The sequence below is a fragment of the Muntiacus reevesi genome, chromosome 10 (assembly GCF_963930625.1).
Source record: "Muntiacus reevesi chromosome 10, mMunRee1.1, whole genome shotgun sequence".
Taxonomy (NCBI): domain Eukaryota; kingdom Metazoa; phylum Chordata; class Mammalia; order Artiodactyla; family Cervidae; genus Muntiacus; species Muntiacus reevesi.
Genome location: NC_089258.1, coordinates 68,151,721 through 68,440,078, shown reverse-complemented (window position 1 = coordinate 68,440,078; position 288,358 = coordinate 68,151,721). Strand labels below are relative to the sequence as shown.

General features: G+C 39.1%; 2 protein-coding genes across 13 annotated transcripts; one reads left to right on the top strand and one right to left on the bottom strand.

Moving 5' to 3' along the window:
- Nucleotides 1-137,764: 137,764 nt before the first annotated feature.
- Nucleotides 137,765-249,871, bottom strand: WRN (WRN RecQ like helicase). 9 transcript variants are annotated; one of them, XM_065946573.1, is made up of 35 exons: nucleotides 249,688-249,871; nucleotides 236,467-236,663; nucleotides 230,960-231,061; nucleotides 228,912-229,030; nucleotides 224,408-224,553; nucleotides 223,763-223,911; nucleotides 222,856-223,005; nucleotides 220,761-220,830; nucleotides 214,556-214,670; nucleotides 212,064-212,484; nucleotides 209,944-210,024; nucleotides 207,309-207,450; nucleotides 204,880-204,955; nucleotides 203,150-203,217; nucleotides 202,765-202,873; nucleotides 202,114-202,182; nucleotides 197,868-197,950; nucleotides 193,671-193,777; nucleotides 188,663-188,850; nucleotides 180,754-180,928; nucleotides 176,245-176,426; nucleotides 174,278-174,379; nucleotides 173,909-174,001; nucleotides 167,366-167,507; nucleotides 161,053-161,223; nucleotides 160,878-160,975; nucleotides 159,690-159,762; nucleotides 158,842-158,918; nucleotides 152,549-152,624; nucleotides 152,205-152,317; nucleotides 149,976-150,090; nucleotides 149,265-149,396; nucleotides 146,523-146,685; nucleotides 142,965-143,179; nucleotides 137,765-139,997 (listed from the first exon to the last, which is right to left on the bottom strand). In XM_065946573.1, exons 2-35 carry the CDS (start codon nucleotides 236,485-236,487, stop codon nucleotides 139,878-139,880), a joined length of 4,263 nt encoding a protein of 1,420 aa, XP_065802645.1. In that variant the 5' UTR covers nucleotides 236,488-236,663; nucleotides 249,688-249,871; the 3' UTR covers nucleotides 137,765-139,877. The 9 variants fall into 9 exon arrangements, with proteins under 9 accessions (XP_065802645.1, XP_065802646.1, XP_065802648.1 ...); XM_065946574.1 differs by having other exon boundaries at nucleotides 158,842-158,915; XM_065946576.1 differs by lacking the exon at nucleotides 236,467-236,663.
- Nucleotides 249,872-250,463: 592 nt separating this feature from the next.
- On the top strand, nucleotides 250,464-288,138 carry PURG (purine rich element binding protein G). Of its 4 annotated transcripts, none has more exons than XM_065947228.1 (3): nucleotides 250,464-250,595; nucleotides 250,913-251,794; nucleotides 287,022-288,138. In XM_065947228.1, the coding sequence occupies exons 2-3, from the start codon at nucleotides 250,919-250,921 to the stop codon at nucleotides 287,124-287,126; spliced, it is 981 nt and encodes a 326-aa protein (XP_065803300.1). In that variant the 5' UTR covers nucleotides 250,464-250,595; nucleotides 250,913-250,918; the 3' UTR covers nucleotides 287,127-288,138. The 4 variants fall into 4 exon arrangements, with proteins under 4 accessions (XP_065803300.1, XP_065803301.1, XP_065803298.1 ...); XM_065947229.1 differs by lacking the exon at nucleotides 287,022-288,138 and adding an exon at nucleotides 268,677-273,008; XM_065947226.1 differs by lacking the exon at nucleotides 287,022-288,138 and adding an exon at nucleotides 260,190-260,340.
- Nucleotides 288,139-288,358: the final 220 nt, after the last annotated feature.

The following is a 288,358-nucleotide window of genomic DNA, read 5'->3' as shown; positions in this document are numbered from 1 at the left end:
GATAAGAACAAAGCTCATAGGGACTTCCCTAGTGGCCCAGTGGTTAAGAATTGGCACTTCAAATGCAGCAGTTACATGTACAAACCCTGGTCAGGGAACTAGGATCGCAAATGCCACGTCATGCAGCCAAAAATTAAGAACCAATCTCATATATTTACTGTAACACTTACCTTATCTCTAGTTCAATCACACATGCCTTAACCCACCAACCCACCAACCCACCCTGTCCTCTGCAAACAGCAACAGTGATTATAGCCTCTGATTCTGTTTACCATTCAACCTAGTTCAGATGGCTACTCAATTGGCAATTAAATATTTTGCAAAACATTGCCTTGTTGGTTAATTTCATTTTACTAAATATTATCTGCAGTCCTGTATATCACTAACATATTTAACTGTCTGATTTACATTATAATTAGAGATACCAAGGGAATATTTCATGCAAAGATGGGCATAATAAAGGACAAAAGTGGTATGGACCTACCAGAAGCAGAAGATATTAAGAGGTGGCAAGAATACACAGAAGAACTATACAAAAAAAGATCTTCATGACCAAGATAACTACAATGGTGTGATCACTCACCTAGAACCAGACATCCTGGAATATGAAGTCAAGTGGGCCACAGGAAGCATCACTACGAACAAATCTAGAGGAGGTGATGGAACTCCAATTGAGCTATTTCAAATCCTGAAAGATGATGCTGTGGAAGTGCTGCAGTCAATATGCCAGCAAATCTGGAACTCAGCAGTGGCCACAGGACTGGAAAAGGTCAGTTTTCATTCCAGTCCCAAAGAAAGGCAATGCCAAAGAATGCTCAAACTACTGCACAATTGCACTCATCTCACACACTAGTAAAGTAATGCTCAAAATTCTCCAAGCCAGGCTTCAACAGTACATGAACCATGAACTTCCAGATGTTCAAGCTGGATTTAGAAAAGGCAGGAGAACCAGAGATCAAATTGCCAACATCCGTGGGTCATCAAAAAAGCAAGAGAGTTCCAGAAAGACATCTAGTTCTGCTTTATTGACTATACCAAAGCCTTTGACTATGGATCACAACGAACTGTGGAAAATTCTTCAAGAGATGGGAATACCAGACCACCTGACCTGCCTCCTGAGAAATCTGTATGCAGGTCAAGAAGCAATAGTTAGAACTGAACAATGGACTGGTTCCAAATTGGGAAAGGAGTTCGTCAAGGCTGTATCATTGTCACCCTGCTTATTTAACTTCTATGCAGAGTACAACATGAGAAATGCTGGACTGGATAAAGCACAAGCTGGAATCAAGATTGCTGGGAGAAATATCAATAATCTCAGATAAGCAGATGACACCACCGTTATGGCAGAAAGTGAAGAAGAACTAAAGAGCTTCTTGATGAAAGTGAAAGAGGAGAGTGAAAAAGTTGGCTTAAAACTCAACATTCAGAAAACTAAAATCATGGCATCTAGTCCCATCACTTCATGCAAATAGATGGGGAAACAATGGAAACAGTGACAGACTTTATTTTGGGGGGCTCCAAAATCACTGCAGATGGTGACTTCTGGCATGAAATTAAAAGATGCTTGCTCCTTAAAGAAAAGTTATGTCCAACCTAGACAGCATAATTAAAAAGCAGAGACATTACTTTGCCAACAAAGGACTGTCTAGTCAAGGCTATGGTTTTTCCAGTAGTCATGTATAGATATGAGAGTTGGACTATAAAGAAAGCTGAGCGCAGAACTGATGCTTTTGAACTGTGGTATTGGAGAAGACTCTTGACAGTTCCTTGGACTTGGATCCAACCAGTCCATCCTAAAGGAGATCAGTCCTGGGTGTTCATTGGAAGGACTGATATTAAAGCTGAAACTCCAATACTTTGGCCACTTGATTTGAAGAACTGACTCACTGGAAAAGACCCTGATGCTAGGAAAGATTGAAGGTAGGAGGAGAAGGGGACAACAGAGGAGTCAGACACAACTAAGCAACTGAACTGAACTAAACTGATACGCTCTCTGCAATGTGGAAGTAATATTCCATTTCTATCCAATACTATTCAGCCTTGTTTCATAAAACATACGTATATACCCAGTTATGATTTTATCACATGTTAATTAAATAAGTAGTTGGCACTTTAAATATTTTAAAATTCTGGTCTATTTCTCTACAGATGTTTAAGAATATTTTAGCCATATTTGAAGAAGGGATGGGGGCTTTTATATGGGCTAGAAACACACTATTACTTAAAATAATGGGATATGTGCTCCTAGTATTTAAGTATTTACTATTTAAACCCACTTTTTAAATGGCAAACATTCCAAAATGTTCCTGTTTATAACATTAAAAAGTTATTTCCCTAATTCTAAAGGAAATGCCTATTTAATACAGAAGAGCTGTAAAATAGAAAAATCACAAAGAATAAAATTATTTATAATCCAATAGCCCATATCAACTGGTATAAATTTTGGAATCAGCTTGTCAATTTCTACCCAAAAAAATCACCTAAGACTCTGATAGGGGTTGTGCTAAATCTGTAGATCAGTCTGGAGAGTATTACCATCTTACCAGTGTTAAGTCCTCTGATCCATGAACAGAAGATGTTTTTTCCATTTATTTAGATCCTCTTGAATTTATTTCATCAATGATTTATGGTTCCAAGGTACACATTTTGCCCTTCTTTTGTTAAATTTATCCTTAAGAATGTTATTATTTTTTGTGCTATTGTGAATTGGAATTGCTTTCTTAATTCCATTTTCAGTTTGTTCATGACAAATGTATAAAATTACAATTGACTTATTTATGTTGATCCTCTATCCCAAGACCTTGCTGAATTCACTTATAGTTTTAATGAATTTCTTCGGATTTTCTGTATGTAACATCAGTTTATTTACATATTGGAAGGAAAAAACAGTTTATGATGCACATGAGTGAGTGAGTTGTGAGTCACTCAGTCATGTCTAACTCCTTGTGACCCCATGGACTGCAGCCCACCAGGCTCCTCTGTCCATGGGATTCTCCAGGCAAGAATACTGGAGTGGCATGCCTTTTCCTTCTCCAGGGGATCATCCAGACTCAGGGATCAAACTGGGGTCTCCTGCATTGCAGATGAATTCTTTACTGTCTGAGCTGCCAGGGAATCTGTAATGCACATACATCTATCATAAGAACTCTACCTTATAAGTCCCAGCATCCACCCAGTATAGCATTGACCCAGGCTAAAATTCAGCATGCCGATTAATGCTTAAGAGTAAGGCTTGGGAATTTCCTGATGGTCCACCGGTTAAGATTCCATGCTTCCAAGATCCTATTCCTGGTTGGGAAGTAAGATCCCATGCGCCGTACAGTGCAACCAAAACAATTAAAATAATAAATAAATAAAATCTAGGCTAGGAAAACTTTGGGGAAAAAAATAAGGCTTAATAGTTGCCACTGCTATTATGGAAGGTGAAGTGAAATGGACAGTTGTTACACAGAAGTGCTCACTTCTGGAGCAACGTGATGGCACCTCATTTGAAATGAGATATATCAGCGGTTTTTTTCTCAGAAAGAAATCAGAGTTCCCCGTCATTGATATACAGGATTCTTCTGCTCTGACCTCTTTCTGTAGGTTTAATGCTGACCAGCTTTTCTATTGGTTAAATTAATATCATCAGGCTCTTTACACAGAAATTATCTTGAGGGATAAACTGTTATTGCCATTTGCCATTTTAGGTGATTGGCTTGAACTCGGGTCTCTCCTATAGTGATGGTGGGTGACCAGAGTTCTACATCCAATCTTCAAAGGACCACTCTGGGTTAAAGTTGAAGTCTTGGAGGGACACCAATAAATAGCACCCTTCTTCCCAAACAGGGATCTGAATGATCTGAAAAAGAAAAGACTACAGATAGAGGCTAAAACATCAACATTTATAAAGACACAGCTGGGCAGGAAGACATGTTTACTGAATCCCAGCAACACACACCCATCTGCCTGCATCCCAGGGAGCAGTAGTCAGTAGGGTAGACCCAGCCTTGTGGATAGAAAAGAGCAGAGAGGAACATCTACCCTCTTCCTTCCCAAGAGGAAAACAAGCTGTAAAGAGCACACACAATTAATCTAATCACTAACTACAAGTAATCTGATTTGCTAATCAGATGCTATTCCACCACCAAGACGGAATTGAGACAGGAGGTAGGTGGCCCTTCAGGGTAAAGCAATTGGAGATTCATTCCATATTGACCAAAACTCCAAGGCGAGAATAGCAGGACAATTAATGGAGGAGGCTGGGACCTGCCCCAAAGTCAGGAGACCTCCTCAACCACAGGCAGAGAAGGGCTCCTAGGAGCCCTCTATAACCTAAGAGGTTATAGAAGGAGCAATGTTAAGGGATGCTCTACCTATACAACTTTGGGGTAGAACCCAATTTGGCTAAGAAATATGTGCTCACAAATGGATCCTAAGATATACCAAATATGGATTATGAACCAAGAAAATCAGAATGATTGGTCAAACGAAAACCAGAAGAAATGCCCCACATAAATGATTTAAACTGCCACGAGGTACAAAAACAGAAATATAGACCAATGGAATAAGATAGAAAGCCCAGAGATAAACCCATGACAATCAGAAGGGCCAATATAAAAAAATCTACAAACAACATATGCTGGAGAGGGTATGAAGAAAAGGGAACCCTCTTGCACTGTTGGTAGGAATGTAAATTGACACAGCCACTATGGAAGACAGTATGGAGATTCCTTAAAAAAATACTAAAAATAAAACTTAACATACGAACCAAAAATCCCACTACTGGGCGTATACCCTGAGAAAATCATAACTGAAAAAGACACATGTATCCCAATGTTTATCTTAGCATTATTTACAATAGCTAGGACATGGACGCAACCTAGATGTCCATCAACATAGGAATGGATAAAGAAGCTGTGGTACATATATAAAATGGAATATTACTCAGCCATAAAAAGGAATGCATCTGAGTCAGTTCTAATGAGGTGGATGAACCCAGAGCCTATTATACAGAATGAAGTGAGAAAGAGAAAAATAAACATTGTATATTAACATGTATATATGAAATCTTAAAAGATGGCACTATGAACCTATTTGCAGGGCAGCAATGGAGATTCAGACAAAGAGAACAGACTTGTAGACACAGGGAAGGGAAAAAGAGGGTGGGACGAATGGAGAGAGTAGCATGGAAATGTACATTCCATATGTAAAACAGATAGTCAGTGAGTATTTGCTCTATCACCCAGGGAGCTCAAACCAGGGCTCTGCCTCAATCTAGAGGAGTGGGGTGGGATGAGAGGTGGGAGAGAGGTTCCAGAGGGAGCGGACGTATGTATATCTATGGCTGATTTCATGCTGATGTGTGGCTGAAACCAATGTAATATTGTAAAGCCAATTATCCTTCAATTAAAAATAAACAAACTTTAATAAAAATAAACTGCCATGAGGTGCAACTCAGGGACTCTCCCTCTCAGTCTGCCCCTGTGTCTGTCCACACATACTGTACTCTTTGTTCTCTTAATAAATACTTAACTTGCTACACCACTTTTCCTCTTGGTGGAAATTCTTTAGTGCAAAGCCAAAGGGCCAGGGGCTTGTCACTGACCACTGGTCTAGTGGCTAGGATCTGGTGTTTTCACCACCATGATTCAGCCCACCTCTGGCGGAGAACCCAAGCCCTGCTCCAAGTTGTTGCAGGCTGAGGCCACCCAAGATCAGAAGGAAGTATGAGACAGAGTCAACCTAATGCAACTCCCCTTACAGGAAAAAAAAAAAAAAACCTTCAGAATCAGAGAAGCATCATTTCCCACTCCCAGTCACTAACAGGAAGACTGAGAAAACCCCTCTGCTACAAAAGTTACCTCTAGGAAAATAAACACACACGGCTTGAATTTTCTCTGCCTGTTTGCAAACATAATCCAATATATCTAATGAGACAGACCCAACATTAGGAGAGCAAGCATAAACATGTCTTGTGAGTTGTCACTCATTTTGACCCGACATTGGGAGAGGTAATCTGGCCACTTTCTGGGGCCCCCTTCCCACACCTGCCTAGAACCTTCACCCCAGGGCTTTCTGTGTTTTTCTCATCAGTTTAAAATGCTTGGTAATAAAAAGGAGGCATTCAGCAAAAATCTAAAGGCTCTGGGTTTTGGCACTCTCTATACAGTCAAGTGAAGCATTGAAGGGATTGCCATACATTTTCAAAAACATTCACAAGGGGATGTCCTATTTGTAGTTGAACTGTGACAAATAAATCCTATACTAAATGTCATAAGTCTAGACTAAACGGAGTGAAGTATGCGCAAAATAGGTAGGGAAAACAACCAATTCTACTGTCCTGGAATCAACACTGTCCCCCTCAACAATTGAATCAAATATTTGGAAACTTCATGATATAAACAAATGTTCTGCAAAGATTATTTAGAAAGCTCAGATGCATACAGATAGAAGGCAGTTTGTCATGCAAAGTATTGTTTGGCAGGTTTGGCAAACCCGCCACTGGTTAAAGTAACCCCAGCCAGAAATTATATGGTTGAATGGTCAGTGATTCATCACCAAGAGAGAGACTCAAAATTGCCCAGCCAGGTGATACTCTAAATTTAACTCTTGAAGAGCAAACTGAAGGTCACCAGTTTTAAAAAAGATGGATGGGGTACTTCCCTGGTGGTCCAGTGGCTACAACTCCCTGTTCCCAATGCAGGGAGCTTGGCTTTGATCCCTGGTCAGGGAGCTAGATCCCACAGGCTTCAACTAAAACATCCTAAAACATCTTGTAGGCTGCAATTAAAGATCTTGCATGCAGGACACTACATAAACATCATTACAAGGGAATACTGAGTCCCAAAGAATTGATGCTTCTGAACTGTGGTGTTGGAGAAGACCCTTGAGAGTCCCTTGGACTGCAAGGAGATCCAACCAGTCCATCCTAAAGGAGATCAGTCCTGACTATTCATTGGAAGGACTGATGCTGAAGCTGAAATTCCAATACTTTGGCCACCTAATTCAAAGAGCTGACTCATTTGAAAAGACCCTGATGCTGGGAAAGATTGAAGGCAGGAGGAGAAGGGAACAACAGAGGATGAGATGGTTAGATGGCATCACCGACTCAATGGATACGAGCTTGAGTAAACTCTGGGAGTTGGTGATGGACAGGGAGGCCTGGCATGTTGCGGTCCATGGGGTCGCAAAGAGTCGGACACGACTGAGCGACTAAACTGAACTGAACTGAACTGAACTGAGGGAGTTCAAACATAAAGCCCTCTTGGTTTGTTTTGTCTTTTTTTAAAATTTAGACCTATCTTGTATAGATATCAGGACCTGGCCTGGTTAAAATCAATGTTTACAAGGCAAATTATTACAACACTTTTCTCTAAAAACATTAAATACATATAAATAATAGTTGATTTCGCCATGATGTAAGCAACACTTTCTGAATCTAGATATTTGGCTATGGTGTATCAATGTTTAAAGTCTATCAATTTGGGGCACTGAGAGATATTTTGACAAGCTTACTTCTGAACCTTAAGAAGAAAATAATCTGAGATATAACTTTATAGAGCAACAGGACAATTTGGCTCGATCTTTCTAATATTTATTTCAATTTTCCCAGTATGATCTACCTTCCTAGGCATTTTATACCCAGAAAAGTGTGCTTGTTCAGAATATTTACAAGTAACAGAACAATCTGCACCAACAGGAACTTCCCTGGTGGTCCACCGGGAACAATGAGCTGACTCATTGTAAAAGGCCCTGATGCTGGGAAAGACTGAAGGCAGGAGAAGGGGGTGAGAGGGAATGAGATTGTTGGATGGCATCACCAACTCAGTGGATATGAATCTGAGCAAACTCTAGGAGATGGTGAAGGACAGGGAAGCCTGGAGTGCTGCAGTCTGCTGGGGTGGGGTGGGGTCGGGGGAGTGACAGGTCACAAAGAGTTGGCAACAAATTAGCAACCAAACAACAACAATCAGTGGTTAAGAATTGGGGCTTCCACTGCAGAGGTACTGGTTATATCCCTGGTTGGGGAACTAAGATCCTGCATGCTGCAAGGCACAGCTAATAAATAAATTAATTAAAATGAATTTAAAATGCCCCAAGAAAAGATGCTTAATGGAATTTCCTGACTCCAAAGATGAATCTACAGTCACTCAGTAATGATCACCTAAGATTCAAGCAGGGATGAGATGTTATGATCGGTACAGACAAATGAAGGGCACTGCTGAGCTGAACTCACAGGCTGGGTACGACATTGAGCCCCTGGATACTGTCAATGTAGAGTTAGATCCGAAACTCACATGAGGGAAGTCTTTGATGTTTCCTTTCATGTTGCAAAACAGTGAGAGGCCTAGAGCAAGAAAAAGTGCCTCAGATAAATCCAGAGAAGAGATGTGAGAAAAGTGCAGAAAACAATCTAAAAGGTCAGGGAAGGAAAAAGGCAAAGTCAATATCAACTCTGTAGTCACCTTCATTTATGTTGACTGTACTTCACCCTAGACCTTGCTTTCTAACTGTTGATCATCAAGATGATAACACTGTTTAAGTAATCCATAAATAGTCAGGAGGGGGGAATTGTTAGTGTAAGTAAGAGTCAATACTGTGATCACAGGTATTCATTTTTAAAACTATTCACGGAGCCAACCTCACTCCAGGTATGAAAGAGAAGTTTCCTCACATGGTAAATATGTCTGTGAAAATAGAATGAATGTTAATAATAAATCATTTAAGTTAGGACTTCCCTGGTGGTCCAGTGGCTAAGAACCACCTGCCAATGCAAGGGACACGGGCTCGATCCCTGATCTAGCAAAACTCTCACAGGCCATGGGGCAACTGAGACTGCACGCCGGAACTACTGAAGCCTTTGCACCCTAAGCCCATGTTCTACAAGAGAAGCCAGCACAGCGAGAAGCCCATTCACTGCAACCAGAGAGTAGACCCCGCTCACCGCAACTAGAGAAAGACAGTGTACCACACCAAAGACCTGGTGTAGCCAAAGTAAACAGATTTTAAAATATTCATAAAAAAAATTTTTTTAATCTCTTAAGTGAAACCATTACCCTTAATAATGACACACACTATATCTAAGTGTGCTGAGTCACTCAGTGGGGTCCGACTCTTTGTGACCCCGTGGACTATAGCCCGCCAGGCTCCTCTGTCCATGGGGATTCTCCAGGCAAGAATACTGGAGTGGGTTGCCACACCCTCCTCCAGGGGATCTTCCTGATCCAGGGATTGAACCCAGGTCTCCCGAATTGCAGGCGGATTCTTTACCATCTGAGCCCACGAGGGAAGCCCTTAAAATAGTAACCAGGCAAGAAAAGAGAAAAAAACCTTTAATTTTGTTATACTTACTAGAATATATGATTTCTATGCAATAGCAGCAGAGAGTCAAAATAAGGGGAAAACTGCGGATAAAAGATGAATATGAGCAGAAAATAGAAAAAGAGACACAAAGTAGGAAGATTTTAAGAGAGAGAAAAATCACAATGTGTGAGTGAGTGCTTGGTCCTAAATCATGTTTGACTCTTTGCAACCCCATGGACTATAGCCCACCAGGTTCCTCGGTACATGGGATTTCCCAGGCAAGAATACTGGAGTGGGTTGCCATTTCCTCCTCCAGTTCTTCCCAACCCAGGGATCGAACCCAGTCTTCTGCATTTGCAGGTGTGTTCTTTACTACTGAGCCACTGGAGAAGCCCCAAATCACAATATTAGAACTTAAATGCAAATTGACTCAATGAAGCATAAGATTAAACCTGGAAAATCTAATCAAACAGATACAAAATAATTCGATAAAATTTTCAGAATATAGTACAAAGATCCAAAGTGACCCAAAAAAGTTGATGGAAAAGTTAGTAGATAAGAATAAAGGAAACAAATGGACTTTCCTGATGGTCCAGTGGTTAAGACTCTGCATTCACAAAGCAGGGGACCCAGGTCCAATCCCTGATCAGGGAACTAGATCTCACATACAGCAACTAAGTATCCCACAGGCAGAAATGAAGAGCCAGCAGAGCCAAATAAATAAATATTTTTTAAAGACAGCAAAGGAAATAGAGATTTAACATATGAGTTGTCACAGTTTTTAGGAAGACACCATTACAACTAAAGAAGCAGCAAATATCTAAAGCAGAACTGAAAGATTATTCTCAAAACTAACCACGGAGCCTCATGAAAAGGGCTTACCACACAATGTTCAAAATCACTGGAAAGAGACCTTCATAAAGAGATGCCCTGGAAAAAACATATATTATTTTCATTAAGACAGATAAGCAATAAACTTTTAAACAGCAGACATTTTTTTAAATGGGTTTACCCACAAAAAAGAATAAAAATCAGACTCTCATCAAACTCTAAATGTCAAGAAGGCAAAGAAATTATATTTCATTTATAGTTTCAAGGAAAATATTATGTCCCCTAAATTTTGAAAGCGGCTACATTGCAACTCATGCATGAATAAACAGAAAGCTATTCTAAAATGTGTACTGTGCAAAAAGACTTTCACTTCCAATGGTTGTCCAAAGACCAGTGCTCCAACCTAGAATTAGAAAAGCCAGATGGAATACAAAATTATCTTTTCAAAAGCACAAGAGAGTTGCTGAGGCAACAAGAAGTAAATGAACTAATACTTCAGAAGGGAAGGGACAGAGAGGTGAGCTGGCTTCTGCAGTTGCTTTTACTTGAGTGTATTGATGAATTTGAATATGGGCAAGAAGCTGAGAATCTAGGCAAAGCCTGGAGCCACAGCTGGAAGGGGGCTGCTTCAGGGAAAGAAAGAAATCTGAAGAGATTTTGGTGGAGAATTGGAAAGTTTCAAGTGCATGACAGTGTTTTTACCCCAAAACATACCCCAATACTGAAGCAGTATGCAGAAGGAGACAAAAACATAATTGGCAAGCCTCTGAAGAGCAAAACAGAGCTCTGTTGTCAAGCTCAGAGCACAGAGATTAGGACTTGAGACACAGCAAAAACAGTCATCTCCCCTCCCCAAAAAGCATCAAGATTCTAGATGAAAATATGAGGGTCAGGGATTGAGCATGAGATAATCTGACCTTTACACTGACATGCTTCATAGGAGTTCCTTATTGAATGGAAGCTGCCTAGTAGAAGGCTGACTATAGTAGAAACTGTCCTTCCTGGTAAAGGTAACAGTTTGACATCACTTATTACTTGGATTTGTTTTCTTCTCTTACCATACTTCTACAAATACCGTCATTGCTGAATGCTCTACATGCAGGCATCATATCCCAAACGACATTGTTTCTGACCAAGGAACACACTTTAGAGTGAAGGGGGGAGAAAGCAATAAGACAACCACTGGTTCTATCATGAATCCCATCCTCTGAAAGCAGCTGGACTTACAGAACCTTGTCCTGAGCAGTGGAAGCCTGAGTCACTCCAGCCAAGAGACAATACTTTGCCAGGTTAGACTGAAGGCTTTAAGAATACTGGGAATTTTCTGTTTCTTCCTAATGGGTGGAAGGCAGTATGATATCTCTAAGAATTACATCTGATAACATACTTACAAAAATTTCACACATTCACATCTCCTAACTCTGTTATCCACTAGGTAGGGTTGAAGTTTTGTTTGCAAGGAAACAGATAACCATCCTGCTGAATCGCCATCAGGCTGCTGGTGCTTCCTGCACCACTGGGTGAATAGATCATAAAAAGGTGTTGAAGTCACTGGTAACTGACACTATTTATTTATAAAAGAAATACATATTTATTTTTAAAAAGCAAATAAGGATGCTGTTTCTCCATAAGGACAGAGGAGACTATCGTGGGATACCTTCCTTCCCTGACACATTCAATGATCAGTTTGAAGCAAACGATTGTTGCCATTCAGTTGCTGTAGCCCCAGGTTCCTCTGTCCTCCACTGTCTCCTGGAGTTTGTTCAGATTGATGTCCATTGAGTCAGTGATGCTAGTGAATTATTTTCTTGCTGTTCGGTCATGTCTGACTCTTTGCAACTCCATGGACTGCAGCATGCCAGGCTTCCCTGTCCTTCACTATGTCCCAGAGTTTGCTCAAATTCATGTCTATTGAATTGGTGATGCTATCTATCCATCTCATCCTCTGTTGCCCCCTTCTCCTCTTGCCCTCAGTCTTTCCCAGCATCAGGGTCTTTTTCAGTGAGTCAGCTCTTCACATCAGGTGCCAAAGTATTAGAGTTTCAGCTTCAGCATCAGCATCAGTCCTTCCAATGAATATTCAGGATTGATTTCCTTTAGGATTGACTGGTTTGATCTCCTTGCAGTCCAAGGACTGCATTTCCAGCACCACAATTTGAAACTGAAGCCTTAAACAGACAAGATTAGCCAGGTTTCAGGGTTATCTTCAAATTGGGCAAAGAATTGGAGTGAGAAAGAGCCCAATCCACTGAAGTATAGCTGATGGCAAAGGGAACAGCATCATTTGAGTTACAGTTGTGTACAATATTGCAGGAATCAACCACATGTGGGTATTTAAATCTAAATGTATTATATTTAGAGCAAACTCAGGGAAATGGTGAAGGACAGGGAAGCCTGGTGTGTTGCAGTCCATGGGGTTGCAAAGATCAGACACAACTGAGCAACTGAACAACAAACTAGTTAGAATTAAATGCCATTATACTAGTCCCTCCCCTTCACTAGCCCAATTTCAAGTACTCCCTGACCACATGTGGCTAGCAGCTTCTGTCCTGAGCAGGGCTGGTAAAGGACATTTCCACTGCTACAGAAACTTCTATTGGATGGTGCTGATCTACAGTCGTCTGAACAACTGAAGAAATAACAACCTAACCTGTAGCCACACTTCCTTGCTGTGAATATATTTTAACCAACTTCCCTTTTCTTCCCTTTTCTCTTTATCTGTGTATGGTATGTAGCATTTATGGTAATAATTAACATGAGTCATCACTTAGAAAACACTGAGGAGACTTCCCTGGCAGTCCAGTGGTTAAGACCCCACGCTTCCAATGCAGAAGGCACAGGTTCAATTCCTGGGCAGAGAACTAAGATCCTACTTGTCACATGGCTTGTTCAAAAGACTAAAAAAACAAAACAAAACACTGAGGAGGGATTATGATGAAACCAGAGAAGGGCTGATATCAGGCAGAGATCTGGGATATAGCGAGTGATGCGAGCAGGACCACACCTCACTGCAGAAGGAGGAAGGACCAGAGGCCTGCTCAGGCATCTTTCAGCTCTGTGATAGGCGGGAGACTTGCGCTTAACCCATTATGCGCTCATGGGAAGCCTGGCATGCTGCAGCCCATGGAGTCGCAGAGCCAGACACGACTGAACAACAAGAAAATCATTCACTAGCGTCACTGACTCAACGGACGTGAATCTGAGCAAACTCCAGGAGACAGTGGAGGAGAGAGGAACCTGGCGGGCTACAGCGACTGAACAGCAACAATCATTCACTTAAAACTGTCCAATGAATGTGTCACGGAAGGAAAGTGTCCCACGATAGCCTCCTCTGTCCTTATGGAGAAAGAGCATCCTTATTTGCTTTTTAAAAATAAATGTGTATTTCTTTTATAAATAAATAGTGTCAGTTACCAGTGACTTCAACACCTCTTAATCTCTTCACCGGGTGGTGCAGGAAGCGCTGACAGCCAGATGGCCATTCAATAGGATGGTTGAATTCAACCTTACCTAGTGGATTTCAGAGTTAGGAGATGTGAATGTGTCTGGGACATTCATGTGCGGCAAACGATGCCCTGAAGCAGAGAAAACCTTACAGAGATCATCTGGCGGTGGCAGCTGTGGCGTCTGGAACCCAGGCCAGCACAGGTGACAGGAAGCGTCTAGCAGCATGCTCAGGGGACCCAGAGACCAGGGTGGCGGCCGAGAGGTCCAGAGAACTTCTCCTGGGCAGTAGCCTGCCCTGTGCCAGGACTACCAATGGCTTGGCCCTGTGCACCTGCCCTCCTTCCCAGCAACTCAGCAAACAGTTCCTTATCCTTCCCCCCAGAAGTTCCTTTTCTGCCTGATTTAACTAGAGTCAGTTTCTATTTATGTATAAAAGAACTCGCATCAAAACAGAAAATGATTAATAATAGACTAGATATTTTCTAAAGGCCAAAAGGAAAAAAAATTTATAGGATGTTTATCTTTCAGAACAATGGAAAAGGAAAAAGCAAACAAAGCATACTATACAGAATAGAAGACATAAACCTGGAGAAAAAGAAGAAAGCAAAAAAATATAAAACATGATGACAGAGGCGGGGGCCAAGTGTACAAGTTATGATGATCCATTTAAGCTATTTCAACTCCCCATTAGAAAAGGAGATTTTGAACATCTATTCATTTTCTGTTTAAAGAAACATATTAAATTGACAAGAAATGTTTTTTTTACCGATAAGCAAAGCTTTATCAGATAAGCAAAATTAAAAGGAGAGAAAGTGTGTCCCCTTTTATTTCAAACAGAATTTAATAGAAGGCGAAAATGTTTTCATAGCAAAGAGGGTCATTTTATATTCATAAAAGGCAAAATCTACATAAAATTTGTAACAGCCCTGAACGTTTATGCTTCATATAAAAGCATCAAATTATATAAAACAAAAATAGAATTGCTATGAGAGACTGTAAAATATCTCTTTCCACATTTTATAGATCTATTAAGGGGAAAAGACAAATGGAGAATGAAACTGGGAGATGGAACAAATTTAATAGAAGGAGCACAGATGTGTCCATCCATTTCTCTTCAAATCCATTGAAATCACGTGCAAGAATAAATAATTAAAAATAAATTTACAGCAGTGCTGAAAAACAAGTCATTATTGTTAATCAGTGGACTAGAAATTTTGAGTCATCTTGGCAAATAAAACGTCAGTGATAGCATAGTGATAGAGAAAGGATGGAAAAAGAAACTTTAGTCCAAAACAACTAAGGAAAAAATAACTATGGGCTTCCCTGGTGGCTCAGATGGTAAAGAATCTGCCTGCAATGCGGGAGACCCGGGTTCGATCCCTGGGTCAGGAAGATCCCCTGGAGAAGGGAATGGTAACCCACTCCAGTATTCTTGCTGGATAATCCCATGGGCAGAGGAGCCTGGCGGGCTGCAGTCCATGGGATCACAGAGAGTCACACAAAACTTAGCAACTAATACTTTAACTTTCATGGACATAAAAACAATTCTAAATACTGCAAGTTAAGTTGAAGTCAACACATACAAAAAAAGGAAGGGCTGTGGGACAAACAATAAGATGTTTAACTAAAGAACTAAAATGCTGTATAGGCAGGGACTTCCCTGGCGGTTCAGTTCCCTGGTCAGGGAACTATTAATAAACTTCCATGTATCTCGTGGTGTGACCAAAACATTTTAAAAATAAAATAGATAAGCAAAAAGAATTTGTTATATAAGCACAGAGGAAAAAATTTAAAATAAAAATAAATAAATAAAATGCTGTATAGGCAGCCTCCTTCATATCCCCTTCTCAGCGAGCAGCAGATGAACATCGTTTCTGCCCTAAGATAAACCCCAAGAGCTTTTTCCAAACTTCTGTGAAAGATCCACCAGAGGCACTTCCTAGTACTGGGGGTCAGTAATCATAGCTGTAAATGAGAAACAGCCCAGGTTGCTTTAAAAAAAATCCCAATGCCCAGGTCGCTTCCGCAACAAAATAAATCAGGATCTCTGGGAGCAGGACAAAGGCTTTAGAAGTTGCTTTTCTCTAAAGCAACCCAACAGACTCCAATATGCAAACAAGGTTGAGAACTGCAGGCTGAGTAGAAGCGCTGGGGCTGAAAATAAAAAGCAAAGACTAAAGGAATGCTGAGTTTCCACATAAACAGAGGAAGAAAAAAAACTGAAAGGAAGTAGTTGTCTCTGGCTTTGGTCCCTGAGTAAGAGCAGTGAGGACCACTCTCTGAAGAGGGGGGCTTGACCCTCAGGACTCCAGGTTGGCTCAGCCAGACAGCACTGCCTCACCCCCATTATAACCTGCAATCCCCACCTGAATGCCCAGTAAAGGAGACCATTGCAGCTTCATTCTGAAATTTACATGCTAAAGGCTGTGGCCCTGAGTAAAATAATGAAAAGGAGAAGCTTAATTAGGCAAAAAGATAAAAAAGAATCATTTTAAACTTCTGGCCATGTCTATAATATATTGTTTTATTTCCCTGACTCTATCATCCCGTTATTTTTCATTTAGCAACCGAAGGCAGAAGTATGTCAGCAACTATGTTTGCTGTAGGAATAACTGGACTGGATTTTGCCATGTGCTTAGAACAGAGCATCCTAACATCATTGGCATTAATGAGACCTACAGAGTTTAAAAATGAGATGCTTGACTACACAACCTCCCAGTATGAATAATGTATCTACCCTAAAAGAAAGTACATTTTTCCTGTGTACTTTCAAGTTGCAAGTGCATCAACTTGAGCAATGTAGCACAAATCCTTTCCCCTCATTTGTAAAATGATCCTGAAGTTCTACATTGAATCCTCTTAGTTCAACTCCTCTCAGGAGCTTCCCTATAGTTCAGACGGTAAAGAATCTGCTTGCAATGCAAGAGACCTTGGTTCGATCCCTGGGTCAGGGAGATCCCCTGGAGCTCTCCAGTACTCTTGCCTGGAGAATCCCATCCACAGAGGAGCCTGGAGGGCTACAGTCCACGGTGTAGAAAAGAGTCGGACACAACTGAGTGACTAAAACTACTACTTTGAGAGGATTAAAAATATAATTATATTGCCTTAATTTTTCTTTCTTTCTTTCTTTCTTTTTTTTTTGCTTTTTGGTTTCACTTCTCAGGGAAAAAAAAGGAGTGATGAGAGAATAAAATGAACAATTTCAAAAGAACATGTGTAAAAAGAAGAGAGCATGGTACAGTTTACTGACCACACGCTCCAGCACCCTCTAAACCATCTGAGTACGGATTCACAACCACCAACAGGCAAAGAAAAGAGAGTCTCAAATAAAAATAGGAGCCACCAGACAAGAATCAATGAATGTTAGAGGAAAATCAACATCCATGAGAGAGGAGTCAAACTCAGTAAGCTGCCTAAAACACAAAGGAAAATAAAGTTATAGGGTAAGGATAGTTAATATCCTCAGAGAAATAAGAAAAAGCTTCTATAAAAATATAACAAATGGAGATTCTCAAAATTAAAAATATCATATTTTGGAGACTTCCTTGGTGGTCTAGTGGTTAAGACTCTGTTCTTCCACTGCAGGGGGCATAGGTTCAGTCCCTGGTCAAGAAACTAAGATCCCACATGTCCAATGGCTTGGCCAAAAAAACAATTTTTTAAAAATCATATTTCAAAATTGATAGTTTGGCAAAATAGCAAAATAGAGAGATTGAAATCATGTTGAACTAAAGAATTCTCCCAAAAAGCATTAAAAAATAAACACAACCAAAGAGAGGTGGAAAATATGAGATAAGCTTGAAGTTGCATGGAAAACAGATCTACAAGAGCTCTAATAGCAAGGAGGAAATAAATACCTCTAACCCTGAACAACAGAGGTTTGAACTGCATTGGTCCACTTATGCAATGACCCACTTACTTATTTTTCCCAATAAGTTAGTACTGAGTGCATCATTCATGGTTGGTTGAATCTGCAGATTTTGACCTCAGATACACAAGCTGATTGTAAAGTCATATTTGGATTTTCAATTGCATGTAGGGTCAATGAACAACTCCAACCCCAGCATTGCTTAACGGTCACCATACAAAAATTCTCAGGCACACACATGGGGGTATATATTATATTTACACTCATGCAGAGTGCCATATATATACGTGTGTGTATGTGTGTGTATCTGTGTGTATTATATTGTTGTGGGTGTATGCATATAAAAGAACTTCCAGAACTAAAAAAATACCCAAATCTTCGGAAATGCTTCCTCAGTACCAGACAGAAAGAAAGAACAAGACTTCCATCTATGAAAGATGTACAGGTCAAACACGTCCCTCAGTTGGTATTTATCTAATGTTTTCCTTATGTTAGACTAGGCTCATGGGATTGGGGAGGAAGTAAAGTGCTATTTTATCACATCATATCAAGGGTGTGTGCATGCATGCTCAGTTGTTAGTCGTGTCCAACTCTTTTGCAACCCCATGGACTGTAGCCTGCCAGGTTCTTCTGTCCATGGGATTTCGCAGGCAAGAAAACTGGAATGGGTTGCCGTTCCTTTCTCCAGAGGATCTTCCTGATCCAGGGATTGCACCCACATCTCCTGCATTGGCAGACAGGTTCTTTACCACTGAGACATCCCGTAAACTCCATATCAAGGGTGTGTGTGTGTGTGTTATTCACTCAGGTGTGTCTGACTCTTTGCAACCCCATGGACTGTAGCCTACCAGGCTTCTCTGTACATGAGATTCTCCAGGCAAGATCACTAGAGTGGATTGCCATTCCCTTCTCCAGAGGATCTTCCCGACCCAGGGATCGAACCCTGGTCTTCTGCACTGCAGGTAGATTCTTTACCATTTGAGCTAGAGGGAAGTCCTCATATCAAGGGTACATAATCAATATTACTTGTAACTATTAATATTAATCTTGATCACCTGGCTGAAGTGAAGTTTGTCAAGTTTCTCCACTGTAAATTTATTTTATTCTATTTTCCCCCTTTCTACTGTACTCTTTGTAAGGATGTGTCACCTAAATTTAAGGAGTAGAAATCTATGTTCCATTACCTCAAGAGTGGAATATCTGAATAAACTATTTGACATTCTTCTGCCTCCTTGGTGGCTCAGATGGTAAAGAATCCGCCAGCAATGCAGGAGACCTGGGTTCAACCCCTGGGTTGGGAAGATCCCCTGGAGCAGGGCATGGCAACACACCCCAGGATTCTTGCCTGGAGAATCCCCATGGACAGAGGAGCCTGATGGGCTACAGTCCATGGGATCGCAAAGAGTTGGACACAACTGAGCGACCAAGCACATTCTTCTGCATGGAAAAAAATAATGTGTATTTCAGAACTCCACAGATAAAGAGAAGAACCTAAAAGCTTCCAGTGAGAAAAATTATGCTACCTACAGATGAGATGAGATTGGAGGCAAAGTTGCAATGTCAGATGAAAGGTCATGGAAGGACAACAGAGAAGGAAAGATGTGGACAGACACTGAAGGAAGTGAGAGAGAATTCACCTAGCAGACATACAAGGATTCCAAAGAAAACACTTTCAAAAATGAACACTAAAGCAAAACTAACAGCAGAGAAATGTGATGAGTTTGAGGGTTTCAGGGCTGATCAGGCAAAGACAGGACCACAAGCTGGCAGTCTTGCACAGCACAAGCTTTATTGGGTGGTACTTGGACAGGCTTGCAGGAGAGGGAGAGTGTCTCTGAGCAGGAAACCTTCCAAAAACAGTGTGTGTGTGTGTGTGTGTGTGTGTGTGTGTGTGTGTGTGTGTGTGTGTTGGGGGGTTGGGGGGGTCACTTCGGGAAGGGAGCATGGGAAATCCCAAGGGAGAGGGGACTCCATGTGGGCAGATATATGGTGACGTGATGTCTCAGCAGAGAGTGGGGATTTCTGAGTCAGAGAGCCCCAAAGGGCAGCAGTAATTTAGGGTCTTTTAGAGCTGGGGTGGTTTGCTTTATCTATGGCTAGCAGATGTTGGGTGCAGTTTGCAGGGTATGCCAAGCAGACAAGTTGTAAAATGGTTCAAAATATGCTAATGTGAGCTACATTGAAAAGAATTTGAATTTGGGGCTGGCAAGCTTTGAGTTAACAGTCCAAACCTTCTGCAAGAAAGTAAACAATATAGGGGCCAAAATACAAGAAATATACAAGAAAAAAACATTTCTTTTAAAGTCTCACATGATGAAAATGAAGCAAATTATGTCTGTGTGTGCATGCTAAGTCGCTTCATCCGTGTCCAGTTCTGTGCGATATATGGACTGCAGCCTGCCAGGCTCCTCTGTCCATGGGATTCTCCAGACAGGAATGCTGGAGTGGTGGCCATTTCCCTCTCCAGGGGATCTTCCTGACCCAGGAATCAAACCCACATCTTTTACGTCTAACCTGCATTGGAGGGCAAGTTCTTTACCTCTAGCGCCACCTGGGAAGCCCAAAGTATATCACACTATCCAATAATCTAGAACCTCGAGTATTCTACTCAAATGTACAACAAAAATAAATATATTGTCATAGAATAGAAAAACTATACCTCAAAACTAGCTCTTTCCTTCTTTTATATTCCTAAATAATATATATCCACATATTATTTGTCTGTATCACTCTGCATTTCTTTATATGTCTATCCCCCATTGGACTGTAAGCCATAGAAAAATAACAATCACTTCTTAAAACTTCTTAAAACATCTTAAAACTCCAAGTATCTAGAACAAATTTCTAGCACATAATACATATTCTACTAACATTTTTAAATAATGAATAAAGGAACATGAAGAATAGAATTACAATATTTCAAGGTCCACAAAAGAAACAAGAATAGTTTTATCACAATCCACATTTCTTTTGAGGCTGTATACTCATTTTTCTTAGTTTTATAATTCTAAAATATCACAACATCAATCTTCTCCCATTTGTTAAATCTCTTAATCAGCAAACTACCAGCTCAAAAACACTTTTAAAATATAATTTAAAGATTGTTGAGAGATATTCATTAATTCTATCACAGTTATTCTTGTGGATGGTTGAATCCCTAAATTAGAAAAATGGAATAATCTAGTTTATCATTTGGAATGCCTTGGGCCATAGTTTTAAAAGCACCTCATTGAAAATGGCTTCACATTAGGAATTCATGATTCCCATATAAGCAGAAGTTTAAAAGTAGGTTGTTTGGCTAATTTGCCCCTCAGTGAAGTCCAAGTTCCAATTTAAGTTCTGTAGAATCTTTTGGCTTTCTTTCAGGGTGTAAGATGGCAGCCACAGTTCCAAGCATCATGTCCTATACAACACTATCCAATGGTAGGAAGAGTGGCATTTCCCCAGGGCTCTCTCTTTATCAGGGAGAAATCTCTCTCCCAGAAGCTTCAAGCTGATGCTTCCTACTGTCTCATTGGCTAGAAATCAGCACCGTTCCCACTTCAAACCAATCACCAGCAAAAGAAAATGGACTTTTTTGGTTTAAAAAAAAAAAAAAGTTAAGCAGAATTCCCGGTTTCAGCTGCACTGAGATGGAATTAAGCACATTCTATTCCATTGCTCTCACAAATTACAATAAAAGTCCCTGCACAGGATGCATAATGCAAACATCCTGGGACTCTGACAAGCATTGATTAAATAATACCAGGCATATTTGGAAGGGAAATCAAATCCTGAAGAACAACCCAAATGGCAGTGAATTTCCTGACTTTTTCCATTCCATACCTCCCAGCTCAGACTTTTGGGCAATCCAAATCCAGGGGTTGCACAGCAAGTGTAGACAGAAAATGTTTCAAGAAAGACCCTCTCTTTCTAACCAGAATACTGGGGAGAGGGGCCCCTTGTGGGACGCAGACTGTAGTAGAAGGGGAATTCTCCTACTTTGACTCTCCCTGCCCTGCCCTAAGGCAAGCCCCAAGTGGGAGGCTGCGTTCTCTGGATAGCCTGAGCATGGCAACAAGGTTATTTGAAAGAAAATACTTCCTTCTTTATCCCTAAAACAACTGGGATAAGGAGACCCTGTGGTCCTATGTTTTCTTGTGACTGCGTTATGGTTTCACATTTTATATTTACATGTATGATCCAGTTGGATTAATTTTGATGTCAAGTCAAGGTTAAGTTTCTTTGCGGGGGGGCGGTGTGTGTGAGTATGAATGACAAAGAGTTCCAATACCATTTGTTGAAAAGACTACCCTTCCTCTACTGAATTACTTTCATATTTTTGCCAAAAACAAGTCATATTTGTGTAGGTCTATTTCTAGGGTCTCTATTCTATCCCACTGGTCTATGTGTCTATTCCTTCACCAAATATCACATAGCCTAGATTATTGTCACTCTATAGGAAGTCTTCAAGTCTGGTTATGAGATTTCTCTAACTTCATTCTCCTTTTTCAAAACTGTTTTAGCTATTCTAGTTCCATTACCTTTGCCTATAAACTTTAGAATCAGCTCATCTATATCTACAAAACATCTTGCTGAGATTTTGATTGGTGTGGCATTAAATCTACAGAACAGATGAGGCAGCTGACATCCTTACTAGACAGAGTCTTCCAATTCATGAACATAGTATGTTTCTTATTCAAACACTATTTATTTAGCTCTTTGATTTCTTTCATCATGTTTTGTCAGCTTCAGCATACAGATTTTGTACATTTTCTCAGATTTATACCTATGTATTTCATTTTTTGAACTATTGTAAATTATATTAAAATATCCAAATGCTTATTCTGAATATTCAGATTATATACTTAAAATAACAAATATACATTGAGCATCTACTCTGCCAAGAACTGGTATGCATTCTAAAGAATGCAAAAGAAACAAATTTATTGCCTTATTCCCTTGGTTCTTATTTCTGCTGTTTTCATTTGGTCTATTTCACTGCCTCTTAGCAGATGGAAAAGAAGAGGGGGAAATGGAAGAAGGATTCAATTTAAAGCAATATACAATTTTTAAGATAATTGTGAAAGGAGATTACAACTTTTGTTTATAACAGATGTCTCAATTGTTGCTATTTCATTGACTTCATTTCCCTTCACCAATTGATAACTGAAAATAGGCTGCCATACTTTGATGAGAAATTACTTGTACTAATGATCTGAATAGATCTCATCTTCACTTTAGTGCAGGAATTATCTTAGATTCAGGACTGAAGAAGAGAGTCGTCTCTTGAGATATTTTTAAGGAAAGTAGGGTTTTAAATGCAGCTGGTTATTATTTGTTCATTCACTTTATTTCCCTTGATGGAGGAATTATCAAACTACCTTCAAAAATGAGTTTCACAGCTATCTCCCAGATTCCCTGGCTATGGAAAAAATAACCTGATGTTGAAAAGGATTGTTTTATTCGACTTGCAACTGAGTCACATGTATTAAGGATCTCTTGGTTGTTTTAATGCCTGTCAGTCAAAGACCCATTTAACAACTTTTTAGAGTGCTTTGAAGTACACGAGCTTGAAAGCAATGAGACCAGATGTCAGATTATTAGGGCAGGTGGCTCACAGTTCTTGACTTTCCTTTCCTGCTCACAAGTTGTCTAAGTTAAAAAAAAGCACTAAATCACAAAAGCATTGGAAACTAAGACAATCAGACAGTAATTTTCCATGCTCTCAGAAAGACACCAGCAAAGAAACAGTTATCTAGATAAGCATTTTTTTTTTCATAATGTAAATAGTTAAAGAGACCACATATCTTGGGTAAATGTCTTAACTACTTTTACCAGAGACATGCCAAATTATTATGAAGACTCATCATGAGGGCCAAGGAAGTCTCAGTTTAGATTCTAAAACTAAGAATTGAAAGGGAATTTTCATTGACTCTCTGACCTATGGAAATAATTGAGAAGCACAGTTTATGGCTTACCTATTCTACACAACTAGAGCCCAAGGAGGCCCAGCTACAGGGCCTGTGAGTAACTTCTTCATGGGGTTAGCACGACCAGTCTCATGGAACTAGTTAGGCTTGCCTGTCAGGGTCCGAGTTTCACTGGACAGGCTTTCTTTAACCTGAAAAATGTCTGACACCAGTGGGTGGCTAACAGTCTAGGTCCTCTCTTCCTCTACCATCTGTCCCTGAAAAGGAACTAAGAGGATGGCATGCTACTAAAGGAAATATGAGCCAGACCTTTCTGCAAGTAAGAAGCATCAGAATAGCAGCCTTAGGCAGGGCCTGGAACTTTAAGAAAGGCAAGGTTTTGGCAAGTATGGCAGAAGATATTAATATGTCACCTCTCATTGGGCCCTCGGGGACATGCACTTAAGACATAAAGAGGGAGTTCCCTGGTTGCCCAGTGGTTAAAAATCTGCCTTCCAATGCAGGGGACATGGGTTTGATCCTTGGTTGGGGAACCAAGATCCCACATGCCACAGAGCAACTAAGACCATGCACTACAACTAGCAGTGAAAGATCCAACGTCATGCATCTAAGACCTGGTGTAGAGAAATAAATACATATTTTTTAAAAAACATATAAAAAGCAAAAACAGTGATAAGAAGACCTTGCACATTTGCTGGTCTGGAAATAAACAGAAATAAATAGAAAGTCTGGAGCTGGGAAACACAAGGTCACGACGATCATGGAGCACTCACAAAGGAGTTAAATCTGTGTGCTTACAAAGAGCCCACTGTTGATTGAAGATTGTGGACACAAGAACACAGGAATTAATGGAGTTAGAAGAAGTAAACTGGGAAGTGGTACATATCTGAGGAGGTGAATAAAAGAAAAGGCTCCTCAGAAATGTCCTTGTTTATCATTTCTTTCCCCTATGGTTCGGCTGGTTAAGAATCTGCCTGCAATGCAGGAGATGCAGGAGACTCGGGTTCCAGCCCTGGGTCAGGAAGATCCCCTGGAGGAGGAAATGGCAACCTACTCCAGTATTCTTGCCTGTAGAGTCCCATGGACAGGGTAGCCTGGCGGGCTACAGTCCATGGGGTTGCAAAGAGTCAGTCAGACGCAACTGAAGTGACTTAGCACGCATCATGAACTCTAAGAGAGAAGGCAATTTGCATGATGAATGAATGAATGTTTTTCCAGAATATGGAAATTTGAGTGTCACAATTGACTTATTGTTGGGAGAGCTCTGCGCGTGGAGTTTAAAGGTGGCTGAATCAGAACAACCATCATGGATTGACTGGGATGCCAGCAAAGCCGCAACCATAAAATATCTGTTGTTTCTTTCTCTTTCGGGTGGTTGTTTTGTATCCCTTTCTCCAGACAATAAGAAATCTTGGCAATGGTCGCTGACTAGTGACAGTAGAGAGGTTCCAGATCAGCAGTTCTCAACTTTGTTGTTCCTGTGACACATTTTTTGAATGCTATCATTTCTGGCACTCCAAAAACACCAACACTAGACAAGCCAGGAATAATTAGAGCACAAACACTCCTAGAGAAGCACGTCCCACGCTCTTTCAAAGAGTCTGCCTATTGTGCTCTTCGCATGGTCACACTTCAATACTGTGCCACTGTTGAAAATAACCCTCTTCACAACAACGACCACACCGTCAGAAGGCAAAGTCCTCGCATGCTCCACTGCATCTCTTTGGGTACCAACTTGACAAGGTGTTACCATTCGAGCCTCTCATTTCCATCACAGAGCCCAACTGCATGGCCCATTACATGACCTGCTTTGCGCAGTGATTCCGCCATTGGACAGCACCCTTTCAAGACGTATCCACAGTGGTTGCAAAGGTCCAAGAGGGAAGGGAGACACGTATACACAATGCTGATTCACTTCATTGTACAGCAGAAGCTAAAACAACACTGTAAAGCAACTATATTCCAATTTAAAAAAATCAATCACAGGCTCACAGTACAACAATGTAATGCCTCACATGGTCTGTGAATCTCTGCTCTAAATTCATACATCTTGCTTAGAAACAACTATAGGGCCCAGGAGAAAAGAAACAGGCTTGAGGTGGTTGGCAGGGATCAAGAGCCCTAGGTGTTAGGGAGAAAAATTCCTCCTCTGATGCACTTCCTAAAGGATTCATCTTTCTGTGGTGCTGGCCTGGACTCAGAACCAAGGAGGACTGTGCTGGATACGGCCATAGGGAAAAAGGACAAATAGGGCCCAAGCTCCATGTGGTCTAGCCTGGAGCCAAGATTCTTCACGGGTATTGGAATCTAAAGCTTTAGAGCATTACTACGGACAGTTCCCTTGAGAATCTATGAGAACATGGGGGCTGATTGAAGATGTTAGGATCCAGGATCCAAGCCCATCTTCTGCATTACTACCTTGTGGAAACAATTAGTATAATGTAGAAAAATTGCCAACTTAAATCTTTTGTGACAAAATGCATGGTTTACATGTATAAACCATGCTTATACATGGTTTCCACTTCCTATGTTCATATATCCATTTTTTAAAATAACAATAGTCACAGCATAGAACACTTCTCAAAACTAAGGCTCTGTCATGAAGAAAGGGACAGTGAAAGAGAATATGTGCTAAATTCGTTATCTAACATGGATAGAACCAAGAAAACAGTATTTCTGTCTTGATAACTAGAAAAAGAACAGTTGTCTAAATGCATTTGAAAAATCTGAAGTTAAAAACTGAGAGGATTAAAAGTAGATAGATAGATTTTCCAAATAATACAAGTTGTAAATGCATATTATTCATGATCCAAATAGTCACAATATTAAAAAGTAAGGAAGTAAAAAATAACTTTTAAGACAAGGGGAAAGACTCACTATTTAATGCAAGTGAAGAAATAAATTTAAAAACACTCTGTAATGCGAATCAAATTTTGTTTTTAAAATGCTTTTTTATGGATGTGTACCTGTGTATATGTATACTCACTATGTGCTAAGTCACTTCAGTTGTGTCTGACTCTTTAAGACCCTATGGACTGTAGTCTGCCAGGTGCCTCTGTCCATGGGATTTCCCAGGCAAGAACACTGGAGTGGGTTGCCATTTCATCCTCCAGAGGATCTTCCCAGAGATGGAACCCAGATCTCTTACGTCTCCTGCATTGGCGGGCGGGTTCTTTACCACTAGCGCCACCTGGGAAGCCCATTTATACTCACATATGCATTCAAAAGAAAATAAACGCAACTGTTGGTCTACGGTCGGTGGGTAGGTTTTATTTTATTTAATTTTTTCCTGTTGGCTACTATAGGTATGTATTTATATTACACTTATAATTCAAAAAATTATTGTGGCGTTTTCAAAATTACAGTATACAGTTAGAAGTTAATAGTCAAAGGATATTTTGTGTGTATGCATGTGTACTCAGTCATGTCCAACTCTTTGTGACCTCATAGACTGTAGCCTACCCGGTTCCTCTGTCCATGGGATTTGCCAAACGAGAATACTGGAATAGGTTGCCATTTCCTTCTCCTCACAGGATATTAGGTGAGTGTGTATTCACCCACGTGGTAGACTAGAATGAAGACTGTCTTGATGTTACAGACTGAATGTCTCATCCCCAGAATTCATATATTGACATCCTAACACCCATTGTGATAGCATTTGCAGGTGGGACCTCTGGGGGGTAATCGGGTTTGGATGAGATCAGGAGGGTAGCTGCCCCCCCCCCCTGCCATGTTGGGACTAGAGTTCTTATCAAAGAGGAAAAGAGCAGGAGATCAGAGGGCTCTCTCTGTCTCTCTCCCTTTGTCTCTCTCCATCTCTTCTGTCTCTCTCTCTCTTCTCTCTCCTCCTCCTCTATTTCTTCTTTTTCTACTACTTCTCTCTCTCTCTCCCCCTCTTCTCCCTCTCTCCTCTCTCTCTCCCATCCTCTGTGTGTGTGTGTGTCCTATGTGAGGTCTCACCAGAACTCAGTAGCCACCCTGATCTCAGCCTTCCAGCTTCCAGAACTGTTTGAAACAAATGCCTGTCGTTTAACCCACCCAGTCTATGGTATGTAGTTAGAGCAGCCTGAGCTGCCTAAGACGCTCAGCATCAGACCATCTGATAATAGAGTTAAAGTTGCTACGAACTAGCTGAGTGACCTTCAGTGGTTTTAAAAAAAAAAAAAATTGCAAAAGGAGACTTCATATTCTGTGAGATCAGCGCTATCTAAACAGCTGGGCTTTAAATTATCCAGAAGCAGCTGTGGTGAAGGGTGTCGAGGGCCCCGCCGGGAAGGGGGTGCAGTCTGCCTCAGCGGTCTCCCACCCAAGGGGCTGCCGCTCCTCTCTGCCGGGGTCCTCTGCCGACCGTGAATTGAGCCACCGAAAGTAGCAAGCAGAGGTGCATTGACCCTCGTCCAGAACGGCCTTTAATGGGGTCGGTGTGGTTTCCCTCAGGGGAAGACACAGCATCGTTTGGATGAAAATAGAACAGTGCATCTGTAACACTAGGTCTGAGCAGAATACACTACAAAATGACAAGTCACCACTGGAATAAAGTGTCCTTCGGTACGATTACCAAGCAATGAAACAGTTTTCGAGGAATTCAGGCCTTGGACCCAAAGAGGGCTGAAGAGGTTCGCCCCCAGGTCCCGTTGCTTGGAGGGTGCCTCATCCCACCAGCAACAACTTGCGTGTTCTGGTTTTGCTTCGTGTGGTTCTGTTTTGTTGGTCTTCTAAGAAAAAAAAAAAAAAAACTTTTTTGGAAGTTCAATAATTTACTGAGCAAAAGAGCTGCTGGGAGAGAGACGTGGGACAGGCGGAATCAGGTCTGGGCTGTGAGCCGAGGAGTGTGTGTTGGGGGCGGGGAAGCGCGGGGAGCCCAGGAAAGGCGGCCGCTGCCCCGGGAGCCAGAGGCCCCCTGAACTGCGTGTCTGCACAGCCTTCTTCCCCACAGAACGAAGTTCCCTCCCACGCCCTAGCTCTGCAGGTGTGTTGCTTGAAAGCCACTTAGAACTCTCTGGAAGTTCCTTCATCAGAAGAGTGACAAGAGCAGAAGGGGAATGGCCCCTTGGCTCCAGGAGGCGCCGGACAAGTCAGTCCTTCCCGGGTCAGACATGTCCAGTCCCACCCAGGCACGGGCCCAGCTCCCACCGACTCTGCCCCAGAGGCCCTGACGGCCATGCAGGCAGCCAGAGGGGCCCTGGAGAGCGAGGCCCCAGCTCCCTGCAGGTCGCCAAGAAGATCTGAGAGGGGCCACCACTCGGCCAGGGCAGACCGTCGTTCTGGCCATGGGCCTGTCTTGATTTCTAACCTTGAAACAGTTAGACACAGTCTTGGCCCTGGTCCCACAAGCCAGTGGGTCTGATTCTGTCTTATAGGAATGTCTACCATCTATAATTGCATTACAAAAGCTCTGCATGCATGCATGCTCAGCCACTCAGTCGTGTCTGACTCTTTGCAACCTCATGGCCTGTAGCCCACCAGGCTCCTCTGTCCATGGGATTCTCCAGGCGAGAATACTGGATTGGGTTGCCATGCCCTCCTCCAGGGGATCTTCCCAACCCAGGGATTGAACCTGAGTCTCCAGCTTGGCAGGTGGATTCTGTACCACTAAGTCACCAGAGAAGCCCTAAGAGCTTGAGGTTCCTAAAGCCTGCAAGCTCCACCTTAAGTCACAGCCCTGGAAATGGCCTGTTCCCTCCAACCACAAGACTCAGGTGCTGGGAGGCAGCCTCTCGCTCTGGGACCCCAGACTTCTAGGATCCACACCCACTTGGAAAGAGCAGTCTGAGCAGCACTTTTTTCTGCCAGCCTGTGATAAAGTATTTCCTCTCCATTGATCCCTCTTCATATTATGTCTTGGGTACATAGTTCCTTTTGACAAAGGAGCCTTTAAAAGCCCCATAAAAGAGAACTTGAAAGAGACACATGGTTATTTCCTTGATGGGGAAATTTATAAGGACTCAGGCTGTGACAACAAAAACATTTGTTCCTTGTTCTAATAGCTTGAGGAGCGACTTTCCACCTCATCGTGCATTATCTGGGTTTCTAAATCAGGATCGGTAGGAGGGACACTGTCCTGGGAGGCAGGGAGCCTGGGTCCGAGAACTGGCTCTGTGACCTCGGACTGACTGGGTGGTCTTTACTGCTCGTTGCTCAAACTGTCTTGGCCTCAATTTCCTCTGCTATAAAATGGAAATAATAATATACTCTCTGTCTACATCACCACACCCAGACAGGCTTTGTCACAAGTATCATCCCTCCTATCTCTTTGTCCAAAAGCCCTTTCATTCTAAAAACCATTTAGTGTCCCCTAAGAGACCCACATGACCTCCCACCTTTTCCTCTTAAGATTTAAGCCTGAATTCTAAAGTTGCTCCTTGTGTTACTCACTTTTCCTGGGTTCTGTTTATTTTACTTTTGTTAATCTCTGCTTTATGAGAGGGGTGGTCTCAGTCAGGAACTCAGAAGGGTAGAGAGAAAACTCCTTTTCCTCCCAACACGGGCACACTCCTTTACTCGGGGCCTTGTACCTGCTGTTCCTTGGCCTGAAAGGCTTTCCCTAAATACCTTCAGGCTCCCTCACCCCCTCCAACCATCTTGTCCGCGAGGCCTCCCTTGCCCATACTGAATCAGACAGAGAAAGACAAATATTGTATGACATCACTTAGATGTGGGCTCTAAAAAAAGATGGTAGAAATGAACTTTACTTTCAAAACAGAAATAGAGTCACAAGCTGTACAAAACAAATGTATGGTTACCAACAGCAGAAGGGAGGGGGAAGGGAAAAATTAAGGGATTGGGACTGACATCTACACACTGCCATATATCAAATAGGGAACTAGCAAGAACCTGCTGTATATAGCACAGTGAACTCAACGCTCTCTTAAGGACCTGTATGAAGGAATCTGAAAAAGACTGGCCCTGTGTAAGAACCTGCCTGCCCATGCACGAGACATAAGAGATGCAGGTTCTGTCCCTGGATCAGGAGAATCCCCTGGAGAAGGGAATGGCAACCCACTCCAGTATTCTTGCCTGGAGAATCCCACAGACAGAGGAGCTTGGCAGGCTACAGTCCATATGACTGCAAAGAGTTGGACATGACTAAAGCAACATAGCACACACTTATGTATATGTGTAACTGATTCACTTTGCCGGACAGCCAAAGCTAATGCAACACTGCAAATCAACTATACCCCAATAAGAATTAATTAAAAATAAAATAAAACTGGAAGCAGAGCTGTGCAGCGGAAGCGTGCTGGGCCCATAAAATAAAACTGGAAACTGCTCCAGCCCCACACCTCCTAGTCCCTTCTTCTGCCATCTTTAGCACTCAGAAGCATCACGTGTGCTATAATCCTGACTTGTTTTTCTCACTAACAATCTATCTCCCTCTCATTAGAATAGAATGGGGGCAGAGAATTTTGTGGGTTTTTTATGCATGGCTCTATTCTCTGCAACTTAGGCCAGCACCTGGAATATAATAGGTGCTCAATAAATATATTCTGAATGAACAGATCTTTTTCGACCTATAGAAATTGTTCCTGTTTTCCTCTTTCTCTATGCTTTTCTCTGTGTTTCTCCTATTCAATAACTTCTGCCCAATTGGACTGATCATCTAGCTTTAAACTGCTTTCATCTAGATTATGATAAAACATTTGTATATTATTTGGTTTCATAAATATTTCTTGACTCCCTACTATTTAGACCCTGTTCTAGAGGCAAGGCTATAGCAGCCAGCGTTACTGCTCAGCTCACACCCCTTGACCCCAAGGAGATGGATTGCAGTAATTAATCCCTTACCTGCCAACAGCCTCCCACTTCTATTTAGCTCCTGGTCTCTCTTCTCAGCCAAAGCGGTTTCTGTGACACAGAACTTGCACCGCCCCATTCAGTTACAACGAGAAGTGCAGGGTTAATACTTCTGGAGGTATGTTAGTGGATCAGTGTCCCAGCCTCCAACTCACAGAACACACAATTTCTTGAGGGCCCCATGGGAACTGAGCCCCAACTTCCCCCAGCAGTGATCCACTTATTAATACAGCCTCCTGTGGGATTTTCTCTCTTTTCTGTCCAAAACTGTCATTTCCTCATATGTGTTTCCTGGGTTCATCCCCCAACTCTACTACCTGCACCCAGGTCCTGGTCTCGGGTTCTCAGGAGCAGAGGAAGGAGGAAGGGAAAATCTGGCTGGTTGCTGTGTTCGGTTGGACTGGAAGGCCCATGGGTTCTAAGAAGTACCCAGGCTGCTGGCACCGAACAGAGATTGCATGTCTCCTGCGCTGGAAGGCGGCTTGTAACCTGAACAGCAGTGAAACATCAGTGCTGGGAGGTTTCCTGGGTGCCCCTGCAGCAAACCTGCCAAGTACTTACTACAATTACACTCTCAGCTGAATGGGAAAATTCTGAGCAGGAAAGAAGAATCCTAAGTGCATACTTGTAGCCATGCTCTTGGAGGGCTGAGGCCCCAAAGATGACCGACACCCCCCCCACACCATGGTCTTCCACACTCTCCTTCACATTCTCTTCTCTCTTCACTCCTTCCTCCTGTCTCTTTTCCTCTTTCTCTTCCTCTAGAAAAGTGGGGTCTGGAGGGATGGAGAGACTGAGAATAGCCCTACATAAGAGGCTGTAAAGGACGCGATTCCTCAATGGGTCAGTACCTTGTGGGCGATTTACGCTGAGGTGAACGACTCGGCAGCTTAGCAGAGAGAAGAGCAACTGGATCATTCCAAGCACAGCCCTGTGGAACGTGCCAGAAATGACAAGAGTCACTGGGAGACATCAAGCCCAGCACCGGTACCAGCAGCGTCACCATCTACAAAACGCAGCTAAGAAGGCTCGATCACACCATCACAGATCATAAATCCAAACTGCAAGTAAAACGCAGAAGAGAAGATGCCAGTTTACTCGGAACCTCAATGGAAAACTGCTCTTGTTTAGGGTTTTTTATTTTTCCTTTCTCTTTCTTGGTCTACTGTCATTTGAATAGATAAGAGCACAGGTTTGAGTTTGGCTTTCTGATTCGCTCTGGGGCGTTTTTGACATTGGCTTTTTTTCCTCTTTATCTTTTTAGTTTCATCCAGTACAGAGGCAGGGGGTGGCAGTTCCCTGGCAGCTCAACTGCCGACTAATGCAGGAGATGCAAGAGATGCGGGTTCAATCCCCAGGTTGGGAATATCCCCTGGAGGAAGGCATGGCAAGCCACTCCAGTATTCTTGCCTGGAACATCCCACGGACAGAGGAGCCCAGCAGGCTACAGTCCTTGGGGTCACAGAGTTGGACACGACTAAGCATATACACACACAGTGGAGAGGGAGATAAGAAAAGGAAAGCTGAAAAGTTCAAGGCATCAGAGATCTAAGACCTGATTCAAAGCAGTCATCCTGACAAGCAGTTTTCAAACAGTGGCCCGGGAGCTCTGATGAGGCATCTCACGGCCACTGAGAAACAGGGACAGATGATTCTGATTTTCCACACCTATTCTATTTGATGAATCAGAGTTCTCTGAAGGATTTGGTTTGAGGGTAAAAAAAATCCCCTGCCAACATTAAATCTGAAAAGCATTTATCTTATATTTTAATATATCCTTTACATAAAGTGATACTCCATTAAGGAAAAAATGGTTCCTCCATGATCAATAAGCTTTATTCCTGGAATGTGAGGGGGACTATTTTTCTTATGTCAAATTTTCCATAGAACTCACAAGAATATACTTTGGATGGGAGTTGGGCAACTGCTTAATTAACTTTTTCACTGAAACCATCTCCCATTTGGAATTTAGAATTTATGCAATTATCTAGAGATTTCTAAAAGTCAATCACTATATGACTGTAAGATGTTTTCAAACACACCTATCTTCATAAAAGCAGAATGGATGACAGATGTTTTGGACTAGAGTTAATATGCCCATAGCATCTCCAGTGAGAAAAATTAATAGTGGAGATATGAGTAATGATACTAATCAGGGTAAGCTATGCTACACCAATGTAACAAACAAAACCCCCAAATCTCAGTGGCCCAACAAAAACTTTACTTCTCACTCATACACTTTGGACGTAGGCTGGGGGACTCTCCAGGACAGACTGCTATCCCCGTCTTTGCACTTGCCCTTGAAGAAACAACTGGCTCGCTGCTGCTGGTCAAGACCTTGTGCCCAGGCTGGACCACTTGACCCCAATTCTTACAAGTCTCCTCAGGAGTGTTTAAAAATTCTTTAAACAAGCATCTGAGCAGCAAGAGTCTCAGCTGCTGCAGTGCTATTGTTTTATATTATTTATGAGAGCTATTGTGATTATCAGAATTTATAGCAGTCATTAGGCAGCAGACACCGTGGTGCTCTCAGCCAGCAATCTGTCACTCTTCTCCTCGGCTGAAGGGAGAGGAAAGGACGTGGGCAGTTTCAGGGCACCCAAAGCTCCGGGTAGTCTTGTGCTAAGAATGATGCAATCTTCCTCCCAGAGAGCCGGCCAGACCTTGGTAATGGAAAGAGAGAGAGAAAGAGAGAGAACAGGGAAAGGGGAGCAAGAACAAATGAAGGAGACCAGGCATGCTGTCAGAACTTGGAAAGCCACAGCACCGGAGATGAAGGGAGATGGGCAGAGCCCGGGTCCAGGTGTCTGAGAAGTTGGTTGTACCCCGAGCAACCAGCCACAAAGGGTGTCTGTGTTCACAATAAACAGCAAAACTCGGTATGCCAAAAGGTGTTTGTTTGTTTGTTTTCAAGACAACAAGCAACACTGGCTCCTCGATCCTGATTTAGCATTCACTGCTCAGCATCCACGTTTGCCCTGTGACTCACAACCTAATAAAAGGAAGACCTCATCTGGTGAAGAACACAGCCGCACAGAGCTGGAGCCATCCATGTCAGACACCACCGTTAGTTTCACAGGTTAATTTTAATGACTGTCAATTTGTGGGGAAACATCCTTTAGGAATACAAATGCTCGGTCTTACCTGAACCACTCACAATCCTCCTCTTAGCCCAGACATTCATGGATTAAAAAAAATACAATAAGCTATTTGTCATCCTGAGATTGTAACAACTACAATGTCAATACTAGGACATCCCTTCATGTTTGCAGAAAGGGTTGTTTTTTTTTTAAAACCTGTTTCAAAGTGCTTACAACCCATTATCTCATTTGATTTTTATGAGCACTCTCTACAATGGGCCATTATGTTTCATTTTCAGGACCCTGTGTTAACTCCCCAAGGAGAGCAATCATTTCTTACCGAAGCAACCAATCTCCAGACCAAGCACAGTGGCTGCTACAACTAAGTGCTCAAAAATGCTTACAGAAAAAATTAATAAATGAGGGGATGTGTGAAAGTTATTTCTGTTTGAATAATGAGAACACTGAAGTCTTTAGAAAGCCTTATTTACTTACATTCATGGTACTATTTGGTGGCAGAAGCTGGTATCGTGTCTCTTAGATTTGTGCTCTTCACACTTACATAAATCTCACTGTAGAAATATTGCTTGTTACACAAAACTTCAAGTAAGAAAACCTGATCCAGTATGCACTCAGCAAGGATAATCTAATCTAATGCAAAACATTATTCTATTTTTTATTTTGAGTTCTATTTCCTATCAGCTGATACGGTGTAAGGGCTAACTACTAGCCAGTTCTACTTTTCATTGTTGAAGCTGATGTTCTAATATACTCATCTGTTGTTTAGTCCCTAAGTCATGCCCCACTCTTTTGTGACTCCATGGACTGTAGCTCGCCAGGCTCCTCTGTTCATGGGATTTCCCAGGTAAGAATACTGGGGTGGATTGCCATTTCCTTCTCCAGGGGGATCTTCCTGGATCAGGGATCAAACCTGCATCTCCTGCATTGCACACAAATTCTTTACCACTGAGCCACCTGGGAAGCCCCCTAATATATTCATAGGAATTGATTGAAGTGTGACAGACAACGTGCTGACTCAGAAACATGCTGAGTCTTCTGAAGAAAATGTTTTTGGTTAAAGTGGCACAGAGAAAAGAGCTAAAGAACCTCTTGATGAAGGTGAAAGAGGAGAGTGAAAAAACTGACTTAAAACTCAACATTCAAAAAACTAAGATCATGGCATCTGGTCCCATCACTTCATGGAAAATAGAAAGGAGAAAAAGTAACAGTGACAGATTTTATTTTCTTGGGCTCCCAAATCACTGTGGACAGTGACTGCAGCCATGAAATTAAAAGACACTTGCTCCTTGGAACAAAAGCTGCAACAAGCCTAGACAGCATATTAAAAACCAAAGACATCACTTTGCTGACAAAGGTCCATATACTCAAAGCTGTGGTTTCTCCAGGAGTCATATACAGATGTGAGAATTGGACCACAAAGAAAGCTGAGCACTGAAGAATTGACGCTTTCAAATTGTGTTGCTGGAGAAGACTCTTGAGAGTCCCTTGGACACCAAGGAGATTAAACCAGTCAATCATAAAGGAAATCAACCCTGAATATTCATTGGAAGGACTGTTGAAGTTGAAGTTCCAATACTTTGGCCACCTGATGTGAAGAGCCAACTGATTGGAAAAGACCTGATGCTGGGGAAAGATTGAAGGTAAAAGAAGAAGAGAATGGCAGAGGATGAGATGGTTGGGTGGCATCGCTGATTCAATGGACATGAACTTGAGCAAACTCTGGGGGATAGTGAAGGACAGGGAAGCCTGGAGTGCAGCAGTCCGAGGTTGCAGAGTCAGACATGACTTGGCAACTAAATAAGAACAAATGGGCACAGAGGAGACAGGCTAAAAGAGAGGAAGGAGAGATGGTGGAGGGGTGGAAGTGGGAAGAATGGAGGGAGGGAGGGAGAGGAGGAGGAAAGGAGGAAGCCAACAGGTCCTTCTGGGCTTGTGCCTGCAGCCTGCGGTGGCCAGGAGTATGTGAGACACCCAGTGGTGCTGGCCCACATCAAGTTTCAGTGGGCTCTTCCAAATTCAAATGCTTGTTTGCCATCCAGGAGTGCAATATTTATTTGTATTTTGGTTTTTTTACTCGATTTTTGAAAAATATTTAACTCCTTACTTACGGTAGAATTTAAATGAGAACTTTAAAAACAAACTGGATTAGAAAGTACAGTGGGAGAACGTAGAAATGATTGGGTTGTGCTTGTTTCTTATTCAACACTTAGAAACAAAATTCCTAGTGAGCTAAAAGTGGTCAATGAGGAGTGTGTACCTTTAATTGGCTCATTAGAAACGCAGTCAGCATGTTTCACCCTCGAAATGAGAGAGAAGTGTCTCAATTACCCAGCAAGTGCCTGTGTGTGCCACAATTAGCTAATTATTGAGGACATTTTTTCCATGCTTGATCAGTCAGGCAGTCCCTAGGAAAGAGGATGCTAGCATCAAAAATCCAAATCCAGAACTTTCCGAAGTTAATTTTAATTTGCATGGTCAAGAAACAAATATTAATGTTTGGGGTGGGGTCTAGTCACTGACCACACTTGGTTTAGGATATTACTGTTTGAATTAGGAACAAGTGTCATACATTTTACAGCTATCAGAGAAAACTGACTCCTATCATTACAGACATTGGCACTGGACTAAGAAATTACCTGAACAGGCAATTGTTTCAAAACTGTCATATCTTCCACCTGTTCCTAAGGCTTCATTTATCTTCTTTAATTTATCTTCCTATTTTCCCTTCCTTATTTTCCCAACAGCACCCGTCCCCTTCCTCTATTAGGAAGGTGTATAAGCCCCAAATTCTATCTGCTTCTTTGAGTCACATTTTTCATGAGCTCCCATTTATCTACATGAATAAACATTGTCTTTTCTCTTGCTAATTTGACTTTTGTTGATTTAATTCACAGGCCCTCTATAACTTCACATAAGAGGTTGTGGGAAAGTTTTCCAGCTTAGACATTATCTAGATTTTTGTTCTCGTTTGATCATTGGATTTGTCATACATGTGTGTTAAATGTGATCAAGTACATTTTATGGATCCACTGAGATGATTATATGTAATTCAATGTATTAACTGAATCATTGCTTTAATAGATTTTTTTCCTTTTAGATCATTTACTTAATAGATATTATCTATATTTGCATCCTTACAATGAATCCTACTTGATCATTGTGGCAGAAGCTGCTAACTGTCCACCAATATTTATTCTCCCTACATCCAGAGTAAAATAGTGGAAACTGGGGCTGGAGCAGCTGAGCTATAGACAAGAAAGTATCAGTAAATGTTTAAAAAGTGGTCCCTGTATTGGAGGAGCCGTGATTCGTAGCATTTGCCAGTTTCTGTGCTTTTGTTACCCTGTGGTCAATTTCAAACCACCAGTGTGATATCACTAAATAAAGAATTGGGAGAGACTTTCCCAGCATGCCATTGCCTAGAGATCATATTTTCCAGTGTGACTTGCAGTTAGATGTAACCAGATGACTAGATTCTTGCCAACAATATGGGAAGGAAATTGATGTGTGAAATTTCTTTTACCTTAAGATAGTAATCAAACAAATCACATAGCCTCGTTTACTTTTTCTGTCACCTGGAACCCATGGTGACCCATTTTTCACCATGTAGTTGATACTGATGTTCTAGTGAAACTAGGATCCCAGACCAGTAGCGCTATAATTACCTGGGCATTTTTTTTTAAGGTGAATTCTCAGGGCCCACTCAAAATCAACTAACTGAAAAGTCTGAGGGTAAGACCCAGCAGTCTGGACTTTTTAAGGCTCTCTGGGTGACTTCTTTGTTGCACTAAAGTTTGAAACCCACTTCCTAAGTAATAATGAAACAACATAATTGAAGGAACCTGGGTCCCTGGGTGAACACAAGGAATAGCCAGCAAACCTAGAGCCTTGTTGCATCAGCATGAAAGAGGAATAAATGCCTATGTTCTTTAAGCCACTGAGGTCTTTTTAGTCCATCAGCTTTGCTTCACTTTACTAATATAGCTTTGATTTTTTTCATCAGCACTAAATGTGATTTGATAAATCAAATTTATTTATTAAATTTATTTATCAGTTTACTTATGATTTAACCTACCAAAATTCCATTGAACACTTCTGCATTGACATTTATCATGTGTCTATTTCCTTTATATCTGCCTAGTCCAGTTTTCCTTTTGAGGTTATACTGGCCATTGTAGTTTGTTCATTGTATTATTTCTCATCTGCACACCATTCCCCATTCAGGACCTCTTATGACTATCTCCAAGTCCAAGTCTTACAATCTTGGTGTGGGGTCACTGTCCTATGGCAATATGGGTCAGCGCCCCTCACCTGCCAGTGGCCAGCTTGCTCCAATTTCTGGTGATGGGGCTGCATCTGTGGCTTTCCAGGCCTCCTGCTAGCCCTAAACAGGTGGTGGTTGGAAGCGCTTTTCTTTTGAGTATTTTAATGACATTAAAGTGAAGAATCATAACTCCCTACAGCAACCATGACTTAGAAATGCAAGTCATTAACTGGATATATTATATTTACAAGTCTGATTCTTCTTAACCACCATGTAACATATAGATTTTCTTACTAAGATGTATACTCAGATGTTTATCCTGAGATAGCAAAGTATTCTTGATCTTATGACATGTTTGCTCTACCTGACAAATTTACAGTGCACGTGTGCATGCAAAATCTCTTCAGTCGTGCCCAACTCTGTGGGACCCCATGGACTTAGCCCTCCAGGCTCCTCTGTCCATGGGATTCTCCAGGTAAGAATACCTGAGTGGGTTGCCATGCCCTCCTCCAGGGGATCTTCCCAGGGATTGAACCTGTGTCTCTTACATCTGCATTGGCAGGAGGGTTCTTTACCATTAGCGCCACCTGGGAGACCCTTATTTACAGTAACTGTGTGCAACAGATTATAAATTTGTTTTAACATTTCATTCCTTCTTTTAACTGAGAAAGATAATGACCAGTTCAGGACTTTGGATTTCATAAAATTCTTACAATATACTACACATTCTTACATTTCCATAATGTAAGAACAGATCAAGAAATTAAGGCTTATAATTTTTCCTTCTACATTTTGAGCCTATGCTGTCTCCTATATTTGGGCGTTTTCCTGATCCTATTAATTTCTTCTATCACACATCTGCCCTTTTTGCTTTCCCACTGCCAGGACTATTGTGATGATCAAACACATCTTCTTTGCTCATTGTATTCCCCTTCCAAATGATGTTACCATCTATTACCTACTTCTAACCACACGCCTATGTTGCTGATAATACTTGAAACTCCCCACATTCACCAAATGCCTAAAAAATGCACTCTCAGGGTCAAATTCAAGGTCCTCAAAGGCCTGGCTTATCTCTCTAAACTGTACCCAAATCCATGTGAACTCAAGAGGATGCGTTCCCATTTCATGCCTTTAACACTGCCTTTCTACTCACCTCCAACGTCCTTTTCTACCACTGTTTATAGACATCAAAGTCCCACCTGTCCTTTGAAGCCCAGGTCAAATGCTCTGCCTGACATCTGTCTTCCATAAATGTTCTAGCCGACAGTTCTTTCACCTTCTTCTGAAATCCTATAACATTTTCTATCTCCCTTCTGTCAGTTTGTGGTGTTTTACTTTGTACTTTTGCTCTCCATGTCACTTCTGCTTTTGTACACCGATTTGGGTCACACACCCTAATACCATGGGAGGTGCTTGTGAGCTGAGTAAATAACTCATGTATTTTTTTAGTTAAGTGGGGGAAAGTCACCATTTCCAACCCTAACCACCACTGTGGTTTGCTCTAGTCAAATTAGAGATGCTGAGAATTTGATACAGGGCATATTCACAAAATTCAAATTTCATAGCTTCTGGCAGTTCTTTATAACCATGAAAGGTATCTCAAGGTTAATAATCAATTTATTTAAATTTAGCAAAGTACATTGGTGAGTTTTTAGATATGCAAATGATGGCCATTATAGAAAGAAGTTTTTACCTAAGGCTGATTTTTAATGAGTCTCTGTTACTCAAAACATTTCTGTCTTATCTTTTACTGTTTGGGGTCCGGCATAGTAAAATTTTTCCAGATTCCAACAATCTTTGAGTTCTGGACTTCCCCATTCCCTTCAGTCTCTCCTTCCAAACCAGCCAGTTCTTTCCTGAGTTCATCTCATTCTTGCAATATCTTGATAATGGCAGCCAATAAAAACCAACACACTCTCCTAACACACTGCTTTTTGATCTTGAACTTTGGAACAAGAGGTACAGTAGACACAAGATCTAACTTCAAGCTTCTCAAAGTGATAGTTTTACCAAAAACACTGTCACTGCAGGAGATAGAACTCCAGGCTTTCTGTCTGTAATACCAGCTTTCTCACCACTCAGCTTCTAAGTCAGAGTCACACATCCTCAGTTCTTACAACAGTATGCTGTTTAAATGATACAGGAATCCATACCTCAAAATCCATACTAGCTGCTCCAATACACAGATTCCAAACATCTCACAATAAAAGCTTATTTCTCACTCACATGAAGTCTAGTTGCTGCCAGGAGAGAATTCTATTCCATATAGTCAGGCAGGGACCCAGGGGGACAGAGGCTCCAGCATCTTCTACACAAGGCTTGCATCACTGCCATGGATGTTATCATCCCCTGGATCGTGGGAGAAGGAAAGGTGGAGTCATACAGAAGATTTTATGAACCAGGCCTGAAAAAAAAAAAAAAAAAATATATATATATATATATATATATAAAATTTCTCTCTGTACAGCCTATCAGCCAGAACTCTATTACCTGGCCATAACTAACTTCTCAGCTGACTTAGAAATGTAGTCTGGACGTGGGCAAGGAGGAAGAGGAGGCAGGTTTACTGAATCCATCATCTGTGTCATTGATATGGTGACTCATGGATTTGCAAGGAAATGTGTAACTGTGGCCTGAGAAGCAACGCCTTAACATGGAAAGAGACTGGTCTTTGACGTCAGGCCCATCAAGCCTTAAATCTAGGCCCAGGTACTTATTATGTATGTGACTTCGATTGTTTTTATGAACCTCTCTGAGACTGATTTCTTCATCTGTGAAATGGAGCTATAGTACCTACTTCATGTAGCACTGTGATGAAAAGTGAAATAATATATTTAAGAACAAAGAAACTGCCAAAAACATATATTAGTGTTTATATCAGAATTATTGAAAGAATTGTGTGAGGAATCAAAACAGTTTCACATTCCTTATCTAAACAGCAATTTTTAACTTAGACCTGATATTTATGTAACTTCCAGTTATCAAATAATTTCTTCCTAGGATGAAGAAATGCTTAGGCTTCCAAAAGCCAGTGAAAGAGAATTCAAAAGAGCTATATAAAATATAAATGTCACTTCCCGAATGTTCCAAGTAGAACAAAACAATAAGTCATGTGAAATACTTGCATAAGGATCAGATTTTATAATTTGCAGTGATGGACCCCAAAGGTAGCAGAGCTGGTTTCTTCTTGGGCAGGGCTCATGTGTTTGATATCTTGCTTACGACAAGACAAAATTATTTTTAGAGTCCAAAATGAAAACATTTTCCACCTTCCATTTGTAAATAAAAAAACTCCCCCTATGAGCAAGAGCAGACTTGGAACACAACATACTCAAGTGTGACCAAAGCTTCGGGTATCTTTATGAATCTCCAGAAAAAAGTTCACAGCATGAAACTGATCTGTAACTTCATCCTGGCCAAGAGCATCACTGCCTCTTCACACCAAAGCAATACATCATTAATACTTTTCCTCCTCAGTTTGCCACATTTAACCCTCAATCTTCATTTTAAAAAAAATACCCCTGAAAGATCCAAACTTCACAAAACTGGAAACAACGCTAGAAAGTTCCAAGCAATCAAATAGAATATGGTATGTGTATATGTGTAATGTGTGTGTGTGTGTGTGTAAAGAATGATCAAGAAGGACTTCCCTGGTGATCCAGTGGTTAAGAATCCACCTGCCAGTGCAGGGAACACAGGCTCAATCCCTGATCCAGGAAGATTCCACGTGCCATGGGGCAAACACTGTGCCCGGGAACAACGACTAAAGCCTGTGCACCCTAGAGCCCGTGCTCCACAGAGAGAAGCCACCAGGTGAGAAGTCCGCACACTGCAACTAGAGGACAGCCCCGCTCGCTGCAACTAGAGAAAGCCCGAGTGCAGCAGCAAGGACACGGTGCAGCCAAAAAACAATCATAACACTTTAAAAAAGAATGACAAAGAACACTGACTGAGCTTCCTGGAAAATAAATCCAAATTATTGATTTAAACATCGGCTCATTTGGATGTGGAATTACGTGCACTCTAGGCAGTTACTATATATAGATTTTATTACCCATATTGAAATTTCAGGAAGATCGTTTTCCAGAACCTAGTGTTTCTCTTTTCTGTCTGTTAGTCTGGGCTGTTTAGTTCTTGGTTTTGGGTCAGAATGCTTATTCATGCCCAGATGCTGTTTGTTTGGGGTTTTTTTTTTCCCATTTGTCAGTAGAAAGATAAAGGTGGTGCTTGGACAAGAGGGAGGCAGACGATGTGGTAGTGTTTGCTTTCTTTCTCTATTTTGGTGGTAATGTCCAAATACAGTTACTAAGTTTATGAAACTATTTTGACTTAAGAAAATCATATTTTTTACCTGCTTCTTTCTCATTGTTCTAAGAATCAAAGTTTAAGGTCTATTTGGGATAATCTACTGACCATAGTTGTCTTTGAATGATCTTAAAATACCGAATGTCTAAACATAAAGTTAAGAACTGATAACTAAGAACTGATAACCTAAGTAACGTTCTGGCCAGAGCCAAAAATGAGCCCTAAAAGGATGTGAACATGAATTCGTTCTGGTCATGGTAAGTTGGAAAATACAGCCACAGAGTGAAGACCTTCCTGGCGGTCCACTGGTTAAGAATCTGCGCTTCCACTGCAGGGCACACAGGTTCGATCCCTGGTCAGGGAACTAACATCCCACATGGCTGGTGTGGCCAAAAAGTGGAGTGAGCCTCTCCAGGTACAACACAGGGTGGGCAGGCAGGTTCACGGTCAACCACTTGGCAGTCAGGTGGCAAGAGCTCCACTCAGGTTGGTTATATCCGAAAAGAAACTGTTAATAAGTTGAGGAATCCCTAGCCACTGAAGACTTTAATCTGCATGTGTATGTGTGCCGTGCTCAGTCATGTCCGACTCTTTGCAACCCCACAGATGTAGCCCACCAGGCTCCTCTGTCCATGGAATTCTCCAGGCAAGAATACTGAGTGGGCTACCGTTTCCTTCTCCAGGGGACCTTCCTGACCCAGGGATCAAACCCGTGCCTCCTGTGTTCTTTACCACTTGAGCCACCTGAAAAGCCCTTAATCTGATAAGAGTTAAGAAATAACACCCTCATGAAACACTCCCTTCCAGCGCCTTACATCCGGTAGGACTTTTTCATGACTGTATTTCATTTCTTCTTCACAAAAATCCTACGGAATTTCTTACCAGGCATCACTTTCTCTATTCACAGGCAGTAGAAATGAAGTCTCTTAAATTTCCAAGGTTATAGAAAGATTCAGAGCTAGAACTCAACTCTCTTAATTCCCAGTCCAGGAATTTCAAGCAGTTGTCACTCTTCTATTAAGGGAAAGGGACCTCCATTCTTCTCGAATGTACTATGACATTCAATCACACTTGAGTGCCACTAAAATCCCAATTTTCTGGGTGCCTGTTATTCCAAGGAGCAGGTTGAAGGCCAGGGAAACAGAAATCAAGGCAGAAGAAAAAAGCAAGGTATCATGTCATTTGTCCTAATTACATGCATTTGATTTTTGCAAGACTTTTAGGAATCCCTCAAATTCAGTTTGATTCATTTCAACAAATTAATATAAAAGGAGAATTTAGTCTTTCATTCTAACACCCTGACCCCCCTCAGGCACACAGAAGAGGTAGATAAGGAAGAGAGGAGATTTTAAGAAGTAACATTGTAAGTCATTTGTGGCAAATTGTATCTTCCAGAGATGACCAGAGCAATACCAATCACCACATACACTCTTCTTATCATGTGTTATGGACTGAAGGTTTGTGTCCCCCCCAAGACCCATTTGTTGAAACCCTAACCCTCAGTGTGATGCTATTGGGAAGTGGGCACTTTCAGAGCTAATTAGGTTTAGATGAGATTATGAGGGCGGAGCACCCTTGATGGGATTAGTGCCCTTATAAGTAGGAACTGAGGCTGATTCATGTCAATGTATGACAAAAACCACTACAATACTGTAAAGTAATTAGCCTCCAACTAATAAAAATAAATGAAAAAAAGAAAAAACAAAACAAACAAACAAAAAAAGTAGGAATAGAACCAGAGCTTCCTCCCTCTGCTGTATGAGGACATGGCAAGAAGGCAGCCGTCTGCAATCCAAGAAGAGAGTTCTCACCAAGAAGTTGCCAGGACCTTGATCTTGGATTTCCCAGCCTCTGAAACTGTGAGGAATAAATGTCTGTTGTTCGTGCCACCCAGTCTATCATATTTTGTCCTAGTAACTGAGATAATTAAGATACCATGTAACCTTGACAGTTCTGCCATTAAGTGGTGATCTGTGGGGTTCCCATGCCCTTAAATATGGACTAAAGTCTGGGACAGTAAAACCAGTAGGGTGCAGCAAGGGATAAAAGGGAAGCTATATGATTTCTGATGCTAAGTCATAACATGCCATACACATCTGCCTTACTTTCTTGGGATGTTCACTCATAAAACCCAGCCTCCATGCTGGGAGGAAGCCCAAACTATCATAAAGGGAGAGTCAATGAAGAGGCCACAGTACATCCTCTGGCCGGACAAACCAACTGAGGTCCCAAGCAAAGGTGAGCATCCATTACCAGACACAGAGAGAGATGCCTCCAGCTGATTCTAGTCTCTAACTATCGAGACACTCCCAGCTTGTGTTTTCCCAGCTTAGGCCCTAGAAAATGTGGGACAGAGACAAACTATCCCCATTGTGCTCAGTCCAAATGACTAACCCACAGAATTGGTGAGCAGAATACTCTATAACACTAAGTGGGTTTTTGTTGTTGTTGTTGTTACTTAAAACAACATGAATTTATTATCTGATGGTTCTATAGGTCAGAGTCTAACTTGAGTTTCACTAGGATAAAACCAGGGTTTCACTTCATTTTTTATTGGTATAACATTAAGTTTTGGGATGGCTGTTACATCAGTAGTAACTGGAATATTGTCCCCAATATGTGGGGGAATACCTGACCTGAGGGAAGACCCTAAACTAAATCTATACTCTTCTCTATCTCATTTGAATGCAGACAGCTTCTCAGACTCTTTGCAAACAGGGATGGAAAAATAACACAACTGCTAGATAAATGACTGCCTGACACACGGCAGAGGCTGTATTAATTTGTTCCCCCAAAATATCCTACATCTAGCAGAGCCACTGCAATTGTGGTTACTACTTGATTGCTTGAATTAAGAGTTGCATTACTATCCCCCACAGGATATGGTATTTATTCTGTGTACTACCCAGGTCAGGGGTAGGGATCTTGAAGGAGAGGTCAGGTTTGGGGATTTCAAATTGACCTTCCCTTCTATGAGATCTCTTACCCCACATGAGAATTCTGCCAAGTACCAACTCTGTTCCTTTGAATTATACGTTGATGGATCAAGGAAATAACATCTATGTGAGCTCATAGACCACGCAGATTCACAGTAAGCCAGTCTTGAGATAAGGCTCCATTCATAACCAGAGGAGGTTATGGTGACACTTTGGATCTCCAAGCACCAATGAGAATCAGACTCTCTGCCCAACAATCCTCAAAAATTTAGGTATTCCATTTTCCTCGATGCAAGTTATCCTAGTAAATGTCTGTAGATCCATTTGATGAAAGAGGCTGAGAATTACTACTGATTAAATGTAACACAGAGCTGTCTTGGCCTTTCCTCCAATCAATGAGTCTTGAGTCTGAGAACTGGCTTAGGTCCAAAACCTGGGCAGTGGATCTTGAGTTTTGTTGGGGTGATTACCCTTAGCTTCCTGATCACCTATCCTTCATTTATGTATTTATTTTTAATTTATTTGGCTGTGCCCTGTTGAAGCTGAAGGATCTAGTTCCCTGACCAGCAATCATACCTGGCCCCCTGCATTAGGAGGGTGGAGTCTTAACCACTGGACCACCAGGGAAGTCCCTATTCTTAGTTTATTTTTGACTGTTTACATTAACTAGTATCCTTGTTGGCTGCCCACCTGTCTTGCCTCTCAGAATATTCACAGCTCTCTGCATATTGAGGCCCTTTGCTGCAACTCAGATTTTGCTATTCATTGTGATAGTTGTTTTTCCTTTCTTCCGATGGTTATCCTGCCACTTGGACTCTAATACTTCAGATTTTTATCACCCCCACTTTGGTCAGGAGTTCAGTTCTATAAAAGCATCTCCTGCTGTCTGCCTGGCCTACAGAATTGCTGAGCATCTCAGTGATTCATTGTTACTTGAGAAAACTGAGTGTCTTCTGGACTCTCCCACAGAATACTGTCAGGTATTGGATTTTCTGACCTTAATGGTTTACCCACTATCATATCACCACTTCTCTGAATCTTTTGACCCCCTCCTCTACTATCTGCTAGTAAATCTTAATTTTCATTATCATTAATCAACTCAACATTAGTCTTCTACTTACTCCTAATTTCCATTAGAAACCTAAAGGGCAGGATAGAAAAATAAAGGCAAATACTTTGGGAAATAAGCTGATAGAATGCATAGATACAAGTAAAACAAATTCTCTTAGAAAATTTAATTTCTATTTCAATGTATATTGCTTGTCCCTATCTCTACAATTTGAGGAAGATGCCTACCTACTCACAACCAAATTCAATTTAATAGACATAAATTGATAAAGAATCTTTATTTCCTTAGAAAGCAAGAATATAGTCATCTTGGAAAATTTAACAAATGGGTCCTTTTTATTGAGAAATTGTGTCATTATTTGTTGCTGTCACAATGATAATCTAATAGAATGCCATCTGCCATATAAAGAATAATTATCTTCCAAAGAACAGAGGATTTATAGATATGCAGCTAATACTAGAAAATTGCTGTAGAAACTGCAAAATTGTGAAATACCACCTTCTGCTCTACAAAAATCAATGAAACAAATGTTTGCTTTTATCCTGGAGCAAAACTGGAATAATTCATTTCCTTGTCTCTATTGGACTTGCTGCTGAAACAGAACCTGATTTCACCTTTGTGGGTAGCCTGCTCCATTCGGTTCTTGGTTAGCTACTGCCCAGTGAATCCCATTTTTAACCTCCATGGGCTAGCAGACTCTCGTACCACCCCCTAGCCGAGTTAGAGAATATCCAAAACTGTAAATGTTTCACTCTGATTCAATCAAGCAGGAAAACAGAATCCCACAGGAAGGTGTTGCTAAGACCTGTGAATCTGATTTTAAAATTCAGTGATTCTTAGTTTTTCCTGAAAGGTTAGCTAGTGGAAGGTGCATCAAGAGATATGGGGACTTCCCTGGTGGTCCAGTGGTTAAGAATCCGCCTGCCAATGTAGGGAACGTGGGTTCTACCCCTGGTCTGGGAAGATCCCACTTGCCTTGGGGCAACTGAGCCTGAGTGCCTAGAACTTGTGCCCCACAACAAGAAAAGCCACTGCAATGAGGAGCCCATGCACCATAACTGGAGGGTAGCCCCCACTCTCTGCAACTGCAGAAAGCCTGTACACAGCAATGAAGACCCAGCACAGCCAAAATACATACATACATACATGAAAAAGAAAGAGATTTGGGCTAAAAGGGCTCTATCCTCTGTGACCAGATTTGACATTTTTTAGGTATATTTATCCTTTTTTTAGAGAAAATTTCATGACACACAAAAAAATAGGCCATTTGATGACTGACCACCTCCTTTCTTTAGGGGAATGGATTGTGTGTCTAGATTAAGGCACTTTCCCCACCCAAAAATGTAGAATCATCTCTTTTAGTGTCCATCTAGCTTTCAAGTTAAAAAACAAAACAAAAGAAGTTGACAAAAGTGTGAGTTCTGTCTGTTTTGCTGATCAGTCATCAAAGCCAGACGCCAGCTGTCAGATGTGAGCAGAAAGACACTCTTCTTTAGTCTCACACAATGGATTCTGGAGTCATTTTGGCTTGATTCTGGCAGGAAATGGGGGAACAGGAGCTGACTTGGTAGAAGCACTGATAACTTCCCATCAGGTGCTCAATGTGGGTTATGAAAAGAAGCTAGTAAGAGATGGAGAGAACCTTCTGGCAAAACATAGAATCAAATTAATAGATTCTTTTAAAAACTACCATGCTGTTGGACTCAGTGAACCTCAGAAAGGCAAAGGAGAACCTTTCAAAGGACTCTGCTTCCCAAATTACTTTTCTCTTCCTTTAAGCTTCTGGAAAATGACATTCCTATTTCTGGCAAGGTTCAAGTGAATTCTATTTGGGGCTAGTTGCCAAACTTAAATTGCTTCAGGGCTTGCTGTGATTGGAATTTTGCTTCCTAAGCAGCAGTACAATCAAATCCCTATCTCCTTATAGTAGTCATTATCAGAGATCCAGGACCTGATCACATAACCAGCATGATGTGGGGGTTGCAAGAAGTATCTTTGTCTTCTTAGACCACTCTCATTAACACAAGATAATTTGGGGTCTTTTGACTTCTAGGGGACAAAGGACATTGCGGGGGTGTGGGGTGGCCTCCATCTCTGAACTGAGACATCCCAGTGGGTCTTAGGAGAGGACTTAATTAGTTACTGTGGCCCTCAGCTCCATATGTATCCTGATGACATTCAGATTTATCTTTTCCATCCCTTAAGACATTAGTGAGGAAGATGAAAAATGAACAGTCCTTGCCAAATACACAGTCCTTAGAGTTCTCAGAAAATGAATGTTGTGTTTCCAAAATAAGAACTACCTCTGATAAAAGAAGATAAACTTGTTACTTCCCTCCAGTTCCCCTAATTCTCACTCTGCACACCCTGTCTTTGCTCTGCCAATCATTGTGCGTGTCAGTGTTTGGACATAGGGCCTGTAAATGTGAGATGCTGAAAGAATTGACTCAGTGTCACCAAAGGGCAGTAAATTGCATGTCGAAAAGAGAGGTAGATTTCCAGGCCTAACACACCTGATGGGGTAATTTAAAAGAAGGAAAAGAAACAGCCCATTGTGTAAAACAGGAATGACTTTAGGTCAAAGTAACAGAAAACATAACAGAAAGAGCTGTAATTTGTTCTCAGAATTAGCTGACAGCTGTTCAGGGTTTGGGTCTCTAAGATCTCCTTGATCTTTCATGCAGTTTCAAGATGACCATTGCAACTCCAGGTTGTTGCTGGTTTTTAGTCACTGAGTTGTGTCCAACTCTTTTGCAACCCCATGGACTATAAGCCTCCAGGCTCCTTCTGACCTTGTGACTTCCCAAGTAAGAAAACTGGAGTGGGTTGCCATTTCCTCCTCCAGGGGACCTTCCCAACCCAGAGATCAAACCCGCATCTCCTGCATTGGCAGGTGGATTCTTTACCACTGAGCCGCCTGGGAAGCCTTGCAACTCCAGATATCACATCCATATTCAAAAAAGATGAGAAATCAGTACCAAAAGATTTGTGAACTTTCCCGGAAAGTTCTCTTTGGCTGAAACAGTGTAACATGGCTGATCCTAGCTACAAGAAGGCTGTGAAAGAATTTCACTCTCCTGGTCTCTGTAATGGAAGGTGAAAAAGGACCATTTTGCCAACCAATCAACAGTCTGCCATGTGCCCGAAGATATTTTTCCCAACAGTTCAGCCATAACAACGGTGCCATATGGCTTTTCTTTGAAGATGTGTTTGAGTAAAAGAGGAGACTGTTAATAATTATGCCAAGGAGAGAGTTTCTGGGTGGTCCAGTGGCTGAGATGCTGTACTTCCAATGCAGGGGACTCAGGTTCAATTCCTGGTCAGGGAACTAGATTCTACACGCTGCAATGAAAGATTCCACATGCCAGAATGAAGACTGAAGATCCTGCATGCTGCAAATAAGACCTGATGCAGACAAATAAAAATAAGTTTTTTTAGTGCACCAGGCCCGAGCACCTGACTCATGGAGGACCCTGAGGAGTCGGGTGGGGAGGGAGGTGGGAGGGGGGATCGGGATGGGGAATACTTGTAACTATATGGCTGATTCATGTCAATGTATGACAAAACCCACTGAAATGTTGTAAAGTGATTGGCCTCCAACTAATAAAATAATATTTAAAAAAATAATAATAAAAAGAAAAAAAATAAATAAATAAAATAAGTTTTTTTAAAAAATAATAATTCCTCAGTGTGTATGCCCAGAAGTGGGATTGCTGGGTCATATGGCAGGTCTATTTCCAGTTTTTTTAAGAAATCTCCACACTGTTTTCCATAGTGGCTGTCCTAGTTTGCATTCCCACCAACAGTGTAAGAGGGTTCCCTTTTCTCCACACCCTCTCCAGCATTTATTGCTTATAGACTTTTGGATAGCAGCCATCCTGACTGGCGTGTAATGGTACCTCATTCTGGTTTTGATTTGCATTTCTCTGATAATGAGTGATATTGAGCATCTTTTCATGTGTTTGTTAGCCATCTGTATGTCTTCTTTGGAGAAATGTCTGTTTAGTTCTTTGGCCCATTTTTTGATTGGGTCATTTATTTTTCTGGAATTGAGCTTCAGGAGTAGCTTGTATGTTTTTGAGATTAATCCTTTGTCTGTCTCCTCATTTGCTATTATTTTCTCCCAATCTGAGGGCTGTCTTTTCACCTTACTTATAGTTTCCTTTGTTGTGCAAAAGCTTTTAATTTTCATTAGGTCCCATTTGTTTACTTTTGCTTTTATTTCCAATATTCTGGGAGGTGGGTCATAGAAGATCTTGCTGTGATTTATGTCGGAGAGTGTTTTGCCTATGTTCTCCTCTAGGAGTTTTATAGTTTCTGGTCTTACATTTAGATCTTTAATCCATTTTGAGTTTATTTTTGTGTCTGGTGTTAGAAAGTGTTCTAGTTTCATTCTTTTACAAGTGGTTGACCAGTTTTCCCAGCACCACTTGTTAAAGAGGTTGTCTTTTTTCCATTGTATATCCTTGCCTCCTTTGTCAAAGATAAGGTGTCCATAGGTTCGTGGATAAGGAAGCTGTGGTACATATACACCATGGAATATTACTCAGTCATTAAAAAGAATTCATTTGAATCAGTTCTAATGAGATGGATGAAACTGGAGCCCATTATACAGAGTGAAGTAAGCCAGAAAGATAAAGAACATTACAGCATACTAACACATATATATGGAATTTAGAAAGATGGTAACGATAACCCTATATGCAAAACAGAAAAAGAGACACAGAAGTACAGAACAGACTTTTGAACTCTGTGGGAGAAGGTGAGGGTGGGATGTTTCGAAAGAACAGCATGTATATTATCTATAGTGAAACAGACCACCAGCCCAGGTGGGAGGCATGAGTCAAGTGCTCGGGCCTGGTGGGCTGGGAAGACCCAGAGGAATCGGGTGGAGAGGGAGGTGGGAGGGGGGATCGGGATGGGGAATACGTGTAACTCTATAGCTGATTCATATCAATGTATGACAAAATCCACTGAAAAAAAAAATAATAATAAAAATAATAATAAAATGGGTATAAAAATAAAAAATAATAATTAATTAATTTTTAAAAGTAATAAAACTTTAAAAGAAAAAAAATTATGCCAAAGAAACAGGAGCTAACGGACTGTCCTGGGGAAGTGGGAGTATGTGGCCACCCCCAGCACAGACAAAATGTTCTGAGAAAGTGGTCCCTCTTCCTTCAGTAATCTGATGGAGGAACGGAAAACCTGCTTCTCTGATGAGTATAGTCTCTCAGTGTGGACCCAGGGTCTCTCAATGTCCTCTCCTGTTTATGCCTCTTCCTGCCCCCAGTTTTGGAGAAGGGCAGGCCACTTTCCTACTGGAGGTTTTGTTAGGATCATTTGGCAACTAAAGCTCTGAGGCACATTCTTCTCTTACTTCTGTGCAGGTGAAGCCTTTTAAGACATTTTGTTCCTACCTGCCACTCTGACTGTGGGAAAGAAGATGACATCATTCTGTAAGGTCAAGAGAGCCTCAGAAATGAGATGGTTTTGTCCATTTACAGGGGAGAGAGGAAGGGGTGTCCCCGCCAACCCAAACTGATTTCATAGTGTGTTTCCAAACCGAGATAAGCAAAATGTTTACCAGTAGTATACACTGAAACCTCTCAGAGCATTTGACTTTCCCATCCTGACTTCACACCTTTATTCATTCAAAAAGACAGAAAAATAATGTGGGAGTGAAATTTGTACCTGGCGCCATGACTATAATGGAGAAAAAGGTAATTTCTAATCTTATCATTAGAAATAGCTTCTGATGTCAAAGTGAGTCCTGGAGTACCAATAAATGGGTGGCCCTACTAATGTAAGTTCTAGTTACTTTTATATGTCTTATCTTTCCAACCTGATTATGACTTTTCCTTTCTTCTCTCTACTTCCAGCTTTCCAAAGTTTCTATTCTAAACAAAATGCAATGTTACTTTCATTTTTATTTTCTAAGTATCTTTTCTGATTTTTGAAGGGATATATACTTATTCAGAAAAACCAAACATCATAGAAATGAAAGAGTGAAAAAGTGAAAGTTCTTTGTAATTATAAACCACCACCTTGTCCACTCTCAGAGAAAACCAGTTAACATTTTGTGTATCTTCTTATTCTATACATTATTAACATATTTGTGTATAGTTACTGAGCATACACACAAATATTTGTTCACTTAAGAGTGTACTAGTAAATTCTCTATCATTCTCTCTATACTGTATGCCATCACTTCTAATGGTGTGAGAAATACTTAAGATATGAAAGCCTTTGTGGATTATGGCAGTTTTATGGATGGAAAAAATAGGAGAATTGTATATAACTATACTGAAAAAAAGTATTAGAAAACACACTTTACTTGAAGCAAAATATACAGGTAGGTGCAGTATTCTCACATAAAATATTATGAAATAAGATTTCTCCAAAACTACCTTCTATTTCCAGAGTGAGGGTAGAGATAACTTTGCATGAATGTCACACTCCACGGTTTGGGGAAGATCTAAAAAATAAATTTAATTGACTCTTTTATTAGAGTGGATGTCACTTCAAGGATCTTTTATTCTTTAAAAACAAATCCCCAAAATGACTATTTCCATGGTCTAGATTCAATCACATGTATTAAAATGTCATTCTTTTATAGAGAATGTTAACATTTGACTTTTTTCTTTTTAATACAATATTGTGAAGGCATTTTTCCATCATGTGTTATTTTAAAGATTTCTCTCTTTTCTGCCAATATTGTGAACTTAAGAAGTATGCACTAATGAATGAGTTTAAGTTAATCTTCCTTCCTCTCCAAATCTTAACTATCCATCCAGATTTTTATAGTCCAGTCTTAGGTTTTAAAGACGGAGAAGGCAATGGCACCCCACTCCAATACTCTTGCCTGGAAAATCCCATGGACAGAGGAGCCTAGTAGGCTGTGATCCATGGAGTCGCTAAGAGTCAGACACAACTGAGCGACTTCACTTTCACTTTTCACTTTCACGCATTGGAGAAGGAAATGGCAACCCACTCCGTGTTCTTGCCTGGAGAATCCCAGGGACAGGGAAGCCTGGTGGGTTGCCGTCTGTGAGGTTGCACAGAGTTGGACATGACTGAAATGACTTAGCAGCAGCAGCAGCAGCAAAATTTAAAGAACATTTTCCTTCTCTGCACTGTGATTATTTACCCACCTATCCTAATCATTTACTTTTTCTAATTATTCATCTATAGCACAGAGATCACAGATTCTGTAATTCTACGACTTTTTTCTTCTAATTCCCCCTGAAATGCACTTGTTTGTATGAGGCTGATTCTGTTTCTCTCACTGAGAGACAATCTTTCTCCTAAGTTTATGGTGCCGTATACCTTGGAACAGCTGACATGATATTTACTTAAAGCTACACAGTAGAGTTTAGAGAAGATTGGAACAGAAAATACCCAAGGAAATCTATTTAGCCTCTTATCATCTCCCTTAACTTTTCAATAATGTGCTTTTGGGGGGGGGGGGGGAACACATTGTATGTCTTTTAACCCCTTCATTCTTGTCATTTGATCTCAAGTAATTGACAGTGTGATGCAACACAAACGTTTAAGGGTCAACATACTAAACCCTAGGGTAGGTATAGCAGTTCTCAAAGCAGTTCTCAAAGTGTGGCCCACAGAGTCCTAGGGTCCCCAGGTGATTTTCAGAGACTTTGTGAAACACTTTCAGGGGATCCACAGGGTCAAAGCTATTTTCATAATAAAACTAAAGCCTTCTTTGCCAATTTTATTGTGTCGACGTTTGCACTGAGGGTATAAAAGCAACAGTGGATAACACAGCTGGTGCCTTACAGTAAACCAAGGCAGTGAGTGGCGTCAGACTGTACCAGTGTCACCGTATTCTTCACCAACATGCATTTGCAAAAACAAGCCTATTCCACTTAAGAATGTCCTTGATGAAGCAATACTCTTAATCTTACTAAATGTCAGCTCCTGGGTATACTTTTTAATACTCTGGGTGCTGAAATGGGAAGCATTCACAAGGCTCTTCTGTTGCATATCTAATGCAATTACTGTCTTGAGAAAAAGCGCTCTTACAATTAAGTTGCAACTGAAACTAGCTGCTTCTTTCTGAAACATCATATGCACTGGAAAGAATGACTGACAGACAAACAGTGGTTCTTTAGACTTGAGTATTTTATAAAATATTTTCTAAAAAAATGAAGTAAGCCAGTTGATTTGAGGAAAATGAACTGCATTTGTTTCTAATGATAACATTGCAGCTTTCCAGCAAAAAATGGGAATTATGGAAAATATGTCCATCACAATGACCTTGATCTTAAAGACTTTTCTGATGAGACCAATGTTGATATTCATGAATGTGGCTTTTTCATGTTTTAGAATGAAATATACATTTTAAAGATTCAAATAACTCAGGAAACCAGGATTTTCAACAAATGGCCAAGACCTATTGCTACAAAATCAAGTATGGACAAAAGGTCTATTCGAAAGGTAATCTAGACCAATGGATTTTAATACAACAGATTATTAGACATCTGTTGAGATGATGTTAGAGTCTAGTTTGCAATTAATCTTTAAGAAATTATCACTTGTCAAATTTTGAAATAGTATCAAAGCAGAACAGCCACAACTATCTAAAAAGACTATTAAAATTCTCCTTTTTTCCACCTCCAGGTTGTGAACAGCTGGATTTTCTTCATATACTTCAATCAAAAGAACATGGCAACAGATTGAATATATATTTGACAATTCAGTTGTCTTCTATTAAGCCCAACATCCAGAAGATTTACAAAAATAAAATGATGGGGCTCTACTCACTGCTTTTCTTTCTGGAAAGCATAATTTTTTTACATAAAGTAAATGTTATTTATATTAGCATAGGGAATACTTATTATTTTTAAATACATTAATAAAATATTTTTCAGTCAGTTTTAAGTTAATAAGTATTGATAGGTGTATGCCATGTAAAAACCCAAACCTGCTCAATCACTTTTAAGAGCATAAAGTCCTGATCAAAAAAGATTGACTTTCTAAGGAAAGCTCCATAAAAGAAAAAAAAGTGAGCAAACAATTTCATTGACCAATGCAGGAACTAGAGGACAGAAATCAAACCAATTCTTACTATATCTCTATAATATTTAATCTAGATTAGGTTCTTTTAGTTTCAAACAACCATCTCAAGGGAAGACCACATCAGCATGACTACCAGCCATTTCAGTTCCAACAAACATCTCAGCTAACAATGTTCCTGTGGATTTCCTGGTTCAAACATCTGTGAGATCAAGACTGCTTGTCTCAGCTGACAGGTATCATCTCTGTGAAGATTCCTCCATCTGAAAGCCTCCCAAGAGTCACCGGTCAGCCTCTGGATATCAATTGGTTCAATCAACAACCACTCTAGAAGAAAGAACCTCCCAACACTGCTTTGGGGGACAGAGGACCCTGAGTGAGGCCAGCTGAAGCCAGGAGCAAGTGTAACAGGAAAACAGAGTGACATGTTTGGAAACTCTATCCCATCGCCTATTGCAGCAGAGACAGAACAAGTTACTGAGACAGAGACCAGCCTCACAGGATTATTCCTCGGGCCAAGTCTCAACTCCAGTCTTCAAGATTGAAGGCAGGAGGAGAAGGGGACAACACAGGATGAGATGGTTGGATAGCATCACCAATGCAATGGACATGAGTTTGAGTAAGCTCTGGGAGTTGATGGTGGACAGGGAAGCCTAGCATGCTGTAGTCCATAGGGTCACAAAGAGTCAGACACGACTGAGTGACTGAAGTCTCAACTTGCATTCCAGATCCCTTGCAATGAACTACTGCTTTGGCACCTGGTTTTCAGTCTTTGATGTGTGAGAGGTCATCACCTACTACTTGCCACTGCAGCAACCACCAGCCCCACCATTTGTTAACCCTAAACTGATAACCTTCATCTACTTTGAATAGCACTACTCCTCATCTTTCTGTAGAAAGAGGCCAATTGTTGGCATTCTTCCCCATGTTATATCTAGAAGAAGAAGAATGAAGAAACACGGGGAATCCCAACTCACCACAACTAGAAGATGCTGAGGCTGTGTGCAGTCTTCCTTGCAGCTCCTTCTTTCAGAAGACTCTTGATTTGCAGGCTTCTTTTCCCTCTTTCTCTGGTGTCTTCTTAAAAATAACCTGGACTCTCCCTGAGGGATGCTGAAGAAAAGACACATGGATCTGTTGATAAATCAATATTGTCCAAAAAAAAAAAAAATGTTGGTTAGCAAGACTGTTTCCCTTTTTCAGGAAAAAAGAAAAAATCTTATTGTATCCAAACTATTTCCAAGAGCTTTAGAGGCACCAGTGACCATCAGCACAGAGAAAGCTACAATCAAAGCAAAAATTTTTCGACTGTTCTATAATTGACATAGCACAGTGGATGCGAACAGAGGATTGGAGTCTTTGACCTTTAAGGGTTTCCTTCCCTTTCATTCACTTCTTTCTTGAGACATAAAATTGCTTCCATCTGATGCTAAGGCTAACCAAGGCACAAGCAGAAAAAATCAAATAAAGGTCTTTTGAGGACTTAAAAAAATGATACCCAGGCTTTCCAACTGCACTTCAGAGTAATCATTAGCCTTGTTGTAACAATTCCCTGCACTTGCTTCTCTCTCTGTAGCAGGCACAGCTGTGTCAAGTATAGATCCATCCTCAGTTTTTACAGTGCTGTCCAGGTGAAGGGCATCTCGTCCCCTAATCAGCAGCTAGCCCACTGCCTGGCATGTGGTAGATATTAATACAATACCTGTGTGTGAAATGTAAGAGTTCAATGTATTACTCATTCTGATGAAGCCAGATTTCAATTTCATAAAAGAAACATTGAAGCCGACAGAAAAAAAATTATGAAGAAGAGAAGGTGAAGGAGTACTAAAGAAATTTTTTGCTTGTTTGTATAAAGCAGATCTCAAAACATGAAACTATCCACTTTTAATTAAAAAAAAAAATCAACCTGCAAGAGCTGAGCACTGCTCCTTGGGCAGGTTAGATTTGTGTGTGTATCTTATTTCCTTGGCTAGAACATCAACTTCTCTAAGGCAAGAACTGTTTCAAACCACATAAAAACCATATGTCCTAGATTTTCTAGGGCTGTCCATATTTCACATAACCACAATCTTTTTTCATAAAGTCAATAAACTTCATACATAACCAGGTGTTATTTAATTTTTATGTTTCTTGGACCTTTAGTTTAACTGAAAAAAATTTTAAATATCTTCAGATTGTGCATTTATCACCTTATCCCCTTTTTCTCTTCCAGAGTAACTAGCACAGAAACCAGCATAAAACAGAAGCTTACCATGTTTATTGATTACTTAACTAATCAATTAGTGGATTAATCTGTAACAAAGTGACTTCCCTAAAAAGTCATTCCTGTCATGGAAAACAGAAATTCTAATTTTCTTTCAAGTTATCCTTAAGGAAGATAATACTGTAAAGGTTATCCAAGATAACACAGTAAAAATTATCAGAGTCAAGAAGAAAAGTTCTGAACTGAGAATTTGAAAGCATTTCTTATGTGCCATTCTCCCTACTTGCCATTAAAAAAAAAAAAAAAAACTTACTTATTTTCCTATACCTAACAAAAAGTTTATTCCCAAAGCGCACAAAGTAGAACAAAAGGTGATTATAAAACTGGCCAAATGATTCTTACCACTGTTTGCAAAATTATAGGAAGGAATAAGGAGGGAAGGAAGTAAGGACTGGGAGGGAGGGAGGGAGGGGAAACAGGTAGATTTATACTCTAAAACAGTATTCAATATTTCTCCATGCAATAATTTCCAAATTTACACCAAAATATCTCTGAAGACACAGAAAATAATAAAACTTCTGAATGTCAGATAACAAGCCTGACAATCTATTGCCACTATGGGAGGAATTTTCACTGTCTAGGAAGCTGATGTGCTACAGCTGACCCTGGCAACCTACATAGCTCTCTTCCTGGTCAGAGGAAGCCACTCTGGAGCTGAATTGAGCAACACTGTAGCCACTATTACATGTGATATTTAAAGTTACTAAGATTAAATAAAATTTAAAGGCAAATTCCTTAGTACCCAATAGTCCCAGTGGCTAGTGGCTGCCATACCGAACAGCTCAACTCTAGAGCATCCCACCATTACTTAAGGTCCTATTGGTCAGGAACACCTTCAGTTCCACATCTAGCGGGTCTGTTTCTTTATCGTGATCACTTCCTTTTATCAACTCACTATGCAAAACTTTTTCTTGGATCTCGTTCTTGGTCTCCATTGATTCCCTGGAGCCAGATACTTCCCATCTTCCTCTGCTCCTTGATCTGCTCCCATCAAGGAAATTAGCTCCAATTTCCCCTGTGATCATGGCCTGCCCATTCCCAACAGAGCCCAGAATGTCCCTGCCACCACTGTCTGCTCATTACCTCCTGAGTGGAAGTTCATGAAGGACTCCGAGTTTGAGTCGTCCACTGAATCCTGCCTCCATGGCCTGCCCTGCCCAGGTTTCTGCCCCTGCACCATCAAGAAACACGTGCTTTAAAGCTTTGATGCGGAGCTTCCCATCCACACGGGGAAGCGAGAGCTCAGAGTGTGCAATCCTAGATTAGAAGCTCCCAGAAACTTGCTATTAAAAGTGATAATTAGATATATCAGAAGGACCTCTAGAATCCATAAGCCAATAATAAATAACATCTGAGAAAAAAATACATAGTACTTAGACGCAAAGGGATCATCACATATTAAGAAAACTTAATGAGAAAAAGAGACCCACATGCAGATATTTCATAACTATTGGTTAATGGGAAAAATATGTCAAGTAGCCAGATTTTTTAGAGGAAAGATTATCTGAAAAGAAATAAAAATCAAATTGGCCTCAGACTTTTATGAAATAAATACCAGATTTCAATACAGTAATGTCAACATGATTCTAGCAGGAAAATGTTTTAGTCTAAGAAATTTTTTCCTAGCTAAGTTATTATTCATGAGTAAAGAAAATGAAAAGCATAAAATAAACTGCCCATGTTGCTGCTTTAAAATAAGTTTAAATAATTAATTGTTATAAAGCTTGTTTGGAAATGAACATTGCCAATAATGTATATATTTGTATATACAGTGTAAATGCATACATTATATTTATATAAATACACTATATGTATTAATATAACTTTATATATTACATCAAAAATGTAATGAAAATAATGATAAAATAAAGTTGACCAAATCCTATGTTATAAAAATAAATTCTGCATTTGGCTTGAGAAAATGAAGGTAGTATAATCTTGTCTTTAGTCTCAAAAGGAAACATTTTATGATTTATTGACCAATTAAAAAATATACAGCAATGTATCCTTTTAAAAAATTAAATGGCTTATTATGTAAATATATGCCACAAACAAAAATAAAGCAGTACCACCTTAATATTTAAAGGGCTAAAGAAAATTAAGAAAAAAATATTCAATCTCACTCTAAACCAAGGAAACATACATTTTTAAATACTACGTTTCATTTACCAAATCACCAATTTAAAAATAATAATTATACTTCGATGTGGGGGTGTGGCTAGCTCATAAACTTTGTCTAATAGACATGTACTGGTACAATTTTTCTAGAAAGCAATTTGGAAAATCATATTAAGAACCACTTAAAATATTCATACATTTTGCCTGATAATTCAATTCCACCTCTAGGACCCTATTTAAATACTGGAAAAGACTGAATCCCAGAGATGTTAGCTGCAAATAAAAGAGAGACAAGAAAAGAAACATTTCTAACAGAAAAAGAGATTCATTAGTATAATATAGCACAAGGCTTCCCTGGTGGCTCAGATGGTAAAGAATCTGCCGGCAGTGTGGGAGACCTGGGTTTGATCCCTGGGTTGGGAAGGTCCCCTAGAGAGGGGCATGGCAACCCACTCTAGTATTCTTGCCTGGAGAATCCCATGGACAGAGGAGCCTGGCCAGCTAAAGTTCATTAGGTCACAAAGAGTCAGACACAACTGACCAGCTAATACTTTCTTAAACAAAATACTGTATTTCACATCTAATAAACATACAGTTTTTCAAGAATTTAAAAAGAAATCAGAAATTTCTGACTGTACAATGTGTAAGTTAAAAACAAGCAGGATACAAAAAGCAGGAGACATACAGAATATGTATACGTTTTTTAATTATTAAGAATGGTTATCTCTAGAAATGAGTTTCATAGTTGATTTGACTTTAAGCGTTTCTGTATTACTCGTATGTTCTACAGTGTGTCCACTTTGCTTTTAAAATCAGAAAAAATGCATATACTATTTATCCGATGTAAAACTAAAATTATGGATTCAGCATCCAAATGGCAGCAGCCCGACAGAATCCATGTGAAATTCATTACCCCTGTGTGACAGCTAATTTTTCATCAAGCCCACTTGTGAATAAGCCTTCATGACTTCCTTCATTACGTTCCACACAATTTAGCACTTGGGAATATGCTGTCTTGCATGCTGTGTGTGGTTCTTTACTACTAGTGCCTATGGGTTAGCGTTCTGAATTTGGTAAACATTTATGAAGCACTAGTTCTGTCCAAGGCTCTGTGTTCTGCTCCTGTGTTTGTTTTTTATTCAGTTAGCACAACAACTCTAAACTATTCGTTTTAGCCAACTTTTAAGGATGTAAAAAGGTTAAGTGACTCAAACTCGAGTGGCAGAACTGAAACTTAATCTTGGGTCTTCTATTCCCAGAGCGACACGGTTGTTGCACTAAATGGCTTTTGCACTCCAAGAGGATATGTGTTACATCTTTTACTTTTTCTTCTCACCTAAGCTGGCCAGAACACTTCGCACATACTTGTGGGTTATTTAATTTCCTGACAGAGGTGACCAGATGTGCCACAATGCTCGACTTTCCCATCTGTGTCTAACACTGAGCAGGGCTTATCTAATTCTGGATTTGTGCTGGCTTGCTTACACACCTGTTCAGAGGTTTATCCCGAACATTTGCCTATGTGTTGAATATTATGGCAGATGCAGATGGAAGCGTGGCATAATAGAGGAAGCCACAGGACAGGCGTGACGGTATCAGGGAAGCTTACAAGTGGAGGCGGAGGGTAGGGGGGAGGCGTGGTTGGGAGTGTGTGTGTAAGACCAGTCATATGGTCCTCCAAGTTGTCAGCAACATGGGGAGAGGTAGGTTGGAGGCCAGGACACGTCATGCATGTTGCTCTCTGTTCCCCTGAAACCCCACCATCTTTTACAGGACAAGCAAAAGGGCAGCCTTGCAAACATAGAAACAATCTGAGTTCATGTGCCACTCATGCGTGGAAATTGCATGTCTTTGCTCAGGTCACCTGGGAGCCTTGAGAGGAGATGAAATTTTGTGCAGCCACATCTGAATGAAGATAGATAGAAGGTTGGGCCACTGGTCCCATCTAAAGGTTTGCCAGGCTCTGCCTAACCAAGTCCCTAGCATCACTGAGAGAACAATGCTGTCACTGGAGAAGGTGGAAGACAATGTTTTAGGTGATGTGAAATAATTTAATCTTTCTGTTCATCCACTGGATTAACTGGGGGCCCCTCCAATGTGCTTCAACACACACACACACACACCTCTCTCACAGCTCCATGAGTATCTGTGCATTTGTGTCACCCCTCTTTCAGGGACACAATTCTTCCTTAACTTCTCTCTTTTTGCCACCAATATATCCTCAGCACCCAACTCAGGCAAACAATAGAGAATCAATAAATACTCATTTATTAGAAAGGCTCAGATGGTAAAGAATCTGCCAGCAATGCGGGAGCCCAAGGTTTGATCCCTGGGTCAGGAAGATCCCTTGGAGAAGGGAATGGCAACCCACTCCAGTATTCTTGCCTGGAGAATGCCATGGACAGAGGAGCCTGGTGGGCTACAGTCCACAGGATCACAAAGACTCTGACATGACTGAGCAATTAACATACACATGTAAACGAATGGATCCCTTCCAGCTCTTATATTCATACCTCAATCAAATGCTCTGGTGAGGGACTGCCCTGGTGGTCCAGGGGCCAGGGGCCCTGGGTTTGACCCCTGGTCTGGAAGTGGATCCCACATGCTATAACATTAAGAGTTCGTATGTTGCAACTAGATTCTAGGTGCCACCACTAAGACCCAGCACAGCCAAATAAATATATATAGATTTCTTTAAGACCCTTTTAATAAATGTTCTGGTGAAACAAAGTTTCTGGTGGCTATAGGCAGCCTCTAAGACAGTTTAATAAAATAGCACTTGGGCAGCTACGTCTCCAATCCTATATGCCTGCCTGCACCTTCCATGCTACTCCAAGTTCTCCTCAACTGAAGGTTCATCCGGTCCCAGGGGTCCAGAAAAACCGAATCTGAACATGGGAGTCAACTATACAGGTCTACCTACTTTGCGCCCTAAGTCCTTATAACTTTTGATCACAAGTCAGTAGCCCCACAGGACTGAAGTTCTTACTTCTTCTGTCTGTCCTCTGATGGGTATGACTAAATAGCTTGTGCAAACTTCTTGGTGGGAGGGACTGGCTGTGGGGAAAACTGGGTCTTGCTCTGGTGGGTAGGGCCCTGCTCAGAAAAGCTTTCATCCAATTTTCTGCTAACAGTGGAGCTGTGCTCCCTCCCCATAGACTGGCCTGTGACTGCCCAGTTCTGGAGTCTGCATTCTCTATGGCAGGGTTATAGGCTCTATGGTAGGACTAATGGTGACCTCTCCCAAGGAAACGTATGCCAACACGCTGGGCCTCCCAGGACTGCTTCTGCCTGTCAGTGCCCCTGCGCTGTAATCCAAGGGTCAGAAGGAGTGGAACACGATTTAGCAACTGAACATCATCAGTAGCCCCAGGCAAGGGTTGGAGAGAGGATTCAGAAGCTCTACCCTAACCTGAACCAAGATGGGCTCATATCACCACTGGGTGGAGCAGAGAAGTGATCCAAGTCTAGGCCCCAACCAGGAATGCCAAAGAAACGGAAGCTGAATGGTACTATAACTTTTATAACTAACACCCAAAAAACATGTCCTTTTCATTATAGGGGACTGGAATGCAAAAGTAGGAAGTCAAGAGATACCTGGAGTAACAGGCAAATTTGGCCTTGGAGTACAGAATGAAGCTAACAGAGTTTTGTCAAGAGAACACACTGGTCATAGCAAACACCCTCTTCCAACAACACAAGAGATGACTCTACACATGGACATCACCAGATGGTCAATACCAAAATCAGATTGACTATATTCTTTGCAGCCAAAGATGAAGAAGGTCTATACAGTCAGCAAAAACAAGACTGGGAGCTGACTGTGGCTCATATCATGAACTTCTTATTGCCAAATCAGATTTAAATTGAAGAAAATAGGGAAAACCACTAGACCATTCAGGTATGACCTAAATCAAATCCCTTATGATTATACAGTGGAAGGCACAAAAGATTCAAGGGATTGGATCTGATAGAGTGCCTGAAGAACTATGGATGGAGGTTCGTGACATTGTACAGGGGGCAGTGACCAAGACCAACCCCAAGAAAAAGAAATGCAAAAAGGCAAAAGAGTTGTCTGAGGAGGCCTTACAAATAGCTTAAGAAAAGAACACAAGCTAAATGCAAAGGAGAAAAGGAAAGATATATCCTATCCATCTGAATGCAGAGTTCCAAAGAATAGAAAGGAGAAATAAGAAAGACTTCCTCAGTGATCAATGCAAAGAAATAGAGGAAACCAACAGAATGAGAAAACTAGAGATCTCTTCAAGAAAATTAGAGATACCAAGGGAACATTTCATACAAAGATGAGCACAATAAAGGACAGATATGGTATGGACCTAACAGAAGCAGAAAAAATTAAGAAGAGGCGGCAAGAATACTCAGAAGAACTATACAAAAAAAGATCTTCATGACCAAGATAACCACGATGGTGTGATCACTCACCTAGAGTCAGACATCCTGGAGTGTGAAGTCAAGCGGGACTTAGGAAACATCCCTGTGAACAAAGCTAGTGGAAGTGATGGAATTCCAGCTGAGGTATTTCAAATTCTAAAAATGATGCTGTGAAAGTGCTACACTTAATATGCCAGCAAATTTGTAAAACTCAGCAGTGGCCACAGGACTGGAAAAGGTCGGATTTCATTCCAATCCCAAAGAAAGGCAATGCAAAAAATGTTCAAACTATTGAACAATTGCACTCATCTCACATGCTAGCAAAGTAATGCTCAAAATTCTCTAAGCAAGGATTCAACAGTGCATGAACCGAGAGCTTCCAGATGTTCAATCTGGATTTAGAAAAAGCAGAGGAACCAGAGATCAAATTGCTGACATCTGTTGGATCATAGAAAAAGCAAGAGGGTTCCAGAAAAACATCTACTTCTGCTTTATTGATTACACCAAAGACTTTGACTGTGTGGATCACCACAAACTGTGGAAAATTCTTAAAGAGATAGGACTACCAGACCACCTGACCTGCCTCCTGAGAAATCTGTATGCAAGTCAGGAAGCAACAGTTAGAACTGGACATGGAACAACAGACTGGTTCCAAATAGGCAAAGGAGTATGTCAAGGCTGTATAATGTCACCCTGCTTATTTAACTTAAATGCAGAGTACATCATGCAAAATGCCGGGCTGGATGAGGTACAAGCTGGAATCAAGATCACCGGGAGAAAAACCAATAACCTCAGATAAGCAGATGACACCACCCTTATGGCATAAAGCAAAGAAGAGCCTCTTGATGAAAGTGAAAGAGGAGAGTGAAAAAGCTGGCTTAGAATTCAACATGCAAAAAATGCAGATCATGGCATCCAGTCCCATCACTTCATGGCAAATAGAAGGGGAAACAATGGGAACAGTGACAGATTTCATTTTCTTGGGCTCCAAAATCACTGCAGATGGTGACTGCAGCCATGAAATTAAAGGGGGCTTTCTCCTTGGAAGAGAAGCTACGACAAATCTAGAGAGCATATTAAAAAGTAGAGACATTACTTTGCCAACAAAGGTCCGTCTAGTCAAAGCTACGATTTTTCCAGTAGGCAAGTATGGATGTGAGTTCGATCATAAAGAAAGCTGAGCGCCAAAGAATTGATGCTTTTGAACTGTGGTGCTGGAGAAGACTCTTGAGAGTCCCTTGAACTGCAAGGATTTCCAACTAGTCCATCCTAAAGGAAATCAGTTCCAAATATTCATTGGAAGGATTGATGCTGAAGCTGAAACTCTTAATAGTTTGGCCACCAGATGAGAAGAACTGACTCATTAGAAAAGACCCTGATGCTGGGAAAGATTGAGGGCAGGAGAAGGGGACGACAGAGGATGAGATGGTTGGATGGCATCATGAACTTGATGGACATGAGTTTGAGTAAGCTCCAGGAGTTGGTGATGGACATGGAAGCCTGGTGCGCTGCAGTCCATTTGGTCTCAAAGAGTTGGACACAACTGAGTGACTGAACTGAACTGAATCATACAAATAGTAGAACTCTCAACTAACAATAGTCACTTCCATTGGGCATGAAATAGAGACAGACAGCAAACCCAGAGACCCAGGGGAAAGTGGGTGGCAGCAGTATCTGGCAGAGGGGCTGAGCACTGGGACCTAAAAGCTCTCTCCTTACAACGGCGAGGATCCTCTATGCACCTGATGTCAAGGTGCAATGGAAAAAAGACACAGGGGGACTTTTTTGGAGTAAAGAAACACCAACAGCCCTGATAAGAAATTTGACTATTAAACTGACTGAAGACCTTTAAAGACAAGTTTATTTATTTTTTCTTCTTCAAGTAGCAGAAATAAGGGTTCTGGTAGCTTTTTCCCACCATCCCCAGCTGTAGACAAATGAAGGCTATTACCCTTACTGCACACCTGAGTCACAATATAAAAAAATGAACTCTGCCTAATTTCCATGGTGTCCAGTTCTCCCTACCACCTGTGCCATTTATTGTTCTCTGTATTAGTGCCAAACATATCCTTCACTTCCAATCAGAAGTGATTTCTATTTCACAACTATGAATTATTGAAACTAGAAAGATGAGACCATGAGAATAGTAAAACTGAAGACCTTGAATATCAGATTCATCATGAAATTAGAAGTCCTCCCCATTTCGAAAAAAAATTTGGCATCTTTCTTGTAACTGACATGCCTAATTCATAGCCATGTTATTATTCCCATTCTTTCTTTGCTAAACCAGAAAACTTTTTCCAAAAGCACCCTTTGTTTCTTTCCTTCTTACTCTGTGCCTTTGTTTTATATGTTTTAGAGGCAGTGCTTTGAAGACTGATTATAATTTTTGAAATCTCCAGCATTTTAGAGAAGGAAGATTTTCAGTGGGTGAGCTGACATTGCTCAAACTCTGTAACATAGAAACTTATCAACTAGCTTAAACTTAAGGCCAAAATATATGACTGTCTTGGCAGCAAATGACAATTTCCTTTTGACTAGAAATGGATTAAACTTTCCTCTCTAAAAAGTATGCTCACAATGATGGCACTGTGTTCAGAGTCAGGCCTGTGCAGGTGTGACTTGGCAGGATTTGGGAGGCATAATAACAGGAGATATTGTTATAATTGGAGTCATTTCATCCAGATTGTCCACAATGAGTTTCTAATCTACTCAAGCAATAAAGGTTGAATAAACTGCATGAAATATTCTCAGGAGGCACTGATCCCTATGAAAAATTCCGTGCTCCTGAAGTTCATAAGTTATCCCACGGTTAATTTTCTTCATTCTGCTGTCTCAGTGTAGTCCTACCTTGGGACTTGGATTTCTTCTCAACTAGACTTAATTTTACGCTCTGACAATTCCCCCAGAAACGTGCTTCCAATGTAGCTAGGGTCATACACGTGCATTTCAAGTCCTGCTGCCCAAATACTTCCCTCGATGAAGCATCAACTTTGTCACAATTTTCTTCCTTTTGTAGCATTTACCCTTGGGATAATCTGGTGTCAAACAATCTTGGTGAAAGCAAGATAGATTCTATCGGGTGTGACGTGTCTACACAAAGATGAATGTCTGGAGAATATATGAAAGCATTCGCCGAGAGCTATTAACTCTGACTCAGGCCAGTCTTAGCTAATAGTCTACAGAACAGGGATCAGCAAACTATCGACCATGGGCTAAATTTGGTCTGCTGTCTGTTTTTGTAAATAAAGTTTTATTGGTATGCAGCTACTCTCATTTGTTTTCATTTTCATAGTGTCTATTTCTGCAACTACAATGGCAGCATTAAGTGACTTTGCTTTGCTCTGCAAAGCCTAAAATATTTAGCAACTGGCCTGTTTAAAAAACATTTATTCATTTGGCTGCACTGGGTCTTAGTTGCAGCATGCAAACTCTTAGTTCTGGCATGTGGGATCTAGTTCCCTGATCAGGGATTAAACCTGGGCCCCCCGCATTGGGGGAAGTCCTGATAGAAAAGTTTGCCAACCTATGATCTAGAACCTGGATAGTAGACCCACCACAACCAGCCTGTACCCTTCCCTCCTGATGTAACTAATCAATCAAGGCCTTTTTTCCTGCTGAAATTGATGTGACCTCAGAATCCCTCTCAATAGAGACAGACACCAATATTCACTCCAAGCTGCCACCCTTGACTTGGAATAAATAAATTCTTAGGGTCATAAGGACAACAGAAAGGAAATGTCATTCCTCACAAACTACATACTTGAAAATTAAATTCAGGTTTTTCTCAAAATGTCCATTTTCCCCCAGATTTCTATTAAGTTAGATACACCATCTACACATCTGGGTTTCTAAACTAGATCCCTGGACTGGTAGAAATCACAAAGGATCATTCAGCTTTCCCCTTCTGTCTTTGAGATTCCCTAGAACTTGGTCACCATACTATCAGTAACGGTACTGAGCCATTTTCAAGAACTGCAAGAATTTTTTCAATTATTAGGAAAAGAAAAAGCCACCTTCCATAGCAACCTTAGACTGTCTAATGAGTCTATCTACTTTTGCTCTTTTTCTTAAAACTTCAAACCAATTTCATCTTTCTCTGTCATTGTAGTAAGGTCATATCATCCTCAATACTTTCCCTCTTAATCAACTGCCTTGCCATAAAGCTTTTTTGTTTTTTAAGAATCAGGCTTACAAGAAAGCTTGCACACTGGTGCTTCCCAGCCAAGGAAAGAGAATATAATTGCATTCATCCTTACCCACCTTACCCACCCCCCACTTTCCCTAAGCATATGCCCAGAAAAGCTACAGGGGAGCAATAATTTATCACCAGGTCTAAAAATGAAGATTCTTCAGCAGTTACTTTACTCTGCTCTAACCAAATGAGAAAACACTTAACAAAAGCACTTATAAGTGCCACGGAATACCCGTGATGCAGGAGGAATTATTTATCCTCCACTTAAGGACCACATAATGAGATATTATTAATAAATGAACATTGATCTTCCCTGGAAACTACAAAGCTCAAATCTCTTTCCTACCAATCATGAGGTCTCTTTCTCTCTCCAACTCACAAAGGAAAGCAATTTCACTTTAGATGGCCCCAAGACGTAAATCAAAGGTTTTATGGCTCAGCTGCTGGGTTCTCTGGTGATGCACTTGGCTGGTATCAAATTATAAGTATCGAATCAGTAAGCATTGAAGGTTATTAAAAGGTCCTCACAGTTCCCAGCATATCTGAACAGTAAAGTAATCACTGGGGGATAGATGTTGCTTCGTGAAATTTATTTTCACAAAAGTAATGTCGATGATAGTTCTTAGCACAAGTTATTCTTATTCTTCATATTCTTAATGTCTTTAGTCTTTAATCAGCCCTTCCAAACTTCAAGTTTCACAATGCAAGATGTACTCCCAACATGTAGGAAATGGCTAATCTCTGCTTTGAGATGTTTAAACTGACAAAAGAATGGAAAATAGGACTTTTGTGAAAGCTCTGAATACCTCTTTCCAAAGGGGTCTCCTAAACTCAGTCACCAAATGTTCACCCTTCTGTAATTAAGATTTCAACTTGAAGATATTTTTCATTTTCCTTAAGAGGAGGGGAACAAAAAAGGCAAGAAATTCCCTATATCCATGCAAAAATGCCCTTAAAATAGCCATGAGCCTTTTTTACATTTTATCAAATGACTCATACACTAGACATCCTGCACCTAAAATCCTGTCATGATCACAAGACAGTGATGTCCCAGAGTGCACAAAGGGTTGAGCAGCATTAATATGGGAAACCAGAGATGTGAAAGAAGGAAAAACTCAGATCTAAGAGAGAACTTGATGAATTTCCCAGCATGAAGATCCAATGACTTATTGAAGGTCACAGAAAAAGGCTACAAAGCAGGGATCTTATGAGAATACTCTAGGCATTTGTCTTCGCTCTCTGGATTCATCTACAGGGTGTCAATTCTGTCTCCAGCTTCTGGTAACTGATGATGATCGCAACAAACACCAGCATTGAAGGTGAAGTCTACACCCACCAGCTGCCATTGCCCACCTTCTTACCTCCCACTATTAGCCTCAGCCTCTGTCAGAAGCATCTCTCCTTGGTGACACAACAGTTCCGTGCTCCAAGTCTCCTGACAGACTGGATGCGGGATTTAAAAGAAAGATCAAAGTCAAGCCTGACTTCGAGGTTTTGGGTCTGAACAATGCCAGTATGTTGACTTTGACAGAAACAGTGTATGGCATGCAGAGCAGGTTTGGGGGATGCGGAAAGGTCAAGACTTTGGTTTGGGATATTTTAAATTTGGGCTATCTGTTAGAAATTTACGTGAAGCTGATGAGAGAAGTGTGGGCTGGAGAGATCCACTTGACATGTCGATTGCATTTAAAGTTGGGAGTCTGGGTCAAGGGAGTGATTAAGGATAGAAAAGAGGTGATGGGGTTCCTGGGGCACTTCAGGGATGAGACAGCAGGGTGACAAAGGGCAACTAGCAAAACAGATGGAGAAGGAGGTGCCAAGGTGGTAGGACAGGACCCAGGTGAATGTGGGACCTGGTAGCCAAGTGCAGGAAGTGTAACAAAGTGAAAGGAGGACTCACTTATGTTGTATGTGAAATCTAGAAAAACGGTACAGATGCATCTAGTTCCAAAGCAGAAATATAGATGCAGACACAGGGAACAAATGTATGGACACCAAGGCAAGATATGGGAAGGTGGTATAAATTCAGAGATTGATATATATACTATATATTTCTATATATCCATCAGTATATATATATATTGATATATATACTACTATGTATAAAATAGGTAACTAATGAGAACCTTGCCAACATTCGCTGGATCATGAAAAAAGCAAGAGAGTTCCAGAAAAACATCTATTTCTGCTTTATTGACTATGCCAAAGCCTTTGACTATGTGGATCACAATAAACTGTGGAAATTTCTGAAAGAGATGGGAATACCAGACCACCTGACCTGCCTCTTGAGAAACCTATATTTAGGTCAGGAAGCAACAGTTAGAACTGGACATGGAACAACAGACTGGTTCCAAATAGGAAAAGGAGTAGGTCAAGGCTGTATCTTGTAACTCTGCTTATTTAACTTACATGCAGAGTACTCCATGAGAAACGCTGGGCTGGAAGAAGCACAAGCTGGAATCAAGATTGCCAGGAGAAATATCAATAACCTCAGATATGCAGATGACACCACCCTTATGGCAGAAAGTGACGAGGAACTAAAAAACCTCTTTATGAAAGTGAAAGAGAAGAGTGAAAAAGTTGGCTTAAAGCTCAACATTCAGAAAACTAAGATCATGGCATCCAGTCCCATCACTTCATGGCAAATAGATGGGGAAACAGGGGAAACAGTGGAAACAGTGGCTGATTTTATTTTTCTGAGCTCCAAAATCACTGCAGATGGTGACTGCAGCCATGAAATTAAAAGACATTTACTCCTTGGAAGGAATGTTATGACCAACCTAGGTAGCATATTAAAAAGCAGAGACGTTACTTTGCCAACAAAGGTCCATCTAATTAAGGCTATGGTTTTTCCAGTGGTCATGTATGGATGTGAGAGTTGGGCTATAAAGAAAGCTGAGCACAGAAGAATTGTTGCTTTTGAACTGTGGTGTTGCAGAAGACTCTTGAGAGTCTTCTAAAGGAGATCAGTCCTAAAGGAGATCAGTCCTGGGTGTTCATTTGAAGGACTGATGGTGAAGCTGAAACTCCAACACTTTGGCCACCTGATGTGAAAAACTGACTCATTTGAAAAGACCCTGATGCTGGGGAAGATTGAGGGCAGGAGGAGAAGAGGACGACAGAGGATGAGATGGTTGGATGGCATCACCGACTCGACAGACATGGGTTTGGGTGGACTCCGGGAGTTGGTGATGGGCAGGGAGGCCTGGTGTGCTGCGGTTCATGGGGTCGTAAAGAGTCGGACAGGACTGAGCGACTGAACTGAACTGAACTGACTGAGAACATACTCTGTAGCACAGGGAACCCTATTCAATGCTCTGTGGTGACTGGGAAGGAATTCCGTAAAAGCAGGGATATATGGGTATGTATAGCTGACTTACATTACTATACAGCAGAAACTAACACAAAATTTTAAAGCAACTAAGCTCCAATAAAAATTAAAAACTGGTGAGAAGTCAAGTACCTAGAGGACTGAGAACTGGCCTTTGGATTTAGCAACAAGGTGTTCTGGTAGTCTCCATAAATACAGGCAGTTCTATTGGTGTGATGGGTGATGAAAACCCAAAATATTGACGAGAAATATTTGAAAACCCAAAAGGTTGACGAGAAATAGGAGCAAGTAATTAGAGACAGTGAAACAGCAAGGACAGACAGCTCTGGCAGATTTTTGCAAAGAAATAAGGTTGCAGTTGGCAAGGGAAAGTTTTTGGGTTTTGTTTTGTTTTAGTCTGTTTTTATTTGATTGTTATAAGAGAGACAAATAAAAACAGACAAAGGGAATGATCCTATAGAGAGGAGAAATCTGATGATGCAGAAAAAAAGAGAGGTGTCTTCCATGCTTATTTCCTTTTCTACTGTGATTATCACTCTCATTTCTTCAGGCCATTTTTCCTTAAAATGCATTTGTTTCTTTTATATCTGGCCAACACCTGGGCATCCATTTAACTTAGAATGAAAGTATCATGGCCAGGAAGTCTCTACCAACCTGCTTCTCCCCCAACTTTTACCCTCTGTCCACTCCCTGCCAATCACTTCAAAATTCATCTCCTATCACTGTCCCCCATGTTCACTCCACTCCAGTCATTCCAGCCTCTGCAGTCCCTTGATGCCACAAGCACACTCCTCCCCCAGGGCCTTGGAGCTGATCATTTCCTGGAAATACTCTTTCCAGTTGTCACCCAGCATATTCCTTGCTTCCTTTAATTTCTGCTCAGACATCCCCTTTCTTTTTTTTTTTCTTTTATATTAGAGTATAATTTATTAACAATGTTGTGTTAATTTCAGGTGTTCAGCAAAGTGATTCAGTTATACATGTGCCTGTATCTATTCTTTTTCAAATTCTTTTCCCATTTAGGGGATTACAGAATATTAAGCAGAGTGCCCTGTGCTATACAGTAGGTCCTTGTTGATTATCTGTTTTAAATACAGTAGTGTGTACATGTCAATCCCAAACTCTCTAACCATCCCTCCCCACCTTCACCCACTGTAACCACAAATTCATTCTCTAAGTTAAACATCCTCTTTCCATGGAAACCTATTTTAAAAACCCTCTTGAAGATTACTGCCATCCCCTTGTCAACAATCCAATGTCCCTCATCCTGCTCTAATTATTTTCTAATACACACTGACATCCAACAGTCCATTAAATTAACTTATTCATTATGTTTATCATTTTTTGCCAGTCTTCCCCCATAAGAATGCAAGCTCCATGAAGACATGGATTTTTGTTATTTTTGTTCACTCAGGTATCACAAACACCCAGAGGAGACTTGGCATGTAATTAGTGATCAACAGATGTATTGAAAACTGAATGAATGATGAACTGGAAGAAGAGCCAGAATATAGAATTTGTGAATGGCAGAAATCACTTAATATAAAACAAAAAGAAAAACCAGCTTATGTCCATTTTTTACTATAAATCACACATTATGATGCTTTTCTCCTTTCCTACATGTCTCCATGACCTCCATGCACTTTCCCCTGGAACTAACTAAACATTCACAGAGTTCCTCTTGAGCAGGTAGGTGACAACATGCACCTTTACTCTCTAGAACTACTGAAGGAGGCAGATTTCCTTTATTCCAAGCCCTGAGAGCAAAAAAAAATGAGGCCCTCCAGTGAACTTGAACTGTCTGAGTAAGCAATTATAGAGAGATTATTTCTTCTCATAGCAAAGTCAGAACTCTTTTTTGCTCTTGACAATAAAAATTTAAGTGGCAGCCATGGTGTCAGATTTTGTGTCAAAACTTCAAGTGTTGGGGGAACAGTGAACTGATTGTTCACATACAGAAAATGACAAATGGTAGCACAAGAAACTAGTTTCCTGGAATAATCATAAAACTGGATGTATAAAAGGCCACAGGCATGAATCAATAGACTAAGCCAAATAATTCTCTCAACCTGAGTCTCTCTTTCTATTGTTAAAAATCAGATAGCTTGAGATGAGTAATTATAAGCTCAGTGATTTTTAAACAATGGGAACTGATCAATTTCCTCTTTTCTTCTCCATTGAACAGATAAGCATGACCTATTCAGTTGAGATAAGGGTAAAAATTAGGAAATTGACCCAAATCGTGTGTGAAGCAGCACTTTCTCTCAGAAAGGAAGCAAACTCACTTGAGATTTTGAAGACTGCATTTTACTTACCAGCCAGTCATGCTAAGAAGTGGATGAGAAAGAGGAAGACGGCTGATGAAGAAGAATGGGAGGAGGATGGTGTGCAAGATTGAAAAAAAAAAAAATCACTCATTTTATGAAAAGAAAGCTAAGGTCTCACATTTTTTGTGTTTTCCTGAGTTCTAACTATGGAAATAAATATCTCATGAGAGTTCATGAGTGCTGTCATGTCTGAGAGCTCTGAGGTGGCTCAAATGGTAAGAATCTGTCTGCAGTGCAGGAGACATAGGTTCAATCCCTGGGCTGGGAAGATCCCCAGGAGAAGGTGATGGCAACCCACTCTAGTACTCTTGCCTGGAGAATCCCAAGGACAGAGGAGCCTGGTGGGCTACAGTCCAGGGGTCCCAAAAAGTCAGACGTGACTGCCAGTTTCTCAGTTGTGTCCGACTCTTTGCAACCCCATGGACTGTATCCCACCAGGCTTCTCTGTCCTTGGGATTCTCCAGACAAGAGTACTAGAGTGGGTTGCCATTTCCTCCTCCACAATATCTTCCCAACCCAGGGATCAAACCCAAGTCTCCTGCTTGGCAGGTGGATTCTTTACCACTGTGCCACCTAGGAAGCTCTAAATTATTTTAAACCATTGAAACATCGAAGTTTGTAACAACTATCTTGTTCAAATTGTCTGCTGAACACTTAGAAAAAGAGACATGTTAATATTTCACTATGATTGTGGACTTTTCAATTTCTGTTTATGCAAATTTAAAAACTATGTTATTAGAGCATTCAGGCTTATAATTGCATCTTTCTGATGATTTAAAACTTTCATTAACTGTGATCCCCTTTGAATTTGGAAATGCTTTATGCCTTAAAGATTTACTTTGTCAAACATTAATATAGTTATGCCAACTTTTTCTTTGTGGGGGAACAGTATTTATGTGACTTTATCTTTTTTCTGTCTTTGATCTTCAACCTGAGTATTTTACTATGTTTTTAATAAATAGCATACATCCCAGTTTTCAGTGTTTTCAGCAAGGCTAAGAGTTGTTGTTGTTTTTTTTTTTTAAGTATGAAGTCTCCACTTATATTGACTGTAATCACAAAAAACCCATCTTATTTTGTACTTTCTGTTTGGCATACTTTCTTCCTCCCCATTTTTGTCTGTTTTGGATAGACTGAGGATTTTAATATTGCTTGTTTCCCTTTATTTTTTTATTCTTTTTAGATGTTATTCCACCATATTTTTATTAGTTACTCTAGAAATTTTAATACTCCTGATTAAATTCACAAAGCTCAAAGTTAAACAATATTAAGACCAGAATCTTGGAATTTTTATCCCAAGCACCAATCTCAATTATCATCTAGATTTTCATTCTATTTTTTAACCCCATAAATTCTAATTTTTCTAATAACTTATTCTGATAATTATTGTTATTTTGTGCAACCTTTGCATAGATTTGTCTTCATTGTTTCTGCTTAGCATGAGTTCTTTAGTAAACATCAGTAAATCAAGAGTGAGCAAAAGGGGATTTAAGAGAGGATATACAGTAATGAAAAATGATATATTACCTCATTGGCTCCCACTTCACAAGGGCTGCCAGAAGAAACCATCCCTTGGCACAGTACATGGAAGAGTGGAAGGAGAGGAAGGTCATACACTTGGCTGCCTTCTGTCTCCTGGTTACAGTAATGTTTGTCCCATAGGAAATTAACTCCTCTTGAACTTCCAGCTTTCTCATCTGGCCCCCTGAGCCGCGCACTGGGATGCAGACACCCACCCTGCCACGTGGAGTTTCTAATGAGTCTGAAAGTGGCAGAAATAGCCAGACACCAAATGCAGTTGGTAAGCCTGGTGGCACAACAGTGGCCAAGGAGGAGAAGTCATCAGCGGTCCCCAGGCAGTGGAGCTACACAGGCTGGAGAGAAGGCCATGGGATTGCAGAACAGCCAAGGTAGAGCAAGTGACTGAGGCTCTGGGAAACTGATTAACTCCTTTACCTTCCTAAAAGCACAGTTATGCAATGACTTTTTCACTTTTATCCATCATAAATTAGTATCAGTAAAGTGTACCATGAATATTTAGCTTGCAGCCATAAATACTGTTACTGATATGCCAGCAAAGATTGAAATTCCAGGAGACAGTCTGCAATTCACCTCTCTGTGTGGCATTCCCATCCCTCCAGAGCCATGTGAGATTTATTTTTCTGTAAAATATTTGTCGGTGAGTTTATCAGAATAAAATCTTAGGAACAATCTCTTCAGCCATAAGGCATTCCATTTTGACATTAGTAATAGGCTTCCCAGGTGGCTCAGTGGTAAGGAAGCCACCTGCCAGTTCAAGAGACACGAGTTCCATCCCCAGGTTGGGAAGGAAATGGCAACCCACCTCAGTATTCCTGCCTGGAAAATCCCATGGACAGAGATCCTGGCGGGCTACAGTCCATGGGGTCAAAAAGGGTCAGACATGACTTAGCAACTAAACAACACCAAAAAAGTGCCCTCCCACATATTTATGGAGTTTAGCATAAACCAAATACATACATTTTAAAACTTTTAAGTTTTAATACTTGTGCTTGAGCAAGAAGCCTCACATTTTCATTTTTCACTGAGCCGAATAACTTCTCTTTTTTATTGGAGATAATTGTGCAATGTATGATTTTTTTAATTAACAAATCTACCACATCCAACAGGTAAGAAGTAAATGTTCAAAACAATTTTCAGCAGTTGGAACGAGGCAAAAAGGGAAATGGAGGTCGTTTAGTCAAAAACTAGATGAAAAGCACTTTCTTGGCTAAATTTTCATCAATGTTACTTAACGAAAAGAAAGCATTTTTGAGTCAGAAGCATGCATGCTGAGCTGCTAAGTCGGGTCTGATTCTTTGTAACCCCATGGACTGCAGCCCACCAGGCTTCTCTGTCCATGGAATTTTCCAGGCAAACCTGGTATAAAATTCTAACAGTATCTTGGAACCCTGTTAGTTTTCTAACACTGCCCATAACAAATTGTCCCAAACATAGTAGCCTAAAATAGCACAAATCTGTTATAGTTCTGTAAGTCAGAGATCTAACACAGGTCTCACAGAGCCAAAATCAAGATGTCTGCAGGGCTGAATTTGTTGTTGGAGCCACAGAGGAGAATGGCTTCCTGGCATTTCCCAGCCTCGAGGTTCCACCACATCCATGGGCTTCTGACCCTCTTTCTCCATTTTCAAAGCCAGCAATGTCACATCTCTGACCCTTCTTCTGTCATCACATCTCTTTATAACCACAGCCAGAAGAGTTCTTTGCACATGAAGACCTAATCTGATTGTGACCATCTGGACAGTCCAAGCTCATCTCTCATTTTAAAGTCCTCAACCTTAACTACACCTGCAAAGTGCCTTCCGCCATGTATGAACATATTCACAAGTTCTAGGAATTAGGACATGGACATCTTGGGGTGAGTGTGGTGGAGGGGAGGCTACCATAGTAACCATACCAAAGTTAAAGCAACTTTCCCATGCCTCAGTTTTCTCATCTGTAAAATGGAATAATATACCAGTGTCTAACAATTCCTGGCAAATAACAGAAATTCCACAAACTCATTAAATCCAAGAATAACTATGTACATTATGAAGTTATTTGGAGGATTAAATTAGATAATGTTAAGTAAAATATCTAGAACAGTACTTAGAGCATAGACTAGCCCCAAATCAGCTGTTCCCATTGTCCACAGGGCACCATTCTAGATTCTTGAAAGAACAAATCCAAGCATGAAGCCCATGAAGCTGTAGAATCTGAGAAAGATGATGTAAACATCATAACTCCCTGAATAAAGTCTGCAGTACTGAAGACAAGATATTCTCTTTCAAAGCACCCAAATCTGTGCTGAACTCTGGCCTCAAATAACTACTGCTAGGCATGAGTGAATACATTAGCATAGAATTCACTCTGGTTTATATCACAAGGCAAAACTGCTAACTACTGACTAATTCCCTTCAGTTCACCATCTGTCTAATGTCAATCCCATGGACCTAGAGGTCCATGCTCCAGACTGAGAACTCTTTTTTATTTTTATTTTTTGAGTTAACCAACTGCCACAAGGAAATAAAAAGGCATCCTACCAGGATGTGACACCCTTCCAGTTCTCTTAGCTATCCTGATGCTTCTCTGAGCTTAAGAAATCCTAGTATTAAACACAAATGTGCTCTCTATGATCAGAATGACAGCTTACTCCAAGTGAGCTCCCCCAAACTGTTAATAGCTATCAACCCAAATGCTGATTTATGCTATGCCTCCATTCCAGAAAGAAAGATCACTAGTTCCTTGACACTGTCATTTAATACGGCTTTGTGGGTCACCATTCACATAGCATGACCATTATCACTTGCCAGTTTATGTTGTTCTTAGCATTCAAATATCCAACACATTTCAGAGTACGCTCTATGGGCCAGAATCTTTTTTAAGTACCCCACTAAGGAAGGGGCTTCCCAGGTGGCTCAGTGGTAAAAGAATCCACCTGCCAATGCAAGAGATGCAGGAGACACAGGTTTGATCCCTGGGTCGAAAAAATCCCCTGGAGGAGGAAGTGGCAACCTGCTCCAGTATTCTTGCCAGGAGAATTCCATGGACACAGGAGCCTGGAAGGCTACATACGGTCCATATGGTCGCAGAGTCAGACACTACTGAAGCAACGGAGCATGCACCCAACTAGGAAGTCTTTACCCTCCAAAAGAAAACTGACCACCTAGTTAATTATTCAGATGTAATTTTAAAATTGATAATATAAATCAGGGTGTAAAAAATCCTTAAGCAACATATTTTAAGATGAGAGATAATCTGATGGTTTGTAACTAGTTTTTAAAGATGTCCACCATAGTCATTCTGTACGCTAACTCCAAGGGCTACTATATTCCAGTACTTTGAAAATATGCAACCAAACAACCTGAGAGTTTCAAAATTGATGAGTCAAATACATGGAGGGGTATAATACTTCTAGTTTATAAGCAAATAATAAAAGCATAATTATTTTAAGCAATTACTAAATTAAACTAAAATAATTATCTAGTAGATTAAATTGCAAGAAATAATTTTAGCTCTATTTTTATTCAACTTAATCAGCTAAAGGTATCACATATAAAAATCATAGCTCTATAATACTCAATTACTTGTTCCCTCAAACACCCTAACCATGGCCTCACAATAAGATGGTGACAATTCCAAGAATCAAATGTGTTCTGACATTCTAAATTTTTTTCAATCTAAGTAAGGTAGCAACAGCCTACCCTACTGGTCAGGATACACTAGTTTGTGCTATTGTAACAAAAAGCCCCCGAGTCACATGGCTCAACATGACAGATGTTTAATTTGACACAACCTCATCGTCCTCACGGAGGGACACAGGCTGGGGGTGTGTCCACCATTTGGAACATTGCCCGTCAGTGGAACACTGAGAAAGGACTTGGAAATCCTATCTTGGTTCCTGAAATCAGTTCTGAATATTCATTGGAAGGACTGATGCTAAAGCTGAAACTCCAATACTTTGGCCACCTGATGTGAAGAACTGACTCCTTAGAAAAGACCCTGATGCTGGGAAAGATTGAAGGCAGGAGGAGAAGGGGACAACAGAGGATGAGATGGTTGGATGGCATCACCAACTCAACGGACATGAGTTTGAGCAAGCTCTGGGAGTTGGTGATGGACAGGGAAGCCTAGCGTGCTGCAGTCCATGGGGTCGCAAAGAGTTGGACACAACTGAGTGACTGAACTGAACTTACCTTGGTTCTAACAGGCTCCTGCCTAGAAAGGACCCTCATCACTTCTGCTCCCTTTTTATTGGCCAAGTTAAATCTCGTACCTATGTCTAACTTAAGTGCCTGGAATGTGCTTGGAAGGAGGGAAGAATTATTGATGAACATGCTCAGTGGTTAGGATACAACAATCATTTTCCAGTTAAAATTATCTTCCATATAAAGTAATTCGCACTCCTCTGATACTGCTTCTTTTTCACTTTCAAATATCGACATCTTTCAGAATCTTATTAAGATGCTCCTCTCTAACACATAAAGGATTTACTTCCTAAAACTGCAAACCTCTAGAATGCCTCTGTGCCTATTCAGACACCATAATTTATATATACAGCAGAACGTCTTATGCATAAATGCCTACTTGCTGTTCAAATAAAATAAAATTCCAGCAGTGTTGCCATTTGGTCATAAAGCTCCTATTACATCTAAGGAAAGCGTTCATTGACAGTTTGACAGATTATTATATTTTACTCCCTAATAGTTATCAGCTAAAAATTCAGAGGACTTGTAGAGCAAGGGCACAGCCCTGTTGGAAACCAGAATTCAAACTGAGCCAAAATGGACTTCCTGATATCACAGGGTGAGTCTGCAACACAGTCTACCAATCACTAAACACTGGGAGGATTTTTGCATTTTCTCTTTTAAAGGGAAGGTCAAAGCATTATCCTCAGGAGGAAAATTAAATTCCACCTTGGAAAAGTTTGTTTTTAAAATGACACAGAAACAATTAACTTGGAGAAGATAACAGTACAACTTAAAGGCATAACCTAAACAAACTATGGGATCTAGTATCTCTATGCGTGTGTGCTCAGTTGTGTCTGACTCTTTGAGACCCCATGGACTGAAGTCCACCAGGCTCCTCAGTCCAGGATTTCCCAGGAAGAGTATGGAGCAGGTTGCCATTTCCTTCTCCAGGGGATCTTCCTGACCCAGGGATGAAAACTGCGTCTCCGGTATCTCTTACGCTAGTAGGCGGATCCTTTACCACGGAGCCACCTGGGAAGCCCTTGTATCTTCAGTTATCATAAGAAAAAAGTGATCACTCCTAGGTGCTTTTACAAAAGTACTGGAGAATGATCAAGAATATCATATGGGATGTCTGAAAAAGTTTGAAGTCTATTCTAGATTCAATCTTCCTGGTGATGCACTCCTTTATTTTCATTTCGTATTGATTCCATTCTTTGACTATTAATGGTAGTCTGTGGGGGTTTCCTTCAGGCATGGGCTAGTATAGCACAACAGGGCTGTGGAAAACCCAGACTGCAAATGAAGGTCAGTGGATAACAGAGGAATGCTGCATCCTAGGGCTTCCCTGGTAGCTCAGCTGGTAAAGAATCTGCCTGCAATGCAGGAGACCCCAGTTTGACTCCTGGGTTGGGAAGATCCCCTGGAGAAGGGGTAGGCTACCCACTCCAGAATTCTTGGGCTTCCCTAGTGACTCAGATGGTAAAGAATCTGCCTGTGATGCAGGAAGACCTGGGTTCGATCCCTAGTTTGGGATGATCCCCTGGAGGAGGGCATGGCAACCCACTCCAGTATTCTTGCCTGGAGAATCCTCATGGACAGAGGAGACTGATGGACTGCAGTCCACTGGGTCACAAAGAGTCGGACACGACTGAGTGACCAAGCTCAGCACTGCATCCTGACTGAAAATTAGTATTGATTGAGCACACTTACCAATCACAATAAAATATTTCTATTACTTTGCTTATAAAGTTCAGTTTTCTTTTTTCATTTGGGAAGAGGAAGGTTCTACCCTCTAGAAATTCAAATGAGACTCACAGAAACATCGGGGAATTTTCAGCACTGCAGGCAACACAATAAATTCACTCTAAATCGGAAAGCCAGTAGAGTAAGGGCCATATAGAGACGCCTGCCAGGAAAGGTGGGGGTTGGGGAGGAGAAAAATACCCCAACAGAGCAAGTAGCACCTGCAAAATGGCAGAGATAAAAGAATGAGTGAGTATTACACATGCAACCACCTGAAACATATTCGGGGAGACCAAATTCTGAAGAGGTGTGGCGAGTGGCGGTGTTGAGACTAGACTTTGCACAGTTTTGTAACTCGTGTCAAGAATTTAGACTTAAAGGGCAAAGAAAACCTCTGAAGGGTGTTAAACAGACATAAGGCATGATTACGTTCATGGTTACACTGTTGCTTAATATAAAGACAGCATAAATTTCACATAGTCATATCCTGCTGTATCCGTTGTAGGTAGGAGAAACCAGCTTTATCTGGAGCTCCATTTGAAACCTGATCTCAAACTGAGGCATTTCCCCCTCATTTCCTGGGATCCCACTAGGAGAGGCAAAACACGATGCAGTCAGCTTTACTTACACAACTTACCACGTTATTTTCAATGCTCTTTTTGGCGCGTTAGTGTTTAACCAGTTTCAGCAGCAGTTTATAACAGCGCTCATTTCATTTACTGTTCCTTCCATGATGTCCATTTGCTTAATGTGATATGTGGCATTGTTTTCATTTCCTTGATATTTGCTGTTTTGTTGGGATTTTTAATTAAGTTTAATGACTAAACACTGAAAGTTATATATGCAGGATCCAACAGTGAGCATATTCTCAAATGTAAAAAAAACCTAATACTTACAAGAGAAATTAACAAGAGCAGGTATACAGCCTCATTACAGAGACATTAGTGCAGAGGAAATTGCCTACTAGTGGATGTTAAGAAAACCAGTGTTTTGCTAATGTTAACTATTGAAGCACTCGTTAATTACTGAGTTTATTTAACAGGATTTAAAACGGATATCCATTTAGGATAGCAGTGGTGCATGGTAATGCCTCTCATTTTTAAATAATGATAATTATATATTCATTTTGGAGAATACACAGACTGCTTCGGAAAAATTTTATCAGTAGCAAAGGCAGATGGTAAGAGTAGATGTCCCTTCACTCACACCCGTCAACAGCAACACGACTGACAAGTTAAACCAGATCACTCTTTGTTGTGGGAACTCTCCGGTGCATTCTAAGATGTCTGGCATCACCTCAAGTCTTCACCTACCCAACACCAGCTGCGGCCCCGTGCCCAGCTGTGACAATCACAACCGTCTTCAGACGTTACCAAATACCCCCCGCTCCTGAGAACGCGGCTCTGAACCCATCAGGGGACCAACTCAAGGCTGCATTAGGTGGCCTGGACTCGGGTGCGGAGGGAGGGAGGGAGGGAGGCACGTGGAGCCGATAGGCTGAGCAGACGCCCCGGGGAGGGAAAAGCTTCCGGGTTAGTGAGGGACAGGCTGTGGGAGACCGCAGAGCAGAACAGGAAGTGAGGCTGGGCGCTCGCTTTTACCCTGAGCAACTGTGCTGCGCCACCTATTGGGCTAAACTGGGACTGCGGGGAGCTGGGGCGGAAATTAACTAATTTAATTTTTCACGTCGATTTTGGAGATGCCGAAGACGCTTCAAATTAAGAATTTTGTTAAGAACAAAAAGTTGAGGATTTTCCTATGTTACAAAACCCACATGATCGGCACCCCCCCTCCACTTCCCGGTCCCTTGTGACACTGACTTGGAAGAGCCACTGCTGGTTCACGCCCTCCAGCCTTTCAGTCGGCTCCTCCCTCTGCCTGGCGTTCTCTCACGCTGGGTCCTTTTATGACTGGCTTCACTCAGGTCTGTTTTCTTGACCCTTCCAACAGTTCCCTTATCCCAACCGCTCTTTCTCCAGTATCTTTTTTTATTTTTTATTTGGTGCTTATTAAGATCTAACTTTTTTTTTTTCCCCTGTCTGGTCTTTGTTAGTGTTTCCCTTCCATAAACATGCTCCATGAAGCCTAGGGCTTCTTCATCTGTTCAGGTTTTGTTTGTTTTAACCTCTGTATTCCCAGCACCTTGAATAAGGTAAGACATTCACTCATCTATCAAATAAATCAATTTGCCACAGACTGCCAGACTCAACAATTTCAAATGTATCTCCGTTTTTGCCTTCATCAAAATGGTTCAGTTCAGTCTCTCAGTCGTGTCCAACTCTTTGTGACCCCATGGACTACAGCACGCTAGCCTTCCCAGACCATCACCAACTCCCGGAACTTCCTCAAATTCATGTCCATTGAGTTGGTGATGCCATGCAACAATCTCATCCTCTGTCATCCCTTTCTCCTCCTGCCTTCAATCTTTCCTAGCAAAAGGGTCTTTTCAAATGAGTCAGTTCTTCTCATCAGGTGGCCAAAGTATTGGAATTTCAGCTTCAGCATCAGTCCTTCCAATGAATATTCAGGACTGATTTCCTTTAGGTTGGACTGGTTGGATTTCCTTGCAGTCCAAGAGACTCTCAAGAGTCTTCTCTAACACCACAGTTCAAAAGCATCAATTCTTTGGCCCTCAGCTTTGTTTATAGTCCAACTCTCACATCCGTACATGACCACTGGAAAAACCATAGCTTTAACTAGATGGACCTTTGTTGGCAAAGCAATGTCTCTGCATTTTATGGGCAAGAATCCCTTAGAAGAAATGGAGTCACCCTCATAGTCAACAAGAGTCCGAAATGCAGTACTTGGGTGCAATCTCAAAAATGGGGGCTGGAATGCAAAAGTAAGAAGTCAAGAGATACCTGGAGTAACAGGCAAATTTGGCCTTGGAGTACAAAATGAAGCAGGGCAAAGGCTAACAGAGTTTTGCCAAGAGAACGCACTGGTCATAGCAAACACCCTCTTCCAACAACGCAAGAGATGACTCTACACATGGACGTCACTAGATGGCCAATACCGAAATCAGATTGATTATTTTCTTTGCAGCCAAAAATGGAGAATGCTGATGCTGACTATACAGTCAGCAAAAACAAGAGTGGGAACTGACTGTGGCTCAGATCATGAACTTTCCTTATTGCCAAATTCAGACTTACATTGAAGAAAGTAGGGAAAACCACTAGACCATTCAGGTATGACCTAAATCAAATCTCTTATGATTATACAGTGGAAGTGACAAATAGATTCAAGGAATTAGATTCGATAGACAGTCTCGGAGATTGAAACCTGGTCGCCCACATTGTGGGCAGATTCTTTACCAACTGAGCCACCAGGGAAGCCCAAGAATACTGGAGTGGGTATTCCTATCCCTTCTCCAGGGGATCTTCCCAACCCAGGAATCCAATGGGGGTCTTCTGCATTGCAGAAGGATTCTTTACCAACTGAGCTATCGGGGAAGCCCCACATAAGTTCTGTTTTATTTAAATGGCATAACCATCTACTTTGTGGCTAAAAAATATAAATTGTCTTTGCTCCCTGCTCTCTCAATTCACACTCAATTTTTTTAAGGCCTTTCCATTCCACCCCTAAAATATCTCCAGTCCACACCTTCCATTCCCTTTGCAAAGTCTATAACATTTCAAGTGACTTCCTAATGAGTCATTTTCTACCTGCTGTTACTGAGTCTCTAAGCTATTCAGCAAATTTATCTTTCATAAAATATGAATCTTATGTCTTCTTTTAAAAGGTTCCAGTTACCCACAGGAGAAAAAGAATATTTTGTCCACACCATACAACATGTGAGATCTTAGTTCCCCAACCAGGGGGTTGAATCTGCGTCCCTTGAAAGTGCAGTCTCAACCATTGGACTGCCAGGGAAGTCCAGGAAAATCTTTTAAACTCCATAATATGGCTTCTACACCTAGTCCCAGTCTGGGCCACTTCTTCCTCAGCTTTGTTTCCATTTAGTTTTTAAGCTGCATTTCTGTGGGCTGACATGTGGACTGACGTGATTCTTTAGAGTAAAACTTCTGCCATTCCTTGAAAACATCAAACTCTTTAAAGCAGCCATGTATTGGGGACTTCCCTGTTGGACTGGTGGCTAAGACTCTGCAATCCCAGTGCAGAGGGCCCAGGTTCAATCCCAGGTTGAGGAACTAGGTCCCACATGCCACAACTAAAAATCTCACATGCCACAAGGAATATCAAAGACCCCACGTGCCACAACTAAGACCTGGTGCATCCAAAATAAATAAATATTTTACAAATAAATTAAACAGCTATGCACTCATTCAAGCTATTTCTGTGGACTGAAATGCCCCTTCTCCTTTTTACACAGTGAAATTCATTTATCTTCTTCAAATCCAGCTCAAACACCATGCATCTGTGAAATTCCCTTATCCTAGCTGTCAGAAGTAAATTCCTTCCCTTGTGCCCCTGGAGCCCGGACATGGGCATTTCTCCACACACCTCTTAACACCATCTGACATAAATGAAAGCTACTTTGTGTGTGTGTCATCCCTGTATTTCATCTTATGAGCTTATTAAGGGGTGGAGACTAACATGGTCGCTTATTCATCTTTGTAAATGTCCCGCGAAGCCAGGCAAATTCTCTAAATAGATTGGCTCGCAATAGATGTTTGTGGAATTAAACATCTGAAGGAGCAGAGAAGCCTCTGGGACCACCTTAACCAGAGACCCTACAGCCACATTCATTTTCTAAAGAACACTAAGTGCTTTCTTGTCTTGTGTTGACTCCTCAGCTTCAGTCTCTTGATGCATCTTCACATCTCACTCTGACATCATTTAAAAATCTCTGGTTAACGTGGCTCACACCTCACTTCAACTGGCAAGCAGGGGAAGTCCAGAGTTTGAGCTAGCTACTTACGAATTCAGACTGGATTTTTGAAGGTTCAAGCAGGAACAATCAGAAATTGTGTGCCTACAGATGTATGTACTGAGAAACACACAGAAATGCTTATCTAATATCATGGCCCCCAAAGTGGAACTTGATTCGAATCAGTCCTCTAGACTAACTCCCATTACAGAAAATACAAGGGACAACAGATCGAGTTAAATAATACCACAAAGAGAATAAAGAAAACACCAAACTGGGGTAAATTCTACAGGAAAACTGATCTAGTTTTTGTAACAGGTGAGTGGGAAAAGGTGAAGAAAGACTTTTTTAAGTGTAAAGAAGTCAAAAAGCAGTGTCAAAGAAAGAGGAAAAAAAAATCAGAGATTCTAGAAGGACCCACCGATCATGAGATAGGTCTAAGAAGTTATAGAAAACAAAGAACATTTCTATAACCCCTGGACTCAGAGACCCTGCTTTCCTGAGCTGTGGCCTCTATGAGAGAAAAGAATATGATCACTAAGGTTTTCCTGACTCTCGCTTTCATCTTGATTAAGTCTGCCAGATTTTCTGTACTTAGTGAGGTTTTTTTGTTAGCCATGCCACAGAGCATGTGGGATCTTAGTTCCCCAACCAGGGATCAAACCCACACCCCCTGCAGTGGAATCTCAGAGTCTTAACCACTGCACTGCCGGTGAAGTCCCAAGTTTTCTGTACTTTGGTTTGATTTTCTGCAAAACTGAGAAAGTAGCTGGTGGAGTAAGGGGAGAGCAGTGTACCCAACTGATTGAATGTCTTTTCTCAAAACGGGTGACAACTCTAGTGTCAGATTCTGTTAGAACAAATGAACTAGTGGCTAAATTCACTGTTAAGAAACCAAAAACAGCTTTTCTGACTTGCCTCACTGAGTTATAGTGTGTGACAGAGAAGTTTAAAAGAGAAATAAAAATAGTGACTGCAAAAGACTCCCCCAAAAGATTCCCATTAACTGACCATCCTATTTAAAAATGAAGTATCTTCTGTATCATCGCCAGCTTCCCAGGTCCTCCTGAGGTCACAGTCTACCAGTTCCTGACAAATTTCTCATGACCTACCTGGATGCCAATGCATATTTTTATCGGAGAGCAATGAAGTTCTTAACAGGAGGAAAAAAAGAAGGCTGGGGGGATTTCTTTCCTCCATATGCTTTCATGCTTCCATCCTCAGATAATACTGAAAGAAGGGGATGTTTGAGTATCTGCCCTACACTTACAAGTGGAAAGTAAGCACAGAAAAAATACATTTAGCTAAAATCACTGAATGACCCAAGACTATTTAAAGCTGTTCTTTATTTTTAGGTGTTGCCCTAGGTATCTAACCACATAGGCTTGTGAGAAGAGTAGAAAGAACAGTAATCCTGGTTTTGCCACTAGAGGGAGCCGGAGTGAACAATTTCTCTAATTCACAGTTAAAAGGGAAATTATGCAGACTCTTTTACATGAAATTGAGGGTAGTGGACGTGACTGTCTTGGTGATGACTCTAAAATAACTACCTAAATATGAAGCGTTGTTACCACAAGGTCTGTGCCTCCTTGAATATTAATGCCCACCATAAAGTTGTGTTAGAACAAGAGACTATTTTGTATTAACCATGTACTAGATAGAAAATCAAATGCCTGCTAGTCTAGCAATCAAAATTCTTAAACATGGAGGAGATGTCTAGTGTGTGGAATCAATAAATTTGTCAACTACAATTACAATTATCAAAATAATCTAACAAATTGGTAAGCAGAATATACTAGCTATCCTTTTGGGGTCCCTGTAGATTGTTAACTCTCTGAAAGATAAAAAGTATATACCTATTTCCTTAATCAAATGAAAAAATATCAAACCCTGTAAGTATGCTGGCACTTGCACTCTTAACAATAAATTAGAACCCTAAGTGTTTTTTATTCTAACAGCAACTGTTGCTAAATGTTATCAAAGATCAAGCTGAAATCAGTCATATCATGCAGTAAATAGGAAAATTCACTCTTTTTCTAATTCTACTATTTTCAATTGCATTCTCCTTGGACACAATAATAGTAATATAATCCAGCATATATTATGCATATATTATGTATCAGACATTATTCTAAGTTTTCTACACATACTAACCCATCTATATTGTGTATATTAACTATAAAGAGTTTTCACATCCATTTTAATTAACTTGGAATGATTTTCTCTTTATCACATTATTTGTTTTATGTACATTTTCACCCATTCTGTGGGTGAGTGAAAAATGTTCTCATCTACTAAAAAGGGGTTTCCACCCTGCTACAATGAAATAACATATATTTAAATGAACTCCAAAGGACTATAACTAACTTTGCCTCAGGTTTTATATAAAAATTAAAAAATAATTTATCCTTACCGTAGTATGTAAGTTAGTGAATTTAAAAATATTAAATAATTACTGAATCCAAATTTCTGAAGCAGTTCAATTGCTAAGTCGTGTCTGATTCTTGCAACCCCATGGACTGTAGCCTACCAGGCTCCTTGTCCATGGGATTCTCCAGTCAAGAATACTGGGGTGGGTTGCCATTTCCTTCTCCAGGGGATCTTCCCGACCCAGGAATCGAACCTAGGTCTCCTGCGTTGCAGGCAGATTCTTTACCAACTCAGCTATGAGGGAAGACCCATAGCTCAGTCTTCTGAAGTAGAAACAATAAAAAGTGGGTATCTTTCTTTATACAAATAGATAAAAATATATTCTACTTCTAATTAATACAACATACTAGTTATGATTTTCTGCCAGAAAGTTAAAAAAATCTATAAGGAATTCTTTGTATCTTAAATTACAAAAGGACAAATAATTTCCATCAGATTTAATTTTCTAATACATATCTCCACTGAAATTAATCAGAGATTCAGAGAGATTAAAGAGGTGGGCAAATGAAATTTGCCAAGAAATAAATTCTATACCTAACAAAAAGCAAATACAAAGCATCTCATTTCAAGATGCAGACTTGAAAAGTTTCCATCCATGCATTTAAGGTCTTGACAGACCTGCCTGTTTGTGGCCCATCACCTGCTCACAGCTCACCTGGCTTCTGACTGCCGCAGACAACGGGGCGGGCGGGAACCTGCCTCAGCCCCCTGCCTCAGCCCCCTGCCCGCCCCTCCCCACCGAAACGTTGCTGTAGAGTAGGAGATGTGTATCTTTCTCCAAAAGCTAAGTGGTCACTTAAAAAAAGCACAAAGCGTTTGGTAAACACTGTACTTCGAACGTTACTGGTAAATATCCCAATTATTTCAAGACCAGTTCAGTTCAGTTCAATCGCTCAGTCGTGTCCGACTCTTTGCGACGCCATGAATCGCAGCACGCCAGGCCTCCCTGTCCATCACCAACTCCCGGAGTTTACCCAAACTCATGTCCATCGAGTTGGTGATGCCATCCAGCCATCTCATCCTCTGTCGTCTCCTTCTCCTCCTGCCCCCAATCCCTCCCAGCATCAGGGTCTTTTCAAATGAGTCAACTCTTCACATGAGGTGGCCAAAGTATTGGAGTTTCAGCTTCAGCATCAGTCCTTCCAATGAACACCCAGGACTGATCTCCTTCAGGATGGACTGGTTGGATCTCCTTGCAGTCCAAGGGACTCTCAAGAGTCTTCTTCAACGCTACAGTTCAAAAGCATCAATTTTTTGGTTCTCAGCTTTCTTCACAGTCCAACTCTCACATCCATACATGACCACTGGAAAAACTATAGCCTTGACTAGACGGACCTTTGTTGGCAAAGTAACATCTCTGCTTTTTAATATGCTGTCTAGGTTGGTCATAACATTCCTTCCAAGGAGTAAATGTCTTTTAATTTCATGGCTGCAGTCACCATCTGCAGTGATTTTGGAGCCCAGAAAAATAAAGTCAGCCACTGTTTCCACTGTTTCCCCATCTATTTGCCATGAAGTGATGGGACCGGATGCCATGATCTTAGTTTTCTGAATGTTGAGCTTTAAGCCAACTTCTTCGCTCTCCTCTTTCACTTTCATAAAGAGGCTCTTCAGTTCTTCACTTTCTGCCATAAGGGTGGTGTCATCTGCATATCTGAGGTTATTGATATTTCTCCAGGCAATCTGATTCCAGCTTGTGTTTCTTCCAGCCCAGCATTTCTCATGATGTACTCTGCATATAAGTTAAATAAGCAGGGTGACAATATACAGCCTTGACATACTCCTTTTCCTATTTGGAACCAGTCTGTTGTTCCATGTCCAGTTCTAACTGTTGGCTCCTGACCTGCATACAGGTTTCTCAAGAAGCAGGTCAGGTGGTCTGGTATTCCCATCTCTTTCAGAATTTTCCACAGTTTATTGTGATCCACATAGTTAAAGGCTTTGCTATAGTCAATAAAGCAGAAATAGATGTTTTCTGGAACTCTCTTGCTTTTTCAATGATCCAGCGGATGTTGTCAATTTGACCTCTGGTTCCTCTGCCTTTTCTAAAACCAGCTTGTACATCTGGAAGTTCATGGTTCACATATTGCTGAAGCCTGGCTTAGAGAATTTTGAGCGTTACTTTACTAGCGTGTGAGATGAGTGCAATTGTGTGGTAGTTTGAGCATTCTTTGGGATTGCCTTTCTTTGGGATTGGAATGAAAACTGACCTTTTCTAGTCCTGTGGCCACTGCTGAGTTTTCCAAATTTGCTGGCATATTGAGTGCAGCACTTTCACAGCATCATTTTTCAGGACTTGAAATAGCTCAACTGGAATTCCATCACATCCACTAGCTTTGTTCGTAGTGATGCTTTCTAAGGTCCACTTGATTTCATATTCCAGGATGTCTGGCTCTAAGTGAGTGATCACTCCATCGTAATTATCTGAGTCGTGAAGATCTTTTTTGTACAGTTCTTCTGTGTATTCTTGCCACCTCTTCTTAATATCTTCTGCTTCTGTTTCAAGACCACCTATGCTATAATCAGTTACTCTCTGTATTTCACAGTGAAGAAACTGAGGCTTAGGTGGGTCAAGGACTTTCTTGACGGTCACATAGTAAAGGGCAAAGAACAAAATAAAATCCAAGCCTGTCTGATTCCAGAGCCCATTCATTGTCTTAATCACAACACTACATTACCTAAATGTGACAGGCTTCAATACAGAGAATTATAATTGGGGCGTTGACTTCCTGACTCCTATTTTATAGAATATAGAATATGTATTCCCACTTGATAGAGAATTACCTATTTTTTAAGATTATTACTCAAAGTATAAATCTCTGAAAATTGCTGTTGATTTTGAAATGTGTGTATCACAGACATGTACTTCAAGGATAAGCTCTGATTACTCTTACAAGCTTTAGTAACCACTAGACCATTCAGGTATGACCTAAATCAAATCCCTTATGATTATACAGTAGAAGTGACAAATAGATTCAAGGTTTTAGATCTGATAGAGTGCCTAAAGAACTATGGACAGAGGTTCATGACAGCATACAGGAGGCCCTGATTAAGACCATCCTCAAGAAAAAGAAATGCAAAAAGGCAAAATGGTTGTCAGAGGAGGCCTTACAAAGAGCCAAGAAAAGAATAGAGGCTAAAGGCAAAGGAGATAAGGAAAGATACACCCATTTGAATGCAGAGTTCCAACAAATAGCAAAGAGAGATAAGAAAGTCTTCCTCAGTGATCAGTGCAAAGAAATAGAGGAAAACAACAGACTGGGAAAGATTAGAGCTCTCAAGAAAATTAGAGATACCAAGGGAACATTTCATGCAAAGCTGATCACAATAAAGGACAGAAATGGTATAGACCTAACAGAAGCTGAAGATATTAAGAAGTGGCAAGAATACATAGAAGAACTATACAAAAAAGATCTTCATGACTCAGAGAAGCATGATGGTGTGATCACTCACCTAGAGGCAGACATCCTGGAGCATGAAGTCATGTGGGCCTTAGGAGGCATCTCTATGAACAAAGCTAGTGGAGGTGATGGAATTTCAGCTGAGCTATTTCAAATCCTAAAAGATGAGCAACTGAACTGACTAAACTGAACTGAACAAGCATTAGTATAATTACTTATGTATTACTCAGTTATCATTTAAATTCATGAACAATATTCCAGTTCTAATTAACAATTCTAAACAGCTCTGTAAGAGTCTTGTTAAATATTTGTGCTGTTCTCCCCCATGCTATTTTTAAAAAGATTATCCGAATTCAATGATTTGAGGATCATCCTGGAATTTGGAAAACTAGGCACCCCCCTTCAGTTCCATTACTAAATTTCCCCTAAAACATTAAGCACATAAGTTTAAATACCCTGCACAGTGAGAAATGTAACTGGCAGAATAAGTGGACTATATATGTGTTTGTTTGTCTGCCAGTTACACTGTAAATTTAAGAATCTATGTGACTAATAATTTCTAAGATAAAAAATGAATTTTCCTGAAGTAATTATTCAATGAAAAGAAGGCACTTATTTATATACTTCTCTACTTACATAGGTATTCATTATACACTTTTTAAAAAAAACAAAGTTACTCATTTATTTCTTTTATTTTTGGCTGAGGTGGGTCTTCACTTGGGTTATCTCTAGTTGCGCCGAGATGGGGCTCCTCTTTCTGCAGTGTGTGGGTTTCTCTTTGCCGTGGCTCCTTTTGTTGGGGAGCATGGCTCCAGGCATGTGGGCTTCAGTAGTTGCAGCTCCCAGGCCCTAGAGAGTTGGCTCAGTAGGTATGGCCCATGGGCTTAGTTGCTCCAGGGCATGTGGCATCCTCCCAGACCAGGGATCAAATCAGCGTCCCCTGCATTGTTAGGCAATGCACTAACCACTAGACTACCTCACTCCTCACTAGTAGCCACTAGACTACTCCTCCTCACCACTAGACTACCAGGGAAGCCCTCATTTACATACTTTAAAATTTTCCTCAAATTCTAAAATCCTGGCTCATCCCTGGTGACAGCAGGACGTCGATTCCTGGGGTAGTCTGGAATCATCACCAATACATAGCATCAAAGAGAACTGCAAGGACATTTTGCAGGTGCAGGAACAATCTTCTTGATAATTACAATCCTGAGTCTATTTTAAAATCTAATCAACAGCACTCTCATGAACATGATGACGTTGGTCAAACATGGTCTACCCTATCTCCATCACTAGCTGTTTACCTCAGTGATGAGTTTCTCCACAAAACCTTTATAATTCCAGAACTGGGGGAAAAAAACCATAGGGATCACCTCTATATAGCAACCTACTCTTTGTATAAATGAAAATCTGAGATTGAAGGATATAATTTGCCTAAGATCACTTCCTTTACAAATTTGACTTTGATACTGAATTTCATAGAATCATATGAGAATTAAGTCAAAAAAAAAAAAAAAAACAGTGCACCTTCAAATTTGAGACATTCTATATTAATAAAAGGACCAGTGGGTGGGGTTGAATTCTGGTTTCATCAGGCTCTAAGTTGGGCAATTGGCATAAATTCACAGATCTCAGTTTTCTATTCTATAGAGTAAGCAGTCAATTACTCTTGAAATCTCTGATACCCTTGAGCAAATGAAGGCAAAAAGTTTACTCATGATTATTGAATGTGGAAGAAAACTTAAATACTAGATTGGAGGCACTTTAGCTGGAGGCATTTAATTAATAATAAGGGCTAACATTCATTATTTATTATGTTCTAAATACTGAGTTAACTGTTCTACATGTTTCTTTATTCCTCACAACTTTGAGACAGATTCTATTACACTGACATTGCAGGTGAGAAATTGAGCCTTAGGTTAAGCAGCTCAGCCAAGGTTTCCAAATATTAAATGGAGCAGAAAAAATTTAAACCTAGATTTAGTCTAACTCTAAAGCAATGGTTTTAAATACTGCACTGCCCTTTGGATAATTCATTTTGTTATATTTCTTAACCAGTCGCTCTTCTGGACTTTTTTTCCTTCTGAGAACAACCGTGCTTGTCCACAACTCTTGATAAAATCCAATTCCTATCTCTGTGGGCAGCCATTCACTCCATTTCCGTTCCTGCTGGCATCTGTAAATTAGCCTCTGGTAATTATCTGTGTAGGAAGCAGCAGACAGTGCACAGAACAATGTAACTGTTGGTCAGATTCCAACATGGGAATTTAGCATTCTTGAGTCATAAATCAACTTACGATGGCCCAACTAGAGGATGTATTTTGTCAAGCTTTAAAAATAGGCTTAACTGCATAGCTGTGGACAAATACACCTTATACCTGCAACAGTAAATTCTCAATCTGCAAGTAAAAAGCAGGTGTTCACATCGTACCCTCAAAGACAACTGGAACCCACTCTGTTTGACCAGATGGTGAATTCAGTGGGGGGGGGGGGGTGTGTGTGTCATCTGTTCTCCCTTGAGAATATACTATATTCAGTTCCAGAAGCCATATGCAGATACTTGAATGTAGCCTTAGAAATAATCTTAATTCAAAAGTTAAGATTTAGACCTAGTAGCAGGAGAACAACTTCCTAAGAGTCCTACAAGTTTACAGTTATGTTTCATTACATCCTTACACTGTGGAACACTCATATTTTAATTTATAAACATTGTTTTATCTTTAAGGGAACCAGAGACGTGGGGGAGATGAAATGAACCCAAGAGAATAAGTAATCTTAGGCTAAAAGAACTGGCAAACTACAGTCAACTGGCCAATCTGCCTGCCATCTGTTTTTGTAAATAAAGTTTTATTGGAACTCAGTTTCACAGTCCACAATTTTTTTCATGCTATTGCAGCAAAGCTGAGTAGTTGCAGCAGAGACTGTATGATATGTAAAGCCTAAAATATTTATCATCTTGGCTTTTTATAGAAAAAGTTTGCTGACCACTGGCTTCCATGATGAATTGGAAATCATCATGTACATACTTCTTTGGAGTTTCTTATAAGAATACATCTGTAAATGAAAAAGCAGAAGGCTCAGGTCAGGTTACCCATTTGATCTTGCTTGATCTTGTTTAAGAAACCAACCCAGCAACCTAGAATCGGCTCCTCTGACACCAGTTCCATTAGCAGATGTTTACGTGCTCTTTCCGTACCATCAAAATGGCTCTCCTGGCAGAGGCATCTTAAGATACGTCATACTTGTTAAAATGAGATGTGAAGGGGAAGAAAGGAAGAATGCCAGGCACCATGAATAACACGTTTGGGGGCACAGATGACATCTTTTGCTTCACAGCTGTTCTTAGGTCTCGCCTTATTGTCCCTTTACAAAATATGTCAAAATAGAGGAGATCATGTAAGCCAAGCCTAACCCAGGGCCTGAGATTAGGTCCTAAAAGTGAAGAATGGAAAACACAGGACTACTGATCTTTTGGTCCCAGTAGAGATGGAAGACAGATTCAAAGAAACAGCACTTACCAAACATGAGTCAGAGAAACAGCATTTAGCATAAATGAACCAGATCCTGTAAGAAATGATGGTTATCATTCTCCACTGAGGCTTTCGTCTTTCTTTAAACTCCTCTAAAGTACCTGTCTGTTTTATTCCTGAATGATGTTGGAATTCCACTGAGAAAGTACCAACATAAATTAAGAGCGACAGACCACTAAAGAAACAAACCCCAAATGATACTTTAACTTCAGAACACTAGACTCTTGAAATTCTGAAACTTAAACATCTCCTGAAGCACAGATTGGTACTGCATGCTTTGTAAGATTGCTGAACTGAAATGAGTCACTGAAGTAATGAGTGAACACAGCAGACGGCCCTGCTCTCGAGTCTCAAAATAGCTTTATAATTCTCTGTTCACCTTCTAGATGAAGCAACATTTATCATGAGATCACAAAAATAGTGCCCCAAGGAAAACTACCTGCTAGTGCTCATGACAGAAGAGAAAAAAATTAAAGACGGCAGTCCAGTAGTGAAGACTCCATGCTTCCAACACAAGGGGCACCCGTTTGATCTCTAGTCAGGGAAGTAAGATCCTCCAAGCTGCAAGGCATGGTCAAAATAAATTAAAAAAAAAAAAAAACTAGAGAGGAAAAATGTGATGAAAATGTAGTAGGATGAGAGGGAGGAGATGAATCAATGGGGGTCTAGAATTCCATCTGAGAATTCACTGGAAAATGAATTATCTACTCACTGGTTTTCTTAATTTTTGTCATTTATTTTTATTACTATTATTTTCATGTTTTCTGATGAAAATATGTGTACGTTTTGGGGGTTTACACCAACCATTGGATCATAGGATATATGCCTATTCAATGCTAGTAGATACTGTCAAATAATTTCCAAAGTGGTCATACCAATTTACACTCCTATCAGCAGAGTATAAGAATTCTGTTGGCCATCTCCCTTCCCATCCTGGACAACACTTGACTTTTACAGCTTTTTTCAATTTGGCTGTTCTATATGTGTGTATACGTATGTATCACATTGTGATTTTTAAGTTGGATTTCCCTGACAGCTAGTGAATTCGACCCCTATTTCATATGTTTCTTGCCAGATGGATATGCTCTTTTAGGTTTGCATATTTCTTCCATTTTCTACCAGTCATTCTGCCTTTTTCTTATTAATCTGTAGGCACCATTATTGGGTTAGCCAAAAAGTTCATTAGAGTTTTTCTGTAAGTTGCTATGGGAAACCCCAAATGAACTTTATGGCCAATCCAATATATTTTATAAATACAAGTCCCAACTGAGGCTTGCCCTTTCATGATCTTAATTATTTTTTGAACACATTCTTAATTTTAACGTGGTCCAGTTGATCAATGCTTCATTTATGACTGACCCATTTGGGCAGTACTATTAAGAAATCTGTCCTCCCAGATTATAAAAATAGTCTAGGGGAGTATATGATAAATGCATAATTCAGACAAAAGATATCATATATACAGTTGAGCATTGAACAACTGGAGGGTTAGGGACACTAACCCTCTGGGCAGTCAAAACTCCACATATAACTATTAGAGTCAGCCCTTCATATCCATTCCATCTACTTGTATCTAAGCATTCACATCCACAGATTCAGCCAACCATGGTCACGCACTGCTATAGCATTTTCTATTGAAAAAATATGTGTTTTAGTGGACCCACACAGTTCAAACCCATTTTGTTCAGGGGTCAACATATATATATATATATATATATATATACAACCTTTGTCCCTTAAAGCAGACTCTTACCATTTTAAATTCTCTGGAGTTTATTAGGCCTGACTTTTCAGGTTGGGGAAGGGATGCAGTCAGATTGTATAAAACAGAGACTTCAGGGAACCCTCCATTCCTGTGTTTAGCCCCTTAACTCAAGCTCATCCTCATGGTACCTGCTGCTGGCAAATCCTGAACAGATCTACATTCTCATCACAGCATTTGGTTCCCATCTTCCCATCTTGTTTTCAGCCTTCCAAAAATGTGTTGACATCTCCTGTCCATTGTCAGCTCTTCCCCCATCCCCTAAAATCTTATGGTTTTACTCATTTTACTATCCATTAAGTGAGAATTGAGGCGAGCAGAAAGGTAATGGCTTCCATCCATCACTTCGCAGCACTTTTACCCTCACCTTTTTAACCATCGCCTTCTTCCCTGAGCACTTATTCTTGCAGTTCTTTCCCCAGCCGCCCGTATTCCCACGAGGTTCCCTTCCAGCACACATGCTCAGCTCTCCACCTCCATTCCTCATCCTTCCCATCTTGATCTCCTGCTAACCTCTTTCAGTGGAAAACATCTTAGATTCAGATTAAGAACAGACTAGACAGAAATGTTAAGCATGTTTTAGAATTTGGTGGTTGCTTTCTGAGAAGCCAGCTGACGCCTTCCCTTGAGGAGAGGTTGCTGTCAAAGTCCTAGGGAGCTAGTCTGCCCTGGTTGCCTGCCCATCCCTCATTAGGGTCTCCTGGGTCACACTCAGGTCCAGTTAGTTTATCATTTCTGGAATGTTCAGGAATGTTCAGTTCTTCATGGTAACTAATTCCATGGATTCTCACTTTTTCCATTTTAGCAGTTTAGCAGAGCACAGAAGCCTGCAAAGCACTGAAGCCTGCGAACTTTTCTGTAATTCTCTGAAATTTCTTTCTGCTTTAGGACAGTATACTAATCCCATCAAATATCAAACCTGAATTCCTGAGTTTCTTTGGATATGCACATAACCTGGTACCAACATAGGAGCTACACTCACTCCTCAGGAGTTCTCACACAGCCTATGGCTTTAAAAACCATCTCCATGCTGCTGATTCACACATGGAAGTTCTGGCCTCAAGATGTGTCTACAGCTCTCTACTCCACATTGCTACTTGGTTGTCTAACTGGACCAACACCAAGCCTTCAATTCCAACACATTTCCTCCAACTTGTTCCTCTCATAATCTTCACATCTGAGTCAATTGCAACTCCATCTTTCCAGCTGCCCAAGCCAACTAAATGTCTTGTAATCAACACTGACAGATATACACAATGGAAGACTATTCAGCCACAAAAAAGAAGGACATCGTGCCATTTGTGACAACACAGATGGAATTTTCAGGGAATTATGCTGAGTGGAAAATAGTCAATCAGAGTAAAATACTATATGATCTCACTTACATGTGGAATTTAAAAAAAAAAAAAGCCCAAACTCATAGAAAGAGAGATCAAATTGGTGGTTACCAGACTTGGGGGCATTGGGTGAAGGTGGTTAAAAGGTCCAAATTTCCAGCTACAAGATAAACAAGTCCTTGGGATGGACATGAGTTTGAGTAAACTCCGGTAGTTGGTGATGGACAGGGAGGCCTGGCGTGCTGTGATTCATGGGGTCGCAAAGAGTCGGACACGACTGAGCGACTGAACTGAACTGAACTGAATGTATAAGATGATGACTGTAGTTAACAATACTGTATTGTGTATTTGAAAGTTACAAAGAGAATAGATTGTAAAAGTTCCCAGCATAAGGGAAAGAAATGTATAATTATGTGAGGTGATGGATGTTATCTGAACTTACTGTGGTAATCATTTATCATACATACACATATCAAATCATTACATTGTGCATTCTACACTTATACATTATATGCCAATTGTATCTCAATAAAACTGGGGGAAATTTTATAAATTACAAAAAAAAAAAAAAAACCAAAAAATTCCCTTCATGTCATCTAGTCTCAACAGTCAGAACAATCCTTCCAACATTTCAGTCAGATCATGTCACTTCTGTGCTCAGAACTTCCTCTGGATCCCCATCTTTTTCAGAGCAAAAGCCTACAGGCCACATGTACCTGGCTACCACATCCCACCACTTTCCCCGCTGCCTACACCCCTCCAGCCTCGACCCCCTGTTTGCTAAGCGCACAATGTACAATGCTGCCTCAGGGTCTTTGCACTTGTTAAACCCTCTGTCTGGAATGCTCTGCCTCTAGACATTCCCAGGGATAATTTTGTTACTTCCCTTAAATTTCTATTCTAGTGCCTTCTTAACATTAATAGTAAGCCAATTTATACAATACAGTAAAGACTCCCAATCTCCCAGCCTGGACATAAACACACAGGTGCACACACACCTTAACTTCTCCAGTTTTTCTCTGTAGCACTTATCACCATCTAATATGCTATGTGCTTGCTGTGTATCTCCCCCCATTAGAATAGAAGATCAACGTGGTTATTTTGTTCACTGTTCTATCCCTAGCATCCATTCTAGAACAAGGTTAGACATAGAGAAGTCACTTGGTAAGTACGTACACAGTGAATGCATGAATACATGCTAGTATATGTGCAGATTTTTCCTGATCCGATACAGAAGAAAAGCCTAAGCGGTAACCTTGCGAGAAAGAGAGAGACTGAGGGTGAAGTGGGAAGGGATGTTCTGTTCCTCTTTCAGGCCTTAATAATTGTTTGATTTATCTGCATTATGTCATAAGTTAAATTATATTCTATTTTATAATTATATTGCATTTTGTTTTGGCCCTGTAATTCTGTACACTAAAAATAATAAATGACTTTTAATAAAAAATAGATACTTGCAATGACACTCTTTTTCCCCCTACTTCAGTGGTCCATCCTTTCCACAGATCAGCAACATTAAATACCCACCCCCAGCAGTCTCCTCCCTCCAGGAGTCCACTCTACTGCAGCCATGACCCATTCTAAAGGATTTATAATGATTATAAGAACATAAAATTAGAAGAGTGTCCTTATTACCAACAAGCATCGCTGCCATTAACTCTGGGATGACCCTAGCCTAAAGCATCTCTGAGTCCACCTCTGTTCCCAGCAGAATATTCAGCCCATGAGTTACATGTAGCGCCTTCTCGCGGTGTGGTTCCCAGGGATGCCAACTGCCCTTCTGTGTCAGCTCCTTCCCCTGGGACCCTTTACCTCCGAGGCTCTGAGGGGCAGCAGAGCGCAGGGGGGCTGAGGAAGTTACCCCTCTTCCTTCGTCCCTTCCACGTCTCCCCCAGGTGCACTTTTCATTGATCTATTTTACTTCCTTTATTTAGTATTAAACCTTTTATATCAAGTTATTTTTCTGAATTATCTATTTATTCCCTTACCAGCACTGTGCAAATATAAAGCGTATAGCTTTATAAAAAGTGATAGCAAATATTTTAATTAGAATCCAGTGTGACTGTTTCTGCCTCATTATATTTCTTTTTCAGCATTTTTCAATGCTGTTTTTAGTGCTTCATTCTCCAGTGGAGAACAGGGTTTATCTCCATTCTGGAACTCATATGTCTTCCATGCATTTGCTATGAATCTCTTATTGTGTTTAATTAACATGATCTCAGCATTTTTTTTCTCTGTGCCATAGGCACCTGTTTATCTAAGTGATTATGTTAAAAAAATATTCTGATCGGAAATACAAATGTCCTAATAACAACAACACTCAAAAAGCAGGGGACTTCCGTGGCGGACCAGTGGTTAAGATCCCATGCTTCCAATGCAGGGGGCGCATGTTCGATCCCTGGGAGGGGAACTGAGATCCCACAGCTTGCAAGGCATGGCTAAAATAAATAAATAAGATAGAAAAGCAAACCACCAGGGTCTCTCTATGAACTGCAAATGTTCAATAGAAGAGATTTAGGCGTTCAGGGTCATGCAGGTGTTTCCTCACAGTCCTTCTTCTTTGGGCGTCATGGTTTGGCTGGAGCAAGCAGAACAAAGGGAAAGATGACAGGACAGCAGCCTGGGAAAAACAGGCAAAGTGCTGAGGTAAGAATATGAGGCTCCTAACACTGGATACTTTCCAATGCGATAAGATAAACCCGTCTCACCGGAGTCTTGTGGGAATGAGGTAATCAAAATTATGCTCTGGCTTATTATGCACAGAATGATGAACAGATGTTTTCCATCTCCTCTGAGGAGCCAACAAATAGGAAAGGGCACACACCGCAGCGTCAAGTCTGTAATAGTGTTTCTGCAACTTTCATGCATATCAGCGTCACCTACTGAAGCAGGCTGTCTCAGGGGGAGGGGGAAAATTCTGCATTTTTAGCCAGCACCACAGGTGATTCACACAGAGGAGGCTGACACAGACCGTATTTATGTAAATTCTGCACATGAACTGAACTGAAGAAAGAACTTTCTAGAAGCTGGGAACTAAATCTCTGGAGTAAGATGGGGGGAATTCCCAAAGAAGTAGAACAGGGAGCCTGCTTTCCTAGTGACTCCTGTTCTGGAAAGCAGGAGGGAGGGGATTTTGAGGCCAAAATGTTCTATTTTTAAGAAGGAAACCTCTTTGGCTGCATCGGCAGGAGGTCAGGAAGTAACAACCAGAGTGGAAAGAGGTCTGGATGGAGCCTAACATGGTTGAGTGTTTGCCTCTCCTCAACATACACTGGCGGAGTAAACGTCATCATGTTGCTTTACTCTTTGTAGTTCAGTGGGCATGATTTTCTTCATGAAAAAAGTGAGATCAGCCTAGAATTTCTAGGTGTCCTTAGTTTTCTATCGCTTTGTAACAAATTGCCAGAAACTTAGTGGCTTGAAAGGAAATGAGTGTGTTACCTCAGTTTCTGGAGGCCAGAAGGCCAGGCTTGGCAAGGCTGGATTCTCTGCCCAGAGCCTCACTGGGCTGAAACCGAAGTGTCAGCTTGGGCTGCATTTCTCATCTAGAGTTTGGAGTCTTCTTCTCTTATGGACTGAAATGTGTGCCCACAAAACGCATGGAGCCCTAACTTCCCAGTGTGACTGTATTTGGGCATAGGGCCGTTAGGAAGTAATTAGGGTTAAATGAGGTTATAGGGGTGGGGCTCTAATCTGAGAGGGTTAGTGTCCTTGTTTTCGTTCACTCACAATTTTATTAGCTTATGCTGCCGCCTAGGCTCATAACTGCCGGTGCAACATTTCCAGGCTATCTTTGGCTTTTTTTTAACTGAACTACAGTTGATTTACAATGTTGTGTTAGTTTCAGATATACAGTAAAGTAAATCAGATATCTATCTATCTATCTATATATATAGATAGATATATATAGGTAGATATATATGAGTGTGTTTATACACACACGTGCACACACACACACACACATATATACACATACCTCCACTCTTTTATATTAGTAGATTCTTTCCCCATACAGACCATTACAGATGACTGAGTGGTGTTCCCTGCGCTATACTGTAGGTCCTTCTTAGTTGTCTATTTTATATACAGTAGGTATGCATACATCAACCTCAATCTCCCAGTTTATCCCTCCCCGCTAAGAGAACTGATATCCTTTTGTAAGAGGAACAGACAACAGAAATCTCTCTCTGTCACCCTGAGTGTACGTAGAGAAAAACCATAAGAGAACATAGCTAGAAGGCAGCTGTTTGCAAGCTAGAGAGTTCTCATCAGAAACACACCCCTGACAATAGCTTGATTTTCAGAACTATTAGAAAATAAATTTCTGTGTCTCAAGCCACTCTGTCTGTGGGATCATGCTACGGCAGTGCTGGCAGACTAATGCATCATTCAAGCTCACGTGGTTGGGGCAGAATTCAGTTCCTTTGGGTTGTAAGACTGAGGTCCCCGTTTTCTTACTAAATCAAAGTGATTGCTTCAGAAATGAGCATCTGGCCCAATTCAGGCCATTTAGTTTTGGGGGGGACATTACTACAGATGAAGATCCCTCAGTCCTTTGAGAGAGTCAGTAGAACCCAGTCTTCACAAAGATTGATGCTAATCTTTGAAACATCTCAGTATCTGATTGAATTGAGGTAATGAGTCCCTGACCTAACTGCCTTCCAGAAGCAAAGGTATATAATCACTGGAGAAAAATAACATTGTCCAGATCCTCAACTTTTTGTTATAATTTTTCATACACTACAATTGCAGCCATGAAATTAAAAGATGCTTGCTCCTCGGAAGGAAGCCTATGATAAACCAAGACAGTATATTAAAAAGCAGAGATGTTACTTTGCCAACAAAGGTCCATCTGATCAAAGTTATAGTTTTCTCAGTAGTCATGTATAAATGTGAGAGTTGGACCATAAAGAAGTCTTAAGCACCTAAGAACTGAGGTTTTTGAACTGTGGTGCTGGAGAAGACTCTTGAGAGTCCTTTGGATTGCAAGGAGATCAAGTCAGTCAATTCAAAGGAAATTTCAATTTCCTTTCAATTTTAATTCCTTTCCATTTCAATTCAAAGGTTAATTTCAAAATTAACCCTGAATATTCATTGGAAGGACTGATGCTGAGGCTGAAGCTCCAATACTTTGGTCACTTGAAGCAAAGAGCAGACTCACTGGAAAAGACTCTGATGCTGAGAAAGATTAAAGGCAAAAGGAGAAGGGACTGGCAGAGAATGAGATGGTTAGATAGCATCATGGACTCAATGGACATGAATTTGAGCAAACTACAGAGATAGTGAAGGATAGAGGAGTCTGGCGTGCTGCAGTCCAGGGGTCACAAAGAGACGGACACGACTTACCAACTGAACTACAACAATGTAGAGCTTACAATCTAAAATTATCAGGTATCAAATAGATAAGACTTGTCTAAAAATTAAGAAAAACAACAAATGACAGGAACTTGTCAGACATGAATTAAAATAACCTTGGATGAGATATTTAACTTAAACAAGCAAGACTGGAAAATTTCAAAACTGTAAACTTTAAAAAAAATCAAATAGAAATTCTGGACCTGAAAAACACAATTATTAATCAACTGAAAATAGAATTAATGACAAGAAGATACAGTCTTCTCTTGGTATACATGGCGGTGGGGTGGGATTGGTTCCAGGACTCCGTGCAGACACCAAATTCCATGAATGCGCAAGTCCCTTACATAAAATGTAGTAGTATTTGCATATGACCTACATACGTCCTCCTATAAATCATCTAGCGATTACTTGTAACATCTAATACAGTGCTAATTCTATGTAAATAGTTGTAAATACAATGTAAATACTATGCAAATAATTGCTGGCATGCCTTAAATTCAAGTTTTGCTTTCTGAAACTTTCTGAAAAATTTTTTTCTGAATATTTGGAATTCATAATTGGTTGTGGAGAAGGCAATGGCAACCCACTCCAGTACTCTTGCCTGGAAAATCCCATGGACGGAGGAGCCTGGTAGGCTGCAGTCCATGGGGTCGCTGAGTCAGACATGACTGAGTGACTTCACTTTCACTTTTCACTTTCATGCAGTGGAGAAGGAAATGGCAACCCACTCCAGTGTTCTTGCCTGGAGAATCCCAGGGACGGGGGAGCCTGGTGGGCTGCCGTCTATGGGGTCGCACAGAGTCGGACACGACTGAAGTGACTTAGCAGCAGCAGTAGCATAATTGGTTGAAGGCATAGATGCAGAACCCACAGTATAGAAGACTGACCGGAATTCAAAAGAAAGTATCAAGTGGATAGGAAGACTCAACATTATTAGGATGTTTGTTCTTCCCAACTTGATCTAGAGAGTCAATGTGAGCCTGATCAATACCCAGCCAAGTTGTTTTGTGGATACCAACAAACTACTTCTAAAGTTTGCATGAACAGGCAAAAGACCCAGAATAGTCAACACAATATTGAAGGAGAAGAATGAAGTTGGAAGACTGATATTACCCAATGTCAAGACTTACTTTTAGCTTCAGTAATCAAGGAAGCATGGCATTGGCAAAATAATAGATGAAGAGATCAATGAAGCAGAGCAGAAAGCCCAGAAGTAGACCCACATAAATATAATCAACTGATCTTTGATAAAGGAGCAAAGACACACACAATAGAGAAGACTGTATTTTCATAAATGACAAAAAAAAGAAACCACTCAGTTAGACATTCACATGCAAATAAATCTAGACACAGACTTTTCACCCTTCACAAAAAAATAGCTCAAAGTGGGTCAGAGACCTAAATGTAAAATTCAAAACTATAAAACTCCTAGAAGATAAGATAGGATAAATCTTAGATGACCTTAAACATGAGGATGACTTTTTCCAGATAACATCAGAGGCATGATCCAAGAAGAAACAATAGATAAGCTGGACTTCACTAAAATTTCTGCTCTGTGAAAGACATCAAAAAATGTCCAAAAATGAGAATACAAACCACACACTGCGAGGAAATATTTGCAAAAGACACCTCTGATAAAGCCCTGCTATCCAAAATCAACAGGGAATTCTTAACATTCAACAATAAGAAAACAACTTGACTGAAAAATGGACCAAAGGTCTTAAGAGCTACCTCACTAAATAAGATATACACATTGCAAATAAGCATGTGAAAAGATACTCCCAACATATGACACAAGGAAACACAAATTAAAGCAACAATGAAATATTTGTTGTGAAATGAAACACAACATACCTCGTATGTGCTCAATTGCATCCGACTCTTGGCGACCCCGTGGACTGTAGCCCACCAGGCTTCTCTGTCCACGGAATTTTCCAGGCGCAAGTACAGGAGCGGGATGCCATTTCCTCCTCCAGGGGATCTTCCTGACCCAGGGATCGAATCATCTTCTCTCATGTCTCCTGCATTGGCAGGAAGATTCTTTACCACCAGCGCTACCTGGGAAGCCCTATTAAGAATGGCCAAAATCGTTACCATCTTTCTAAATTCCATATATATGCATTAGTATACTGTATTGGTGTTTTTCTTCAAGTGTGAAACAGATCGCCAGTCCAGGTTGGATGCATGAGACAAGTGCTCGGGGCTGGTACACTGGGAAGACCCAGAGGTATGGGATGGGGAGGGAGGCGGGAGGGGGGATCGGGATGGGGAACACATGTAAATCCATGGCTGATTCATGTCAGTGTATGGCAAAAACCACTACAATATTGTAAAGTAATTAGCTTCCAACTAATAAAAATAATTGGGGAAAAAAAAAAAGAATGGCCAAAACCTGGAACACTGACAACTTCAAAAGCTAGGGAGAATGTAGAACCACAGAAACTCTCCTTCATTGCTGGTGGAAACGCAAAATGGCACAGCCACTAAGGAAGACAGCTTGGCAGTTTCTTACAAAACTAAACACACTCTTATCACACAATCCAGCAATTGCACTTCTTGGTATTTACCCAAAGAAGCTGAAAACTTATGCCCACATAAAAACCTACACATGGATGTTTATAGCAGCTCTATCCATAATTGTCAAAATTTGGAAGCAACCAATGATCTCCACTACGTGAGAAAATAGATAAACTGTGAAATATTGTTCAGTGCTAAAAAGAAATGAGCTATCAAGCCATGAAAAGACATGGAGGAAAGTTAAATGTTTATTACTAAGTGAATAAAGCCAATGTGAAAAGGCCTACCTTCTGTACAATTCCAACCATATGACATCCTAGAAAAGGCAAAATTATGGAGATAGTAAAAAGATAGATGGTTGCCAGGGGGTGGGATGGGGGAAGAATGAATAAATGGAACAGAGGATGAGGGGTACAATAAAAATACTCTGCATGATATTATAATGATGGATACATGTCATAATACATTCATCCAAACCCACAGCCCAGAGTGAAGCCTACAGTCACCTATGGACTTCAGATGGTTATGCTCAGTTAAGGCAGGCTTATCAATTGTAACAAATGTAATCTCTCTGGCAGGGGATATTGATAACAATGGAGGCTAAGCATGCATGGGGTAGGGAGTGCATAAGAAATCTCTGTATCTTTTGCTCGATTTTGCTATGACCCTAAAACTGCTCCCCTCAAAATGTCTTTTTTTAAAAAGAAAATATCTGGAGTGAATCATAGAAAATAAATGGGAAATACGAAGAGTTTGAGACCAATGGAATATAATAAAAATATGCAACATATGTAATCAGGCTCCTAGAAGAAATAGAGAATGAGGAAAAAGTCATATTTGGAGTAATAATGATACAATTTTCCCCAAGAGAATGAAATATACAAATTCAAACCCAAAGAGGAAAACTACAAAGAAAGTCGAACCTAGGTACATCAGAGTAAGATGTAACTAGTTTATTTACAGAGCTAAAAGTGCTTAAAAAAAAAAAAAAAAAAAAGAGCTAAAGAGAAATTTTTTTAAAAAGAAAAATATTACTTTCAAAGGATAAATGGTATGATATTGAGACAGAGGATAACTTTTCAAGAGAAATAATGAAAGCCAGAAGATGATGAATAATATCTTCAAAGTATTTTAACCTAAAATTCTGTACACAGTATGTGCATGTGTGCTCAGCTGATTCAGTTACATCCACTCTTTGTGATTCTCTGCAACCCTCTGGACTGTAGCCCACCAGGCTCCTCTGTCCATGGGATTCTCCAGGCAAGGATACTGGAGTGGGTTGCCATGCCCGCCTCCAGGGGATCTTCCAGACCCAGGGACTGAACCAGGTCTCCTGTGTCTCCTGCATTGCAGGCAGATTCTGTTCACTACTGAGTGACCACGGAAGCCCCTACATGAAATAAAAATATTTTTTGAAAGTGAAAATTGGCTGGACCCATTTTCAAACTAAAACTGGAGGCATTTATCCCCAGGAGACCTAAAAAAAGAGAAAAAGAGAGAGCAAGAGTGAGGGCGAGAGGCCTGAGCAGAAGCAGCCACCCCACGTGTTTCCCCGGGGCCCTGAGCCGAACGGGGCACGGGGTCAGATGCTGCTCCTGGAGCTCCTGCTAAGTGGCCCTCACTATACACAGAGCTTGAGGCAAGTGGTCTCACCCTCACCAAAAGGAGGGAAATGCAACCTAGAGCTTGTGCTCAGTCGATGCAGATGAGCACATATGCTCACCTTACAAGAGGAGGAAACGTGTAAGGCCAAGTGTTCAAATTCCCTAGTGAGTAAGTGGCCAAGCTGGATTTAAACCAAAAGGTCTGACTTAACTCAGGAGAACCCCTCACCAGACAATCCTAAGCCCCAGTTCTGCACCACAGAAGACTAGCGGCTTCGCAGGCATCACCTCATTTTCGTCTCCAGACACCTCCACGGGGAGGCATTAGCTTTGTTTCCTACATCAGGAGACGTCAGAGAGCTCCTTGCCCAAAGGCCTAAGTGTCAGCAGGGGACCTCAGGTTCTGATTCAAAGTGAGATCTGGAGAGTTTAAATGTTATAAGTGTATCCCCTTTGTGAATGAACAAAAAAATAACAAACCTGGAGGCTAAAGATCAGTTCAGTTCAGTTCAGTCGCTCAGTCGTGTCTGACTCTCTGTGGCCCCATGGACTGCAGCACAAATCACCAGCTCCCGAAGGCTACTCAAACTCATGTCCATTGAGTCGGTGATGCCATCCAACCATCTCATCCTCTCTCATCCCCTTACCCTCCTGTCTTCAATCTTTCCCAGCATCAGGGTCTTTTTCAATGAGTCCGTTCTTCACGTCAGGTGACCAAAGTATTGGAGTTTCAGCTTCAGCTTCATTTCTTCCAATGAATATTCAGGACTGATTTCCTTTAGGATGGACTGGTTGGATCTCCTTGCAGTCCAAAGGACTCTCAAGAGTCTTCTCCAACACCACAGACCAAAAGCATCAATTCTTTGATGCTCAGCTTTCTTTATAGTCCAACTCTCACATCCATACATGACCACTGGAAAAACCATTGCATTGACTAGATGGACCTTTGTTAGCAAAGTAATTTCTCTGCTATTTAATTGACAGATCAGGGCCTTGCTATTTCCAAACAGAATAATTTGCCTCCTTATCTCCGTTTTACCATACCTTTTCTCACCTTTCCCCCTTTCTTTTCTTTAATTTTTTGGCCACACTGTGCTGCATACGGGATCTCAGTTCCCTGAGCAGGGATCGAACCCACACACCCTGCATTGGAAACTTGAAGTCTTAACCACTGGACAGACAGGGAAGTTCCCACCTTTCTCCTTTTCTTTAGGACCACCAACCATTCTTCTATCCTTGAAGTAGCTACATGTAAAGGTATCCATAGTTTACACCTTGGGAGGATTATAAGACAATACTTTAACTTTCTGGGAACATGCACCTTTAAATCTCATTCCAAACTGCAGAATCAAAGGCCTCGTCCCCCAGTTAAGGAATTTGAGCAAACAGGAAAATTGGCAGGAGAGATTCTAGAAGTTTTGCCACAGATTATCAGCTTTCCTCTGGCTCTGTGCAATTGGGCATCTGATCATTTCCTAAATAAAAAGTTTTACATATACTGTATAATAATACATATGACAAGTTTTAGGAATTTTTGTCTTGTTTAAGATAGTTGGGGAGAATGAGAAAAATAGTCTACTATTATTCTGTCTTAGGGTTTCTTCAACTCCCCGGTACTTATCACTAAAATAATCCTGAAATGTTAAATCTTCTTAAGGGCATCAGTCATACAGGACTAGTACCCATACTCTTACAACTTCACTTAACCTTAAATTGCCTTCTTTAAGTCATATCTGCAAATACAGTCATATTGGGGGTGGGGAGGGAACCCAAATCAGCCCACATGGAGGCCTATGGAACACATTAGAGAGGTGAGGTCTGGGAATAAGAAGCAACCTGTCTGGTTAAGAAACAGGAAGGATTTGATCACTATGTGATTGTGGCTGTCTGAACTAATGTTTCTTGATTGCTTTCTCAAATTCAGCGTCCTGGAGGAAGAGGGAATTAAAAAGCAATAAGGTTTTGTAAGACACATAGCAAGCAGTCAATGCTCAAACGGATTATTCAATAAAAGGGTAATTTTTTTATTTTATTTATTTTTTTTTTAAGTTTCTAACCTCTCATTTCTACAGAGCAGCCAGTCTTGGCTTCTACTAATGATCTTCCATTTGTCAACAGCGATGGAAACGTCTGAGCTGATAGGAGTGTTTCTGCGGATTGAGTGCGCCACCCAGTGGCCAATGTGGGAATTGCAGAGACGCGCCGCATAGGCAGTGCGAAGGAGGGCTTTTCACCCAACAGTGCAACAGCTGCTGCTGCCGCCAAGTCACCTCAGTCGTGTCCGACTCTGTGCGACAGTTAGTTAAGTCACCTCACTCGTGTCCGACTCTTGGCGACCCCCGTGGACTGTAGCCCACCAGGCTCCTCCGTCCATGGGATTCTCCAGGCAAGAATACCGGAGTGGGTTACCATTTCCTTCTCCAGGGGATCTTCCCGACCCAGGGATCGAACCCAGGCCTCCCACACTGCAGGCAGACTCTAACCTCTGAGCCACCCGGGAAGCCGAGTCACTGCTAATTACCACTTCCACCTCCCAGACCAGAAACCCCTTCTGGACTTGACTGTGTTTCCGGCTCTCCTGCCTTCTGTGTTGTGACAATCACTGCAGCCTGAATTGATTATTCTGCCCCCATTCATGTCCCATCTGCATCCCTCCAACCCATTCTCCCTGTTGGTGCCAAAAACACTCTACAAACTTGTACTCCTCGCATACATTTTTGGAGCACTATCTTAGATAATGCAGCTAGGCATCATTTGAGAATGTTCCTTATAATAAATATAAGCTAAACCAAAGAACAAAATGAATGTAGATTATAAATATGAGTATGAATGCATATTCATATAAATATACTTACAATGCATAAACACACACAGACATACATAGATACATCAAAGAGGAGATCTTTCTAAAAATAATACAAAATCCAGAAGTCACATGGAAAAAATTAATTCGACTACAGACAAGCTTAAAGTTTTGATAAAGAAAAATAATGCAATAAATGTTTGGGGGCTTTCTTGACCAAAGGTCAGGGAGCATTCCCTTTCCTTTGGCACATTTTAAACAAATACAAATATAGCCTGTGATGGAAAAATTCAGAATTCCAAAAGACAGATATCAGTCAGAATCTACTACTCAATGATTAATATCTACTCAAATCCTTAAGTAATAATCAAGTATCACAAGATCTGGTTTCTCAGACCACCACTAGTAGGGGGTCTTTCCTTTCATTCAAATGTCTAAATGGTGCAGACCTTCACCCACCTATTTTAGGAAGGATCAACTGACAAGTTTGTCCACCAACAAGCCCCAAGTATGAGAACTGCTTCCTCTAACCCAGGAGTGAAGCTACTTGATGTCCTTTTACATCCAAATTGATGAGAATGATGAGATGAAATTGTAACTTTTCCTATTTGGGTCACTTTCTCAAAGAGCAAAAGACAGAAGAAACTTAGAGTATACTTCGTTCTTCTGTTCCTTTCTCTTCTTGCAACTTGGATAAATTCACTTTTGGCAATGAAAGTCCTCAGGTCTTGTTTTGAGAACAAAAGTCACCACCTATCAGGCCCCTGTGTCTGCAGGTGGAAGAAAGAATGTCAGACGTAAAAGGTAGAGCAGGAGTCTTCACCTGGACATGCAGGATTTTCCAGCAAAGCCTCCTGATGCAAGTACCAAATTATCAAGTTTAATAATCACCTCCCCACGATGCCTGATGGCCCCAGCACAGGTCTGACCTGACTCAACCAGTCACTGACTTAACACGAGAAATCAGAAAACTGGGGGAGCCCAGAGCTGGGAGACCTATTAGAGGAAGCCAAGGAGTGCAATGCCTGATGGGAATATCTTACAGGATGTGGGACAAGAAAACTAGTGACACAAGATCAGTGGCCTCTGCATATTTATCACCCCCTGAAAGCAGGAATCATGGTGGAGAAAGTCCCTTCACAACAAGCACAAATAATAATGGATAAGCCTTCCCTCTTCACCGCGGCCAGTAACTCCAGTAACACACACACACACACACACACACACACACACACACACACTGCCTTTACCGTGCTGGAACAACCACGTACACAATGAACTGGGAACACAGCTCGCACTCTCTCTCTCAAGAAAGAAAGCCTGCAGCGTACCAGAGTAGTTTTGTTTCCACTTCCATGAGCAACTCTGTTCATACCTATCACTGCTATTTCTCTTCCTTGGGTTCACATGGAGAGGATTTTTGTACCTAAAGGCTCTGAAATGGCCGAAACGGAACATTTACTGAATTAACTTCAAGGCCAAACTGCACCCCGAGCCTAAACTCATTTCCTACCTGTTTCCATCTCAAAGGATGCCAGGCTACGCTATAACAGCTCCCCAGAAGGACGCAAGGAGCAAAACGGACATTTTTTAATCCCCAGATCCTTCAGCAGCAATACAAACATGCACCAAATTTCGACAATATGAATCCCCTCAGAGTGAGTGCTGAGAAAGAAATTGGACTCCAGAAATAAAAACCTCTTATATATGACAGCCAGAAAAAAACCAGTCCCCAAATCTGTTCCCCTCCCACATTTCCAGTCTGCTTTGTCTTAGAGACTCTCACCTCCTGGGTGGATTCAGGCCCCTGATTCAGTAGCCATAGGCTAACTTTTACAGAATGGGTTCCTTCAACACCTCCAAGTTGAATTAACCAGCCTCACATCGCTGCCTTAAGACACTTGTCCAAAGAATCAGAGTAAATAGCATAAAAGAGACACCTAGTGTTAGCACTGGATGTAACCCATCGCCAAAAACACCCCTTCCAGCTTTTTAGGATGAAGTGTGCATTTTGACTGTGTTAAGATATTATGCTTGTGGAAAGAATGTAAATAACTAGGTAATTAACATATTAGGAGAATTCACTTACTGATTGTCCCATCACAGAGCTGTTAGCAGAACATCAAAATTAGCGCTGTGTACAAAGAAGCTTGGAAGACTGCAAGGGCCCAGCTGCTCCTAGAGATCTTCACCCCTTTCCTGACACATCATCCTCCTTAACTTTAAAATTCCCTTACTGCCCTCCCTTGGGAGGGAAGGTGTTTTTAGAACATGAACTCTCCCTTCTCTATTCTTTGATCAATGAATAAAGTTTCTGTTCCGATTTATGGAACCTAGTTTTATTTGATGGGCATTCCCAACTCTAGGCAAAGGACCCACTGAAGGGGTCACTGACCTGGTGGGGCCAGATAATAACTCTCTCCCTCAATAACTGACCAGATATCACTGCACTGCAGAATGTGAGTCCTGAGTGCACACAGCACTCTGTGAGTTCAAGACATCAAAGGAGCAGTTAGGGATAAAAGCTGTCAGGGGCTGCTGGTGGGCCTGACTCTATAAAACAGCACGATTAACAGCACATTTATCCAACCGCTAAGATCAGGAATTAAACCTTAATTCTCTAAAAGACCAGCAGGTAGAAGCTGAATCATGTTTAAAGAAAACTGGGTACCACCACTGAGAAGGGAAAAATAAATCAGTTCTTCAATCACATCGGCAAAGTTCCCCAGGGAGAAAATCCAGTGGCTTTTTTTTTAACCTGTTGCCTCAAACTCTACCCACCCCACTCACCACACACAATCACACACACACACAGACACACATGCACACACGCATACATGTTGACATACACTCACAGTTGCAAATATTTAAACCCACTAACAACTTCATCTATATCATCACACTGCCTATCATTAGCATTTCGTTTCATTATCATTGTGAGAAATGCACAGTGTTTTCACATATTATTTATCATATTTTTTCTTCCAATATTGAGTACACCATGTGCTTTTTTTTATGTGCTTTTTTTTAACCTTACTCAACACCCTTTATAATTCTCTTCTTCCTCAATACATCAGACTAGGTTTTTTTTACCATATAAGCAATGGCTCCTCAACTTGTTGCCCCACATAATCCCTTATATAACCAAAACTTCTCAAGAGAAGAAGTTTCCATGAGTGTTAGACTCCTTTCAGAGTTTTTCTAGGACTCTAATGGGAATTCCAGGACAAAAATAAAACGTCTCCTTTCATGTGGGAGATGAGGTCATTACTAAGGGGCATACGTTAGGTGGGAGTCTTCTCATGCGGGCCTGTCCTTTGAGACAGAACAAAAGGTATTCTTACAGCCACTCAGAGCAACAGACCCTCTATACATCAAGTCACATGACCGTGTGAACATAGCCTAAATAGACACAGGCATAAATCTCTACCAACTCTCACCAAACAGCAGGTCCATCCACAAACTCAACGCCCTCCTTATTTCCCAGTAAGTTGCACCGAAGCGGCTGTCATGAGACCAGGAAGACAGTCGTGATCTTCGTCCTCCCAAGTGTCTTTGCACAGCTGGGATCTTCCCACGTGTTCCATGAATGGACACACAGACACCAGCTATGCACAGGCAGCCCCTCACCCACTACAGGTCAGTGCAAATGCACTCAGCCCTCGGCTTCAGCTACTTCCTAGGAAGTCAATCGCCCAGTGGAAATAGGGCCTTTAAGCCTGCTCATGAAAGAAAAAACAAAAAACACCATAGTTCAAGCTATGATTGTTGGAGGAACCTAGGAAAAATAATTTCCTTTACAACTTGTTAGCTAGTTAACATAAAACTTGTTTTAGACCTCAGAAAACTGGGCATAAATCATGAAGCTACTGCTTCAATACTGACACCCTTATAATTACAAATAGACTACATTTTGTTTATTTTTTGGCTTAAAAGTATATACCTTGTGTTTTCACAAGACACATCAAATTTGAAATAACTCTTTGTATTCAAATAATTCAACTATTTTAGGGGACGTCACAAGGGAAAGTCACTTTGTAAAACAAAAACTCAAAAATTGTGACATAGTCATGCCCCTAATTGATACTTTTGGTAAATTTCCATGTTTATTTGTGAAAATATTTTATTAAAATCAAGCCGACTTGTATTACCTAAAAAAGCAGTGACTAATCACGAACCAGAGCTCCTGACAACAAAGGAAAACCCACCTCTCTCATCCTCCTGGCCATCACCTCAGAGAAAATGTCGATGGATTCGGGGTATAAGAAAACACAGGAAACTCTAAAGTTGCCACAGGAGCTGCCTCTAGAAAGCCCATCACAGTAACTCTCCACTGGCAGAAATGCAGCCTTTCTGAGCCATAGGGAAACGGGGAAAGGCCTGAAGGAAAGACCCCCATCATCTTGCTAGAAGAGGCTTAAACAAGGAAGGTTCCAGATTGCCCACTCCCTCATTTCTTTCTGTCACCTTCTTAATGCAAGTTCGTGTGCCCAACACACAGTGAGGCTAAACAAACTGAAATATCGGAGTTGTGAGCAGAGAAAGTTTATCGCAGGGCCCCGTAAGGAGCCCTGAAAAGCCTTGTGCTCGCCAAAAGGTTTCAGCAGAGCATCTTTAAAGGGAAGGTAGGATTGGGCGGTCCACAGGGTAGGGATCACAGTTCTCTGACCAGCTGATGGTGAGACAACAGGTGGTATCACAGAGGTGAACATTATCAGTCCTTCCTAGGCTCCAGGAGGCCTGGGGCCACATGCTCATGGTCATCAAATAGTCAAGATCTTTTGTTTGATGGGGCTTTTTCACACCTGCCAAGCAACTCAGGAAATGTGCATCAAATACTGTTATCTACTCAACAGGTACTTCACAGAGGGGCTAAAGCAGAGAATATGCGGGAAGCCCTCTTCTGGGCAGGCCCCATAGGATGTTGTGGGTCTCCAGTCTTTTAAAAAGAAGCTCCTTAGGAAATCTGTCCCGTTGAAGGCTTTTCCATTGTCGGTGTTAGTAAGCTATTTCTGATCAGGACCCTAGGGAACAAAGCTATTGTCTGCTCTGCTCTTGGCTCTCAAACAAGGTGACCCAAGCTCGATAGAGCGAAAGATCACAGATTCCGGTTCTGTAAGGCCTGGCTGTAGTTTAGTCACTAAGTCACGCCTGACTCTTCGTTACCCCGTGGACTGTAGCCCGACAGGCTCCTCTGTCCGTGGGATTTTCCAGGCAAGTATACTGGAACGGGTTGCCATTTCCTTCTCCAGGGGATCTTCCCGACCCAGGGGTTGAACCTGCATCTCCTGCCTTGGCAGGGGGATTCTTTACTGCTGAGCCACCAGGGAAGCCCCCTGTAAGGTGCATGGCACATGGAACCACACAGCAGATGCCTGGGCAGCATCAGAGCTGGTGAGGGCTCTTCTGGCTAACCAGCTTGGAGACCAAAGTGTACGTCCAAGGAGAGATAGGTCCCAAAGCCCTCAGAACAAACCTTCTGGTGACTCTTAGTGGGCACTGAGATGGACTCTCTTCTCAGTCCATTCCCCGTGGCCATTATCCTGGGAGTGCTGGGAGTTTGGCTTGATATAAACTGGCTACTAAACAACTGCTGAGTGTAAAAGACGTGGAGGTTGACTTTTTACCAAGAGCTAGAGAACTTCAACCTATGGAGTATAAGAAGAGCCCTAACAAACTAAAGAAATCCACACAGGACCCCCCATAAAACACACATCCAACAGGCAAGGGGCTGCCTGTCTCCAGGAAATGGGAACTAGTTTGAAAGAAGTAAGTCAGAAATGGAGGTGAATTTCAGATGAAGCCTGGAGGAGTTCCCCTGGGGTTCATTTAGGAAAGCTTGAGATCTGTAAGAGCAGCCTTGAAGAGGCAGGGGAGCCCCTCTTTTCTCTCCCAGATTACGCACCAGCTTCCTGGATGTGCGGCACCATTGAACATGACAAAAGGCAGAAAAGCCTCAGCTAATTACAGCCTGGAGGGACGCAGGTAGCCAGAACTCCCTGGGCTCCACGCCCACGTGGTTACTGCAGAGAATAAGTCAGCAGAACCCAGCTTGGAGTCCCCCAACCTACATCTGTTCAGGACCCACTGTCTGCACCAGCCCAAGACAAAACCAGGAGCCAGGGGAGGGTGTCCCGGTCTCCTCCCAACATCCTTTTTCCCAGCCTCTTTTGGCTCCCAAGCAGAAGCTGAACAAGACGTGATTCTTCTGCTTTGTCACATCACTAGGACGCTTCGAAGAGAATCAGTATCAGAACCACGCAGTCACTAAAGCACGTGCAAGCCCAAGACCCAAATTGGCATCCCCGTGTTGGAACTCTCCCCTGTGTTCCCACAGCCTGTCTCTTTTGCATTATTTTCTGTAGGTCTCAGAAGTACCTCCAGACTCAGCCTGGACACAAATGAGTATCTCCCCAATCCAACCCTGCAACATCTCCAGAACTCCCTATCTTGGTTAAAACACTGTCCAACCTCTCACCAAGGAAGAGCTCCTTCTATAGGAAAGTAAAATTTGCCACTCCAAAATGTGTCTCTTTGGCATGAGGATGATTTTGGACTGCTTTAAAAGAAAAAAAAAAAAAACGGGGGACTCAGGAGCAACTCGTGGCCTTCTATTTTAACTGCCTAGAAGATTTCAGATAGAGGGCCAGAGAGCACCCAAAGTACAGGAATCAGGTGTTGCAGACAGAAGAACCGGGCACACTGTGCGTGTTAAAATCTTTCCCCGTGTCCCACTGTTTCTACATGGCCCAGCAAACATTTGTTGACCAGATATTTGTTCTCTTTTTTACCTTCCCGTGACTTGCCTTCCTTCTCTTTGAAGTCTCAGACCCCTGCCGCCTTCTTCCTTGGTCTGTGAATGCACAGTGGCTCAGCCGTGTCTGACTCTTTGCAACCCTATGGACTGCAGCCCCTCCAAGCTCCTCTGTCCCTGGGATTTCCCCGGCAAGCTTACTGGAGTAGGTCAACCATTTTCTGCCCCAGGGGATCTTTCTGGCCCAGGAATTGAACCCGTCTCTCTTGTATCTCCTGCATTGCTCAGCAAATTCTTTACCACTGAGCCACCTGGGCAGACCTCTTCCTTAGTCTAGAATGACATATATACCTCATCTTGCCTGACTGTTTTTGGGATCTCCAATGTTTGTGCAGATTTTCCATACCTACATAATTAAATCTGATTTTCTCCTGTTAAATTGTCCCAAGTCAACTTAATTCTTATGCCAGCCACAAGAACCTCTGGAGGGAAATTTTTTTCCTTCACCAAACTCTCCTCAATCCAGTCCCCAAAGCCTAACAACTATAGCGTCGGTAATAGCTTTAACATGTCTCTTCTCTTTAACCCCATCACCTCATTACTGAGAACCTTTCAGGTTACAAAATTAAAATAATTCCCTTTAGTTGTGATTATTATTATTGGGTTTGCCAAAAAGTTTGTTTGGGTTTTTCTGTAAGATGTTCTGGAAAAACTCAAGTGAAATTTTTGGCCAACTCAGTATTACCACTTTTGGGTTTTGTTATTTGGAAGAATTAAAGGTTAATTATTTTTGTTTTGGAAGTTAGTTATTTCTCTATTAAAAGTGGAATTAGTGAAGCGTTTTCTGGAACTCTTGAGAAACAGGAACACTTCTTTCTTACAGAACTTCTTCAAGGGACATATGTCAACTAAAACAGAAAATAATTCGTGACATTTATGTGCTGTGCTTAGTTGCTCAGTCATGCCCAACTCTTTGGGACCCCACAGAGTGTAGCCCACCAGGCTTCTCTGTCCATGGAATTCTCCAGGCCAGAATACTGGAGTGGGTTGCCATGCCCTCCTCCAGGGGATCTTCCCAACCCAGGGATCAAACCCGGGTCTGCCGCACTGCAGGCAGATTCTTTACCATCTGAGCCAGCAGGGAAGCCCAAGAAGACTGGAGTGAGTAGCTTATCCCTTCTCCAGGGGATCTTCCCAATCCAGGGATCAAACCCAGGTGCCCTGCATTGTAGGTGGATTCTTTACCAGCTGAGCTACCAGGGAAGCCCTTGGCATTTATATGCATTCACTAAACGAGATAGCACAGACTGGCACGTGTGTATCATAAACCCAGGAGAACTTCATCGCTGATTTCTGCCAGGCAGCCTGGTATTTTAGACTAATGGGATGCTGGAGATCTTCCACGAGTCCTCTTGCATTTACTCTCGATCCTTCTCCACCCAGGGTGAGCCCCAGGTGGTTGGCTGGAAGAGGCCGTGTCAGCAGTTGCCTTCTGACTTCCGCTTCCGGCAGGACTGAGCCAATTGACATCAGAGGAGAGGAGAATCGGGGTCTCTACTTCCGCCCTCCTTCCGGGCTGCTCTGACTGGCTGCCTCCTCCTCCTCCGGGAGGCCGCGGTCCGCCTGGCCGCCTCATCGGGGAACGGCCCGGTCCGGTTTCCAGCAGCCACTCCCTCCCCTGCCTCCCCAGGCCAGGATGGCATCAGCGCCCACGGTTACTAACCCGCGGGGCGACATTATCCTCTGTCGGTTCTCTTAAACCTTACCTACCCCTCTGCAAATACTGCCTTATTAAAGCCTCCTCAAAATAACTATTTTGAGGTGCCCCGTCTCTTCTCTCGGGACCCTCACTAATACAGTATTTGTTGCCTGGAGGGGTCCTAGGGAAAAGGCTCTGCGGTGGAATTCTGGGATTCGAAATGTTCACAGAAAACTTCTTTGTTAAGAGAAAAGGGAATTCAAATAATCCATAGCCAGCTTTGGCACCACAGTTATTCAAATTATAACAAGGCGTGGGATACCCTACAGGTTGGCAAGTTACTGAGGGAGAAAATGCATGGGACCTGTCACTGCCATGGCAATAATCGTGCTCGTAAAATGTGACGGGTTGATTATAAGGACCCCCGGGCCAGCTGGCTTCTGAGGGCCCTAGAGAGCATTCACAGGGAAAAGGAGAAATTGGAGTTTGTGGTGACCCAACTCAAAACGCAAGCGGAAAATCACAGCAGGATTTACAGGGTGTCTTGTCTTGTGCAGTCAGAGAGAGTGTTTCTGAGGACTGAGAGCAAGCCTGATCTTAGGAGACATCGGTTATAAAACCTAAGAAGTCTCCACCCCAGCATGTCTCCGCACCAAGACAGGGCTGGTGGTGAAGGAGCAGGGACCAGAGATACGAGAGGGGGTCACCTGAGTAGTCGGAAATGAAGCTGAGACCGCTGAAACTTCCTGAAGAGTGGGGTCAACGCCTCCGCACTCTCCATCCAAAGGATGCAGCCTTCTGGGGGAGAAAAACATTTCAGTGACCATTCCTGTCCCTGCTTTAAAAACAGATGCTTCTTCTACTCAGGACCCAGCCCTTCAACCTTTTCTTGCCTTCATGTTCATAACGAGAGTTCAGTACTAATAGAGCTCAGACAAAGCGCACCTTCGCTACTGGATTCTGAATAGCACAAACGCCTGTGATCTGAAGAGAGTGACCTCAGGAAAACTGAAACATAAAGCTGGACTGGACTGCACGTATTGACAACCGTACACTTCCCCAGGAATTAGCATCGAAGGAGCTGGCTTCAGGGCCCAGGAATAGTGTTAACCACCTACTGGATTAGGAAACAGACTCGCAGACTTAGCGAACTTAACAGTTACCAGGGGGGATGGATGGGGTGGACGGGTAGTTAGGGAGTTGGGGATGGACATGTACACACTGCTGTATTTAAAATAGGTAACCAACAAGGATCTACTGTTTAGCACAGGGAACTCTGCTCAGCGTTATGTAATAACCTAAATGGGAAAAGAATTTGAAAAAGAATACATACATGTATATGAATAACTGAATCACTCTGCTGCACTCCTGAAATGCAGCACTATAAATCAACCACACTTCAATATAAAGTCAAGTCGTTACAAAAGCCAAAAATTATCTACTGGCTTGGTTAATTGAAGCCTGGATTCAACAGTGACTAGTAGTTAGCGAGGTTAAAATGTTCCCAATTCTCTAGTTTACAGGAGAAGGAAATCAAAGTCTCAATGAGATGGAAATGTTGGACCAGATCTATTAGGACTGACCTACCCAGCCACCCCGAACCTAATCTCAGTGTCTAAAAGGACCTGAGGACACTCCCTTCACCAAGGCACTAGGAAGTTAAGATATTTGTTGGTGGGAAGGGGGTATCCGGCATGCTTGAGAAGCCCATGGCAGCTACCCTCCACAAGCCAATGACAACAGGGGGAGATGCCACAATGGAACTGGGCGCCCTGGTTTCAGTGGACATAAGGGGATCCCTGAACAGAAGAGGAAAGGTGCTGGTCTTCACCCACACGGACAAGGTGGGCACGATTACCACAATCGGCCACAAGGGCCGAGTTGTTCTCAGAGGGTTTAGAGTCACAGGACTCTGCAGGATCATCTCATTGACCATGAAATCCCCAGAAATGGAGTGGATGGGCAGCCCACACAGCTGCTTTGCATTTATAGGTAGAAAAATCCCAGATCTGCTGGGAAGACACCTAACTCCAGTTGCTGGAGTGAGGAGTTAACCACATCTAAACAAGCTCCCACATCTAAACAAGCTCAAACACCCAGGACTCCTTGGCTAAGCGAGAACTCTGGGGAAGGATCCTGTAATGGGGTCACAGGTATTCATCATAAATCACCCCTCTGGGATTCCCTAGAGGTGCCTACAGCCACTTAAGAGCTTAACCGCACCTTGGGAAAGGTGAAATACCAGACCAGACCTTCCGGAGTTATTAGATAAACATGAGGAGAGAGGGCGGAAGGTCACAGTGAAGCACTGGCACGTGTGGCTATGGAGGCTGGCAAGTCGTCAGACCTGCTGTCAGTACAGCGAAGACCCAGGAAAGCTGCCAGTACAGTGCCATCTCAAACGCCAGCAAGTCCCCAGAGAGCCAGTGTTCCCGTTCAGGTTTAAAGGAGAGAAGGAAATTACGTCCCGCCTTGAAGGCGGGCAGGCAGAAGACACTCCCTCCTACTTGGGGCGGGGGTGTGGGGGGTGGGGGTGGGGGGAGTCTTTCAGTTCATTCAGGATCTTAAACTTGATTATGGTGGGGGGGGGGGGGGTAATCGCTAACCGGTGTCTGACTCTTGCGATCCAATGGACTGTAGCCCGCCATGCTCCGCTGTCCCTGCGATTTCCTAGGCAAGAATATTGGAGTGGATTGCCATTTCCTTCTCCAGGGGATCTTCCCGACCCAGGGATTAAACCTGCGACTCCTGCATTGCAGGTGGGATTCTTTACTCCTGAACCACCAGGAAAGCCCCTAACTGATTCTGCTCAGACTGTTAACTGGATGAGGCCACTCGCACTAGGAGGATAATCTGATTTACTTGGTCTGTCAATGCAAATCTTCATCTCATCCAGAAACACCCGCATAGACACACCCAGAGCACTGATGAATAACTGATCACCCCACAGCCTGGTCAAGCTGACACATAAAATTAGCCATCACACTTTCTAATTTCTGTATTTGAACGAAGTCTCCAATTTTAGGTTTAACTCCTAACAAAATGAGAAGAAAGGATGCTGTGACATCAGTACCTTTTCTAGCTTCCAAATATTGTTGGAAGGTATTTCCTAGTCTTATCCCTAAACTCTTTCTTTTGCAATTTCATCTTTTTGTTTGCATGATTGATTTGTGGTTCAATCATCTTTTATTGGAAATGTTTCAGGGATAGCTTTTAAGAGACTTTGACCTCATTTTCTAGTCCATTTTTGACCTCAAGGTTTATTGTGAAAAGAGGAATCCTATGATCCCTACCAGGCTGGGGTTCTGAGTTAGTCCAGTCAGCTTCCACCATTCAGAATTTAGCATATGACACTCCAGCTAACATGTATGTATATAAGTTGATGCAAGTCAGATAACCCTGGCTCCTGTGTACTCAAAAGAATTCTAAATTCTTCTGTGAATATTTTCTGGTCTTGTTCAGGTTTGGGGAAATCTTTGATTACAGCTCTTACTTCAACTCAGATCCAAAGCTTAAATTCTATAGTTGCTTTCAGACCTGGCTCACAGGAAGGATGAATCTTTAAAAGTAACTGACATTTGGGGATTTTAGGAGCATTGTTGGGAAAAGGTAGGGTCTGGACATGGGGAAGGGGAAAGAGATCAGAAGGACTGAGGGGAAGGAGAGCTGGATCGAGGGAGGCAACTGGAAAACAGGAGTGAGGGGGTAGCCAGGGGGAGTGAGTCTAATTTGTTCTTGTTGATGTTTGTCGAACTGCTTGTTGAAAGTGAAAGTCACTCAGTCATGTCTGACTCTTTGCGATCCCAGGGACTATACAGCCTGTGGAATTCTCGAGGCCAGAATACTGGAGAGGGTAGCCGTTCCCTTCTCCAGGGGATCTTCCCAACCCAGGGATCGAACCCAGGTCTCCCACACTGCAGACAGATTCTTTACCAGCTGAGCCACAAGGGAGGCTTGTTAGCCTTGACCAAAGAATCTTACAATGAAGCAATTTTTGACTCAAAACATTTTTTTGGAGGTCTCTCCTTACCAATCCAAACAACAATGCCTTCTGGGCTTTCAAAAACGTTTCCCATTTCTTTTCTAAAGCACCTCTCAAATGAACAGTTTTGTTAAAGTCAAACGCTCCCCGAGTGGTCACTAAAAGCCCAACTTAACCTCAGTAAAGCTACACCATCGAGAAAGACAGGCATGAGACCAGGTATTCCGAGAAGGGTACAGGGAAGATGTAGGTGTTTTTCCAGGCAGAGGAGCAGATGTGGACTTAGACAAACCCATGAAATCTGGCCGCGGTGGGCGTGAACATGCAGTGGTCTCCCCTTATCCACAAGGGATACATCCCAAGATACCTGTGGATGCCCAAAACCATGGCTGGTACTGAACCCTAAATATACCATCTTTTTTCCTGTATGCACATTCTTATGATAAAGTGTAATTTATTATTAGGCACAATAAGACTAACAACAATCACTAATCATAAAACAGGACAATTATAACAATACACTGTAATAAAAAGTCACATAAATCTGGTCTCTCTGGAAATATCATATTGTACAAATTTGTGTTTTTTCCATCTTAACTAAGCATGCATCATGCACTGTGGCCATAACTTCTGCAGTTGGATGTGCAACCATACATCAAACATGAATTTCTTTTACCTTTCACAGTTTTACAGACAGAAGATCCTTTCTTACGGTAGATCTCAGCGACCTCAGCATAGGATTTCTTGTTTTTCCTTATTAAGTTGAGAACTTTCACCTTTTTGCTTTGAAGAAACACTTTACAGCTTCTCTTCGACATACCCGAATTGCCAGCATCACTGACTCTGGCATTTGGGGCCATTATTAAGTCACTGAGGGCTTCCCTTGTGGCTCAGCTTGTAAAGAATCCGCCTACAATGTGGGAGACCTGGGTTCGATCCCTGGGTTGAGAAGATCCCCTGGAGAAGGGAACGGCTTCCCACTCCAGTATTCTGGCCTGGAAAATTCTATGGACTGTATAGTGCATGGGGTCGCAAAACGTTGGACACGACCGAGCGCCTTTCACTTTTCACTTTCAAAGTCACTTGAATGCGAGCACCGCGATGCCACGACTGGCAATCTGATAACCCAGGGGGCTATGATGGGACAAACGGCAGGAGACACTGGACAAAGGGATGAGCCACGTCTGGCCGGGACCAAGTGGGGTCCAGCGAGATTTCATCAAGCGAATCACTATAACAGCTTGCAATTTAAGACTGACAAGATTTTTCTTTTAATATGTTCAGATCAAGGTTGACCCCGAGTAACTGATAGCATGGCAAAGTGAAAACATAGACCTGACCATCTGTACCCCTCCCGGCGACCTCAGATGGAAAACCAGAGAATGTTCTCTCTCCATGAAAGCCAAGCCCTCTGGATGCAAAACTGCCATGGAAGGAAAAACCTCAGCTGGTTTTATTCGTGAAATTCACAGCAAAGTTTGTCCAAACAGATGCCTGTCCAGTGAGAACTACAAAATCCATGAGGCAGGTTCAGACAGCAGGCTTTCGGGGGTTTATGCCCCTGTCCTAACCTGCGTCTCCTTGGAACAACGTTTTAACAGCAGACCACAACACAGCAATGCAAAGGACAGCGAGCGGTATACAGGGACGGTCTGACTCCACCAAGGATGCCGGACAAATGGGAGCCGATTCAGTCTCGGTCTGGTATGAAACCTGGTACCAAACTGAGAATCAATAAACTCAACGCGAAGAGAGCTGAATTGAGACCCAGCACTTGACTGACCGTGTCCTCCCAGACTGGACAAGCCTCCAGCAGAAGGGATCGGGCCCCCATGGATGGTTTTGGTCCTGGTGAAGGTAGAGGTCTGTAGGGACAGGACAAACCAGGTTCTGAGGGACTTCAGGAGAGCTGTGAGATAAACCAAGAGCACCCAAAGGAGAGCAAGCAGAGGCTCTTTATCCGGAGCCCGTGGAGCAGGGCAGGCAGCCAGCGTCAGTTGTGTTTGGCGGAGGCTTGAAGGCAGGCAGAGGAGTGGGAAGGGTTAACAGTGGGGAAAAGGGCCAGCTTCCAGTACACCCTGACCCGAGGCTACTGGCCAGCGGGGTCGGGGTGGAGGGGGGCGGCTGTAGGAGGACTAGAAGGGGTTATCCTTGTTTGCTTTTCTCTGGATGGTCCTCAGTTGGGAGCAGGGCCAAAAATTAGGTTAGCACTCAAGTCCATGCTCTTCGGGGTGAATTGTTACAGGGCTTACTGTTTGGCTTCCTGGAGTCCTTGCTAGAAATAGTGATCTGATATTCCCCAGTCTGACTTGCAGATGGTAGGCTGGCTTCTTGTACATAACAGGTTGGTTTCCTCGGCCAGGTGCTGTGGATCGTGGGTCAGAGTTCTGTTCTTAAATGTGGTCTGGCCACTGTTTGTATAATGTCTCTCGCAACCTTACAGTGCAGGTTATTATTATTAGTGAGATGGTGAGGGACAGGGAGGCCTGGAGTCCTGCAGTCCATGGGGTCACGAAGAGTCAGACACGACTAAGTGACTCAACAATAGCAACAATCATTATTATTATTCTCATTTTACAAATGAGGAGAGTGTGACGCAGGGACGCAGTTAACAGCGGAGCAAGAATTCAGACTGAGGCCCTCTGTCTGCAGTCTATGTCTCAGCCCGCCAGGCAGCTGCCGCCAACGTTGCCCTCTTGCTGTTGGGTTCTTTCTGAAAATTTCTGTGGAAAAGTTCAGGTCTCTGTTCTTCCACCCAGTTGCTTGGGGATCCCACCCACCCATTTCTGCAGCTCAACCAAAGATGACAGCTTACTTTGGCATGCTAAAGCACAAGGCTATGTAGTGTGTTGTTAGGTTGGTAACTGATAAAATAATTTTTTTTTTTTAGTTCTGTTTATGATTGTCTTCCCTGGTAAGACTAGGAAAGGAGACTTTTTATGATCGGGTTATAATGTTTTCTTCCCGTCACTTTTAGCAAATAATGTATAGAAAGACACAAATCCTGCAACCGAACCCCCCCCACCCCCCCCAGTTACAATAAAGTGGGTGAGAGAGAAAGCCAGGAAGAGTAACATCCCATCACTGAGTCGGGAAAGCTGAAAGCAATCTTTTCTACTCACACTAAGACTATGAAAAGGAATCACCTGTTTTTCAAGTAATTTGCTCTTTATAAAAAGTTTTCAATGCAGAAAAGGATAAAGCTTAATAGCTCAGAAAACAGCTTTGAAAATTCATATATGAGAGCATTTTATTAAAATGCTTCACCTACCAAAAAACTACCATTTATGGGAGAAAACAGGATGTTTCAGGTGTTCACAAGCCCTCTAAATGAATCTTCTAGATTTTCCAACTATCTGCATAGAAAGTCCATTTCTTTATTGCACGGAAAGATCCCTTCAGGATATTAAACATACATTTCTTCCAAAAGTACAATGGTTAGTGATTTGGACTTTTCCATTTTTTCACAGGTCACCTACAAAATATGTTGGCTCATAGGTATTTGGGAGTCAATTAAATATTACTTATTTGCATGAAGTTCTTTGTAGTCACTTCTGAAGAGAAGATTGTTTCCTTTTGTTTCTCTTTATGTTGGTATTAGAAGAGCCTCCTTCCCTTGTGCAGGGGAGCTGCCATTTTTTTATTAAGCCACTGAAGGTTTCTGTTTGTCTTTAACATACTTAAACTGAAAATTTCACTGAAACAATTCATCAGGTTGAACCATTTAATCAAGAATTTGCTCTACATTTTCCCGGGGGTGGGATGAGGGGACTGTTCCTCATTCGCTTTCCTTCTTACCAAACTTTTCTAACGCCATCACCAAGTCTGCCCATCCTGGGGAGAACACACCATCATCTCTAAATGTGGCATGTCTTATTTCTCTATTTAGTGTTAGCCGACAGGACTGTTACTGTTCCCGTAGATATTTAAAAAGGGGCTCACTGAGGCAGACATTTCCCAGTCACCATAAAAACATCACACACAATAAAACCCCAGTTCCATCGATATTCTAGTCAGTGTCTCCAATTTAGCGACTTCTCACTTCAACAAGGTCCTGAAATTTTACATGACCCGTTTCTAACGCTTGTTCCATTTTCCGCAGTGTTATGTAGCCCCTGGCCGACATCACTTGGTGGGAAGGGGCCCTCAGCACAAAACAAGGGACCCCATCACAGGGAAGGAAAAGTCCACGGGAAAGGCAGGGCTGCTCTGGTGCATGCAGTCTGGCCCAGGTGAAAAGGGTGAATAAAACGTAATCGCTTCAGCTCTGCTCCTGTTTCCTAAATGCCAGTCTCGTGGAGTGAGGTCACTTACTGGGCTGGTGAAGGTGACGGTTCACGATTTCACTGGCCTCAGGGCTAAGAATTTAATTTGCTTTTCCATCAAGTTTTGAAGTGATATTGCTCTCCTTTTCCCATGAGCATAGAGACCGATATAGATGCAAAAGAGAGAACCGGTTTGTTTCAGTGTTAGCAAATTGCTGCAGCTTAGTCTAGACAGCGGGTGAAGTTCCAGGGAGGGTCTGTTTTGTGCTAAACCAAGAAAAAAAAAAAAAGAAAAGAACGTGCTCAGAGAGTGTAGAGGAGTCAGCAGAAGTTTTCATTTCAGTGGATCCCTGCAGGTTTCACGGTAAAGGTGACATTGGAACTGGGCTTTCAAGGGAGAACAGAGTTTCAGTTGATGGCAAACGTTCGAGAAAGACAGAGCAGCATAAAAATGCCAGACACCGAGGTCAACATGGGGTTGGATGCAGGTTCACAGAATTTTCTTAACTCCTGGAAGATAGCAAAATATCCCCCGGTGACTATTGATCATAAGAAAAGCCTCAATTCACAAGTTAAGATACCCAGTCGCATAATAACGTTGGAAGTCCCCAAACTTGACTTAGTGTTACATTTTCTCCATCCTTCAAACTTTGTTGCCTTCAATTCAGAAGAGGGGCTTCTGCCATCTACCGTCTCCTAACTACTTTCTCTCCTACCGGGAAGCTCCGGTCAAGTGAGGTTCTTGCTCGACTGGTATTTCCAGATGGGTCTGGCTGTTAATTTCACATAGATTGTGGTGGTATTTTTCAGCGGCTCATCAGAAGGTCCCTGAAGTTCCCATGACTCCAGAAAGAAAACCCTCGGGCATCCAGAGGTATACGACCAGACTCCTCGTGCTGAGATGTCCTCCATCAGTCAACCCTAGATCAGCGGCTCCCAGAGGAGCCCACACCAGGCATCGCTCCCGCCTGGTCCCCACGAAACGAGCGCACGCCGTTCACCCAGACGAACCCCAGGAGAGCAGGCTGCTCCCGGCACAGCAAGCCCCGCTCCCGGCTCCGCCACCAGAGCAGCTGGGGGTCCTTCTCCCCTCTCTGGAACTGCCCTTCGGTTGTCAGACCCCAGTTCCCCGTGTCTCCCAGCTGCCGGGAACACATCTCAAACCTGGCCAGTGGGCTCCCTGGAAGCCCTTGCAAATTAAGAGTTAGAAAAGATTTTGTCAGCTCAGACGGCAAAGAATCCGCCTGCGATGCAGGAGATGCGGGTTCGATCCCTGTCGGGAAGATCCCCTGGAGAAGGAAATGGCAACCCACTCCAGTATTCTTGCCTGAGAATCCCATGGACAGAGGAGCCTGGCAGGCAAGAGTCCATGGGGCCACAAAGAGTCAGACACAACTGAGCGACTAACACGTTCACTTTCCAAAGGGGGCAAGGGTCTGTGCATACATGTCCATCCAACTGATGGACAATGGATGGGTGAAAACAGAATAAATGACATTTGTTTAACTGGCATCACACCACTGTTATAAATGGACTGAATTTCATTTCACTTGAGTTTAATGGGCAGAAATTTATCAGTATCAAATCAATGTTCTTTTTTTCTCAAGAGATATTGTTTCATAAAATATCCTTCTAAGGATAAGAAAAAAAAATAGAGGAAAATTTAATTTTTTCTTTTCTCTTGTGTTTAAGTTTTAAACGGACTTGACTCTCTGCTATGAAAGAAAATGTTCTTCCTTGTCCCTTCTTCCAACTGCTTGATTTTTCTTAGTTTTACATTGTTTTACATTGGTCATATTTGTATCATTTGCTTTGTATTCTGTAACCATGATTTTTTATCAGTTTTAATGTGAGATCTGTATTTAAATAGATTCAACACAGGGTCTCTATTCTTACGTCCTTTGAGTCAACTCTTATTTATTTTTCTACATTCACTGGTAATTTGTCTTGAGTGTTGCATGTCTTGCATGCTTTTATTAGGCAATACCTGCCAGAAATCTTTATTTGAAGGACATCTTCATTGGCTATAATAGTCTCAGATAAAAATTCCATTCCTTCAGAATTTTGTGGATATTGTGCCATGGTCTTCGGGTATTCAAAGTTGGGAAAGTTATGGAGGTAAAAGGAGAAGAGAAGGAAAAGGAAAAACAAAGCAGAAATACACTTAAAATCAAACTAGGACTTTTATGTTTGTTTAAAATTGGATTGGCTTAGGGTTTAACACATTGTTATGAAGGTACAATTCAATACATTATTCAGGAAATTAACCTGGATGGTTCAACTTTGGCATTCATGGTTAGTCCACTTTGAGGATTTTGATTTATAGGAATTTGTATAGTCATGTACATGAACAAACACATGCACACACACACACACACACACACACACACCCTGTAAACACTGGATCTCAGCAAAAATAATAAAGATCACTTGACTTTATTTCTCACCTCAAATCATTTTTCACTTTTCTGGCTTTAAAAAATGTCCATAAAACTAGTGGCTTCTGAATATATCCACGGCATTTTATCACCAGAAGTCAGGGTTGGAGCTGAGTTAAATAAGCTCTTCTCCATTAGGGAAATTGAACTTTTGAAAGCAGGCTAATTTGGTAGGTTCTAAAATAACATATTTCTAAATGCAAGGCAATTTTACTGTTATGTTGAATTAGCACACTTGAAAAATTAGTTACCTTTTTAAAATCATGAAAGTCAGGAAGCACATTATTTTATTTATAAATCAATATCTCAGTTCATTTGACAGAACTCTGAGCAGACTTACTGAAGGACCAGCAGGCTGGGGACCCTGGCATATGAATTATGGAGGAGACGTGCCAACGTACACAGCAGGATTAACTAGTAAGGATATAAAAATCTGCCTTTCATAACATTTTTGAAAGGCAGAGTTCTCCTGATTAATGAGAAAATTACAGAGGAAACCTACAGCATTTCTGGGACTTGACGGTCATCCGGGAAAACTAAGAATTTCAGATTTTGTTTACGCCAGTATGCTTTAAGCCCAGCTTCTCATTAATCCCTCTGGATTCCATCTGCTGATCTTGCTAAACTGTTGGAATCACTTCTCCAATCCTTCTCAGGCCCTTTCACCACCATAACCACCATCACCTTGACGCTTGAAATTAATCCAGAGTCCTTGAAAGGGAACAGCTGGGTGATGCACTTCTTGTTGTTGGTAGGAGAGGGGAGATGCAAGTGCTTAACCCCAGGCTTCACAGGTGCTCTCTACAAGAGTGAAGTTCCACCTTCAAGACCTAGAATTTGGTTTGGAGACTAGACATAAAGATTCATTACATGATGGTTACACATTGCTCTCATTATGTATAGGAAACTGTGAGTTGAGTTCTCTATGGGGGTGATGGAGGACCTGAGAAAAAGTTTAAGAAGCCCCTTTCTAGACTGTGGGAAGCCACGAGATTTTCTCAATACAGGTCAAGGAAGATTTCCAGCTGAGAGTAGAAAAGTAAATCTTATTATCCCTTGAATCTACGTACTTAGATCTTAGAACTGACCAACAGACTGGGATTCAAATTCTGGCTGCTCCATAAATGAATAAACAGATTCCAGTTTCTCTGTGGCTCATAAAAACTGGCTCAGAGTAAACACCTTTCCCTCCAAATCCTGACAAATTAGCTGAGCACCACCTGAAGACAGTGGTCGTGCTCAACTGCATCTTACCTTTTGCGATCCTTGGAAATGTTGCCCGCCAGTCTCCTCTGTCCATGGAATTCTCCTCGCAAGCATACTGGAGTGGCTAGCCATTTCCTTCTCCAGGGGATCTTCCCAACCCAGGTCTCCCGCATTGCAGGTGGATTCTTTACCAGCTGAGCCACAAGGGAAGCCCCATGAAGATAAAACCCAAGCAAACTATCATTTTCCCGTGTATCGTATCACCTAACATTACCACACTTGACCACTTGGTGGTGCTCTTGAACCACTGAGGTCAATATTCCTTTGGTTACTCCCCAGGAGAATGAAATGAAGGTGCAAGATAAAGAAACAGGTTCTTGTATTCCCCCGAAACATCCCAATACATGTAACTCCATGGCTGATTCATGTCAATGTATGACAAAACCCACTACAATATTGTAAAGTAATTAGCCTCCAACTAATAAATGAAAGAAAAAAAGAAACAGATTCTTGGTGCTTAAAACTATAATTTCAGGGAGTCTGTAAAAATAATCTGATCGTCTTAGGACCTAAAACAAACGGTATTTTCGGGCCTTGTCAAGTCCCAAATCTCCTTCAAGGCTTACAGTTCGCAAAGATCCTGTTTCTCCCTTCTTCTTTTTCACCATCTTGGGTACTCTGCTCTCCCCAGCTTAAATACCCCTACCCTTAATTAGCTGCAGTAAACCCTGGGGGAAATTTTTAAATGGTTTATATTCAGAAATGTTAAGACAAGGCCTTGGATAACCAATTCATGAACCAGAGTATTTCATCGGCTTCCAAATATTTTATTATTACCATTATCTTCTTAAAAGTTTTGGAATATCCATCCCTTTTTGTCTTCTGTTAAATGACAAATACTTACTTTGGTACACTCTATCCGGTGTCCTTCAATATTAAAATCACCTAACTCCCCTTTCTTTGACCAAACCACTAGGCAGCTTCCAATTATATCTAACGTGGATTCCCCTATAGCTTTCCCGGAGGCAAAGAATGAGAAGAGCTAACGTTTATTATTCCTACGGTGTGCCAAGAACTATGAAAAAGGCTGTGCTTCATTTAATTCCACAAACACTCTAAACCTGTTACCTCTTCCATAAAACGTTGAAAAATGAGGCTCAGACAGGCTTGATCTGCTCAAGGTCGCTGTGACAAATAGTCAAACTCAGGCTAATTCCAAAGCTCACCAGGGCTGTGAAACAACCCTCTACCCCTCCCCAGCTGCTCTGCTCTCCATCCCCTTGCCACTTGCAAGACAGAACATCTTACTTTTTTCTTTGCCATTGTCATATCCCCAGCATCTAGGACTGTGCCAGACACATAGCAGGTTCTCAGTAAATCTTTGTTCAATATTTACTTCCATCTCTGTCAACTTGTTTGAGAAGCTGAATCTGCCATTGAAAGGAGACACTCTGGGGTGTTGACGCCCAGATTTCTGAGCAAACACAGTAAGGAACATATCCAGGACCACAGTGAGTTCAGCAAGCAGCATCTGCCAAATATTGTCTAGGGAGGCAGACTGCTTGCCTCTGGACACCCAGCCACTGACTCAGTAATTAGGAGTGCTTCAGTCCACAGCTTGCTTTTGCTCCTACAAACATATAACAAGCGCGCCCCTTGGAGTATAAACTTTTACTTCTTCTAACTTCTGCCAAGTATCAAATCCCCCTTCCCCCTTGGGTGGTGGCTCCCTTAGCTTCCTCGGTCCAATCTCAGAATTTTCTATCGTTACGGGATGTCTGAACAATGTCCATTCAGGTTTTGAGTCTCCAGTCGCGTGTCTGACTCCCAGCTCTCCTCACACCTCCCTCCCACTAGACCGACGGGTCCAGCTGTCTCTTTCACGCCCGCTCCCTCCTGCACGCACTTAGCCTCTGGAGTTCAGAGGCGGGGAGGCGGGGAGGAGGAGCACGTGCATATCGCTGCCCATCAGGACTGTTTGTTCCGTCTCCTGGCGGGGGCTGCCTCTCTGGCCAGTTGACCAGCGGCTGCTCAACCTGTGGGCCGATCACCTGAATGTTGACTCTTCGGGGTTTGCTAGTCGGTCCCTCCAGGGGTTCACCTCTCTCCCATCTCCTGCCAAGTGTGTTCCTGCTGCGGGGTTGCCCTCACTGCTCAGGTCGCCTTCTTCTGAGGGTACCAGAGGGATGGCCTTTCCACCCGGCTCCCTTCAAGGGGTCCACTCCACCCTCAAGGAACACGCATTCTTGGTTATCCCATGATGGAGGGCAGCTCCACCTGGACTCTCAGCCCTAGGTATTTACAAGCTCCAGGAACATCAGGTCTCCGCCAGACTAGCATTTCAGAGCTTCCAGAAAGAGACCATCACACTCAATATAGTGCCCAGTTCCAATGCCTTTCTTCCAGAAATGAGGTTGGGAGGTCCAAGTGAAAAGCCTCCTTCCTCACAATGAAGGAAAGTTGGAAGGTTTCTTGCTCTCCATGTTCCCTTGCAAAGCAAGTTCTCTCTCTCACCCAATATTCCTCTTTCTCAAAGCAGCGATGAGAGCGAAACAGTGGGGCCATTTTTGCTAAAAAAAAGACACGATCACTTGAACAGCTAGAATTCTACTGCTCTGAATTTAGAATCTGGAGGATTTAGTACCTTTGTTATCAGTTCTAGGTTGAGTCAAGCTGGGGGAGGGGCTGGGGGAAGGGAAAGTTCCATTTGAAAAAAGGGAAAGACCCACTTGGTCTCTAACCTATCTGGTAACATACCCATAGACTGTGATCTCCTTCCTGGTTTGTATATTCTACGTATGCTAACAGGCCAGTACATGACTCCATTTCTATAGGTTATCCCAAAGGTTAACTGCACACGCTGTACATAGCAAATGCCTGATAAATTATTAGTTATGAATGCTATCACCATGATCCCTTCACAGGAGCTCCTTTTTTCCTTCATAGAGAAAAATGTCTTTCGTACATTTTTTTTCTTACAGCTTATTGAGTATGCGAAGTAAATATTTTCCTAAAAATGTTGTGTTTCCTGTAAGAAAATACTTTTGTGAGATGTTCTCTTCTATTAATTCTTTACAGAGTAAACCTTCCCTTCTTGGAAACATGGGATCCACGTTGCTTTTTCTTCTCCTTTTTGTTTCATCTCTTATGAAGTCAGCAAATGGTCTTGGAAACTATAGATGCAAATGTTTATTGAATGTAGACATAATGTGTACATACTTCTCAGTAATCCTTTTAAATTGAGTTAGAAAATGAAGCTGATGTGAGGCTGAAGTTTTATTAATTTTTATAAAAAACAATGAAAGGTTTGGGTTTAATGAATAGATATTAGTATTAACCTTAATATTAATACTAAGCATAATATTAGATTTTTTTTCTTTCTCATATAAGGGAAATTAGTTGATGATACTATTTCTATGCAATAACAAATTTAAGGACTTATTAAACAATCCAATAATGTTTTGACTTGGTAGGATTTTGACTTAAAAATAACACGGATATACTAACTTTTCAATGGTATATTTTAAATGAGTCACAAGAATAACCTATTATTCTAATAAGCTAAAATATCTCAAGTATTACAAATGCTTACAATATCAAATATGTACTTCTTAACTCTAATATAACCAAAGGTTTAATTTATTCTGTATTCTACTTATTTCTCATCTTTTCCAAGGTTTAAACACATGTAACCAGTAAGGAAGCTAGTACATTAGCCCAAGTAATATTTAGATTGCCTTCCCAAGCAGAATGATGGGAATGTCTTCTCAGACAGCTGAGATGGCCACAGTTCACAGCTGCTATCAAGACTAGCTGACTTTGTTCAGTGTTTTTGATGGTTTTGCATTTCTTTGCTTCTCTTAAGATAGATGATAACTCTACAATGACTTTAAGGTCATTCCATTGAATCTTTCATGCTCTCAATTGATTCTAAAGCAACCTATTTGAATAGGAAGAATCCTCTATTCTTTTCTCCTTTTATCTAGACCACAGCTCTGTTGAATTCGAAATAACTCAGTGATTTATTTGACTCTGTTATCACAGTCCTAAGGTCCAGTGACAAAGAACACAGAGGAAAAAGCAATTCATATTTTGGGGGGAGATAGCGTAAGAGAATTTTAAAAGAAATTCCTCAGGGACATCCCTGGAATGCCAGTGTTTGTGACTCTGGCTTCTGCTGCCACGGCCCAGGTTCAATCCCTGGTCAGGGAACTAAGATCCCACAAGTCCCACAACATGGCCAAAGAAGAAGTAAATAAATAAATAAAAGAAATTCCATGTTTCTAAGAATGAATCTGAGGCCAACTTCAGACCTGAGCCTGCTGAAGAAAGATGTTGCATCCAGGAAATTACAGTTCAGTCCATCTGTTCTTATGGTAAAGACTTAGTAATGTGCGAGGGTCATTTTGAACCACTTATTCATACCTGGTGATGAGGCAGATATGTATGAGACGGCTTCCAAAACACTCTGGCAAGGAGTCAGGAGACAGGAGGAAGGAGGCAGGGAGGATTCAAACCAAAACCAAACAAAAGAAACCAACCCAGAAGGTACTCATGGAGAACGGAGAACTTGGGGACCTAGGAATTCCTATGCCTCTGCCTAGAAGCAATAACCAATGGTGTTTTCTCTCGGTCATTCCTTTCAGTAAAAATGATATCCCACAGAAGAAAAGCAGCTAGTCAGTCCACAACTAACCAACCAAACGGGGGCTTTCCTGGATATCAACCATCATACTTTGGTATACAGTACAGGTGCTGGATGTGAATTTGCCTTTTTATCACATAGAACATTGGAAAAATGTGTTCAAGAAATGAGAATTAATCAGATCAGTAGTTTGCTGCCATTGCCTTGATGTGCAGTAAAGTACCAGTGATTTTACTCACACGGCTATGCACCCTCAATGCAAATATCAACACACTACGAAAGGTGAATAACCTCTTGGTATTATAAAAATAGTTTTCCTTCTGCAGATCCCCAGGAGTGTCTCAGGGACTCCTAACAGTCTGCAGACCACACTTTGAGAATCACTGCGCTGTAGAAGGCCCCAAAAAAGATTCTGTGGAAAACTATTTAAGGACATGGAAAAACATGTTCATAATACAACCAAGTGAAATATAATAAAGAACACGTTTGTGTTTGATACTAATTATACTTCTTGAAATAATATGAAACAGAAAAAAATAACAATCACTAATAGGCAGTGATTATATAAATTATAATATATTCACCAAATAACATAGGATATAGCTGTAAAAAAAAAAAAGACGGATACATATACTGACATACAAAGATCTTCACCGTAAACTAAGTAAAAAAACCTTTGTTGCAGAAAATTGTAGGGTGATGGGGATGGGTGAGATAGGACTAGGGAATTAAGAGGTACAAACTATGATATATAAAATAAATGAGCTACAAGAACATATTGTGCAGCACAGCGAATATAGTCAACATTTTACAATAAATGTAAATGGAATATAATCTATAAAACTATTGCATCACTATTTTATACACCTGAAACATAAATTTTAAATCAACTGTACTTCAATATAAAAATAAAAGTAAAAAAACAAGAATGTATGTGTAGCTAGACATGCAGAAGCACATAATGCAGAAGAAATGATTATGGAGAACTGTACATCACATATTTGATAGTGGTTACCTGGAAAGGGGCAGGTACTGGGATGCAGGGAAAAGGGAATATGGTGGACTTTTATGTTTTAAGTGTAGCTTGAATGTTTCACAAAGAATATTCATTCATGTATTATTCATGTAATGAAGCAAAGAAGTGAATATAAAATGGCTTGACCAGATAAATGAAAAGGGTTAACAAATTACCTACCATGGGGACTTCTGTGATTTTTATTTTCTTTTTTTCACTTTTCTGGATTTTTTCATTTTTCTACAATACACATGTATTTCTTCTTTGTTAACAACAGCTATTTTTATTTACAAAGATGTCAAATAAATGTTACATGTTGAACTGCTTAAAGTTATATCAACTGTGATTTACCCAAATCAGTGGCAGGGTTTTGGATATTTCAGTCACATGTGCTAAATAAAGAGATATTAGAATCAAATTCCAACATCATCAAAAGTTAAAGGTACTCAAAGTAATTCAGTTCAGTTCAGTCACTCAGTCATGTTCGACCCTTTGCAACCCCATGGACTGTAGCACGCCAGGCTTCCCTGTCCATCACCAACTCCCAGGGCTTATTCAAACTCATGTCCACTGAGTCGGTGATGCCATCCAACCATTTCATCCTGTCATCCCCTTCTCCTCCCGCCTTCAATCTTTCCCAGCATCAGGGTCTTTTCCAGTGAGCCAGTTCTTTGCAATAGGTGGCGAAAGTATTGGAGTTTCAGCTTCAGCATCAGTCCTTCCAACGAATATTCAGGACTGATTTCCTTTAGGATCGACTGGTTGGATCTCCCTGCAATCTAAGGGGCTCTCAAGAGTCTTCTCTAACACCACAGTTCAAAAGCATCAATTCTTTGGCATTCAACTTTCTTTATAGTCCAACTCTCACATCCATACATGACTACTGAAAAAACCATAGCTTTGACTAGATGGACCTCTAATAGGAAAGTAATATCTCTGCTTTTTAATATGCTGTCTAGGTTGGTCATAGCTTTTCTTCCAAGGAGCAAGCGTCTTTTAATTTCATGGCTGCAGTCACCATCTGCAGCGATTCTGGAGCCCAGGAAAGTAGTGTCTCAAACTGTTTCCATTGTTTCCCCATCTATTTGCCATTAAGTGATGGGACCAGATGCCATGATCTTCGTTTTTTGAATGTTGAGTTTTAAGCCAGTTTTTTCACTCTTGTCTTTCACTTTCGCCAAGAGGCTCTGTAGTTCCTCTTCGCTTTCTGCCATCAGGGTGGTATCATCTGCGTATCTGAGTCTATTGATATTTCTCCCAATACTTGTGCTTGATCCAGCCTGCCATTTCACATGATGTACTCTGGATTTAAATTAAATAAGCAGGGTGACAACATACAGCCTTGACATACTACTTTCCCAATTTGGAAACAGTCTGGTGTTCCATGTCCAGTTCTAACTGTTGCTTCTTGACCTGTATACAGATTTCTCAGGAGGCCCTCTCTTGAAGAATTTTCCACTTTGTTGAAAATTGATCACAGTAATCACACTTTGTTGTGATCTACACAGTCAAAGGCTTTGGCATAATCAATAAAGCAGTAGATGTTTTTCTGGAATTCTCCTGCTTTTTCTATGATCCAATGAATGTTGGCAATTTGATCTCTGGTTTCTCCACCTTGATTTGAAATAGCTCAACTGGAATTCCATCACTTCCACTAGCTTTGTTCATAGTGATAATTAAATAAATGAAAGTTAAGAAAATATATATCTTTATAATTTTCAGTAGGAAAGACTTTTTTTTATTATTTGAAAAATAACAGAAATCATATGTAAAATACAAAATACATAGCTGTCTAGTGCATTTGGTCTCCTTTGTTCTATTCTTTTGTCTATTTACACAGAACCCTAAACGTTTCATTTTCACTGGTCTGGCCCACTAGTACCATTTTAAAATGTGTACAAGAGTGTCTTCTAAAAATAAAAAAAAACAATTTGTAAAATACGCATTCTTCATGTATAAGACAGAATTTCGGTAATACAGGAATATTTCATATCACACACATAATCACTGTACAACTCCTAATCTGTTACCTATATTAAATCATTGCACATTACATACTCCAAACATACATACCATGAAAATAACTGAAGAGATTAGAAAACAGGCAATGCCATGATTTCTTAAAGCAATCTCACAGGAAGGTAACTTAAGATTCTGTCCTAGGAGGTACTCACTCAGACTCTCAGAAGACTCAATTTTATGTGGTTTGTCCAAGGCTGTTTTAAAATGCCAGCTATTCAATAAATAGGTGAGTTTTACTTCAAAATTAGAATAATTTTTAAACAAACACTCCCTACTCTTTTCCGAAATGAAATACAGCTTCCCTCTACAATACAGCAGGACACATAATTCCTCTGACAGCTGCCAGTTTAACTAAAAAGACCCTTCTTTTTGGTCTTGGCCGCTGATTTCTTGCTGGTATCAGGTAAGGTCTCATTTCCTCTGGCAAACCACTCAGGTAATTTTCTCTTGGAGGTTTCAGATGAAGTCTATAGGAAAGAAACAAACAAAAACAAGTATATATATTATATATGTGTATACATATATTTGTACTGCTGTGTGCTAAGTCATTTCAGTCATGTCCGACTCTTTGCGCTCTCACGGACTGTTAGCCCGCCAACATCCTCTGTTCATGGGATTTCTCAGGCAAGAATACTGAAGTGGGATGCCATGCCCTCTTCCAGGGGATCTTCCCAACCCAGGGATCGAACATCTCCTGCATTAAGTTACTAAGTATACACCCATCATCATTCCCTTTTCAAATAAAACAAAATAATGATAACTACAGAGTTTATTTCTGCTTCAAAAGTAAACACATGAGAGACAAAATCACTATATCATTTGTTTAGGCAATTACCTGCCACCCTGTTACGTGTTTTTAGACACTCAAGTGTGGACTCTCATCTGGGAAGGAAAGAACTGGATATTATTTCAGATCCATATTAACTTTGGGTATGCCAAAATGGTGAATTTAATGTTCTGAGGAAGGCATCAGCTTGAGCATGTGTACACACACACACACACACACACACACACAGTTATATTAGTGATTTAAAAAAAAGCACACATGTCCATCTACACTGGTGGACAGATTTGGAGTAGTTCAGGCATCATCAGAACCTTGCAGAGTTGCTGAGACATCATAGGTACTCAAAAAATATTTGCTCAGTAAATGGGGAAGAAAATGATCTTTGATTCATAGACTCTTTTGAGGATCTGCTGCAACTAGGGATCCACTTAGGAAAAAAAAACAAATGTACACATGCACGATATTTTGTTTAATTCTAGGGGGTCCCTTGCACCAAATGAAGCCTCAGAATTCTACGTTAAAAGTCTCTAACTTTTAGGGGAAAAGATTAAACCCAAAGGCAGTGGTTGCCTACTATATGATCTGTACAAGCAGATCCAACATATAGAGAGCAGAAATTTCTTCTCCTTTAAGAAGAAATACCAAGCAATGGGACAAAAATACTAAAAGGCAAAAATTTTTTTAATTTCCTGAAATAAACAAAAATTTTAAAGCTTCAATTTAAGAAAACTTGCCACCAATTTTTAAAAAACTATGTATTTAAAGAATCCACTGTATACCTTAGTATATTAATCAGAACTACCATTATCAAGACATAATCTTCCTCCAGTAAACAGCAGTCACAACAGATGTAAACCTAATGATGCATCAGCTAATAAAGAGAATTTGTTCTGACATTATCTTTTATTAGAAGCCTCATAATTGTAAAATGAAAGAGACTACGGAATACAACCCAGAGTGGCAGAGAAGACGAATGTTAACACATGAAGGATCTTGAAACTTGGCCTCCAACAGACTCTACAGCGCTCAGAGTAGCTTTCTATACTGGAAGGCGGATGGAAGAAAAACTGGCTGGCTGGCTCACTCATCTCATAATCTACTTCCCAGCCTCAATATTCTTGTTCCCCTAAATGGCGAAAAAGAAAAGACTAAATCCAGTAAGCTTAGTGTGGTTTCCACCCACTTACCCACCCTCTCCACAATAACCCCATTCCGCACATACACACGTGGTTGATTCATGTTGTTCAGCGGAAACTAACGCAACACTGCCAAGCGATTACGTCCCAATAAAAAAAAAATCTCCACTTGGTTGTCAGAATAGGATATTATTTCAACAGGAGGAAAGCAAAACTGTTAATGTGTGACTGAAACAATATTTCACTATAAATGTGCTTCAATATTCAGGAAAGATAACAAGTTACACCTTTTCCTGTATTGACAGATACAGCTGGGAAAAAAATAAGGTCTTAGGCACTTGGTATATAGATTTCAGGAATAAAAGGCTGAGAATAGCAGCCAAATTTCACTACCATTGCCCAACATCTATCTTCTTTAATGCCCTTCTTATAGCTAATCAATTGCCAAAATAATGTAAAGAATTCCAGGTAAGCAAATTTCATTAGGTTATCTAGGACATGAATATATACACATCTAACTGAAGTTTTTAAGACCAGTCCCTCTTATTTTTAAGCTATTGAGAAAAAGAGTTTAACTGTTGGAAATCTTATAAAGATTACAACTGAAATAAAATTCCTGATTCTCTAATATAAATAGTAGCAACCACCTATCACTATGCTGAATTTATCATCCAGGAACTAAAGTAATTTTTGAGTTAATTATGATTTTCATAAACTTTTATCACTGAACTTTAGGCCCAGAAGATATTAAATGTCAAATTTTCAAGTCTTTGCAATCATTTGGTAGAGTCACAGTGTCAAAGAAAGTTATTCTCTAATTACTATTTATCTCAGATAAATCATAGAACAATAATTTTCAAAGCATGTGATTTTAATAAAATATACCATGTAAAATAAAATGCTACTAAACTCATGGTTGTTCTCTGATCATGCCAAAGTGCACTGGGATACGCCCGGGGCCATGAGAAACAACGACCCTTGTACCTGAGAGGTTCAGTATAACAGGAACAGAGCATGAAGAGTAACAGAATGACAGACAAATCCCAACATCTAAAAGGTATTTATAATAGAATTTGGGTTTTGGCTTTGCTTTTGACCATGCTACAAGGCATGCTGGATCGTAGTTCTCTGAAAAAGGCCTGACTCTGTGCACCCTGCGTTGGAAGAACAGAGTCTTAACCACTGGACCCCCGAATTTTAGGGAAGCCCCTGAAAGAAAGCGAATTTCCAGGTTACACAGTCCATATAAGGTAGATGTAAAATTTAAGCTGACATTCCCACACAATAAGCTAGAATAGATGGGATTATATTCTTCTTTTCTTGTCATTAAAAAAAAAAATCTCTTTTCTCAGATCAGATTTATGAAACCAAAGGAAATATAGCACAGAGATTTTTTTTTTTAAGTAACCTTCTATCAGAATTTATAACACATCAAAAAATACAACATTCTGCTATTAGGATATGCAAATTGAACACTGACAGTATATGAAAATTCTACATATAATTAACACCTCGGTATCGGTGTCTACTTCTTCCTTGCTTCTCTTAGAATTTGAAGAGCTCTCTTCAGAGTCGGGGAAACATCGCTTTTTGTTGGGATCACATGAAGAGTGGTATGGCATTCTGTGGTCACCATCTTTTTCCAGGATCTTGATTGCCATGTGGATAAGGTACGTGTCAATGTTTTCAGGAACATATATTCTAATTAGTTTAATTTTATTGGTATCTGTAAAATAATTTTTTAAAAGATTTAAAAGTAAATTACATAGAGCATCACAGAAAATTCTATGAGCTGGAAATAATGAAATATTTTGTAGAGAGGAAGGAGGAAGGTGGTCAGAGAAGATGTTCCTCTTGCAAATGCCTACCCCCTCACAGATCGGAAATGGAATAAACACACGGCCCCTTCACTCCTGCACCTCTGCTTCCAAGACCTAGAGTCAGGTCAGCCCATCCACTCTGCAGAACTTATGTTTCAAACTGTCTTTTGAGGGCTGCCCTGAGAATCAAAACCCCCATCCATAGAATTGTTTCTAAAGGAATTATACTTCAAATTCCAAATATCAATTATAAGCTAATTTTTTGAAAATAATTTATTCTTAAAATAGAAGCTAATCATACTTGTAAATAAGATGCTAATAAAAACGATTCTTTCAATGGATATTGAAGCATAACAAAACACATCAACTATTTAAAATGTCTATTAATTGAATATGTTTTCCAAGAAAGATAGATTTTATTTTAAGATCTTATTTGCCCTAACTTTCCACACAAATAAGGGCTGAAAATATCTACTGAAAAAGCAAGTAAAACAATAAGCACTGCCTGCACTCCTTCAGTGGTTAAAGAGATCAAATTACCCTTATTTTTGTGGCATGTCCCTTGGAAGCCACCCTTAATTTTCCAGGGACATGCACATTAAGAATGAAAGAACAAAATTCTTCAAAATATTATCCAGGTACACCATTAAATACACTGCTTCATTTATTAGTAGGCATAGTTAGAATCTCAACTCCATAAAAGAAGCAGCTTAAAATTATGTAAACATGAAAAAAAACTGAAAGAATAAAAAAGTGCAAAATTCCTTAAAATATAGGACAAAATATATTAAGCAAATAAGCATGAAAATAATAAGACATAATTTCTCAGTTCTCAAATACTCTATGTTTAAGATTATATCATAATAAAATACAGAAAATTGCCAATTCAAGATTGTGCAGAATTTAAATGCCAACAAACTGGTTCATTAAAACACCAAATTATGTGCTATGGCTACAGCTAAGTAAAAGACGAAATAATCTATCCGAATCATTAGTGTGACATGGATATCTTCATTTTTTATTATAATTTATAACTCAACAATGTTTCCTCCAGTGAGATAACAAACAGTATTTTATTATGGAAAAATAAGAATTTAAAAATAAAATTTCACATCAATAAATGATATAGTACAGACTATAAATGTACAATCGAAAGAAATAAAGTTTAGATAGAGCTCATGAATATTAACTTCCTCAGTTTTGGCTTTGGAAGTAAACTACAATAATATATATTTTCACAGTATCTGTGTATATACAATGTTTGGACAGAAATATGAAGTGTTTAATAAGTATAATTTAAATTTCATTGTTCTTTGGAATTTCAATTTATGCTAACATCTTTATTAATTCAATTTATTGAATTTATTAATTCAATTGAAATATTAATTTCAATTTATTATTTAACTCTGAATGAAAATTTGCTATACTCAATACATAGTAGTAAAGAAAATAGGAAAAGGTGGGGGGGAACTGCACAAGCTCTTTCAGATGATACTGTATATTATCAAACGGCTTATCAGAGACACATCTTTCTCTAAATCTTAAGAGACAATACATATATAAGGAAAAAAGTAATTCTTGGGTGTTAATATCAAGCAGGCATCTGAGCAAGAGGGCATTTGACTTTCTCTGAAATACTATTTCCTTCTGCACTGAAGAAAGATATTATACAATCACGATTCTGACCCCACAAGTAATACTGTTATTCTTTCTCTGCCTTAACTTCTAGTAAAACGGCAGCTGAAGTTAGAGAGACTGCAGAGTGACCAGCAGAGATAGCTAGCTTCCTCATAAGATACTCACAGCTAAGTGACCTTGGATATTTTATCACAGGACAGGATCTGGCCCTCAGGTTTTCAGATTTACAAACCAGTATTAACCTTAACAGAACCAGGTGAACCAAGTTCACACAATGCCAATTCATTAATTTCCAGTTATGAACTCACAACTATTATATAGATTAGCAAGCCTAGCACATATTTTCCCTATAGAGACTGCCCTACATGGGACATCAAAACATAACCAGAAAGCTGTGACACAGAAGCAGAATTGGTTGTTAAGGTGTCTCCTCCCTCCAATAAGATCTAGACATAATTTATCAGCAGGCCCTTAAAATACTTGAAGGTCTCATCGACCAGGATTAGAAATTGCATATGTCTTTCCTTTAAATAAAAGTTGGCAGAACAACTTTAACATGGTATATAGTAAAGAGGGAAACTCAGGTTCCCTGGAACTTAGAGGACCGCTGCCCAAACCTGTGTTCGCCCCTCTCCGGGCCTCTTAGGTTGATCAGCAGAAGAGATGGAGGTGTTCTTCAGTCAAGCCTTGTTCAGGCCTAGAATGAAGGCTGCCTTTGAAGGTAACTTAAATACCTTTGTTCTCATCAACTAAGTATAGTATTAACTGTGATCTTTTTCACCTTATTTCTAACCTTGGGGGGAGAACTGTATACTTATTCCTGAGTGGGAAAGAATCTGATGTAGTAGAAAGCTTAACTAACTATTTGCACTGCAGCTCTAGAAATGAGGCTTTTGCTATGTCCTCTGCTCTGTCCTAACAGTCCAAAAAATTACATCAGATTTACCAGATTATTATGATACATCTAGTTTACATTTGTACATTTAGAGTACGAAAACCCTTCTAATGTACCTCGTCTTTACTTCTGTAAGAAAGGGATCATAATTCTAAAATAGGCAGATTTTAACATTTTCTGTAAGGCAAACAAAGGGGCTCGACCACAGTTGAGGTTCCACAGCAGAATGGCAGAAGAAAACCCTTCCACGAGGGGCCCAAGAGACCCATCCCTTCAATTTCACAGGGCCTGACACAACTGCCTGGACGAGAAAGGCTAGTTCAGTGAAACCAGTGACAGGGAATCAGAAAGATGTAGGAAGAAACTAAGAGCCGGTAAACTATGGGGAAGGAACGTGTGTTTTTTTCCAAGTGATGAACTGGAAATCAGAGAAGGGTGAAAGAGCTCTGTTTTGGAGATGGGTGTGGAAGGTGTAATCAGAAGCTGAAACAAACAAACAAAACAAGAATTTCTCCGATTCAGGCTTTCCTTTGAGTGATGATGGGAAGAAAGATTATTTTTCTAAAACAAGACAAAGCATTAGAAAAGCAACGTTTGCATAGTAGCATAAAGGGTTAATGTGATCAGAGTGTAAAATATCAGTGGATTGCTTGTTTACTTCATCTGGGTTCAATGACTCAAGTCATTAAGGCTGCAGACAAGGTCACGGTTATCACCTGAGTTGATGGGAGGGTTTCGGATAACATCAGCAATAATCTCTTGAATCTCTGGAGTCAGGCCTGCTCGCTCCGTATCGACTGGGTAGCCAGCTTTCACCGCCTGGGACAAGTGCATGCCGACTGCTGCGAGAGGCAGAGTCCTCTTCTCAGCTATAGCTTTCTAGAGCAACGGCAGCAAAACCACCAGTGAGTTTTTTAAGCTTCCACTGTGTGTATAGAAGCACAAGGTCCAAAACCTTCAGGAAGTAAAGTTTCACTAAGAAATAAAGCAGTGGGCTGAACCTTCATTTAAATTTCTCATTGTAACTAATTCTTCAAAATGACTCACATGCTATTAACTCCACAGGCGCTGCTGCTTTGTATACTTACTAAATTGAATGAAGCAAAACCACCCAGCTTTAGCTAAGAGATCAGTCCCCACCCTTCTGCAATTATTCACCTTAAAAACCCATTAGTAACAGAGAACAGTCATTCTACGTAAGTCTAATAGCTGCCACGACCTTTTAAAAATACAGTAAACTGTAACGAATAAACTGTACACTTCAAATAACACATGGTCTTTCGGTTACATGAACTTCCAGGAAGACAAATGCTAAAATGCTTAGTGATAACATAAGGTTCCTAATGTATTCTATAAAAGGTTCTCAAAAAGACTTTAAAAAGTGCTTTAAACGGGCTCTATTCATAAAATAAAAACAAACACAATTTACAGGTGGCTGTCATCATTTGCCTAGTACTGGACTTAACATGAACTATGCTACATTAAGGACACTGTTACACATTTACGTAGTTTTTAAACAAATGCAGCTCCAAATCCAGTTAAACTGTCTGTTAGATAAAACATTCTTCTCAACATTCAGGAAGTTCAATCACTCAGCTCTAAATTATTTCATGATACTCTTTTTTAACACACCTTGAAAGTCTAAATTTGGACCATATTTGTATGAATGCTGATATTTTCACAAAACAGGGCATTTAAAGCAATATTCTTCATCACTCAAAGGAAGGTTTTTAGTTACTTCCATGTCTACCTAATATCAGGGTTATTTGATACTGGGCATCATGTTACCTAAAACTAATTGTATTATAGCTCCTGATTAATTAGTCCTTAGGCATGTTTAATTTTATGCTTAACTAGCAAGACCCCCCTCATGCTCCCAGGAGGCACAGATAATTACACTACAATATTTCACAATAATATACAACCAAATAATACCAAAAGACCCAAATGAAGATATGCCACTCCTCATATTTTTAACCATGAATATGTAATATATGAAACTTCATATCCTGGCTGAATATGAGAATATAATTTATTCAAAAAATTTAGAGGCTATTCCGTATTTTCTTAGTAATTCCATACAGTTTTACCATACATATTTGGTCCAATTATATACATACAAGCATGTTTAACATGTATATGTTACTGTTTAAATAAGAGACTGAACTTAAAATTCCTATTTATCACCTAATTTGTTTCAAAAAGAGTACAGTGGAATTATTTGGTTCTTTGTGTAATGGCTTTCGAACTTTTAACTAAGGAGTTTGGCTATCTAAGTAGAACATCTATTAATGACTAAGACAAGCTAGAGACTGTTTATTCTTATTTGTATTGAATCTTAAACAGAATAGAAAGTGTGTAATGGGGCCTAGAGCATCAGACACAGAGAATAGGAAAAACAGGCCCTGGCCCATACAGCCTGATCTAAATCAATTTAATATCAGAGAGGACAGGAATGCAAATCAGTGAAACTCAGGGGGAAGCCACTTTCTGCCCTTCTGCCACTAAGAAACCCTCTTCATTTTGTGTATTTTAAAAATCTCCACAACCTTAAGGACTTCTGCCACAATAATGAAGAAACAGGAAGTATGGCCATTTTTCACAGCAGTCAGATTTCTTTCAAAGAGCATCAAGCAGACATGGTTAAGGAAAAAAGAAAAAAACGAACATGACACTAGAGGAGAGAGTGAAAAGCAAGTGTGTTGCTTTTTTAAAACTTATTTCTAGCTTCTTGGACATCCTTCCAGAGATATTCTATGCACTTTTGTATACATACACAAGGATATATGAATATGCGTGAAAATGAAAGAATTACTCAGTCCTGTCTGACTCTTTGCAACCCCATGGACTGTAGCCTACCAGGCTCCTCTGTCTATAGGATTTCCCAGGCAAGAATACTGGAGTGAGCTGCCATTTCCTTCTCCAGGGGATTTTCCTGATCCAGGGACTGAACCCCAGTCTCCTGCACTGCAGGCAGATTCCTTACCATCTGAGCCACCAGGGAAACCCATTTACAAATATATAAGCATGCAAATACATATATATACACATTTATGTAAATTTTTCACACCACTAGGCACCTTCCTTCTTCTACTTAACAGTGTTATCTCAGAGATTATCTATTATCAGTACACACTATAATAGTTTTTTAACTATTAATCCCATTAAAAAAAATAGCTTCAAAATATGGCTGCTTCAACATCCCTAAGCTATAAATGTGTTAATCAGTACCTCTGATACAACCTCTGTAAGATAATCATGTTCAAACTATACTTGCTGATTTTACTAGAAGTAGGCTTAGAAAAAGAAAATGACCTTGTTCTAAAATTAATTATAAAATGAACCAATGTGAAACACTGTAGGATAATAAGAAATTTATCCCAATTTAATACTGAAAAGCTGATGAAATACATTTAGATAAATTTAAAAATTCCCTCTAACTTGAAAGTAACACTTACCAAAGACATTTTCTTATCTTGGAAAAAAGAATACGTGATGGCCACAGATGGTGAAAGTGAGTTGGCTTTATTTTCCAGCACCAAACTTTTCTTCTGTTCTTCCTGTAGTTCTGTGCTTGAAAAGAGGTCTGTCTATACAATTTTAAATGTAGCACAAATGATCAAAAATAATAAACGAAGCTTTAATTTCTACCTACGTTTGAAAGTAAGATAATTTATTAATCCAAAATACAGTACTTAATCAAGTTTTAAAACAAAATCTCTCAACAAAATAAACAGACATAAGCAGCCTTGACAACTACTTTAGTATCTTAATTATGTAACTAGTGGATATCAGTGGGGACAGGGATGGGGGAAGGGGGTTAAGAGGTACAAAGTACTGGGTATAAAATAAGTTACAAGGATGTAATATACAGCACAGGGGAAATAACCAGTATTTTACAATAACTTTGGAGTATCATATATAAAAATATTGAATCACTATATTGTACATATGAAACTAATACTGTAAGTCAACTATACTTAATTTTAAAAATTGGTAACTAATATGTTTTTATAACTGATTTAATATAGAAACTATCCAAATTCATTTTCTAAGGGTTCAGCATAGAAATTAAAATGGAGGGAGAAAATGCTGCTTTTGAAGCATGTTTTGAAATCATCAAAAAAAAGTTTATTCCCTCAGAGCTCCAGTAAACCATAGTATTTTACCTGAACACTATTTATTTGACAGAAATGTCTGATGACTTCCAACAGAGGGGCCAACATCATAGCTTTGCCTTCAGAAACACCATCGATCCTTTTCACATTTTCAACTGTAGTAGGCCTATTATTTTAAAAAATTAAAAACTCAAGAAACCATTGACACATTACTACTCCAGCAACAAAGCTGATAGATATTTAGCATCATACTGATACTCAAGAAACATGTATTAATGTTTGTTCCAGAAACCAAAAACAATGTATAAAACAAGGAATCAGGTTTTGAGTCTTAGAGGACAACTAAGAGGCTAAGAAACTCAGAAGAAAATTTCATTCATTATTTCCAAAGTTTTTATCTGTAACAATAAACTTGCTAACTACTTCAGGCTTTCAATATTTCTTATTGTGTCCAATATGAGGAAAATGTCTGATGTCTTCTTTCTAAAAATTTGCCAATCTAATGATTACTATTTTTCCTTTAAATATCTTCACTTAATATTACAATGTGGTCTTTGAATATGTATTTTTAATGAAATAATTATTATAAAATACATGCAGAATGTAATATTATTAGAAAATTCTTCTCTAAAGTAACATCTCTTGGATGAAATTTTTTAGCAACAGAAACAATTTTTGAAAAGGAAGAATAAAAGATAAGTACAATTACCAAGCAACTATTTTTTGGAAATAATTTCTTCTAAATATTTACTGACCACCTGATCATTAAGCATTGTGCTAGGTGCTTTGCAAAACACAAAAAGATGAGGAATGTAACATATTTATCAGAGTTTAAAATCTAGAGGACACAATACATGAATACCAATAAAAACAAAACCATAGATAAAGCATGATATAGTAAGTGCGACATAATCATCTTTTAAATTTACATTTAAAAGTCCTTTATGAATTCCAGAGAGAAGAATCACTTTGATGATAAGAACATACAGGGCTTCATCAAGCAAATAATAATGTCAGATCTTAAAGGATTTCCTAAAAGGAGTTTTGGGGAATCAAGGGAACTACAAAGCGGAGGCAACATTGTAAATAAGTATATGGAAGCTGAAAAGGAGACTTAAACAAATGTTGAACACTCTAGATAAGATAAAGCATCAAAACTCTGTGACTCAGATGGAAAAGCAGGTTTAAGTCTATAAATGGAAGGCCTTGAATTGTGAGCTAAATAAGTTAAGATGCAGTCTTGAAACCTCAAAATAACCCAAAGGCTCATTTAATATAGTAAATATTTTAAGAGACTCTTCTGTGTCCTGTATTTATATGCATTCAGAAGAACCATGATATTTGCTTCTTTTTGTAGAGAGGGAACAAATCCTCTTTGATGGTCACCAATCCTAAATCTGTAAATTGGGCAGATAATCTTTTAAGCTATAAGTGATTTGTCAAAATTATATTAAATTCCCTGGTGGCTCAGACAGTAAAGAGTCTGCCTGCTATGCAGGAGGCCCGGCTTTGATCCCTGGGTAAGGAAGAACCCTTGGAGAAGGAAACCCACTCCAGTATTCTTGCCTAGAAAATTCCATGGACGGAGGAGCCTGGTGGGCTACAGTCCGTGGGATTGCAGAGAGACAGACATAACTGATCGACTTCACTTTCACTTTCTTTTAAGTTAAAGACTGAGAAACTAGTTAAAAGTAAAGCATGGTAAAGAATGATTAATTTGTTATTCATATATCAGATGAGACACAGAGAGAGAGAGACTGTTAAAAGAGAAACTAGAGGCTTTTACAATAGTTCAAAGGTAATGGTTTGAACTACCACGCTGTCACTAAAAAAACAAAGAAAAGCATAAACGGATTACACAAGGAACAATTAAACAAAAAAGTCTAAAAACTATATAATAAAAGATGGGGCTATATGCTAGAAGAGTAAAAGTAACACCAGGTATTAAAGAGGCGTGATTAGGAGCATGATAGTACGACTAACAAAATTAAGGAATTCAGAAAGTAGAGTTCTGGTATTTGCATGAAATGCACATATGGGGGGTTGGTGGGTAATGTGTTAAGATTTTACAACATATCCTGGTCTGATTGCTGAAAACAGCTGGTTTCATGTAGAAATGTAGGACTAAAGCTCAGTGAAGAGATCACTGGCATCAACACGGGAGATTTGGGAACCACTTCTCAGATGTGACTGCTGGAGAAATAGTCATACCACTTAATGATATATTTCACAAATCTATTATGTTAAAAGAAAGTAAGTTAAAATATGTAAATAGTTTACCTCATTTTGGCCATATCCACCAATATTTTATTTGTTGCCAGAATAGCCGGAGGAACATCCATTGTATTGGCATGTTTCTGCCTAGCTGCTACCAATTTGCCATATAATGCAGTCTGAACAAAAAGCAAATAAACAACATCTGTTTAAATGTGCTTAGAAAAATCCAGTCCTTTATTTCAGAGCTTCAGATATTACATTTCATCCTAGGATGAAAAAATAAACTGAACTGTATCTTAGCCTCTTTGTTAAAGAACAATTTTAAAATACTGGCAAGAGAATTTTAAGCATACTTAGATTCATAAGTATCTTCTCAAAAAATTACTACCTTTCTACAAAAGTCATACCTGAGTCTCCTGCTCTTGAGCTGAAATAACAGGTTCTGAGGACTTGTAATATTTTCCTGGTGATGACACTATGATACTAAAACAATTAAAAGAAAATTAATAACAAAAGCTTTTCTTTCTTCAAGTTCACTTTTTATTTTGCCTTCCAAATGAGAATATCTTTCCAAATCAACATTAACACTTGTATGTCGTAATACCAGTAAGGTGACTGTTACTTAAATGACAGCCTAGATTTTAAACATTTTGGATCAAATACATACATTATAAAGGTAAAGTTAAAACTGTAATCTGAGTTCATCACAAAACTGGTGTAATTAAGAATAGCATTTGCCTCCTCCTCCTCCTCAATCAAATTCATTGAAAGAAAATACTCCTGTATCCACACTGAAGTAAAATAAGATGCTTTTAAGCCAAGAGGAATACAATCTATAATCCTTCTTGTGATAGCACTGTTAATAATTTATAAATTTATAATAATTTTTGGCTGCTGAGGAAAATTAGCATGGATTTAATTAAATTATTCACAATTTTCTTCAAAATCAAACTAACAAAAATAAGCCAGAAGGTGTAATTTTGCCTTTGACTCCTTAAAAGAAGACTTCAAAACACCCAATTAGCAAATATATGAAAGGTGTTAGGCAGCACATTAGATGGAACACCAACTTCTACAAGAGGCATTTCTCACCGATAAATTACTTATAAAGAGGAAAAGTTATAAAAATGAAATTGTATGGAACAGCATATGTAAAACATGTCAGTTATAAAGAGGAAAAGTTATAAAAATGAAATTGCATAGAATAGAATACGTAAAAGATGTCAAAGTTAAATAAATTTCTGCTTTTAGGGGTGAAAGAGAAGAACATGCTTGGTATTTAAGAAATGCTTATAAATTTCCCCAGTTGCAAGGGCTCAACATCTACAGCGTAAAGACTTCAATTTTATTATTATCAGATCCTATCACTAAAACAGATCAACATGAGGAAAGACAACTCCAGTTCAAAGAATTAATCATATCAGATTACTCAAGACAATTATAAATTTGTTTGAAGTAATATATTTACTTTTTATCTTAGTATTTATGGAAATCTTTATACACTAATGGACTGTTTGCAAATTGTTACCTTAAATTGGTTCTCAGAAAAATTTTGTTATCATATATACTGGCAAAATCTGGCTAATATACCCCTGAAGCAGAAATACATGTGGAAGATGTTTGATAGAAAACATTTTGCCTTTGAATGCTATTACAAGTATACAGAAGGGCTTCCCTGGCGGCTCAGTGGTAAAGAATCCACCTGCTGAGGCAGGCGACATGGCCTAACCCCTGGTCCGAGAAGACCTCACACGCCATGGAGCAGCTAATCCCATGTGCCACAACTGCTGGGCCGGTGCTCTAGTGTAGAGCCCGCGCCCTGCAGCGAGAAGCCAGCGCAATGAGAGGCTCACACACCGCAGCTGGAGAGGAGCCCCCGCTCACCGCAGCGGGAGAAGAGCCTCTGCAGCCACGAAGACCCAGCACAGCCAAACATACACAAAATTAGAAAAGAAAGTGCACAGAAGAAAAATTCAAAATACATAATGAATATCATCAAAGAGGTGAGTGAAGTTTCTATACCCATGAATCAAGAAAAGATTGCTATACATGATTCAACAAAGAAGACAGAGGATGAGAAATAGTTCTTAAAAATTAAAATTTTGATAACTAAAACTAAAATCTCACTAGATGTGTTAGTCACTCAGTCGTGTCTGACTCTTTGTGAGCCCATGGGCTGTAGTCTGCTTGGCCCCTTTGTCCATGGGATTCTCCAAAGGCAAGAATACTGGAGTGGGTAGCCTTTCCCTTCTCCAGGGGAGCTTCCCAACCCAGGGATCAAACCCAGGTCTCCCGCAGTGCAGGCAGATTCTTTACCAAATGATCCACCAGAGAAGCTTCTTACTAGATGGGAGGGAATACAGAGGCAAGAAACTCTCCAAGAAAATAAACAAATGAAAACAGATTGAAAATTGGAGAAATTAAAAATTAGTAATAGGAACATTAAAAATCAAGAAAACAAAGAAGATAATCAAGGGAGCAGAAGTCATGGTAACACTTTGCCTTAGCATACACTATTTGAGCATATACAATAAAAACAAATTATTTATATGACCAAAATCTGAAACACAATTTTGTTCCAGGGAAGCAGAGAGAGTGAAGGTACGGAAGAGAGGGAAGTGGATGGAAACAAGCCTTAGCTTACCACTACAGGATATAAGCAGAAAACTTCTAAAATCAGTTAAATCAAAAACAGTAATCTAAGCATGTCAGAAATATGCAGGCAACCTCATACCTGTCAGAACGACCATCATCAAAAGTCTATGAATAACAAATGTTGAAGAGAATGCAGAGAAAAGGAAATCCTTGTACGATGCTGGTGAGAATGTAAACTGCTGCAGCCACTACAGAAAACAGTATGGAGGTCACTCAAAAAACTAAAATTAGAGTTGCCGTATGATCCAGCAATTCCACAACTAGGTACACAGCCAGAAAAAAGCCAAACACTGATTCGAAGATACATACATGCCTGTGTTCACTATTTATAACAGCCAAGATATGGAAGCAACCCAAGTGCTCATCAACAGATAAATGGATAAAAAAGATGTGGTGTATAGATATACAACAGACTATTACTCAGCCATAAAAAGAATGAAATTCTGCTATCTGCAACAACATGGATGGACCTAGAGAATACTGTCTGTAGTGAAGTAAGTCAGAAAGAGAAAGACAAATACTGGATTATGTGCTAAGCCTGCCAGGCTCCTCTGTCCATGGTATTCTCTGGAGTGGGTTGCCATTTTCTCCTCCAGGGAATCTTCCCAACCCAGGAATCGAACCCATGTCTCTTACATCCCCAGGATTGGCAAAGGATTGGTAAAGGTGGGTTCTTTACCACTAGCACCACCTGGGAAGCCACAATATCACTTATATGTGGAATCTAAAAAATAAGAAAATGAATGTATATGGAAAAGTCACAGGCTATATTTTATACCAAAGGGAAGAGGGAGGAGGGGAGGGGCTAATTTAGGGGAATAGGATTAAAAGTTACAAACTACTATGTTTAAAAATAAATAAACAACAAGGATAGCACAAGGAATTGTAGCTATTATCTTGTAATAACTTTTAATGGAGTATAATCAGTAAAAATACAGAATCACTATGCCATACACCTGAAGAAAGTGAAAGTGAAAGTCGCTCAGCCGTATCCGACTCCTTGCGACCCCATGGACTATACAGTTCATGGAATTCTCCAAACTATATTGTAAACCAACAATACATCCATTTTATAAAAAAAGAAAGATGAGTTATTGAAAACAATAGCCCTCTCTCTTAGCCTTTTCCCCACTTTTTCAGCCTTTCAAAGAGAAATGAACAATAAAAATAAAATATATGTTGAAAAGGGATTTTTAAAAAAAAAGAAATATGAAGGCCAATTGCTTCTATAAAACAGAACATGGGTTTGAGAAGGGTGTGAACTTATGCTTTGTTATACGTCTTTAAGTGCCAATCAACTTTTAAAAAATTCACATGTATTATTTTGATGAAAATTCAAATGAAATTTAAAATAATAGTTATTGATATATAAGCATCACTAAGCGTGTACATTAAAACTAACTACTGGACCACTCCACAGGTATCTCAAAGTTGGGTTTGTCTATCACTAAAACTCCTAAGTTAACTTCATCCCCTAAACATACAACCCTTCAAACCTGGCTTCCTCTTACAAGGCTCAGTGAAGGAAATGGCAGCACTTACCCTACTCTCAAAGACAGAAATCCAAGCGTCACAGTCAAGTCCTCCACTTTTATCAACCCATATCTTTTCAGTGGCTGAGTCCTAACAATTCCATCTCCTAAATATCTCACAAATCTCTTCACTCCACGCCTACTGCCACTTCCCTTGACTAATCTAACATCACCTCCTGCAAACGGCTCACCATCAGCCAGCCTTTCTGCGTGTGTCTCTACAACTCTGCTCCTCCTGCAATCCATACCCTCCAGAGTCAGAGTCATCAACCACAGGTCGGCAAGCTAGGGTGCTCAGGCCAAATCTGTCTGTTCTGGCAAAGTCTGTAGCTAAGAAGGGCTTCTGTACTTTTTTTTAAAGGTTAAAAAGAAAATCAAAAGAACATTCTGTGACATGTGAAAATTAAATGAAATTCAAATTTCAGTGTCCCTAAATAAAGTTTTATTGGAAAAGAGCCCTGCTCATTCATTTTCATATCATTCATGGCTGCTTTGAGGACGTAACGGCAAAGTTGTGTAGTTGAGACGGCGATCAAGTGAAAAGTTAAAGTCGCTCAGCCGTGTCTGACTCTTTGCGACCCCATGCACTATCCAGGCCAGAATACTGGAGTTGGTAGCCATTCCCTTACTCCATGGGATCTTCCCAACACAGGGATCGAACCCAGGTCTCCCACACTGCAGGCAGATTCTTAACCAGCTGAGTCAGCAGGGAAGCTCAAGAATGTTGGAGCAGGTCGCCTCTCCCTTCTCCAGGGGATCTTCCTGACCCAGGAATGAAACCAGTGTCTCCTGCATTGCAGACAGATTCTTTACCAGCTGAGTTACCACGGAAGCCCACCTGGCCCTGAAAGCCTAAAATACTTCCTACCTGACCCTTCATGGAAAATGTTTGTCAACACCTGTTCTCAGTCATAAATTTGATTATGTCACTGCCCTGCTGAAAACCGTTCCTTGGCTCCAACTGCCTTTATGATCAAATGGAGTACTTGAAAGGAACTGGATATTCTTGCTGTTGTTGTTGTTTAGTCGCTCAGTTGTGTCCAAATCTTTGCGACCCCGTTGACTGTAGCCTACCAGCGATTTTCCAGGCAAAAATATTGGAGTAGGTTGCCATTTCCTTCTCCAGGGGATCTTCCAGACCCAGGGATTGAACCCACATTTCCTGATAGAAGGCAGATTCTTTCACCACTGGGTCACCTGGGACGCCCACCAGATCCTCGAGACCCTGTTCAATTCTCCAGTCCTAAATTCTACCACTCCCTTGCTTCCCTCTCCCAGGGAACTGCTAGCAAACTGCTGAGCTCCTCAATCACTTCATAACCTCTCCTGCTTTCAGGGTTTAATGTGTGGGCCATTCCTCTGCTTAGAAAGCATTTCCTCACTTCACCTAACTTCTACTAAGCTCAAGAGTCACTTCCAAAGTATGTTTCCAAAGTGCCACAACCCTGGATTATAATTTTCTGTTCCCTCATCTGTATATCCCACTAGAATACAAACTCTGGGAGGGCCAGCAACTCTCCACTCAATCCCAGGGCCTAAGTTAGCCCGTGGCACCAAGAAGAAGTCACAGGGAATGTTGACTTCAGCATATTGAATGGGTTTATTGTTTTGCACAGTCCTTAAACCTTTTGTTTACATGAAACACAGTAATCACATATGACATATCCAATCAAAAAGAAATCATTTGGTGTGGAAGACTGATATCATAGTAAATGTTTCTTTTTTTTTTTTTTTTTTAAATATTATTTTATTAGTTGGAGGCCAATCACTTTATAACATAGTAAATGTTTCTATAAGCTCCAAAGCAATATTATCGAAGTGAGCACACCATTTAGAGAACAAATCATTTTCTTCCACTTGATATGTATGTAAATATAGCCCACTTAACCTGTGCATATGTACTAACAAGTTTTTAAATTCTCCATTTTCAGACCTTCTATAATTCTGTACATTCTCCACACTTTTAAGTCAGAAAGACAAATATTAAGCTTGAAAGCACAATAGGTACATCACCTTAACATCCACCACTGTATGTTGCCACAAGATCTCTTTCTTGAAAATGAAGTGGGAATATATATATTTCATACAAATTATAATGAAATAGTATATAGATGCTAAAGGTTAACAAATACAGATTTGAAAGTCACCTCTGCTACTGATTTATGCTCTTAACAAGTTAGTTAACTTATCCCTTAAGTCTCTTCAACTGTAAAATGGGGATAAATAATAGTGGCTAACTCATAGGTTGTTGTACGCATTAAATGAGATAGTACTTATATAAAGATTAGCATTTCGCACAAGCCTGGCAAACAATAATACCCAGAAGTGTTAGCTCTTAATATTAAAAGTATAATTTTATAAGTCTGCCTTAATAATTATAATACTGGAGGCTTATGTTTTAACTTCTTTCTGCCAATGAGATAACCCAACATCTGATAGAGCTTTCTCTCTAGGAAAGAAAGAGAAGAAGTGCTAACACAGTGATTATAGAGAATAAAATGTGAATTCTGTACCTGTTTTTAGGACTCTTACTCCCAGAAGAAATTTTATCACGTACTTTGTAAGAATACATCTGATCCAAGTTAAACTGCTTTTAAACATACAAAGATCCATTAAAGAAAAAGAGAGAGAAGTTTCAAAAATCTTTTAAATATGGAGAAAATAAAATACAAAATATTACGATGATAATTTTTCCTCTGACTAAACACCTCATCGAAGAAATCAGCTGAAAATAAGCTCATGAATTATCAACTTCTAGGGTTCTAAAGACAGTTGGAAATACAATATAATATCCCATTCCTTCCAAATCTACAGAAAATATGTGATCAAAAGAATTTTTAGAGGCACAGCAAGAGCCAAAGTCATAAAAATGATTTAATTACATTCTGGATACTTTAATAAAGCAAAAAAAGTTCACCAGAAAATTTAATTCATTTGTCCATCACCCCATCACCCTAGTATTCTAATTAGTGGAAGTCTGCCTGTGGATAAGTATTTAATCTGTAATAGTTACCTAAGATCCAAAACAAAGCAGGAAAATGTGTGTGTGTGTGTGTGTAACTTTAATGAGGACATTCAACCAAAAGTATCATAATTGCTAAGGAAAAAAAGACTCCAAACAAAATGAGTAAAAGAAAAAGAAAGTTACTTGCTCAAATACTTCTAACTGTTCTATTAATCCAAGAAATCATACATTGCATATTTTATTCTGTTCATATCATTTCTCTCTCCAAATTTTATGTCTTGCTATATATGGCATCTTCCTCTTTGAGTGGAAATGCAATGGAAATAAAAATTAAAATAGAAATTGCATCAATGAAGAATGAAATAAATAAGAAGCATCTCTTTAACAAAAACAAACCTTCTCTGAAGTTAATTTAACTGGTACTTGATCAGAGACATGTTCCTCAGTGCCTGAAGATACAGGTCTAGAACTGAAAAGTAATAAAATCATCTCAAATGTTAAAATGTAATTATTTAATATATGAATCATCACACCTCTACTCTTAGAGAGGCAGATGAGATTATATTACTCTTTTAGAACTGATGATGTTTTTAAATTAATTCCCCACCACCCCGAGAGACCTTAAGCTTTTTAAAGTTTTTTAAGTTTTAAAGTAAAACTGATAATCTAATGCACAACATCGTGATTAGTCAGTAATACTGTATTATAAACTTCAGAGTCGCTAAGAGACTAAATCTTAATTGTTCTCTACACAGAAAAGTTATGTGCAAGTAATGAGTTATGTACTATTGCCATCAGTTCAGTTCAGTTCAGTCGCTCAGTCGTGTCCAACTCTTTGTGACCCCATGAACCGCAGCACACCAGGCCTCCCTGTCCATCACCAACTCCCAGAGTTTACTCAAACTCATGTCCATCGAGTTGGTGATGCCATCCAATAATCATAGTGTAATATGTAAATGTATCAAACCAATACTTGTACACTTCAAACTTACACAGTGTTATATTTCAATTATATCTCATTTTTTTAAAAAAAGAAAAAAAACTGAAAAATGATCAATAATATAGAAGTACTCTAAAGTAGGCAACAACACATGTATTCCTTTCCCATCTTCTATATAGAAGAAGGAAATATGGCATATGGATTCTTCCACATTGATCTCAATGATGTTTCTTTTATTTATTTTTAATTATAGTTGATTTACAAGATTGTGTTAGTTTCAAGTGTACAGTGAAGTGATTCTGTTCTACACATATATACGTATAAATCTACATTCTTTTTCTTTCCTGATTCGTTACCATTACAGTTAATTACAAGATATCAATTACAGTTCCCTTTGCTATATACTTCTTTAATCAATAGGAGAGCAGCTTTCTAAATATTATAGTCAACTACTTCCTATACACTAAGAACACCTTCTGAGCATTCTATGATTTATTTCTCCCTACTGACGGCCACCTCCAAACACAAAAAGAGGCATGCAAAAATGATTCTCTTTATTCATTTCACCCCATGTGGTGCCTGCAAACTGGCATAAAATGAATCATAAAAACCTGAAAGTTTAAAAGAAAAAATGAAAAATGAACCTTGGTAGAAAAACTTTCCTTTGACACAATTCTTCATTGGCTTGAAGGTAAAGTCTCTGAGGAGATTCTGTTTTGGCTTTAGCAAACCAGTGTCTACCCTATTGAACAAAAGAAGACTCTTTTTAATGCACAGTGAGAATATGAAATCAAACAGGCAGGCTTCTGCATGGTTTACCTTTTCTGTAAGGGTGCAAATCTTTATGTATTTGCTATGCCCAGGAACTTCTGCCAAGAATCCCTCAATGATGAGCTGACGGGAAAGAGCCTTCCACCAACTCTCAGTGTGGCCCTTGCCAGTACCAAAGACGCTGTGGCTGCGGTATCTATCTTCAAGACGCTGAGAATTCTGAAATTGGGAACAAAACTTAAAGTGTTTATTTCATTAAACAGGAGAAGTAAAACACAACACCATCTACTGATTCTTTGGCTTTAATGCTTAAGTTTCAGCTTTAAAAACCCATGGAATTTTTATACCCATCCTACCTGCTCTGAATACCTAACTCACAAAAAAAATACACTTAAAATAGTGTTCCTTTTCTGCTTTAAAAAAAAAAAATGGCGGGAAATTTCATATAAAAATCACAAGCATTTCCCAATGCATAGGCACTCACTAGCTTTTTGATATGGGGCAAGTTGGTTACTTAACTTACCTGTGTTTTTATTTCCTTGGCTGCTACATAAGTATAATAACAACTCCAATCTCTTGGGGATGTTGTGAAGATTAAGTCAGTAACCAGGACAGGACAGAGCCTGGCTCCATAATATTAACTTTCTTTTTATGAGCTAACAGCTGAGCCTTTAACTTAACCTGCTTTCCTTAACATAAAAGTAAAAGCCCTGACTCAGTATCTAGTCAGTTTTCCTGGAACACTTGTAATGGCATTCTACACCTGCTGGGGGCTTACCTTTATAGTAGGAGATTCTATTGCTTGCAAACTAATAACAACAAATGTATTAAGGTGCCTGACCAGTACTTATTAGCAATCTAAAAATCATTCCTCTAGTCTTCCCTTTCATAAGGAGACAACAATGTTAAGTGAATGAGCACATTTACTAGTATGAAGTAAGAAGATGCTCTTCTAATCAGTAGGGGTAACTGTCTCTTCCCCTCATGAGCAATAATCACTGTGAATACTGTGTGTGGTGTGAATAAATTTACACTGCCTTGTTTCCATGGCAATCCCCACAAAGAAAATATTTCTGCTCTTCAACACAGAGCATTTTGTCTTAAAGGAACCATATTCCTTTTTCAGCTAGAAATCCAAACTTACCCAAGTAACATTTTTGAAAAGTCAGAATACTTTTTAGCAACAAATGTCTAACAATTTTTTCCTCTGTGCAAGGCATCTTCCATTTATTATGTATATGTTCCAGTTAACTTAATTTTCCAGGTTAACCCACAGACGAAGGAAACTGCTAAGGATGAGAAAGCTACTGTAGAGGACATGGGGATTTTGGCACTGATTTTTACGGAGCACACAATTTTACACACACATTCTAACCAACCATAAACCTTTCTTCCAGTACCTCTACATCATTCAACTTAAAAATACAAATTTAAAACTGCATGTGAACAGCATAATAAAACAGAAACAGCCCTAGAACAGCAGTTAGGAAAGCTGTCATTCATCCTGCTTCTGCTACAAAGCAGACCTGAGGCAGTTCATTTAACTTCTGGGCTTTTGTATCAACCATTGTGTAATAAGGTGGCAGAGTTAAACAACTGTTATTCTCTAATAAGAGTCTTTACTTCTATGGGGCAACATCTCAAAAGTGGAAATTATCAACCCATTCTTTCCCTTTAGAAGGTTGGAACTTAAAAGGTTTTGCACAACAAAGGAAAGTATAAGCAAGGTGAAAAGACAGCCTTCAGAATGGGAGAAAATAATAGCAAATGAAGAAACAGACAAAGGATCAATCTCAAAAATATACAAGCAACTCCTGCAGCTCAATTCCAGAAAAATAAATGACCCAATCAAAAAAGGGCCAAAGATCTAAACAGACATTTCTCCAAAGAAGACATACAGATGGCTAACAAACATGAAAAGATGCTCAACATCACTCATTATCAGAGAAATGCAAATCAAAACCACAATGAGGTACCATCTCACACCAGTCAGAATGGCTGCCATCCAAAAGTCTACAAGCAATAAATTCTGGAGAGGGTGTGGAGAAAAGGGAACCCTCTCACACTGTTGGTGGGAATGCAAACTAGTACAGCCACCATGGAGAACAGTGTGGAGATTCCTTAAAAAACTGGAAATAGAACTGCCATACGACCCAGCAATCCCACTTCTGGGCATACACACCGAGGAAACCAGATCTGAAAGAGACACGTGCACCCCAATGTTCATCGCAGCACTGTTTATAATAGCCAGGACATGGAAGCAACCTAGATGTCCATCAGCAGATGAATGGATAAGGAAGCTGTGGTACATATACATCATGGAATATTATTCAGCCATTAAAAAGAATTCATTTGAATCAGTTCTAATGAGATGGATGAAACTGGAGCCCATTAAACAGAGTAAAGTAAGCCAGAAAGATAAAGACCAATACAGTATACTAACGCATATATATGGAATTTTAAAAGATGGTAACGGTAACCCTATATGCAAAATAGAAAAAGAGACACACATGTACAGAACAGACTTTTGGACTCTGTGGGAGAAGGCGAGGGTGGGATGTTCTGAGAGAATAGCATTGAAACAAGTATACTATCAAGGGTGAAACAGATCACCAGCCCATGTTGGATGCATGAGACAAGTGCTCAGGGCTGGTGCACTGGGAAGACCCAGAGGGATGGGATGGAGAGGGAGGTGGGAGGGGGGATCGGGATGGGGAACACATGTAAATCCATGGCTGATTCATGTCAAAGTATGGCAAAAACCACTACAATATTGTAAAGTAATTAGCCTCCAATGAATAAAAATAAATGGAAAATAAATAAAATAAAAAGCAGGTTGGAAAAATCAGGGTACTAAATGATGCATCAAGGAATGTGGAAACCTACTAACAAATGGATGTGTGTTAGAATAAAGACAATCATATCCCCAGTCTTTAAACCACTATCAGGCTTCCCAAGTGGCTCAGTGGTGAAGAATCCACCTGCCAATGAGAAGGAGACTCAGAAGACACAGTTTTCGACCCCTGGGTTGGGAAGATCCCATGGAGCAGAAAATGTCAAAGAACTCCCATATTCTTGCCTGAGAAATCCCATGGACAGAGGAGCCTGGCGGGTCACAGTCCATGGGGTCATAAAGTGTCGGGCACGACTGAGTAACTGAACACACACACATGCTATCATGATACAGAAAACAAACTTGCCACTTCTCTGAATTAACTTCTTTAAAAAAAAAATCACAGTTGCTTGTTGTGGAGGTCCCTCTTGCTGGGAATGCCACATTCCCCTCCACGCCTTCTTCCCTTGATCCGTCTCTGAGTGCACAAATCTACTCTCAGCGTCCACACAATGGAAAAACAACTCTAGTTTTGCAGCTACTAACAACCACTCTCTTCAGAATTTGAATAGTACTTAACCTATTCATTTGCTCCTCATCTCTTTTTATGCTGCTATATACTTATCTCTTCTCAAGTAACATCTTCCATACTGGATAGTTAAGTTTCATCTAATTTCACTTTGAATTCCCCACAAAACAGAGTACAGTGCCTCACACAAAAACAGATGTTTGGGTTCTTCCATGAGGGTCCAGTGGCTAGGACTCCGCACTTGCGTTTCCTGGGGCAGAGGTTCAATCCCTGGTTGAGGAACTAAGATCTCTCACGCCCCTGAGGCACAGACACACACATACAGCCACACACACACACAACAAAGATGTTTAATAACTAGCAGAAAAAAAAACACACAAAAAAATTATAAACTCTTCACTCCTGAGGTTTTAATTTTCCTGTGTTCTTAAAGTACAGAGTTCATAGTCTCTGTCTATATTAACTAATTTTTTCCTTTTGCATCTTTCCCAGTCCCTTCAAGTCAAAGAAGTTCACAGTTACCATTTCAGGGCTTAAAAAAGTAATTTCTGGAACTGCTGTTCTATGTGAACAATCAAGTCAAAATATAAAGTAAAGGTCATTATCTCTAGGCATATATATCAATCTGATAAAATAACTTGTCCAGAAAATTAAATGGATAACCCTCTCCTGCTAGAAAGTTTGAAAATTATAAAGAGTGATTAAAACTACCAGTAGTTTTCCAATAGCTGCATATAGTCAAAGCATCTTTTATCAAGTGTTCTCTAATTCTGGAGCCATGATAAGGTTCAGCACTTTAATAATATGATCAGGAAAGAGGTTTCACTTAATCTCCTAATTATGCAAATTGATCACTGTATCTGTTTTCTAATCTGTAAAATTAAGATAACTGCATATCTTAATACTATTCACAAAGGTGTTTAAAGATTTTTGGAAATCTCTTTATATGGTGAGCTAGACCCCTAAAACAAATTTCCTTAGGCAACATTTCTACTATTTAATTTCCAACAAAACTTATGCTTTAAAAATAAAATTTCCTGGTGTACTGGAATAAACCTAAGGGATGGGATGGGGAGGGAGGTGGGAGGGGGGTTCAGGATGGGGGACACATGTACACCCATGGCTGATTCATGTCAATGTATGGCAAAAACCACTACAGTATTGTAAAGTAATTAGCCTCCAAATAGAATAAATAAATTACTAAAAAAAAAATTTCAAACTATTCACAAACACCTGGATGGCCTGAAAAATCATTTATACTATTTGTAAACATCTATGTAACAGAGGAAAATCATGTGTAGCTGAAATACTTGTTTTACATGTACAAATATCTCTTTAAATAAACTTAAAGAGTTTCAAGTTTAAGGTGTTTAATCATCGCACAGATAAAAATTACCTATAAAGATATTAATTTCTCCTAAATTAGTTAAGGTGGACGATTCACTAAATTCTCAAAGGAGATACAATTATAATTTTTAAAATAATATCCCAGTAGATGCCAAGATCTCTGAAATAAGAGAGAAAACTTGCCTTATTTTCACTGTAGTTAATGTGTACAAATTTTCGTTAAGTGGTACTTTTTAAAAAGTTTTACACCTTTCTCTAGCAAGGGTAATATAAAATTTCACAAAGAATAAACTTCTTAATTTGTAGACTCCCAGAAGAGACTGTCACTATAAGCGGTCTGACTTGGTTTTTAAATAATAGGTGAAATCTGATCCCTCTTGCGACCAGTTCAAATTTGTCTAGGAGCCCACTTCCACTTATCTGTTGATACTGGATACTGCTGGGTTATACCAAATTAAAACAAGGCTAATTTTTACAAATTATACATTCAGCTGGGATACACAGGATTTGAGGATGACAGAGACAAAAAATTTTCATAGATCTCAATTATATTTAATCTATTCCTTGCAACTTGAATTTTTTTATATAAAAAAATACTGCAGTATTCATAGTTGCTAGTCCAAGTTCCTCAGGCAACACTTCTACCATTAGCTTTCTAATCAAATCAAATCAAATTTTAAACTCCATGCAGAATCTAAAAATATCAGTACCTGAAGGTAACATGCTTTCAATCTTTCATTAAAAATATTTCACAACTGACTACCTTCAAAAATCTCTTTCCAAAGAGAACAAAAACTCAGAAAGTAAATATTTACATGAGGTATTTAAGAATTTAACAAATAAATAAACAAAAAATTTAACAAATAAAAAATAAATTCTAAATTATTTTCAGAATTCTACATACAAAGTGAGAATTCTAATCTTTTAGTATATTTTTAATAAATGTACACAGTTGCAAAGGATTCTATCTCCCACTTATGTTTTTTTTCCAACTAATATCAATATATAAAACTTAACTTTACAGACTTGTAAATCAGGAATAAAATCACATAAACAAAGGACTACAGAAAAAGCTCCTTGGCTATAAGGGTCATGACCTACTCATATTTGTACCGGTAGCTGTGAGCAAAATGCTGGCACGCTAATCACTCAAAAAAAAAAAAAAAACAAGTAGCTGAATTAACCATTTTTTCATTAGTTAAGAAAAAGAAAACTTTCTACGAAATTTAAATGCTTCTGATAAAAAAAAGAAGAAGGAAAGAAAAAACATACAACCAAATATTATAACTGAACTGAGACATTTACAAAAGATCACTAAAATTTTAAGTTATGCTCAAAACTTTTACTACTTTTCAGGGCACCAAAAGACACAAACTTGTTCTACCTGTCCCTTGACACAATGAAAGTTAACTTTTCTTAATTATCCCAAAAAAGACCAGCCTAGGGATTCATCCGACTGCAATGTAATAAACTAAGACAGACAGCCTGGAAGCATTCTTAATGATACACACAGGTTTTGTCAAAAGTAATGAATGCAGTGCTGACCTGGAACTTAATATGACTCTTGAGTTCCTGATAACTAAAGCCAAAGTTATAATCACACAACAGCAAACCTCTGAAGAAAAGTATAATGGGAGTAAAAGAAGACTTACAGATCCTCGGAGAAATAAAATTGGAATCCCAATGCCAAACTTTCCTCCCAAGATGGTCACAGCAGATAAGAGCTGGAATGCTTGTGGACCAAAGTCCTGTAACATATCATCTGAGTCTTCAAGGGAAAAGCAGTGATCCAATCTAAATAAAAACAATACGTGAAGAAAGTCAAGTCAAGCCATGTACCTTTAGAAATTAAAAGAGTTAGTGTAATAATTAAATAAGTAAATTGTTAAAAAAAAAAAAATTCCAGTAAAAAAACATTTCAAATGTGCCAACTGCTTCAGAAACTACAAATAAAATTCAACACAGCAAAGAACATGTGAAGTATATAGAACATGAAATGTAACCTGTAACACAGCATCACAGGTATGTCATCTTGATGTTTCTCAAACCCTAGTGCCCAAGAACCCAATTTTCACAGGAGGTACTTCGGACCAAAAACAGAGAAGAAAAAGGTTCAAGAAAGCAGAAATGTAGGGTTATAGCTTGAAGGGCTTCACTTGATCGATTGTATAAACGCTGCATTTTTGTGTTAGGTTTTGGTGGAAGAAAAAGGGTTATTGCCCTCAGTCCCCAAAAAAGTTTTGAACTGAACAAAAAAATCTCCTGTGCAATAAATCGTTAGTTTAAAATCTAGCCACTGTAAAATATGACCAAAGATGATAAACTGTTCATTTAAGACCATTTAGAAGTTAAATTCCTAAGCCATCCTTCAAGCAGATTTGAAATTATCATTAATACAAATGGAAGTTCTTTACAGCACGTTGAGAACAAAAGAACTTAAGAGAAAATCTACTAACATAGTTCAACTACCTAATTCAGTTACCTTCTTTATAATAAATATCTTTGAAATAACAATAAGAATATAGTCAGTATTCTAGATATATTTGGGGGGAAATGGTTATGCTTAGGTTTATTCCCTACAATAACTATTTTAGCAAGATACTCAGCTCATTAATTTTCTTTTCTACTATGAGTATTAAAAGTTAGCAAAATCCCATAAAGTACCACCTATGCTGCAGCATACAAGTTGTAGTGTACATTACTGTAATTATCACTAAGTTCTAAAAATGTTTTAATTTCCAGTTTGAGTTTTCCCTTGATTAACGAGTTATTATAAAATATTATTTTAAATTTCAAAATGAATGAGAATTTTTCTGCTTACCCTCTGTCTACTTCTAATTCAGTTGCATTCTGGCCAGAAAATGTAGTGTGTTTGATATCAAGACACTAAAAATTTGGAACAGTCTAACACAGAGGTCAGAAAACTTTTCCTATAAATGGTCAGCAAATAGCTTAGGCTTTGTGAACCATATGATCTCTGTGTCACAACTACTTAGCTCAACTCTGCAAAACAGTCACAGATAACACATAAACAAAAGTAACGTCTGTGTTCCAAGAAAACTTTATTTACGAAAACCAGCTGCAAGTGCATTTGGTCCAGGGGCCACAGTTTGCCAACCACTGCTTATAAATATACTACCTATGTTTGAGAAGTAGTCTCTAATTCAGGGCTCCCCAGCCATGATATTGCAAATAGATTATAGCTGTGCTGAGGCTAATCCCTTCAGACCGTAGAGTTCTGAACACAATCTAGACTCAAGTAGCTTCATGTGCTATACAAGTAATATCATTAACTATGTGGGTCATGAAGTAAAAATGTCTGAGACATATTACTCTAACTGCTTGATACAGGCTTCACTATATACCACAAATTGATAAATCAAACTTGTTACTGTATTGACCAGATTACCTATTGCTTCCTACTTTTTTATTTCTTAGCCTACCAAAAACTAAAAATTACATCAAACTCTCCTACTTTGGGGCATAGACTTGCATTATCGTGATATTGAATGGTCTGCCTTGGAAAAGAACAGAGATCATTCTGTTGTTTCTGAGACTGCAAAGAAGTACTGCATTTTGGACTCTTTCATTGACTATGAGGGCTACTCCATTTCTTCTAAGGGATTCTTGCTCACAGTAGTAGACATAACAGTCATCTGAATTAAATTCGCCCATTTCGGTCCATTTTAGTTCACTGATTCCTAAATGTCGAAGTTCACTCTTGCCATCTCCTGTTTGACCACATCCATTTACCTTGATTCATGGACCAAACATTCCAGGTTCCTATGCAACAACGTTCCTTACAGCATTGGACTTTACTTCCATCACCAGTCACATCCACAGCTGGGGGTTGTTTTTGCTTTGGCTCAGCCTCTTGAGTCTTTCTGGAGCTGTTTCTCCACTCTTCTCCAGTAGCAAATTGGGCACTATCGACCTGGGGAGTTCATCTTTCAGTGTCATTATCTTTTGTTCTTTTCATACTGCTCATGGGGCTCTCCAGGCAAGAATACGAAAGTGGTTTGCCATTCCCTTCTCCAGTGGACCACATTTTGTCAGAACTCTCCACCATGACCCATCCACCTTAGGTGGCCCTACACGGCATGGCTCATAGTTGTATTCAGTTAGAGAAGACTGTGATCCATGTGATAAGTTTGGTTAGTTTTCTGTGTAATCCAAGTATATACCCCAACCACAAATGCTGAAGAAGGTGAAGTTGAATGGTTCAATGAAGACCTATAAGACCTTCCAGAACTAATACCAAAAAAAGATGCCCTTTTCATCACAGGGGACTAGAATGCAAAAGTAGGAAGTCAAGAGATACCTGGATTAACAGGCAAGTTTGGCCTTGGAGTACAGAATGAAACACGGCAAAGGCTAATAGAATTCTGCGAAGAGGACGCACTGGTCATCGCAAACACCCTCTTCCAACAACACAAGAGACAACTCTACACATGGACATCACCAGGTGGTCAATACTGAAATCAGACTGATTATATTCTTTGCAGCCAAAGATGGAGAAGCTCTATACAGTCAGCAAAAACAACACTGGGAGCTGACCATGACTCTGATCATGAGCTCCTTAATGTAAAATTCAGACTTTAACTGAAGCAAGTAAGGAAAACCATTCAGGTATGATCTAAATCGAATCCCTTACGATTATACAGTGGATGTGGCAAATAGATTCAAGGGATTAGATCTGACAGAGTGCCTGAAGAACTGTAGACAGAGATTTGTGATGCTGAACAGGAGGCCGTGATCAAGAACATCCCCAAGAAAAGGAAATGCAAAAGGCAAAATGGTTGTCTGAGGAGGCCTGACAAATAGCTGAGAAAAGAAGAGAAGCAAAAAGCAGAGGAGAAAATCTGAACGCAGAGTTCCAAAGAATAGCATGAAGAGATAAAAAAAAGCCTTCCAAAGTGGTCACTGCAAAGAACTAGAGGAAAACAAGAGAATGGGAAAGACTAGAGATCTCTTCAAGAAAATTAGAGATACCAAGGGAACATTTCATGCAAAGATGAGCACAATAAAGGACAAAAATGGAATGGACCTAACAGAAGCAGAAGATATTAAGAAGAGGTGGTAAGAATACACAGGAGAACTATACAAAAAGAGAGGTTAATGACCCAGATAACCACGATGGTGTGATCACTCACCGAGAACCAGACATCCTGGAGTGCTAAGTCAAGTGGGCCTTAGGAAACATCACTATGAACAAACAGAGGGGAAGTGATGGAATTCCAGCTGAGCTTTTTCAAATCCTAAAAGATGATGCTGTGAAAGTGCTGCACTCAATATGCCAGCAGATTTGGAAAACTCAACAGTGGTCACAGGATGGGAAAAGGTCAGTTTTCATTTCAATCCCAAAGAAAGGAAATGCCAAAAAATGCTCAAACTACTGCACAATTGCACTCATCTCACACGCTTAGCAAAGTAATGCTCAAAATTCTCCAAACCAGGCTTCAAGAGTACATGAACCGAGAACTTACAGATATTCAAGCTGGATTTAGAAAACGCAGAGGAACCATAGATCAAATTGCCATCCTCTGCTGGACTGTAGAAAAAACAAGAGAATTCCACCAAAACATCTACTTCTGCTTCATTGTCTATGCAAAAGCCTTTGACTGTGTGGATCACCACAAACTGGAAAATTCTTAAAGAGATGGAAATACCAGACCACCTGGCCTGCCTCCTGAGAAATCTGTATGCTGCTCAGGAAGCAATAGTTAGAACCAGACATGGATCAACAGACTGGTTCCAAATTGGAAAAGAAGTACATCAAGGCTATATATTGTCACCCTGTTTATTTAACCTATATGCAGAGTACATCATGTGAAATGCTGGGCTGGATGAATTACAAGCTGGAATCAAGATTGCTGGCAAAAATATCAATAATCTCAGAAATGCAGATGACACCACCTTTATGGCAGAAAGCGAAGAAGAACTCAAGAACCACTTGATTAAAATGAAAGAGGAGAGTGAAAAAACTGGCTTAAAACTCAACATTCAAAAAACTAAGATCATGGCATCTGGTTCCATCACTTCATGGCAAACAGTGGAAACAGTGGAAACTGAGAGACTTCATTTTTGGGGGCTCCAAAATCACTGCAGATGGTGACTGCAGCCATGAATTAAAAGATGTTTGCTTCTTGGAAGAAAAGTTATGACCAACCTAGACAGCATATTAAAAAGTAGAGACTACTTTGCCAATAAAGGTTCATCTAGTCAAAGCTATGATTTTTCCAGTAGTTATATATGGGTGTGAGAGTTGGACCATAAAGACAGCTGAGCACTGAAGAATTGATGGCTTTGAACTGTGGTGCTGGAAAAGACTCTTGAGAGTCCCTTGGACTGTAAGGAGATCATATCCTAAAGGAAATCAGTCCTGAATATTCATTGGAAGGCCTGATGCTGAAGTTGAAGCTCCAATACTGTAGCCAGCTGATGCAAAGAACTAACTCACTGGAAAAGACCCTCATGCTGGGAAAGATTGAAGACAGGAGGAGAAGGGGACAACAGAGGATGAGATGGTTGGATGGCATCACCTACTCAATGGACATGATTCTGAGCCAGCTCCAGGACAGGGAAGCCTGGCGTGCTGTAGTCCATGGGGTCGCAAACAGTCGCACACGACTGAGTGACTGAACTGACCTGACCTGAACTCCTACTTTGATGGTAAACTTGTCGATTTTTTTCCAGCTATTATGTCCTTCGGGTGCTTTACATATTTGTAGGGGTTTTCTTGTTTAAGGTGCCATTAAGAATCTTCAAGGAACTGGTCCATTTTATCTAAATTACTGAACGTATGTGCACTGAATTACTCATAGTGTTTTCTCATTATCCTTTTAATGTCTGTGGAATTCCTCTTTCATTCCAGATATTGGTAATCTGTCTCTTGTTTTTTTTTCCCGTTTTAGGAGTCTCTGTCAATTTTATTGACCTTTTCAAAGAATGAGCTTTTGAGTTCAGTGCTTTTCTCAACTGTTTTCCTATTTTCTATTTCATCAATTTAGTCCCTTATCTTTACTCTTTCCTTTTTTTTTTTTTTGGCTTCCTTTAAGCTTACTTTATCGCTATTTGCTAGTTTCTTAAGGTAGAAGCTTAATTACTAATTTGAAATCTTTCTTCTATTGTAAGTATTTAATGCTCTAATTTTCCATTTCAGTATCACTTTAGTTCTATCCCATATATTTTGCATTTTCATTTCACTCAGTTCATAGTATTTTCTGACTTAACTTGTGACTTCCTCTTTGACTAATAGATTATTTAGTAGTGTGTTGCTTAATTTCCAAGTATTTGGAGACTTGCCTCTTATCTTTCTATTGATTTCTAGTTTCATTCCATTTTAGTTAGAAAATATATTCTGTATAAATACAAATCTTTTAAGTGTGTTAATACTGGTTTTATGACCCAAAATACAGTCTATTTTCAAGAATATTCCACTTGCATCTGAAAAGAATGTGTGGTTCCTGTTGACAAATGGTCTATAAGTCAGTTAGATCCAGATTTCAAACCTGTCAATCCTTACAAACAGCATGAGGCAATTCCTTAAAATCAACCTCTCTCTCTCATTTATTCTCATTCTCTGTGTATATGTGTGAGTATGTGTATATACACAAATGTGATCTGTTTCTCTGGAGAACCCTGACTGATACATTCATAAATTGACTGTTTTTACATTCATAAATTGACTGTTTTATCATTATACAATATCCTTCTGTAACCCTGGTAATACTTTTTCTCCAAAATCTTCATTATCTGCCATTAAAAATAACTCCAGTTTTTTTTTCCAATTCTTATTTATTTTTTAATTGGAGCTTAACTGCTTTATAATGTATGTATCCTTTTACTTTTAATCAACTTATATATCTGTAGTGAATTTTTTGTGGACTGCATATGGTTGGGTCACATTTTTAAACCAACTCTAACAATTCCTTTAAATGGAGTCTTTAGACCATTTACATTTAATGTAACTATTGATATGTTTAGATTTAGGTCTCCCATCTTATTGGTTTACCTCTCTATAAAAGTAAAATGTTGTAATACTGCTTGATTTATCCTCTTTTTAAATAAATAAATTCATTATTTAGTTTTTTTAAAAACTGCAATACATAAAAAATCAATTTAAAATCATTTGAAAAGGAAAAGAAAGAAACAAAGGAAGATTTTTAGAATGTCCATCTAGAAGAAAAACGTACCTGGACCTGCAATTATCACAACAGTTTTCAGTTCCCATAATTCCTGCAGAGGCCTTTCGTAGCTGTTTGTCTTCAAAATGAGACAAGATGATTCTACCCAAGAGAAAATTTAAAATTAAATAAAAGAACAGAAACATATATGCTAAATTCATTGTTGAAAATAATGAGAACTCAACATTAAGTGATTCAGCTAAGACCTCATTATTTTGCTTCACTTTATTGAGGCACAAAGAAAGCTGCCTTAAAAATTCAGCACATATGTAACAATAGCAAATATTTTCTAAGTATTTCTAATTACTCTGTAAAACATTTTTCTTAAGAGTATCATCTATATATCCTTGTTATTAAGTGATATAAAACAATACTTACAGTCGCCTACACTTGCTGGAATAAAGGTATTTTTCCATCTTCGCCATCATCTTTAATTTGTATAATCGAAACTTTTCACTGCGTATCTCACCAAGGAGGTGCCTGTCAATTAAAAATATCACAGTAATATTAAAAATGTATTAGCAGTTTATTACTGCTTATTTTTTGTAACCTAAAATATCCACACCACTAACAAGACAAAAAATATTTCTATCATCTCAGAAAGTTATTGGATCCCTTTCCAGTCAATGCCCTCACAAGAGCTAGGCATTTTTCTGATTTCTATGAAAATTGCCTTTGAAAGAATGCTGCTGCTAAGTCACTTCAGTCATGTCCGACTCTGTGCGACTCCATCCCTGGGATTCTCCAGGCAAGAACACTGGAGTGGGTTGCCATTTCCTTTTCCAATGCATAAAAGTGAAAAGTGAAAGTGAAGTCACTCAGTCATGTCTGACTCTTCGCGACCCCATGGACTGCAGTGTACCAGGCTACTCCATCCATGGGATTTTCCAGGCAAGAGTACTGGAGGGGGGTGCCATTGCCTTCTCCTTGAAAGAATGCTACCTATGTCCAAATATCAACTTTTTCATTGCCTATGAAAAACTGGTTAACACTCTAAAGCTGTTTTTCATTTTGGCTTATATGCTACTTCCTTTTTTGGCAATCGTTCTACTGTTCATGAATTTTTATATTTTTTTATATTTTATATAAATTTTAAATATAAATTTATATAAATTTTTATATATAAATTTATATAAGTTTTATATTTTTCCAGTAAAAGATTATTCTTAAAGTTATTTTACATGAGAAACTAAGGCATCTAATCTATATAAGGAATACTGAAAACACTCATGATCCAAATATGAATCTTTACCACTTTAGCTCTTCAGAAAACTTCTCAGCCTTCTAAAAAGTACCTCTTTGTAATATGGGGTTTTACCGGACATCACTGCACATAGAACAACAGACTGGTTTCAAATTGGGAAAGGAGTACGTCAAGGCTGTATATTGTCACCCTGCTTATTTAACTTATATGCAGAGTACATCATGCAAAATGCTGGGCTGGATGAAGCACAGCTGGAATCAAGATTGCCAGGAGAAATATCAATAACCTTAGATACGCAGATGACACAACCCTTATGGCAGAAAGCAAAGAAGAACTAAAAAGCCCCTTGATGAAAATGAAAGAGGAGAGTGAAAAATTTGACTTAAAACTCAACATTCAAAAAACTAAGATCATGGCATCAGGTCCCACCACTTCATGGCAAATCGATAGGTAACAATGGAAACCCGGAGAGACTTTATTTTGGGGGACTCCAAAATGACTACAGATGGTGACTGCAGCCATGAAATTAAAGACACTTGCTCCTTGGAAGAAAATCTATGACAAACCTAGATAGCATATTAAAAAGCAGAGACATTCATTACTTTGCCAACAAAGGTCCATCTAGTCAAAGCTATGGTTTTTCCAGTAGTCATGTATGGATGTGAGAGTTGGACTATAAAGAAAGCTGAGCACTGGAGAATTGATGCTTTTGAACTGTGGTGTTGGAATTGACAGAAATCATTTGGAATAAGCACCACCGCAGCATGAGAAGAAAAAGACAAAATAAATGGTATCTAAAGTAAATATGACTGAAGACATATCAAAACTTGAGAGAACTGAAGAGAAAAACGAACGAAAAAATCATCAACGAACAACATTTTGAAAGTGTTCCACAAGATCTATATACATTCCCAGTATAGTGCTGGTTTAGTTCAATCTTCACACTAAAAGATGTATACGTGAAATGAGTTCATCTCCTCTGGGTGGCAACTCACCAATCTTCTTAAACGTCTTGGCTTTTCTTTTGGTTTTAAATGCACTTACACATATTAGTTTAAATTTTGAATGTTGCCTCAAACACTTTTGAAGTTCACATGGAAAGAAGGAAATCTGCAAGGGTGAAAGCAATGAATGTTTTTACCGATTTAGGTTCATGTCTGCTGGAGCCCAGAGAACGTGACAAGAACTTTGAAGCCCATCTCGGCCAGCTCTACCAATCTCCTGGTAATAGGATTCCATTTCCTTAGGAGCACCGTAATGAATGACTTGGCGAATGTCAGCTTTATTAATGCCCATTCCAAAAGCTACGGTAGCGATGACACACTGCGGATAAATAACGACAGAGCTTGACAAACATTTAGCGGAACTAAAACCTTACATGTTTCCCTTTGGTAAGTACAATTAGTTCATCCATTACAGTCCCGGGCATGCAACTGAATTTAATATTAAAGTGAAAGTAAAGTTGCTCAGTCGTGTCCGACTCTGCAACCCCACGGACTGTAGCCCGCCAGGCTCCTCCATCCATGGGATTTTCTAAGCAAGAATACTGGAGTGGGTTGCCATTTCCTTCTCCAGAGGGTCTTTCCGACCCAGGGATCAAACCCGGATCTCCTGCATTGCAGGCCAACTCTTTACCATCTGAGCCACCAGGGAATTTAATATAATTTTGACAAGTCACTTACAGCTTAAAAATCTATCTGCCCAATTTACAGATTTAGGACTGGTGACCATCAAATAGGATTTGTTCCCTTTCTACAAAAAGCAGTGAATATCATGGTTCTTTTAAAAGCATATAAATACAGGACACAAAAGAGACTCTTAAAATATTTATTATAGTAAATGAGCCTTTGGGTTATTTTGAAGTTTCAAGACTGCATCTTAATTTTTCTAGCAGTAGTCTAAGGTAGAAAGACAGGTGTGGGGCATGCTTAGTTGTGTCCGACTCTTTGTGACCCCAGGACTGCAGCCCACCAGGCTTCTCTGTCCATAGGATTCTTCAGGCAAGAACCATGGAGTGGGTAACCATTCCCTCCTCCAGGGGAGCTTCCCAACCCAGGGGTCTCCTACATTACAGGAGGATTCTTAACCATCTCAGCCACCAGGGAAGCTTAAAGGCAGAAGGAAGCTGCTCATTAAAGATATACAATGAAATATGAATTTCTGCCTGCAAATTTAAAAGGATAAAATTGGTATAACAGGAACGAATATACAGAGGTGAGATTTACATGACTAGGGGAAATTTTAGGGGAAAATTAGTGATAATTGTCAAAAAAAACTAAACACATTTCTTGAAAGGTATTAATTAGAATACGAAAAAATGTACAAGTAACTCTAAGTATACTACATGCCTTACATATAAAGAGCATTTATAAAAAATACATAAACATAGTATTTGAGTATATTGATCTAATCAAAATTATGATATTAATACATTGGGTAAAGAGGGGGTAGAAACTTCTGGACGCGATGAGAAGGGCAGGAAGGGATGTCAAAGAGCTACACTTTCACCTTTCATAGTGGGGAATTGAGAGATAATGCCTAAATCTAACAGGCAAATAATAAGTAAACTAGTAGCAGCACAAGCAAACTGTTGCAAGATACAGTGGCAAACACCAAAGGGATAAGCTAAAAAAGCTAAGAGTAGGAAATAGAAGCAGGAAGGAATGATGGCTTATGCTTTTCATTTTAAGCACCAGAGAACTATTTAGCTTGTTAAACTATGTGTGTGCATAAGTGGTAAATATTAAAGTGCCATTTGAAACAAAAACGTGTTAAGATGTATCAAGAGTAGAAAAAAAAGAAAGGCAGGAAGGACAAATAAAGGGAAGTATGAGAAATATGAAAGAAAATAAACATAGGAATGGAAATAACATCAAGAAAAAGCTTTGTGTGAATACAACTAGTCAGTTTTACTATATTTGAGTAAAAAAGCAATCTAATAATAATCCCAATACTTATGTTTTAAATGTTATTTCTTATTCAATTTTTCCAACTTTATTGATATAACTGAATTATAACATTATGTAAGTTTACCATATATAACATGATTTGATATACGTATATATTGTGACATGATTGATAACTTTAGTAAGGTTAACACCTCCATCACCTCACATAATTACTGTATGTATGTATATGTATGTGTGTCTATGTGTGTGTATGATGAAAATTTTTAAGATCTAATTTTTTTCATGATACTATCTTTAAAAGAGGTCAATCTATTCTACAGATATGATTTTCAAAATATCATTAGAACTTCTCAGGTGTAAATGAAAATACTTTATCAAGTAATTTACTCATAACCTCATCCCGGAAAGGAAAGGAAAGGAATTCAAGCCATCTTGAAAAGGCAAATAAAATACAAAGGACATAAAATTAAAAGCCAGGATGAAAAGACTGACCACAGACTTAAAACACAAATCTACATCCAAATGTGGTTAGATTTCATTATGAAAAATAGGAAAGAAAAAAAATCTTGTCTTCCTCATGTCTCTAGGAGATGTTTCTATCTAAATAAATAATTAGTAATACGCCAAGACAGAAGAAACCACTGGTCAATTATTGACGCAAAGATCAATTGCTAAGATTTAGTAAGCAGCAGCTAATGAACTTTATCTGATAATTTTCAAGCTTCAGAGATAACAGAATAAACATATAAGCATTTAAGGATTTGGAGAAAACCTCTATTCCAGGCAGCTGTGATAGCTGTTCTTGCTTTGGAAAGAAGAGGAAGAAAGAGAACAGATGCCTTCAGGCAGATACGCACTGCAGCATGACAATGCACAGCGAGCTGCATGTGCAAAGTTCTAGATGCACAGGAAATGGATGATCTATTGGACAGAAAATGCAAAACCGAAGCTAAGTTCCTCTCAATTTGAGATGAGGACTATTCCAGGCATATATTGACAGGGGGTGGATATGTTAATAGTGTTGATTTAAACCTACTCACATGTTTCAATTGAAATCCTCCAAAATAATCCTTGTGACACCCACTGAACCAGGATTCTAATCATAAGAATCTCAGCCGCAGCACCTCTTGTGAACTTCATCCATACCTTTCTTCTCTCCTTCAGATCAATCATACTTAGTGCTCCCGGTCCAATGTTTCTATAATACTATTATCTTGCTCAAAAACAGAGCAGTCTGTCACAGTGGTTTTCAAGTTCTGTTTTGCAGAATTCTGAAGATTTTAAGACAACCCCCAAGACACTGGCATGGAGTCAGGGACGTTCCTGGACTTGGTTCTCCATCACATCAACTTCAACAAGGTCATTTCTACTTTAATCTGTCTTACCTGTTAGGTGGAATCTCACTTAAATAAAAAAATCCTACAGCGTGTCTGGAAAAAATAAGGGAACTTCACACCAACTCCAGCTTGCCTCTCTGCAAAGTTTTAAGATCCTCTATAACCTGGGCAAACAACCAATTCAACTCTCTCCCTAAGTCTCCACCAGTTCCTGCCATTTTACCCATACTTGTGTCCTCCTACTCCATACTTCCTTTATCTCCAACCACTGCAAACTACTCACAATTCCTTGAACCCAGTATGCTCTCTTAAATCAAAGTGCCTTGCACACATCAGTCCTTCTTCCAGGAATTCTATAATCAATTCCTTATCCTTCATCACCCCCAGCCATGCATACCTGATGAACTTCTGTTCACTTGTTCAGATTCTACTCAAACTGCTTATTATTTGACAATCTACCTTAGCAGCTTGTGTTCCCTCCTCTGTGAACCTAAACACCATTCTATGTATATAGGCTGCCATTGATACTAGCCTGCAACAGTTTTGTTACCGATCTTCCATGTTTTACACTGATTCTATCACAGTGACAGCTTTACGCACATCAAAACGGTACTCAAATGTATACGCACGAATGAATCACCTGGATCTACACCTGAAATTTTTTAATATACATTGCTGTTTTTCCATTTTCAGGCTCGTGCTCAGTCATGTCGAACTGGACCCCATGAACTGTAGCCCACCAGGCTCCTCTGCCCATGGAACTTTCCAGGCAACAATACTGGAGTGGGTTGCCACTTCCTACTCCAGGGGATCTTCCCAACCCAGGGACCGAACCCACAACTCTTATGTCTCCTGCATTGGCAGGGGGATTCTTTACCACTGCAATTTTAAACAAATAATATTTCATGATTAAATTATGAAGTTCAATTCCAACTTTAAAGAAACTTTTAATTTTTAACAGAGTATAGTTGACTTACAATGTTGTTTTACAATGTGTTAAGTTTCTGCTGTACAGTAAAGTGAATCAGGTATACATATACCCACTCTTTTTTAGAGTCCATTCCCATACAGGTCATTACAGAGTTCTGAACAGTTACTTGTGCTGTATCATAGGTTCCTATTAGTTCCTATTATTTAGTCCTATTATTTTATATATAGTATGTATATGTGAAATTAACAAAACATTGTAAATCAACTATACTCTAATATAAGATATACTTTAAAAATAAAAAAAATTAATTAAAAACCAAAACACATTATCCCTCCATGGGGGGGAGGGGCGGGGGCGGGCAAGGAAGTTGGGGAACACAAAGAAAATGTTCAATAAAGATTCATAAATAACTATTATAGAAATATCTATTTCCAGTATGGGGAAAAGACAGTAATGATGATCCATCTTCACACCTGAATTTCATCTCTCAAGAACCTATGATGAACTTGTTTCCTTAAGTTAACACTCAGTCCTGCATGGTATGCTCCACAGGCTAACTTCAGTTTTTTAAGTTCAGCTGTAACTTGTTCTGTCATTTTTCTGGAAGGACAATAGATGATAGTTGGGCCTTCAAATTCCCAAGCAGAACTAAAGAAAAAGAAGAGCAAAAGGACAAATATATATATATATATATATATGTTTGAGTTTTACGTGATTTAATCTCCCCTTCATTTTAAATTTTTAATTTAATTTAATGTTTAAATTTTAATTTACATTTTCCTTTCAGTAAAAAACTGAAAGGAGAATTCATATAAAAAACAATGATATATTTTTTTAAAAAAACAATGATATATTTAAGAAAAATCTAAAACATTTTGGACACTCAGATGTGGAGATAAATTATGTTAAACAAAAACATCACTGACTTCAGTTTTTTATTCAAATTAAAACCAGAGACAAGTTTATTTATTGAAGCAGAAGCCTTGCTAAAAACCAACAAACTAATGGAAATACAATTACCATCCTTTTGGAAATGCAGAACACTAGTTTAACAATTACTCTTCATTTATACAAGAAATGTAATATTTACAAAGAATAAATTTTTACATTATTCTTATCTCTCTTATGATTGTAAAATTAAATTTCTATATGTTTACCAAAAAAACAAGAACTTTCATGTAATAATAAAAGATCATTTACATAGCTCAAAGAAGCATTTACTGGTAATCTTAAGGCTATGTTATAGAAAATAACGTTAGAAAGTCTGTTTTAGAAACCTGCACTTATTAAAAGTTTAAATGATGATTTCATAGAATATTTAATTCCTCAATATATTCATTTACATAAATACATTCATTTATGCTGACCCAACAAATATAAAAAAGAATGTACCACTGAGATTTGATCGTACACATCCATGCTATGAAAGTGAATCAAATATTTAAAAAGTAAATGTATAAAAACCTTTAAGAAGGACTATGGTAAAAATCATAGAAAACTTGAAAAATAATGCACTATTTTTACTCTAAGAGTCTTACTAAATAATCTACTCAAAGTAATTTTTGAGAATAACCAAATGGGCTTCCATATCTAAATGTCATAGTAGATAACTCCATGGAGTGAAAAAAAATGCAAATTATCTTTTTAATGGACAAGAATCTCATTTAAAAAAATATTTTTCAAAGAAGGGAAAACTGGGCACCAAAACATGAATACTGTAACATCTTAAAACATTAAGGCCTAATTTAAGAAAACACAATATACAGAAAGATAACAGAGATACAAAAAGGAGGAAAATTGCAGACAAAATGGACATACTACAAAACCATTTCTGTGGCAAGCTAACAACAAGAACTGAGAGCACATATTTACATAGTGTAAAACAAACAGAAGCCTATAAAGCTAAATACAAAAATATCAACAGTGAAAACTGAGGAATGGTATCAGAAAAATCTAAGTACTCTTCAGTTTACATGCATCCGTACTGTTCAAAATGATACTAACAATATGGATCACTTTTTACATTAAAAAAAAAAAGTAGAAAATATAAAAATTTGAATGTATAGAGCAGAAAAAATCAAAGCAGTGAACATTCCTATTGACTACCGCAGAAATGACTAGAACACTGATGACAAACATTGGTCTTTGTCTTCTTTGCCAAAAGAATTCATAAGAGACCAGCAGACAGAGCATTTATCAGAGACAAAGCATGTGTGGAAGAAAATAAAGGCAAACTCGTAGAGTGAGCTGCACCCAGTAGGGGTTGCTTAGATTGCTTCTATGAGGGCACTCTTCTGGGTTATGTCTGGCCAGTCATCTTGCTTGTTCCCATATGTGGCCTGTCTCAGGGTTCTTCCTTGGTCAGCTCAAAGGTTTCTGGGAGGTTGGCAGGACATATTATGGGCTGGCATCTCTTCCTTTCTTCTCCCCTCCCCTAGAAGTGCATTATCCAGAATTCCTTAGAGAACAACTGAGGACATTCTCTGCACACGTCGGGATGAGAAAACCCCTTGACCACAAGAGGAAGTTGTGGTCTCAGGGCCCAGTGCTCCTGACGGCATCTTCTCTCAAAGTGTCAACAGGAGACTGTTTGCAGCAGCTCAGCCTGGGGCCCGTCTATTGCCTAGCTCACATCCCCTCTCAGACTCCTGGACCCCAGGGAATTTTTATTGGGAGGACGCAGAGCAAAGGTCCACCTTCTGTAGCTTCTTCAGGCTGGCATCGGGCTTGTGAACCCTACCTAACTGGGGCCACAGAACCCTCATCTTGCCTTGCTGTGGAGCCCCAGGGAGACCTCTGCTGTTGGTCCAAAAGAATCTGGCTCAGGGAGTGGCTAGAATCCCTGCATCACCAATCATCTTGACATGGAACTGCTGCGACCTCGAAGAAATAAACTTAACACACCAGATGCATGGCTTTTGTCAACTGGAGGCCTCAGAGCAGGAGCTGTGATGGATCTTCCCGGCCCAGGGGTCAAGCCTGCATCTCTTACGTCTCCTACATTGGCAGGTGGGTTCTCTACTACTAGCACCACCTAGGAAGCCCAAGGTATAGAGATGTCTTTTTGTCTTTGGAGTATCTAGGCCTAATACGGCTTATTTTCTATCTGGAGATAGCTGTCTACTTCCAGGATTTATAATATATCCCATATATTTAACTTGTTGCTTTGAGATCTACACCTTTTTCTGGGAGACACTATAACCTCGAGTCCCAAGGAAATTAAGAATTTCAATGGTGTTCTGATCTGAGGCCTCCAGGGGCTATATATTAATATATCTACATACTGTAGAACAGGCCCTTCTTTTAGGCATACTTCCCTTAGTTCCTTTCCTAGGGTCTGAGCGAGCAAGTGTGGGCTATCTCAAAACCCCTAAGGCAAGACTGTCCAGGTATATTGTTGCATCTGACCCGAGTGGGAGTTGGTCCACTCAAAGGCAAACAGATACTGTGATGAAAGATGAACTGGGATGCAAAAGAAGGCATCCTTGAGGCTGAGCATGGTAAACCATTTAGCATCCTGAGGGAGCTGGACTAAGATGTTGTAAGGATTAATCATAAGGGGATATATAGGAACCACTATATCATTTACTGCTCGGAGGCCATCTGCCATCCTATATTCCTCATTTGGCCTAACAACCAGATCAGGGGTAGGAGACTGACAGGGCACCAAGAGGTCTTACGAATTTATCTATGAGGGGTTGTATAACTCTTTTTTTGTTTAGAAAGTTAAGGGGTATTGTCTCTTGTTAGAGGAGGCAGCTTCCCCTCCCAGGGACTCCTCTGTCCCAAACTGCAGGGTTTACTGCTTACAGGCAAGTCATGGCTTAACAAAACAAAACAAAAAAAAAAAAAAAAAAGGGCAGGGGGCGCTGCTCGGGACCTTCTAACCATAATATGGTTAGGGAACTCAGAAGAGAACCCAGAAGGTCTCTCCCAATTAGTGGGGTAGGACACTCAGTGACAACCAAAAGTGGGCATGTCAGCCCACTTCAGTTCAGTTCAGTTGCTCTGGCGTGTCCAACTCTTTGCAACCTCATGACTGCAGCATGCCAGGCTTCCCTGTCCATCACCAACTCCTGGAGCTTACTCAAACTCACGTCCATCAGGTCAGTGATGCCATCCAACCATCTCATCCTCTGTTGTTCTCTTCTTCTCCTGCCTTCAATCTTTCCCAGCATCAGGTTCTTTTCTAATGAATTAGCTCTTCGCATCAGGTGGCCAAAGTATTGGAGTTTCAGCTTCAACACCACTCCTTCTGATGAACACTGAGGATTGATCATCTTCAGGATGGACTGGTTACATCTCTTTGCAGTCCAAGGGACTCTCAAGAGTCTTCTCCAACACCACAGTTCAAAAGCATCAATTCTTCAGTGCTCAGCTTGCTTTATAGTCCAACTCTCACATCCATACATGACCACTGGAAAAACCATAGCCTTGACTAGACGGACCTTTGTTGGCAAAGTGTGGTACCAGTGTGTTTAGAGGTGAAAAGGGAAGCAAGGTTTTGGATTTGCCAGGGGGATCCAGAGAATTAGGGGTACTTGTAGGAATAGGAGAGGCTCGGTTTCCCCACTGAGAGTTGGGGGGGAGTTAAACGAGGACTGTCTAGAATGCTGGGAGAATTCTCTGGTTCCCCAGGCCTCTGAGCTGCACAGGACGGGACTCTGGTAAAGGGACACAGGGAACCTCAGTCCACTGTTCCAACCTGCGGCAAGAACGATCCAACTGCAAGATGGGATGATAATTTACAGACCCATTTTGGGGCCATCTTTCTCCATCACCCAAATTATATAAAAGCCAGGAAGTATTACAAAAAACTTAAGTTTTTCTTTTCTTAGCCCATCTAATTTAAACAGCTTCCAGTTCTTAAGGACACAGCCCAGAGGTGTTCCCTCTGACTTAGGAGGGGGGTCCCCTCGTGTTGAACAACCTACAACCAAGAACTAAGAGGCTAACCTAGAAACATAATCCAGCATCCCAGAAACGTTTACCAGAAGTCTTTAATCTAGATGGGCTTCCCTGGTGGCTCAGATGGTAAAGCGTCTGCCTGCAATGTGGGAGACCTGGATTCAATCCCTGGGTCAGGAAGATTCCCGGGAGAAGGAAATGGCAACCCACTCCAGTACTCTTGCCTGGAAAATTTCATGGACTGAGGAGCCTGGTAGGCTATAGCCCTTGGGTCAGAAAGAGTCGGACATGATTGAACAACTTCGTTTTCTTTCTTCTAACCTAGAAGGGGTCCACAGCATCCCCAAGATCCCCAGCAACCCTGAATCAGATGTCTTTAGCTAAACTTAGTTCTCTGAATAGAGAAAAATGTTGCAGTTACCAGGGATTCCCTGGGGAGCTTATTTTGATTGTAGAGTCCTATGATTATTTTTCCAATACTGGGATGTATCCTCCAGGACCAGGCATCTCAAAGATTCAGGTGTGGCACATGGAATCAACCAGTCCCAAAAGTCTGTTATTATCAACAGAAGCAAAGCTTGTGTGGAAGAGCACATGGGTGAACTCGCAGAGTGAGCTGCACCCAACAGGGGTGGCATGGATCACTTACATGGGGGCAGTCTCCCGGGTTGTCTCTGGCCAGTCATCTTGCTTATGCCTATAATTGGCCTGACTCAGGGTCCTTCCTGGTGGGTGTGCACGATTCTCAGCCAAGATGGATTCCAGTGCAAAGGTTTCAGGAAGGCTGGCAGGACACGTTATGGGCTGTCGCCTCCTCCATCCTTCGACCCCTCCCCTAGAGTTGTGTCATATGGAATTCCTTAGGGGACAACTGAGGACTTTCTCTGAACACTGTGTCAGGCTGAGAAACCCCCTAACCATAAGAATGAGGAAACTGTGGTCACTGTCTCAGGGCCCAATGCTCCTTCTGCCATCTTATCTCGAAGTGTCAGTGGGAGACTGGCTGCAGCTGCTCAGCCTGGGGCCTATCTGTCTCCTACCTCACTATTACAAGAGGATCCGTTATTTTGCCAAGAGGTTTACTAAAGACTGTTATTTCCTCATAACAACTTTCTGAGAGGGGGAAAAAAATCTATCCTCATTTAATCAAGTTAGATAGGTGAGACAGGCTTATTTAAATTAAATGCATCATGCATATAAAAATGGAGAAGGCAATGGCACCCCACTCCAGTACTCTTGCCTGGAAAATCCCATGAATGGAGGAGCCTGATAGGCTGCAGTCCATGGGGTCTCGAAGAGTCGGACATGACTGAGCGACTTCACTTTCACTTTTCACTTTCATGCATTGGAGAAGGAAATGGCAACCCACTCCAGGGTTCTTGCCTGGAGAATCCCAGGGACAGGGGAGCTGCCGTCTATGGGGTCGCACAGAGTCGGACACAACTGAAGCAACTTAACAGCAGCAGCATATAGAAAACAAATAAGGCAAGACTTTAAGAAACACGATGGCTCAATGAAGAGAAAAAATGTGAATACAGTTAAACAAACAGTAGAATTAAATGAAAGCAAGAAAATGAAGATAACAGGTAATATTTTGAAGTCTTAACTTACCCTCCATCATGGTAATCATTAAGAGGAAAATTTTTTCTTTTTTTCTTTGTTTCTGGTCAAGTCACATGGCATGTGGGGCCTTAGTTACCCAACCAGAGATCAAACTCATGCTGCCTGCAGCAGAAGCATGGAGCCCTAACCACTGGACTGCCAGGGAATTTCCAAGAGGTAAACTTCTATTTGCCCAAGTTCTACAGAGAACATTCTGACTCTTCAAGGTTCCCAGCAACCACAACTCTTCTTAGAGGATGCAAAACAGGTGCAAAATCATTTCGGATTTGCTTTTAGAAAAACCACTGTCACAGTCAGCATCAAAATCTTTGGATGGTCTTAGGAAAGAGGGAGCCACAAGAAAAGGAACACCAAGACTCAGGGGATATGCTCTCAGGTGATAAACCTGAAAACTGTATACAGATGCACCAGGCAGTCCTGAGGAGCAAGGAGATCTGCTAGGAGAGACTATAATAGTCTGAGCTAAAAAGTAACACAAACCACAATTAGTAGAATTAATATGAACAACAGTGAGAAGAAATCATTTATGTAAGATATGATAAAAGGACAATATAATCGCAGTGTCACAGAGTCGGGGGAAAAAAGGCAAGCACAGTTTCAAAAAGGACAGGGTTATTAGGGAGAAATACCGTAGAGCTTGAGAATGCTATGAACTGAAGAGGATCAAATATTAGGAACGTAAATAAGGATCTGACTGTGGAGACTCTAACGTAAAATAAATAGCCTTCTCCAAGAGAACATTTTACCTTTAGGACAGAAACGAAGTGTAGTACAATGTATATTCACTTCGGAGAGATTCCCTAGAGCAGCCAAACTACACTAGAACATTCAAATACATTCATTACATGCGTGCTTTAACCTAAACACAGCACAGTCAAGCCAACAGTGAATTCCACACTTAAATTCACCCTAAGAGACCTTAAGAGTTACTTTAGGGTTTCCTAACCTAGGATCAATCTTCTTTTTATTACTTTCTGAGAAGGAAAATACTAACAGTGTTTTTTAAATTCTATTTTCCTAGATTTGCTTTGTGTTTGTATGGATAGGACAAACAAGTGTTTTCATTTACTCTAACTTCACATTTCATAATGCAAAATTTTTAAGTTTTTCACTGAGAAGATAGATCAGAGAAGCTTAGCATACATAAAATGGCTCCAAACAAAATAAATAGAAAGAAGTGCTAGTGACAGTTTCTACATCAGTAAAATGAAAATAATATGTAGCTTACAGAACAGTTATAAAAATCAAACTAGATCATTTACATGAAGCACCTAGGATATTACTTGATACATGATATGGGCTCAAAAAGTATTTAAATTCCTTAAAACTCAAGTTAGTCATATAACTAGTGAACTAGGCAGAATTCAGATAAAAGACCCATTTGCTTTTTTTGTATATTTGTCAGTTATTAAGAGTGTAGTGAAAGTCACTCAGTCGTGTCCAAATCTTTGCAACCCCATGGACTATAAAGTCCATGGAATTCTCCAGGCCAGAATACTGGAGTGGGTAGCCTTTCCCTTCTCCAGGGGATCTTCCCAACCCAGGGATCAAACCCAGGTCTCCCGCATTGCAAGCGAATTCTTACCAGCTGAGCCACCAGGGAAGCCCATTAAGAGTGTATGTCCTCTTCGAATACAGTATGGAGTATGAAAACGTAAGGAAAATTAGTTTCTCCCTTCCTCAGTCACTGATTATATAACATCACACGTGAACCTAAGCTAAGCAGAATTTCAAATATGTTAAATATACATTCCAAAGAGATAAGTTTTAAAAATAAAATACAAAAAAAAAAATACATTTTTTATAAAGAACAAACTAGTTTCCAATATTGATCAACCATGAAATTCTCACCTTGACTTACAGACGAGAAACTGCTTCAGATCCTGCAGGATGCTTCCTGTTTTTCGTCCAACTTCTAAATACAAGTTTGGTCGATCAAAACCGGTACAGGTTATCTGAGGATCCTTCAGCTTTAAGCAACGTACAATGTCTTCTCGGATTGAAGAACCTGCCGTAGCGGTCAGTGCAACAATTGGAACCTGAAATAAGTAAAAGTGATATTTCAACAACGGAGAGAGGTCGTTAATTCCCAACATTTCTATTGCCTTCTTAGAGAGACACTGGAAGACAATTATAGGAAGAACAGAGAACAGTGATAAAAATGAAACTTTAAAATTATTTTTTCAAAGAAGAAGAAAAACACTTTCTTCTTACTTCTCAGCCTTCTAAGAAATCATTCAAACACTAAACTCATAAGATTTCTAAATGCAATTTCTATCTTATGTTAAATCCACTTTTTAGCTATCTACCTCTCCATTTATTATTTATACATTTATAACTGTGCTGGGACAAATGAGGGGTAAGTTATGTCTTACTTTGGTAATCTATAATTCACAAATTATAAACCCTGCACTCACTGAAAATTTAGCCATGCAAAGCCCAACCAAGGCTCTTTTTTATTTCTATGCTAAATACATTGGTATATGGCTTTTCAAATCTAAAATAATAGCTCTCAATGACCTGGATGACATTTCAACAGTTTTAAAGGGCTAATTGTGGCATACAATATATAAGGAAAATGCAGAAAATAAGACATCTATTATTAACTGATTACTTGAGCAACCAAGTCATGTTCTATTTTCAGTACAGTAGACTTCTAGATTTAATTTTTCATCACTATTATCATTGGGAGTATTAATCAACTATGCAATCATTTCATAATCAGAAAAATTGTTCCTATATAATTAGCTGCTTAATATCCAAGATTACAACTTTCTGAATACTTTTTGGCTTATTATAAAATATGGTAAATAATATGCTCATAACACAGCTCTTCAGATGCAATACATCTACCCTGCAAACCAGTTGAAGCAATTACTGTACATAAGTGAAAATTTAAGTGCAATTTGTAAAAAAGCAATTACAGAATTAGAAAAAAGATACAATTTATTAAAAACGGTAAACTACTTTTATAATCAATATAGCTTTACTGAATTGAAAACTATCTCAAAGTTCATGCAAAGAAAAATCAATTAAGTCTAGGAGCAGTTTTTAAATGGAAAAAAATGATACCAAAATCAATGTGACCAGTTAACTGACATTTTGATATTCTCTATCCTTCAATTCTGTGAAATTATTATAAACACCCCAAATCAACTTAATTGATTTTTTGCTTACAATCAGACTCTTCTCTGAATTGAGAGAGCATCTGCCTAATAACATATAGGAACAGGGCAATTTATAAAGAAACTAGTTTCTCTAATCAAGGCTTAATATTTATGTGTTTACCTGCTATATATCTTTATAGCAAATCAAAATATTTGTATCAAAAATATGGCTGAGAATAAGGGAAGTTTAAACATGGAATTTCCCAGGACATGAACATTCTCAACTTACCACAATGAAGCATTTCCATCAATTTAACTGTTATTCAAACAATTTATAAATGGACTAAAAAAATGTTTGATATTTAACTGCATATACAGATAAAGACAGACATTTTCAGGATAGAGACTATAGGGAAAGAGGGTCTGGTTTGTTTCTATGCAGTATCATGTAAGAGGAGACAAGCAATGCTTTTGTAAAAAAAATGAAATAAGCATGAAATAAGCATTTTGAAGAAGTTAGTAGAAAAATCAGGCAAAAGAGCAGCACAGTAGTATAAAAATCTGGCTCAGAAACAGTTGCCTGAGTTCAAAGCCAGCTTCGCCACTAATGAGATGTGAGATTTTGAGCTGCTTATTTTAGATACATTGGCTGCACTGTGCAACTTGCAGAATCTTAGCTCCCCAACCAAGGATTGAACCCATGCCCTCTGAAGCGGAAGTGCGGAGTCTTAACCATTGAACTGCCAGGGAATTCCCAGGAGCTATTTACTTCATATTCTGAACTCTGGTTTCCTCATCTATAAGACGGCTACAATAACAGCAACAACCTCAGAAAGTCACTGTGAAGAGCAAACGGGATAAAAGGTCTAATATGCCGAATATAACGGCACAGCACACAGAAAGCAGACAAGAAGTGTCAGCTATTACTGATGTTATCATGGCACATCTGAAAAGACTTCTACCCAAGAACTCCAGAGACACGGCCACTACTCCCAGATTTGCCATTCACTTTGGCAAGGGCTAACTTCTCTCGGCCTCGGCTTTTTCATCAAAATATGAGATGGAGAGGGCTACTGGATGTTAACTTTTCTTCTAACTTAAAAATTCCCACTTTGCTACAAAAAACTCCTTATTCTAGTGACCAGTTAACAGGGAAAATCACTATAAATGATTCATTCCTTTGCCGACATCCTAGAAAGCCACAGTTAAGAATGCTGCTTCTGTAACTTAGAAAACACATTCAAGTAATGGAATGCATTAAATTTAAAGGAACAATATTTACATTCACTTCAGAAATGAACAGAATATTTTTGCTTAGAAACTCTGGTGCTTTATGATATTTAAAAGAAGTAAACTAGGGTAAAACTTAAAAATAACACTCAGGTTGGCTAGGAGAAAGGTGTGTCCACACAGCCTGGTGTGCTGGGAAGCTCTCAGTTTATCTGGTCATCACAGCACAGTTCTTCTTTCTTCTTTTTTTTAAATTGGAGGCTAATTACTTTATAACATTGTAGTGGTTTTCACCATACACTGACATGAATCAGCCATGGGCATTCATGTGTCCCCGTCCTGAACCCGCCTCCCAGCTCCCTCCCCATCCCATCCCTCAGGTCTGTCCCAGTGCACCAGCTGAGTGCCGTTTCATGCACCAAACTTGGACTGGTGAACTATTTCACATATTGGTAATATACATGTTTCAATGCTATTCTCTCAAATCATCCCACCCTCGCCTTCTCCCACAGAGTCCAAAAGTCTGTTCTTTATATTACAGCACAGTTCTTAATAGCTTCAACCTTTTCATTTTTTAAAAGCAAACTGGTATGGTTGATAAATTGCCTTGTCACTCAGTTTTACCAAGTTCTCAACTCAAGAAACTTGTTCTTTAAATTGGCAAACCTTGGTTTCTTTGGTAATAAGTACAAAATTTTGGTGAAACAAGCAATAAAATGTAAATTAATCTTGGGACTATAAATCTAGGAATGCCTTAGACATATTCTTCAATGGTGCTACCACTACAAACTCCAAGAACTGTTACTATTCCAATTGCCTCTGAACTTGGGTGGTGCAGTTAATCTATGTACTCCATAATATGCTTCATTCATTCACTCACTCACTTATTCCAAATAGCTACTGTCTACTATGTGCTGATCTTTGTAAGAGGGCTGGGAGGAACGTCATGGAGAGATCCAAAATGTCTCATTCCTTACAGTACCTCTTACTTGAATTTTATAGAACTTTAAGGTTGATGTAAAGCTTTCCAGGGCTTCCCTGGTGGCTCAAGAGTAAAGAATCCATCTGCAGTGCAAGAGATACAGGTTTGATCCTCGTGTAGGGAAGATCCCCTGGAGAAGGAAATGGCACCCCACTCCAGTATTGTTGCCTGGAAAATTCCATGGACAGAGGAGCCTGGTAGGCTGCAGTCCATGGGGTCGCAAAGAGTCACACACAGCTGAGCAAATCAACAACAACAACAAAGCTTTCAACAACAAAGTTGTTCTTTGGAGACTCATTTTGTCAGATTCTCTCCAAATGGGAATAAGTTAGTGATTTTTTTTTCTATTTTTGAACTTATTGAAATAGTACAGTGTGAAGCACTGGTGACAGTCAGCTGAGAACAGTGAGGATAAGGAGAGTCCTACAGCCACCAGGTGGCATTTCTCACCACTTAGCTAACAGATTTCACGAAAACACTAGGGAAAAAGGTTTCTCAGCCACTGCTTGAGGAACACTCTGGGCTCAGTGAATCATCCCAAGAAATACAAAGAATCCAATGGAGTCCACAGTCTGACACAATAAAAGACTAATTCAATATCGAAAAGCATTTCTGAACTGCATAAAACACTTAAAACTCCTCTAACACAATCCCTCTAGAATCAAAGGCCCAGGAAAGGATTACAGACAGCAATCTTCCTAATTTCCAAAAGCTTACTTTAAACCGTTCTAAATTAATGAAAAGCAGTACTCAAGGAATCTGAGCCTACTGGCTTTCACCATATCAATCTTCTTTTTCTATTAACATTACAGGTACTATTAACACCACTAATCTTTCTGTATTATTCATACTGTTCCATGCACTTCATTTGGTACTGCTGCTGCCACTTTTATGGGTAATTCTGAATCTAAATGCCTTTACTGGACTCTGCTACTTCAGGGCAGAAACTGTTTTAAACTTCTCTCAAGTCACTTGCTCTGGAAGCCCGTGTGGTATCCCGCTGTGTAGCACTGCCCAGCTCTCCCACTCACTACCTGGGCGGTAAACTTACTTCTCAGGGTCTCAGCTTTCTCATCAGAATTCACTTATTCATTTACCCAATTATTTATAGAACAGTTATGGGACAGGCACTGTTGTAGATTTTATCAACTAAACCAGCAAAAATCCCTCCCCACAAAGAATATTTCTGGTAGGGACCCACAGGCCATAGATAAAATAAATTAAAGTACGCTAACACTGCTAAGTGTTATTTAAAACACAACAAAAGAATATGAGGAATGCTGAGAGTTGTGGGAAGGGGGTTAATTTGAAAAGCTCACTACAGTGGACAGGAGGGCTAAATGAAAAAGTCCTCTTTCAGCAAAGACTTGAGAGAAGTAAAAGATACACCATGTTGTAAAAAAAAAAAATCTTTCCCCTGCTTAAAAATCAACCATTCGCCCTTTCATAAAAACATTTTCAGATTTTTGGCCATTCCCCAATCCTGGATCCTCCCTTGCTAAGCAAGTCATTTCAAGACGTTGTACCTGGCAAAGCTTACCTTCGGGAGTACTGCCTTTAGGGAACCCAAAGCCCTGAATGCATTTCTAAAATCATGTCCCCACTCAGAAATACAGTGAGCCTCATCCACAGCAATAAGTGTGATACCTATCAAAAAAGAAAAATATGTAAATGGAGAAGATAAAGTTCAAGAAAGTAATAAACTCATCTAATGTTTTACCACCAATTTCACTTTGAATATGTAAATATAACAGAAAGGAGAAAAATAATTCAAAGTATTGGCTCATAGAGAAATATAAGCATAAATAATAGCAGATAACACCAAAAATTGGGCTTCCAAGGTGGTGCCAGTGGTAAAGAATAAATAAATAGACTAATGCAAGAGACCTAAGAAATGGAGGTTTGATCCCTGGGTCAGGAAGATCCCCTTCAGGAGGAAATGGCAACCCACTCCAGTATTCTTGCCTGGAGAATCCCATGGTCAAAGGGGCCGCAAAGGCTACAGTCCATGGGGTCACGAAGAGTCAGACACGACTGAAGCAACTTAGCATGTACACCAAAAATTATTACTGAGAATAAGCAAAGGGAGATATGTGGATAAAAGGCAGATGGATAAAAGAAATATTTAATATCTATTTTTCAAATAACATGTTTATCCAATTTTGGTTTTCATCATTATTTCTCAGAGAAATTAATTACTATTACTCTGTCCTCAAAGCTATCATTCAACTGCAATGATAATACCTTAAAAAGAAGAGCTATTCTAATTCTCATTCATAATACTTTTATCTCATGGATTAGCTATCCAAAGAGAGAGTCAGCATATTTCTACTGAGATTACATTTCTCACTGTCTGTGAATGATCACTACAGAATTCCTCTGAAATGCCAGTTCTGAAAGACAGGATGACATCCACAGTTTCTAATATAAAATGGGAAGGGAAGAACTATATCTCATTTTGTACAAAGTAGGTAAGAAGGAAGGCAAATTGTTCCTTCTTCACCTACCAACTCCTTTGCTCGGCCCCCACCCCCACCCCGACACTGAATCAGAATCAATAATGTATAGTAATGCCTCTCAGAAAAGGGCTTTACTATATAACCATCCATGAAAATGTCTTCGTATATTTCAAAGTAATGACAGTACAGCTTTTGCCCTTGATTACCAAATTAATACTTAAGAAAAAAATTTTTCCCTTTAACGGGGATGATCACAACTTAATGCTTATCTGTATATTTATGCTTTGCCACTGTGTGTTAGCTGCTCAGTCGTGTCCGACTCTTTGCAACCCCACGGACTGTAGCTCACCAGGCTCCTCTGTCCATGGAATTCTCCAGGCAAGAATACTGGAGTGAATTGTGATTCCCTCTTCCAGGGGATCTTCCTGGCCCAGGGGAAGTTCTGCCACTGGGGGCTAATTAAAAACATAAGTCAGACTACCTAGATGCATAACTTGGCTTACCATTTACACTACTTTAAGCATCTTACTTAAGCTTTCAACTGTCAGTTTCCCATAAGTATAAGGTAGATAATAAAAGTAGCTAACATTTTTTTAGTTACTCTGAAGATTAAGATCATTCACATAAAATGCTAAGAAAGGGGCTGGCATAAAAGACCATTCAATTAAAAAAAAAACTATTATAGTTATTGTGCTAGTCGCTCAGTCATGTCCAACTCTCTGCAACCCCATGGACTGCAGCCCACCAGGTTTCTCTGTCCATGGGGTTCTTCAAACAAGAACACTGGAGTGGGTTGTCATTTCCTTCTCCAGGGGATCTTTCCAACCCAGGAATCGAACCCATGTCTCTTCTGTCTCCTGCACTGGCAGGCAAGTTCTTTACCACTAGCGCCACCTGGGGAAATGCATACTATGTTCCAAACACTTCCCTAGGAATCAAATAAGAGTAAAATGCAGTTCATGATCTTGAGCTCACATTTCTAAAGGAAGAGACAGAGGAACATGCATATAACTACAATTCATTGAGATTACCAATTACAACAGGGCTGGAGAAGAAAAAGAAGGAAAGAAAAAAAAGAAAGCCCTGCTAAATCCGAGCAAATCCAGATTGACTCACATCAAAATTTTATTAACTGATGAGTGGGAAAAATTCAATATTACCACTATACTTATTTGGCTTTAGAAACTACACGACCCAGATTTTAAATTAAATAGGTTAAAACAAAGAATGACAGCTCCTTCATTTTAAAACCTTCCTTAAAATCACAGGTTTGATTAACTAGCTTCTGCACTTCCCCGGTGGCTCAGTGGTAAAGAATCCACCCGCAATGGAGGAGATGTGGAACACGCAGGTTTGCTGCCTGGGTCAGGAAGATCCCCTGGAGGAGGAAATGGCAACCCACTCCAGTATTCTGGGAAACCCCATGGACGGAGGAGCCTGGTGGGCAGGGATAGGAAAAGACTCAGACAGAACTGAGCAACTAAAACAACAACTACTCTTTTTAATGGAGTTAAACTTTGTCCCTCACAAGCAGCTGATGCAAGCTTCTGCCAACTTTCCCACTAAATGTGCAAGTCCGAGTATCTGCCCAGGTCCAAGGTATATTTCATTTTGGCACACCAGTCATTAAAGCCTTATTCCCAAATTTACACGACAGTTATAGGTATGTTTGCTCTTAAGTTGTCTCTATATAAAATTCTGCTTGCTGCTTCTGTTATAAACCCACATACTTAAATAATAACATTTCATAAAAATCATAAATCAGAATAGCTAAATGTCAAAACTACTGTACAAATGAAATTCTGAGTATATTCACTGCTGCAAGCATTGTAAAATGAAAGTTAAATAAAAATACTTCAAGAGAATTTATCCTATTTTGTCCAACATTGACAGCCACCCAAAAGAGCACTTTCATCCATCTTATGCAGATACTCAGCTCTAATAATTGCAGTGTTCATAATTTATTCCTTTACAAAAAATTAAAATAGAGAATTAGAACAACCTGTCAGGAGGCTCTAAGTAAATATTGGATTAAATCCATCACAGAAACAAAGCAAATGTTATAATGGAACAAAACATATCCAGACCACTAGGTACATAGACCCTAACTTTTGCAATAAAACCATGGAGTTTATATATCTAGAGTTTTTATTTTAATCTGAATTGAAATATTCCTAAGAACTTTATACAACGTAATAGGATACACATCAACTTTGTTTTAAATTAAAGGCAAAAATATAACACGCCAATAAGGGAGTTTAACAGCTTATGGTTGCCCTTTTTGATAATATAGTTAATCAAATGCTAATTTCTGCCCTCATTCTTTTGTTCATACTTAATACATATTAAAAGATAAATACTTATTTTCATTATATTATGAGAATAACTGTTAAATGCTTTCCCAGAGTTATCTGCAAGTAACCATTAAATGAGACACCACAATGTTTAAAAAAACTTTTATGTGCTAGGAATTATTTTAAAACATAAATATAAAGTGAGATCATATTACATTAGAAGGCAAAGACTGTCGGTTTAACTTAATGTTTGAAACACAAACAACTGCAATAGAATCTGTGATTGTAGCTCTTGGATAGCTGAGCCTGACCATCAAGAAAGGAAAAAACAAGACAAAAATGTTTTTAGCAAACATATCAAAGACGATACCAGCTTTTGACTAATTTTTTATTTACATTTTCTAGGAAGTAGGCTATGACATATTACCTAATTTTTAAGATTAATAGTACTCACTGACAACAAATAGTCACAGGTACTGTGGTCTCCAACCTGAAAATCACACATCAGAGTCACCAGTAAAAAGACTGCAGCTGCCACAACCTAATAGCAGGTGCATTAAATCACAATGTTCAAGGTCGGAGGATCCGAAATTTTCTAAAGTTTGAAAGGCGATTCTTATGAACAATAAGGGTAGAGAACCACTACATTGATTAAGATTCAGAATACCAAAAAAAGGAAATTATAATATCATAGAATCCAAGCTTCAACATTTATTCAATAATATATTTAAATGCCTACTATGTGCCAGCAACGTGCTCAGGAAATATAAATAAATAAGAAGAGCATTTTCCCCTAAAAAGTTTACAGTCCAGTAGAAGAAAACAGATATACAAATAGGCAATTATAATCCAGGAGCTTAATTTCTAGGGCAGAAGGAATTGTGGGACAGGACAGGAGAGGCAGAGATTTCCTAGATCCATCCACAAGTTTAAAGAATATCTCACTTTAACAAGTACTTATAAAGATTCTATCATCCCACTTACCAATATTAGCCTCAAGCTGTCGAAGCAGGTCCAAGTTACCTGAACAGAATTCTGGAGTTAGGTATACAATCCGGTATTTCCCTCTGTAAAAAAAAACAAAGAAATAGGAAATGTAAAAACAATCACCCAATGAATATAACTGAAAACCATAACACAGTATAATTTTTTTAAATAATGCATTACACCACTTATTAAAAACAAAATTCATATTATATGTGTGGACATATGCACATATATTGGTTCTCTGATTTCAATTCATCAAAACAAACACGGCAACACCAGTCAGAGAGTACTCAGTATAAAATGCCATTAGAAGCCAGATTCTGATTTCCAGCAGTCTAGCCCCCAAATCACAGTGCTTGAGTTAACTGATCAAGCCTACAGTAAACCTTCCGTATGTTAGCAATCCACCTACATGCCACCTTCCTTGGAGAATGACAGCCCCATTACCCTACCCTTGATCCCATCTCCACAATAAAACCCACAGCACCCACATTTCTCCTGTATATTCTGCTCTATTGCCCACATCTTCTTGGGCCAGTGATGAAAAGCATACTAAGGTCAAGTTAGTCAGTCTCCATCCTAGAATTTGGGGGTCTAACCAAGTAACAACCAGTCAGTCTCCAAGCAGCAAGATTTGTAAGATGTAAATGAAAAATACCAGCAATCTATTTTGTGACTAGAAAAGCAGAGAATGCTTACCTTCTGAGAGAAAGCAAGAGGAAGACACACAGAGAATTTAGGTTATAAAAAAACACCCTATTGTATTTTCAATACCGATTCCAGTCTCTTCCTGCGGGCTGGCTAATTACTTTTCATAGGGATCCACAAGCCTTTCCTGTATCCTTACTATAAAATTTGATATTCGTTTAAACTAGTTTGATCGACTTCTATTCTGTGCAGATAGAACCCTAATTAAGATAATGTTTGCAGTGAAGGTTAGGGCTAGGGCAAAACAGGTACAGAGTCTCTTTTCCATGCTACCAAATGAAGACATAGATCAAATTAAATAAAATGAAATAATGCTCTATATGAAACCACTTCATAATATTTAATCTACTGTGTGCTAGGCATGGTGTTTTCAGTAGGAATGGGTAGAAAACAACTAAGAAAAAAGTTATGCTTTTCATACTCAGCAGTCTTAACACAGGGAACTATACAATTAGTTCTGATGCCAGACTATCTAGGTTTGAATCTCAGTTCTACTTCTTACAAGCTAAGTAATCTTAGGCAAGTATTTAACTTCAGCATGCATCAGTTCTTCAGGGTAAAACAGTGATAAGAACTATAAAGACAGCTAACTCTTTAGAGACCTAGATTCAAAGTAAACCCAATCAAATCCCAATTGGCAATTTAGTTGAAAAGGTGATATTGAAAGACAAAGGACCTAGAAAAGACCCAAAAAAATTGGAAAAAGAAAATAACTACTTTGAAAGAACAAGAAAACAAAAGTGGAAGACCTGCACTACCTGATTTCAAGACTTATTATAAAGCTATAGTAATCAAGATACCAATCAAGGCAGACAAAGAGACTGACAAAAGAGAAAATAAACACTGTAGTAATAAACCCACGTACATTTAGTCAATTTAGTTTTTACAAAGGTGCAAAAGCAATACAGTGGAGAAAAGATAATCTTTCCAACAAATGGAGCTAGAAGAAATGGATGTGCCTAGGTCAAAAAAAAAAAAAGAACTGCACTCAATACCTGATATAATATACAAGGTTTACACAAAATGGGTCATAGATCTACATGTAAAACATAAAACTATAACATTTTTAGAAGAAAATATAAAGGAAAATCTCTGTGACCTTGAGTGAGGCACCAAAAAGCAACAGCAAAAGCAAAACCCATAAAAAAACAAACTGACAAACAGGATGTCATAAAAATGAAAACCTGATACTTTTCAAACTAACTGTTAGGAGAATGGTCTGCCTTCACCAAAATCTTGTATGTAGACCTTCCTCCCACTGCCTCTTTGGAGCAGTATCCAAGAACGATCTGAGATGCTGCCTCCCATGCTGCAGTCCTCATTTTGCCCCAAATAAAACTTAACACACACACACACACACACACACACACACACACACACACACACACACAAAATCTGTTAGGAGAATGAAAAATGGAATAATAAACTAAGAGAAAATGTTTGGTAACCATATAGCAAGTGAAGGATTTATATTCAGAATGTATAATATAAACTATCAAAATTCATATGAGAAAAAAAAGAATAAGCAAAAGATGGATATAAACACTTCATCAAAGATACACAGATTTAAAAAAAAACATAAACAGATGGCTAATAAGTATATAAAGAGATGCTCAACATAATTAGTCCTTCAGTTCAGTTCAGTCGTGTCCAACTCTTCGCGATCCCACAGACTGCAACATGCCTGTCCATCACCAACTTCCAGAGCTTGCTCAAACTCATGTCCATGAGTAGGTGATACCATCCAACCATCTCATCCTCTGCTGTCCCCTTCTCCTCTGTCCCCTTCTCCTCTGCCTTCAATCTTTCCGAGCATCAGGGTCTTTCCCAATGAATCAATTCTTCACATCAGGTGGCCAAAGTGTTGGAACTTCAGCATCAGTCCTTCCAATGTATATCCAGGACTGATTTCTTTTAGGATTGACTGATTGGATCTCCTTGCAATCCAAGGGACTCTAAAGAGTCTTCTCCAACACCACAGTTCAAAAGCATCAATTCTTCAGCACTCAGCTTTCTCTATGGTCCAACTCTCATAACCATACATAACTCCTGGAAAAATCATAGCTTTGATTAGACAGACCTTTGATGGCAAAGTAATGTCTCTGCTTTTTAATATGCTGTCTAGGTTGGTCATAGCTTTTCTTCCAAGGAGCAAGTGTCTTTTAACTTCATGGCTGCAGTCACCAGCTAAAGTGATTTTGGAGCCACCAAAAATAAAGTCTCTCACTGTTTCCCCATCTATTTGCCATGAAGTGATGGGACCAGATCCTATGATCATCATTTTTTGAATGCTGAGTTTTAAGCCAACTTTTTCACTCTCCTCTTTCACTTTCATCAAGAGGTTCTTTAGTTCTTCTTCACTTTCTGCCATAAGGGTGGTGTCATTGGCATATCGGAGGTTATTGATATTTCTCTCGGCAATCTTGATTCCAGCTTGGGCTTCAACCAACCCAGCATTTTGCATGACGTACTCTGCATATAAGTTAAATAAGCAGGGACAATAAACAGCCTTAACGTACTCATTAGGGAAATGCAAATGAAAAACACATTGAGGGGTTTCCCTGGTGGCTCATTGGTAAAGAATTTGCCTGTCAATGCAGGAAACACAGGTTCAATACCTGGTACCGGAGGATTCCACATGCCATGGAGCAACTAAGCCCATGTGCTGAAACTACTGAGCCTGTGCTCCAGAGCCTGGGAGCACGCATGACTGAGCCCACGTGCCACAACGCCCGAAGCCCCAGCAGCAAGAGAAGCTCCTGCAATGAGAAACCAACACACCGCAGCTAGAGAGCAGCCCCTCTTCTGCAACTAGAGAGAAGACCACACAGCAACAGAGACCCAGCACAGACAAAACTAAATCAAAAAAATTTAAAAACACACACCGACATTCTATTAAAATGGCTAAAATTAAAAACTTGGTCATACCAAGTGATGGCTGAGATGAGGAGAAATTAGAATTCTAAGACACTGCTAGTAGCAATGTAAAATGGTACAACCACTCAAAAAGTCTGGCAGTTTCTCAAAAACTTAACACAGAATAACTATGTGATTCAGCACAGGCCTTCCCTTGGAGCTCAGTGGGTAAAGAATCCTCCTGCGATGCAGGAGACCCTGGTTCGATCCCTGTGTCAGGAAGACCTCCTGGAGGAGGGTATGGCAACCCACTCCAGCATTCTTGCCTGGAGAATCCCATGGACAGAGGAACATTGTAGGCTGCAGTTGCAGAGAGTCAGACACGACTGAGCGACTAAGCAGAACAACACACGCAGATGCTCACAGCATCTTTGTTTGTAAAATCCCCAAACTGGAAACAATCCAAATGTCTATCAACAGGTGAACAGATAAACAAATCATGGAATATCCACATGATGTAATCTATTCACCAATAAAAAAGAATGAACTATTGGTACATGTAATAACATGGATGAATCTCAATATATTGGGTAGGCTAAAAAGTTCAGTCAGGTTTTTCCACTGAGAAAAATACCACAGCCACTAGACAACATGATCAGGAATCATATAAATAACTTACAATTTAATATCCTCTACAACATTTTTTGACTGTGCTGATCCAAGAAAACAAGCTGGAATACTGGATATTCTGTAAGAAGAAAAACAAATATCCTGGAACCATGTGCACACTACAAATATCAACTTCATTTTTAAGTGAGAAGAAACAAAAATTTATAATGATGTACATTTCTCTTCTTTGCAATCTCTTTTTATAACTCACTAACTTGGTAAATAAATTCCTTCAATGGCTATATTAGAAGACTGGTCGTTAAGGTGGATTTTCCAGAAAGACTGCAAGTATAGGTTGAAGGAATTTAAATGTTTTTCATAAATAAAAACTACACCTCTATGTATATACTTCATACCAAGCTAAAGAAGAAGGGTAACCAACAGAGAAAATAATTTTGTGATATGTAGTGTTAACCGGCATAAAATTTGCTTTTTAAAAAAAATTGGGGGGGGTCACCTGGTAGCCCTAAATTAAAGAGAACTCAAGAAAGAAGATTAAGCTCTTCCACTAAAGTGTCATATATTACTAGTAAAGACAAAGCAACATTTATAGAAATGTATTAATAGGAACTAGATTTTAACATACATGATAAATCAAGTATTTCCTTCACAGGAGTTAAAAAAAAAAGGGTGGCAATGTGGCTCTGAAAGCCTTACTCACTCAAGCTGAAGCACTTGGTCTTCCATCAAAGAAATAAGGGGAGAGATGACAAGGCCAATCCCACCTACATAAACAGGTGGATACTGGAAGCACAGACTCTTTCCATACCCTTAAAATAAAAATAATACACTCAGAGAAATAAAATTAGATTGTTGGTACTCTGATTTCTTCTTACAATGTACTTGCATGAGATGAACAGTCACTACTAATGTGCTACCTTCCTAAGAGTTAATTCATGCAAAATTCAAGCATCTAACCTCAGCTCATTCTCTTCAACAATTTACACCATTTGTATACATACACACCTTATGGAAAGATTAAGTATTTCAAAATCTTGAAGCTTTATTTTTTAAAGGACAAAGTTATTTGCTTAAGTACAACTTACCAGTTGCCATGACAACAACATTATCTCTTCTTTCTTCCAGTACAGAATAAATCACTTTCCACTGAACCCTGGAGGATGAAAAGCAAAATGCTGCACTGTTTTACTAATAAGAAATGGAAGAGACAAGTTAAGTCTAACCATTTCCTTACATGTAAATTTTAACTTAAAAGTAAAATAAATAAATAAACATTTAACTATAGTTAATGATTTACCTGCTGAAGTAATTAGAAGGGAGTGTAAGGATGTCTACAATTTACCCCGAGATGCACTTTATTAATAAAAATTGAATGGATTAAAAAGTGGATAGACAGATAATCGATATGTGATAAAGCCATTTTATTTTTTCATTTCCTCCAGAATTTCTTTTACATTTCCAAGTTTCAATAAAAATACGTGAATTCTGGAACTTTAAAGCAGAACTTCCACTTGACCAACTTCCCATTCAAGGTGACTGAACAACTAGGATTTCCATTTATATTTGCATTACATTTTATTACCTGTATCTAAAATATAAAATAAATTCCAAGCTTCAATCTAGATATCCAACAGAATCACTCATTTAAATAAATAAGAGAAATGCTCTAGGTGCAAGGACTGACTAAGAAGGGAAATAAGGGAACTTTTTGGAGTGATTGTAACGCAGCATATTTTTAAAAGAGTTTAGATTACATGCAGATGTGCATGTACACTTAAGACTTGCCAGTGTTAAACACTTAAGTTTAACCATTTCCTTACATGCAAATTTTAGCTCAAAAGTAACATAAATATTTAACTATAGTTAATGATTTACATGGTGAAGTAGTTACAGTGGAGTGTAAAGATGCCTACAATTTATCTTGAGATGCATTTTATTAATAAAAATTGAATGGATTAAAAAGTGGATAGACAGATAATCAATATGTGATAAAGCAAGTATACTAAAATGCTAATAGTGAATTAACAGTGAATATACAGGTATTCATAGTAAAAAAAAAAAAAACTACTGTATCTTTGAAATTTCTTTTAATAAAATTTTGAGGGAAAAACAACTGGAAAGGTGAGCTTCTGGTACGCTGATAATGATTTATTCTTTCTTATTGGAATGCTGGCTACACAGGGTGTCTGGTTTGTGAAAATTCATTGATATGTACATTGATGTGTATTATGTGTAGGACACAGTTTAATCTAAAAAAAATGTTTTAAGATCAGAAGAGAAAAAAAACAGTCTAGATTTTTACATTCCTATTACCAACAGTTTTATTCAAATTTACTTGTTCTTCATCTCATTTGTATTCCTCTCATTTTAAAACTTGTAAGTGTGCTCCCTTGGATGTAAATACATTTGACTATGTTAAAACAGATATGATAGTCACTATTTTTCAAACTACTGTCTTATGAATTTCTAGTACGTCAACATGCTTTAGACAATAAGATGCACAAAACAGGCACACAGATACTTTTGTAATAAAATAAAAGTCAGGATTAACTTAAGATGAATTTATTAATGTATTTAAACTCAGAACTCTATCTTAAGGAAAACCATTTTTCCTCACTTATAAAAACAATGTGCAGATATGAATTTTACATAAATATTACTTCAAAGTAATTCTGCACTTAGAAAAATTACAGTGTAGCATGTGTAAACTATAACGAAGTTGTACTTATACTGTTCAGTGGATGGATTATTTGTCTTTTAAAGTTTGTAAAGAAAACAGTAAATATGCAGTTTAATTAACTGAGACTATACTCACGGCTTAAAAGTAGAATGGCCAAAGTAGGTCTTGAGGCAGTTAATTTGCTTTTCAGTAGGTCCTGGTAACAGACAGTCTTAGAATAAAATGAGCATTTATGTTAAAATAAAGGCACACAAAGTGAGAGGAAGTTTTATTTTATTGACTTCTTTTAAAGAACCTAGTTGCTGTGTTGTTGTTCAGTCAGTCATGTCAGACTCTTTGCGATCCCAAGGACTGCAGCATGCCAGGCTTCCCTGTCCTTCACCATCTCCCAGAGTTTGCTCAATGGCAGAAAGTGAAGAAGAACCAAAGAGCCTCTTGATGAAAGTGAAAGAGGAGAGTGAAAAAGTTGGCTTAAACCTCAACATTCAGAAAACTAAGATCATGACATCCAGTCCCATCACTTCATGGGAAATAGATGGGAAAACAGTGGAAACAGTGGCTGACTTTATTTTTCTGGGCTCCAAAATCACTGCAGATGGTGATTGTAGCCATGAAATTAAAAGACGTTTACTCCTTGGAAGGAAAGTTATGACCAACCTAGACAGCATATTAAAAAGTAGAGACATTACTTTGTCAACAAAGGTCCATCTAGTCAAGGCTATGGTTTTTCCAGTGGTCATGTACGGATGTGAGAGTTGGACTGTGAAGAAATTTGAGCGCCGAAGAATTGATGCTTTTGAACTGTGGTGTTGGAGAAGACTCTTGAGAGTCCCTTGGACTGCAAGGAGATCCAACCAGTCCATCCTCAAGGAGATCAGTCCTGGGTGTTCATTGGAAGCACTGATGTTGAAGCTGAAGCTCCAATAATCTGGCCACCTGATGCGAAGAACTGACTCACTGGAAAGACCCTGACGCTGGGAAAGACTGAGGGCAGAAGAAGGGGACGGCAGAGGATGAGATGGTTGGATGGCACAACGGACTCAATGGACGTGGGTTTGGGAGGACTCCGGGAGATGGTGATGGACAGGGAGGCCTGGCATGCTGCGGTTCATCGGATCACAAAGAGTTGGACACAACTGAGCAACAGAACTGAACTGAACTGAACATGTCCAATTGAGTCAACGAAAGAATATACTGGTAGGTACCAAACATCACTGTGGTTTTTAAATACACTTACACTTATTTTTCCTTTGGGTACCAGGCACAACTCCAGATAGATTATTTGATTAATTTCTTAATACTAAGGATAAGAACTTTGCTATGATTCACACTTTTGCTAGCTTCATAAAAATACAATGTTTTAGAATTATACTTCTAAAAACTAACATTTAGAGCCAACCATGGCAAACAAAATAGCAATCCAAATTTTATAATATAACCAATTTTCAGTCAACAGTAAGCAGGAATTAATTACTGTCACAAATAAAATCCATATGTAAAACCTTCATTTTAATTACCATTCCACCAAAAATCTCTGATCAAAATTCCAACTGCAAAGTAGAATGGAGTAATGGTAACTTCACCCCACTGATTTTCATTTTTTCCTCTAGTTGAAGGATTCATGAGTTGCCAAGAAAGAGCAAAGCAAAGAGTCGAGAAAACCCATCTCTAAACAAATGAGTATTTGTCCATGTTTAATACAAGAAAACAAAGGAAAAAACTTTAACATTTTCATATATTTTCCATCTATGCAATGTATCTTAAATATTCCATATTATAACATTGAAGAAATCTAGCTCCAGAGAGCGTTCTACTCCATGAGAAGATGCCTACAGCTTGTCATAATGAGTATCATCACTTATACGTAAATGACAGAAGATTCATTAAGTAGATTCTTTATTAGAGTTTCCACATACAAGATGAAAATTAGCCCATTTTGCTATTTGACACTTTGCCACTTATTTTAAGTAATAAGCACCTGAAGGGCAGATATTTATCAACACCATTTATAATAATGTTTAATATAAGTAATTAATTTATTATTTCTTATTTCTGTACTGTGCTCAGTCATGTCTGACTCTTTGCAACCCTATGGACTGTAGTACACCAGGCTCCTCTGTCCATGGGATTTTCCAGGAAAGATTACTGGGGTAATGGAGTGGGTTGCCATTTCCTCCTCCAGCGGATCTTCCCGACCCAAGGAGTGAACCCATGTCTCCTCTGTCTCCATCATCGCAGGTAGATTCTTTACCGCTGAGCCATCGGGCAAGTCCCTGCTTCTTATTAAATTATTTTTTTATCATTTTTGATAAAATACAAAATTCAGGATGAAAAGTCACCATGTTCACCAAATGATATAACACTTTTATTACTTACTTTTCTAAGTAGTATGATTGTGCTTTATGAAGACCAAAGCGCTACAGGACTTAATGGCAAGTTTTCAGGGCCGAATTAACTACATGCCACAGAATCCTCAACGTCCAAAATGTTTAAAATTAAAACCTAAACTAAAATCAGTGATAGGTATCAGAGACGAGTCAGTTCAAACACATGATAGTGCTTACCTTCATCAACTTCTTTTTCCTCTTCAATAGCTTCAATCTCATCTTCATCATCTTCTTCAGAAGGAAGATTCAGATTTTTTTCCATTTCTGTGCATTTTGAATGATTTGGATCTACCACACCACTGTTGAGGTTTTCTAAAGACTGAACATTTAAAAGAATTTTTCAAAGCAAAAGCATTGAGAGTGCAGTATCTTTTTCAGCAAACACAAAAGGAGTATTATTAACAGAGCCTACAATTTTGTTCAAAGCTGGCAGATGCGCAAGCAATACCACAAAAGAACATGTGTGCTCCTGTTTAAATATGTGCTCAAGAATGGTTTCTCAGGCATAAGGCCAAAGATGGAATACTGCCAGCACAAACAGGGTTCATTAATAGCATACAATGAACTGGCCCTAGGGAAAGTTTTCATAAATTTTGCATTTAGATTATTTAAAACATTTTTTTCTTTATCATACTTCAATGCTTCCAATTCCCAAGTGGTAAATGTGGGTTTTAATGTGATTCTTGTAATGAGTTTCTCTGTATCATGTGTCAGTGACATTATTTTTGAGGAAGCATAAATTTTAAACTATAAGCCAACAATAAATGTGTTTCTTGAGTTGTCAAAGCAACAACAAAAACATTGAAATGATTTTAGGAAAGGAATATTACAAATGTAAAACAAATGCTTTCATTTTGGCTTGGTATCTGATTTCCTCCCCTAAATGAAGATTATCTCTTTGATGAATCTGCAGGTATCTCAAAATTGTTTCATCTGTAAAATTTCTTAATGAGAAATAACAGGAAGAATTATTAAACCACAGTTGTCATTTTCTCTTTATATTAAAACTTCTATTTAGTAAGCCTGACTTAAAAGGTTTTTTAAAAAGTATTCATTTCAGGCCTGCAAAAGGGAAAAAAAGAGATTCTCTTTCACATTTTTTTATTCCGGTCAATGAACATACTTGTAAAAAAAAAGTACTTTTATCTGTGCACCCAAGTTGCCTTCTAAGAGGTTCAATATATAACATAAATTTGTAGAAGTCCGAAAGTATCCTATAAATCCACTACTTTAATAGGACTCTTCAGAGAAATGGTTCATCAATAAAGGCATATGATTTAGTATTTATATCCTTTTATTACTGTTAGCTAGTATTTATTACACTTAGGAAATGCCAGGCTCTTTAGTTAAACCCTTCACAAGTAACACCTTAATAATAAACACAACTGTTAATAGAGTATCAAAAAGCTAAGAAACGTGCCCAAAGTCACACAGTTAATTAAGTGAGAAGGTAGACTTTAAACCCACATTCACATTCAGAATCCACATTCTTATCACAACTCAGTACACTGTCTCAAAATTCAAAGAATCAGGAACTTAAATCTCATTTCATAAAAAGAAAAATCACATCGACCTAAAGATGAGAACTAAAAAGTATGCATAATGGTGAACTTCCATTCACCACATGTTTTTCTTCATTTTCCCTTAATTTAGCTAAGTTTAGGCTTTTCTTTCTAATTGTCCATCCTTGATTCATAAGATTTGATGAAAAAACTAGAGGTCAGGTGAAGAAGTAGAATATACATAAATTATAAAATACTATTTTCAACTTGGTAATAGGGGGAAACTGAATCACTTAAAACATTAGAAAATTATGTATGAAAGAAAACATCCACAGCAAATAAAACCAAAGTAAAGAAGATGGAATGTATAAAAACAGAACTTCCAAATAAAAGTGGACACACATGGATGGGAGGAAAGAGAAACCTGTTTCAAATACTGGAGAGCTGAACCACTACCCACGTTCCAGGGAAAGATGAAAAGAAAGTGACCTAATTAGTAAACTACTGAAATGAGAATCCAAGTTCCTACTCACAGAGCCAAAGAATGAACTTTATGAACACTCAGAACACTCACAGCAGCAAGCAAATAGGATTTACTTCACAAAGTACAAAGCTCTCAGGACAGACACTGAAAGCGGGTGAAGTTCCCACAAAGGTGGGACTTAACAGCAGTTTCTATCCTTACTCCTAATGATTTGTACACTTTTGATTGGTTCTTACTTTTAACATATGTTGTTTCTAACCATCAGCTTAAAGACCACAATGTTTGACTTGACATCTTTATGGCTTCTTTTGATTCCTGGGTTCTTAGTTTTCTTAGACATTAAGTCACCATCCGCAACCATTTCTCATGACTCCCAGCCATTTTACAATGGACCAGATGTATGCACTAAAGATTAATGATCCTCAGTTTTTTTTCCCTCGGGCATATGGAACACAAGTTAATTACTACCCTTCCTGGATCTGAGTGCTGATAATTTATCAGACCAAGGACATCTTCCTCTAAGAGCCAGTAATTCGGGACAAAGGAGATAGGCTTAGTTTAATGGAGTGGGATGCTTGTTAAAACAGGCCAAGGTCTCAGAGTTCCTACACTAACTGCCTAAGAACTTCTACATCACTACTGCTAATACATTATACATAGGCCATACAAAGACATATTAGAAATATGAAAAGGAAAACAAAATCTAATGCTACATAAGTGACAGCAATCTCATTGTGGTAGGACCAGTTTAGAATCAGGCAATATTTTACTTAATTAATGTCCATTGTAAAGAACTAGAAGTAATTTTCCGTAATGGTAAACAAACCTTAAGCATCTCCATTTCTAAATCTTCATCACTCTCAATTATGTAAGATAGATCCTCTTCATTATCCTTGAAAGATGAATGCTTTAAAAAAAAAAGTATGTCAAACATTAGTTTCCAGTATAATTGACTCAATACCCTCTTTTCTACAAAATAAAGTTCCTTTACACTAAATATCTTTAGACCACCTCCTATTCGTCACTAATAAATTTATAATATTATTTATATGTTTATGTGACAGGTAGACAGAAAGGTAGGGAAAGAGGATGGTAGGAAGGAAAAAAGAGAAGGAGGAAAAAATATAGAAACAAAGAAGCAAATAAAAAGAGCAAAACTACCTAACTTGTTTACCTAACAAACAAGATAGATAAACAAGCTTGAAATAGTCCATACTCTCTAAATGAGAGTACAAATGACAAATTCATTTATAGTTTAAAAAAAGCCCAAACTGTGGTTCCCAAACTTTTTGAGTAAGGAACCTCTTTGCAATATTGAGAAATTCTGTACAAAGCCAGGAACTATACTTGTTCTCTTATAGACACTGATTTTTAAAAGATCACAAAAAGTTACAATGACTAATAATACCTTTAAATAAATTTGGATATTTTACAAATAGCATCTACAGGTATTTGGAAAATAGTGTCAGATAAGTTATTTATTCAGCTATTGCCAATGTGGAAATATGAAGAAACTACAATAATCTGGCAATCCTTACAAAGCAAATGTCCAATGATAGTAACCTGTATGAAAGAAACCCACCAAAGAAATACAGAAGGACCCCAAAAAAGTCTAAAATTTAAACTGGAAATAGGAAAAGGAAGTATAGACTTAATTAAGTTCAAAACTTAACCTTTAAAAAAGATCTTAAAATAAGCCTTACTCTTTTATTTTTTAAATGAGGTCTCATTAATTTTTTAAATGCTAATAATTATTACACAATAAAAAATTGTAATATATAGGGTAAAAGATGTGAGTCAGATCATGAAATCCTGATCATAATTCTGTATCATTATATGAAACCTATCACTTTAAAGTGAATACCTAATATGAAATTTCTAGAAAATCAGAAGGTACTGCAGACATTAGCAAAAGATATTTCCCAAAAGTGGAGTCCACTTTACAAATTGTTGGTATGAAAACAGTTTGAAAACAATGCTAAAATGTATTTGCATACTGATAGAAGTGATTACTAATATAGTCACCAAATACAAAGAAATACTGAGAATCTGTTCTTAGAAAACTGAGTAAATAATCCTATTAAATGACTTTCAAATCTAATTTTAAAACTTTAAAATGCAGTTATTATTTTTAAAATGTATACAATTCCACCAAATATGGCCAATAGAGATAATTTTTTAATTAATTAAAAACAAATGAGATAAAAAGTTTACAGCTGTATGTCTCTTTTGTCTTAAAGAAACACCATAATTCCGCTAATACAACTTCACTATTTCAAAAAATATGCTTAAGTTATTAGCAAACAAAAAAAACATGATCTCACAAATTAATCAAATCAGAATATGATTAGAAAATCTAAACATGAAGTTGAGAAAAAATATACAATGTTTAACAATAATCTATCAAGAACAAAATGAGGTTTCTGACTCTAGATGACAGTATAGGGGGGTGTCAAGTAAAAATATGGGTTTATTAGAAACCCTCTCAGAATATCAAGTAGAGAAAACCCATAAGAGCAAACAAAACTACCCTCAAGAATCACATTTGGAAAAGTAAACTCTAGTAGGTATGTAGGGATCTACAAAAAGAAGAGGTATATACTAGGTAAAAAAGCAGGAGAAATATATGCTTAGCAAATGATAACAAATGTGTACTGACACTAAAAATCTTTCCAGGATAAAATGCTGTTGATCATACTAAGTCAGGAGTAGCAAACAACAGCTCACAAGCCAAACCCAGCCCACCTTTTTGCTTTTGTAAATAAAGTTTTATTAAAATACAGACAGGCTGCTGGTCTACAGCCGCTTTCATACCAAACTGGCAAAACTGGGCAGAAACCAGGTGGTCTGCAAAGCCTAAAATATTTACTATCTGCCCATCTATAGAAAGAATCAGCCAACCACCTTCATGAATGAAAACTATTTGCTCTTTACTGTATTCAGTACCTCAGGAGATGTGCAAGTAACATCAGTAAGATGTTTTTCCTGAGCCTGTTGTTCCAAAAGTCGGAGCTCATCTTCTGTAATATCTAATGACATCAAACAATTTCTTTCTGTATTCTCTTTCAACTTATTGCCTTCCAGTCCATCTTCAACTCCATCTTCTTGTTTCATTTGATTTCCAAGTACCTCTTCTCCATCATGTTCAATTAAACCATCAGGTGTTGCATCCAATGCCTCATCTTTAACTTCAGGAAAAATGTTACGTGCTCTAATCTGTTTCTCTTGTACCTCACCCGCAGTTGGCTCTTCCAGCGGTAGTAAGTGAAAATTACTGCTGGGTCTCAGTTCCTTCTGAGTAGAGCCAAACATCATCATCCTCAATGAATACAGATTTTCTGAAATATCCTTCAGTAGTAGGGAAATCCTAAAAAAAAAAATTAAGAAAGGTGAATGAAACTTTAATTGTGTTAACTCTAAGGACCAGTTTTAATGCTTTTTAATAAGAAGACCTTCACTTAAAGGACACACTGGATTAAAGTCGCTCTTCATGCCCTTCATGCTTATAGTTTCTGGGCTCCTCACTAGTATAGCAAGGAACTTCTACACTCGACACCTGACTTGCGTGCTTACCAAGTGTCAGGAGTGTTTAGCCTCAAACTAACTGTTTATGGTGTCACTCCTTATCCATTCTTGATTTTCATGTTAAGCATACATCCAAGCTTGTCAAACTGTGTCATAAATGCAAAGCAAATATGCCCTGAACGTGGCCTCATGCACTCCACTGGAACTGCAGTTAAGTGGATATGAATTCATGCTTATGGCATGTATTTTGGCTATTCACAGATCTTTTTTGTTCTCCCCCAGTTCAGAGATGTATCTAAATAAATGAAGCGACAGCATAGACTTGTTACAGAGAATCTGAAACAAAAGATCTTAACTAGTTCTTGCTTTGACCCACTAAAAGTTTATAAGATCTACCTTTATTAAAAATGAATCCAGGGAGGTGGGGGGGAAGCTCAAGAGCAGAGGAGATATATGTATACATACAGCTGATTCATGTTGTTGTAGAGCAGAAACTAATAACATTGTAAAACAATTATATTTCAATTAAAAAAAAAAGAATCCAATATTGCCCATTCTCAAAATTTAAGAAAACCTACTTAGCTTTGATATTATAAAGCAAAGCATTAAGCACATGTAATTTATACTCAACAGTTATTTTAATTCCTAGAAAAGAACCTGAAATGCATGTGAGTAGTAATTTTTCATATAAATGGTATTTTCTTCTTTCACGAAGGGAAAAATGTAAAAATGAATATGAAATAGCTTTATTAGTACCTTTTCCCATTTGACAGTTATTTCTTTCAGATATCCTCAAAGTTACATAGCAACTACTAAAACAAATTGCCAGGAGGAAAATTACTTTGAAAAAGCTGAATTTCTATCTCATACTTTGAAATCTATCAAAATATATCACAAACCTCATCCAAAAAAGAATACATTAACACTGCATTTTTTCAGAGTCAGAATTCTATTTCAATTAACTGCTTCACATTTCTACAAAGGATGTTAGCCTCAAAATTGTGTTACCACGTTATACTCAATCACTGTTCAAGAGCACTCCTGTTTTTAGAGGTTTTATAAGGGAGTCATTCATCCATTGAGGACAGAGCAAAGCCAGATTCCAAGAAGTAGCTACTGGAAGCTACAGTCCATGGAATTGCAAAAGAGTCGGACACAACTGAGCAACTAAACAACAACAACCAGTAGTCCAATATCTGTTAATTCAAATGTCAAAAGTTACCTATTGCTTGGCTCAGACCGTGTAGAATCTGCCTGCAATGCAGGAGACCTGGGTTTGATCCCTGGGTCAGGAAGACTCCCTAGAGAAGGGAATGGCAATCCACTTCAGTACTGTTGCCTGGAGAATTCCATGGACAGAGGAGCATGGTGGGCTACAGTCCATGTGGTTGCAAAGAGTTGGACATGACTGAGCAACTAACTCTTTCACTTTTTTTTCAATGTTTCAGCTATATAAAACACTCTTTAAAATCTAAATGCCTCTTGTTTTAATAGTCTACTGACTAGGTAGAATTCTCATATAATAATCACTTAATAACCAGAAAAATGAGGTTACAGGTTTAAAAGTTGCTCCTATTTACTGATTTCAAGTGACCAAACTATAAATATAATTAAATGAAAAAGGCCCATAAACAGAAAGAAAAAGAACACTGAATCTTCAACATTTCGTTCAAGTGAACATAAGAGTTTTATTCAGCTTTGCTTCATAAAGCATCCTACAAAGCAGAGAAGCCTCCAACTTTTGTGCACAATTTCACAATTGGGAGATATTTCTCAAATTTATACATCAGTCTGTGTGCATGTATTCAAGCAAATTTATGAATCAACCCTAAAGAACTTCTTTACCGTATTTAGAAAAATGCAATAAGAACAAACAGAATTGATTTAAAAAAAAAAAAACAGAAACATTTAACCTCTGTGGATTTTCCAGATTTCCAAAAGTATCCGGAAGACATTCAGCCAGATCCATCATCTCCTTGGAGAGCGAAGTCAATTGTTTCTTCACGTCACTAGGTAGTATTTCCTCCTCTGGAATAAAAGTATCAGTACTAATTTTAAAATTACAAAGCAGAGATATTTATTTAAACACTAGCAGGGCTTAAATTTTCATTTTGTTTCTTTAAACGAACTGCAACAGAAAGACTTCCTTAACCTATCCCAAAATCACCTCAATCACTTTATTTCCCTTCCAAATTTCCGTTCTTTAAAATTTTAGACTAAATTCTAACTGATCTGCATTCATACATATTATAGCCCAGTGGTCCTCAACCTTGGCAGAAGGTGAAGGTAGAAATGAGAATCTGACCTCACCTGCACTGTTTCAACATCAGAAACCAACAGACCACCATATGGGACGCTGCTTACTGAAACAACTGGGTAAATATAACCTCACCCAGCAGACACCCCTCACTGTCCTCATTACCAGTCACCACAAAATAAGATGCAAGCCTTTCTCATAAGTGATCACTTCCGAACTTTCAGCTTCATTCTGTCTGATGGTGTCTCCGCAAACACCACATAACTTGCCCGCCTTTCCCAAACCCTTCCCCTGCTTATAATTCCTACTCTTCATCACCACTTCGTGCATCCTTCAACAAGTGCAGCTCCTCTGAAGCACTGCATGTTGGATTACATCGTCAGCTTTTCCTACTAGTTGCAGCTATCTTGTGGTCTCAAAATCACATCACTGAAGATTTCAGCACTTGGTTCACTGTCTCTTTCTTCCCTCTATTTCTGTGATAACTCCTAGTGATTTCAACATTCACAGAAACTCTCTGCCTAAGAATGTGGCCTTTTCAGTTCCTCAATCCCTCCATTTCCAGCCATCTTTTCCTCAGCTGATCTCAGCCACCCTACCCATAACCATGTGCTGGGCTTAGTCGCTCAGTCGTGTCTGACTCTTTGCGACCCCATCAACTGTAAACAGCCAGGCTCCTCTGCCCATGGGGATTCTCCAGTCAAGAAAACTGGAGTGGGTTGCCATGCCCTCCTCCAGGGGATCTTCCCAACCCAGGGATCAAACCCAGGTCTCCTGCACTGCAGGCGAATGCTTTACCATCTGAGCCACCAAGGAAGCCCAAGAATTCTGGAGTTGGTTGTCCTGCCCTCCTCCAATGGATCTTCTGATCCAGGAATCAAACTGGGGTCTCCCGCATTGCAGGTGGGTTCTTTATATCATCTGAGCTACCAAGGAAGCCCATAACCATACCCTTGATCTTAAAATTGTCAATAAAGTCATTACTTCCAAATGCCAACTGCAAGTATTCCATCCTCTGAACACCAGCATGACTTCTGCAATACAACAATTCTGGCACACTTTCAGAACCAAGTCCACTGACCTACTGCCTTTCCTTTCCCATTATTCTTCTCACTGCTCCCCACACCCCCTATGCTTTACTCTCCTCCCTTGCCCATATTAATCATTCGCTCCTGTGGACTCAACTCTTTTGTTCCTTCCTTCTTCCATGGCACTTACTTATGCCTATACCCAAACAGTTGACTACAGTTGAAAATAAAACACAATTATGAGTTTCAATTATGAGCTTTCAATTCATGCACACACCCCGTGAACCCTCAGTAATGACTGTTAATTAGTCTACATTTCCCACTTTCCCACTCTCAAGAGGACTGTATCATACTTCTTTCTGTCTCTTCATGCTTCCAACACCTCCAACACTTGTCCGTCCTTTTTGGTCAGAGAACAACTTCATCTCTTACTTCACTAAGGAAACAGAAACAAAAAGAGAACTATCTCATCTTCCCGCCACCAACCTGCTAATTGCTAATTCATATCACAACTCCCATTTACAGCAAAATTCCTTGAAAGAAAGAGCTGTCCACACTCACTGTCTTCAACTTTCTAGTTCCATTTTCTCCTAAGCTGACTGCCTGCCACTGAGCTTTTTCCAAAAGCTATTCATGGAAAGGTTACCAATGGCCTCTACAGAGCCAAATCTGTTCATCCGAGTTGCTCATCTCACTCTTTAATTGGAATATTCACTGGAAGGACTGATGCTGAAGCAGAAGCTCCAATACTTTAGCCACCTGATATGAACAGCCAACTCACTGGAAAAGACCCTGATGATGGGAAAGACTTGAGGGCAAGAGGAGCAGGGGACAACAGAGGATGAGACAGTTGGATGGCATCACCTTCTCAATGGACTTGAGCTTGAGCAAACTCCCAGAGATAGTGAAGGACAGGGAAGCCTGGTTTGCTGAAGTCCATGGGGTTGAAAAGAGCTAGACACAACTTGAGTGACTGAACAACATCTCAAACTGTCAGAGGCATTTAAAACAGTAGACAACTAGCTCCAGCCCACAACACTGGCTGACTTCTAAACACCACCCCTCCTATGCTTCCTCCTTCATCACTGCCCCTTCACAGGCCTCTTTGCTGTACTCTCCATGTCTTCCTGACCTCTAGAGGCTGGTGTGCCCTTGATGTCAATATGTGGGCCTCTTCTATTCTTTATTCCACTCACTTCCTATTTTATCTTCTCAAGCTTAACCACCATCTGTATACTGATGGCCCTCACAGTTACAGCTCCAACCTGTCTTCCCTCCAAACTCCAGAATCACGTTCCCAACTAAGGTATCTCCTTGGATGACAATAAACATCTAAAACTTAGCACACATGGGTTCTCAGTCACTCAGTCATGTCCAACTCTTTGCGACCTCACAGACTATAGCCCGTCAGGCTCCTCTCTCCATGAGATTTGGTTGCCGTTTTCCCCTCCAGGGGATCTTCCCGACCCAGGGGTTGAACTGGCATCTCCTACACTGCAGGTTTCTCTTACCACTAACCCATCTGGGAAGTGACCAAAACTGGAATCCAGATTCTTCTTACCCAAACCTGCTCTTCTCATTATCTTTCACTGTGACTGACCCTTGCATTCATTCAGTGGATTCAACCAAAACACCTCTACATCTCACTCCCCACAAAGAATTCATCAGCAAATATATACATATCTTCCAGCTTTTCACCCCCTCTGCTGCCACCAGCCCAATCCAATCATCTCTTGCTTGGATTATCACAATAGCCTCCAAACTGACTTCCCTGCCTAAATACTTACCCTCCTATAGAAGCCAGAAAAATCCTTTTGAGATAAATATTTAATCACATCATGCTGCTACTCCAAATCCTTTAAGTATTTCCCATCACTATCCTTGTATTTAATCAATAAAATATGAAGTCAGATTCACAGCCTATAAGCCCCAAATGATCTGGCCCTAGCTACCTTTCTGGCCTCATTTCCGACTCCTCTCACCCTTGTTCACCTTGTCTCACCTCTCACCTTGTAACCGAGTGTCTCGGTTACACTCACCGTCCCTCACAGCTTTGCTCTCTCTTCCCCTCATGCCTTCTACGTTCTCCCTTCGGGCATCCATGTGGCTCATTCCATCACTGAGATAAACAGAGTGAAGAGGTTGGGTCTGTTTTGTTCAATGCACTTTCCTCAGCAAGTGGTACAGAGCCTGATGCCTAATAGAAAGTGAAGTCGCTCAGTCGTGTCTGACTCCTTGCGACCCCACGGACTGTAGCCTACCAGGTTCCTCCATCCATGGGATTTTCCAGGCAAGAGTACTGGAGTGGTTGCCATTTCCTTCTCCAGGAGATCTTCCCCACCCAGGGACTGAACCTGGGTCTCCCACATTGTAGGCAGACGCTTTACTGTCTGAGGCACCAGGGCAGCTCACAAATCTGTTATATGAATAAATAGCCCCTTTCTGAACCAAAAAAAAGTTGTTTACACGTGCTTTCTCACTTTCCTTAGATCTCAGGCCTCCACGCACGCTAATGCAGTCTCCACGCATGTCCTTCCACTACTCCGTTCTGGCTCCGGCTATGGGGCCTTCACGGCACCCTAGCCTGCGATGCTTTTTTGTGTTCCAATGACCACTCTGCCCTCAATACAGTCTTTTGTCACCCAGTCTACCAAAGCGGCTGTAGTAAAGGTCACCAACGACCGCCACACTGCCAAACCTAAGAACTAATTCTAAGTGCTCAGTTTCTCAAACTCGCAAGGAAATTTAAACAGTGGATAACGTCTTCCTCTGTAACACACGTCCGTTATTTGGCCTGCCGCACGTCCACCTCCTCATTTCCTTCCATGTGACGGCAACTCCTCTAGGGTCCCCTCCCCATGCAAACATGGAATAGTAAGAGTTCCTTGAGACAGACTCTCAGCCCCAGTTCCTTACCTAGAACTCCTAATTCTTTAAATCCAATCATCCTCTGAGTTAATAGGCTGTATATCTAAGAGCCTACTGGCCACCACCTCCACTTTGCTATCTCGCAGGCTTCCTTCCATTAACGGGTCTAAAAACAACTGAATTAACCCCTAGACCCCAAATCTGGCTCCTTTCCCTCAGTGTTTCTCATCCCTGCTGCTCACGCTGCCAACACAGGACTGATCCGTGCACATGGCTCACAGCGTCACATTAAATCCTGTTGATCCTACTGCTCTGTTAAATGTACTTTGCATTATTCACTTCTCTCTTTTCACAATACAACCAACCAAGGCAGGTCACCACCACCTTTGACTTGGATTATGGACACATCACCCTAACAGGTCTTGCACTGTGACCCCTGCCCTCCAGAATCAATATTCTGCTCAACAGCCCAAGTTCTAATTTTTTTCATGTAACGCATATCATTCTTGTTTAAAACTCTCAACAGCTCTTAGGAGGAAATATAAGCCCCTGCCTCTCCTCTATCCCTTTCCCTGTCATGTTCAACAGCTGACTATACCAAACTGCTTTCAACTGCCTACAGACACCTCTTCCTTCTGAAACTGGGCACCTGCCATTGTCTGTGCCTTTGACACTCTTCCTCTCCTCTTGCGCTAGCTAACTCCTGCTCATATTTAAGGTCTGGCCATAAACATCACTTTTTCCAGAAAATATTCTCTAATACCTCCAAATATTCACTGGGTACCTCTATACGCTAGCCATAACACCTTTCTCCCCCCACATCATAAGCCTCATCTTCCTACAGTGCTCTTTTCTTTGTTGTTCACCTATATTCCCCATAAAGCTGTAGGTTCCCCCCTCAGGAGACAGACTATGCCTGGTTTGTTCACTGCTGGCTCTCCATTTATACTGGGGGGGTCACCCACAGAGGGTATGGATTCCTTCTCAATAACAGCTATAAAGGATATTATATAATTTTTTATAAGGAGGTCATGCCATATATTTTAAAATTTGACAAAATCACTTTATTTAACTAACACCTTAATAAATACAATTATTTAAAATCTCTAAAAGGAAGCTACGAGAATAACAACTATACAGAGACCAGTATGGGTGCTTTGTATATCATGAGTTCAACAGCTACTCTATGAAACAGGTTTTACGCCATCACTCACTTCCCAAACACAGGAAACAAGTAAATTCCAGGTCACGTGGCTGGGATTCCACCACTGGCCTAGGTGACACTATAAGTAGATCTGCCATCACTGACCTAACAATAGATCTGAGAGCTGAATTTGAAAGCTGCAAGTGGCGATTCTTTTAGCAGAAAAGCAGCAGAATTATGACATCCTGGGGAAAAATTAGAAATTTAAACCAGGGCACTCTGTGCTGTCACTCAGTCATGTCTGATTCCTTGTGACCCCACAGACTGTAGACCCCGCCAGACTCCGTCCATGGAATTTTCCAGGCAGGAATACTAGAGTGTGTTGCCATTTCCTTCTGCCATTGCCTTCTCTCGAGGGCATCTTCTTGACCAAGGGATCGAACCCTCCATCTCCTGCATTGGCAGGCAGATCTTTACCAACTGTGCCACCCACGGAGCCCAAATATTTATAGCAAAGGTGTATAATCTCCAGGCTGAGAGGCGGCTGGTTGTACCACTGATGTTCTCCAAGCTACAAAATCCCAACACTAGAAGCCTAGTGAACAGCAATGCTACAAAGGATAAGTAGTAAGTCCTGCTTAGACACAAGTAACATGCTTGAAACCCTAAGCTTTGGCCAAGTTGACCTCATTCTAATCCTCAGACAACCAACACATTGTAATAATGCTAAATACACATGTGTGAAAATCTGTGCTTTTGGACCTAAACCTCACAAATGAGCAAATTCAAATTTTACCTTTTATTTTCAGACCATAACATACCTTTACTCTTGACAAATATTTGTACAGGATCACTCAAATTTTCTAATTTTTGATAAATGATGAAACCAGCCTATAAGAAAACAGAAAGAGGAACCAGTAAGCTAAAATCACCAAAATAAAATTCAATGCCTCACCTTTACAAAAATTAAAAACAATGATTCCCAAAGCACCCAAGAAGCTGAATTCAACCCTTTAAGTTATACAAAGATCTGTCTTCATTTATTCACCACACCCATTGTGAGAATGGAGAAAGTGGCACACCTAAAAATTTTCTCATTTTAACATCCAATATTATGAGCAACTACCAAAATCAAACACCTTATAAATGGAATCTAACAAAATACAATCGAGTAAGAGAACTATATGGTACAGATATCCATTTCCCATCATCGCATTCTTAGTTGTTAGTGTATATATAGTCCTCCATCTAGCTACTCTAAACAGGAACAATCAAATCATACAGATTTCTCATGACTAAAAAATGCTACAGAACTTGGATTAGTTCTCAACAAGTTTTCTATTTTAAACAAAACATAAAGAAAATTATCTTTTTATTTCCCCACACAGATGAATTTTCTTCTGGTTATAAATAAAAGAAGCTCCCATTTCTAAAAATAGATGCAAAGAAAAGAAACAAGATATTAATCTACAAATAAAAGTATAAGCTGGGGGGAAAAAGTCTATTAGGACATAAAATAAGACTTTTTGGAAAAAGAAAAGAGTGCTATTAAGAAAAAAAAAAGACTGCTCTCTCTATATATAAGTATATAAAGATAGACAGATAAGCCCTAATTTTACTATGTACAAATAGGTAGCTATAAAAATCATCTGACTAACAGAAGTGGAGAGCTAATTGTGGAGTCAATTTTCTAAATTTTCACCGCATTTTAAATATAAATGTAAGAAATAAGGCCAGTTTCGATACAGAAACTGCATTGTAGTTATTTTTATTCTGAAGTGGCTTGTAATCAAATACATCATCAACACCACTTGTGCTTGTTCAGTCTGAGCTTACTGTCCTCTCATGTTTTCAAAGAACTCACTTTTTCTCACATAAAAATTGGACATTATTTTTGCTTCATGATGATAAAAATAACTAGCATTACAATCTGTTGATACTTGCTAATTAATATTTAGAATTAACGGTTTCACTAAATTTCTACCTAAGCATTTTTAATGCCCAACTGACTTAAAACATTTTAGTTTACACAATAAAAATTCTATAAAGTAATTTATTATAAAGTTTAAAAAATAGATTGTAGTCTAAAGATCTTAGGAGGGGGATGGGATGAATTGGAAGATCCGGACTGACATATACAGTATTGATTTGTTGTTGCTCAGTTGCTAAGTCGTGTCCGACTGTTTGCGACCCCATGGACTACAGCATGCCAGGCTTCCCTATCAAATTCCGGAGTTTGCTCAAACTCATGTCCATTGAATCGGTGATGCCATCCAACCAACTTGTCCTCTGTCGTCGCCTTCTCCTACCCTCAATCTTTCCCAGCATCAGGGCCTTTTCCAGCAAGTCGGCTGTTTGCATCAGGTGGACAAAGTACTGGAGCTTCAGCTTCAGCATCAGTCCTTCCAATAAATATTCAGGATTGATTTCCTTTAGGACTGACTGGGTTCATCTCCTCACTGTCCAAGGGACTTTCAAGAGTCTTCTCCTGCACCATAGTTCAAAAGCATCAATTCTTCAGTGCTCAGCCTTCTTTATGGTCCAGCTCTCACATCCATACATGACTATTTTGGAAAAACCACAGCTTTGACTACATGAACCTTTGTTGGCAAAATGATATCTCTGCTTTTTAAAACACTGTCTAGGTTCGTCATAGCTTTTCTTCCACAGAGCACGCGTCTTTTAATTTCACGGTTACTATGTATAAAACAGATGACTAATGAGAGCCTACTGTATAGCACAGGAAACTCTACTCAATGCTCTGTGATGACCTAAAATGGGAGGGAAATCCAAAAAAGAGGGGATATATGTATATGATGGCTGATTCATTTGCTATACTGTAGAAACTAACACAACATTGTAAAGCAACCATATTCTAATAAAAATTAATTTTTGAAAAAGATCTTTGGTACCTACATAAGCATCAGTGGCTGCATACAGTTTCTGGTCCTCAGTGAGGGGAAACTTACTCCAGTTGCTACAGCGGATGGACCGGTCTTTTAGAAGCTGTTTACTAAAGAGGTGTTTAACCAAACCACTGAGGCTCCAGGTCTCTATACATTTCAGCTAAAAATAATGAAAAATCAACTCAGCAAAAGTTATTTCTTTCCATGTGTTCTTAGATATTTCCGATACCAAATGACCACGTCACACATAAAGTTGAAAGTGTTACACCAAAATATAAGGCAGAGACAGTCCTTAGTAGATTTCCAGTCACTAAAAACCTCATTTGCAGTCTACCTTACAAGAATGTAATTCTATCATTTCCTCAATGTAGGTATTAAAATTTTTGGACTGTCAAAGTATCATTCACGGACAAAAGTTAAATAGGTTGGTGATTTTCCGACTTCTCAGCCAAATGAACACTTGGCTAATGTGAGAACGTAACTTAAATGACTACATTAATAAAAGATGTGAAATATGGGCCATGGAAATGATGGTCAAACTTCCACTAAGAGCATCACACCACAAGAGCTGCATTATGTTTGCCTCAAAGAAAGGGGGCGGGGGGGGGAATATTGATATAGATGGATTAAAGAGAGAAACTTTAAATACAGTAATTAAATTTGAAAATATATAAAACAAAGTGAAATAGTACTAAATATGGGAGAGGATGCTTGCTTAAAAAAAGTTATTTGCTAAGGCAACTGATTAGAACTGAAAGTTTTCATTATGAGACACACATTAGGGACTTCTTTTTTATAAAGACATTACGTAGCTTAAAATAGTCTCTCCAAAAAAATTTAACACTCAGAAGGGACATTCTGTAAAACACAGATTTATTTTGTTTTTATTCTGAAAATAATCTATGTATTATGTCTACCTTTTCATTGGCAACATCTGTCAGCTCCACAATACTCTTCAATTTGATATCAAAGTCACGTAGAAGTTTCCACTGATCTTGTTCAATTCCCACACCTGCCTTTTTAATTGCTTCATTTTCAAGCAACATTTTTAGTCCCTGAGGGAAAACTATAATATTTTTATTAATATTTATATAATAATATATAATATTTATTCCCATAGGTTCTATCAAACATGACAGATTTATGTTCTACTTCATACACATCCTATGTTTATATTTAAATTTGAGATTAAATTCAGAAACCAACAGTTACCTTGAGTGTTTTTGAGAGCTTTTTTTTTTCACCTAAAGCAAAAAGTCCTGACTGATAAATGAAAGAAAAACAACTAATTTAAATGCTAATAACTCTATTATCACTAACATTTAGCCCCTTAACACTTCAGTTCTCTACCCTCTGAAACAGGAATAATATCACTGACTGACAGATGTGACATGAAAATTAATTAAAACAGGGATATGAGTGAATAGTTAAAATATAAATACTTGAATATAAGGTGGTGAGAGAGGCACCCGTTAATTCAAGAGCTTAATCTCATGTGGACAAAGCTGACGCAATACAATCATCTACCATATGAAAATGAAACGAATGCAAGAGACACCAACCTGACATAGAAGAAACATGGAACAGGTAGCACTTGGTCTCCGACACACAGAGCTGGATGAGCGCCACTCGGCCCGGTTTCCCCTTCTTGTACACAGGCGGCCACTCGATGTCAAATCCTACCACGTCTCCATTAGAGAGACTCATGCTAAGGGGGGGGAATAGCATAAATTATTTCATTAAAATTTTAATTTCTGCATCACTGAAGACATCATTAAACATGTTACAAGACAAGCCACAGCCTGTAGAGGATATCGTAATACATGCAACATACATATTCATACAATAGTCAGAAAATATTGGGTTAGCCAAGCAGTTCATTCTGGTTTTTCCGCAAGATGTTGCAGAAAAAACCCAAGTGAACTTTTTCACCAATCCAACACTAAAAAATTCCTTGAAAAGTCAATACAAAAAAGATAAATAATCCAGTTTTAAAAAAGGGGGGGGGGGTGAAATATGAACAGGTAATTCCCCAAAGGAGGGTTTCCCAGATGGTGCAGAGGAAAAGAATCTGACTACCAATGCAGGAAACGCAAGAGATGGGGGCTCAATCCCTGGATTGGGAAGATCATCCCCTGGAGTAGCAAAGAGCAACCCGCTCCACTATTCTTACCTGGAAAATTCCATAGAGAGAGAAGCCTGGTGGGCTACTGTCCATGGGGTCATACAGAGTTGGACACGACTGACCAACGGAGCACACGATTCCCCAGAGGAAATCCAAATGCCAGTAAATTCAAATATATATATATATGAAGACACAAAATCTCCTCTGAAGTCAGAGAAACGTAAATTGAATCTTTACAATTTCACATCTATCTGACTAACAAAAATTAAAGCTCCACAATACTGAATGCTGATAAAGAAAACTACCAGTGGAACCACTCACATACTGGTGAATTTTTAAACTGATAATCTTCTTGGAAAAAACTCTAATGATATCTAGCTAAAGATGTATGAACAGTATGAACTGACAAGATTTTCTCATAAATATATGAAACTTATATGAGCATAATCAGAATGTTTAAGAATGTTCACTGCAATACTATTCTGACTAGCAAAAATGGAAACACTATATTTCCATCAACAAAAGAGTGAATAAATTATGATATACTGAGACAATGTAATACTATATAAAAGTTCAACTAGAACCAAAAAAAGAAAAAGAAAAATTCACAAGAATATAAAGTGTTGAGTGAAAAAGACAAGTGGAAGAATATACACAGAGTTTGATAGCATTATTTTGAAAGTTTCTTAATGGGCAAAGTAATAGTATATGATATTGGGGGCGACATAAAATTATGAAAATTATAGAAAATATGTGAGGGAATACTAAACACTGAACTCATGACAGAAGTTAGCTCAGAGGACTTCAGAAGAGAATCAGAAAGAGCATAAATGAGCTGTATTTTATTGTTTTGTCTTAATAAAGATTTGAAGAAAAGGAAGATTTAAGGTTTGTCAAGGCTAGTGGAAGGACTATGGGTGCATGTTAAATTATTGCTTATATTTGCCTGCTTCACAGTTTTTAAAAGTGAAAAACTTATTTTATAAATTTTTAAAAACTCAACCTCTGTTTTGGGCTAAGATGAAATAACACTGATCAGCCGTAACTGTCCCCCATGAACAAATAAAGAAGATTGAACAAAATGCGTAAACAAGAGTCTCCAGACACTGGACAACAGGCACTAGAGGACTATGCTCTCTGAGGTGAGGAAATCAAGTGTAAGCCCAAATGCTGCCCCAGATTTCCGCCTGCAACATTCTAGACAACAGAACAGGGAGGAGAGTCCACAGCAGAGCACGGAATTGGGAGGACAGAGTTCAGAATGAGAAAGGGAAGAAGCTGGAAGGTGCGGGCAGAGTCCCAGGGAGGAGGGAGCCAGGCAGGAAAAGACATGCCAGCACAGGGCGAAACTGAGGCTGGACAAAGGAAAACCGGGGAACTGCAGTCTGGAAACTCCTACGGCTCATACAGAGCCAAGAGGCATTGAGCTCTGCAAAGCGGGAGCCGGGAGACTCGTTCTGATCACCTGGGGCAGTCAGCAAAGACTCCAGAAAGGTCACACCCATTACAGACTAAATCATGCCCAGAATAAAGGTTACTGACATCTGGCCTAAAAAAGTTAAAAATAAGTCTCAAAGTGTAAAACTGATTTTCAGATGACTTTACTGTCCAACACAGCAAAGCTCCTTTCTTTGGAGGAAGACAACAAAATCTAACATTCAACCGGGTAAGATCATAATATCTAATCAAAAATCGCCAGACATGAGAAAAGAAACAGGAAAACACGACTTATAAGCAGGATAATAGTCATTTAATAGAAAAATGATTAGTATAATGGAATTAACAGAAGAGTATATTAACACAGCTATTATAAATATGCTGAATATGTTCAAAGATTTAAAAGAAAACATGAATATCAGTTCAGTTGCTCAGTCGTGTCCGACTCTTTGCGACCCCATGGACCGCAGCACACCAGGTCTCCCTGTCCATCACCAACTCCCGGAGTTTACCCAAACTCGTGTCCATTGAGTCAGTGATGCCATCCAACCATCTCATCCTCTGTCGTCCCCTTCTCCTCCCACCTTCAATCTTTCCCAGCATCAAGGTCTTTTCAAATGAGCCAGCTCTTTGCATCAGGTGGACCAAGTGCTGGAGTTTCAGCTTCAGCATCAGTCCTTCCAACGAACATGCGTGACTGATCTCCTTTAGGAAGGACTGGTTGGATCTCCCAGCAGTCCAAGGGACTTTCAAGAGTCTTCTCCAACACCACAGTTCAAAAGCATCAATTCTTCAGCACTGAGCTTTCTTTATAGTCCAACTCTCACATCCATACATGACCACTGGAAAAACCATAGCCTTGACTAGACGGACCTTTGCTGGCAAAATGGTGTCTCTGCTTTTTATGAATATGAATATGATAAGAGCCAAAATGAATGGTATTTAAAAAAAAAAAACAATAGAACTTCCAGACATGAAAAATACAACAAGATTTTAAATTCACAGGATGGCATAACAGCTGATCAGATACTACAGAATAAAAAAACAAGGGAACTTGAAGACAGAGCCCAAGCCCAGAGAGAAAAAAGAATCAAAAATTTTTAAGACAAAGAGCCTCATGACCAAGAACACAGTTGCTGTATCAAGCAATGTAACCTACATGCATGCAGAGTGGCAGAAGAGCAAAACAGGATGTGAGAGAAAAAACATTTGAAGAAATTATTCAAACATGATGAAACTATAAATCCACAGATCCAAAAAGTTCACTGAACCCCCAAGCAAGACAAACACAAACCATACTACACAAAGGCACATCATAATCAAATTGCTGAAAACCTGGAATGAGGTGAAGCAAAAAAAAAAAAAAAAAACCAAACTACTTGCTTATCTTCCATAAAACACACAATTCATCAGAACTACACCCTTCAAGACACTTAGGCTTACTACCTTCAGACAGGACATACTATAGCATTGTTAAAGGTAAGATGGTAGAGTTAATACATAATCATAAACAACAGATTTTATTTTCTCTGTAAGACAAACTTAGTTCTATTTGATGAGATCCAAAAATAGCCAGTGACTACTGTGGGAGGGAGGTCACCTGACTGCTCTTTCTAGAATATATCTACCAGGAGACCATTAATAAACAGCTTAACTTACCTCTGCTTCTTTCAGGCCAATGTATTCTATGTGTATGCCGAGTCCTAAGTTCAGTCACGTCTGACTCTTTGCAACCCCATGAACTGTAGCCCACCAGGCTCCTCTGTCCATGGGGATTCTCCAGGCAAGAATACTGGAGTGGGTTGCCATTTCCTTCTCCAGGGGATCTTCCCAACCCAGGGATTGAATCCAGGTCTCCCACATTACAGGTAGATTCTTTACCGTCTGAGACACCAGGGAGGTCCAATATGTAAACAGTAATTTAAAAAAAAAAAAAAAAAAGGACAACCATAGTAACATCGAAGATCTGAATGAATCTCCTACTACTTTTCCTTGTAAAATGCTTGAAGAGCCTTAGACTACATTATTACAGAACACTAATTTGATGATTTAAAAATATAAATAATCATTTTTACAGTTCTTTTAAAGGACCATTTGCTATAACTGCTGCTAATTAAATGCAACAGAGACAGTCACAGTCACTATTCAATATTACAATGTTGGTATTTTTAATGAAATAGAAAGGGACATTTTAGAGGTTGAATAACTTCTGCATGTTTTCCTAAACTTGTGTGTTCAGCAATTCTATATATAATATCTTATATAAAAGATTAAAAATAAGCTAAAGTAATACAAAGGTATATGAATGAACAAACAGGGACATTACATATTTAATTCAGAAATTTTAAGTTTTTATTTAAAAAGTAGAATTAGTGATATTTTACATGTATAACTATGTACTAAACACACCTCCACTATAAAACTCAGTACACTTACAAATAAACCATAAGGCTTATAGTCTAAGGGTCCAAATTCAAATGAAAGTTGGAAATTTAAATCTTTACCTAATATCTTCTGAGAGCAAAGAACAATCATTAGCTTCATAACTGTACACAATGGATCCAGTGAATTCTAAGAAGGGCAGGTCATCTTCCAAAACACTCTTCTGAACAGATGCCTTGAGCTAAACAAAATTCCAAAAAGGCACAAATAAAAGTCACATTAAATAATAAATGTTCATTGAAATAATAAAATTGACTGAAACATGGCAAATTATAGCTCTAAGTTTTTTTTTTTTTTTTTTTTAAAGTGAGGCTTTATTATTTTATTTTATTTTATTTTTTTTTTAAATATTATTTTATTAGTTGGAGGCCAATCACTTTACAACATTTCAGTGGGTTTTGTCATACATTGACATGAATCAGCCATATAGTTACACGTATTCCCCATCCCGATCCCCCCTCCCACCTCCCTCCCCACCCGACTCCTCAGGGTCCTCCCAGTGCACCAGGCCCGAGCACCTGACTCATGTATCCCACCTGGGCTGGTGGTCCGTTTCACCATAGATAGTATACATGCTGTTCTTTCAAGACATCCCACCCTCACGTTCTCCCCAAAAGCCCAGGACCAGATGGCTTCACAGCTGAATTCTACCAAAAATTTAGAGAAGAGCTAACACCTATCTTACTCAAACTCTTCCAGAAAATTGCAGAAGAAGGTAAACTTCCAAACTCATTCTATGAGGCCACCATCACCCTAATTCCAAAACCAGACAAAGATGCCACAAAAAAAGAAAACTACAGGCCAATATCACTGATGAACATAGATGCAAAAATCCTTAACAAAATTCTAGCAAACAGAATCCAACAACATATTAAAAAAATCATACACCATGACCAAGTGGGCTTTATCCCAGGAATGCAAGGATTCTTTAATATCTGCAAATCAATCAACGTAATACACCACATTAACAAATTGAAAGATAAAAAACATATGATTATCTCAATAGATGCAGAGAAAGCCTTTGACAAAATTCAACACTCATTTATGATTAAAACTCTCCAGAAAGCAGGAATAGAAGGAACATACCTCAACATAATAAAAGCTATATATGACAAACCCACAGCAAGCATCACCCTCAATGGTGAAAAATTGAAAGCATTTCCCCTGAAATCAGGAACAAGACAAGGATGCCCACTCTCACCACTACTATTCAACATAGTGTTGGAAGTTTTGGCCACAGCAATCAGAGCAGAAAAAGAAGTAAAAGGAATCCAGATAGGAAAAGAAGAAGTGAAACTCTCGCTGTTTGCAGATGACATGATCCTCTACATAGAAAACCCTAAAGACTCTTCCAGAAAATTACTAGAGCTAATCAATGAATATAGTAAAGTTGCAGGATATAAAATTAACACACAGAAATCCCTTGCATTCCTATACACTAACAATGAAAAAACAGAAAGAGAAATTAAGGAAACAATACCATTCACCATTGCAACAAAAAGAATAAAATACTTAGGAGTATATCTACCTAAAGAAACAAAAGACCTATACATAGAAAACTAGCTCTAAGTTTTATCAACTAAAGCCTTATAGACTAATGAGTCATATGGACAATTTAACAAAGATGAAGCTATCTACTGTAAAATTATTTTTCTAACAAATTTACTTGCAAACTTCTACCCTATTTTCATAAAATCATTTATTTTATTAATGCTTTTCTGCATTAGATTAGTCTTCTAGATGCAATAATGTTGCCTTAAAATGCTAAAGACTGGTTGGTGAAGCTTAAATCTATCAGGACTTAAAATTCACTTGACCATAAAAAAATTCACCAAAATAAATATTGTCTAAATTACAATCTGAATTGGAACAAATTAGCAAGACCAGCCATGTGAACTAGATAAAAAGGGAAAACAGAATAAGAATTCTTATATTGTAAACCCAATTAAAATTTAATCCCACTCATCCATTCAATTACTAGATTCTGGTTCATTCACAACAACTCTAAAAGTAAATAATGGCTTGAAGTTTATAAATGAGGATGAACTCAGTTTACAGTCAAATATACATTAAATTTTCCATCTGAAAGAATTACTGATGAGCTGCATACCTTTTTTGCTTCTACTGTATAGATCTTCTGTGTAGACATCCATTCAGGAAGTTTCCGCTGCTGTCCTTTTTCCAACGTTCGTTCACTCATCTTTAAAAGGTCCTAGTTGCAAAACCCAAAGAATGATTATTCTGTGAATAAATCCAGTCTTTGTAAGAAAACCTACAGACAGACCAATCAACATGACTGAAGAGCCAAACATACATATTTAAAGTAAGCTATGGCATCTGGGCCCAAACACAGGATGTGAGAGCCAGAATCGCAAAAGAAGAAACAACATGCTAGCTCTAAAAGCCATTCATTTAGTATTTCTTCTTTTTAAAATAAGTGAGAAAGTTTAATAGAGTTCTAAATTCTAAGCTTCTAGCAGTTTCAAAATTCTATTATTCTGTGACTTTGATCTCTTCAAAAAATAATCTTTATCTCATTCACAATGAGAATCTCTGGGTATATAAATTTCTATAAATTTTTGATAACTTTAATTTTCTTATCATATTTCCTAAGATCTAAGTAAACTCATGAAACTGTTAAAATGTTCACAAATCTACCTGAAAAGACAGAAAAGCTTTTCTATATTAAGGGTTTTTATTACACTCTTGGCCTATCAAGTGAACTAGTCTCTCTATTTCATTGGGAGTATTTTTAAAACTCTATTATGGGCTTTGAGGGCTCTCCTCAATGTAAAATGCACTTCAAGAATGGTTACAGAAATACAATGACTAGGAACACTATGACACACTCTGTTAAAGGGAAAACAGAGCCATCTCCTCATGCCACTTTACACAATAAACTGAAGTGGCCTTAAGTTCTTAATAAAACTCTTCAAACCCCAACCTTAGTTCCTGACATCTCAAATTTCTAGTAAACGCAGAGCAGACTTTAATATATACCCGAAGATTGTTATGATGAAATATGATATCAACATGAAATAATCAAAGCAACTATTTATGATTATGGGTTAGCTTGTCATCCCTATTGATATTATAAACTCTGAAGAAATAAAGCAGCATCCAGCAAGTATCCATTAAGTTCTTATTTTCCCAAGCATAAACCCCCAAAACTGATAACACTAATAATGTACGAAAGAAAATGTTTAAAGATTACTTTGGCAAACAAAACTGTCATACAAACTCACTCTCGTACCTTGAGAAGGAAACAGTTAACAGTAGTAGAAGGAAACTCACTCACTCTATTGAGGAAGTGGGAATGAAAGATCTCAACCACTGAGCCACCAAGCTCATCTATCAATGGTATCTACTATCCAAAACATCCCAAAGAGCATCTATCTAGAAAATGTTGTTAGCCAGATGTAACTAACCTATCTAGACTGCTTATCATAAATAAGCTTGGAATGATGGACTTATTCATTCATGTCTGGAAAATGGGAGGTAGTCAGCTGTACAATTAAGATAATATAAAACAGAGGAGTTCCAAAATGAAGACAACTTCCTTTGTGCAATTTTTTTTTTAACTGCTCAAAACTATTCTGCTAATCCAAAACCGTAACATGTACTAATGAAGAAGAAAAGGACATTTTTTGGAATCTGTGTGTGAGAGTTTGGGGTTCCTCCAAAAAACAAAAAGAAAATAATATTCCATCTGCACTTCACACTTGCCTAAACTCTTTGAATCATTAGCAAAGTCTGGCATTGGGGAAGATCTATGATTCAGTCAATCAGAAATAACAACTTGAGTGTTAGCACTACCACCTGCAATATATGTCATAAGATAAAATATATGCTGGATGAAACACAAGCTGGAATCAAGATTTCCAGGAGAAATACCAATAACCTCAGATATACAGATGACACCACCCTTATGGCAAGACTGAAGAAGAAATAAAGAGCCTCTTGATGAAAGTGAAAGAGAAGAGTGAAAAGGTTGGTTTAAAACTCAACATTTAGAAAAATAAGATCATGGCATCCAATTCGATCACTTCATGGCAGATGGGAAAACAATGGAAACAGTGACAGACTATTTTTTGGAACTCCAAAATCACTGCAGATGGTGACTGCAGCCATGAAATTAAAAGACTCTTGCTCCTTGGAAGAAAAGTTATGATCAACCTAGACAGCATATTAAAAAGTAGAGACATTACTTTGCCATCAAACGTCCGTCGAGTCAAAGCTATGGCTTTACCAGGAGTCATGTATGGAGGTGAGAGTTGGACTATAAAGAAAGCTCAGCACTGAAGAATTGATGCTTTTGAACTGTGGTGTTGGAGAAGACTCTTGAGAGTCCCTTGGACTGCAAGGAGATCCAACCAGTCCATCCTAAAGGAAATCAGTCCTGAATACTCACTGGAAGGACTGATGCTGAAGCTGAAACTCCAATAGTTTGGCCACCTGATGAGAAGAGCTGACTCATTGGGAAAGACCCTGACGCTGGGAAAGACTGAAGGTGGGAGAAGGGGACAACAGAGGATGAGATGGTTGGATGGCATCACTGACTCAATGGACACGAGTTTGGGTAGGCTCTGGGAGTTGGTGATGGACAGGGAGGCCTGGCGTGCTGCAGTCTGTGGGGTCACAGAGTCGAACACGACTGAGCGACTGAAGTGAACTGATCTGCCACAAATCCAAAGCCCTTAACAGGAAAGAGGAAAGTTAACCCCAAAGTATGTGTATATACACACAACACACATAGGAAAAGAGTCTATTCTTAATCTTAAAATACATTTTTATTAAACTGGAAAACAAGTTTTGCTATATACAGAGTAGATCATTTGCAAAACTGCCAGAAAATTGTTTTCTGCAAATAATAAACAACTCTATAAAAACACCTATAAAATCTTGTAATACTGTAAGTAATCATTCACACTGCCAGAACAGAAATAAACCTCAGCAACTCTTCCCCATAGCCAACTATAAGACTGAAATCATTTTAATTTAAAATGTCTAATTTTTAGATGGAAATACTCTTTTTTGCACACAAAATTCTGTCTAGATGCCTCCAGGTTAAGAATTTGAAAGTAAACTTGTTTACAAACCTAACATTTTTATCAAACTTATTAATACTTATATCTTGTGCCAGATAAAAAGCACACAGAAAAGGAAAGTTGAAGAATAATTCACAGTAGAGAAATTCTTCCGCATACATGAAGCTTTTAATCATTGATCAGATAAAGGTTATTCTTGGAAGGGATCTAAGTCATTGAATAATAGAATTTTTAAACTATATATTGAGCTGTTACCTTGTTGAGTATGAGCAATGTTCACACATCTTTTTCCAAAATCAAATCTTATCATTTCTTATTTGAGCCATTAAAGGATCCCAGTTCAGTTCAGTTCAGTTCAGTTCAGTCGCTCAGTCATGTCCGGCTCTTTGCGACCCCATGAATCACAGCACGCCAGGCCTCCCTGTCCATCACTAACTCCGGGAGTTCACCCAAACCCATGTCCATCGAGTCGATGATGCCATCCAACCATCTCACCCTCTGTCGTCCCCTTCTCCTCCTGCCCTTAATCTTTCCCAGCATCAGGGTCTTTTCCAATGAGTCAGCTCTTTGCATCCAAGTTCCTCTTTAAAATAAATAATGTATTTTCATTTGCTTTGGTTTGGATTTTTCTAGAATAACCTCACCTATCTATCCACCACTATCTACAACTTTTCACCTTTATCACTTTTTTAAAGGCTGGTTTTAAACAACATACACCTGGGATTTTTGTGGTGGTTTATTTTTCTGGTTTTGGTTTTGAACAGTGCCAATTTGAACATGCTGTCTTTCAATAAGGAGATTCATCTCATTCACAGTTAGTGTAAGAACTTTCATTTTTGATCAATATTCATCTTCCTTTCTTTGGTTTCCTCTTACTCTTCGTCCATTTTTTCCAACTGGGTGAAGTTACCATTCATACTCTATTTTACCATTTTCAGTGTTAAAACTTTACTTTTTACACATCCTACTATTACTCCACTCTCTGGGCAAAATAATAAAACTATATCCCTTTCCCATCAAGACCTGACATTTACACTGTCCCTCCACCCAGTAAGGGAAAACTTAGAATGTTTTGACTTTCCCACCCTTAACTACTGTTACAGTAGTTAACTGATACAGTTAACTGATACAGTTTTGGCTGTTACAGCCTGTTAGCTTTCTAGTACTGTTTTTCTATTTCAAGAAATCCTTACTGTTTTCTGAACATTTTGTTACAAATTTCATCATCCATTTTAATGTTTAATGTTTAATGTAAGTGCTTATATTGCTTACTATGGTTTCCTTTTCAATTCATCCTGCCCTATCCTGGATCTCTGTTCTGAATTCAATTGTTTGCTCAGACGTTCTTTTCAATTGCTTTCCTCAGGTAGAATATGTAGGGGATAAGTGCTGATCCCTTGCATATATAAAAACCTATTTTTTCAGACAGATAAGAGAATGATGTGTTGACAGAGCCTAACAGTCTCTCAGCAGTTTGTAGATGTTCTCTTACAGTCTTCTGCCATTTAACGTCACAAGTAAGAAGTCCATCGCTGTTCTGCTGCTTTCTTCAATTATGAGTACCATTTTTCCCATCTGGGAGCCTTAGAGACTTTAAAGGATTTTTATATTTTAAAGTACTCCACTCTATTCTTCTTGGGATCAGCGAGTCCCTGGAAAGGATTACAAGTCTTAAGAAAATTTTCCTCTTGTTATAGGATGAACTGTATGCCTCTCCACTATAAGACAGGTTGGGGTCCTAATCTCCAAGTACCTCAGAATGCCACTTTGTTTGGAGACAGGGACATTACAGAGGTAACCAAATTTAAATGAAGTTATTAGGGCCGTCCCTAATCCAAAATGAGTGATGTCTTTATAAAAAGGGGAAATCTGGACACAGAGACAAGACATGCATAGACAGAAGATGATGTGAAGAAACACATGGAAAAAGTCATCTATAAGCCACAAAGGCAGGCCAGAAGCAGATCTTTCTTTCCCTCATAGCCCTCAGAAAAAAAGAAACTCTGCCAACAATGTGATGTTGAACTTCTAGTTTCTAAAACTGCAGAATAGTACATTTCTGTTGAGTCTTCCAGTTTGTGGTACTTAATTGCAGCAGCTATAACAAACTAATACACCCCTGTTACTGGTTTAGTTATTAATTGCTATAACCTATTCCTTTTTTCCTTCTATACCACTTATTCACATTCCAGTGAAAACTTGCCTGAATTTCTTCTGTTAATGTCTATTTTTTCCCACCTGATGATGACTTTCCTTAACTTTGTTCAGTATTACAAGACATCTCTTCTACTTGATCTCCAAGATGCTAATTTCATTCTCAATATTCTCCCTTTCATTTCAAAGTCCTTTTACAGTTTGCCTTACTGAACGTTTACAATGTCTAAGATCTGGACTATTAGTTTCAGAAAGTTTCTTTGCACTCTAGTTGAGTCTCCCCAAATGTGCTTCTAATTTTTTTCTTTAGTAAAAGTTATGATTTAATTATTTCAAAGACCTGTTTCAACAGGAGTTTTCTATTCTGGATGTCCCTCATGCTGAATTCCTTGGGAAAAATGTTATTTTACTTTACCCGTATAATTCTATTTATCATCAGCAGTCTCAGCTCTTAGGGTCCATCAGAAAGCTGCAAACTGAGCACCAAGAGACTATATTAAGTCTTCCATGAAGTTCTAGAAGCCAGTGTCTTGATTCACAGGTATCCAGAGTTGTAATCTCAAGCTCTAGCTCACCAGCACACAGAACCCACCAGTACAACTCCTCTAAGTCCTGTAATACAGGAAATATCAAGTAGGCTTCCTAAACCCAATCGGTTCTTCACATTCAATAAATACCAATTTAATTTTCAGCCACATTTGTTTTATTACAGTAATTCTAATGAGTACTTTATTTAGGAAACAATGTTTTAATTCCTTTCCTAACTTCCAATTGTCCTTTTCCACCATTTTCAGTTCTTCAATACATTTTCTATTGAATCCACTGAATCTATTTTCACAAGGACTCTTTATTTTTTGCGTAGACAATTCTTTTTTATCAAGGGTCAACTATTCAGCTAAGTGATTTGATATCTGTTGATTTTACTCAAATACATGATGACTCTCAATTGTCCAATTCATTTATAAATGAAGTTCTATACCAGAAGTGGACATTTTCAAGTTCATGGCACATTCAGAAAATGAAACTGTTTTCATGGCATGCTGGTAATGGGATCTGGGAATGTGAATATACTGTGAAACTTCTATCTTCTTTATAAAATTAAAATTTTCAAACTTTTAAAATAACAATCTTGAAATTATTTAGAAGAATTAACTTCTGTATATTAGGTTTTATGCTTAACATGGTTACACAAAATTCTTGATTTAGATCTTTAAACAACATATCCTTAATACTCCGTATAGCAACCATCACGGACAAGCTTTGTTAGCACCAATGGTAGCAGATGGCAAAAGGGGAAGCTTTGCTCCAACATCCTGAAAGCTCCTTTTTCACTGTTAACCAGCATTCCAACAATTCGATCTCCTTAAATTGAACTTCAAGCCTACTGAGAGTCTTTAATGCTTCCCTGTTCCTCTACTGAGAAATATGTTCATTTCTTCTGATGATGTTAAATAAGCTTCAAATACAAATGAATATTTTTATATCAAGAATTTCAATGCTAAAGTTCTGTATCTGGCACACACTGGCTTTTCTCAATAATATTAATCCTTCTTTAGGATTCACATAACACCAATTAAACAATCACTTCTAAAAGTTATTTTAACTTCACTCCGCATAAGTTGAATTTTTACTCTGAATCCATAAATTTTGTTACTACACATTAATATATTTTCCACATGATCACTACAATGATGATTAAGTTAATTCAAGTGCTCAAAATGTCAGTTAAGGATACCATTTTTTGAAGCCAATAATTAGACTTCAAAAAACCTGCAAAGAGTCATTCACATAGAATAGTTTGAAATTTTTCCCTTTAGCTTATAAATCTTCCTTTGGACTGTCAACCTATTTCAGTAATGAAATAGCTAATCGGATTTCTTCACCTAAAGCTGAAAGGATGGCATTGTAGCCACTTGGATTTCAGTAGATTCACCATTTTTATGACATCATTTAATGCAGAATTCAGAACTACAGGTAAATTTTAATATACAAGAGATTCTCTGTGAATAAAACAACATATAACTAGGAATATCAGGTTTTTTACGTTGAACTTAACATAAAGCCTTTCTATGTCCCTATTGTTACCAGTCCCACATTTCCAGTTTCTACAATTTCTCATGTGTTTCAAAATATTCATTTTTCACTTCATTTTTCATCTCCAGTTGGTTTTGGAACTTCTGTGCCAAGCAAATAATGTCCTTCCAGGCATTTTTCAAAGATTCAATAAAGCCTGCTGAGGACCACTGCCAGTATTTACGAATTTGTAACTGCAATGAACACTTTTTTCATTAATCTTCTTCTAGTGTTGTCTTCAACCCATAAATCTTCAACATATCTTCTAAAAGAATAACTGAAAAATGGCAACTTTTCTACTTCCTTTGCCTCACTGGTCCCAAACATATTATTCCATATAGGCAGGGGGAAAAAAAGCAGATTTAGCAAACTAGTGAGATAATCTGGGCTCCATTAACTGTTCAATCCTGTAACTAGCTTCTTGAGTTCAATCTGATTATTTCTTTTATCAGTCTCTTAAATTTGTTCTTATTTTGTGCTCACAGACACTTTCAAAAGTTCAGATCTTTTGTTTCATAAAATAAATGTTTTATGAAAAGGTATCAGAATATTCTGCCTGATACCCCTACCCCATTTGATTTAGGCTGAAAAGTGAAGAATTCTGGGAATACCAAATCCAATTCTGAGATAATCCTTTACTACTTAATTATTGACTAATAAATATTTACTATTATGTTCAACTCATTAACTGGATGACTTTCCAGCTTTAATCAGTCTTAGACATCAAAAATGTGAAGGTAAATATCTGAGGAAATTAAATCTATTTGTATATAAAGTACTTAAAATACTACAGGTCTTTAATTCCTCAGGGAAAGCTTTCTGTTGTTTAGCCTGTCTGTATTCTTGTGAACATTTCTAAACAAATCCTATCCAAAAAAGCAATATTTTTAAATTAAGGAGATTAAACAAAAACTAAGTGTACTGAAATACTTATTTTCATTTAGTTTAATAATTGAAAAATTTTAAAGTAAACAAAAAACACTTCAGGGTAATCAAATATATTTTTTAATGAGTTTCTGAAGTTACAAAGACTTATTTTATTGAGTCAACTGAGTTGCATATGTTCAATTATTAATAGTAATAATTAACTAATAATCATGCTCTTTTCTATGCTTCCAGTAAAACTATGAAAATTAAGAAAGAAAATTCAAAGAACACATATAAGTTTCCCAATGATTAAATAACATACACATACCCAATTAAAGTGATTAACAGATAGGAAATTATTTAACAGTTAAGTCAGAAGGATACAGCCACAACACAGCCCTTTCAACCATGTTTACTGTGCATAACTATACATGTTATAGATCTCAAGTAGTTTATAAAACGATCTACATAAAGAAGGCTCAAATATGATTTAACCTACTGCAAATCTTTGAATGTTTGCCTTATAAAAAGTTTTTATGCTTGAAAATTATAAAATATATGCAACCATCAAAATCCTGCATTACCCATAACCCATATCATTATGCTGCAGCTCAAACTGGAAGGATAGTGCTTCAGCTAACGCTTGCCAATGGTCAGTATGGTCCCAGTTTTGCCAGACCTTGCAATTTTTCAAAAGAAATGGATGTTACTATGCAATCTCTCGTCTGATACCAATTTCCAAGACCCAGTTTCCTGCAGGCCTCTTAATTCTAACCTCGGCTGTAGACAAATCAATACCAGCAGCTGGTCTGAGTATCTCTAGACATTTCAAGAGTCAATATCCCTTTATAAAACTTGGGTACATTTTTGGAGTTAGACTACAGAATGAGTAGTTGAGAAACAGAAGGAATATGCCAAAACACGAAACAGGGTGATAGTCTGGGACACCTACTTAAATAGGGGAGTAGGAGGGGAGTTATCCTAAGACTGGAGCATGTCTCCTTTTCTCCCCATTTCTGAGTCTGCTGTGTCAACTCACGCTGGCCTGGCACATTACTTCACCCTATGGATTCCACAATGACGTGAGAAGCACGCACACAGCCCATCATTTACCTTCTCATCTATAAAACTGGGAGTAAAACCGATGAATCCAGAGAGGGGCACTAGCTCAGTTCTTCCAGTCCATCAACTATCAGCATCAATCAAATGCTTCAATAGTCAAATTATTAAAAGGACTAGTTTGACGGTCTAGTGTGAAAATTAATGTCTAAATAGAGCCTAGAGTAAATGAAAGAAAAGCCATCTTCATGAAGGTAGGCCAAGGAAATTTCTTCACACAATACTATGATTTCCACTCAAAATACTTCTCTACTTCTCACACCATTTCACCTAAAGTTACATTTTTAAAAATTAATCTTACAAAAATAACCAGCATTCTCCAGAAAGATTTATATACAAGTATAGTCATCCTGACTTCCCTGGAGGCTCAGACAGTAAAGCGTCTGCCTACAATGCAGGAGACCCGGGTTCAACGCTTGGGTGGGGAAGATTCTCTGGAGAAAGAAATGGCAACCCACTCCAGTACTCTTGCCTGGAAAATCCCATGGACGGAGGAGCCTGGCGGGCTACAGTCCATGGGTCGCAAAGAGTCAGACACGACTGAGCGACTTCACACACATAGCCATCCTTGTTATACATAATATAAAACCAAAGCAGCTTAACTGATTCAGCAATTCGCCCTGGTTATCAATGTCCAAATTTTAGTTAGACACTTTGAGTCAGACACGACAGAGAGACTAACAATAATAAATTTTATATATCTATATATACACAGATACACATAAAGACACACTGTTGTTTTAGTCATGTCCAACTCTTGCAACCCCAAGGACTATAGCCTGTCAGGCTCCTCTGTCTATGGAATTTCCCAGGCAAGAATCCAGAAGTTGTTGCCATTTCCTTCTCCAGGGAATACTGCCAACCCAGGGAATGAACCTGCGTCTCCTGCATTGGCAGGCACATTCTTTACCACTGAGCCACCTGGGAAGTCCCCACAGACACATGTACACACATTTTTCTACACAAGCATGCACAATCTGTAATTACTGTAAAGGATATAACTTATAAGGTATCCTTCTGTATTGTTTTTGAGAATTCTTTTCTACTTTTCAATGCACTAATAGGAAGAGGAAGGGGCAGAGGAAAAAGAACCATGGAATCCATGACAAAGCCCTCATTAAATTCCCTAATTAAAGAGGCTTTCATTAATCTATTGAATCGTAATTTCCCTCCAAATAACCCAGGCAAACAAACTACAAACGCTAAATAAAACCACCATCAGCATTTGGTTCAGCTACAGTAAATCACAGCAATTTTAAAGGTAACAGGATTTTTCTTTCGAGAGACCTATTTCTTTATAGGTATCTACTAAATATTCATAACTGTCAAACATTATGTAATATATAATTTATATTTTTAAAGTGTAAGTTAAAATTTGTGTTAATAAAGTTAATTGAAATAAAGTATAAGTAGAACCAAATAAATACAAAAAAGGTCATTAAAATGCTAGCAACAGGGGAAAAGAATAATGCTGTGTCATCGTGAGAAGCCGCACTGCCCATAAACCAGGAACATGACTTGACCTGAACTGAGTCCATGGCATAGCGAAGTGCTTTATAACTGAATTTCATTATCCAACTGAATAATTCATTATTTTTAATGAATTTCCTCTGTTCTGTAAGTAGCTATAGCCAGTCAGCTAAAATCAGCCACTATAAACTGGGAAACTGCAGAGAAAGTTTTCAGGTAAGTCAATTTAAAACTTTCTTAGGCTGCTTATTTTTCCTTTTTATTTTTCACTGTCACTTCATATGGGCTGAGATGAAATTTTATAAGACTCATTATCAAAAGGACATTGACGGTTGGCTACCCAGCATCCATTCTACCCTGTACCCTTTGCACAGTACTGTAAATTTAATTCAGATAATGACCAGTTATTTGCAAAGCTAATGTGCTTCAAGGAAGTTGCCTCCACTGCCAGCTCCCATGGAAAATCCAACTGATCTAAAATAAATCCCATTCCCCCAGTCACAATGATGATTCAGAAACTCAGGCCTGAACTCAAGGCATTCTCCTAGCTTTGGGTTAAGAATAAAAACTGCAACCTAAGACAGACCAATGAGATACAAGAGATATTTACGGGGCTTCTGAGAATTTTTTTTTCACTTATATGAAAGTACCACAAGAGATGTCCTGTTTTGAGTATGGGAAGCCTTGGGCCTTCGACAGCCAATTTGCCACGGTGATGGAAATTAGCTGGAGGATGAAGCCAACACACAGGAGATAAAAAAGATGAAAAATGAAGCTACAGTCAATGCACTAAACTAGTCTTCAAGTTAGTCCTCCCTCAGCCTTCAAGGCTCATTTTAAAAATAAGTTTCCTTATTTGTTAAGCCTGTTTAAGTCAAGTTTTCTGTACTTGTGCTGTAACTAACACACAAATATAATTGAAAATAACAGTATGTGGCCAATTCTTTTCTTTAACCCATCTTAAATAAAAATAAATTATAAGGATAAAAATACTAGCCCCACACAAACATACAAAAATACTAGCCACACAAAGCATACAGTACCAAAAGTTTCAAAATTTCATAAACAGAGCTTCATATCTTCTTTAAATCAAAATAAGAATTAAAATAACATTAAAAAGCAATGTAACAGAAAATCAGGACTTAATAAATGGGGGTGATATTGAACCTTAGGATGCATAGCTCTGTATTGGGCTGAAATTCAGGACTTTCAAACAGAAAGAAAAGTGTAGTATTTTACAATAAGACCAATTTAACTGTGGAAGGAATAGCAAAAGGTAAAAATAGAGACAGTGAAAAAGAAATTAGAAAATTAATATACAATTCTGAAAGCAACCATAAGTTTATCCAATGCCAAGAACTTCAGATTAACTTCTTCAGACAGGGAAAGTTTATATAAATGAGTAAAAGGAAAAACGAGCAATTCTGTGATGGTATAGAAGCCAAAAGTTATCTTCCAGTCCAGTGATCTTTCCACCGCACTCTGGTGCCCTCATTTCAAGAATGAATAGCTAAAACAGATCACGTGCCAAAATCCGAAGAAGCAACAAACCTTTGATACTTTTCCTAATGGCTTCTATTATTCCTACGATACACTAGGGAGATCCCACACCGATACCTTCTTGGCCTCAGAGAGACCTAAAGAGAGGGTGAATCTCTGCCCTGCCCTGAAGAGCTAGCCTATCAGACTAAAGGTGGAAGATTAAAAATTCAGACAAGACTCTGGAGTTAGAAAGAAGCAAAGGCTTGAATGGAAGGGAGGGAAGGTCACTGGTTCCACTTATTGGGAGATAATGTGAAATTATTCTAATCACTTATTTCCCAGTGAAGAAATTATTCCAAAACCAACTTCTTTCTTAATCCTCCCATATATAAAACATTTATCAAAAAAGAAAGCAAATCACCTTTAAAAGAAGCTGACTGCTCTGCAGGTGAAGGAGGATACAGGCTAAACCTTTATGTTCCCTGAGGGAAGTAGTGAAGAATAATGATGGTGCTGATGATAATAAAAATGCTGATGATGATCATTTTAAGGTGGGGAGGGGGGGTAGTGCCTGACTGCTATTACTAACCAGTTTTCACAAGAGGTAAGCTTAACTCCTATCAAAGAGCTAAAGTCTCCAAAATACTTGTCCCCCAGTATCACTTTGAGGTAACTTGATTTTATAAAATTTTATCAATTTGATTAAAAGACTGAAATACTCCAGAGATGACCAGATTCAAGATAAGCATATCCAAATGAAAGGACTTATCTATATATGAGCAAGAATCAATTAAAAAGTATAATTTATATCTAAACTCAAAAACAGCAAAAATGACCATATGCCAAGGAATAAACTTAAAGTAAACTACATAAGACCCATTTTAAAGACAACTAGGCAAGCTTAGTAAGACATCAAAAAAGGGCTAGAGAAGACATACTGAATTCCTGGACAGTTAAGACTCAAAACTTTAAATTAATTAAATCAATACACTCCAGAACCAACACAAGAAAAGATGTCAGCAGGATTTTTCATCAAACCACACAAGCTTATATTAAAGATCACTAAAAGAAGAAAATAGTCAAGAGCATTCCAAAAAATGTATTTTTTGAGAAAATAAGACCAATAAAGAAAAATTCACTCTATTAAACATAAAAGAGTTTGAGAACTCCTAAAGTGAAGTTGCTCAGTTGTCTCCGACTCTTTGAGACCCTGTGGACTGAAGCCCACCAGGCTCCTCCATCCATGGGATTTTCCAGGCAAGAGTACTGGAGTGGGTTGCCATATCATTCTCCAGGGGATCTTCCCGACCCAGGGATCAAACCTGGGTCTCCCACGTTGGAGGCAGACTCTTTCCAGTCTGAGCCACCAGGGAAAGGGAAAGTCACTCAGTCCTATCCAACTCTTTCCGACCCCATGGGCTGTAGAGTCCATGGAATTCTCCAGGCCAGAATACTGGTGTGGGGAGCCTTTCCCTTCTCCAGAGGACCTTCCCAACCCAGGTATCAAACCCAGGTCTACCATACTACCATACTGCGGATTCTTTACCAGCTGAGCCACAAAGGAAGCCCCAGGGAATCCCTCTATTAAACATAAGCAGTTCAGTTCAGAAAAACAGAAATTAAAATAGGGTAGAATTGGTATAAAGATAGATATAAACCAATGGAACAAAATATATCATGTTCAGAAACAGAGCCATGTAAATACAGAACCTTGACATAAAGGAGGCGTTTCTCATCTTTGACGACCTGCACAGAAAAACCCTGTTTCAAGCCACATGACCTCTTATTTCCGTCGCCTCCACCGTCTTCTCAAAATAGAAGTCAGGGTGATTCTGTTAAAAAATGTTTCAATTTAAAGAATTATATACCATCACCAAGGCTGGATATTGTCACCCTGCTTATTTAACTTACATGCAGAGTACATCATGAGAAACGCTGGGCTGGAAGAAGCACCAGCTGGAATCAAGATTGCTGGGAGAAATATCAATAACCTCAGATATGCAGATGACACCACCCTTATGGCAGAAAGAGAAGAGGAACTAAAAAGCCTCTTGATGAAAGTGAAAGACTAGGCTGAAAAAGTTGACTTAAAGCTCAACATTCAGAAAACTAAGATCATGGCATCTTAGTTGGTCCCATCACTTCATGGGAAATAGATGGGGAAACAGTGGAAACAGTGTCAGACTTTATTTTGGGGGGCTCCAAAAATCACTGCAGATGGTGATTGCAGCCATGAAATTAAAAGACACTCCTTGGGAGGAAAGTTATGACCAACCTAGACAGCATATTAAAAAGCAGAGACATTACTTTGCCAACAAAGGTCCGTCTAGTCAAGGCTATGGTTTTTCCAGTGGTCATGTATGGATGTGAGAGTTGGACTGTGAAGAAAGCTGAGCACCAAAAAATTGATGCTTTTGAACTGTGGTGTTGGAGAAGACTCTTGAGAGTCCCTTGGACTGCAAGGAGATCCAACCAGTCCATCCTAAAGGAGATCAGTCCTGGGTGTTCATTGGAAGGACTGATGTTGAAGCTGAAACTCCAGTACTTTGGCCACCTCATGTGAAGAGTTGACTCATTTGAAAAGACCCTGATGCTAGGAGGGGTTGGGGGCAGGAGCAGAAGGGGGCGACAGAGGATGAGATGGCTGGATGGCATCACCGACTCGATAGACATGAGTCTGAGTAAACTCCTGGAGTTGGTGATGGACAGGGAGGCCTGGTGTGCTGCGATTCATGGGGTTGCAAAGAGTCAGACATGACTGAGCGACTAAACTGAACTGAACTGAACTGAACCAAGTGAGATTTATCCCAGGAATGTAAAGGTGGCTCAATATAAGAGAATCAATCAATGTAATATGTAATTTTTACAGAATGAAGGAAATACAACTGACCACCTCAACTGAGATGGGCATTTGACAAAATCAAATACTCTTTCATGATATAAACTCAGAAAACTAGGGATAGAAGGGAATTTCCTCCAGACAATAAAGGGCACTTATGAGAAACGCAGTTAACATCATACTCAACGGTAAAAGACTGAAGATCTTTTCCCCTAAAATCAAGATCAAGACAAAGATACTCCTTCCACCAAAGCTATTGAACAGAGTACTGAAATTTCTAGCCCCAGAGAAATTAGGTATAAATAAGAAGTAAAAGGCAATAAATTGGAAAGAAATAAAACTCTATTCACATATGACGTGACTGTGTCTATTAAAAAAAATCCCAAAGAAACCACAAGAAATCTACTAGATCTAATAAGCAAATTCAGCAAAGTTACAGGGTACCTGATCAAGACACAAAAATCAGCTGTTTCTAGACAACAGCAATGAGCAATCTGAGAAGAAATTTAAAAAGCAATCTTGTTTACAGTAGCATCTAAAACAATAAAATACCTAGGAGGTGAAATTAAAAACCTGTACATCAAAACCTACAAAACATTGCTTGTAAGGCATAGATCAGGTGAGGAAGAAAAGGAAAGACGACCTCAACAGAAGTAGGTTACCTTTATTCAGGCAAGGAGGGGCGACAGTCGGCCTAAGGACCAGGCTGAGTGCTGAAAGTGATCAGGGAGGCGTTATACTTATAAGGAGGTTTGTGGAAGTGATAAGGGAAATGTCAATCAGGCGGGATATTTTGAGTATTCTTTTGTTGAGATGACACTTGTGGTTGGGCAGCGGGTGATAAGTCTTCTGGGCGGGTGTAGGGGGTGGTAGGTTTCCGGACAGGGGGTGATAAGTCCCAGATAGATGCAACCGGCCTGGAGCATCAGGGCGGAACTAAAGTTATGCTTTGTTTTCTCCGAAGTTAGATGATTCAGCAAGGGGCCTTTGAGACTGTTGTTCTCTTTTCTAGGCCCAAAACACTCCTTCACTGCTGCCAATTAAAGAAGACACTTCATTCACAAAGAAGACAAGTTCCACCACAACAAATGGAACACCCACCACCTGTGTTCACGGACTTAATATTGTTAAGAGGTCATACAACCCCAAGCTACCTACAGATTCAACACAATCTCTATCAAAATTCCAAAGGCCTTTTTTTTTTTGCAGAAATGGAAAAGCTAATCCTCAAATTCATACGGAATTGAGAGTTCCCTGGTAGTCTAGTGATTAGGACTCATCACTTTAACTGCTGTGGCCCGGATTCAATTCCTGGTCAGGGAACTCAGATCTCCCGAGTCACCCAGCAAAGCTGCCCCGCCCCCGCCAAAAAAAATGCATAGGTAAAATGGTTCCACCACTGCGGAAAACAGTTCCTCAAAAAGCTAAACACATAATTATCATATGATCCAGCAAGTCCACTCCTAGGTACAGACCCGAAAGAAAGAGGAACTGGAAACAGGGACTCAAGTAGATCCTTGTAAGCCAATGTTCAGGGCACCGTTATTCACAATAACCAAAAGGGAGGAAAACCCAACTGTCTGTCAACAGATGAATGGATAAACAAAATATAGTATGCACACACAACAGAAACATACTCAGCCATAAAAAGAAATTAAGTTCTAATACATGGTACTACGTGGATAAACCTTGAGAACATTATGACAAGTGAAATAAGTCAGATGGAAAAAACAAATATGATTCCACTTGTATATACTATCTAGAATAAGCAAATTCATAGAGAGCGAGCATATCAGAGGTTACCTGGGGCTGGACAGAAGGGTAATGGGAAGTTGTTGCTTAATTAACCAGTTACAGAGCTTGTTTGGATTGATGAAGAAGTTTTTAGAAATAACAGGGATGGCTGTATAATAGTGTAATTAATGTCACTGAATCATACACATGAAAAATAGCTAAACTGGTAAACTTTGTCATATATATTTTACCACAGTTTTTTAAGCTCATTCGGCTCATGGTGTTTGCCTGACAAAACTCTCCAGTAACCTCCCATCTCCCTCAGAATGAAAACCCAAATTTTCAAAATTGCCTACCAGGTCCTATACAATCTGCCCCACACTCTTTTCTGTCCAACTTTATCTCCTACAATTCTTCTCCATCTCACTCTCTGCTAACTCACTGGCCTTGTAGTGAAAAAGTGAAGTCATTTAGTCATGTCCGATTCTTTGTGACCCCAAGGACTGTAGTCCACCAGACTCCTCAGCCCATGGGATTTTCCAGGCAAGAATACTGGAGTAGGTTGCCATTTCCTTCTCCAGGGCATCTTTCCGACCAAGGGATCGAACCCGAGCCTCCCACATTGCAGGCTTTACCATCTGAGCCACCACGAAAGCCCTGCTCTTCAAATACACCAAGCAGGCTCCCTCAGGGCCTTTGCACTTTCTTTTAACCTCAGAGAGCCACAAAACTAGATCTCTCACTTCCTTCAGCTCTTTACTCAAAAATTACCCAGGTGGCAAAGAGGATAAAGAATCCTCCTGCAACGCAGGAGACCAGGGTTTGATCCCTGGGTGAGGAAGATCCCCTGGAGAAGGGAATGGCTACCCACTCCAGTATTCTTGCCTGGAGAATCCCACGGACAGAGGGGCCTGGCGGGCCACAGTCCATGGGGTTGCAAAGAGCCGGACACGACTGAGCAGCTAACACCAACAAGGAGTGAAGTAAGTCAGAAAGAGAAAAACAAATATCATATATTTTATGCATCTATGCGGAATCTAGGAAAACGGCATAGATGATCTTATTTGCAAAACAGAAACATAACACAGAGAACAAACCTATGGACACTAAGATGGGGAGAAGGGGGGATTAATTGGGAGGCTAGGATTAAGATAAATACGCTACTGATACTATGTATAAAATAGGTAGCTAATGAGAACCTACCATATAGCACAAATCTACTCAGTGCCCTGTGGTGACGAGAACAGGAAGGAAGTCTAAAAAGAGAGGATCTATGTATACATACAGCTGGTTCAGTTTGCCTTACAGTAGAAACTAACACAGCATTGCAAAGCACCTATACTCTAATAAACACTAATTCAAAAAAATTACATTCTCAGCCAGGCCTTGCCTGACCAGCTTACTGTAAAATTTCAGTTTCCTACCCTCACCCACACTCCTCATCTCTCTCTCCTTTATTATTCTCCATGGAATTTTCACCTTCTGACATACCAGGCATTTGACTTACAGCGTATCTCTCTCCAAAATGCAAACTTCCCAAAACAGAGCGATTTGTGTTTGTTTTGTTCACTGACGGACCTAGAGCGGCGCTCGGTAAACATTTGCGGAATTAACAAAGGGAGATCACTGTTTAATAGCATGAAAATCTAACTGCCCGAGCCATAGACTTCAACCCCCTCAAAATTAACATGCCACGTACTCTTAAAACACTACTAAATTAGCATCTTAAGGATGTTAATATCCTCTTCTGTAGGGAGAATATTTACATACTGACACATAACTAGGAACAACTCAATTTTTAACCAGGAAACAAACAAACAACAACAACAAAAATTAAAGACTGAGTATTTTGAATTCAAAAATCCAACATGATTTGTTACATTACACAAAAGGGAGGTGGAAAAGGAGAACGAAGATGTCCATCCCTAGGGAACCTCCCACCCAAAGCCCAGAGACCTACTCTGTGGGACTGAGCACCTCCAGGTCGGAGAAGGCTAGAAAGATACCCCAAGGCCTACATCCGGAAGCAAGGTTGGGGGAAGGACACGTTACCCTGAGATGAGCCAAGTCAACGGGACTTGTCTATCAGCTGGATGACTTGTGCAGCGACCCAACACCACGGCCTTGAACCAGACATCCGAGTTGGATACCGATTCAGCAGACCTCATTCCCGCGCTGCGGAGCCCACGCGGGCGAAGCACTGCGCACACAATACGTGTCACTCCTGAGACACGGACCTTCCCCACCCCTCCCTCTGGGCTCCGCCACGCCCCCGAGTACTCCGCCCCCGAGTACTCCGCCCCCGAGTACTCCGCTCCCCGAGCGCCGAGCTGCAGCCCCACCCACCCTAGCCCAGCTGGCTACGCGGCGCGCATGCGCGGAGGGGGTCTCGCCGCCGCTAAGCACTACGGGAAGTGTAGTCTCCGCGCGGGCGCCGGTGGGCCGCCCGAGTCCCACGTCTCCGCGGTACCTGGAGAAGTCAGAACAGCCTCGCCTCAGCCGGGTCCTCGTCTCCATCTTCACACCTGTCCGGTCACCTCACGCTCACGCCCCAGTCCCACGCGCTGGGCTTCCGTCAGGGCGAGCCGCAGAGGAGAGCCCGAGACCCGATCTTCGCTTCAGCGGGCTGTGCTGGAGGAGGCGGGGTCCACTGCCCGCCTCCCGCCGCCCCCCTCCCCGCCCCCTCCCCTCCTCCCCGGCGGGCGTCGGGCCGGTGCCCGGAGAGCGGCGGCGGCCCCCGCAGCGGCCGCTGGAGGGGCGGCGGCGGCGGCGGTGGGCGCCGCGGGCGATGCCCCTGCCCGGCTGCTCCGGCGCGGGGCGGTGCGAGCAGCGGCGGCGGCGGCGGCGGCGGCGGGGGAGCAGGCAGGGGGCGGCGGCTGCCACAGAGGGGCCGAGAACTGGCGGCGGCGGCGGCGGCGGTCGTGAAGGGCACCGGTGGCGGCGATGATGGTAGCGCTGATGTGAGTGTCTGCTGACTGGGGGGACCCGGGGGCTGCCGAGCCCGAGGCGGGCGGCCCGGCGCAGAGCGGGAGCGGGAGGCCAGGGGCGGCGGAGGGATGCTGAGCGCCCAGTGCGGAGCCGGGAGACGCCGCCCGCTCGCCCGGCCGCTCGCCCGGCCGCCGCAGCCCGTCCGGGAGAGGCGGGGAGCCCGGCGCTGCGGCGGCCCGATGCGGGGGTCCCGGGCTGAGGCTGGGGCAGCGCAGGCCGAGGGGCGTCTGCGATTGTTCTCAACACTCCCTCCCCCACCCCACCCCGTGTGTCTGTTTGTCACTTGCAGCTGAAGATGGAAAGAGCCAGGCGAAGGGGAGGCGGCGGCGGCGGCGGCGGCGGCCGTGGCCGCGGCGGCAAGAATGTAGGGGTCTCTGGCCTAAGCAAGAGTAGACTGTACCCCCAGGCCCAGCACTCCCACTACCCCCACTACGCGGCTTCAGCCACCCCTAGTCAGGCTGGGGGCGCCGCCGAAATCCAGGAGCTGGCCTCCAAACGAGTGGACATCCAGAAAAAGAGGTTTTACCTAGACGTGAAGCAGAGCTCGCGGGGCCGGTTCCTGAAGATAGCCGAAGTCTGGATAGGGAGAGGCCGGCAAGACAATATCAGAAAGAGTAAACTGACCCTCTCCCTGTCGGTGGCAGCGGAGCTGAAGGACTGTCTAGGGGACTTCATCGAGCACTATGCGCACCTGGGCCTGAAAGGCCACCGACAAGAGCACGGTCACGGCAAAGAGCAGGGCTCCAGGAGGAGACAGAAGCACTCAGCGCCCTCCCCGCCGGTCTCGGTGGGGTCCGAAGAGCACCCCCACAGTGTCCTCAAAACAGACTACATCGAGAGGGACAACAGGAAATACTATCTAGACCTGAAGGAAAACCAGCGGGGGCGCTTCCTAAGGATCAGACAAACCGTGATGCGGGGGACTGGCATGATAGGTTATTTTGGCCACACTTTGGGCCAAGAGCAGACTATTGTCCTCCCAGCTCAAGGAATGATCGAGTTCCGCGACGCCTTGGTTCAGCTCATCGAAGACTATGGCGAAGGGGACATCGAAGAACGCAGAGGTGGAGACGACGACCCCGTGGAACTCCCCGAGGGGACTTCTTTCAGAGTGGACAATAAAAGGTTCTACTTTGATGTGGGCTCTAATAAATATGGAATTTTCCTGAAGGTAAGTGAGGTGAGGCCACCTTACCGTAATACTATTACCGTTCCGTTCAAAGCTTGGACAAGGTTTGGGGAGAATTTTATCAAGTATGAAGAAGAGATGAGGAAAATTTGCAACAGCCATAAAGAAAAGAGCATGGATGGCAGAAGGGCCAGTGGTGAAGAACAAGCATGCCTCGACTAAGATGAAAGTGAACTCCATCAGGCAAAAGTTAAAATCATAGATTGGCTAAAAGAACTGATCCATACTCATTTGAAGAAATTTCTCCTCTTTTGGGGCCCTTTGTTATCAGTAATACCTCTAGTAGTTTATACTTCAAGGAGTCTGATTCTCATGTTATGTTACCCGTAGAACACTCTAATTCTTATGGGAACTCCTGCCTTCCCAAAGCTAAATAGTTTAGCTGCTTCAACTGCTCCAGACTATTGAAGTATGCAAATCAGCACAAAGTTTGACATTCTGACCTTCTAAGTACCCTAGCTAAGATTTACATTGCACTATGACATAAGCCTGAAAAAAATACATATACCTAATATGGAAGTGTGAATTTCTATTTAATAAGTTCCCCCCAAAAAAGTATTCCATGCCTACTTCATTAAAAGCTGCTAGAATTACCTGTAGGACAGTTACCACAGAAACAGAAATTGACTTCTATTCTAAATATATTTATTTATTTATAAAAGGACAAGGTGAAATATATTCAGTGTCCATTGGATAACTGAATATTAAACAGTCCCATTAAAGAATCAAATCTTAGTTACTATAGTATGCTATAATTTCCAATTTTGTGGTAACCCTACAGTTTATAGTTGCCGTATGAACGCCATAAGAGTTTTTATTGGTTATTTTAAGCTAGTTACAATCCTATCTTCACCTCTGATGATTGTACCATATATTATTAGTGGCTTTCCAAAGTTTTAGGAATTACTTTTTGTGTCACTGTTGCGTGGGAGGCTTCATCCTATGGCTTTGCTATGGAAATCTTGATATTTTAGCTTTTCATACTAATTTGAAGGTTGTAAGAGGTTCTTTCCCAAAATATATCATAGACTCAAGGTGTTATATTTTTTGCTGCTGCTTTAACACTATTTCAGAGGGGTTGGTGCACCAGTTATCTGATATAAAAATACATCTATAATAATATATTTTAGTAGCACTTTTAGCACCTTAAGACCATTTCAACACTTCCAATATAAACCTGACTTTTACAGGTGTTTTAATTCCAGGAAAAGTTTTCTCTTTTCTAAAAAGCGTTTAGAATAAACATAAAATTTCAGCCTGAAAAAATATTATTTGAAGATTGGTTACAAGCGTATTTGAAAAGAAAATTCAGGCATTTTCCAAGGTGCTCTTTATGATACTTAAAAAAGTTTACTTTACACAAGACTCACCCATTTACTTGTATGAAAAATTACTTTCCAGGAAGTGCCACTGCAATTTTCCAACACCTAAGCAGTTTTTTAAACAAGTGGATATAATGTATATGTGTACCAACCCACCCTGTATTAACTGACTGAAATTTTATCTGTTGAGCTGCATTTTATTCTGAATGAAATTACTGTCTTTTCTCTCGGCTTTCCTCACCTCCCACACAATAAGTCCATATAGTCATGTTTAGGAGCCAAACACTGATTTCAACCCCTAAATATAGCTCTCATTGATGAGAGCTGACTGCTCGGATTGAGATCAGAATGTAGCTCTTCTTTTATATGCTATAAGTAATTCACAGTTATTTTACAGTTGTTTTCCCTCCAGAGGTTGTCCCCCAAAAGGTCACTAAATGAGATGAATTAAGAAAATGAATTTCACTAATTCATGTTACTTAAAAACAAGCAGTCAGTAACCCAGACGTATATGCTGGTGTTGGCTTACGGATTGTATTTCCGGTTTCCTCAAACAGTGTGAAGGAATCTCACTAGTTCATTATAATTGTGGACCATCTGGATCACTGTGGAACAGCTGAAGGTTAAAAGATGATGTTAGTACTAGAGTTAATAGCACATGGTGGGTGTTGAGGCTCTAAAAGTAGCAAGGATCTTTTAAACAGTCCTCACTGTAAAGTAACTATTGTAGACTTGATAAAAAGTAGCTTTGGGTTCTAGGAAGGAATGGTGTGCCCTTGCATTACAATACTACTGATTGCTTTGCTCCCCATCATAGTGCCTATGAATAATAATTAACCTGTCAGATTTTGGCAAACTGGAGCTGTGAATATTCCACTATTTGAGCATTCCTATCACTATTGCTGTGACTGTGTACTCTCTCTTAAAACCTTCCCTTCTAATATATTTATATCCGTTAAGTCTAAATGATTTCCTTTTTGGTTTTTAGTCTGGTAAGATTTGAGTGTGTGTGTCTATATATATATATATATATGTACATATATATATATGTATGTATATATGTGTGTTATATATATATTCACACACACTACTATGTCAGACATAAATATCCTTAACTCATTGTATATAAATATTATTAGTTTAATTTTTCATTAACAATTTAAGTTAAAAATGTATTAAGCAGCCAAATTGTCTACATGGTATGTATACTTCAAAGTTTTTACCATCTCAAAGCTATGGATTGCATAGATGCATATATACCGGCAGTTGAATATACTTTAAAATCATTAAGCCTTCTGCCAGTCCTTTAGTTTCTTTTTTTTCCAAAGTTAATGTTCACTGAAAAAGAAAATGATGCTATGATTTTTTGATACTTAAAATTTCCAATCATTCATTAGCCATAATCCAGTAAGATCCAGTCCAAAACTCTGGTATTAGGACATGTATTGCCATGTATCTTATAAAATAAGCTACTACTCTTATCTGTGCAATATACATTTTATTTATTGTCATTTGTATCACAAATGGAGCTGCAAGTGTACATGGTATTCTTCAAAATACTAGGATCCCTGCCTTGAAGATATAAAACTCTTAAGGCAACTGGATGTTAGCACTCAAAAAGTGAGCATTTCAGTTAGTAACCAAAATTACTCTTTCACTATATAATTCTAAAACACTGATGATGTTTGCACATAATAATCCAAGCATAATGTGGTACAGACTCAAAACTGTAATCATATAAGCTGGTAGTACGAAATCTGGAAACGGGTTCCTCTTCATTGTCGGCAGTGTGCTCCTACCAGTTGAAAGCCGCACTAATCTGTTGCTTATATGCAAGAGATGCAATGTATTATAAAAGTATTCAACTTCTGCCACACTTTATAATTTTCCTTGTTAAAGCCCCAAACTGCCATGTCCCTTAAACTTGAGTCAAACACAAGCTTATTTGCACTAAAGAGCATGGCCAAAAAATAAATGACAGGGTGGAAAAGCTAGTTGGAACCTCTTGAAATAATGGGTTCTAATGGGGGAATTTCACGTTTGTCTATTTGAAAGCTATATGGTCCGGGCAGACAATCTGTCAGTTCACTTATTTAATAATGCACTTTACCTTTTGTATATAAAAGATGTACATTTATGCCACTGGACTGGTGGGACGTGTTTCAATAGTGTGTAGTTTAGAATCTGTAGGGTGAGCTCTTGCATGCATATGTTTGTGTTGGAACTGCTGTAGTAACAAGTTTCCATTCAACCAGTGTCATGGAGAAGGGTAGAAGATGCCTCTGAAGTAAATCCCAAGACACCTAACAGAGAATTTTAGAGTTCATATTTGTATCCTTAAGGACTAGAATCAATTAATTAAACTCTTTCTAGCCCAGACTAGTATTACAGTTGAGATTATATCTAATTGAGACTCCCCATAATACCCTGAAAATGAACTTTGGAAATTTGTGCAAACAAAAAAAACTTTTAATGATTCTGTTTCATTTTTGATGCATGTTTCACTTACTAATGAAAAGACAGTACCTGGTACTGTATTAGAATTCAAAGTATGATTGGCTGATATGGCATCATTAAAAAAACAACCAGACTAAAGACATAATGTTCAAATTAAGGAAATGCAAAGAAACTAAGAACAATTGCTAAAATAAATATGACATTATTTCAAAATTTGCAGAACTAACTTTCACCAACCGAAAAGGGTATTAGGGGACTTAGTGTATCCTTCCATCCTGAAAACTTCCTAAGATGTACATTTGAAAAGTAGATAATTGTTGCTTAATAATAGGTTGTATGTACTTTACTAAGAAACACTGTGTACTAACAATTCATCAAGAGTATACTATATTTACTGCATTCATTTTATATATGTGGATAAGAATACATTATATAGAGTGATCCTATCTTAATATACTCATGTATTTATATTGTAATTTTGCAAATATTTTCAGTAAAATAAACATTTATCTGAGCTGCACAATCTGAAGAGGATGAAATTGGAATATACCCTCAGACATTCAGTTTTAATAAGCAGCTGCCATGGAAAGTTGATATTTGTACTATCATTCCTTTAGATTTTATGTTTATTTTAATATTTAAATAGGACTTGATTGGAAACTTGAAGTAGTATACTGAAAATAATTTTTTCATAAGTATGAGTTTCTTTTTTCCTGCTTATTTCCAAGTGTCTTTCATTGGAACTATTTATAAAATCTTATTCAAGCTTTATATAAGAACTTTGCTTAGTCACCACATAGTTTGAAGTCTGTCTTTTACCAAAACACCAAACATCTTTGGTATTGGCAGGATAAAAATCTAAAGTAAACCACAAAGAGAATTTAAAATTGACTCTGTGCCAACAGAATAATACAGGTGTAATATTTATCCCTGCCAAATACAGATTCTTAAAATCCTTCTGGAGTTTCCTTCAAGATTCCTTGAATTTCATAGAGAAATGACGGCTCATGGCTAGCCCATCAGAGGAAGAGAGGAGAGATGCTCGCATGCCGTTAAGACACTCTGTAGTCCACAGTGCTGTAGCAGTGAGGTACAGGGAAATGTGTTTTTCCCAATGTGATGTCTTGTGAAAATTGAATTTTTAGATCACAGTTTCTCTGTCATACTCAAATTGATGTAGAAAAACAGTTTATGTGTTAGTGTATTTTCTTGAGTAATGTCAAAAATTAATCTTTTCTCAATTTGACATGGTTTTTTAAGCAATTTAAATTTATTTAATCAACATTTTTGAATAGGGAAAACCTGCATATAGTACAAAATTTAGATGCTCCAGATTGATAGACACCGAAAGGTAGCAACTAGTGTTACCAATTTCTTGTGCATCCTTCTAGAGTTACTCTGCATATACACATATGTATATATACACATATTCTTTTAAAACATACAATTAAAAACATATAGACACTCTCTTGTACCCAGTAGTATCAGTATTAGGTCTATCATTGTAAGTGTATTTTTCCCCTTCTCCTTTAGATGCCATGTTTGATCTAGTTACCATAGCATTTAATTTGAGCTATTTATGACACCAAGGGAACCCCAAGGAAATTTCAAATGACTCCCATTGGAATTTACTCAAAGTGCAAATATATGTACACATCAATTTTTAAATGTATAAATATTCAGTTATCCTTCTTATTCCAAACGACTTTGTGCTCATCTCTCTCCCTCTTCTGCCCCTCAAAAAAGTAGTGTTCTTTTTCTTGATGGAGTACAGTTCAGGATATGAAATTGTTTACCCAAAGATTATTTTAAATTAACTGTGTCCTCACGAAAAATACCCATATTTAAAAGCTTTAATAAATTATCACTTTTAATCAGTTTTTACTAATTCTGTTACTATTATTTTTATCCAAAGGCCTTACCATTATTAGAGAAAATCAATACTAGAACCATCACGAAAGGTTATGACCCTGTTGAAGATTGTTGATTTAATAACATAAGCGTTTATATATATGATGAGAAAAATATAGTTATTAATTAATCATTCAGTTAGCACTTAGTCAAATCCAAGACTAAACAAAAAAAACAGAAAATGTTAGTTCTGCTTATTTAAAGCATTGGGTCCCTTTGAGGGACCCAGAGTCTACCAGATTTCCTTGAGACCAAAATGATGATTTGGGAAAAGACTAAATACCTTAGGGCTGTGTGGTTAAAAATACAATTAAACCATTTCTTTTCTCTGCCAGAAGAATATAAAATAGCACATATAATTGTTTTAAAATGTAGTAGCATTATTACTATTCCTGAAAATATAAACAAAGTTGCTTTAATAGTTCCCCCACCCCTCCTCGCAAAAAGTCATAATTCTCTTTTTATTCACATCAAGGGGGCATTTTAAGGTCAGTTTTCTAATAGCCAACAGGAAAAGATTATGTTCTGGAAGATTAACGTCCAGTACTTGAACCATGAAGGATCCTATCTAGTTATGAATTAAAGCAACCAAAGTAAAAACTCCAATATTGTTAGAAATAACTTAAAGAGTATATGGGTTGAGAAAGAATTTTTTTATGGATTAGTATATGTAAACTTTATGAAAATGTTTAAAGACTTAAAAAATTAAAGCACTTTAATTCATCTTTAGAATAATCATAATTGATGGCATGATTTTCTGTTTGTAACATGAGAAAGGTGTTGTTAGGAAGCGAGATTGTCTTAAACATATATTTTTAAAGTTTGCTTCTTTCATTTTAGTGAACAACTCACTATCCTTTGCAGAGTCTATAACATTGATTAAGATTTCCAGGTATTTACTTGTTTAAGCTTAAAATGGTGTGTAGGTATTGTTCCTTTTTTAAAGAGAGGGATCAAAAGGAAGGTAAATTCACCTTTGGAAAGAGTTTTGCTCACGTTTAGACTAAAAATATTAATTTCCATCCTTCATTAAAGAGTTTCCCATGTTGATGCTTTCTGGTAAATTTTTTCCCCAAACTTTACCTTCTTTGCAATATCCCTTGTGAGATATTGCTTAGCCTTATTGAGGCCAGTAACATTTAGTAAATCTTACTGGAAATGAATTAGTGCTGCTATAGTGAAAGTAGTTTATAATGTCAATATGGAGAGAACACTCTTTTAAATGGGATATACGATTTCTTCTTGAGTGTTGTTGACTTTTTTCCTAAGATTGAATAGCCATTGTCTGTACTTGATTTTTACCTCTTTATACTTAGTTTCCATATTATTCTACTCAAACTATTCGTTGTTCCCAGGAAAGACTAGGAGTAAAGAAAAAGGGAAGTAATCCCTAAGAAAAGAGTTTACAGTATTTAAACATTTAAAAGTCACTCAAAGTGTAAGATTGTGAGGAAAATGCTTTTGTTGGTTTTAGTCTTTATCAAGGGATTACCTGGTGGCTTATATCTTAAAGAATCTGCCTGCAATGCAGGAGACCCAGGTTTGATCCCTGAGTTGGGAAGATCTTTTGATAAGTCTTTATCAAAATAGCAATAATCTGGTTATTTGATCTGGGTAGAGGCAGAATGTCTTAATCTGAGGTGCCCATATTTTGAAATATTCAGTATTTTGTCTTTTTAGAACAAATAATTGTGTAGGATAATTCAGGATTTTATTTATGGTTTGTTGTGGGTTTGCTGAAGTTGTTGTCTAGAGGTCACAAATATAAAAGAAGAAATAGAGAAGAGAAAGGTGATGGCTGATTATTTTGCTTGACTGTAACGAAAGAAATCAGTCTAAGAGAACTGAGATAAATAAGTCATTCTCAGAATGAAATCTGTTTATTTAACCTTTGAAAGAGCATTTGAGAAAGAATCATAAGACCTAATTCTGCCAGTGTATGGCCTGGCCTTGAGCAAATCATTTAAGTTTGGTTCGATTGTTTCTTTACATGAAACATGAACGATTTTGTCCTAGAAGCTAGGGTTCCCTCCTATTCTAAACTTTTTAAATTCTGTATTGATGGAGAATGAAAGAAAAAACAGATGAATAATACCTGAACTGGAAAGTGTAAGAGAGATTCTCTTTATATTAATAACAACTATAATAATGTAACAACCTGACAGGATGCCTGAAAGACTAGCAGGAGTGTCAGTTTTAGAATGTGTGTATCCCTGTAACCACACAAGAGACAATTTCGTTCGTAGTCTTCTTTAGAACCAAATTGTTGTATACTTACTCCATAACTACCCTAGGCTTTAAAATTTTTAACAAAAATTTTTGTTGTCTATTCAAGGTTTCCTTTTTGGAAAGCAGCATACACTATACATACTGTAGCCATTTTTTTATCTTAAGAAATATTCAAGTTAACATCAGTTTCTGAAATGCCATTGTTCCAGAAATAACCATAAATTATATTGCTAAATAATATACTGCAACTATCATCACATTGGTCCCTGACGATTAGATGCTTCCTTTGACCCCAATCTCCTTGGTCTTACTGAACGTCCTATATTACAAGTCATGACATTTAACAGAGAATATCAAGAACGCTGAACTTGAAACAGTATTGTTCTGCTGCAGAGGACTGTAACTACTAGGGTGTGTCAAGATAAAGCATAATAAGCTTGTTGTATTCTTGTTTTTAGCCTCGAGAAACTGCAGAGGTTGGTGATTGGAGAGACAAGGAGCATCACACAGGTCTTTGTCTCAAAGGCTTTTATATTAGGCGTCCCAGTCCTCCACTGTGTACTGCCACCATCACTGCCGATAGAGGGGAGTTAAAAAGTTAAAAAGAGTGACTGCCCTCCCAGGTGGCTCAGCTTTAAAGAATCCGCCTGCCAATGCAGGGGCTGCGGGTTTAATCCCTGGCTTGGGAAGATCCCCTGGAGAAGAAAATGGAACCCACTCCAGTATTCTTGCATGGAAAAATCCCATGGACAGAGGAACCTGGAGGGCTAGAGTCCATGGGATCGCAAAGAGTCAGGCATGACTTAGCGACTAAACAACAGCAATCACAAAAAGTGACACCTTTCTCTCTAAACCCATCTTTTGGAGGCCTATTTCTTTATCAAAGAGAGCATTTTAGAGCAAGGAAAGTGTATTTTGAAGTGCATATACACATATGTGATCTATCAATTTCAAAAATACCTCTACACATAAAATTCCATTGCAGAAGCATTTAATGAAAGCCTTTAGCTGGTGGTGGTTCACGCTAGTAATCTGATCAACAGATTCTGTAAAGTGAATTGGCTGTTGTAGAATTTTTTTTCTCTCCTCCTCAAAATAGCAGATCCATTTTAGATTCATGATGGCTTCTTCTTCAGTGTAGTTTGAAATCTAACTCGGATGAAAAGAATACTTTAGTTTGGCAGTTCTTCACCCTGGCCATTTTGTAGAAATTTTTCTCAGTTTCCCATTTCAGACCCTCCAAGCAGCTTTACCAAAAGAACACACCTAAGTGACAGAATTACCCAGCAGATGAAACAACAAAATCTTGAGCTGACTTAGGAATAAAGATATGGATACGTACAAGACACCTTGTATGTACAAAACGTACAGAACTTTTCTTATCATTTGCTAATTTACTTCAGAAACAGCTATATTTTATTTCTAGGTCCTTTAAACTAGCAATGTGATTTATACCAATAATTGTCAGTCTAGAATTTAAATAGGTAGAATAGTCTGAAGTTTCAGTTGCATTTACTATGGGGTTTTATGTATTGGGTAGGATGCATAAAGGGCTTACCAAGTGGCTCAGTGGCAAAGAATCTGCCTGCCAACACAAGAGACGAAAGAGTCTCGGGTTCTAGACTCGCAAGGAATCTTCCTGAGTCAGGAAGACCCCCTGGCCCCCGGGAGGAGGAAATGGCACCCCACTCCAGTATTCTGGCCTGGAAAATCCCATGGACAGAGGAGCCGGTAGGCTGCAGTCAGCCCACAAGGTTGCAAAGAGTCAGACACTTTTGAGTCAGACACAGTTGAGCAACTGAGCCCAATACATCAATTGCTGTTTAGTAAATTCCCACAAAAGGGTAAACCATGTTATCATCAGGCATAAAAATAGACTTTTAAATTCTGTCACTTATAAATAACCTTCCTTATTTTTCCCATCCCTTCTGTACATTCTACCCTGTTGAAGGTGGTAGTGGTGGTTCAGTCGCTAACTCACATCTGACTGTTTACAACCCTGCATCGCGCCAGGCTTCCCTGTCCTTCACCATCTCCCAGAGTTTGCTCAAACTCATGTCCATTGAGTTGATGATGCCATCCAACCATCTCATCCTCTGTCGTCGCCTTCTCCTCCTACCCTCCATCTTTCCCAGCAACAGAGTCTTTTCCAATGAGTCTGCTCTTTGCATCAGGTGACCAAAGTATCGGAGCTTCAGCTTCAACATTAGTCCTTCCAATGAATATCCAGTGTTGATTTCCTTGAAAGTGGTTAAAGACTCGTTTTTCTCCCACTACCACCGTGGGCCCTCTCTATCCTATTTATTTGTTCCAATGGCTATTGAAACACCACAAAGAAAGGCTAAAGCTCATCTTTGAAAAAGTATAAATGGCCCTATGAACTCGACTTTGGACTCTTAAGAAAGAAGGGCTGCTGCTTCACTTAACTAATTTCAACACTCTGATCAGAACTTCTGTATAACAGTTTAAGATGATGAGAAAACATTTTACTTGGGATGATACAGCCTAAAAGGTCAGTTACTCCCACTGTTTAGTACCCAGCAGGTCTTCAGAAAATATTTTGACTAACATGATTGACAGGTAATTTCAGAAATGAATTTAGCCTCTAGGAAAATTGCACCATGACCATTTTCAAACAGAAAGTGTTAACAAAAGGGAGAGTCAAATAAGATTTATCAGTACTAATGACTACTATTTCCATGCTCTAGGAAGTACTAATGAGTACTATTGTCTTCCATGCTGTAGGCTTTGCTAGACATCTTCTACTGTTATCCTCATCTTAATGTAATTTTCCAGAGGCTTAGAAACTGGTTCAGACTATATTTGATCCTTATTGACACAAAGCCAAAGAGTGTGCTCAGTTAGGCCAAAATGCCTTTAAGACTTACTCTGAGATTTAACCCCCAACTAATAAAGCACAGTCTACCCCAGCCACCAGTGTCAATAAATCTGCCTCCGGTTACTGGGAATTATTTTTAATCCAAAACTATTCCCTGTACCTGGGGCTGGTACCACCAAAAGACACTTACTTACATGAACATTTATCTAGCTGGTTAAACTATAATGCCAATCCAACTTACTTGATTTTTGGTGTAGATTATAGATTGAACCTCTCATCCTGACCAACTATTTCAAATAAATGTGAATAACTTTTTAAAGGGATCAGATGATGAAAATACAGATGATCATTCCAATTCTACCCAAAGGGCACAGAGGAAACAAATTACTATTCACTGTGGGTCTGCAGTTTAATTTTCATGATCCAAAGTTAACCGGTTATGTCTAACAGGTCTTAGCAATATTAGAGTTTCATTGGGCATTTTTTTTTCTTTTTGGCAACTTTTTCTGCCATCCTACTCTTTCTGTATTGTTCCATTCATTTTCATATTTTAATTACCAAGTTTCCTCTTTTTCTTCTGAACTCCAAAAGGATAAACTGTGATGCCTGTCCTGTTTACAGATCCAGTGGTTTTCAAACTTTAAGAGAATTAGAATCACCTAGAGGGTTTGTTAAACCAGTTTAGTGGCCCTTACCCCCAGAGTTTCTGTTCCTTAGGCACGGGGAGTGAAGAGAGGAGCAAGAATTTGTGTTTCTCATATATTTGCAGGGGACCCCATGCAGTCGATCTGGGGACCATACTTTTAAGAACCAGTACTCTAGGTTGATATGATTCTACCTTAGCTACACAGGATGCTGAAGCAGAAACTTGGGTCAAGACAACTGTAGCGTCTTGCTGGGAAAAAGATCCAGTATTATTCCTTCTGCTTTGAGAAGTTTACAAATCCCAAAGTTGACAAAAAGATGGCTTTTTGCAACTTTTTCTGCAATCCTACTCTTTCTGCTTTATGCCATTCACTTTCATATTTTAACCTTTTTGAATAAATTGACTAGAGGTTGGGTAAAGAATTATTTTCTTCCCTTTCATTACATTTAAGAACTCATTAGTTGCCTCTGATTTTTTAACAGCTATCTTGAGATAATTGTGATTGGAATTAACCATTATGAATCCTTATGTGAAAAGCTTAGCTTTCAGATTTATGGAGACTGTAACATATTTTTGATTTATTAATAACTGGTAGACAAGTCTTGCTAAAGGAAAGTGAATAATTTCTATACTCAAGAACTGTTAATACAAGTTTTAGTGAATACTAAGTATTAGCACTTGAAGGGACCTTGGAATTAGTTTGGTCCCTTAAATTTACATTTTGTGATATATTCCATGTACTTCAAAGGTTCATAATTACTAAAATAGGCTAGGTAAACAGATAATAAAGGTTAAAACTTAAAATGCTGCTTAGCTCTCAAGATACGTAAGTGGTAAGAGATACAATATAATTTCTTTTGCAACACTGTAATATTTTCATCATCTTCCTGAGTCCTATCTATATGCAGAGGATAGAGGAAATATATATATATATGTATATATATACACACACACACACTATAGTGTATTTACATACTTTTTCAGATTAACAGTTGGACCCACTGATTTAAATTTAGAGATTCTTCACCTAAATACTGGGAATATTATTTGGAAATATAACTAACATATTAAAGAATAATTCATCTTATGTTTGTCAACTTGAGGACATTCTATAATTAGCATGTTGATCAAAATTAATAAAAGCTATTTTATATATAAATATAATTAATAAATATGACTATATGTAAACTCTTAGCAGCTGTCATTTTAGTGGATCACATCCTATCAGAAATACTAAATTCATATGTATACACTTGGTGGTTCTGCAAGTTCTTTAACTTCTCTTTACAGCTTCAGTGTTTACTGAGTGAATGAGTGAATTCACAATGAACTAATTCCTAATTGTGAAAAAGATTAACTGCTGATCTATCAGAGATGGGCTTCCCTGGTAGCTCTGCTGGTAAAGAATCTGCCTGCAGTGCAGGAGACCTGGGTTCGATCCCTGGGTGGAGAAGATCCCCTCACACATGATGCGTAAAGGTAATTAATAAATCAGAAAAATAAGTGGACTATTGTAACTTTGATAACTCTTTTCTACTTAGAGTGGATTTCTTAGAAATAATGGTTAGAACTTTTGTAGTCAGGTCCTCTGTTGATTTAACAGGTAGGATAAAGAAGTGTGATTTCAGTTTTTCTAATATTATTCTGAAAAAAGAGGAACTTTATCACTTCCTTCCACCACTTGTTACTGGGAAATAAGAACCAGCTTTCCAATTTTCATGAGCTTTACTACTTAAATGAATTAGTTAAGACAGGTTTCATGAAATTTGCCCTTCAAAATGAAATCCAACTTTAATTTTCATAAGAAATTTTTTATTTTTAATCATTCTTTTCAGAAAGGATTTTTTTAAAGGAATAAATTTAGTATTTACTTTTGCTTTTATGAAAGTACTTATACAGGCTTATTTGGAAAGCCATGACAGTATGGGAAATTGGAAAACCAAATTATTGGATATTATCAAATAAAGGTTTTCTTTATAGAAATCCAGATTAAATTGTTTAAAGGTTGAAGCAATAAAATAATATTTTCACTTCTTTTTTTTTTTTTTTTTTTGCACTACTAATTTGAGATGAAAAGAAGCCATGAGGTTTGCTAATTTCAGCTCAGATAGTCTGTATTAGAGATTAGGCTTCCGAGAAAGTTGATTATTGCTGCAAATAATATGTGTGATTCTCTCCTGGAGAATTTCAAGGCTTTACAAAAGGCTGAAGGGTATCAGTGGCAATAATATCTAAATTCAGGGATCTAGTGTAAACCAATATGAAAATCAGTTCTCACTTGGAGAGTCCACTTTTTTTTCTGGTCACTTCTTAAGCCATTTGTGCTTTCTGTGATACTGTAACATATCCAGATTTCAAAAGGACAAGTACTAATACCTTTAAGAGAGAGACCTGAATACATTGAAATATATTATGCCAAAGTCCATAAACTGTATATGTATTACATATTTCTAACTATTTAGCTAACTAAATTTTACTCTACAAGATTATTGTCTGTGTGTGTGTGTGTATAAAATTATAAAGAGAGACCAGTTCTTTCTGCATCCCCTTCCATGCCTTGGAGAAGTAGGGACAAATTGGCTTCATCTTGTTTGTTACTACAATTGGTTGGCTGCCCTAAAGTGCTGCATTGAGAATTTGAAATTTGCCTCTAGAGGGAAAGAGAAAAGAACAGCATTCATGCCAAATATTTGCTATTTGGCTAAAGTCATCTCTGCTTTAGAGCTATAAAGTTCTCATTGTAGTTCTGAAAATTTCAAACTCAGCCAGACAACTGGCCCTTGGAGCAGAAAACTGTCATAGGAATGTGTCTCTCCTAATGCTTTCAAGAGAATTTTTTGTTAATCTAATGGTCCCTCCTTTACCACAGCAGAGAACCTCTTCTGTGCCTCTGAAGAACTCAAAGGACCATGGTCATGATGATGTCATCAAGAATCTCTTTCGGAATTTAACTTTATATTTGCCTTTAATGAGTCCTAACTTCCATTAAAATGACAACATTTTCTCCCTTTAAATCAGCCCAGAACCTCCCTGCTGGTCCAGTGGTTGAGAATCTACCTTCCAGTGTGGGCGATATGGGTTTGCTTCCTGGTTGGTGAACTAAGATCCCATATACTATGCAATGAAGCCAAAAAAAAAAAAATTTCAGCCTAGACATTCTCAAATATTAGCATACGTAGCAATTAAAAATGCAGGTTCTTGTCCCCATCCCTGGAGATTCTGATTTTGTTGGTCCAGAGTAGAGTTTGAGATTGACTTTTTTCATTCTGATACAGATGGTCTGGAGGCCATTCTTTGTCTTAGACTTACAGTCTTTCATCCATATCATTTTTGTAGCTGGAATTGCTTAAATTTTAATACTGTCAGGCATAACACGATGGAAGATGATTTTTTGGTTATGTTATTAGCAAGTAATATCTGTAGCTCTCTAAGAGAGACTTAATACACAAATCCAAGTATTTAAGATTTTGTGCTGTCATATTAGGGGCTTCCCTGGTGGCTCAGATGGTAAAGAGTCCTGCCTGCAGTGCAAGAGACCCAGATTCGCGGGGTTCAATCCCTGGGTCGGGAAGATCCCCTGGAGAAGGGAATGGCTACCCACTTCAGTATTTGTTGGCTAGCTTTCTGGGCAGTGATCACTGGGAATGTCAGTTCCCCATCTCTGAAATTCAGGTTCAAACTACTTGACGTGTGCCTACTGGTTACATTCTCCCCAGATTTGATAACCAAGATACTCTGAGTCTTTCCAGCCCAATTCAAATCCACAGGTAATTTGTCTTCTCACAAGTTGACCAAGTCTTGAATAACTTCTCAACCTTGTTTTTTTCGGCTATAACTTACAATTTATTAGAAGTAGAAAAACATATCCTTAATCAGTCTGAATTCCTCCCTTCTGATCTTGCTCAGCTTGTGTTTATGTGTGTTTAAAACAGGACATAACAAGAAATGTACTACCTTAACCACTTGGAAGTATACAGTTCATTGGTGTTTAAATATATTCACCTTGTTATACAACCAATCTCTGAAACTTTTTCATCTTCCAAAACGGAAACTCTGTACCCATTAAACATTCCTCATCCTACCATCCCCATCTCCTTGCAACTGCCATTCTACTGTCTTCTCAACCTTTTTTCTCAATAAGCAAGATATTTCCTTAACTGTTCTTGCATCAATAATGAGTTTATAATTATTGCTGCTTAGCTCTCCAAGTAGAATCCTTATATATTCTTTATTGTTATAATCCTCATGCAAAAAGATATACAATCACAGGACAATTATGCTTCTATTAAGAACTCTTTATACTCTTTGGGTGACTGTGAATGAGGATATTTTATTCTGGAAACGATTTACAGGGAAAGGTAACTCTTTATTCTTTCTGAGACTGAGAGGATTCCAGTGGAATCTTTGTGCCTGTTTGTTGAAAGTTTGAAGTTAGAGTTACCAGTGCAATTAGGCTAAATCCTGGAATTTCCTAGACTTTTCCTATGTACATCCTAGAATTGTCTTCTTCTAGATAATTCTTGTATAATAGATTACTTGTATAATATATACTTGTATATATAATAGATTGAAAATTTACTTGTATAATATAATAGATTGGAAATTCTTCTGGTTTTTGACAGTGTTGATGTTTACTAGGTGATTTCAGAATCTTTGCTTAGTACAATATGAAACTGTTTAGCTTTAAGTAGCTTTATTACAAACATAATTTGGGAGGAATAGCTATAAATAAAAATACATTTTCTGCAAGTGAAGTGTTTCACATGCTATTTTCAAACTCATTGGTAGTTGAGAAAAAATTCAACCCAAGAAACATTTTCAAAACTCTTAAAGTTTTTCCTCAAAAAGTTTCTCTTACTCTGTTATTAAAATTTTTCAAGAACTCAATAAAGCAGTATCCATCTAAATAACCAGAAATGCTATAATTATAAGAATTATGCTTATGTTCTTGACATAAGGAAAAAAAATTAATTTTTTTGGCTTAAATTATCTTGGAACTGGGACTTCTGTAGTGGTCCAGTGGTTAAGACTTCACACTTCCAATGCAGGGGATATGGGTTCAATCCCTGATTGAAAACTAATACCATATACTGTTCAGGGCAGCCATTAAAAAAAAATAAATACCTTGGAACTGGCACAAAAACTAATTGATCATGATTCTTGAATAATGATAACTGAATATTCATTTTATTAATTTAAAAATTTATAATATCAATGTATCATGAGTTTTATCTCCATACTTTTTGTAGCACCTAGATTTTTCTTTAATGATATGTTGCAATGAAAATATTTCAAAGAAAATTCCTTAAAATTGAACTTTGTTACTCCTTTGATTTCTATTAAAAATCAAAAATGTTTTCTCAATAAGCGGAAAAAAAATTTGAGTTGAAAGACTTAATGAAAGAGTTGGAGTGCATCTGGTTCAGTAACATACTAAGCAATTATTTTTTTTCTTTGCAGTGCTCCCATCACTGTATATATAATTTGGCCACACTGTGCACCTTGTGGAATCTTAGTTGCCCCACCAGGGATTGAACTTGGACCCTCGGGAGTGAAAGTGCTGTGTCCTAACCACTGGACTGCCATTGGACTGCCAGGGAACTCCCTCCCATCACTATTTATGATCTTTCTCTTTTGCCCACCATTGTCATCCCGCAAACACAGAACTTCTCTTGGTGTCATGTAATCCTCACGGCACATGCTGTTAACAACCTAGAAGTTAATCTCTCCTCTCTTTGTAATCTCTAACATAAGCTAGGCATTAATGTTTTGCCAGTTGGGAATCTTTAATGTGGTAAACTCCTGTCTGAAAATTCCCCCAAGTTCTGAGCCTTTTTTTTCTTTTTGACAGTTGTTTACTTTATCAGTTACAATATTAAACTTACTTAGAATTAGTACTGCCTGTGTGACTTATAATAATTAAAACTAGTTTTTAATATTCTTTAAACATAGCTAAACAGTACTCTTATTTAAGGATCTTTTCGGTCATTAGGTAGCTATGTGCAATTTGGTTTGTTAATCACTACCATTTACTGTTTGACTCATTTTTGGAAAAAAACTCCCAATATTACATTTACTGATGTGCCAAGCTGGGATTCAAGCAGTACCTTCCATTAGGTAATTTGCTTCTGATCTGAGACATATTATAGAAAATCTACACTTCAATGGAAACTTACGATTTATGTGGAAAGAATTAATCTTAGATAAACATGAAATTTGATTAGTAGGTAATTTGCTTCTGACATGAGACATATTATAGACAATCTACACTTTGATGAAAACTTATGATTTATGTGGAAAAACTTAATTTTAGATAAACATGAAATTTGATTATTAGATTTAAGTAATTCAATTTTAACTGACAGGCTTGTTTTAATAATTTGTTTCAAAAATAACTGTAAAATGACTGTGGGTGCCAAGTTACTCAGTATATTTGTGCTATTATTTATAAAGCAAAAGAAACTTAAAGTGTGTGTTATTTGGACTATTATTTCCAGCATTCCTGGGCTTTAAAGAATCCCAAGGTCTCACCCTTGCTGTCCTGATATGCAGAGGTGTGGTGCAGAGGCTGAGAGCTGTGTTATATGTTATCATTCGAAAGCCCCAGCTCTGGTGTTTTCAAGATAGGTTTGTTGTTTAGTTGCTAAGTCATGTCTGACTCTGTGACCCCATGGATTGTAGCCCACCAGGCTCCTCTGTCCATGGGATTTTTCAGGCAGGAATATTGGATTCTCCAGGGGATCGTCCTGACCCAGAGATTGAACCCTGAGTCTCCTGCCTGGAAGGTGGATTCTTGACCACTGAGCCGCCTGGGAAGGCCCTAGGTAGGCTTACAGCAGGTCATTTCACTGCTGTGGACCCCAGCTTGTTTATCCATCAGTGTGGGCACTGGATCAGAAGAACCTTTCCATTTCTGTATCCATGGAGTCATGAAACTTCTAAAGTTACCTTCAACTTCCTTCTGTGGCCTTTTCTTATTTTCTCCACATCTTATCCATTTCATCTGACATTAATTGATCATCATTTCTTTCTTGGCATCCTTCATGTTTAGTTACAGTTGCTTTAATAAAGTGTAGACTTATCTTTTGGTCCTGTATACTAAAAACACAGGCCATTCTTCTAGTTCCAAAAGGTTTTTTTTTAGACACAGCCTAGAACATGATTAAATATATTTAAAAATTTAAACTTAACTTTCCTGTACAGAAATCCCATCTCCTTAACTTGAATTTAAGTTTAAAACCAGAGGCTGTTTTTTCTTTCTCTTTTTTATTCCCCTCTACACCTTGCCCTGGGCTGATGACTAAAATCATCCCTCTTCATTTAATCACAACCATTCCTATTCCTGTTTTGCCTTTGAAATCTTGTTGCCTGAAGATCATAGTACTTAACAGACAAATCAGAATGATGACAAGTGGAAATGAAAGTGATCATTTAAAAACTTGATAAGAAATACTATGTCATCTTATTCCAAAAACTGACTCACAAATCTTGTAGCATATGAGATCTTTGGTTTCCTGCCCATCCTAAATTTTACTTCAGAAATATTTTGTCCCTTGCTTAATAGATAAATGATCCTGTTCTTGTATTCACTCAGTGAGTATTAAGTGGCTGCTCTGTGCCAGCCCTTTCGCTAAGAACTCAAGATACAGTGCTTTATGAAAGAATAATATTCCACTGCCATTAGCTTGAAGTGGGCCATGTCCAAAGTTATTTGATTCAAAGCAACTGTTGGAGCCTAATCAATCTGTCATTTTTTTCCATTCACTGGATACCCATCTGATTATCTGCCACAGGCCTGGCCTTGTGTTGGTAAATATGTTTGGAGCTGTTATAAAAGTTGTATGTACTTTTCCCTTGAACAATTTATTCTCTAAATGTGATGAATGATCTGCATCTAGATTGCATCTGCATTATGGTACTTAGGATATATTTCATTGATGCCAATTTAGAGAACTACAGTGATACTACTTTAAACAATATCTCTGTTTTCTCCATTCCAAGTCTCTCTTTTTTTTAATTAATTTTTTAATTGAAAGCTAATTGCTTTACAGAATTTTGGTGTTTTCTGTCAAACCTCAACATGAATCAGCCATAGGTGTACACATATCCCCTCCATTTTGAGCCTCCCTCCCATCTCCCTCCCCATCCCACCCCTCTAGGTTGATACAGAGCCCCTGTTTGAGTTTCCTGAACCACACAGCAAATTCTCGTTGGCTCTCTATTTTACACATGGTAATGTAAGTTTCCATGTTACTCTTTCCATACATCTCACCCTCTCCTCCCCTTTCCCCATGTCCATAAATCTATTCTTTATGTCTGTTTCTCCACTGCTGCCCTGTAAATAAATTGTTCTGTACCATTGTTCTAGATTCCATATATTTGCATTAGAATATGATATTTATCTTTCTCTTTCTGACTTACTTCACTCTGTATAATAGGTTCATCCATCTCATTAAAACTGACTCAGATGCATTCCTTTTTATGGCTGAGTAATATTATATTATGTATATGTACCAGAACTACTTTATCCATTCATCTGTCGATGGACATCTAGGTTGCTTCCATGTTGTAGCTATCGTAAGTAGTGCTGCAATGAACAATGGGATACATGTGTCTTTTTCAGTTTTCCATTGCAAGTCTCTGTTGATGTCCTAGGATGAAAATAATGATTCTGATTCATCTCATGTGCTGTGTTCAAATGGTGATGACTTCCTGAGCTCTAAAGTTGGACATTGTGGAGTCCCAGGCAGGCTCATCCTAAGACCACTGTGACTTCTGTGTGTCCATGGGGTTGAGCTGGGTAGAGGAGGGGGAGAAAAGGAGTAGTAACTTTCATGTCACATATTTGTCCTCCATGCCCCAGATCTTTGTATTCATCTTCACTTTAATTTAATTTCATTCTTATCATGTATATGATATCTTCATGCACTCCTTTTCTCTCTATATGTCTAGATTGATACACAAAATCCATCCATGTTCTCAACTATGAATTACTCACCAATGTCTTAGCTGAATGCAGTAAACCTGATTCAACTGTGTCTGTGTAAATCACAAGCTGTAATAATTTTCACTGTAGACTCATTGCAATGAAGAGCTGTTAATGAATAAATTCAATTATTTTTTGGCACAAAAGATTCATTTATCCTGAAAGTTTTTCTATAAATGGCCATTGCTGCTAAAATATTTTCTAATTCAATGTTAAAAAAAATTATGGGATTTTTAAATTATAATAATTTTCATGTAATTTGACATTTTTCAAAGTTCTTTCATATATTGGATCTCATTTCATCCTGATGAAAATACTAATTCAGATGAATTTAGATCAGTATCACTAACCTCATTTAACAGATGAAGAAAACAGATCCAGGCAGGTTAAACAGTTTGCTGTAAATCACTTAGTGATCTACTAAAATAACCAAGGTTTATAAGGAGCCCACGGCTTGTTGAAGCCTTCATAATAAAACTATAGAAATTTTAAATGGTAAACTTAAAATTTGTTCAAATTAAGTACATGCTTTTTATAGCTAAATAAAATATTTTTAATGCATTCTAGTTACTTTCCTGTTTTTGTTACATCTTTAGGTGCAATTCTGCACTGAATTTTTTATCTATTTTGGCCCTGGCGGAAGGCATGTCAAATCTTTATATTGGTGCGCATGTCTATACAGAAACCACCTGCCTAGATTCAGCCACTAGTTACTGAGAACTTGACCCTCTTTCCTGAGCTTCCCACCCTAGTGAACCTCCCAGAACTGGATCCTATTGACTAGAATACAAATCCCTTCCTGTAGACTCGAGTCTTACCATGGAATTGCGTTGCATTGTAGCCTTCAAACAGTGTTATTTGGAGAATTTAAGAGAGAAAACTATTTGCACAATAAATTCAATTAATAATTAAAAGTCAACTGGTGATTTTTTTTTCCCCTACACGCTCATGAACAAGAGATAAGTGATCACATAATAAGTTGGAAGCAGACTTTTTTGGAAACCCATTTGAAACAGATGTTCCAAGTTTTTAGAAAATTAACTCAAGAACCCACAACTTCTTCCATTATATCATTATAATAGTTAACAGTGCAGTAATCTTCTTCACCCACACACAAAATTTTATCATGTTCACTGTGTTATATTTATTGAAGCAGAAAATCAAAATAATCATACATACTAGGAATATTTGAATTTCAACAGGCTCAAGAGCATTGTGGTTAAAACTGTTGACTAGGAAGTTCCAGTGAATAAATGAATTGTTCCTAGCGTTCCCAGCTAACCATGGTTTTGTAGCCTCGCAGGGGCTTCCCTCATAGCTCAATTGGTAAAGAACCCACCTGCAAAGCAGGAGACCCTGGTTCGATTCCTGAGTTGGAAAGATCACGTGGAAAAGGGATAGGCTACCCACTCCAGTATTCTTGGTCTTCCCTTGTGGCTCAGCTGGTAAAGAATCTGCCTGCAATATGGGAAACCTGGGTTTGATTCCTGGGTTGGGAAGATTCCCTGGAGAAGGGAAAGGCTATCCACTCCAGTATTCTGGCCTTTCCAGGCCAGAATGTTCCATGTTCCATGGACATACAGTCCATGGGGTTGCAAAGAGTTGAACATGACTGAGCGACTTTCACTTTCACTTGCAGCCTCACTGAGGAATTAGCAGGCTGAATTCTAAATTCTCACCTGGAGATTGAATTTATCTCTGCATATATTTCTCTGACCATAAAACTTTCATGTGGCTCATTCTGCATAAATAATCACATAGCTATAAATATAAGAAGGTCAATATACCTAGGATTATCATGAAAAAAATCCATGTAGAAAATCCATGTTTGCTTTTTGCTTTCAGAGGAATAAAATAATTTTAGTGCATTTTGTCCACCCCTTTAAACTATGGCAATAATTTCAGCTGTATTTCTAGATACTGGTTCCCCACAGAGTTATCAGGCAGTGTCAGTAGTCTAGTAGAGAATGATAAAGAGTATAGAACAGACTTTCGTGTCAGCCAGTCCTGGGTTCAAGATCAAATTTTGTCACATACTGTGTAATTTGGGACAAATTTTATACCTTTATAGAATCAGTGTGAGGATTTATTCAATCAGCTTTCTGTTTATAATGACTCACTGTGTGCTGGACCGAAGGATGTATCAATAACAAAACAGATAAGGTTCCTTGACTCACAGAACCTATAGTCAGCCAAAATGCTCTTAAAGAAAATTCAGCATCCTAAGATACAGAAGCTTAAGGGGCTAAGCTGAACTTCCCTGGTGGCTCAGACGGTAAAGCGTCTGTCTGCCTGCAATGCCGGCAACCCAGGTCAATCCCTGGGTCAGGAAGACATCCTAGGGAAGGAAATGGCAACCCACTCCAGTATTCTTGCCTGGAAAATTCCATGGATGGAGGAGCCTGGTAGGCTACAGTCCATGAGGTCACAAAGAGTCAGACACAATGGGGTGACTTCACTTTCACTTTCAAGATACATAAAGCTGTTAGCAAAGTTTCTGTCAGATAATAAGCATTTAATAAACTTACTGACCTCATCATTAATTCTTCCCAACTCTTAAAGTGGATGGTTCTCCAGGAAGTAGAACAAAAGTATGCAAAATTGGAAGGAAGTGGAAGTTTCCTTTTACCAGAGTAACTCTCAAGTCAGGTATAGCTGCAACAAGGGAGTTGGGTTAGTTAAAATCGATTGAAGTTGTTTTCAGTAAAATATAAAAGCCAACAACTGTGTAGGCAGAAATTTCTTGGACAGGAAACAAAAAGCACTAACTTTTATAAAAGAAAAAAAAAAAACTAGACTTCACCAAAATTAAAATTTTCTGCTCGTCAAAAGATGCCATTAAGAAAATGAATAATCTAACCGCAGACAAGGAAGTGTGAAAGTAAGGTTTTATTGCTGGAGGAAAACAGATGCTCTGCTTGACTTTTGTTAAAAGGTGGTCATTTGGCATCTTGCATAATTTGGGGCCATTTGCCCCACAACTAAAAGGATTATAATCACCTGTTTCCTAGTATTCGTGTAAGTACCCTTAGTGACTTGACAATTTAGGATTTTCTCGTCTTAATCTGCCTCAACTTCCCCCCACCCCACGCCCCAGTCAACAAAGGAATCTTGGCATAATGTAACACCTTCATTTTATGTGCTATGCCATGCCAAGTTGCTTCAGTTGTGTCCCACTCTGCAGCCATCAGGCTCCTCTGTCCATGGGATTCTCCGGGCAAGAATACTGGAGTGGGTGGACGTTTCCTACTCCAGGGAATTTTCCCGACCCAGGGATCGAACCCGAGTCTCTTAAACCAGATAGGAAAAACATTAAAGATGTTAGGTGTCTTGTTCAAAATCACTTAACTAATCATTTCAGAGCTTGAACTAAACCTTATTAAATGGTCTTCCCACTACCTAATACCTACTTCTCTATTATTTTGCTTCAAAATCTGTTGGAGATGGTATATGTGATTCATTTAGAATATGTGTTTGTTTTCTCTCAGCTACAAGACTTCTCTCACCTCTTTATTTTAAAGTTGAAAACTATTACAAACAAGATCATGTTTGTGAGTCATTTTTTTCTTCTGAAAAATAGCTGTTTGATAGTTGACACACACTCTAACCCTTATTTAACCAGAAAGTAGCCATTATAATTGGGGTCCCAGTTACCATCATAAAGAGGCTCCTACAGACCATCATTCTAATACTGAGCTTTTCCTCATCTTATATCATCTTGGACTATATTTCTTCTATCTTCTAGCACCCGGCATTCTGTTTTTCTTTGGTGCTTATGAACTTTTAAACCTCTCACTATCTCAGAAAACATTTATCTGAAGCATCATACAACTACCCATGCTATTAATTATGTAAGTTTTTATCATTGCCTCTAGAAAAGACTCCTCCTTGGTAGCTCAGATGGTAAAGTGGCTGCCTACAATTCAGGAGACCTGGGTTCGATCCCTGGGTTGGGAAGATCCCCTGGAGAAGGAAAGGGCAACCCACTCCGGTATTCATGCTTGGAAAAGCGCATGGACCGAGGAGCCTGTGGGGCTACAGTCCATGGGGTGGCAAAGAGTCAGACATGACTTAGCAACTTCACTTTCACTTCTAGAAAAGCAAATGGTGTCCTTTACTGTCAACTGAGTTTTTAAAAGGAAATTTTTTATAGCTAAACATCTAGGTTATCATGTATCAATTTATTGTTGTGGTTTTCCAGTTACATCAGTGTATATTTATACAACTTTTTGGGTCAACAATAGCAGTAGCAGCGATAATGATGTGGGACTTAAGGGTTTCGGAGCATTACTTTCATTTTATTTAATTTTTTAAACTTACTTGGCCGCACTGTGTGGCATGTGTGGGATCTTACTTCCCCAGGCAGGATTGAACCCATGCCCCCTGCAGCAGAAGCACAGTGTCCTAACCACTGGACCACTGGGAAGCCTCCAGAGAATTACTTTTTTTTTTTTTTTGCTAAGTATGTGCCTATGTTTTTCCTTTTCAATCTCACTGAAGTTTTAATGTATAGTAAGAAGTCATTGTGTGAGGTAAGAAATGACAGTTCCAGGAAATGAAAGCATTCATTCATTGATTCCATGAATCCTTATTGAGTTCCTCCTACCGGCAGGCATTGTGCTAGGGAAATGGCTTACTTTTTCCATTTCTTCCTTCTACTCTGGTGGAAATGATGAATAGCATTTAAATTAGATATTTTAGATGCCTTTGTATAACACGTCAGTTTAGGGCAGCATAAGCCTTTGGTGGGTTAGAAATGGAATTAAAACAAGAAATAATTTGGAGAAATAAGTATCTGGTTTTCTTCACGGTCTTAATTTTGCACTTGAATAGTTGGCATCACTTGCACATAAATTCTCTTCAGGATATGTCAGGACATTACTCTTTTCTTATCGGAACCGGTAGAACTTCTTCACTTTATTTTTAGAATTGCCAGTAGTGTAATAAGATTATTTCTATAGGAAATTGGGAGTTCCTTGAATATTTTACCTCTGATTGTCACCTCTTTAAAGTCAATGAGCTTGGCCACTTAGATTTGAAATGATGAGCTAATCATTAAAAATTAGGCCCCAGCCAATGGCATTTAAGTGGTTTTAAAATGCGGCATACTGTATACGCTTGATTATGCACAAGGTAATGGAGAAGGAAATGGCAGCCCACTCCAATATTCTTGCCTGGGAAACCCCATGGACAAAGGAGCCTGGTGGGCTACCATCCATGGGGTCGCAGAGTCTGATGCGACTTAGCAACTTCACTGCCACCACAGCATGAGATGAAATTTTGTTTCCTTCCCACCTAAATGTTTTAAGTTCATTGACCTCCTTTAGATACTAGTGGTCACTACTGCTACACCCGCATTCATACGTCCTTGGGAAACCAAAACAGGCTTGAAGGCCATACTGCCATGATGGCTTTTAAGCATTTGAGCCAAAATTTTATTGATTTTTTTTTTTTTCTGTGTGTAAAAATTAGTATGTACATGAATAAGTCTGACTTGGAAAACCTTTCACATTCTAGGGGTTTTTTGTTTGCTTGGCCATACCAGGATCTTAGTTCCCCGACCAGGAATCAAACCCCTGCCCTCTGCATGGGGAGCATGGAATCTTAACCACTAGACTGCCAGGGAAGTCCCAATGCTATGGTGTATTTGAAACATAAGATGTTTTATACCTTTTCTTAGATATAAAGACACATTTACTATGGACCATAAAAGAATGTGTCTTAATTTTTCTCCAGTTACAAAGAGCCTGTCTGGGTTTAGTGCACTGATACAAAATCCATGTCATCTACAGAGTACCTCATAGACCCCATTCTGGGATATGTTGCTGTCTATGGGGCATGGTGAGGGTAGAAGTTTTGACACGAAAAAAGAGAAATAACACCAACCTTCACGATGGTTCTTCAGCGGGTATATTTTGCTTAGTTGTAATGCTGTTGAACGTTTTATATTCAAGTTTAATTTGTATATACTTCTTCTTATACCAGTCAGTCAGTTTGGGCAAGTATCAAGACATGGAATATTTTTCTCACGCCAGCTCCCACGTATCCCTTCCCAGTCACCACGCACAGTCCCCCCATCCTGACTTCCAGAAGCAGTCACCAGTCTGATTTCTCACCCCATAAGTCACTTTCATCTATTCTGGGATTTCATATAAGTTAACAAGTATTTTTTGTGTTTGATTTCCTTCACTCGGCCTAGTAGTTTCGGGACCATCCCTGTTGTTGAATTTATATTTCCTTTTTATTGCTAATGATGCTTTTTTTAAACAGGCAAAAAATAAGCAGATCTTTTCTGTCTTAACTAAATCATGGCAGCAACCCTCTAGTAAGGATGGAGGGGACAAAATATCTGCTAATATTAATATTAAATGATAGTGCTCTTAACATTCAGATAACACTCCTACCTTAGTTATATTTGTACTCTTTTGAGAGACCCTAAATTATCCTATTATTCTATTAAAAACAGAGGTGATGGGCTTGTGCGGTTCAATAATTCAATAGCCAGTGAACGGTTACTGGTTTTTTTTTTTTTACTTTATAGCTCTGTTTTGAGCTCAGAAAGTAATGTGAAAAATAATTCCAGACTAGGAGACACTTCTTATGATAACTCTATTATCCAAACATGCAGGAAGGAATGCTTTCATTGTTTATCAGTATGGTGATGTCTCAGTTGCTTGTACACACTTTTAAAATTATATAATATAAACCTTATGAACTCAGTTTTATTCCTGGAAACTCACATTGGTCCATAATTTATGTAATGAAAGAAGAATGGATACAATGAAAGCAACATCCAGATTACATTTTTGTTTTTCTGAAAGTTCTAATTGAATTTACCAAAATTTTGCCATTTTATTTGTTTTTTAATTTTTTTAATTATAATTTACATACTGTATAATTCACTTGCTTTACTTGCACAATTCAGTTATCTTTGGTATATGTAGAGAGTTGTATAACTATCACCTCTGGCATAGAGATTTTTTTGTTTTTTGGTCACTTAGCATGTGGGATCTTAGTTCCCCCACCAAGGATCGAACCTGTGTCCCCTGCATTGGAAGTGTGGAGTCTTAACTGCTGGACCGCCAAGGAAAACTTTAGGAAATTCCTAAATTTTACCATTTTAAGCAGAGAGTCATTGAGATTCTGGGGAGCAGCAATATATTTAAGCGAAGATAATACTGTGATTCTGGTGGGCATCATCAATTGTGTACCAATAGATCTGCTGTTGTCTTTTTTAAGAGAATCCTATTCTTGCCAAAGTGGAGTCTGAATTCAGATGTAACTAAACAAAGGAGAGACTTGAACTGGCCTTTGGCTTAGTCCTTACCTATCCATCCCATGTCCACCCTTAAGATTCTAAAATGAGGAGCAGCAGAACCACAAAGAGTTTGCAGAACACTAAGTCATTTGAAAACACCCCCAACGGGCACTTTCTTCACTTTATGGGAAGGTAGGAGGTCATTTTCAACAATAGTTTATACAACTATTCATCAAGGGAAAGAGAAACCATATGGTACTACAGTGTTGCATCAGTTCTATGGAAAAAGACACTCAAAGGAAATATTTTGCCAGATCACTGAGAGAGTATTAATAACATTTCATCTATTCCCAGTCTCTGAATCCCTCTCATCTACTTATTTTCTCGTTTCCTTTGCCTTTCTGCCTGCCACTAAATACATATACTTTCCTTCTTGTCTCTGATAGCTATTTTTCTCCTTATGGTTCCTAAATTATTTTACCACATTCATATTTCATTCTGATTATTCCAGAAATACTGAAATGAAACTCCCCTTTAACATGACCTACTTTAATGTAGAATTTGGCCCAAGTCTTATTTCTCATAAAAAGGCAGTTACATTTAAATTACCAAGAGAATCTCATTACTGTAATTTAACCCATAAGGAGGATTTGAAGTGCTATCATACTCAGCTTCAAGGATATATGTTCTACACTATGAAGATGGTTAACCACTTTCAAGCAGTATGCATGAATTCTCTAAGCAGTTCATCATTTTTTTTGGTTGTAGTAATTAATTTTAATTAACTGTCGATATGTTTGTTGCCATGTGGAGAAGTGAGGATATAGCCCTGGTTCCCATTTTGGTATGCGTAAGGACATGATTTTAATGTTCAAAGTGTAAAGTGGTCTTAGGTTGTGAAATAAAGAATGTATGCCTGATTTCCCAGTGAGTACAGGCAGTTTAAAGAGTTTTGGAAGTCCTAGCTTAGCAGAAATTAAAGTTCATAGTAAGGGGGGGAGAAAAAAAAAGAAAAGTTCATAGTAAATCATCTTTCCTCCACCCATGTATTTATGGTTCTGGCTAATAAAAATTAGATTTTTCTTCCTAATTTTGGATAAATAATGTTTTTGCTTCTCTGTCAAACTTTATTAATCTAGCTATTGTATAGTGCTGTTTTTACTAACATGTACAGCAGCTTAGAGATTCATACTCAGTATGATTATCATTTGTGATTTAAAACCAAAAGTCCTCATTTTTACAAGAAATAATTTCACCTTTCTCTCTTTGAAATTGAACATGAGGTCATGAGTTGCACTTAGTGGGTAAGACCTATTCAGAGACATTCATGGAAAGTTGTGGAAGTAGGAGCAAGCTCTTAGCTGCTAATTTTGCTGATAATATAAAGTATTATAATATCCACAGTAGGTTGACATAAAATTAATAGATTTATTTAGGATTTAAAAGGCTTGACATGGCACATTGCAAAAGAAGGCTGTCACCTACTAATTGGCACTTGCCATCTACCTCTACAAGGATTAAATCATGAGCCACTGCAACTATTGACCTTCAACATCCTCTAAAAGGAGTTCAGGGTGGAGATCAGGAATGATGCATTCTGTGCTCTGGGATAATCTGCCAGAATAGGTCTTCACATAGTAAGATAGTTTCAGGAGAATGGTTTATGAGCCCAATTCTTGTATCTCCTCATATATAGAAAAACACTAAAGTCCTTCATGGTGATGTCGGCTCCTTGGGACTAGCAGTGACCGTCATGAGACTAACAGAAACCTTTGGAAAAAAATGTGCTTGATGCATATATTCCCCCTTCTGCAAAATCACATATATACTGACTTCCACCCTACCTCTTTGGGGCAGTTTCTCAGAGCTATCTGAGGTGCTGTCTCCTTGGCTGCAGCCCTCATTTTGCCCCAAATAAAACTATACTCACAACTCTCACATTGTGCTTTTTTTTTTCAGTCAACAAGGCCTAGTGATGGTTTAAAGATAAATCTTAATACTCAGTTGTTCAAGAGATCCAGGATATTAAATGTTACAAAGTTATTCTTTTTTCTTAAAAATAAAATTGATTTTGATTACCATACACATTCCCATCCTATCAGAGGAGGAAGCACAGCATAACATCGAGCTGGAAAAGACTGACATCATCTAGGTGAACCATTCACCTAGCTCACTAAAATCTCTGTCTTCTCAACGATATTAACTTTCCTGCACTTATTTCCAAAACACTGAAGAACCAGTAGTCCCCGGTTCCTTTTGCACTGTCTGAGTAGCTGTCTGTCCACTCCCTTCTGTTATCCTCCATATTCAAGATGATGATTGCACCTGGAAGGGTTACTTCCTTAATTGTTTTGTGCCCGCATTAACTTAGGAAAAGAATAGTCTACTGTACACGAAAGTACAACTTCTCATTTAAATATTTGGCAAAAGGCAAGGTGATTCATTCCAAGTTTTAGCAGCGGTTGTAATAACAGTTGTGTCACTGATACTCTGGTGAGCATATACAACATGGGTTTTGCCATCGTGACTGAGTAATACCACCCTATCACTTAAGACGAGTAATAATACTACCGACCCTCTGGTAGCAGAGAAGCAAGAGTGGGCCAAGCGCACCGTTTCAGTTAAGCTTGGAGTCGAGGTTCTTTCTTCTGTTTTTTTTCAATCTCATTTCTCCTTCATTAAGTCAACAAATATTTATTTTGCATACAGCATGACCTAAACAGTCTGCTAGGTCTGTAGAGCAGAGAAGCTCTTGCCTTTGACCCCAGGGATTGTATGGTACAGAGACATAGAATTGGACAACTGCTTTTGGCTTGGAGAAGATACCTAAGGTCTGAGGAGTTCCACCACTGCTCAAGCAGTTTATGAACCTTCCTTTCCTCATAGGAATGCAATGAGACGTGACTGTTCTAATCATTTGTAAGGCATTTGGAAATCAAAAGTGCTATACAACAACTGAATGATATTGAAATACTAAGTAGAAAATACAGTAGAAATAGAAAGCAAGATTAAATTACACGGTAAGGATGGTTCTCATAGGTATTTTCAGTACTTATGTCATTATAATAGCACTGCTCCCAGGGAAAAGCTAAATTAGGTAAATACAACTGATTTTGCAAAATCAAGAAAAAAAAAATCCGTGTGTGTCAGCAAGAAAGATCGTAGAATCTTATATTGGGTATTACATGAGGTAATATGTGGTTGGATTATCATACATAATGTAGAATATCCACACATCTACAGTTTCTATTAGAAATATTATGCATTTCCATTATTTGAAGTATTTCTCTAGTAATTTTTAAATGCTACCACTATCCAAGACTATTACTTACCAACAAGAGATTATATCCTCATACTCAAAACCTACAAGAAGTTTCTTTAAATTATATAGGAGGCATATTTATTGTTTCTCTGGCTTACCTATTGTATGTTGGGTTGAAGAGAGTTGTTATCAGTGATTTATCATGATTGATCCTTTCTGATTTTACTTGATTTTAAAGCTTGTTACTTTTCTCAGAGGATTTCTCAGAGGATACAAATCTCAGTTTGTATCCATCCTATATCCTCAGAAGATAAAGAACTTATTTTGAATTGGGCACTTCTTTCATATGCTTTTATGTGGTCATTTTTACATCCAAGGGAGATTCTCAAACTGTAGAAAAAGGAAGAGGTCTTTTTTTGCTAGTCATTTAATATTCCACGACTATGAACTAACTCTCATTTTAACATAAGTTATTGTATGTTTTTCCCAGCATTTTCACCCTAATTAAATGAGACGCTCCACCACACTGTTTAACCTGAAGCATAACAGAAGACAAGGGGCTGTCACTGACAATCACAGTCCCATGTTCTCTCCTTTGAACAGTATAATTTTTTTTGGTCACAATTTATAAAGAGACACCTCCTTAGTTTAATGTCATCACGTTCAAACTACAAAACTATTAAAACTTTAATATTATGTGGGGGGCATTTATTTTAAAATATATATTAATATAATTATTACATGGTAAAGAAATCATTTATTTTATTGCCTTCCCCCAGTTCATCAAATTTAATCATATGGAGAGGTTCCACCACGTTTGTTCCTTATGTTTGTGCTTTGATCTCTAATGACATTTTGTCCTTATTATATGACCTCTCTACATTTCTATTTAGAATAAAGAGATAGAAGCATGAAAATTAATAACCCATGCATCAAACCTTTTTTGCTGTGCTTAATAGGAACGAACACTTAAGACTAGAAACCTTATGTTTAGTACTGTCACCAAAGCTCGGTTATTGCATATATTGTCCCTTCAGCATTTGAAGAAAGTAAGTATAATATGTAGTCAAATTTTTTTTAAAAAGTGTTAAAAGAAAGGCACTTAATGTCTGTGCATTGCATGACAGCGTGTGACTAAAATTTGCCTACATAAACTCTCATGATGTTTTCAGATTTTTTGGAAATGCTTTGGCTATACTTGGGTTTGAATCTTCATAATGACAAAAGTTCTTAATAGTTATTTTTTTAAAATACACTATACTGTTTTTAGAAAGTTATAATTCATCTTCCTGCTTATATTTGTGCTAAGTTTGTCTGTAATATACTATTAAAAATAAAGGTAAATTTATATATACTTAGATTTTGAAAAGTAGCATCATGTACATTTTTTAAATGTTTAGGTAACTTGTGGCACTTTGGTAAAGGAATGTGCAATTATAAAAGTTTATGCCATTGTAATTTTTTTTTTTTAATTCCCAGGAATGACTCTTACTAGGCTTTAAATTCAAAACCAAACCCAATTTTAAAACTAGCACTTTGGTCCTACTGGTAGTTCCTGTTTTTCTAATTGTATGGAACATTAACTTAAACCATTCTTTGCAATGCGTTTTACCTTTCCTCTTAACATCTAATCTCAAAAATCTTTAAAGAACATTAAATTAATACAGTGGTAATTAGGAAAGCATTTTAGATATCATGGCCCTTTAATCTGGTGCCTGACTTTAGCAATTTTCTGATAAAAATAACTAAACACCTAAAAAGAATCTTTAAACATTTTAATTCATTATAGTAAAATCAAGTAGTTGATGTCCATATAGACATAATGTATCTTAAAATCTGGAGCTGCCAAGATAACTAAGGACACAGCTGTGTTTAAAATACCCCCATATCCTCCAAAGAAAAATGACAAGAAGAAATAGAATTCTGTATGATTATAGCTATTGTATATACTTCAATTAGGTTACCAGTATTTTATTCTGATACATCTGTGGGTATTAGAAGCAAAATGAAAACAAGTATAAATGCTTTAACATTAGATATTGGCATCAATATAGATTATGCATAAGCTATTGCAATAAAAAATATTAATTGTGCCTGTATTTGAAGATATTATCTTAGATTTCCTGTGGCCTTTTTCATTTAAGGCTGCACAATCATTTTAAATGTACAGACAACAGAATATATGAATGAATGAAGCCATGGCCCTGTTTGCCATGAAATGAAGTATTCTGTTGAATTTGGGGGGGCATTTGCTGTTATATATTATGACATAAACGGATCCTTCACAAGAAACATGTGAATCTTATGTTCAAATCACAGCATTTAGAAATTATACATCTTTCTTTTTCCTCACAAAATGAATTCAGAATTTGCAATTCAAATGTTATCATTTTAAGCTGCTAATTATTAAAAATTACCTAATATGGATCAAAAGATTAAATGAAATAAAAATTATGAAAGAATGCTAATTAATAGCATAACCCCATATGCTATCAAACTTCTGATAACGTTAAGTTTCTTATAAAGCCTTAAAATATTTTAATGAAAAAGTAATTACCTGGAAATAAAGGCACTTTATTACCTTGAACTAGCTATATGTCTGTATAGAACTTGTCTAAAATCCCATAAAATATTCTTTATCCTTTTATAAATTTATCCTACTTATGTGTTTTTCTAAAGCTTCTTATAATAAAATATAATAATTCAAACTATTTTAATGAAACAAAATTGTATTACATAATACAACCAATGAACACTACAGGAAAAAACTCAAGTGTAACAAAAAGTGTTTGTGATAATGGCAAAACTGTTCGTCCGAGTCAGTCTACAATCATCTGAGGTTAAAATGTTGTAAAATTTGAAGGCTTTTTCATTGAGCAATTTTTAGACAGCTTTTATTTTTTTAATCTTATTTTTAGTTGGTACTAACTTGTTTTGAAATGTTGATCAAAGATAAGGGCAATCAAAACTATTAAGCCAGCCTGTCATTACTCAATTTTTAGTTGAGGTGTTTGTTTTTTTTTTTAATGTAACCCTAACACATTAAGAAATCAGTGTTGCTTCTATGCTGAAATCAACCATGCCTGGCGAATTACCAGATTTAAATTGGTAATGTGGATGTGCTGCCATGTATACTTGCTTCCTCTTCAGAAAATTAAACAATAGATTTGATTCAACAGAAAAAAAAAAAACAGGATTTTTTTTCAAAAGCTAAGTTTTTTTCTCAAGGTACACCTTACATCTCTCTGATATTTATAAGGATAGGCTAACTTGTATCCAAATATATTTTTCAACACAAGAATATTTCAAAGCAAACAGACTTTGTGATTTTTTTTGTTTTGTTTGAAGGCAGTTCACTTAAGAAAAAAAACATTTTTCCATAATTTTACTTATTTTTAATTCTTTCTCTGTAGTGGTCATTTTCCTGTCACTAGTCTTAAACGTTTTACTACATGTAAATGCTGCTTCATAGATGCAATCATCATTACATGGTACAGAAAGGAGTCAAGTTTATTAGAAGTCTACTCTTACCAAGAAGAGACTAAAGATAAATTCCATGTCAATTGTTTGTTTATTCGTTTTGTTTTTTTTTTCTAAATAAGATATATTAACCCAAAGGTGTGTTAATGTCATGGCATGAACAATCTTAAATGTAGATCTATCGAGTATTTTGTGATGCTAAGTAACAAATTTTTCTCAAGTCTCTGTGATGCTAAATACTTTCCTTAGAAGGTTTTTGTTTCATGTTAGATTGTTGTTCAGAAAGATGTTGGTCCTAGTGGGATTTTTAAAAACTGGGAAAACAAATAAACGCATGTATTACAAGTATAGAAATGGTGAATTGTAAACTTACCGTATAGTACTGATTCTATTTTCAAAGATGTTTTTGCTGTTAAATATATACAACATAAAATTGCTGCCGTACTGTAATTGAGTACTTTTTCCTAAATGACCCTGTTATCACTATTCCAGAATTAGAAGTTGGGCAGATATATGATTGATTCATGTGTCTGCATAGATGCTTCAAGGTATATTCTTCTCTTGGTGAGTAAAAATGTTTTTTCCTTGGCATCAACGCATTGAGATCTGAATATACCTGTATCTATTCTTATTGCACATTTCTTATACAGTATCTTCAAATATGCCAAAATTGGCCTAGACTTAAAATTGAGGGTTTGTTACATGTTTTCTAACAGAAAGGTTTTCAATGATATTCATTATGGGTTTGTACTGTGAAAATAGTGAAAGTCCCTTTAAAATTTCATCTGTGCTAAATTTAAATTAATATTTTTTCTTTAGCTCACAAATTACCCTAAATCCAGAGAGAATATCAACCCTTTTCACTGTTGTCAAATCCAGCAAAAGGAACAGCCCCATGACACTACAAAAACAGTAGAGGAATAAAGAATAAATCTCTCATGTTACACTTCAGAATAAAGGCATTCGGTGAAAGAAATGAACCGAAGTTCATCGTGAATGCGAGGCTTCTGTACTTGACATTCCTCCACGGAAGGAAAGACAAGTGTCAGCACCATTGGCATCCTTTTCAAACCGATCTGATGTGGAATATCTTCCACCACACTGGAGTACTTCTAGACTCTATTTTTTTGTTTGTTTATTTTGTTTTGTTTTCATTCATCAAACCTTTCTGTTTAAAAAAAAAATTGTCGGCATTAGTAGAGAGATATAGATTTGAAAATACTTTCTTAAGAGATCATGTAACTATATAACTCTGAATTTAAAAATTGAGGAGGAGGGATCATTTCAACCCACCGCCTCTTCCAAGAAAACATGTTTTTAAATCTGTAACTGCTTTAGTGTTAACAGGGTACAAAGTGTTTTTTGTCCTTTATTGTACTTAAAAGGTTCTCATTGATTGGTGATTGTATTGTACTGTATGAAAATGAGTCATAAATTGCCTTGTATTGTTTCTAAGAGACCATACCACGTACCACTTCAGTTTTCATGTTCCACATTTTTCAGTGATGCATGTTAACAGTTAGGTCCGAAAATTCTGTGGTGCTAATTCTTCCATATCCGATGGTGCTTCTGTGGATGCTAACTGAACACATGCTGAACAAAGCTTGAAGTTTAAAACTTTCCTCCCTTCCTCTGTTTATATAAAGTACAATAAAAATAACTTGAATTTGTCTCAAAGTATCACTGACAATCTAATAAACTGGTTTATATGTGTGATTAGTTTGGATTCTCGGTTATTTTTCAAAAAACAGATTCGTTCTCCTGAGCCCTCATATCAACCCAAAGTAGATCTTACTAGAAATGTGTATTATGTTATTTGTGCCCTCAAATCTATGGTATCTTCAGGAATTTAAATCCAGTTGGCCTGGCTTCTAAAATCAAGTTTAGATCTGAGCTATAAAACGTAGACTCATCAAATCTGGAAATAAGTAAGTTGAGAAGAACACAAATGTTCTGAGTGTCTACTTTAATATTTTATTAATAAAATTTTATAACATTTACATGGAAGCAAGTAAGCCTTCAAAATCTTTAGTACAATGCAAAGACATTGTAAAGACCATTCCTAAATGATATTTAAAGTTCCTCCCCATGAGTATGAAATGAGACCACAAAAAAAAAAAAATCAAATTGGAACTTTCCAGAACAAAGCCAATATC

Coding starts and splice junctions, on each gene's coding strand:
- PURG (XM_065947225.1), top strand. CDS start 250,919: ATGGAAAGAGCCAGGCGAAGGGGAGGCGGCGGCGGCGGCGGCGGCGGC.
- WRN (XM_065946573.1), bottom strand. CDS start 236,487: ATGATAAATAGAATTATACGG. Junction 203,218..204,879: donor GGCCATTCTACTTTTAAGCC/GTGAGTATAGTC, acceptor TTCATCCTCCAG/GGTTCAGTGGAAAGTGATTT. Junction 180,929..188,662: donor TTTCTCGTCTGTAAGTCAAG/GTGAGAATTTCA, acceptor CTTTTTCTTTAG/TTCTGCTTGGGAATTTGAAG.